Here is a 288,358-nt window from a genome sequence, read left to right on the forward strand (position 1 = left end):
GAGGAAGGCTCAGAAAAAGATGGTGATGAGAGGGAAAAGCTCCATTACTATGGGGGCAGAATAACAAAAGATGTTGGTCTGTGGCTGGCATGGTCACACTGAGGTGTTCAGGGGAAAAGGGAGCCTGTCTGCCAGCTGAGGTGTAAGGGCAGGGTGCTGAGAAGTTCAGTCAGGAGAGAGGACTCAAATAAGGTGGGAATTGTCAAAGGTTTAGTAATCTTTAACATTCCTTCTATTCAAATTCTGATGATGGGAACCAAATGATTTTTAAAAAAATCACATTGATTGCCATTTAATTGGGCATATTTATCTTGGAATGCAAAGCATTTATGAGTGGAGCAATTATATGTATATATTGTGATCCATCAAATGGTAATAATGTGGTAGTTTCCTATGTTAGAGGTCAAATAGTAGAAAAAAACTCTAGTTTGTATGAAATATATTCACTGATAGAGAAGTCTGGGAGTTCTAATGGTTCGTTGTGTGCTTTGTTTTAATTCACAGTTTTAAATAAAGATCAGATACAGCAGCTTCGTAAAAGAGCTCTATAGGAGTAGGTTTATGTGTTAATTTACAAAATTATCCATGAATAATTAAAAACAAACATTAGACTTAGAGAAGTGGAGCTTTATCTTCCAATAATAGAATTAAAGAAAAATTAAGAAACAGGTAAGTTTGTTTCTTGAAGCAGCAAAGCAATTTTCATCTGATGGATTAGTCCTATTTAATCAGAATTGTGAGCAGCTGGATAAATCCTTGCTTGAAGAATATTAGGTCATTTGTTAGCCCTTCAGCCAATTACAGATGCAGCTGCTCTGTGGTATCTTTTACTTCTCATCACTGAGCTCCTTTTTTTTCCCCTTGAAAACACTAGATGATGACTACTCAAGAGATAAAAAAGTAGGACAGAGAGACCAGCATCAGGGTGCTGGTGGATAAAATACTGTTCCTCTTGACACCAGTGGAGAGTGTCAGTGAAACTTGTTTGTGGATCTGCAGGACTCAGGGTCTAGTCCTGATTTGACAAGAAGACAGTCAAAAGGCAATTCTGTTTTGTTTGTTTGTTTTTTAACAAATTTCATTGTTCTTTTTGGATATTTTTTTTTCATTCAGGCTGACTGCAACACTCTCAACCTATCTTCATAGGAGAGGTACTTCTCTTTCTCTCCTTTGTGGAGGACAAAGGACAAAGGCAGGTGCCCTGGGAGGGAACAGTGAGGATGGTACAAGAGGTCCTCAGAAACGGGGAGTGAGGTCTGTCTGGGTTTTCAGAGGTTACTTATTTAAACTGGAACAAATCAAGTTGCATTCCTACAGACTATGTGCACAAAAAGCAGCCCGTGCAGGACAAGAAGTAAATTGTAATATGAAGTTGTACAACTACATAGACCATGTCTTCTCATCGTAAAATCATAGAACAGTTTGGGTTGGAAGGGATCTTGATGATCATCTAGTTACACACCCCCTGCCATAGGCAGGGACACATTCCTAAAACCCAGGTTGCTCCAAGCCCTGTCCAGCCTGGCCTTGAGCACTTCCAGGGAGGGGGCAGCCTGTGGACAATCTATGCCAGACTCTCACCACTCTCACAGTAAAGAATTTCTTCCTAATATCCAATGCAAATCTACTTTCTTCCAGTTTAAAAATTACAGTAAGCTAACTTTTTCTTTCTGATCAGTTGTGCCAAGTGGATGGGAGCTTATTTCTTTGATGTAATGTAGAGCAAAATAAAAGGGAGTTATTTTGCTACCCACAGCGTCCCTTCATCCTAGGCACTGTCCCTTCTTGGACTTCTTTTGGGTGCAGCTACAGCCTCTGCTCTGGGTAGCCCAAACTTGTTTGGCTGTATTTGATGCCCACTCTCACAGCCCCTCCTGTGGCTTGCAGGGAGTTCCCTATGATAGGCACAAAAATAGGCTCTCAAAATTACAAAAAACTGCTTTATAGAAAGCAGCAGTTGGAGTTTATTGGATATTTAGGTGACACATTGTGCCTTACATTTTATTGACTAGTTCTGCCTAGTACACCAGCCTCGTGCTACAATGCATTCCCTGGGTTACTCCACATGGTAATAATAATAGTAGTATGTGCTCTCTTTCCTACATGTTAATTTTAAATTATGTTTACATAGTGTACAAATGTGAATCAATTGAAGCTTGACACTCTTATTTCAGAGTAGAAATAGTCAATAAGAGCTGATACTGTTGATTGGGCTGTTTCCATGTCTGTTATGGAAGGCATACAGGTAATGAATATCTGTTTACAAGAGCCTGCTCAAATGTTTTATAGCCAAAAGCATGCAGAGTTTGCTGAACATGAAAGGCAGACTCACATGCTGGAAAGCAGCTGCCAATATTTTGGTAAAATAGATTCATCTTTAATCTAAATTATATATAAAGAAGGAAATGTGAAGTACTCTGTCTTAAATGGAAAACATGAACATATGTTTCACAGTACACTTCCAACATGTGGTGTCTCACACTCCAGAGCCACGTTTTTTTTTTATAACATCGGGTGCAGAACTGGTGTGAGAGCTGTGGAGTTTCCAGGCACAAGCAGAGGCACAGTGGAGCCTCTTTTTTAGCTGGACACTACTGTCTCACACTTCTACCTCCTCTGCCTTTGGTGGACCTTCTCCTGCCCTCTCCTCAGGGGTCTGAGATCCCAGGGGGTTGCTTATGTTCTTGCCTTTTAAACTTGTTTTAATCAGGTACATGTTCCAAGGAGACGATTAGGATTGAATAGCAATTAGGCCTGGATAATATGTCATTATTGTAAACCAGGATTACAAAGCATGCACATCACCTTAATTACAATATTTGGGAAAGAAGAGACCAAATCTATGTTGGGAGGGGGGAAAATTAAGACTAATCATAAGCCAATTGTTAGGTTTATAACATGGCTCAGCAGCAGTGGTGGGGTACAGCTGGGCTGTCTCAGGAGCAGACCCAGGATGGGTCTGAGGCTCTGGAAGCTGTCATATGGCTCCATGCTCCCCGAGATGTGATGCAGAAGGATTAGTTGGTGCTTCCTCACTAAGAGCAGATTGACTGTGCAGACTGGTGTGCTGGGGAGGCATCACACAGGCATCAAGTCTGTTGTTTGTAAGGAATAAACCCCTCTGTTTTGCTTCTCCTTTTCACCTAGTCTATGAGTATGTCTACATATGCCCCGAGCAGACATGAGCTTACTTCAGTGATGTTTTAGCTATATTAGAAGCTACATAGCCATGGTAATGTGGTACCAACCTGAAGCAACAAAAAACGCCCTGCTTTTCAGCAAGGCTTATGAGCTTGGTCCAAGTTTCGTGCAAGCATGGCTTTCTAGCTTTCCCTCAGAGCTCCCTCACTTCCAGATAACTCTAAGTGTAGGCAGAGTAAGATAATGACAGGACAGCAAATGCCATGTAGACATAATTAATGAGTTCCTTGTGGTTTTTGAAAACATGATGTTCTGTTAACACTTCTACTTGAGAGTGAGTGATTAAGTTAACAGGAAGCAAACTGATGAATCAATTCTTCCTGTTTAGAATGGGATTCCTCCCAGAAAAGCTGCTTGGTTTATACTGTAGGGTTCCTCATATGGAATCAGCCATCCACATGCTGTCATTTTTTTGTGAATCTAAGACATCATTTTTTGATCGAAAGATGAGCTTCCCATTGCTTGCAAATAAAGAGACTAATACAGCTCCAGGCACAGAGTACCAGGAGACTGATTTTTTTGTCTTGGCAATATGATTAGAATTGTAATGCGGTCTTATACACACACTAAGCTACACAGTGGCTGTAGCTCTGTTTATGCTGAAAAAAAAATTCTGTTTATGCTGAAAAAAAAAATAGAAATAACTGCTTGGTGATAAGTTTTGCCTTCATCTGCTAGGGGATGAAATCTTGCACCTGTGAAACAGAGCTGAGGATGCTGATGTCAGGGCTTGCAGCCTTTATTTTTGTCTATCTTTAAATCCATGAAGTGAGAAATGCAGAGTAGTGGTGTAAATATCTAAATTCATAGACATGAATACTAATATTATTCCATGTTGCCTACCTTGGTTATTAATCTTTTCTGGAAGATTAAGGAACAGGCACTTTGCTTTCTATTCAACGTGCTATAATGAACCTGAAGAATGTTAAGGAAATGATGAAATCTCCCTTGGCACTACTTCATATAACTGAATCCCAATGTTTTTATATTTAAAATGTGAACTCCACTTTCTTTTTACTTTCAGTATGTGTCATGAATACAAATTGTTTGACCTACCTTATCACTTTCTGAAAAGATCATATTGTAGAATTTAACTTTTCAGGCTTACCAATGTATTGGAGGGAAAGTGAAGTTTTTATCTTTCTTGAATAAAAAGAAATCACTGTTTTTAAAGTCGCATGGTTTTCTCAAGTTTAGGTGTAATTTTATTGCTTTAGAGTGAAGTGGTATTCCAGTTAGTGGCAGGCTGTTTGGTTACCCTATAGAAAATATATTCTTTTGTTTACTACAACAAACTCTTTTTATCTTCATGTAAAAACAATTTCATCTGGAGTGACTGCACAGAAAAAAAAGATGACCATGAAAAATTGTCCATAAGAATCTGTCCTGTATACATCTATTCCTTCTGTGGACCAACAGTAAGGCATATTCTATAAAGAGCATAACTTATTTGATTGACAGTCCCTTAGGGAAAAGGATGAAAAGTCATGAGCTCTTACTATGTATAAATTCAAAGGTATGAGGAGGCTCTTATTTTTTATTATTGTTATTTAAAAAGAGATATTGCAATGTATGCCAATTATTGCTCTTTTACTTTACAGGAGATTCAGAGTTGTATTTATACAATGAATAGATTAGAGAAGAGGAAAACTATTTCTATGAGTCCTACCTCTTGGATATTCAAGGAAGATGAGCTATGTTCTTCACACTGGCCATTCCCCAAGACTCAGTACTTAGAGTTTTGAACAGAATGATCAGTCTTGGATTATGCATGGTGTATTCATGTGTTTAACTTATCTCTGTCATGTTTATATTCTGCAGGTTGCATTGAAGACAGTTGTTGAGAAAGTATGCATTGGTTGTTCCCTCATCATATATGCAAGGTGTGCCTGAGCAGAGTTTTGGAGAACAGGTGGGACTGACACAGCCATATGTTGCAGGGGGGTTCATAGCTTATGGAACCAAGAAGGAGGACTAGAAGAGCCTGACCTCAGTGCCTGGAAAGACTATGGAGCTGACTGCCATCAAGCAGCATGTAGAATACAGCCAGGGCATCAGACCCAGTAACTATGGGTTTAGGAAAGGAAGGTCCTGCCTGACCAATCCATCTCCTTCTATGACTGGGTGACCCACCTTGTGGATTAGGCGAAGGCTGTGGTCTACCTTGACTTAAGCAAGGCCTTTGACACACTCTCTCACAGCATCCTCCTGGAACAGCTGGCAGTCCACACCTTGGACAGGTGCAGTCTTTGATGAGTTAAAAACTGGTTGGATGACTGGGCCCAGAGGGTGGTGGTGAATGGTGCTGCATTCAGTTGGGCTCTGGTGACCAGTGGTGCACCCCAGGGATCAGTATTGGGCCCAGTCCTATTAAACACCTCTATTGACAACCTGGATGAGGGGATTGAGTCTACCATTAGTGAATTTATGGATGACACTAAACTAGGGGGGGAGTGTTGATCTGTTGGAGAATAGGAAGGCACTGCAGAGGCACCTGGACAGGCTGGGTTGATGGGCTGAGGCCAGAGGTATGAAGTCCAACAGGACCAAGTGCAGCATCCTACACTTTGGCCCCAGCAACCCCACTCAGAACTACAGACCAGGGGAAGAGTGGCTGTAGAACATCCAGGCAGAGAGGGACCTGGGAATACTGATTGAAAAAACAGTTGAACATGAGCCAGCAGTGTGCCCAGGTGGCTAAGAAGGCCAATGGCATCCTGGGCTGTATCAGGAACAGTGTGGCCAGCAGGTCCAGGGAAGGGATTCTGCCCCTGTACTCAGCCCTGGTGAGGCCACACCTTTAGTACTGTGTCCAGTTCTGGGCCCCTCAGTTCAAGAAAGACACTGGGGTGCTGGAGCAGGTCCAGAAGAGAGCAACGAGGCTGTGAAGGGACTAAGGGGAAAATCTTACAAGGAGAGGCTGAGGGAGCTGTAGCTGTTTAGCCTGGAGAAGAGGAGGCTCAGGGGGGGACCTTGTCACTCTCTACAACTCTATGAAGGGAAGCTGTAGTGAGATGGGGTTTGGGCAACTAATGACAGGAGGTGTGCCAGGGGAGGTTTAGGTTGGATATCAGGAAGTACTTCCTCATGGAGAGGGTGATCAGGCATTGGAATGGACTGCCCAGGGAAGTGGTGGAGTCACAGTCCCTGGAGGTGTTTAAGGAAAGGCTGGATGTGGCACCTAGTGCCATGGTCTAGAAAGTGTGGTGGTGTGAGATCATAGGCTGGATTTGATGATCTCAGAGGTCTTTTCCAGAGTTATTAATTCTGTGATTCTGTGAAGCATCTCATCTGTTTTCTTATATGCGAAGTGCTCTAGGTGGCCCTGCTCTGGCAGGGGGGATTGGACTAGATGATCTTTCGAGGTCCCTTCCAACCCCAAGGATTCTATGATTCTATGATTCTATAATTCTGTGCTGTGCATGTATATAACTTTTTGAGGGGAAACATCCCATTGTGTAAACTTTTTTCCTTAGGTATGTCAATCATTAGTCCTCAGTAATGCAGGCCTTGTGTCTCCTGCATTAATAAAGTCTTTACGTGCTGAAGCGAGAGGATGGTGACTGTGTTGAATTTTGAAAAATGCCCATATACGCTGCAACTGGATTCCGGTCCAGGCCCATGCATCTGTCATTGACCACTTACTCCTTGTTGTTGGTGTAATTGAAAGTGTTTCCTTCAAATTTCTTCCCATTTTGGTTTTATTTTCTTCAGCATTCTTGTAACAAGCCTTAGTTTTTACTTGCTGTCACATTTTCTTTAACCCTCTGAGCTGACAACCCAGTCTTTGTTCCTCCCGTGATTTGGTTTCTGCTTCTAATTTTCAGCTGTAATTTTCTTTCCTCTCCCTGTGTTCTCTGTGTCCAACTTCTGTCTTCTCCTCCCTCCCCCTCCCCAGCCTTAGTTTTCTACATCAAAGGAGGAAAACTTTCTCTTCTGTATCTGTGTTTCTTTAAATAGTCCACAGCTCTGGCAATGTTCATGTGGCTCCCTCTTTCAGTGATGAAGCTTAATCACTGTTTTCTTGAAATCGTTTCTAATTCCCCTTCTTTAATGAATTTTCTTGCATTTGCAGATAAGCATTTTAGTATCCAGCCTTGCAGATGATGCTGAAGGAAATATGAACCCTGAACATCAAGACAATAGGAAACATTTTGTTGAAGCAGCCAATGCATTTCAAGTGCAACAACTTCAGATGAAGTTATTTCTACATGTAGATAAAAAAGAGTTTTGTTAGTTAACCTATAGGAAATCTGGTAGGGCTGACTCCCCTATCTGGGGTTTTCATCTCTATTTCTCTCCTGCTTTCCATATTCCTTAATGTATTAACTTAAATATCTCCCCAACCTATTTCTGCTTTACAGCACTACCCTGTTTTTTTCCCCAGTTCTCAAGACTGAGCCCACCCTGGTCCAGTAAGCAAATGTCATCCTGGATCTCTCCTTTCGTTCAAGTTCTCATGGGTGCTGTGCAGTCAGAATTCTGACAGAAATTACTTCCTTTTCCTTGATTTTTCAATTTTTTTCTTTCTGTGTGCTCATGCAGGAGAAACAGGCCTACTTACCACCATGAGTTGAATACCTTGCATTGTTTTGGCTCTTGGAGAGCTTAAAGCAGACACTCAAAACAAGCAAGCAGTGTCTGTCAGAGAAAGGAGCTTTTCTTATGGCTGTTGTTTCTTCCCTAGAAGGAATTAAAAAAAAAATATCCTGCACTCTGGCTATGTTTGTGGAAGAGTTTCCTGAAGCCTTTCTGGTACCGGGGGGCTGGGGCCAGCCACTAGAAGGCAACGTGATCCCACAAACAGCCAAAGGTAATATTCCCTCAGAGCTGCTTAAACTGAAACCTGCCCTTCTGCTCAATGAAATCCCTTCTGTCACTTGAATGTGTATTTAGTAGGGCATTTGTTAAAAATACAGCACTCTAACTGGGCAGTGATTGCAGCACTGTGGTGTTTGAAAGGCAGAACACTAGAAAAAACAGTGGTCAATGCTGGCATGCAGGTATTTTAGTCTCATGCTGTATCAGCATCTACTGTATTTGACAGCTACATTTGCAACAGAGGCTGATGGCAATTTATTGGAAAATGGTTAAATGCAAATAATATTCTCTTGATGATCATTACTGGTTTCTTAGACCTAAAGCTCTGTTTGACTGTGTAAAGCAGTTTTAGTCTGCCAGCTTGCTTTTGTGGACTATTAGCAGTAAATAACTTGTCACTGCCAGGAATTTAATGCTGCCAAAGCATAGTTAATATATCCCTATGTCTGGGTGTGGATATACAACTACAAAACAGATGCAGTGCTCCTGTTTCACCTTTTCCCTTTCATATCTCTTGTAGCTGAGAGACCCAAGAGATGGTCCTTTCTGTGACTGTGTGTTAAAACTGTAGCATAAGATCTGCCTCTAAGTATATTCAGTCTGTTAATTTTCAAGAAAACATACAAATGGGGGAAATTCTGCTCTGCAGATCAAAAGAAGGGAACCCAATTTTCATGAAGCTCTGTTCTCAGAGTGCTGCCCCAAGCTAAGTCCCATATAGCTTTTAAATGAACCATCTTGACCTTTTGTCCCCTGGATTTGGTTGTGCTATTTTTGGTTGGTTTGGTTTTGTGGTGTGGGTTGTTGTTTTTTTTTTTTTTTTTTGTCTTGCTTTGTTTTGTTTCGAGTTTTTTTGTTTTCTGCTTTCTTTCCCCCTAGTTTACACCTGGAATTCCACTCTATTTGCTGTAGCCACTTTGTCCCTAACACATGAATAATAGGAGACTTTGCATTTACTCCTTACTACTCACTTGTGCTTCACATGCAGCCTCTTCAGGCACCTGCCACTGACTGGAGGCTGTAAGAGGTGTTGCTGTGGTGTTACTCAGAGCACATCCTGTTCAACAGCCAGAAGGGGTGAGAAAATCAAAAAGCAGAGTAGAAGTATCCTGGCAGCCTGTGACTCCTTCTCCCTCCTATTGCTCCTGAGTTTGATAAGTCTGTGGATTCAGACAGGTGTGTTTACTGTAGAATCTAGTAAGATGCCAGGATTTAATTAAACCAAATAGAAAAGGGAATGATAAAAGTCACAGCTTTAAAGAGTACAAGCTCACCTGTTAGGATTTGTAGTTACCTGGTCTTTGCAGGCTATACCTAACAAAAAGCTGGCTTTTTGAACAGTTTCACTTCTTGAAGAATAAAAAGCCCTATCTATCCTAAACCTTTGTATCAAAGCACTCTACAAGCAACAAGCACTTGGCTATTGTGCCATAGTAATTTTTTCTCATTACCATCGTGCCCGTATATCTGGGGGGTTTTGTGCGTGTGTGCATGTGCATGTGTGTGTGTGTGTGTGTGTGACAAGAACCATCCATAAATCAGAAATCTAATTAAGGGAGATTTTCACATCACTCAGCTCAGTAAAATACTCCCAAGAGAAGGGCAGCTGAAGGACAAATCAATGCTGATAGAATCCCTCTAATCCCCACGGCTGCTGTGCAGGGGGAAGGCAGGGTTACCTGTGTCCCCCTCCCCAGCTGCCCAGGAGCTGGGTCAGGATTTTGCTGGGGCAGGTGCAGAACCTGTTGTTTATTTAACAAGGTTGGTGGCAGCTGCTGCTACCGCTTCGGAGAAATTAAAGAACGTGTTGTTTGGCAGGAGGTTGCCAGGCACTGGCTGTCCTGTGTGCTATGACAAGCAGGGCCAAATTTCACATGAACACCTGCCAGCATCCCAGGCAAACCCGTGCTAAGGGGCTATTATGTCCCTGCCATTAAGCCATTTGTGGCTTTAGCTGACATGTGCATGCCAGCTATCACAGTGAGGGCTTGGAAAGATAAGATATGCCAGTTATCCCTTACCTCCAACAGATGTGAGACCAGGCTGTTGGAGAAACACCAGCAGCCACTTCAGACTTTACCCTCCCCCCCCCAACACAGGGCCCAGGCAGTAAGGGAGATGAGCTGATGCTGCTGAAAGCAGGAGAAAGATCCCATGCTCTAACCTGGGCCAGGCCTGACAACCACAGCCTGATGTTTTATTATGGGGTTGTTTTTGCCCTGAGAGCCTGGGTTCTGGGTGGGCTTGCTTGTCTCCAAGAAGTCAGGCATCTAGGTTAGCCACTTCATTGGTTTGCAAGTGTGTATACTGAACAGGTTGAAGAGTTTGCCCAGAGAAGTTGTGGATGCCCCATCCCTGGAAGTGTTCAAGGCCAGCCTGGATGGGACTTTGAGCAACCTGGTCTAGTGGGAGGTGTCCCTGTCCATGGCAGAGGGATTGGAATAGATGATCTTTAAGGTCCCTTCTATCCCAAACTGTTCTATGGTACTATATGATCTTTGCTCTGTTAACTGAGATTGGTACAATTAGTGTCATTAGTCACAAGCTTCACCCCTGAAAATAACAGATGCTGCTTCTCAAAAAATATCAGATCTTTGAAATCTTTAAAAGCATATCTTAAAATGATTAATGCACCTTGAAGAATGCATGTGATGAATAGTCCTCCTGTTATTTTGGTGTATGAGACAACCAGATATACTGCTGCAGTCATCCTCTGAGAGGGAAAGAGGGACTAACTCAGGAACTGACTTTTCCCTGACTCAGGGAAAGAGGCCAAAAAGTCACAGACTCAGGTGGCTAAGCCAGAGATCAGTAGGAGTCTCTCAGAGCTCATCTACACAATATCTATGGCTAATAACCCTCAAGGTACCATTGACCAGGCAGGAGGGCTGGGTGGGAGGAAGCCCCCACGCTGGGAGGCTTCTCTGGAGACAGAGTCTTACAGAAATACCACAAGTAATAACAACTGTAAGATGAGGAGGGAGAGGCAAGATGCAGAAGGTTTTTCATTCTTTGCGTCACATCACACTATAGGGTTTATTTAGCCTCTGTACTTCAGCACACAGATGGGTTGTCTGCTTCATGATGCTTCAGACAGTCCCTCCCTGGATTGCTGTTCTGAATTGTGCTTTATTTTAAAAAGAAAAGCAAAGTACTTACTCAGAAATACGGTGTGGCAACACCTGACCTTACTGAAGGAATGATTTCCAAAAAAAGGGGTAGTGCTGCAGCACAGCAACCTACCCTAGTTCCTGCAAACCCCAGCAACCACTTGTTTGCAACTCTGTGAACACTCTGTGACCCCATCACACACTTTGACAGGTGTACAGTGTGTGTGCCTGTTAGTATGGGTAGCTCTACATATTGGATTGTTCAGCTGAGCAACAGAAATTGACAAATTTAATAGATAAATAAGAGATTCCTTTTGTTTTGCAACAAGACAATCCCAATAACAGTAGCAGAGGAGCATCCCAGGAGTAGTTTAGTCACCTTCCTGCAGTATGGCTCTTACCCAGACCCACTTTCTGTGTGATGTGTATGTTTGCAACAGCAATTACATATTCTATTCATTTTTCCTCCTTATTGAAAGGAAAACCTGCAGTCTCTTGCCCCCTGCAGTTTTAAGTGGATATTGTACATAAATGATTTATTTCTTTAAATCAAGAGGTTTTTGCTCTGCACGGCATCTGTCATCTTGGGATTTCCCCCTCCCCCTCTTGCAGAAATGTAGCTGGAAGCTGTTTGACTCGATTTGAGTACAACTCAAAGTTCATTCTTTTAATTCCATCATGCTTCATCTGCTCTTTACCATTCTCTTTCATCTGGTGAGGACTTTCATTAATATGCACCATTTGTGATTAAGATAGCACTTACAGTAGTAATGTGTAGATTACTACACTTCAGAAGCACTGCCCTGTCATTCATCCATGAAATTCAGCTTTCTAGAGGCTTTTTTTAAAAAAATACTTAAAATAATGGAAAAGTCTTTTTAAATTACTTTTTTTATTTTTAATCAAGAAAAGTCATGCCAATAATTGCCCTCTAACATATGATCTCTACATTTGCTCTGGCAGAGAGATGGGCAATAGAGATGTCAAGTGAAAGATAGGGTAGAATATATATTAAAATGGATCAAAAAAGCTAAGGTATAAGAAGTCAATATTTCAGTTGGATGGTGTCATAAAACACTCCAAAGAGAGAATCAGCACCATGTTTTATTGAGGTAAAAATAATAATTTTACAGAACTTAATAAATTTTAAGGACTATAACAGAATGTAAAAGCGGTTTACCAAGGTTCAACAAGTTTGATGGCAAGGTTCACCTTGTTAATTACTGCATAGAAAAAAAAAATATAAAGGAGAACTCAGTTAGACTCAAGTTAGAATGATTCATATGGAGACCAGAGCTGTAGATGGGTGAGACAGACCTTCCCTTTGAGTCATGTGCTTCAGAGTGGACCCTCTGTTTTCTAAACACCTGATGGAGTGTAGACACAGCTAGATCCAGTCTTAATCTCTCTCAAGTTTGAGTGAGGCTAATGTCTAATATAATTCTCTAAATGAAGTATATAATAACAAATATTTAACATCTTCATGGCTTGGTAATGTTCCATTAGTATTCATTCAGCACACTGCCAGTCACTTACAAAAGATCTGGCACAGGTAAAAGGTCTCTCCTGACTCAAAGAACAGCCCTGGGAGGTGTCCCAGATCAAGGGTCCATAACCACCATGCAGCCACACTGCCTAGCAGAGAAAGTTCAAAGAAGACTCACTTAGGCTCTTGCATTTATGGAATATAGTGGTTGAGTCATAGTCAAGCTACATGTGATGGGAAAGATAGGCTTGAGGCTTCTTGTCATTTCACCTCCCTGTGGGGTTTTCAGATTAAAAGTAGAAAGGTTCTTGGCCTGTTTATGGATTAGGTCTTTGCCTCCCTTGAAGCCTGCACCAAACTACTGTTAGTTTGGTTAAGGAGCCAAGTGCATCCATCACAGATAGTAAGGTCCATTGCTGGTAGCTCCTCTTAAGTGCAGAAATAACTGTGTTACACTGGGCACCACATAGTAGTAACCATTAGCAAGAGCTGTGAATTGTTACTTCTAATTTTTTATTTTTTAAATTTTAAAGTTCAAAGTAAGATTCTGAAATAGAGACACCAGGTGAACTTCTGTCTCTGCCAAGGAAATGCAGCTGCTGGCATGAAATAAAAGAAAAAAGAAAATGGGTAACAAGACAGAGGAACTTTGGAAGTAGATGATGTATCAAAGGTAAGTGCAATAGAGGTCATTACAGAAGAAGATTAAAGTAGGATAGAAAAAGTAATTGGAGGAAGTCTCAAGTGAAAGCTGTTGGAGGGTAAAGTACACATCATTGAAAAGGAAGTTTTTGAATTACACCTGGTGCAGTTATGCCTCTTCTGATGGTCAGAGATGTGCCCAACTGGGCCTACAAAGAGCCTCAGCATCATCACAGCTGGAAATGGTCAAGTGTCAGCTGCTGGGGCTTTGCTGATCACAAAGAAGAGCTGGAAAAACAGTTCACTTGCACAAAGCACACATCTCAGCTGCTTATGGGAATCCCATTTTTCTGTCATGCCATTGCTAGAGGACTGGAGCCAACAACAGGGCTCTAGGACTCCTGTGGGAAGATACCTCCTGAGGAGGTACATAGGGCAGCACATCACAAGCTCACAGGGTGCATGATGATGTCAGGGTTTCTGGCAGAGGGAATCATCAAAAAGAAGAGGAAGATGGGACTCTTATCAGCACATCAAAGTGGAAGGTGCTGCTAATATGCTTGCACTGAAGTTGAAAGCATACCCACTTCTTCAGCGAGCAGAATGCAGAGAACCTAACTTTATTTCAGTCTAAAGTAATGATAGTTATTTCAGTTATTTAGCAATACAATTCTATACCATATGGAGGCCAGAGCCAAAGATAAGGGCTGGGATGTGGGAACACATTTGTGAGAACTAAGTTTTCAGGCATTGTGGCAACATGAATTGCAGCTGAACCACACCCACCCCCCCACCCCCCAAAAAAAAACCAAACCCAAAAAAACCCAAACCACTCCCCCCACACAAAAAAACAAACAAACAAACAAACACAAAAAACAAAACCCCAAAAAACCAAAAAAGAAAACCAAACCAAAAAACGAGGAAAAAGGAGCTTCATATGAGGAATAGCACTCTTGTACACAGGATATTTGTTTTCTGTCCAGTGTGCCTGTGAGAGGAAACTGGCTTTACAAAATGCCTCATCTGCTCTGCTGGAGGGTGGGTGGCCACATGGAGGATAGGAATCTGTATCATAGCACTCCCAAGAAAATTGAGCTCTGGCCCTTCAGCTGTTCAGCAGGAATGTTTAAAACACACTGTTTGGCTGAGCAAGTTCCAGGATGCTGAGTTGGAGAAGAAAAGAGAACAAAACAAAAATGACTAAGAGGCTGAGATTATCTATAAGCAACAGAGAAAGAAGTGGGGTTCAGCTGGGACTTTGCAGCACAAGTGCCTTCTCCCACACGTGGCCGGAGCGTGCAGAACCTGACCTCTCAGTGCTGCTGGTAGGAGATGAGACACTGCATGTGTGCACAATGATGCATTGAGCTGGAAACCCTTTAGCAGGGACTTTGGGCTGAGGCATTAGGAGAAAGGAGGGAAAGCAAAACAGCCATGGCATGAGCAGAAAAAGCAAGATGCTGAAAGTTAGGGAAGAGCAAACGGTGAGGTGGGAGTTATGGCTGCGGTTTTGCTTCTCAGATCATATGGTCCACTTGGAACTGGGAATTACTTTTCCTGCCCTTAATCTCAAATGTCTGTGCTTGTGTGAAGTAGCATTTATGGGGCCATTCCATATTTTTTCTAGAGATACTGTAATTTTCATATTACATTTGCATTGTATTACTTATTTGCATACCAATCCCACTCGGTTTCTAGTCCTGCCTTTAAAAATTTCAGATATGTCATAGCTATAAGCAAATACAGAACATTTAGTAACTACTAGCTTCTCTAAAAATCTCATTTAATCGTGGGACCATGTACTGTTTTATCACGGCAGAAATATTAGGAAATGCTTGAAGGATGTGCAGAAATAAAAGGCATCAGGAGTTTTCAGAGTGAAAACTAGGTACTGGTTTTAGGGTCTTCAAAAAGAGTGTGTTTGGAGTGGGTAGTGGCTGGTGCTGAGGAAGAGGAGAATTGCTAGGACATCAGTGTTTCCTCTGCTTTAGAAGATACTGGCTTGGGACAGTGAGAGAACAGGTTTAAGGAATTTCTTTCCACAGGAAAAGGGAGTTTCAGTCTTGAAGGGGAACCAGGGAGCAGAGTAGGATAAGGAAGACTTATTTCTGCTTGAGAGGATGATCCAAAGAGAGGAAATGAAGATACCATCACTGATTTCTGTGTGGGGAGGGAGTACACTGCTGGTCTGAGGGGTGGAAGGGCCTCCATGGAGATAGCAGGTGGAACTTGATCAAGAATTTTGAATTCTTGGTGGTTGAAGTATTGTATATGCTGAATCGCCTAAACACAGGTCGTGTTGTTTCCCACTTGGAACTGGGGAACATGATAGCAGGAAAATGTAGAGACATATCTTGCTCTTTTACTTCTTCCCCTCTCACAGACCTTTCCCTCTCCTCTCCTCTTTGGCAGTCAATCTCTCACCTGTCCTGCCCCTTCAATTGTCCCTGTCTCAGGCCTCACACACAAAGCTTCACCTTCTTCAGTGGAGTAAGAAGGGATTGGAGTAATAAGGGTTTTGAAGAAAGAAAATACAAGACAAACTATTTGGAGTAGTGCCACCTTGGCTGTCTTGTGTAGCGTTCTCATTCAGTGAAATTAACTGTACTGTCCTATAATTAATTCCATTTCCTTGCAGTAACATCGATTAGCATATAACAGAGATAAAGCAAAGGGGCAGTGGTTGGTCTTTTGCCTTCAGCAGCCACAGTACACTATGTTAAGCCATCAAATAGCCTATGTGCTGCAGATCATTTCTCCCTATGAAAAAAAAGTGTCCACCATATGGCTACAGCAAAGAAAAATGAGCCAGAAATTTAAGGCAAAGGGGCAGTGCTTCAAATGTCCATTTTACACTGCTAAAGAGATCTCTGGTACTGTGACCAAAATCCCATTAAATGGAACACTTTCTATTTAAGTCTTCCCATTACATTTTTCTGGTATTACTGTACCAGGGAGGCACATAACTGTCAGGCTTAAAGCCTCCTCTTCTTTCCTTCCTTGAATGGCTCTGTGGACTCAGTCTGTCACTTCCAGTTCAGGATCTCAGGCTAAGTGCCAGGCTTCTGGGCTGAACAAAGCCTCTGAATGCTTCTGGACTTGTGTGCTTACCCACTGAGACACGAGCTGCTTAGTGCTCAGGTAAGAAAACTCCAGACCTCACAAGGAAATCTTCAATGTGCTTGCCCTTTTTCTGAGCCTCTCTTAGCCACCAGCGTGCCATGTCCCTCATGTTGTCAACTCCAGCACAGTGGTGTTGGTGGGCCCATTCCTTCCCCTTCCCTGCTGGCAGAGAGGCCTCTGCAAGTTTTCAAACTGGCCAGAGTTAATGGAGCAATAACTCAAATAAGAAGTTTTTCGCTGCTGCTTTTGCTGCTTTTGGCATCAAGGCAGGTTGTGGCTTCCGACCTGCACAGACAAGAACCTTTCACCATGCAGGGCAGCAAACTGCACTGACTTACAATTAAAACCTGCATTCACCCACTATTAGTAGCTGACATTATCTGAAATACCACACTCAGCCTCCTTTCAAGGGCTGATCCCAACATCTTGGATACACTTAACGCTGGCTTACATTACACGCTTGCTGTTAAATGCTTTTAATAATCCCAAGTGCAGTGTATTGCGAGTGGAGTGTAGGAGCTGGCTCAGAGGAGCAGAGAAACACTTGCCTAAATGAATCTTAATAGGTTGTCACCCCAGGCTCCCCTGTTATTGATGATGTTGCAAACAATCATATGAGACAGAAGGAATGTAAATGGTAAACAGAACTCTAGGAGTCTTACTTTCTCTTCTGAGAGGCTAAAATATTTCTCTCTCTTTTACATTCTGTATGAGACAGACAGAGTTTTTGCTCCTGGTTCAAGTCTTTCAATGCAATCATCACTTCTACAATGTGGACAGCTATAGCACTCTTTTAGTACTCACCTAATTTGCAAAGTACATAGAAAACTCGTTAGATTTGAGATTCCTTCTATAAACAACTACCAGTAGCCAGTAGCTCAGTCAGAATTGTTGCTTTAGTTAGGAATGTTCTCCATCTTTGCATGTTGGCTTTGCTTTTTCACATCTTGTACTTGGATATTGAACTTTATTGAAATTTTGTCATGGCTTGATCAGTTGTCTTAGCCTTGGTTTTCTTGCTTCATTCCAGCACATCAGCAAAAGGGAAAAACTTTCAGATAACAATTTAGTGTCTATCTAAAGTGAATTTACTCCCTTCTTGCAGTTTACAGTGGGCATCACAGTCACTATAGACAGTGGTAACCTCCTTGAAGGTCTCAGGAAGGACACAAAAACCTGAATCTTTAGGTGAGTACTAGCTCCGGGGTGGCTGGTTTTCCAAATCAGTCAGTCCTATTGGGCACTGCAGAAATCTGAATTAATGTTCATCTCTTCTGAGTGAACAGGACTCTAACATCCTTCCTAGTGCTTGCTACATGAAAAGTGAGCTTGGCTAAAATCCCACAAGCCCCACAGTCTCAAATAACCCAGGAGAAATATTATATTAAAGGGATGGAGCATGTTAAAAGATGCTATCTGACGGGTAAGTGAGCCCATACTTTGTTGCAAATATTTAAAAATAGTTTTCCTGGCCAATATTGCTGTTTATGAAAGCTCTCTTTTGTTTAAGCAAGGGCTTGCTGCCTCACAGCCTGTCTGCCTGGTCCTGCAGTGCAGCCATTATGCTGAATTTATGACACAACAGTAATTACTGTGCCAAACCCAACCAGCTGCTGCTTCAAAAAAAGAAAACCCCCAAAATCCAAGAAACAAAACCACTGGCTTGTGCCTAACAACTCGGAATTAGATGGTAGGGGATAGGCAAGCTTTGTTCAAGCTCTAATGTTCACCCAACTAGCAGGGACACTGGAAATGAATGGCAGAGTAAGTAGCAGGTTGAATAAATGTCTCCTCCAAGCTCTCTCCATTGTAAGAGCCCTTCTCCATGTACAGTGTTGCCAGAGCATGGGGCACACAGAGAGCCAAATGCTCACTTAGGGCGAACAAAAGCCCATCTCCCGCTGGTGCTTAATGCTGTAACTTTTATTAGCAGCAAGTGACAGCAGTTTAGGCTCCCTTCCTTTTTTTTCTAGATGATTACATTCTTAAGCCGATTGACTGTGTTGACTAAAGGCAGCTGTTGATCCACGCTCTTTCCTCTCGCACACACAATAGCACACGAAGAAAAGAAACGTCAGATTTTGTGTGTTCAGGAGCAGCTTAAGATTTTGATTGCCTGAACAGAGGTGAAAAATTGGTTGCTGTGTTGGGAGCCTGGGATCCCTAAGTGCACAGTTTCCACGTGCCAAGCAAAAGCAGCTGGGGTGGCTGTCGCTTTGGGAGCCCAGAACTGAGCTTCCCTCCTAAGGGTCCCTTTCCCTTCCCTCTTGCCCTTGACACAGGGGGATGGATGGGGAAGGGCAGCATGGTAATAGTATATATTTGGCTGGGTTTGGCCAGTAAGTCACCAATAAAGGTAAAATCCTACCAAGAAGAGGGAGCGTTAGAGAAACAAACATAAATGCAACCTGCAGCCTCTATACAGACTTAAATGGATATGTGTAAATAGAATGTTCCTTTTTATTTTTTATTTTTGGGACTGATTATTAATACCTTGGTGTTTTGACCACCAAGTCTAGGTAGGTACTTGTGCTCCATGCTCAGAGGAGCCTCAGGACATCCTAAGTGGCAGCTGTCTTTTTTGCTCAGGCTTAGCATTGTATGGGGATGTGGATGGTGTTGAATTGTTAGTTCACTGAACTAGCAAGACTTGAGCACTACCATAGGGGATGGCACTGGAAAAGGATTCATCATAAATGCAAAAAAGCTAAAAAGCTGGTACTGGCACTCCCTTCTAAGTGACTTGTCTCTGTGAACTGGCACAAAATTTTACTGAGGAGGAAAAGATGATAGTGGAAGTGGCACTGCAGCTGTAGTTACCCAATTAAGTTGATTTTTTGTTGTTGTTGTTTTTTGGGCTTTTTAAGGAAAAACATCTTAGATATCGCCTTACCTGGTGTAAATTAATGAAAAAAAAAAAAGTCTCTTTCTGCAAAGATTTCAGAGACAAATTTCCTGGCTCAGCCTTTGTTGGCTGCAATGCACAGTAAATACACCATTTAAAGGGCTCAGGAGAGGCTGATTTAAGAAGGCTCCCACAACGGTGTTTTCTCAGGTGAAAGGCAATTTGATGATAAAAGGAGCATCCCAGAGCAAGTCCTCATTTGCAAAAGAAAATACAAGTGAAGGAAGTGGTTTTTTTGGTTTTTGGTTTTTTTTTTTCCTATTGCACAAACTAGTGAGGTAAAATGTGAGATCTAACCACAAAATTCAGATCTGCACTTTCCTCCCTGACAAAACTCTGGGGTATCTGCTTGGGATCTTCTGTAACTTATACAAAAACACAAACTGAAAAAATTGTTCCAGGTTAAATGCAACTGAATGCAACTAAAATACAAGCACAGCTTTCAAAGGGATGGTCATGTGGGAAAAAAGCCCAACACAACAAACTGGCATCTCAAACTGGAATCTTCATAGGAGGTTAAAGCAAGAGGTACTTTTCCTGCTGGGAAACTCTGCCATTTCTTTTATTGCTTCAGAAGCTGAAATGTGAAAACGTTCCTTTTGCTGTGCTCCTTCTTAGAAGGAAAGGCCAAAAAACAAATGGGAAATACTGGCATCTTTACTGTCTTTGCTCCTCTCTCTCTACATACACCCAAGCTCCCATTCATATTTGTGTGACAGAAGCTGATTTATGCAGCTGAACTATTGGCCAGACATACCACTTGTAAACTGCTGGAAAAGCTGCTTGATTCTGCCCTGTGCAGTGTGAAAATGGATTTATGCACAGTAGAAGAACTTAACAGGGATGACAATTTGATAACTGACATTGCTACAGTAATTTAATAAGAGAAGAAAGCCTAGACTAGATCTCAAAAGCTTGAGTAGACATAGATAATAGCTCAATGGTAAACCATATCCCAAGGAATGAAAGTGCTGCCAAGTGTGCAGTCAAATAGGGAAATTCTGTTCAATAATGAAATAAGACCCATTAGGGAAGCAGGTGGTTTTCAAGGTAGTAACAGAAGCAGAAGTGTGAGTCTGAGTTGGAATAAAATTATTGAAAAGATCAGAATCCAATGGAGTCAGCACTGAGGAATAGAAAGATGCTTTATTTTTGTGATCGTGCCAAAGGTTGCTTGGTATAGAAACATTTTGGAAAATTCTACAACCAATTATGGAGTGGTATGGTAAAATACAGGATTTTAATTTCAACTTGTTGAGACCTGGTTACAGTTCATACAATCTGTTCTCTGTATTTCTCTGTAAAAGTATTTTTGCCCCAACAAAATACAGAGGGTATAAGTTGAGAAGTAAAAATAACCCCGATAATGACAAGTATGCAAAAGGGTTTAAAGCTCAGTTCCACTGCTTATCTTCACAGGACCTCCAATCTATCTCTAGAGTCTTAAGAATAACCCATCAGTCTGAGGAAACTCAAGATTACCTACAGCAGCTTGTGTAGAATATATCTGTTAAATCTGCTTCTCAGAGATGTGTTATTGCTTTCCAAAACACTAGACTAAACCAGCAGCTATACTTTTTGCGCAGAGATGGTGTTTTTCACCTCTGCTCTTTTAACTAGGACAAACCAGAAGTTTATTATGGACCAAAATGAAGTGGTTTGGCAGGACTCCAGCCCACAGAAGCTGAGTAGGCAATACTTACATGGGCCACAGAGATCTAGGGTGCACCTGCCCCTTGCAGACACAGTTGTGTTTCAACACCCCAGCTCTTTCTCCTCCTCACCCTTTCCCAAGTGGTTATGCTACCTGTGTGAATGCACATACACCAGTAATCACTTCAATGGGAAACAAATATCCCCATGTAGACAAAAATCAGTGTTGTCATTCTGAAATTGCTGCATCTATTTATTTTGGTTATTTCTACCAGTAGGTGTCATGATAAAGCAACCTGTGAAAATTCTTGGTGTGGCAGGAGATAGAGTGGTTAAATAACACTAATAATTATAGAATTTTATTTAAATTAGTGGATGTCAGTGGTTAAAAGGGTGGTTAATATTGCTATATGCTGCTACACAGACATTTCTCTCCCTGTTTTAGATGTGCTGCAAATGAAAACCTCTGTCACTGCCCCAAAATCTTCTTTGTGATGCCTGTGTAATATAACTGTTTCACTTGTTCCAGGAATGGTATCTGTCCTCCAGTGAGGAAAAATGATAACAGAGTGGGTAAGTGACTGAGAAGTGACATCTTCTGAAAAAATTAATTATAACCTCTGCCTTAAAGCAAGACATTCAAAATTAACGCCACACAGATTTACTACATCTAAGAGCAGTCTGCTCAGATGTTTTAGTTACACATCAAAGCACACTCACAGCCATGTCCAATTTTGTGATGATCCTGGTTTCATCCTGCTGGAAAAGGAAAAAAAAAAATCTGTCTAGTCTGAGAAATGAATTAAAGTAATGATAATATTTCAAATAGTCAGTCAGGTGCCAGGGCTAACAAGCATCCTCCCCTTTCAGCAATGTAGCTATACCCCACTGCAGTTGTGGTTATAAATGTAAAGACATCATATTAAAATATGACCAGAAGTGCACGTCACACTTTTTCCCTGCTCTTCCCTCCTGCTAGAAAGGATGATGATGAAGCATAAAAATACCTTAAATAACCATAAAAGAGTGTTATATTAATATCCACAGTCCAGAGTGGGGTAATTCCTCACATCCTGGCTTGTATCAGCAATAGTGTGGCCAGCAGGGGTGGGGCAGTGATCATCTCCCCACACTCTCTGCTCTCGTGGATGTCCTATCAAGTGGAAGGTACAAATGCCAGAGAAGGTGTTTAGTTTTCAAGCCTTCCCCTGTAAAGTCATGTTGCAATTTAAGAGGAATGAAGTAGTGGTGGTTTTAAGTTTGATGCTATTGTTGGCCTGATGACTTCTCCTGACCATGTTTGGGGGATTTGGTTCATTTTGTTTTGGTTTTGGGTTTTGATTTTTTTTTTTTTATTTGTCTTAAACCATTAGAGATTGTGGTTGCAAAATTAACCAACGTACCACAATTCACAAGAGTATTACTGTTCAGTGAGGAAAGAAATACCAGAGTGTAACATCTGGTTAGGAATGTATAAACCCTCCTTAGTCTACTGTGCTTCATGTTCTCAACAAAGTCTTGCTCTAAGCTCTGGGGATCATGTAAATCCATTCTAGGTATTTTTAGTTGGTTTTGAAAACCATATTTTGAAGCTGCCTTTGTGGTTTTAAGGCATTTGTATTTACAAATGAATGTCTAGATTCTTAAAGGTTTAATATGAGAAAACAAATGGAGTTTCATCAACTGGATTCTTCAGCACAGATGGGAGCAAAATTGGGAAGCCAAACATGTAAGGACAAACATCACATGAGATCAAGAAGGCACCATGGAAATTCACAGAGTTAACAACAAGGAGCCCACAGGGAGCCCACAGCTGTATCCAGGCAGGAGGTGATGCAGGTTTTCAGCTCAGACTCACCAACTCCTCACACAGAAACCCCTCTTGGGGGTACCCTTCACTTGGAGGGGATGATCACCCAAATCTTATTTGTGGGTTAGATGTAACAGAGCACTGCAATAAGCACTGCCATGTGCAGAACACAATTTATTGTTAATAAAATGTCTTTAGTTGGACAAGTGTGGGTTTTACACAGCACACCCCCACCCTGTCATATTGTCATTCTTGAAGGAAATGGGACAAGATGACTACATTATTTTAGGTTCTCAAAATACTATGGGGACAAGCCTGCTTTATGTTGAGTTCCTACCATAAATACACTTGTTTTAAATACACTTTGGGAGAAGAGCAGACAGTGACACAGGAACCTACCTTAAATCCTATTCTAATTACCCAATTTTTTCTCAAACAGAGAGAAAAGTAGCTACCCCCTTCGGGGGCATTTCCAGGGCCTGATCTTCAAAACTGCTGGTGATGTGGAGCTTGCAACAACCCAAATCTGGTTGTTTGGTGCCAGACTGGAACAGTTTCTCATTTGTCTCTACTTTGTGTCAAAGCAATATCCTCATGTAAAACAACAGTGAAATATTCAAAAGGAGAAGCTACCACACTGTACCTTCTTGTGACAAATAAGGAGCACTTCAGAGAGTTTTTTTATTCAGAGAGCATTTATCAGTGTTCAGTGCTGAGTCTACTACTCAGCAACTAAATTTTACAAGTGAACATTAGCAAATTACCTGGCAGGTTTCAGTGGATGAACACAGCGTCTCTGCACCCAAACCAAATTCTTATTCTTGTTTGAATTGGAGGAGAACCACTCAGTAATAGGGGAGCTTTTTACCTTCATCTTAGAGCTGTCAGCCTTCTAGAAAGCAGCATATAGTCAGAATGCTCAGCACAGGTCTCCCAGCTCAGCTGCAGTCAGTGGAAGAAGTGTTATAATGAGAGATATGTCACCAGCTCTGCACTTCATCCAGGTAAATGGTGAGACTGTTTAGATTAATATCTTACTTACTGTTTTTGTTTAAATTACAAATAAAATTGCTCCTCATCACAAGAGCACCCTGTTCCTGAGGTCTGTCAAAGCCTGAACCAGGTAAAAGCTATTGCTTTGGTGGATGCTTCTCATTTTTTGTAAAGATTTTTGAAACTCTCAGCCTGAGAGCTACTCTCTGTTCAACAATTGCCATTCCTTTTCCCAATGCTTTTTCCACTGAAGAATGGCCCTGATAGCTGTTATTCACAGCCTGGGACAGCATCTGTCACATTTGAGCTGTAGATAAGCCTTTCTGATAGTTCACTAATATAAATCTAGTGAACAAAACGTTGACAAGAAAACTGTGCCCACTTAAAATATGTCCAGTGGAGTCCTGACTCAAATAACTTGAGATGAGCACATCCAGATCTGCAGAGTCCTTTCAGAGCTTTGTGCTCATCAGGGCACCTAATGCATATTGTCTTCTTTCATTGTATTGTGTCATTCATACAATTTTACCAAAACAATGAAATGATAGCCTCTTATTGGTGGGGAGCAATAGAAGGCCAATAAAAAAAAAAATCACTGTTCCTGTTACCATTTTCATTCTTCACTAAAAAAAGAATCATGTCCCTTTTTATAGTGACTAGAATGGGCAGGTCGCCCTTTTAAGCAAAGAAGATTAATTTTCATAATTTACATCATAAAAATGTACCACCTAGCATGATTACAGAGTCACATCTAATAACCACATTTCTCTCTCAGTTTCTTGGTGATGGAATTCTCTTTTATGTTCTAAAATATCAGTCTGAAATGCCAGTGACATCAATACAAGAAACCAACACTGGAAGGTTTTTCCTTTTCCTACAAAACCTAAGCAGCATCATTTCACAGAGATTTTTCACAAAATCTTCAGCCAAAAAATATTGGCAATGCAAGCAGACAAAAGACCATCAGGAATGAGAACTCTTCTACTGCAGCATACAGTAATCATGGCATCTTATGCATACTGTAGTAAAGGGTCAAAATATTGATACCTCTGTGATCCCAGCCAGAGGGATCTTGACAGGTTTGAGGAGTGGACCAATGGAAACCTCATGAATTTCAACAAGGTCAAGTGTAAGGTCCTGTACCTGGGTCAGGATACAACCAACACCAGTACAGACTGTGGGATGAATGGATTGAGCGTGGAGAAGGAGCTGGGGATACTGGTGGATGAAAAATTGGGTGCAAGTGATCCATGTGTGCTTGCAGGCCAGGAAGTCAATCATATCCTTGGCTGCTTAAAAAACAGCATGGCCAGCAGGTGGAGGGAGGTAATACTACCCATCAGTTCTGCTTTGGTGAGACTCTACCTGGAGTGCTGTGATTAGTTTTGGAGTCCTCAGTGCAGGAAAGACATGGACTTGTTGGAGGATGTCCTGAGCTGAGCCACAGAAATGATCAGAGAGATGGAGCACCCCTCCTATGAAGACAGGCTGGGAGATGAGAGTTTGGGTTGTTCAGCCTGAAGAAGGCTCTGAAACTTTACAGTGACATTATATACCTTTCAGTATATAAGACAGAAGGTGGCTTTTTACCAAGACAACACAATGGTTTAAAACTGAAAGAGGGAGGGTAAATTTCAACAGGATATAAGGAAGACATTTTTTACAATGCTCTTGGTGAGACACTGGATCAGTTGGTGAAGAAGCTGCAAGAAGCATTGGATGCCATATCCCTGGAAGTGTTCAAGGCCAGGTTGGATGGGGCTTTGAGCCCCATTTTGGTCTACTGGGAGGTCTCCCTGCCCATGGCAGTGGGCTTGGAACTAGATGATCTTTAAAGGTCCCTTCCAACCTGAACTATTGTACAATTCTATGATTCTGTCAGGGTAAAAATGATTTGGTGTTTAAATGACTAAACTTCATTCAATAGATATGTGGTAATTTTTTATCTCAGCATGATTTCAAGGCCTTCATCTGCAATGTTTGTAAGCCAACAGAGTGACAAAGAACTTGGAAGGGAGAATAAACAGGCCATGTTGCCTTCTTTGAAACCCTAGTTGAAAGAAGAGGGTTGGTTTCCACCACAGAGGTTTCCCCACGTAGCAGAAGAAATCTGGAACCCATATACTGTAAACAGTGACTGCTAATGACATTTTTTTTTAAAGAAGCAATCACGTGATTTTGTACCTTAGGACTGAGACTATTAAATTTTTTGTGAATGTGAACCTCAACTGTATGCTGGGTATTAAAGATTTATATTAGATCTATACTTTTGTTTTGTTTTGCTTGGTTTATAGCTTAATGTTTGCACTGAGAAGAAAAAAGGAAGATTGGACAAAGATATTAAAAAAATTAGCCTGTGCATCTAATCATTAGAGAAGAGATCTCCAAGTTAAGCATACCTTGTAGCTTGTAATTTTCAAATATCAGGAGCAGCAAACAAACACTGATAAGGCTGCCTGCTGGCTGGGGCAGTAAGAGCTTCTCTCAGCTAGAAGCTATTCCTCCACATAGCAAATCTTTCCCTCCTGATACAGAACATGAGAAGAAATAGATAGGTTAAATTTCTGTTGCTAAAGCATTCTGAGTTTGAAGCCACAAATAAAATTAATTTAAAACAGTTCAGCAGAGACATATTTGAAAAATTAATACTTATCCTTTCAATTTTTCCATTTGTTTTCCTGGTGTGTTTCCTGCTAGAAATGCTTCACCATCTTATGACTGGGTACAAAAACAAACCTGCACCAGGAACTAAGGAGGAGCTCTGTGATAACAGAAGAGTCTTGCAGGAAATAAAAATTAAAATATCTGATTTAAGTTTCCAGGGGAGCATTAGGAAAAAGTTAAATTAAAATTATTTTATAGAAAACCCTGAAAATTCAGCAGCATTCATTCAGCATTTCATTTTCATTTTACTCATCTACTCTAATCCACACCCCTGCTGAGTTGCTGAGGTTAACTGTGCTCTCAGGGAAAACAAGGACAATCCTATTAATGTGCAATTGATGGACTGGATCCTTCTCCAACTCTCCTTACACCATAATTTTATAGATGGCTTGCCACAACAAAGGTGTGCTTGCAAAACAAATTTTGTATATATATTTATGTAGACATAGTCACAATATTTTACACCATTGTGTTTCCAGACATTGTTAGGAAAGGGAACAAAAAAGCTTTACATAAAGTATCTTTCTCCAAAATTGGAGAAATTAACATAAAGCACTTACTAATTTTGCTGCCTTTCCAGCTCCTTTATGTTTTTGGTTTTTTTTCAGTGGTGAAAGAGATTTTAGCAGGTTATTTGGGTTAGAGTAAAAAAAAAATATTTCAGTACCCTCTTCCACAACATTTGATCCAGTCCCAAGGGCAGCTTTACAGAAAAAGAAAATCAGATTTTTGGCCCTAGAGCACTGCACTTGGCACCACATGGGGTGGGATGTTTGTCCAAAGTTGCCATTGCTCAGGGACCAGCTGAGCATCAGTCTGCTGGGGGGAGGTGCTGAGTCACTCCCATTGCATTACTTTTTCATTTTTCATTTATTAAATGAACCTCTTTTTTCCTCACTTTTCCTTTCCAATGCTCTTGCTGTGCCACTGTGGGGAGTGATGACAGGGTAGAGGTTTCCCTGCTAGAGAGGGACAACCCACCACTCAAATTGTGGTAGGCCACAGGTGTGCATTTAGAAAGCATTGCTATATGGTTGTCTATTCTGCTCTGCTGTATCAGCTGCATGTTTATCTGTTTTATTTAATATCAGAGCCAGGATAGTGTGTGGTTTTGCTTGATTTCTGCCATTATTTCACAATTAATTTTCCTGGCAAAAGTTTTTCAGTAGTGGTTGGAGTCAGGACCAGATTCTGACTCCAGGCTCTACTGGGATCAGCTTATTTTTACATAGAAAAGCATATGTCTTCCTTAGGAATGCCTCACAAGCTGCTCAAAGCCAAATTCAGAGGTGTTTTAACAAATGTAAGGGAAGTTTTTATCACAGTGCTAGGAATTTGAGAGAGATTAAATAGGTCCGAGGGGGTACTACCAACAAAACTTACCTTCAGTTAAACTGTAATCAGCTGTAACTCAGGTAACTACAATAACAATATCAAATCCCTTCAGAAAACTTTTTTTTTCCATTTATTTTTATAGCCATGGTCATGTACATGTTACCTGCTTTTTTTCATTCAGAAAAGTCATTCTTCATATGGGATGAGCAGAGCAGATTTTGCACTTTCAAACACTTGCTTACCTATGCAATAGTTTGCCATAGCTTTTGATACCCATCATGGCTGATAGGATGGTGCTTTCCTTTGATGACTGGCAAAGGTGCCAATCCAGTAGAAAACAATTGACCCCAGATCACTTTTCCTCTGTTCTGACTCTGGTTTTCCAGATGATATCAAATGCAGTAAATAAATCTGGATTGTTACCAAGCTAGGCAAATTTTCCACTACCAAAATCTAAGGTTGCATCTAAAACTACTACCCACACCTGTGTGCCCTGTCAGTGAAAACCACTCTGGCAATCAGGGAGAAATGAGAGAAGAATGGATAAATTACTTGTCTTCCCAGTGAGCCTAAAGAAACTTAAATCCACTGAGACTGTTTTACAGTTTGGTACTTAACTCTGGATGGGGATTTAGGGACACTACAGAACATTCTTCCACCATCCATCCCTTTCTAGCAACCTCATGAAGAGTGAAGGTGTTACAGGAGTACACCCAAGGAAACTCCTGGATAGCTGAGAAGACATGAGGCTGTCTCAAGAATGCCCAGGACCTGCCAGGCTGCACTGATGAGGTTCTGAGTTCTCTAGTGAGGCTCCCATCAACTTCAAGCACTTCCTGGTATAACAGATACCAGGCTATAGGGAAAGTACTTTTCTGAAGGCTGCCTTAAGCAGGAATTCTCATGGGAGATGAGTGTGATGGAAGGGACTGCTTATCCTGACAGGAATATTTAGCCTGAGGTAACCAGGCAGTGATTACAGAAGATGTAAATAAGTTATTTCTGGATACCTGACTCAGTCAACTATAGCTGGGAGTGAGTTGAATCCACCTGAATCTATACTTCCTTAGGAGGTTCAAGGCAGGCAGAGTAGGTGGTTCTGAGATCCAAACTAGATCCAAGAGGGCAAATTTAATTGCAATGCTTGGATCTAGATTTGCACACAGAAAAGTGGGCTGAGATTCATGGGCTCTTCTTCACAGGATGGGATTGAATTTCAGTATCCTCCTAGAAGCAGTTAAAACTCTAGCTGAATCTATGGTTATTCTAAATAAAGAGATTGATAAACCCAGTAGTTAGATGTGGAAACATCTACAGAGTAAAAACCCCACCAGTCTGCTGAAATTTGGTGAAGACAAGCCACTTGAGGACTGAAAGCTAAGTATCAGCATGAGATTTTGGAGAAGGACATCAACTGCCCTTATTGAAGAAGGCCCTAAATATTTCAGAGGAGGCAATCAGAAGAAGAGGATGTGCGTGCTGCAGAAAACATACCTGGAGAACTAATCAAGACAGGCTGGGGAGGAGAAGGAAAAAGGGGAAAACAGACATAGGCCTTGAAGGTCATACAGTGAACTCCAATCTTCCTACTTCTCCCTTAAGAGAAGGAGTAACTGAGGAAGTGGAAAGAGGAGTCAGAGGGCAGACGCAAGTAAATCAATTTCTCACCTCCTCTTGCTCTAGCCTTTGCCCTTATCTGGATTTAGCCAGGCACAGTGAGCGTGCCCAGCTGAGAAGCATCCCTGTTTGGTACCAGCAGCCTCTTAGACAAGCTGCTGGCTGCTGCCTACTCAGCAGTTTGAGGGACACTGCCCTGCACAACGTGATTAAGGAAATTTGGGAACCTACGCATAGTTGTCACCCTGCTCTGTTTAAGATATATGCCAGAGCTTACCTTTGGATGAGGCCAAAGTGACACAAAGTATCTCCTTTGACCCCTTTTGGCATGCAAGAGAAAAAGGGAAGTGCAGATATATGCAAGGGGAAGAGAGGAAAAAGGGATGTGGTTCCTAAGCTTTTGAATGATTGATAAAATAAAACCTGAGGGAACCACACAACTAAAGTAGAGACAAGCTGTAGGCTTTCAGAGGCATGGAGAGACAATGTTAGGAGGAAATGCATCTTCCAAGTGATGGGTAGCAACTGGTAAGGATTCACAACAATGGCCTCATATCCGAGAATGAGTGTCTTTAAAAAGATTTTTAAGAAAAAATGTACTGGCAAAATGGTGTTGCCTCCAGGCATTTAAAAATTATAAAATGCTGTGTTTTCAGACCTCATGATTTATGGATCACCCACTTCTGCCATTACTGAAGAAATTCTTCATTAAAACGAAGCTCCAGCAAGTTCAAGCTACTGGATTTACTCAATAATTTTAAGAAACAAGGGTTTTGTGTCTGCATTAATTTGACTAGAAGGTCCTTTTTTCTGTTTAAAGACAATAATAATTGAACAATAATGACAATAATAATAATTAAAGACAATAATGATTATAGCTTTAAATGCTATGTCAATTTAAATGCTATAATGTTTCACAATCATGTATTTAAACACAGAAATCTGTTTATTTACCCAAACAAAACAGAGGAAATGATTCCAGCCCTCGGGTTTTTAATTCTCATTTAAATATGTGAACATCAGTCCACAACTTAGAGAAGTTTGTGTATCTATGTTCCCCCAAAATACTCATATTTCATAGGCTTTTTCACATTAATATTCACCAACAGTATCACAAAAATTCTTTTTCTTTTACAGAACTGTAAGCAACAGTAATTCTAGAAACACTAGAGAAAAAAAAGCATAGCAATGTCCACAGTTACAAGAAAAAGTGCACATTACTTGGTCACAATCACAGTCATTACTTGGAAAACTATATGTAACAAGTAGATATAAAATATCACCGATGCCTTAAACTCATTGTCAAAAACGGAATTACATAAAATTTTTTACATGAAATAAGGCAAATTTAGGAATGCACAAGAAACTTGTTATTCAACAAAAGCTAAACAACAGAACAGATAGTACAGTAAGCATAAACTAAAGTACTTTTTTCTATATACTTAAAAATAAGCCTGCCGTAGTGCACAAAGAAAACACCAATGTGTAATCAATATTATAAAATAAGAAATAGAGGGGTTGGGAAGAGTGGGGAAGGGGAAAGAAGAGATTTATTATAGTTGCAGCTGCATCCATTTACAGTTTTGTACAGGTTTTAGCTAGGCCCGGGCATTACACAAATCATACCAGAAGTGTCAATGACCTTCCTCCGTAAGAATTTCGTTTAAATTAAGGAAAACAAAATAAATACACACAAGAGTGCAAATTTTCAGATTGTCACTTGCAACCTCTTCACATTCATCATCTACATCCAATCACAACTAGAGGGACTTGTATAGGACAGCAGCAGTGATCATGGAGTTAGATGAGCCCACCGTAAGAAAACAATTTCTCTTTTTTTGTTTTTTTTCCCAATGATAAGCCTTTTTTTTAAAAAAAAAAAAAACCTCAACTCTTTATTAATTGCTAATAAAGCTGCAATATATTACAGAATGGAGTTGAGCATGGTGTGAATGCAGGAAATGCATGCTTCCTTTGGAAGGTATTCCATAGATGACAATTTACAGTACACGGGGGAAGAATTATCCAGCATCAAGAGTTACTCGTTGTAGAAAGAATATGAAGTTGGGGAGAAGGACACAGTCAGAGGTTCAAGAGAGGAAGGGGGGACTTACTCCTCAAAACATTTTTAGGACCAGTGAAAAAGTTTACCAAAGTAAAAATGAAAAAATCTTGAATGAAAACAAAAATCTTTTGTTTTGTTTTTTTTTTTATAAAAATTACATTTTTTTAAAATACAAGATCCTTTTAATTGCAATTGTGCCCTGTGGCAACAGGACATTTGGCAATGTTTTGCCATATACTGCAGCTTTAAGTCCAATGAGTCAGTATCACATTCCACTAATATTGCACTTGGATCTTGAACCATATATGCTTTTTCAAACCACCACAGCATCTTCTGTTTCCTCCACTTGTTAGAACGAGTTAATTTCTAGCCACTTTTTTCGATATTTATGCTGACACACTAAAACAAAAGCAAGAGGCTGGACACCGCAAAGTACCTCGGAAATACCAGAGGTCGAAGTTCACTTGAAGCACCTTAACACATCACTTTATGGATCAAGGACAGTGTGGCATTATGGTCATTAACTCTCCTAAAAGACTGTGCAGTAACTGAAGTGTGTGCTCTGGGAAATCAAAAATGTCATTAGTGGAAACTCTGAGATAAGACCAGGCCGGTGTGAAGGTCACATGACTCAGTTCTGCTGCAAAATAAGGTTTTCCAGTTCATCTGCAGAACGCAATAAAAATGCTGCTGATTCTCTATACCCTGCCACAAGCTGCCTCACTGCGTTTATTTCAGTCGGACTCAGCTGAGGTCTAGAGCTTGAACTACTGGAGGATCCGGAGCTGGTTGCTAACTGCCTCTTCATACTGAGATCTGTTGGACCTGCAGACAACAAAGGAAAAGGAAAGAAGCTTCAAATCCCCTGACAGAGACGCTTCACGGGTTTGCAGAGCAGACAAATCTCCTCTCAGCTGAGTGAGCAGTGAGAAACAAGCAATAGCTGTTCAGTTATCAATTTGTTGCCTTGACAGGAACCACAGTGAATTATATTTATATGTGAGACACCCTTCAGGTTCTACTTACGTAGCACATGGGGCAAGTCAACTGCCTGCACAAAACTACCCTTTGGAGAACACCCCAACAGTGTAGGCCACTTGCACCCCAACACTGCCCTGGGATCTGATGCTGGTGAGCAGGGAGAAGACTCATCTCCTGTGCCTCCCCCAGCTCCAGCTGCCACCGTGTCCCTCATGGCAATCTGCGCACTTGCAGTTTTTATCACAGAATATCAGACATATTCTCTAGATACCTATTTTCACATTTCATGCTTCAATCAGCATGCAGCCAGATTGTGAATCCCTTACAGATGTAGATAAATGGTCATTCAACTTGACTAGCTCTGATGCCATGTGATCACTTGTATAAATAGCTGATCATGAACAAGATTAGGCTGGTGGCAATCTGGCTGCTGCAGGGAGGAGTTCAGCATCATCTGTGGGGACTGCATACAACTGGCAATATACTGCAAGGATCTTCTGAGGCCTGAACACTGGAAGAGAATCTGCAGCAACCTAGCAGCTGCACTGGCAGCTTATCTGCTTAGCAGCTTTCATCAAAGAATATTCTCAAGCCTATGTATGCTGCATGCAGAAGACAGAACTCCTGAGAGCAGCCTGCAGGTCACCGCAATCAGCAGAACCACCTGGCATCACAAAGTACACCTTTGTGTGGAACTTCCCCGTTCATCTGACCATAGCTCTTAATCAATCAAGATATATGATGCTCTGATAAGATGTTTGTGTTTTCCACTTGATATATTTGTTCTTCCTGGAGTGCAAATGTGGGCAGGTAGAACTGGACAGAGGACTTTTTTAAACACAAAAGGATACAGATGGCAACTATATCCATCCAGCATTTTATTATGTGCAAATCTGGAAAAGTATTGCTCATTCCTTTTGATAGTGCAGCAAATCTGTGCTTCTGGCAGGAAAAAGATCAAACTAATCTGATAATTTTAGTACTCTCCTTGAAACAGGGATCAAGCTATCCAAAGTGATGTATCTTGCTTCCTATTAGAAAAACATCATTGTGCTGTTTCATGTATGTCAAGGCCAAGGCTTTTTCAGCATTAGCTCACTGGATGGACCTTGCTTCCTAAAAAGACTGGATTAATTTTAAAAACTGTAATTCAGCTGTAGAATACAGAACACACCAATTCATACTGTAGAAGTTCTACTGAAAAATCCCACTAGATTCACAGGATTCAAAACCAGAGTGGCTACCTTAAGCACTAATAGAAAGAGATCTAATGTTTTCCAGAGGCTGAAGATCTGTTCATAAAATTTATGTATTTTTCTTTCTTTCATGTTTCTGCAGAAATACTGCTTTAGACCACAAAGAATGGTGAGATTGCTATGTCTCCCCACCCACTGAAGTTAATAAAAATCTCCCCTTGATTGAAAGCAGAGCTGGGGCTATGAAAAGAAACTACTCAAACAGAAAGGGTCCTATTAGATCTTATTTCCTACTACAGAAATAGCATGTACAGCACTTAGCCTTACAACTGTATTATCCAGTTTTACACGGGCATAAATGAACTGACTTTTAAATGACTTCCAGTGTACAAAGGATAAATAAAAGGACAATTAGCTCAGTGAATTTGTTTCAGTGTGACTGCACACTGCAGGCAAACGACTGCGGTGTGAAGAAGCTCAAAGGATATTTCCCAGTAAAATCTTAACCCAGCAGAGAGAAGAAGGGTATACAAATCATAAAAGCAGCTGGACTGAATGGCTGTAAAAAGCCATTAAAGACTTCTATATTTATTGAGGTGGTAATGAAAAAGCTGCCACTGACATATTGAAGACATTGTGCTCCACATGAACCTACTTTAACTTTTGTTCCTTCCTTGACTCTCATTTATGTCACAGCCAAAATCACACATACGATATATGGCATAGCAGAGCTGCTGTGGCAGACCACATCATTTTCTGAAACAAAATTGAAGGGCTTTTCTCATTGGTAATCCAGATTTTTAAGTGACTGAATAGGATATTAAGTTTACTTCACTACCAAGTAGAAAATACACAGAAATGTATACAACACAGAAATGTGCTTGCTTACCTCTCTCCTTAAAAAAATTGATCAAAGTTAAAACACCACACTGAAAGAAAAACTAGAAGATCTGATTTCCAGCATGCATAAATCATTGTAACTCCTGACAAATCCATAGCATCACAGTGATTTACACAAAGTGAAAATCTGGCTCTGTATTCCTAGCTGTCCTGATCAGATATATATCAGATATCAGAAAGCTTTAAACTTTGTAGAATGCATGTATACATCTGAATCCCTGAAGGTACTGGAAATAAAGGTCTGTGAAAATGCAAATCTCCAGTCTGCATACACAAGGAACCACCAGGACCCAGAACTCCTCTTGGTCTGAGACTTTTGTTGGGTACAGAGTTCTTGTGTGCAAAGGAAGTAGGAAATCTCAAGTTTTAATTTTCCCTAGCTACTTCAAACTGCTCGATTTTGTTTGCTTGTTTCTATATGTACAATAGGAAAATAGGATTTTACTTCACTCCCCAACTACTGCCTTTAACTTAACAAGTCTCAGTGCTGTCCTCTTTCCCCTCAAAGCAAAGCCCCATGAGCAAAGAAATCCAGAAGCACAGAAAACAGATCATGGCCATGGGCTTAGGACAGTGAGTACACCCATGCCCTTTCAGCAAGAGAAGCTGCATGTGCTCATAGAGAGCTGAACAGAAAGAGAACAAGCCATGCCTGATGTGGGGATAAGGATTTTCATTCTTCTTTTAATTATGTGACCTCTATACCTGACAGTCAAAGCTCGCCCATGTCAGCCTAAGCTTTATATCTGGGAGAATCCTTCACTTAAAGACCAGCTTCTGGATGTATTATACCAGTTTCAGCTTTTAATAGCTACTCACTGGCAATATTACTGATTCTTAAAGGTTGTCCAGGCTGCTGTATGCTAAAAATCCTGTAACTTATCAGTAGCTTCATCAGTCATACCTATTCATTCAGAAAATAAGGAAGAAATGCATCTACATGATTTAAAGTGTGTAGATTTTTCTGTGTGATTTTATGCAAACCAGCTATTCAAATACAGGAACCTAAACCTCAGGTCATCCTTCACATTTCTATAACCAGTCAAATGAATCAGATATTCTGATGGCTAAAATAGCTGGTGTAAGGTAGACGCTTCATGTACATTTATCTCCAGAAATCAGTGTTACAGGTGACTAAATCTAGAGAAAGCTGAACAGCTTCACCACCATTTCTTTTACTAACTATCCTTACTTTAAATAGAACTATTTACTTAATGTCCTTAATGTTATTTATTAAGCTGTCCATCTTCACAGGAGCAGGGAATTACAATGAATTTTGCAGTTTCAGGCTCCTCCAAGGTGATACTGCAAACATTAGCACACTGCTTCCTGGCCTGGAGTACTTCAGGGCAATTAAAAATCTTTATTTCTAACATCATCAGGTTCCACTATGTCTGCATGTTCAAGTAAAGAATTAGCACATATGGCAGCGATGAAGACAGGATACTTATTTTTATTTATTTTAGTGCATACTATTATAAACCACAATTGTCACCTCCCATGTCTTTTTAACAGCACATTCTCTTAAGCAGTGCATTAAACAAATTGCTGAGATAGATCCTTTCTTTTATATCCTTTCAGATGACTAAAGGATTGCTCCTCTGCCTCGTGCTGAGGCCACCTGACTGACACTTTCAGATGGGAATATTTTTGATGTACCACCTCAGTCCAGTTATGTAGACGTAGTTTCCTCTGTGAGGTCAAATTTTTCTTGTTGGAACCACATCAAGCTGAATAAGAGAATTCCAAAAACACACACTTCATGTGCTAAACAATCATTTATCATATTAGCTACTAGGAGTATCTGCCATTAAGCACACTGCAGAACAAATGGCTTTTCTGTATATTACAAGACTTAAATGGAACTACTTATTGCCTCATGCACAACTCATTAGCAACATGACTTATATCAAATTCCAAAATATAGGTCAGATGCAGATGTGCTGTTACTGATTGTTTAGACACTATCAACTGTCTCAGCAAAAATCCCTTAAGAATTGTGTGCTGTCACTGGGTAGCTACCAATTTCATAATTAACAACTACTGAAAGAATAATAAATGTGTCAGTCGCAGAATGGTTATCACTATTACAGATAATAATTTAAAAGATAAATAAATAAAAGGTTACATGTGCTAAAGCATCTATACTTCTACATTTTCATTAATACTTAAGCAATCTGTTTCTTTAGTAAATACACAAAAAGCAGCAGCACTTATTTGTAGAAACATTCATTTGCCCATGCTTTGAAATCTCTCTTGTGTATCTTTTCTGTTGTATCTATTCTCTCCCTTTTTTCCCCCCATGACTTTACAAGTGAGCATGTACTAGCTTATTCTGTACTCCAATAAAACTAAATAGAAACAACTATCAAATCAGATGTACTTAATACTGAAAGAATGTCTTTTTGTGCGATATTATGCATCTGTCTGTTTCTTTTCCTCCTGCCTTCAAACAGAGAGCAGACATTCCTAAAACTATTGTTTCAAGTGCCAGGAGTTCTCAGATCAATAAATCAGGGACTAATGCACTGGACCTTTTAAGCTTCTCTCTCCCTTCTATACCCTTCCCTCTGCAAAACATAGCTTCAGACAGTTTAGATAGCAGAAAAAATTGCTATGTTGTCTGAGGGAAGAGATTTGAAAACACAGAAATTCCTACAGCCACTGAACATCATGCAAGTTCAACAACCAGCAAATACACTGGTTTGTGATGAAATTATTACGCGAGGTCCTCCAGTTCTGTTTCCTAACCACCACAGGAGATTAATTATGGGGCATACACCTACCTTGCCTTAATTGCTTTCTCCTGAGCTTTGTGCCAAGGTAGAACAGTAGGATACTGCCCAATATATCTACAGACATTCCACCTCCATTCCTATGCTGGGAGCAGAAAAGATACTTGCAAATGCCATGTATCTGATAATTTGAAGTGGAGGGCAAAGGAGGAAGAGGAATGTGGGGATGCTGTTAATACAGAATTCAAATAGCATTTTGCAGCAAGAAATCCTCACCTTTGCCAGAACATAGGCAAAGTGGGGGTTCATGAGAAGTTAAATGGTTTGATTTTTTTTTTTTTTTCAATTGGGACTAATGCTTTCCCAGGATCCTAACTCTATCACTCCTGTTCTGTGCCTCTTCATGCCCCTTCATGCCCCAAGCTCCAGCTGTGCTACAGCTGAGCTGTTTTGTCTTTCCTCTCCCTCTCCACTCTGTGGTCATCAGGGTAGCGCTGAGAACACAGAAGACTGTGCAAGAGTAGAGGCATAAAGAAGAGCCAGAGAGAGCAGCCACGGGAAAATCCCATTCAGTCCCTACATCATGGCCAGACATACTGTTGGTCACCCAGTCAGCACTTGAAGTATGAGCTACATACTGGGTATTATTAGCTTCACTTTCCCCCTCCCCTCCCTTCCACCCCAGTTTATTGTTAAGAAGCCTCTACTGATCAGGCAAATGCCAACATTATACAGAAAGTTACAACTTCATCAAATTGGAGGGTGAGGAAATAAGGCACCCTCGCTGCTGTTACATGCCAAAGTGGATGGGAGTGCTGGGCCCCCCTCTCCCTGCCCCAGAGCAGCACAGCCATGGCCATGCCCATCACCAGGGCTCAGCAGCAGCAGCTCTGGGGACTTCCCCCAGCTACCTTGCCATCTGAAATCCCAGGAGGCAAAAGGCCCAGGATGGTTGTTATGCACATGGGCAGGAGGCCCAGCTAAGATGGGGAATGGCCAGAAGAGTGCAGCCCTCCTGAGGCTCTGGAGGGGAGCAGAGGTGGTGCAGCCCAGCAGCTCCCATCTGGACCACAGGGCCATTGGTAATGGTCTGTGAGCCCACCTGTGGGGGAAGAGGCTTAAAAAGAAACCTGCCAAGGCTGAGAGTTTGCTTGTAGTGTCAATGTACACAGATTGAGTGTGAGGACTCACCTGAGCTGGATGGGGACTGAACGTTTGTGGTGCCTGGGATGCAGTGCTGGGTCGCGGCTGTGGTGGAGGCAGGCTGTGGATCTGTGTAGAGAAATGGAGACACAACAGCTGCTTTGTCTTACTTTACCATGACACAAGAGCATGTCCTGCATGGGCAGTCTGCCATCAAGCCTGAAACACCCTCCCTTTTTATACACACAAAGGATTTAAAGTTGGCATTTCTGCTTAGGAAGCTAGGGAATGATGCAGAAGAAACAGCATCAGATCACCTCTAGGGAGCCCCATAGCAGAAATGCTCTCTAAATTCTCCCAGGGAAAATGGACTTCAGGAAAGAAAGAGGCCGTGGAAAGCAAGGCTCCAACAAGCCTACCCTGGCTTCAGAGAGTGCTGACAGCTGGCAGTCACCAGGAGAGGACAGACAGCAGCCCACCAGACAGAAACATGAGGAGATGGGGTGATCCCAGCCTGTCAGGACAGGCTCAGGCAGCATGCAGGGACTTCAGCAGCTTCTGGGAGCAACAGAGGATTTTGCTCCCAACAGAGCTGCCTGCCTCCTACCCTCACCCTCCTGCACTCCAGCTGGGCTTCCCTCTGAGCTTGGTCCAGGTGTGATGAACCCAGGCCAGCTGCAGCCTTTGGTGCTGGCTAGGAGCTGGCAAGCAAATTTTGTTCACACCCACTCATTTTCCCCACCACGGAGTTCTCTGTTCAGTTCTGTAGTTGGAACTGCATTAGCCTTAAAAAAAAGAGCTGTGGAAATTCACCTTTCTCAAAGAGCACCCTCCTTTATCACCTGCAATAATCAAGGACAATGTGCCCAAAGGCTTTTGCCCCAGCCCACAAATTTCTTGGAGATGAGGTGAAGCTAAAGGATTGAAAGGCATGGGAAAAGAGACCCTGGTGCTGTAAGCTTGCTCCTGCTGCAGTTTTTGCCTCCCACAGTAAAGGAGGGCTCACCATAGAAGCTGTTGCAATCTGCTTGGTCATATTGAGCAGCTGCAGACTTGCCCCATACAGTTATGCAAGGAGTTAATTACAGGTCTGTAATTAGCCATGTGGAAGGACAGAAGCATTGCAACAGCAGGCACAGAGAGATCCCTGAGCCAGGGACACCAAACAGTTGGGAAAGCAGATAGGTAAGTCTGTAAGATGGGATTAGTGAAGGGATGAACTTTACTGGGGAGGAAAATAACCAAATTAAATGAGTCACAGCATACAAAACACACACATCAGCTGGACTGCTAGATAGGAGAGCTAATTGGACATGGTCATCACGTTACATTACGTAGAGGAAGGTCCAGAACCAGGCATTCAAGCAGTGAGGTTTACCTAGCTTTTTCAACTTCTCCTTTTTTCTGCTTTAGCAGATACATAAAGCCAGACTTCATTTGTTTAAACACATCATGACTAAGGTGTATGTTTATTTTTATGCTAGGAGAACATCTGTAAATGTGACAAGAACATTTGATGGGTTTCTAATTCAAAGGAAATGTAGTCTTAAATTCTTAGGTCCTGAAAATAATTTGCAAGCAAATATCCTGTCCTCCAGAGAGGGAACTCATTAACCATTGTAAAGGCCTTCTCTTGAAACAAGAGTTCTTTCAAAAGGATAACAATTGCAAACAACTGTCCTTGAGGTCTGTTAAGAAAACAATGGTTACCCCTCTCAGCCACATCTCCTTTTAGTTTAAAAATGAAAAAGTGGACACATCATTAGAGGAGTTGTCTATAATATCAAGGACATATCAGAGTAAACTGACAGATCCCAAAGAACTAATATCCAAATCCTCCCATTTCTCCTGTAGGGGAACCAGCTAACAGAGCCTGAGCACTTTTCCCAAAGTAGTCAAGAGATAATTTGGTTTGCTATGGATTGCTTTTGCATCCATGAAGCTAAGAAAATGATGGAGTTGCTTTTTCACAACTTTCCTAATGATCTTCCTGAAGTGGGTCACAAACCAGCAGCCAGCTAGAGAGTTAGCATCAACAACTGGTTTCCAATTGCTGGCACACAGACTTTCGGTTTGTGGAGCTTATGTGCTTTGGATCCTGTAGGATTCCTGTGGAAAAGGTGGACACCTTTGTACAACATTCTAACTATGCAAAACCATCTGTTAGAGATGCAATAATTTATTACTCTTCCAAAGTAATAGACATATATATATATATATATATATACAAAATTTTCCAGTGCAAGTAGGGAAAGGCAGGGAAGAAACCTAATCTAGTCTAGTGGGAGGTGTCCCTGCCTGTGGCAAGAGGTTGGAACTAGATGATCTTTAAGGTTCCTTCCAACCCAAGCCATTCTATGAGATTTGAGCATCTGTCCCCTGATCCCCTTGTCCCAGTGATTCTATACAGTGAAATTCAGTGCACTGCATAATTCCCTGGCTGCCTCAGGTGTGCAGCATCTGGAAGTTCCTTAGTATTCCCTTTTTGTACTCCCAAACCCACCTTGAGCTTTAATTGTCAAAAAGCACTGGAACTCTCTATGTTAAAGGTACAAATAAAATTTTGCTTCTAATCAGAAAGAAGGCTAATTTATGATGTTGAATTTGTATCTCATTTTTTTAAAACTGCATGCTGAAGTGGCATAGAACACTTTGCCCAAATCCCATAATTCACTAAAAAATGGGAATTGTTAAAATTTATCATATTACAAGAAGTTTGAAGTGAAGAACAACTACTCAAACCAGTTGTGATTCCTCACAGTCTACTATTATGTAAAGCTTGACAATTCGGATGGCTACTTCTGACAAATAATCCATAAGGAGTTTAAACCTACATTTATTTGGGTGAAAGAGAAAATCCCAGCAGTTTTCAGTACGAAGTGGCTCAGACCTTCCCTGGCCAAAACGTAAGAGACAATTTTAATGTTCTTGTGCATTTTCCCAAGAAATGAGATTTCCATGGCCTATCTTACTCTTATGAAAATATTTGATCAGAGATCATATTCAGTACCTCAGATGTGTTTTTCCTGCATATGGAAAAAATTGTAATCATCATTCACTCTCTTAACGTCAAAGCTTTTTGACAACTAAAATATTATCTTCTTAAAGTCCTTTGAAAACTTAGTACAAATCATTCACAGAACTTTGAGGATTTTGGTGGGAGGGTGTGAGAAAGCAGACATGACTGAAGGTCATCAGGACACCACATACCAATAATTTCTTGAAGGCTGCAGCCCTAATAGTATTTTGAAATTGCTGAGCATGTAGAAAATAGAGACTGTAGCTGAACAGTTACTGTCTTGCCTAAGCCAGCTCATGTACCTGAAGCAGCACCCTCCTCAGTCAGAGAGGGATCAGGCAGGACAAAAACATAGGGATTTTTCTGTCCTCTGAAATATTTTTTTAAATGCCATTCTTGGAGGCAAGAGACCCTCAGTCTTCGGGAGTAATAATTTATCTCTGACAAACAACACCAGCATAAGCAAAGCATTTTCTTCACTCTGAATTTCTGTGAAGTCAATATGGGGGCCTCTTTCAAACAAATAATACAATTAGCTTACATTTTTTTGTTAAAGGTGCTTTGCTAATGAAGAAGAAAGGAATGTTTTCTATATAAGTGACAACACTGTTTTTTTCAGAGAGCCATGCAGGCTTGTGTAGGCAATTTTTACCTTAAGGTATGGACAGATGTGCTGATTTTTTGTTTAACACTTGTTATGGCAGATCCTTAACTGCAATAAATTAAATTAGCTAGACAGACCCAGTAAGAAATTTAGAACAATTAATCTCTGTTACAAAATATGGAGTTTGGTGTTTTCAAACTCCAGCCACAAAGATACTAATGGCCTCATTTTGTGATCACTACAGGCCAGGACAATAATGACAGGGCAGGTCCTCATAAAGTCATGCAAATCAACTAAAAATCTAACTCAGCATTTTTTAAAATTCAGTTCAGCCTTGCTCTATTGTGAACTGGTCCCTTGAAACAGGAAGGAGCCCAGCATGCAGCGAGCAAGTGCTGTGCTGAGCAGTAGCTGTTTGCAGGATTGTGATCCTGCTCATTACCTGGTAACAGGCAGTGGATACTGAGCCCCTTGGCCTAGCTTTCTGTACAGCAGGGGGAAAGGTACACATGAGCACATATACACAGAGGCACATTTGATAAGGGAACTCACCACTGCTAGAAGCATCGTTGAGATTTAGCAGCCCACCTCCGAGCCCTCTGTAACTATGGTAACTGTAGGTCCCGTTGCCATTGATGTACAACACCTCCTGTGTGCTGGAAACTGCTGATGTTGAGTAGGTGACCTGGGCTGGCTCCTGTTTGTACTGTTTGTCAGATGGAGAAGCCTCATCCTACAGAAACAAAAAAAAAAAAAAAAAAAGTTTTGAAATATTGTTACATTTTACTTTTCATGGAAGGGTCTTTTTAGTTGTTAAGATTGCACATCTACTGCTTGCAGAAAAGTATAATATATGTTAAACGAGCACAGATGGGCTCTGATTTACCTCATATCATCTGAAAAGAAACAATGGAAATAAGCAAGGATTCAGATTTCCTACAAATCTGAGAATATTCATTTATTTGTGCTCCACAAGCCAACCAAACAGTTTCTTGAAGGAGAAGATGCATCCTCTCACTCCAAAGAACTCAAGAGTCTCTTGCAAAACCCAACTCTGTCCAAAAAAGAATAGTAAAGGACAGAAAAAGAGCCTCCATTTTGAACACAATAGTGACTCTTCCAAGTCAGAGAATCCTCTTTATTGACAAGACAAACCAATACAGAATGCATCAACTACTGCCTCAGAAATGACAGTAGGAATTTAGGAATGGAACAAACCAACCCTGTCAGTGTTTGCAGAGGGCTGAGTGAGTACCCATCCACACAAGGTCCAAGTGGTAAGGATGCCTCTACAACCACAACTGGAAAGCATCTGGCATCTGAGTACGAGCAGTGACTGTACCCCAAGGGTTTCCCCCAGTGCTCCCTATTTGTCTCTTAGATGCTTGCATAATATTTCACAAGATTTAGCAAAACAGTCCTCCATTTCTCCCCTAAAAGAGATCATATTTCAGATGAAAGTGTATTTTTCCCACTGCCACTCCTGATTATGGAAAGCTTCTGCGGCAACTGGAGTAATAATACAGGTGAAAAAAAAAAAAAAAAAAAAGCATCAAGAGAAGATTTAATGTGGTTTAGAAGTTGAAAACAAAGAAAAATATCAGTGGGTGACTGCTCAGCTCACCAGAGGGTTCTGAGTGCTGCAATTTCTGATTTAGTCTCCAAATGTATTTGAACTTTGTTTCTTTTAACTTGTAGACTTTTTATGGGCCTGATTTTACACTCATCCAATAAAAATATATTGCAGTGATTTCAAATAAAATGAATCTATGGAAGATGTTTATTTTAAAAAAATAGAGGTGAGAATGTTTGCAGACCTTTTCAGAATACTTAACAGTAAAATGATCTCCTACAATTATATTCTCTTTGTGGATGATTTAATCCATTTTATGCCTCTCTCTTCTGCATTCTCTTTTATGGCTGCTAAATATAGCAAAATTATTAAGAATGTTATAAATTATCTCCAAATTTTTTACAGTGTTCAATTAAATATAAGAACGTATATACAAGCACAGAGGGACCAAACAGTTCAAACAATGTCCAGTCTCTGTGTTGAAGCAAAAAGAGTTCTGAAGCAGCTTTCTTGTTTGTGTTAGGAGAAGCCACCAGTTCCACCTCACAAATAAGACACAATGAGCTTCTCTGAGATGAAGATATCCCTGTTTTGTAGATATTTATTGTTGAAAGAGGTCTGTGCACAACTGAGATGACTCAGGAGAAGGTATATATATTATTAACAGAAATTTTAATATTTTATACAGAACAATGAAGCATCAGATAATTAATATTATAAGCAATCAGAACAGGACCTCTTGGGCACTAATATGGGCTGAGGCAAATTTTGCCTTCTTTAAGAGAGTCAGCCAAACTGTTCTCCTGTGCGTTTTCTTAACTAATACCAAACAAAAGGCCAAAATTGCAAGGTATTTTTCACAGAATGGCTAGGGTTGGAAGGGAATTTGAAGATCATCTAGTTCCTTGCCCTCAGTGCACCTTGGAGCGCACCAACCCACGTTAGAACACGGGGCTAAGAAGTGAGAGGCATCAGTTCTGTCTCCTTGTTGCAATATGTGGTGAAGAGGTGGAAAATTTGGGATGGGAAGTCTTTGCTAGTTGTGGTGAGGAGGGGACCTGAACTCAGAGCTGCCATCTCCTAGCAACCAGGCTCAGAGCAAATCTGTGGTGGGAGTCACAGCTGAAGCTGTGCCACTGTGTAGAAAGAAATGTGCAATTCAGGGGGCTACGGGGACAGCAAACAAGAAAGGTAACATCACTCAGTTCCTTCTGAGAGAAGCATCCCTGCTCCTTTCTGGCTACTCCCAAACACAAAACTCACAAGCTGCTCTGAGGTGAGGAACCCAAGACTATGGATGCACTGCCAAAGGCGGATCATAGAATCACAGAATGCCTTAGGTTGGAAGGAACCTTAGAGAGAATTTACTCCCATCTCCTCACCATGGGCAGAGGTGCCTCTCATCTAGACAAGGTCACTCAAAGCCTCATCCAACCTGGCTTTGAACACTTCCAGGAAGGGGGCATCCACAACCTCTCAGGTCAATCTGCTCCAGAGTCTCACTACCCTCATACTAAAGAACTTCTTCCTCATATTCAGTCCAAACCTATTCTCCTTCAGTTTAAAACAATTTCCCCTTGTCCTATTGCTGGACACTCTTATGAAAAGTCTCTCTCCAGCCTTCCTGTAGGTTCCCTTCAAGTATTGGAAGGCATTTTTGTATTGAACTAATCGCAGCCCTGTGCAACACCATGGTATGCCATGAGCTGGGACTTGAGGCGGAGCCCAGGCATCCTGATGGGGAAGGCTCCTCAGTGGGATGACAGGGGCTGAGAAGGATGCCAAGGCCAGGACTCCTGTGGATGAGCTCTCATCTCTCAGACAGCAGACAAAAGGCAGCTTCCTCTAAATATTTCATATGTTTTAAAGAGTAGATCAATGACCTGTACCTAAATGATGCAGAAGTTGCTATACATTTCAGACCTGACATTTGGGCCTCATCTAAATCATCAGCTCAGTCCTTCAGGATGACTGATTGCAGAAGCAGGGCAGGATTTTTGACAAGCATTTTCTGGACAGGCTAAGGTGTTAGCTCTACTGGTAGGACTAAAAACCATTAGCCTGGTCCCAGGGTGGGTGGTACATCTTATACATTTCCCTGGCATTTAAGTATTTTTCAGAAATGTTTTGTACTTCAGAAGGATAAACTCTACCTTTTTTCCTTGCAGACACACCAACAATAAAGAAGTTGGGCTTTCTTTTTCGTGGGGAGAAAGAACATGAGTATCATACTCAGCTGTCTATACCTGAGTTTTACTCTGCACACATCATTCTCTTCTTTCTTCTCATCTTACTTGCCTTTGCTTTTAAACTAATGCAGAAATTAAACACAGTGTTGTTCTAGAACTGAGATGTTTTTAATATTCCTTGTTATTCATTCAGCATTTCTTGTTTCCTCCTATACTGTTTCCACTAGAAAGGTTTAATAATTCCTTTAAAATGTTATTTCAAAAATATTTAAATTTCATAATAATCAGTAACAACTAACTAACCACTTATTAATATGTTTGACCTAACTACCAGGAACACACATATATTTGACCTAACTACCAGGAACAAATTTATAAAACCTGCAAAGTATTAACTAGCCACTTAAAAATTATTTATAATTTACCTTTCATAAGAAGTGTGAACAAGATGGGAATAAAACATTTGCCCATCTGTAATTTGACTTATACTGTCTTTGTTTTGTATATGCTCATTTCCATCCCCCATGGCCTCAACCACCACTAAAATAATAATAATAAAAAAAAAGTTACAGCTTGCTAAAATAAAAAGCCCTGGAAAATCTGTGCTACATGAAGTTTTGATGCTACATATCCACAAGTATCAGAAATTCTGTGTATTCCTATTCAGAAAGAGCAGTGCTTCTGCCCTGGCTCCATGCTAAGCAACAGGAGTTGCTACCATGGAAATGTGAATCCTGAGAGGGAGTGTGTACAGAGACCCAACTCACATGGACAAGGCCAGCTGACCATAAAGCCAACAGAACTCCTGCAACAAGAATTTAAATGGTAATGCTCCAAACAGTGGCAATGATGGTGGCATTCATTTAACTACTGCTTTCATGAAACACACTGTCTACCACACTGACAAATTAACAACTCTGTGAATAACAGCTCTTAAGTGCTATGTCAAGGGGATTTTTTTCCCACTCAGTGAGACATTAGACAAAAAGGCAAACACATTATTGCCTCATGTTTCTTGATACTTTCTTTTTTATTATATTAAACTGAAATATATGGACTGCTTATTGTTCTTGTCTATAAACACTTTGCTTAGAATAATACTTCGAGGTTAGGGAAACTCAAAAGCAGATGAGTCTTCAAAGAAACCAGAGACCTAATATTTGCATATGGTCTTCCATTTTTTCAGCATTAAAAAAAAAAAAAAAAAAAAAAGTCATTCACATGAAAAATCAGAACATGCTTTCATGTGCTTTCATTATCTTGATTTGAGCCCCAATACTTCGCAGTATAACTTTAGAAGAAAGGAGATAATGTTGAATACAGTTTTTCCATTTGGAGCCAACCAATTCCTTTCTGTGATTTATGAATCAAAAGTAAAATAAAGAGAAACTCATGATAAAGCCATGTAGCATTTTACAAAGCATATCCACTTAATCCTCACCATACTTCTGTTTTCCAGCTTTTATCAGAGCTTTTGAGATGGTGAGATTCTGGCAACAAAGGCAGCCTTAAGCTAGAATATGTACAGCACTTGAGTTCAACCACCATCACAAACCAGGCTTCTCTATGTTTAACTTAATTTTTAAAATAATGGGAAGAAACTCAGAAGTTCCATCATGGGGCACTGCAGTGCTTGGGAGCTCTCTGACCATCTGAGCTCTTGAACAGAGAAGCAGCTGCTGGGGTAAGTGGTCATTACCATCTGCATGGAACAAGGTGTTAAAAGGAGGATGAACAACAGGATTCCTTGGTTGCTACTGCAGAGCCCAGAAGGTGGCCTCTTAGACACTTGGAGATCACTGCCATTTCCCTGCCCATCACCTGACTATTACTACCTTGTGCTCTGCCTCTTCAAACTAATTTCATACTGTCTCTTCAAAATCCCTGACACCTCATCCCATTCTCTCTCCTCCAGTTTCATCCTTTACCCAGTTTCAGTCTTTTTGACTAGCAATTCCTAATCTCTCCTTTCCAAACCAGTCTCTTGGTGTCTGTTACCTGAACAATTTCAGCAACTCAGGCCCTTTCGTTTCCTAATTTTCCTTTAATCAGTGTCACATCCACTGATGGTCCAATCTTCTCTCCCTCCTCGAGACTGACAGTCTCCTAATCCCCAAAATCCTGTTCCACAGAGAGCAAAACTAAATGCAACAATTAGTCAGGGCAGCTTCTTCACACAGCCAACCTTAACTACTCACTTTCTCATCCAACTCCACCTCATAATCTCATTTTCCCTTCATCCCTCTTTATCTTTGCTCCTGCCATGATTCACAACCCCAACGCCCTTCCCCTCCTTTCTGCACCAAGGTCAGATTCCTAGTCTCATGCACAGAAGTTTGAATAATCTGGAAATTTAGCAACTAAAACATTTTGGCTGTGTCATTTGGCATAAATGACACCATTATATGGTCAAGATCAAACCCAGGAACTTTTTTTTTTTTTTTTTAAGGAATGGTAAATACATTTAAGGATCACACTACCAATATAGGAACAAATTTTCCTCATTCTTGAAAATGGATGAAGTTTTCTCTGAAAGAGTTCAACAATATAATATCTGGGGGCTGGCAGTCATGAAGTTATCACCAAATTGCATACCTAGTGTTATAGTGTGAAGTGTCACATAATCTTACTAAGTGATACTACCAGCTGCTTGGATGACACACATTGTTCTGACAGAACACTGAATCTTTCACTAGCTTTAATGACATTCAATTAATTCTGATTTTGACTCAGCTTTTAATTTTATGACCAATATCCTGGAAGCCTAAATAAATATTATTTTGACACCTCTCAGTAGGCTAAATTTTCAGCAGTACAGCTGCTGACTCAGTGTGCTTAGTAATGAAGGAAACAGTATTCCTGCAAATGATAGATGTGATTTTTCACTTGAGTTTTGATTGCCACTGAACGTTCTTTTTCCCCTCTCTAGTTCAGAAGGTTTGTGCTGGGATTGCTACTCATTAAATAAAACCTTTTCAAGATTAGAGAGGACTGAACAATATGAAATGGCCCTACATAAATCACTGAATTTGAAATCCAAATGAAGCTTCACAGTAGTCCTTTGCATTGGCTGACCTTCATATTTAAAGTACTGAATATTTATAATCCTTTAAATTGACAACATCTGTTAATATTCTAGAAGGTGTTCTCACAGCTGTGATCAAAGCATGGAGGCAAAATAAGGTCTGTAGAAAAAGGTAATACCTCTTCCTAAACCAGAAAAAGAACTTCAGTGCCTAAAAGCTGATCTAATAAAAGATACCACCTTTCCCAGAAAGCCTTATTTCTTTTACAATGTGCAAAAGCCAGATTTTCAGTTTCAGTCAGCAGAGTTTCAATACTCTCAATGGGGAAAGCCAAGCAGTTCCCTGATGAATCTATGCACAGGAAAGTCAATTCCTGTGACCTGCTTGCTATGCTGCATCATTCTCAAAACTATTTTGAATAAAGTTCTACAAAGTTTCCAGTCCCTACACTGAGGGATCAGTAGTACAAAATTAACACCTACCTGAGATTTCAGTTCATTTCACCAGACCAATAGCTAAAACCTGAAAAAGTAATTTCTAGAATTTTTATAGTGCGCTTAGAAAAATATTTAAAACATACCACAGATATATTTTATCTCAGTGGCAAAGTTATTCCCTTGTAACTTTCCAAGATAGATACCTATGCTTTTATATTTTTATACATGTGTGTGTGTGTATATATACACACTTGGGTATTTCTCAACCTTTCAGACTATTCACAGTAATCTTTAAAATGGTGTGTCCATTAACAGTCTCATAACAGATTGTCCAAAACTGTCTGGATGGAGATATTTGAAAAATATTTGTACCTCTGGACAGGTTTCTTTCCCTTTAAGTTTAATTTTCCTTCATAAACAGCATTCTAGGTATTCATCAGAGGATAAAGCACTAGAATTATGGGTGAGGCCCGTGTACAATCAGCAGAAAGACACAAATACAAAATTCAAATAAAACACAAATACAAATTCAAACACAAATAATATCACCAAACTTATCCCAGGTATTCTTTAGATTGGGAAGTGTTTTGGCAATTCAGGGGTGTACTCAGAAGTGAAATCAAAAGGGGCACAACTCTCCTTCAGCATGTGCAGTATTTCTCTTCTAAGGAAGAGCTGGGAAAGGGCAGGACTTTCTATTTCCCAAGTTCCATTATCAGATCTAGACCATGGTTTTCTCTGCCATTCTCTCTGCATTTTCTTTCCTTTTAGTGAATTAAATCAAGTATGCAAAAAAATCCAAGAAAGCCTGGCCTTCTGTGACACACTCCTCAACATGTAGCTAAACTGCAGCTGGGCTTTCCAGCTAAGCCTAACATACATGCTGTGAGTGCATGATCTCACCATTACATGGAGAGACAGCAGCCTCAGTTTAGAGTTTTCCAGCTCCTAGATAAAGAAGCAGCTGCCACAGGAAGTGGCCATCATCATCTGCACAGAGCAGGGTGTCTAAAGGAAGATGGAGAAGAATCATGGGATTCTTGGTCACCATTGCAGGGTCTGGAAGGCATCCTCTTACGCACAGAGAGATTGATGCCTTTCTCCATACCCTGTATCCCACCCTTCTTGCTTCTGTCTATCATCTCATCATTCCATGGAGAGCACATCAGCATAGAATTTTCTGACATAGGTGTAACATTATATAAAAAAGTGCTCCTAGCATGCAGATGAAATTGTTTTGAATGTCACTGCCAGGAGTCTAGTTATTAATGATAATTCTGCTATAAAGTCCCGGATCAAAGAAGCTTTCACATTTTAGATTAAAAATTACAAAAACATTTTTTTAGATAGTGAGGAAATATTTATATTGTCTAATTAGTCAAATCAGGTGCAATACAGAGTCCAGTTAGGCATCTAAACTTCCCAAAATGCCAATGGTGACGCAGGAACTTGGAGGGGTGTCTATCAAAAATGTAAAGTTATCTGCCAGAAATAAAAGGACCTCCGAACTGTCCTTCTGACACAGGGTACAGAGCAAAGAAAAGAAAGTACCATGCTTCATTGTCAGATTAGGAGAGCAGTAGGTTTCTTCTGCTTTCATGTTATTAAGACTGAAATGAACTGCCAGCATCAGTACTGTCACCAGGCATCAAAAATGACATGAGCCAGTGTTCAACAAGAATTGAAAGTATGAGACTGACACGGAAAAAGAAGATCAAAATGACAAGGTTCTATTGTGCAGAATAGAGAAAGAACCTCGATCTTCTGCATTTCTGATAGAATGACATATTATTTATAGACTGGAATGGGTATGTTAACTTTAAATAAAAGGCTAGTGTTTTCAGATTGCAGTGCTTGTGTCTTGGATTTTTTCACCACTGCCACTTCACCTGCAGAAGGGAAAACTTTCTTTGGAAAAGATACACATATGGCTGTTGCAAGGAGTTGTCAGAGAAACACTTTTGTTTGAGCAGTATTAAAGCAGAGGGATCATTTCTCATAGCCTGTCAGCTTTAGCCTGTTCATTATCCACTGTGATAGCAGAAGAGTTTACAGAGCTCACCAGTGCTGCTGTTTGAGCATGGGGACATGGATGAACTGTTCCTAGAATGTAGATAACTGTGAGGCAAAGTCACTAAGCAAAGAGAAACTGGGATCTTCTAAAGGACCACGTCTCTCTCTGTCAAAATGGAAAAGGATAGAAATAATCTTTTTCGTGGTGTGCTGGTGTGCTTTTTTTTCCATCAGGGACAAAGAAATTTTAAGAACTGTAAGTCAATGTAGCAATCACATTTGAGGTGGACAAATGATAGAAAGTGTCCTGCAAGTTGAATTTCTTTATATCTCCTGCTGTTCTTCTCTTAGCTTGTAATTATCACCCTTAATAAACTATTTCGTAAATTATATTGGACATAGCCAATGGGCTATGGGCAACAACAATTGGGCAACACCAGATTACAAACAGCTACAGGCATGCAAGAAGCAAAACTGGACCTGGTTTGAACACATGAATTGTGCCAATGCTGTTGAGTTTTGGCAAAACTCCTATGTGCTCACAGCATATTTCACACAATACATGTGACATTTCCTAAAGATAAAGCAGTAGAAATTCAGACAAAGGGACATAAGTGCAGAAGAGTATACAAGGGCAACATTTTCTGTCTTGCAAAGAACCAACAGAGAGGAAGTAAGTGAAACTTTTGTTCCTCCTCATTGTGCCAGCAGCAAGATCTGTCGGGACCCAGGGCTCATACAGCATTTCTTCCTCGCAGGACAGGCAGACAACAAAGGCAGATTTTCAGTTTGACCTAAAGAACAGCACAACATGTCCCATCCCTTTCCTTGGGCCTTGCAATATGTCACTGATTAAAGCCCTGTTTCAATAGACAGCCTTGAGAATCCTCACCTCCTCTATTTGCACCTCCCACCCACATTAAGCCAACATTCTTCTTCAAAGGGAAGGCAGCTTCCCTCGGGAGCCTGCATCACTGACCCTTTCAGTGTCCCACAGAGGATGAGACCAGAGAGCATATGAAAGGATCCTTCCCTTCTTTGTGCCACCTCTATGGGTTCTTCAGCCCAAAACAGCTTGAGGCAGAGGGCCACGAGAGCAGACCTGTTCCTAACAGAGATTATTTGGCACTTGCCCAGTCCTAAAAGTGAAGCACTGCACGATGAACTCCAGGGCCTAGGATGCACCTGCTGAAATTAGATTAGCTAAAAATCTAAAGCAAATAAAGGCAAACCTTCAGTGGAGATGAAGTACAGTTTATGTACATTTATTCTTACATTGCTGCACATTCCCTCTAGTCCTTTCAAAGCTGATTTCTTTGCAGAGGCCAGCACCTTGCAGAAGAACATGGCTACTGATAATTTTTGCTGCTTCCTCATTGACAGGCAGTATAGCTGGAGAAGTCTTGAGTATCTGACCTTTCTTCCAAACAGAAACAACAGAAACTACAAGAAAACAATGCCATCTTTTCCCATCCCAAGAGCAGTTTTGCCTGCAGGTAATGATGCTGAATGGATCAATGTATTACTGAAACTGATGCACGACGACAGAGGCACAACAGTACTTACTGCTGAACCAGAAGGATGCAAATCGAGAGAAATTCCTCCTTGGTGGTGTATTCCTCTCATCCAGAACAAGGTTTGCTATGCCTGCAGGCAGCTCCATTTCTATGGTCAAAGTCAAGCACTTTCCTCTGCATTTTTCATACTTATATGTAGTGTCCTCAGGAAATTATCTCGGCGAGGTACTCCTATTCAGTGAAACATTTCTGCCCCCCCTTGCCAACAGGCCACATTTTAGAGACTATAGTGGGCAACACTTCCAGCTAGGGAAGCTCAGCATTATTCCAGTCAGTGCAGGAGGACTGTGCCACCAAAGCACCAGCAAAGAAATTTTTTAAACTCCTGATTCAAATGTTTAGGGGGGACTAAGCAGGGGAAAGTGTGTGGGAGTACTGGAGCAATGCTGGTGTCAGCTTTGCAGATTTATTACTACAATATCATCATGGTCAACATAATTAAATCTCCCACTACAGTTCCCTTCATCTCCTGCATTACAAATGCTACCACTCCCACCACTGAGAGCGTATTTTCTTGACACTAAAGAGCTTTCCATAAGCCTACTGGATCTGCAGTATGGAGATGCAACCACTAAATAAGTTTTTCTTGGAAAACTAGAGGGTATGATTTGGACTTTTGAGTGCTTCGTCCTATTTCTCTCCTGCCCTACACTTTATTTAATATTACATATATTGATGTGTGTGGCAAGGGAAGCAGACCAAAGCACTTTATATTAGATTCTAAATGGAATTCTCCTTCATTTAGAAACAGAAGATGACAGCCTAGAAATGAAAGATTTGATGTCAACATTGAATAAACTTTCTCAGTTTCAACTAATGAAAAAGCATGCTGAGATTCCAGCATATTGCCATCTTTACAGAGTGGTGTCTCTTCCACAAGTAAAGTGAAAGAGTTATAGATAGCTGTCTTGTTTTAAAAAAGCATTTTTCTTGTCTGTTAGATAGCGAGCAAATGCTTTCTTGCACGTACCTAATGTTCTTATTTACATCAGAAGATTCAGATGTTTTAAAGATATTTTACCCTTTGTTTGACAAACACTCAGTTGCTAATTCATTTATTCAAATCTGCATCAAAACTTGAGCTGCACATTTGTGAAAATCAAAATTTTCTCTTTGAATTCAATGCAGGATGTCTGGTTTTGAACATTGCCTCTGGTACAACTATTTTAAAAATAAAATCAATTAAAAATAGAAATAATAATTAAAAGAAACAAGATAATGAAAAAAAAAAAAATCACCTCCCCACCCTTTCTCAAACTACTTTGAAGAAAGAAAATGTTTTGCTACTACAGAAGACCCAGTCTTATTTTTTTACAGGATTTGGTGCAAATCCTTTAATACTGCGAGGGTTCTTTATTTTAAAAGATGCAGTAGATAAGAAACAAGGCTTTGGGGTATGGCCTTTTGATTCCACAATCATCAGGCCAGAGCAGTATAAGCCACTGGATGAAACAAAGAAATGAACTTTGGCTGGCCTTTGGGGGATGCACTTTTTGATTTGCTTCATTAATGGAGATAGTAAAGGTGAAGCTTAACATGAAAAACCATGAGTAATAAGCATGAAATCTGTGCACTGCAGTACAAATTTGTTCCCCAAATACCCTCATTTCAGGGGAGGATCCTTCTGGCACATTGCCTGGGCTGCTGGCCACAGCCTTGGCTTGGCTGCTTTGCCCTGGGCCTCGCCTCTTTAGCAGCTGCTGCTGCTGCTCCCAGGCAATGCACTCAGCTCCTGCTCCCACAGCTTATTATTATTATTTTAATTATTATTATAACTATTTCTTAGAAAAATATGTGTCTAAATTTAGTTTAGGGACTTCAAGACAGTCGCTGAATTGCAAACATGTTCTTGCAACCAAACAGAAACAGTCTGAAACATATATTTTTTGAGTGAAGAACTGCAATGTTCTCACCAAGGAATAGATTTGAATCCATTGTGCAACTGATGCTCTGAATTCAGGAGTAATTTATGATTGCTGAAAGTCTTCTAACTCTACTAATTCATTAATCAAAGCAATCCACTCTTGAAAAACAAGAGTTTGCACATGCACACTGGGGTTGCATTGATTTCATTAACCTGGTCCAAACTCTGCATGATAGCAGGGATTTGCTCACCAGAAACATTATTCCCCACTCATGCTGTAGGCAGGAGGGGGTGTGCAATGAAGTCATTAGCTAAAAACAAGATAGACAAAAGAATGCTTTTAACATATTTGTCTCTACACTAGAAACATCTGACAGGTAAGAAAATGCTTCTCATTTAATATTTTTTTGACATGCAAGTAAAAAGCTCTCTAATCCTGGCTTTCAACACAGGAAGAACAGAAGTCCTAACTCCAAAAACCTCTGGGCCTGAGGAAAAAGCCTTTATATATGCATTTCCCCCAGCTTTTCCTCTTCTGCCTCCTCGATAGGAGATGGATGTTAAAGACACAGGGAAGAAGGCTGTTTCAGTCTCTATTCATTTTCATTCTACCTATGGTAGGAAGTAGAATAAAGTTCCTGCCCAAGAAACAACCCAACACATTTCTGACTCTCTGGCTTTATTAACCTCAGAACAGAAAACTCACATTGGCATAAATTCTACTTCACATTCAAGATTTTATTGCAGCTCAAGGTGTTTAAAGTGGTCTCTGAAATCAGCAGCTTGAAATTCAACCTCATATACTCAGCATGAAGAGCCTGGAAAAATAAAGCATTTTCCAACTTAATGATCTCTACATTGAGGTGAAAAATTAGCTGCTCACCTTAGGGTCTCACCGTAAATCCAAGGCATGAAATTATTTGCAAATGCATGCCTTGCACAGGATTCCCTTCCAATACATGCAGCAAATCTGATGTACACTGGTCTGGAGCGTGGCAGGAGGGAGGTTGCCCTGTGACACTGGCCAGCCCCTTCCAGTTACATCTGGTAATGACAGAACCCTATCCAGCACTGCTGAAATCAGGAATTTTTCCACAGACTTGAAAGGCAGCAGGATTTAAAATTACAGCGTATGCTGCATATTTTCTTCCCCTTGACAACATGGATAGTGCATTCTGGGTAGGAAGCTAAGTTTCCCAATACTAGTACATAATTTGATCTCTTGACAATAATCCACGTGCAGCTAAATGGTGCCTGCATAACATTTTGTGCCTCTGTGGTTAAAGCATATCATTTGGAGACACAAAACCAAATCAAAGACCGACTCAGAAGTAAAATAATCATTAGGTGAGGAAACGATGGAAGTGCACAAGGCCTGAAATGCAAACTAGCACATGAGTATCCAAGGACATCTCAGTGGTCTGTGCGATCATTTTGAACACAGATAAAAAAGGATAATGTACTAGAGTTCAGAAATTATTCTGATTCCTATTAAATACCAAATTACAAAGGGATTTCTGAATACCAAAAGCTATTAGTAATAAAGGTCCTGTAGTGTAAGAGGTATTGAGATCTTTGCAAGTTAAAGTGACTTTTGCCTCTTGAGGCTTTTGGAATTCCAATTTCTATTTGTTTGCTCTGGGTTAAGTGAATTATCTGATTCCCTTTGCTCTTTTCTAATATCCACAAGATTCCACAAGTGTTTTGTTCTAAAGAGAAAATCACCCTGAGATGGAATTTTTCAGGTCTAAAGTAAATATACAGCTGAGAGAGGACATGGCCCCATCACTCTGCACTGCTACCACTTGTGGTCAGCACAGATGAAGTGCCTTTTCTTTCCCACCCTCTAGAGTAAATGAGGCTCCATTAAAGCCAAGAGGAAGGAAACTTCTTTCTCCATTCAGGAAAATGCTTTCTTTTCCACCTCTAACAAGGAGGTATGGTTGATACGCTCTTCCTGCATGCTGAATAGCTGTGGCAAAGACTCCATCTCCCTGAAATGAAACTGCTCCTTTGTGCTCAGTCTGAATTTGAAGCTTTCTGCCACATAAGCACTGCCTCAGCAGGGGATTCTCCAGCATCCATTGGAAGATATTTTTGCATAACTCCCTTTACTAGAACCAATATTGTCCAAATCTGCCCTTGATACAAAAGCAGACAATATAAAGAACAGAATAGAGAGAGCATTAAAGAGCCCTACAATTTCTTTCTTCCTTTCTCCTAGGAGCTGCAGTATATATTGATCAGGAAAGAGAACAACATACACAGAGGGGCACAAATAAAGGAATTAACTGCTGTGTCAAGATTTAGAAGCTGTACATTAATGACACAGCTGAAAAAACAAATTCTCTGTCCTCAAACACGGGCCTCTTCCCCCCAGAGTGCTGAGAGCCAGATACAGTGATCCTGAAATGGAAGTTCATGCCTTCACAGAAATTCAGATTTTAATTAGTTTCTTCCAAAACAGTACTACAGCTACCTGTAGTTTGTCCACAAGTAATTTCCTTCCTTCTTAACTGAGGTACAAACTGCTCCTGGTCTGCATCAGCAAGTTTTTCTGTTTGTTTGTTTTGTTTTCTTGGGTTTTTTAAATAACACTGTGCTTGAGGAGTCTTTATTTATGTCATCTTCCTTGTTACATGCATAAATTGCATGGAGACAGATCATTAATGTCACTTTACAAACTTTAGTTTTCTTAAAAATGAAAATTTAGGAATTAGATATAAATGGAAGGAAACACAGTAGTGGTGATTTCCAAATGGCAGTACATGTGCACTTTTATTAATAGTCAGATGTACTGCATTAGCACAGAACCTGTCTCCTGTCTGCAACCAGCATTTGTATCAAGCTGCTCTATTCAGGTTGCTGTTATGACAACTATCCAGAAGCAAATGTCAGGTCAGCTCCCAGCATATGTGTCTAGAACATAATTGCTTCATTGGAAACCTAATAGCCACCCATTCCCACTCTAACAGCTAAAACCAATATTGTTAACATTGTTAAACGCTGCAATATTCTTAAAAACCTATTCATGTGCTCCTATAGCACTTTAAACTTTTTTTGCCTTCCTTTTACCTCCCAAATAAGAATGATGGTGAAGAATGTATTTAAATTGTCTTTGCAAATTTGGGTTTGTTTATGTTTTGGTGTAAACCTGGGATTATTAAACCTTCTCTTCCTTGGGGGTTAGATATTGTCTTTCACTCCACCATGAGTGGAATAAAAATACTACCATTTAATTTGCCTGGTTACAAAACACAGAATGAAAAGAGAGGTTTCTTAGAAAATGGATTCAGTGTTTACCAGGAAGAACTAGTTCATAGCATCATAGTGTATGATAGCCTGTGCACAGGGCACAAAGTTGCTCTTATCAACTTGAAAATCTCAAATAATAAAAAAAAGTTTAAATTGAGCTTAGCTTTTATAATTAAACAAACTGGTAGCTCCCACAAGACTCAGACATATAACATGCATATTTATCCTAACCTTATTTCTCCTAATCTTAGATCATACCTTTTAACCTTATGGTTTAAAAAATAGACATTTAATGTTTATATTGAGGGAACTTTTTTGAGATGTCTAGCAGAGAATGAAGCAAAGATAGAGATGGAGTAATTAATACTTCTGAAACTTGCAACTGTGAAGTTGTCTTGCAGCCATCTCCAAATATGATCATGTGAAGAATTAAAATCAGTCTGAATATCACTGTTATTTTCAACGAAAGAGAAATTGTTTCCCATCCACACATGGAGACATACACATATCCTAATACTTTCATTGTTTTACCTACTATATAGTTATAAAAAATACTTGAAGTAAACCAAACTAAATGGCGAATTTCACAAGTAAAGAATTATTCTGATCTCTGTTTAGTGAAAGCTATGTGGACAACACCTTTGTCAGGCTATACAGTTGTCTGTCATTATTTTCAACTAGTCTTTGCAAAGAAACTATACCCTTTAAATTCACATTAAAAAAATTAAAATGCAGAGAACCTTTTTCATGTCATGTATATTCTATAAACTACTGACTGGCAAGCACACTGTGAACAACCTAACAATTTAAAAAGCACCAGATCTAGCTGAGAAATGCCTTTGTTAGGATGCGAGATACATAAGGTAACCCTCATTTTCCCCTGAGCTTAAGCTCTCTTTGGGCATTATTTGTCATTTGCTGTGTAGCTACAAAAGAATCATACACTCCATGTCTAATTTCTTTGGGCATTGCATGTTTGATTACTTTGGGCATAAGGATGAAAGAGGTGTATCTAGCTCACTTCTTCGGCTATCTGAAAAACTCAGCATGCTATGGTAGAACTTCAATGACACTAATCACTGAAATGGAGGTCAAAATGCTAAAAGAATATGGACTGAGTCCAGGAGAGAATCCACTCCACTAGTTTGCAGTCATATGTGACCACTACCTTCTCCTATCTTTGAATATTGTAATGAACTATTAAAGGTCCAGATTCCGAAGTAGCACAAAACATGGTGCCAAGGCAGCTGCACCAGTTGTCTAGATGACCTGGCCATCTAAGCAAAACATTTCCATAAGAAGGTTCACACACTTCCACAGACACAGTATTCTGTGATTCAGATTCTTTTCCTGCTTTCTTATATTCATCCTCCCTCCTCACTCCCGGGTGTTCACATTTTGTCTTTATTGCCAAATATTCTTATTTCAATTAGAAGAAAACCACTCATTCATACATTTTGCAACATGATAGTATACAAAAAGAATTAATTCTAAATATCAAAACAATGAAACAAAGGCAGCTGTTGTAAAAACCACTTGTGTTCAAATAAGGGTGAGGGCAATGTTTTCCTAGTATCATTCTGACATTTTTCTAAAGGAAAATTTCACCATTACATTTTACCTAGTAAAAATAAAGAAGAAGGTTCTATTGCAGAGTGATATATCTAAACTACTACTTCCTCTCAGACTTTCCCTTGAAGAATTTTCATTGGTCTTTTTGATTTCAAAAAGAGCAGGAAAATGACTAATCCACCTCCACTTTCAACAAAGTACCACAGCCAAACATTGGTCCATGCTGTTTTATGATGAGATTTTAGAAAAACTGCTCCATGCATGTACCTGTTTGGAAGAAGCAGAAACTGGTAACACCCTCTGAAAGTTAAACTTCCATTTCTGTGACTGACAACAAGCAAAGCTTGATGTCTCATCAAGAGACATCTTGATGTGGGCAGCAGCAGCCCACAAGACAAGCATCCCAGTCTCTCATCTCCACTTCAGTGCACCTGTTTCATGCTGAATATTGCTAAATATGTAATAAGGATCTTGAAGGATTATATCAGAAGAGCATCCCAAGCTGTCCCTCAGAAGGACAGAAATCTGAAGGCTTCAGATAATGCCTTTTTAAATTTTGACTGTAGCAGGTCATAGGTCAATCCAATTAATGTTTTCACATTTTTAAAATCAAATGTGATGAAAAAACTTCTCAAAACTCAAGACTGGAATTACCCTTTTCCAGTATTCAGACTCATCAGAGAAGATCTGAAGAGCAAGACATACCCACTGCCTGATCTGGACTGCAGAAAGATAACCAAATCCAGCCCAGTGGTACGAGCATTTCACCATTTGGCAGTAGTAGCAGGAAACCTACACAATTTCAATATATAAATGTATAACATTTATGCAAGGGAAAAAGTTATTTTTATAGTATCAGTCAGGATTAAAAAACAGGAGTGACAGATCTCTTCATTCAGGTAATATGTATCAAATACATAACTTCTTGGCACTTAAGCTACAGGCCAATCAAAAGAGCTTGACCGTAAGATAACGAAAATACACTGAAGTTAAAGAGAGCACTTGAGTAACATCTAACACGGCCAGACAGCCAAAGCATTATAGTCCAAACTACCATGACCTGATAAATACATTTCTACTCCTTACAGAGAAGTCTCAGAAACTGACAATGCTTTTATTGTTATAGGTTCATGGGGAGTTACTCATTTCCTGACAGACAACCTCACATGGAGTTCCCTATTATGAAAGAAATGATTGCCATGAAAAAAGTCTTTTTGGAAATAAGCAATTGATACCAGTGAGACTGTTTTTATTAACTTGTTTTTAAAATTGAGCTAGGAAAAACAAAGATCCTGTGAGTGGAATTTGAGGCATATAGGTAGAATGAAGGCTTTGTCCTGCTTCAGACTTAACTTCAGCAGACTTAACAATATCACTAGATCAGGGCTATACTAAGCACTGCAGCTATCAGAAAACCATTCATAAGATGCAGTACTTGGATGCATGAGAGGTTTCTTTTGAAGAAATAATGATTCTGTAGATAGGATTACAAGTATATAAAGACAACCCTCTATGCTTAACACTTGTGAAATAAACAGGTAATAGTCATGGAGATATTTAAAAAGAGACTGGATGTGGCACTCAGTGCCATGGTCTGGTAACTGCAGTGGTAGTGGATCAAAGGTTGGACTCGATGATCTCTGAGGTCCCTTCCAACCCAGCCAGTTCTATGATTCTATGATTCTATGAGCATGGCCAACAGTCTATCTGTTAAAGAAAAATTGAGCACTTAGAAGTTTCCATGGATCTGACTTTTAAGCCAGTTCATTTTGCTGCAATAATTGAGATGTTTTTTCATCAAACCACTGTTAAAATTAACACTGTAAGCAAACCATAATTAGTTTGGAAATTCGTGTTATTTTACCAAAGTACAGACTTACATTAGGGACCTAACATGCAACGTGCTTCGAACTCCCTGCTCAGCATTGTGAGGAGGTAAAAAGGAGGTTAAAAAGAAGAGGAAAGAGCATGAACAAGACAAGAAAGGGACTTGAGGAAGCTGCTGAAGTATTGTCTTAGCGTCAGATTTGGGCATAATATTCACTGTGTTCTTAATACATTCACGTTTTGTGAGTAATAAACTGAAAAAGGTGGTGGTAGGAATGCAAGTTACATCTCCATGTGAGGCACATCAGCCCTCTGGAGAATAACAGGCAGATCTTCAATGTGCTGAGTGAGTGCAAGAATAAAGCAGCTTTAATGCAGCGCTTCCATTCATCTCTGAGGAGAAGTCCTGAATGAGTGTTCTTACAAATCCTCTTAACAATCTACTGTCCAGGGCTATCTAATGCTTGGCCTCCATAAGAAGATCTCTTGATTTGATTTCTTAAGTGGTAGTTATCATTATCCAAATCTTAATTCCTCTTTACTCCTCCCAAATTTGGACTGAAGGGTCCTCAAAACCTGAATCCACCCTTTGGTATAATGCCCAGTTTTTGAAATCTACGTTTGAAAAGGAAAAGTAGAGACGTATTTCAAGAAAAAAGGCTTCTCTATTTTGTTGTTTTTTAGAGCTATGGAACAGTAAAAATGACATGCTGAGCTTTTTCGACATTAGTCTGAGAAAAAAAAATCCCATGAAATTATTTCACTTTGGATATATGTAGGAAAAGAACTTTTAAAAATAATTAAGAGGAAAAAATAAGTTTTTACTTATAAGGTACTCTGCCTGGATGTGAGGCTACAGGGACAGTTCCTATCTTGGCTAAAGAACTTAGCACAGATCTCTGTGTTAAATACCCCACTCACAAATATTCTGAAAAGCTTTGCTCTCAGTCTACTTTGTCAATCCCACATACTTGGAATAAATAATTACACTTCAGTGGAAATGGGGCTAGAACTAAGGTTTTCTACTTCTCTAGTGACTTAACTATTTTTATGAAGCTACCTAACACATTTACCCATAATTTCTTCCGGTCAAAACTATTCAGCCAATCTATCCTAAATTCACAAAAAGTTTTTCAAGCACCAAAGCTACCTCAAGTCAGCTAATTTACTGCTTGCTGAATCAAATGGCATGGTGCTATTTGCAACTACATCCACAGTGTTCCCAGAACTCACTGCCAAAAAGAGGATGGAGCTGAGGGAAGCAGAACCCAACAGCTGTTTCTTGTAGGCAGCTTTGCTACTTTAACATCACATTTGTAATTAAGATGATCAGTTTGCAGCCATTTTGTAAAGAAAAGTAGAGAAATACCTCTTTCCTCAATGATAGCTGCTACCAAATCTTTCTGTGACAGTAATGCTACAAATAAAAGAAAAAAAAAGTATCCTAGTTATATACTTCTTTAGTTCTGTCTACAGTTTTAAAATTGTTTTTGTTTCCAAAGCTCTCTGGAGCCCTAGAGAGTATTAAGGAATTCTCATTTAAATCTGCCTCACTCTGGCTGGACCAAGGAACTGAGCCATCAGTTTGGGGTAATGAAAGTATTAGATGTTTGCACAAGTCTTTTCTACTTCTCCTTGGGGTAAGCACATCAATTTTGTAGTTTTTTGTTCATGCTTTTAAATGTTAATGAAACATCAGAGAACAAATGAGATAATATAAAACCTGCACAGTCTAAACAAAGCCATACTTAACATGGCAATGTCTTAACATCCCACATGATTTGTATACCTTAAGGCAAATGCACCACAATAATGCAACTACAAATAAAAACCAACCAAACAAACAAGCAAAAACCATCAAAAAGGCACAGCAGTATCTACTCTCAGATCCTAAAATATCAATGTTTTAGGAACAGTGGGAGGAATCCTTTATTCAGTCAAGGAACAAACTGAAAGAAGTCAACAAACTATGTATAAAAGGAAGATGTTCTTTAAAAAAATGTTCCATCTACCATGTCAGAGGCATATTTTGGAACAACTGAGATATTGCTAAGATTTTACTGATATAAAAAAGAGCATAATAATCTTTGTAATAAGAATGTTAGACATTCATTGCAGAGATATGTTAGACAAATCTGTGGAGCAACAACTGAATAATCAAACCCTGGAATAAACTACCAGTTTGATTTTTAAAAAATTGAAAAAAGCCATGCAATTCTCAGCAATTTAAAAATAATGAAATCATAACATGCACTACAATAGGTGAAGAATCACATAAGCTAAAAAAAAAAAAAGTAGTGAGATGAGCTTTATAAACTCACTAATAATTTCATTGACAGCATTTTGCTACATATTACCGTAACTTTCCTGTTTCAGGCAAACAGGTATTTTCAGAAACTTAGACTTACACTATATATGTAAATATGTTGCATTTAAAAATGCATATAGGTTTTGAAAGAGAATATGTGCACAGATAAAAACACAAACTCATGGATACATGCATCCTTCCTATTATTTATGCAAACTATATATAATGTATGTTTTGTTCCTTTTAATTCTAGTCTCTGGCTTATATATTGCACCCTCAAAATCTACAACCATCAGAAAGCAAATACCTAGCTTTATCCAGCTGGAATTTATAAATACACTAGACACCTTCACACAGCTTATGTAAATACAGACAAAGACAGCTTGAGTATTCATTTAGAGAACTACAGCCTTTGTATTTCAATTCTTTTTGCTAGCAAGAATGGTATCAGGGATTGCACTACCCTTCAGCACGGCATCCTATGCAGACAAGTCCAGCGCATCCATAAACAGGGACGTGGGAGACCCCCAAGCAACACAGTACCTGCTGTCTATCCAACCGCATCCTTTTTGCAGCATTTCTGCTTTCACTCTCACAGGCAGAAGCCAGGATACTCTCTGCAACTGCTGAAGTAAGGTGTGAGGGAATAGGTCGTGACTATGAGAGAAAAAAGAAAGACAGAAATTATTTCTCGCATAATCCACGATATCCCTTTTTTTTTTTTCTTTTTCAAAGCAGGCGATACCGTCACCTAGGCAGGGAAGTCCGCTCATTGAAATGTAGTTTAGATCAACAAAACGGGGAAATGGAACTTGTAAAGATGAAAAAAAAAATGAAACTAGTTAGATGTTAACGCTGCAGCTGATCCATAGATCCATGAGAAGCCCTTTCCCCCCCATAGCTCTATTGTCCAACGTGTGTAGTCTGGCTCATTAAGCTGTACTTTGAACAGACAGTGGCATATTCTCTGCGTTTCAGCAGCACCCTGGCTGTCTGGTTCTTGTTAGGAAAACTGAAAGGCTTTTTATCCTGTATAGCATGTGACAGAGATGAGTAGTATTCATAAAAAAAAAAAAAAAAAAAAAAAAAAAAAAAAAAAAGAACACCAAAAACAAACTGAAAGAAAAGCAACAATCAAAACTAAAAAACCCCAAGTGACAGGGTTGAAACATCACTCAAAACAGAACAGATTGTCAGAATATATCAGAGCAGTCTCAATCTGTAGTATATGAATATTTACATTTCTTGCTGCAACATGACTGATATGGTTTAAAATGACTTAGAAAAAAAAAAAATGTGGGTTTTGCTTTTGATAATGCCAGCCATCCAACAGCATGCATGTTTTGTGGTTCAACTATATGTGGTTCATTTTCTAACTTAAAATCCCTGATTATTAATTTCATAGCATTTACATGGTTTAGGCTAAACATGCAATGAATTCTCACAAAACAAGGGAATGCTGATCTCTTCGTAGCTCAGTTGTTGGTTATGAGCTCCAGTATGATCTTCCCTACCATTTCATTAAAAATAATATTGACACCCCCTTTTTTTTTGGAATTACAAGCAAAACAATAGGTATGAAATAATGTCACAATAAAACTGATCTTCCACATTACTGAGACTATACTGAGATACTACTGAGATAGATACTGAGTAATTCAGACATATCTGAACAACCAAGAAAATGAAGAAAATGGGGATAATAACACAGATACTGATATACATATAAAGTCATTCCAGAGATTACAGTTTATTGAACCAGGTTCTGAACTTCTATAAATTTTCTAAGCTTTGTTGAACTCAGAAGTATTATAAGTTTATATGGGAACTGCCTACATGTGTGGGATTCTGAGGGTGGGGTTTTTTTGGTTTTTGTTGGGGCTTTTTGGGGTGCTTTTTTTGTTTATTTGGGTTTTTAAAGAGTTATACTTCCTTGCTTCCAAAAGCGTAAGTATGAACTTTCTATGAAATGTCACCGTTTTGGAAGCAAGTTTTGATGTATTCCCATTCAGTTCCTAGACAGCCTTAGTATAGTTTATATTGTCTCAACTGATGGGTTTCATAACATTCCAGAAACAGAGAAGCCAACCATCACTAATATTTCACTTTTACCTTTAAAAATTCAAGTCCATCTATTAACTTTGGATGTGTTCTGCAGAATGCCAGTTTTCTTTTATCTGACACTGCACTTTCTCTAATGCTTGGGACCACAGTTTGTCTGGGACCAGAAGCTGAACTAGCTTTTTAAAACAGACAGGGATTTATGGGTCTCCCTCAAGTAGTGAAACAGGTTTACTGCTCCCCAGTAATACAAGAAGCAGCTCTCCGGCATCAGTGTAACAGCTGTGTGAGAAAGACAAGAAGCTGCAATACTACAATTTTTGTTTCCAGTTTTGAAAACAAATCCGTCCAAGAGATGAGGGACACTGATGTTAAATCCTGGTGTCATTCCTGAAGTTAACATTGGAGTACAAGCAGACATCTCCCTCAGAGCTCCAGAGGAAGGAGTAAGTCTTTGTGGAAGGTTTTTATTGACCAAGTGCTGTATTTATTATTCTGCCTCCCTACAACGGTGATGTTGCTCTGAATTCACTCTCGCATCACTAAACCCTTTCCTGTATTTGGTGGCTGAGTATCACAGTACATGACACTGTTTTATATATGTTCAAGGTTTTGTTTGCATTGAAGTGTCAGTGGGGTCCTGTAGCAGTGGCCACACAATGATGTTCTTGAAAAATGGTGAGTAAACACAGGGTTAATTTCTCCAGCTCAGGTCTTTATTTTGAGACAACTACTTCAAAGATTCTAAGAAGGTGACATTTAAGCAAAAAAACCACCCGAATGTTCTGGCCACAAAAGTAAAATGACCCCAAGATTCCCCATTTTATGAATAGGTTCACTGGAATGTTTTATAAAATAAAAAAGGTGTTACTGTAGAAGTCTAGTATTCATGTGCTTTTCTCTGAAAAGGAGTGCAGTGGTTATGTGTTCACTGTTGAAATTTGAACTCAAAGGTAGGACCTGCAAAAAAGGAGGAAATCGCCAGGTAATGGAGTTATCTTCCTCTTGAAATATGTGTTAACCCATAATTTCTCTCATTCCTCCCGTAGCTATGTTCACGACACAAGCTATCTAGAGTGAACTTTAGGGGGAACGTAATGAAGTCACCTGGGAAGGAAAACACTGTGACAAAGCACAGGAGAAAAATAATCTGATTAAGGTTTGGGCTCTATCAATTTAACTTAGGCAGAGCACTGGTCTGGCTTTGATTGAGAAGATGAACTCAGTCCTCTGTCACAAAATGTAGACCTTTTTAAAAAGAGGCTTTTCTGTTCCACGAAATGCCATTTCTTTGAAATGTCAAAAAGATCAATTTTGAAAAGCCTTGCCAAAGAGGAAAAATTGCTTTGAAATAACTACTTTAAAAAAAAATGTTTTTAAATAAACTGAATTAATAGCCCCATCTTCTAAGCTCTAAGGCCTCTCCTGGTGTAGCTTAACTTCCTTACTTCTATACTTCTGATTATTGATGATCTCTGTCACGGCTGCCAGCTATAAAACCACTTCTATAAAAAGCTCAAGCAAGTCAGCCCTGAACATTTCTCAACTCCCTATCCAAGGGTGAGACACAAAGGCCTTTGGAAACGTGGCAAAAGCAACACCATTCAATTCTGCAGAAGGGAGCCTGCAGATCTCAGCCAAACCAACATTTTCTAGGTTCTCAGGCTTCCCTCTGCAGTGCTGGGAGCTGAATGCTGGTTCCTGAATGTTTGGGACTTTGGCAGGAAACGAAGGAGCCAAGCAGTCCTTATTTGTAAGGGCTCCCAGGTTCTCCCCACAACGCGTGGGCCCACAATCTGCCCACTAGCAAAAAAACCAGGTTTAATTTTACAGGATTATGTCAAAACAGAAAAACTTTGACAAGCATTTGTTGAAGAGAAAGCAAAAAAAAAAGAAAAAGAAAAAGAAAAAAAAAAAAAAAGGTGTTCTCAAAAAATTCCCAACCACCTATAACTGTCAGAAAACACCTACTGTTATTCGACACATAACATTCACAGCCCCAGACTGTTTTTTCTTTTATTTCACAGTCATGTAAAGCAGGAAAAAACATTGGAACTACCCATGTGTAAAACTACAGAAAAGAAGTAAGCCTCTAAACATTAGTTTTCAAAAACAAGAGATTCATATAGCAAAACTAGAAGGCAAAGTAACATTTTTGCAACTTTTAACCAATATCAGACAGAAAAGAGGTATGTGAAAATGTTATACAAACTTCAGGTGGAGAGATGAATAGAACTCAGAGCGAATCTGATAAACAGCTTCCTACAGACATTCTGAGAAGACTATATGCCTCTGCCCATCACACAGCAGCAGTACAGAGAATTCCTTCCTATGTACTTGGAAAATTGATACTGCTTGTGACTGTACTAGAACTGCAGCCAGGTTTTCAATACACACAGATTTTTGCCCTTGTACATCTCTTCAGCTGACACACAACCAATGTTCAGCCTTTAACAGGCAAAGAGCATCTTGACCAAGGAACACCTGATTTCATGTACATTCTCATGTACCTTTTATGTACATGCAGGTGCCTCTGGCTTTTTTGAAGTGACTGACTTTTAAGAAGTGGTTGGCATTCCTGCAGTAGTACAAGGAAGATGACCAACCATCTCCAGCCCACTCATATTTGAAACTGCATTCCAAGGTGATTTAAACCTGATTCTTCAGACCACCAAAGAGCTTGTCAATGGCAACAAAGCAACAAGCACACTCAGCCACCCTATTGGACAGGAACTTTTGGGTTTTGTGTTTGTTTTTGTAGTGTTAAAAGAAATTGTTTTGGTGTGAATTTACATGAAGATGTTGCACAATTATCCCCTCATCTCTTTCTGAAGAGTGTACAAATTATTGACAGATACACTTCCGCAAATTTCTGGGTGTTATATCAAATTAGCAGATATTTCTTTGCAGTCAAATAACTGTTGGTCTGCTTTAAAGAACATTAAATCCTGGTGGTCTTCAAGTCTGGCTCTCAGCAGTCCAAGTGTCTTACACCAAGCCTTTCTGGAGTTATAGAGTAATCCTGCAAGGTTGCTGATTTTTTAGAAATCGAAATCAGAAACCCTTGCCCCAGATTCTCTAGACATTACTTCTGTTTGTATAATCTCTGATTCCTTAACATAAAGCAGACTAGCACTTTCAATATGCTGTAAAACACCCATATGCAGTACAACAATTGTACACAGCATCATCAGATCTTCTGTTGAAAGTGAGCTACCCTTGCAGTAATTTAATGGGAAACATAAAATATCTTTTTGGCATAATCACACAATTCCTGTATTTCTATACAAAATCTAAAAAAATGTTGAGTTTTAATTTCAAATGTAAATTTTTTGTATAAAACTTGCAATTACTGATATAATAGATGGATTATGTTTTATTCTAAGCCACTAGGAGCAGTATATTCACCAAAGATGTTTGCAGTTTGCTGTATGTGCTGTCCTCCTGTGGTTAGAGATCTGCTGTCTCTAAAGTTACTACTACCTTGGCATTATTTTGTGAGATGCAGCATTCATTTACAAATAAAAGCTGAAATTGTCATCCAGAAGCTCAGTCTGGATACTCTTACACATATTACACTTGTCTGACTCAATTCTAAAAAATACAGCTATTATGTCAGATAATGCACACCTGTAAAAATGCCAGACTTTATAACCTGAACTTGTACATAAATACTACCTTCTAATTTGGGACAGTTAACACTGAAAAGAGATCTTCCCCTCTAAGGCAGTTGCAAGCTCAAAACATACAAGTTACTCCATTTCATTCATAGAGAGCCTAGTACAAATTTATGAACTCTAATATCAGTGTGTAAGCAAGAAAATATTTAACTATTGCTCAACCTTGAAAAAAAAAATTACAGTTCCAAATTTTCCAAAGTGATTTGGCATCCATAGGCGAAGATGAATGCCTAAGATGCCTCACTGACAGTAAATGATTTTTTCCAGAAGCACACTCAGCACTTTGCATGCTGGGCTCCTAGCTATGTGATACTCTCCAGGACTCTCCTAAATGTCAGCTTTTATCTCATTTACCATAAGACCAGTTCATTTCCAAAAGGAAGTATTTCAAATATTCCACAACTCTATCACGATAACTTATTAAGATCTGACACAATGTGTTAAAATACCCAATATACTTATAACAGTACATAATACCTAAAAAGCATTTTCTCATAGAAAACATCTAAAATACTTCACAAGACAGGGTATGCATTAGCTTTGAATGATGTCTTCCCCTCAGTGCAATGCACAGAAATGTATGACACAGAAATGTCCACACAGTTACGACGGATTCAGAAACCTTTCCACAGAGTATTTTTAAATTTGCAGGCTGAAGTGCAGCACTGCTCTCTATTGGATATACTTCTATAATTGTTACTGAGTACAGAACAGCAAAATGTGAACAGCAGGACTGGCATTTCAGGCTTGCAGCACTGCATTTCAGTCTGGGTTTTGATACATTTTGCTCAGTCTCACAGTCTTGTAATAAATAACTGTAACACATACTAAAAAATTCAAAGGAATGACTAGAAATATTTTCTCAAAAGGCAGAAGAGGCTTCTTAAAATATTCAGTGATGTTCACATTGCTTTTTTAAGTTTTCAGTTTTATAGTACATTTAATTGAAACATTGCATGTTGTACCTTGATTATGACAGCACCTATATACATATACATCTAAATACATCCACATGCATCTTAACATATCCATATTCCTGTCTAAGTGACACATTTCAATCAACCACCCTTCTGCTGCTGTTGCTGCTGTGCCTACATATGGGGCCAATTCCTGCTCCACTCACTCAAGAGAGCAGTTTCAGTGGGGCCAGTGGAAATTTTAAACTAATGTGAAGAACAGTAAGAACATCCATCCATTTTGTCTAAACTAGTAATATAGGCTTCTTTTTTGTTTCATTGAAGAGTCAGGTATCTCCAGAAGTTAACTCATGAGAGAGCTCAGGATGAATCTCTCTGCACTGATTCATCTAAGAGCTTCAATCATTGCTGAGGGAACCCAAATCACCTAATTTCTCTGGCAAACTTAGGTAAGGTTACCTCTACCCCAAATTTATGTGGTATTTCAGTGCAAGAGAATCCCAGGAATCTTCATGCTGAATTAACTCATCTGAGTTATGTGGGGATTGGATTGGACACTCCAATAGCAAACAGTTTACTAGCAGTTTACAGTTTACTCACTACAGAGGATTCAGAAAAACTGAGTCTGATTTAAAAGAATTTCCTCTTTCCCCTAAACAAATACACTGAACTGTCTCCCTGTCCTTAAGCTACTGGCATAAACCAGCCAATCAAGGAACATTGCAGCAAACAAAGACCTCAGTGGAAACCAGAGTCATGCAAAAGAAATTTACTTCTTCGGATTTTAAGCTTACAAGTAATCAGGGTTAACATTCTTCTATCCCAGACTCATCTTATTTTTCCATAAGAAAAGTGGTTTTTCCTACATCAAGATTATTGCCATTTTGGAGGGGACTGTTTTTCTTCTAAATTTAATTAAGAAGTAAAACAAATGTCAGAATTGTATTCCTATCTTTTCCTGTCTCACAGTATGTAGAGGATTATTTACGATCAGTAAATTTTCTTTGTTTCTTTGTTTAGTTTTCATTCTTTTTTCCAAATACCATGCTTTTTACAAAGCTAACTTTTTGCATTTTTGGAGAATAGTTGAAAAAATATAAATTCTTCTGACACTCCCTTTTCCAAAATTGCCTATGCTTGCAGAAGTTATTAAAAAACAAGAGACAGATTTAAAGGGCAATTCTCAAAAATCACATGAGTATTCACTGAATTGTTCTGGGGGAGGGGGTGAAATGTTTGAGAGCCTTAGGGAAACTGTTTTTGAAATTTATGTTTTTAAAATGATACGTGAGACTAATGCAAAAGGTCAAAGACTGTCAGAAAGTAGCTTAGTCTTCTTCCAACCATATTCCCCACTGGATTTACATATGCTGACCACTGTCATTCAAGGGTGAGATGCTTGGAAAGCAAAGTGACCAATCAATGGAATTTGGAGTACAGTACAAAGCAGATCTACTTCATTAATATTTGTTGATCTTCATTCAACTGTTCTTGTGATCATTTTCCTAACACTTCCGAGCTTATTAATGAAGATAAGCTATGCACCCCTGCACCCACAGACCCTCATCTTCCTCAAAATGTTTATGACCTGTCCAGCCGCAAAAGGCCTGAGAGACTGAAAAGCTTCCTCACTCTTGAAGGTAAAACTTAGAAAGAAGCTAGATACCTATCCTGAGAATGGGTAAGGAGGCAGATACCAGAAAACATGCTGCCTTCTGCAAACCAACCTCCACCAAAATTGCTCATTCAAAATACATAAGCACTCCAAGCCACTTGAGACATTTAAAACACCTCAATCAACATGTGCACAATTGCAGATGGTGAAAACACCTCTCAGAAGAGCCAATTGGCACAACCAAATGAAAGTAGCAGAGAAAGATGTAGAGTTTGGTTATTTCTTACTAGAGCTGACAGTAGGGCAGAAGGAACTGGGATGAACAAGACTGAGATCTAACCTAGGAACTATCTTCAGGCAAGGTGTGACTCTTGATCTCTGACACACCTAAACTTGTCCTCAGGAGATGAAAAGCATTTGTGACCAGCCTCTGCTCTCCAATACACACAAGCACTTTGCTCTTGATACTGCTACATCTTTGTATTACAGTAGTGCTTAGGAAGGAGTGTTTCCTTCTGCTTAAACAAAAGAAAGAGTCTGTTTAGAAATGGTAGTTTAAGGTCTTGCCCTTGCATTGGGATGCACATAGAAAAAAATGGCATAACTATGAAAAGATACTGTAAGGTACAGCTTCAAACCAAATGCAGTGAGGAGATCCAGAACATGGCAGAAATCATAAGGAAATGTACTTATTGCATCAATTCAACCCCATTTGATTATTTCTAACATTTACTTTTTTTTTTGTTTTGGACTGTAACTAAATAATGAGATGCCACATATCCCCACTATGTCTACTGTCTTTTTTCAGTTGTCAGTTTTCTACAGTCTAAACATGACAAGTCTAAAAGACAGACAAAAAAAAAAAAAAAAGCGAAACTGGTGATGAATATGAATTCACTTCATGAATTCTCATTAATATCAATTCTTGAGAGAGAGGAAGTAATATATTTTTAAATTATTTTTCTTATGGATTAATGTAGAGAAAAATAATTTATTTAAGAACACCGAGAACTTTAAGAAATTCACAAAATGCTACAGCATAACACAGGTGAAAGCACAAGGTAGAGATCCCATCCAAAAGCCAGTGATTTCTGTGCAAACTTCATTCTCAATGAAAGATCCTGAGCAAGATCATAGAATTTAGCAAGACATCATTCTCAAGCATCCATAAGCAAGCCACAATAGGAGAAGAAAAACAATCTTTCTTACAATTCATGAGAAAAAACTCTGACAGTGCCTTGCTGAGGGATACACTTGTGTCAGAATGAAAATGAAAGTGGAACAATAAGCAGCTGAACAGTCACATGAGAGAAGCATTTCCATTATAGAAAAAGAATTCTTCAAAGGACTATTAATAACAAGAAGATATATATAAGCTGCCTTGGAGTCTGTGGACAACTGTCTGCCATAAGTAGAAACAGAATAACTATAAGCAATCCCTTAAAAATATAAATACTAAGAAATACGTTAATTAACTCTATGAACACTCATGAGACTGAGTTTTTCCCATTGCCTCAGAGCTAGAATGGGCTTGTTTTACAGCACAAACTGCCATTTGGATTACAGATGACAAATAACAGACAGAAGCAAGCTTCAGGCATGTTTTTTCATCTTTACTATGTGGTCTTAGACTCATTTAACCCAGCTTTTATGGTTTCTCTTCATTTTACAATATGACACTGTAGACAGCTGCAGTTCCACACACAACCTGAACTGTCAAATGCCACATACGAGTTTATTCTCTTTTTTTCTTGCAACTAGATGCTCAAAATGTAGCATACTGAACCTGAACAAAAATTTAAAACTTGTCTTTACTATGTCTTTAGCAAAAAGCATCTCCTGTGGAGATTATTATCTGACATCCTACTTAATATAACAACAGTATCACCATTGCTCCTGAGACTATGGTTATCTTGTTTTGCTACATTTCAGAGCAGAACCTGATTGAAATCAACACTAACATGTCCTTTCATGATTGTTTCCAACAAATGTTACAATCCAGGCAAAGTGATTCTTTTCCACTGCCAAAATGGCAAGTACTTTTAAAACAAGTGCTTCTGTCCAGAGTAGCACTGTTTTACAGCTGATAGGAGGATGCTGATACAATAACCTTGAAATCAGAAAATAATTTAAAAGAACAAATGGAGATGTATTAAGTTTCAGAATTATTCAAAACACAAACATAAAATACCATTTATTCTCTTAGGAAGTTAATGGGAGCTCCCCCAAAGACAATGGATAGTCTTGGGCTCATTACCCTACCTCTGAATGGGGAAGCAGGACAGATTTCCTCCAGACCCAAGAGGGCTCAATTGGCATGAGCTCCAGTGCCTTGTCACTTCCATTCATGGGCAGCAAAGTCAGTATTTTAAAAGGTAATTTATTTGTTTAAAAATGCCATAAACTGTCATGGAACATTGTAAAAACATGAAATATTTCTAAACTATAAAGATTGCCTGTTTTGGATTGTGTTCCTGGTAATGTCTGGTCCTTTTCTCCTCCCAGGTATAAATTTGATCCTGCAACCTTTATGCACATGAAAGCAGCATTTGCAAATGTGCACTGAAGTCAAGCCAACACAGCTCTTAAGGGTCAGGCTGTTAAGTCCCTTATTCACAATGGAAAACAGTTGTGCAAGTCTTTCAGATGACAGAAAATGATCCAGTTTACATAACTGCTCATCAGTGTGAATTATGACAGTAATGAGACCATAAATTGGAACAGTCAGGAGACTTGCTAGCATCAGCTAATTTTATAAGCATTTTCAATTGGAAGTACAGCAAAATAAAAATATTTGGCACTGTGAAAGCTGAACTTGATATTGCTGGACTATTTTCAGTAAATAGTAAGTAGATGTAATTTGATGCTACTTGGTGTATTGGAGAAAATATTTACTTTCTAGTCTTCCTTCTTTTATTTTGGAAGGCTATATAATGTGACATGTACACCACCAGTCAATCTTTGGCACTTTTATCTATACAGATGTCTTTTATTCTACCTGTCTCTCTTCATCTGTGTTTCCATTGTTCAGAGACAATGTTATCCCAATGTTTCAAGTAAGAAAGCCAAGCAGTCAATTAGAATCACAAACACATACAAAAATGCAGTCTCTGTCTTTGCTTTTTTGTTACCCAATAGTGGTCTTACTCTACAAATAAACCTGATATTTTGTTCTTAAAACTTTCAGCTAGCATCTTAAACAACATATGGCAATAATAAATACTTTGCAGAGACCGAAGGAAAAAGAAAGAATGAGAGAAACACTAAAACTCATTTATCTCCAACAACTTTTTAATATAATCTGTAGGTTTGCAGATGCTTTATTTTAAAGAAATTATTTGTTTAATGACTAAATGATACCTATTTGTAATGATGAGGTGGTTTTACTGTCATCTAAAGGCCAGAGAGATGGCTAAGATATATCAAAGAAGTGTAGCTACCTAGTTTCTTCTATCTTTGCCATGTTTTTGAGATACAAAGATTTTTTAGAGATAATGTAGCTGCCCATTGGTGAGAGGACATTATTTTCCCATTCTCATTACATTAAAATAATAGTATGTGCAAGCACTGACAGCTGCATAGCAACATATCTTTCACTGTCTTTGGTTGAATTACAATTACTAAACTGCTGGCACACTCAAACCATAAGTTTGAGGTCCATGCTTTAAAACCATTTAATGCATTTTGCACACCTATATGTCAACTGAGAAATTTTACTAAATGTAAATTTACAGGCTAAAATGTACAAGAAAAAAAACCCATTGACAGTGTGTGGTTACTATTCTGGGCATTTGCTTGGGTGTAGCATTTTTTAGCAGGATCTAATTTTAATAAAGCTCACAAAAAGCCAGTTGGCCGGAGGAATTTTAAAGAAAAAAAACATATTATTGTGAAACTTTTCCAGTCAAAAATCTCTACCTGTAACCTAAAGTAGGAAATAAGTCACCATATATGCCATGAGTTGTTTTCCCTTCTTATGCCTTGCTTTGTTTTGCTTTTCGTATACATCCATACTGGCTCATCTCATGGATACAAGTGTCTCATAGCACTCTTAAAACCAGTGAACAAAAGGAATAAATTCAGGAAGAATGAAGAAGGGAAAAAAACAACCCTCTGACCTGGTATTACCCAAAACAAAAAGAAAAACCAACCGGAAAAAAAAAAAAAAAAGACACTAAGATGAAAACAAAATAGTGCCATGGATTTACATATGGGGTTTTGATGGAAACTAGGGCTGGGTTTTAAATCAAAACTCACCATCTCAAAACCACTTCTTTTCATCCGCCTGCAGGACTTGAGGTAAGTACGGATGCGCTTTCTGGCACGCTCTTGATACTCAGGGAATTGTCGCCTGCATGAGTCAATGATAGCCTGGATCTTTTCTTTGGGCTGCTTAGAGATTGGGACCATTCGGTCTAAGTTTTCATCTACAAACAGCCTGACAAACATCTGTTGGCAAGAGGGAGACAGAGGAGATGGGTTTGGAGGGTGGCTCTCTTCTCTTCCTAGCTTCCTGTCTTGATTACTGAGAGGAAGACACCTTTTAGATCCACTGAAGAGCTTTGTAATGGGAAGCCAGAAATATTAAGCAAACAGTTCTTTAAAGGGTTATTTGGGGTGGGCTGGTTTAAAAAAATAAAAAGAAAAAGAAGAAGACAAGGAAAGAATAGTCTATAGAATACAGAACTTGTGAGATAAACCAGAATAGACTGTGAAAATAGGCACTCCTTACGTTTAACTATTAACAATAAGCTGCGATTGCTAATAATTTTATTGAACCGAATCCCACTTTTTCTGCTTTTGAAAAATCGCTCGTATTTTCATGCATAATTACATACATTGGGAAAGCAGCTGACCAATGCAATGGTCTTCTGATAATCTAGTTACAGCCCCTTTCCACTCCGTGGGTGAACATGCACAGACAGCCCTGCACACCCGCACACAGGGACACACATGCACGCACACGCAGCAAAGCTTCGTCTGCCTCGCTGGTAAAGATGGCACTCTGCCTTGAAATTCTAAATAAAACACAGTGAACCTGTCATCCAATGTCGAGAGGCATTAAAATAATAAAAATCAAAATAAACCCTGCAAATTAAACCAATGGGCCTTTAATATTGTCAAACTGACCCATAAATAACAAAGGAAAAGGAATAGTGAACCAGGCGGCCGATGCAGGCAGACTTACGTTAAAAGCTTTGAGTCGCTCAGCTTCTACCCCATCTGATTCATTAACCTTCTCGGGATCTTCCTGCTCGTCATGGTCATCCTCATCCTCATCTCCTCGATTCAGAGACAAATCTTCAGCACCTCTGCCTACACTCTCATTCTTGCCAGAGTCATAGCTTGAGTAGCTATGTGCAGGGGACTGAAAATAGACAAAAAGAAGACGCTTGTAAAAATTCACCATGGAAATGAGGTCTAGTCATCAAAAATGCTTTATAAATATTTAAAGAAATCCATTTCTTTATATTCTTTGTTCAACATAAAGTGCTCACAATCCTTGTAAGAGTGAGTAAATCACAACAATATTCATTTCAGTATTTTAAAAAATTGTGAGTAGCTGAAAATTCAGTAATCCAATTAAAAAATTAATTACCTATGATAACTAGAGTAAACATAAGATCTTTACCATACAACCTTGTTAAGTACTACATACAGAAGTTTCTAACAAATACCACCTGCTTTGTATTAGACAAAATATAAATAAGGAGTTTATTTACACAAAACTATAAAGGACTAAAGATTACACACCTAAGGCAGAGAGGATTTAAGTAGGAAGCATTACTGTTAATCCAATCAATACAAGATATTATCAAGAGCTGCAATAAATTATTGAAAACACGGAGATAATTATGTCCTTGTTTCACTTGCAAAACCCCAGAATGAATTAATGATCATGTAGGTTTGTTAAGTTTGAATGCTAGTCTAAAAACTCTGTAGTAAGCCCATTTTCTATTTGCATATGAACATTTAGAATTTTCTCCTGAGCAAAACATTTAATTTGTTGCATATATCAGATGACCATCTCATTAAAATGCATCCACTTGAAGGACCAAGAAGTTTTCAATTATGAAAAAGTCAATAGTGGGTATTTTCCCTGCAATATCAAGACTTCAGGTACTTGTCTCCTCTGCATACACTTCTAACTGCAGACCACAAAAAGACATCAGCAATAATCAGCCTTCTACAACTTCACACTCTGAGATCAAAGTTCCCCCCCCAGTCCCACAAAAGTATCAGAGACTATCTTCCCCAGAGCCATCAGATTCATGTTTAGGTAATTCAGAGCACAAGTTTACTTCTATAATATTTTAGTCCTGTAATATTTCAATATTTTCCTCTCTTGCTTCAAAGCCTGCTCTACTCTATTAACTTCAGAGAGATCTTAATCAGGTACCAACACCATGAACTTCACACACATGATTCCTTAGGTGCCTCCTGCCTGAATGTCACCAATAGTCAGGAGCATAATGCCTCAGTCAAAAATAAATTCCAAATACTTAAAATCACGTGTCTTGATTTACATTCTGAACCTCCTAAAACTGTCTTTATTTCAAGGGTGTTTTTACCAATTATGAAATGTAACTGGGTAATGAAGCAGGAAAGGCCAACAAAAAACCTGATCTTTAAGGTATAACTCTTGCTTTATATTCTTACTCAAACTCCTTTTTTTCTTTTCTATATTAATTTCCATCGTATGCTGGTCCTTTCTACACCATTAGTTTTGCAGTAACTCCCATTTATTATTAGCAATCCCCCTTTTTTATCTGTCCTTTACACACTACATTCTCAAAATACAAAACCACTGGGGATTAATTTTTTAATTCCTGATGTTCCTAACTTCACATCTTGCAGCCTCTCTCAGCTTCTTCCCTGAGTCTCTGCACTTTTCAGAGCATTTTCAGCTCCATAGATCCTTATAGCAGATATAGCAAGAATGAGAAAACACAAGTAGCAAGCTCACCATCACCTCTTCTCTTCCTACAGCTTAGGACTGCACAGTTATGAGGCTAAAATTAGCCAGGATTCAGAACAGCAGACATGAGATGGCATTGGGAGAAAAGACTTGGGAGATCAGTAAAAAAAAACAAAACAAAAAACTGTTCCTTTTCTTGACACACTGATATTTTGTTCTGAATGTCTGACAGTTCTGATAAATCTTCCTTGCAGGAGGTGTTGTATTTATTGAATTATGAGGCTCCAGAAGAATATGGTTTCATCCCAGTATGAGAAGATAGCTATAACTTGTGTCTAACATATATAAGCAACAGTATTTGGCCATCAGCTACAGAAAGCCAACAGCTGCAGCATGGTAGCCTGTTATGAAGGAAAAAAAAAAGTGTGATTTTCCTTGATACTGAAGGGATTCCAGGAAGACAAAAATTAAAAAAGAAAGTTACCATTACTTCAGTGTTAAACTTATTGTAATTGTGTCAAAGTGCTATGCAGCAGAAGATCTGACCTAGACTGCAGGACTGGTGCTTTTGTACTCCATTTCACCTCAAACTACAGCTATACAGCATGTGAGGGGCTTCTAGATAATAAGCAAGCCATTTCATGTGCTAGGCACCACATAAAGCTGCAGTAAGCAGAACATACTGCCCTGAAGAACCCTACTGTCTGAAACCCTTGTTCTGCAAACACTTGATTTCACATGAGTCGTTTCATCAGACTAAATCCAATTAGCCTACTCATGTGCATGCAGCTAAACAGATGCAAAACTGATTTCAGTATGTACATATGTTTGGGCTGGATGCCAAGATCATAAATTATGCACCAGGAGTGAGATTTGCTTTTGTGAAGGAAAGAAATCCAGGCCAAAATGGATTAGCTGCGTCCCTCAAAAATACAATAGTAATTTCTTTTTTAAGAAACCATTGCAGGGAGGGCCTTGTCCAATGTCTAAATATTTATTTAAAGAACAACTTTACCATCTTAAATGAACCATGCAGAATCACATATGCTGAAAAAGTTGCTTGACATAAATCCATATTTATTCATTATGGATTTGAAGACCATGCACAGTAGCAGGAAAAAGGTGGGGTTTTTCCTAGCTGTTGCATCAGCAAACTGAGGTAAGAGGCTATAAAAGCTGTTAGAATAAAGTTTCTACCTTTTTGGTTTTCTACACAGATGAATATTAAGTCAGAGAAGGAACAGACTGATTCTCTCACTTGTGTTGACTCTGCAGTTGTGCAAAAGCAGAGAAGCATTTTCTGTTTGGAAATCTACTAAGCAGCTGCAATACTAAACAAACATAGAGTAGGAGAGCAGAGGACAATTTTACCTTTGGACACATTCCCCAATTTTAGGTCTTGCACTGTCAGCAAAAGACTGCTCCCACCTTTGCCAGGCAGAAACGTGCTCATTCAGATTGACACATACATTTTCCTGGTCCTGCACTGAAACAGACTGGAGAAGTCATCCTGGTTAAATATTTTTTCTTTTGCCAGTCTATCTAAGATCAGGATTGGTTCTTGGCTCCATCTTACCACCTGAAAGCACAAACCTTTTGGCTGACAACGAAGTGTGAACATGGAAGGGACAGAGGGAGCACACAGCAATGCAAGATTAAAGCAATCATGTAGCAGAAGCATTAGTAGACACAAGGTGTTCCACAGGAGAAACCTTTGTGTTTAGCAGATGTAGGCTGGAAAACAAAGCAACAGCAAGTAAAATGAGAAATTATTCAAGGGGAACAAAAATGAGAAATTATTCAAGAAAAACAAATGAGGTGAAGGCTAAGGCCAAGCACATTGCCTCTTCCAAACATTTAAATTATTTTAAAGTTGTCTTAAAAATACAGAGATGTTTACAGATATATTCTGGCCACTTTTGCCTTGCCCTTTTCTGAAGGTTCTAAGCTCACTATTTTAATCACTTCCTTGCAATAATAAGTATTAGATACTTCTGCTTTATAAAAATGAAGGTAAATGCTCTTGTCCAACAACCTACTTTCAAGAGCTTGTAACATGAAATATCAACATCTTTCTAAAATATTACAAGTCAGCAACAAAAGTCATCTGAAGTAAAGCAAGTGTCAAATTGTACAATTAAAGCACCTATGAGCACATCACAGAGTTATTGAGTTAATCTTGCTGCCACAGAATAAGGTCAAAAGGTCATTTCTAACCACTGTTTGTCTGGTTGTTACCTTAAGACTTCCAGTGAGTGAGATGCAATGCATCCCTGTATCAATGTGTATCAATGTGGCACTGTCTTCAGAATTGTTAAAATATTCTTAACACACACCTCTGACTTTCATACACAGTACTAAGCCTATTCCTTCTTCACCCATCAACTTCATATTACAATGTAGGACAATCTTTCTAATAAATACATTTGTAGTGTAACAAGGCAACCAGGTGCCACTAATTGCCAGGTAGTGGGCATGAGCTTGTGTCAAGCCCACCTGTGCCTAATTAGGGCGGGCCCCCACTGCGCATGAGCAGGACAAGGGGCCCATAAAAGGTGAGGCCTAAGACACAGGCTCAGCTCAGTCCTGAGCAAGTCAGCAGAGAGGTCAGTTGCTCTTGGAACAACAGCACCGATCCAGGCTAGTCAACTCTGAGAGCCATAGGCTTAGAGCATTGCTCACGAGTCTCTGCTGGAACACCTGGTTGGACCTTGAAGCGCTGTTCCATAAAAGAGGTTCGTCTTGCTACATACATTCATACAATCAGAGAATCATTAAGGTTGGAGAGTACCTCTAAGATCATCAGCTCAACAGCACCAGCCAACCAAGCCATGTTCTGAAGTGCTACATCCATACATTTTTTTAACACCTCCAGGGATGGTGACTCTACCACTTCCCGGGGAAGCCTGTTCCAATGCCTGACCATTCCTTCTGTAAAAAAAAAATTTTTCCTAATATCCAATATAAGCTTCCCCTGGTGCAACTTGACTCCATTTCCTCTTGTCCTATCACCAGATCCATGGGAGAAGAGACCAACTCCCATCTCATTACAACCTCTTTTCAGGTAGTTGTAGAGAGAAGTAAGGTCTCCCCTCAGCCTCCTTTTCTCTAGACTGAAAAATCCCTTGCATGCTAAGAAACTCATGTTTTCCAGATTCATAATTGTTCTTCCTGGTCTGCTCTGGATGTTCTTCATTTGGGTTGAAACTTTCTCAAAAAGCAGTTCCCAAAACTCCAAAGTGTATTCCATTTGAGACCTTTCTGTGGAAAATACATTCTTTATTGCTTGACTGATTTCTAATATACTTACAACAGAAATACTTTATAATCTTATTTGTGAGTTAAAAGAATACCCCATATATGCAGAAGACTGCAATGCAGAAACCCCACAGCTGCCAATGGAAGTAATGCCATTATTTTGTGAGAAATACAGCAGAAGTAATCCAGAATAATAAATGTAAAGTCTACTACAGTTTCTCACCAGCTAATAGATCAGATACTGGTGTATGGCCAACAGACATGGTGTGAGGATGGTACCGCATTAACCCACTGCAGGACAAGTGACAGCAAGAGACTTCTGTCCCTTTCTTTCTTCTCTTTCTACATCTCAGTATTTCACCCTGTACTACTGAATGCACAAAAGTCTACAATTTCAGCAATAACTCTTGCAAATCAGGTACACTTTTATGTGTATTTTCCATATTTATGAGTTTTCCACATTGCACAGAACTTGATTACAGAAGGTAGTGTTTGGGTTTTTTACGTTAAATCTATAAAATACATAATATAAATAACACATTAGAAAACATAAGATATATTTGGCACATACATACCATTTTGGTAATAAGAGGTGAAACTATTAATTTCTCCTCAGTTTCCCTGCTCAATTCATACAGTAATGCAGGAGGCATAACTGGAAAACTAGGGTTCAGCTATTATTCTGGGCAACCCTCTTTCAGCTTTTATAGACAGAAGTCCAGCTCTCTATTATTTTTCATTAATAAGACATTTTTTTTGCAATCCCTCTTAAATCCTATACATTTCTCTCTTCAAGAATTTACTCTTGTTATCTTTTTTACATGGCCCCTTTAAATCTTCATTCTGCCATGTGTGTGGAACTTTACTGCCCATAAATTTTTTTATCCTTACACAAGACTATGAAGTCTCAGATAAAATTCCACCATCTCACAATTTATTTAAAGATCCAATTAACCTAATTTTTATAAACTTGTCACACATTTGCTCATCTTACTCATATCTTTCCAGCTGACTATGACCAGTTCACTGCCCTTGTTACAGCAAAATTGGCCTTTATGCTTCTTCATAAGATTTCACCCTTGATAAGGGGAAGGTGTAACTGTCTAAAATTCCACTGTTTGAAGCATGAGGATAACAGTATTTTTACTGGAAGAATGGAGAGCTAACGTCTAGGGTTTCATAGGTCTGACTGTATAGAAGTGTTATCTAACACATAAAGTGCTGTGGAGTAGATAGTATAAGACATTTTTACACAAAACTTGTATTACTCTGAAATGTTAAAAGAGCTTTTCTCTTCACTCTGTGTTGAGCTCCAGAAAGACAAGTGATCATTTATTTATAATAAAAACCAAGAAATAAAAATATTTTTCTCCTAAATTATTTTGGACATGATCTTTTCCCCAGTAATTTTTTTTACAGTAGTTACTGAGAGACCAGTGACTGTTCCCAAGACTATCTACTTCTTTCTAAGTAATTAGCCAGTCCATATCATATTATCTGTTTGCTTATAATATTCCATTCCCCAGAAGCTCATTTATTAACAATTAATAAAGGAAACTGCAAATTACCCAGATGCTTTGATTCCAGTAGGATTTATCTAGATAGAAGTTTGGGTAATTGAAAGATAAGAAATAATTGAAAGACCTCCTGAAACGTAGATCTTCCTCTGGTATATTTTCTCCTGTTAGTTAAAATATAGCATTTCCCAGCTCCATCTCCACTGGTACTGACTGACATTATTGAAATACATCACTTTGCCCTAATAGAAATAAACTCAGAAATTAAGCACAGTAAAAAAGAGAGGCAGCTGAGAATTTTTGGTCAAATAGAAGAATGAAGGATATTTAGAGGTGATAGTTTATGCATGAGAAGTTTATTTCTAATTCATCCACAACCAATCTCTTCCTATCTTATTCACCACCTTCAGGAAGGCTCCTGAAGGAACTTTTTTTTCCTATCTTATTCACCACCTTCAGGAAGGCTCCTGCTCCTTCTCCAGCCATTCTGGAGGGGAAGAATTCTTGCAGGATCAGAATAAGTGTGTCCAAAACTCCCCAGCCCACCAGTTTCAAGAGTACCACAGCAGAGCTGATTTAACAGAACAGGATACTTGCCTACTTCTCACAAATTTTACTTTACAAAGCCATTTTATTAATGACCTCTAGAACTCCTGTCACTGATACAGCAAGAAAAACACCTTCAACCAAATATTAAAAAAAACCAAGTTACATAACCCCCAATAACTGGTCATATTGCTGCTGTGTTTTTGGCAAAAAATACTATGTTCTTTGTGGGAGCTGAAAAGCCAAAGCTGAATGGTGGGAGACTCAAATAAAAGCCTAAATTATTTCTGGCATCATACACTGCTATTTTGAAGCTTTAAAAGGATCTGACAGAGCTTCTGTGAATCTGAGAAACAGAGACTGCCACATAGGAAAGCTCCATCACAAGTTTCTGGATTTCTGCAAACTGTGAGCTAAGAGAGGTTTTAAACACTCACTATAGTGCACTCAAAATCAAATCAGAAGATTTGAATGAGGAAGCAATATTCTTTTAAGAGTCTACTTTACTAAAATATATAACTTGCCTTACTATTAAAGATAAGAAAACTTCTTGAGTGGTGTCCTAAGGAGAGCATTGGCATACTTTGCAGGTAATAGGAAAGCTCTGTGCAAGAAAGAGCCTGGTTCTTGTGCTTTTATCAAAATGCTTTCATCAAAAACTTCGGCTGAAAAACTACAATTTCCAATTTTTTGTGATATTTTGACCTTTTTCTAAGAGGCTTTACAGTTTCCACCCAGATTCCACAGTCTTTCTATTTGACAGATTTTTGTTCAGTTTTTGGTTTTGTTTGTTTGGGTGTTCTTTGGTTTTTTTCATTTCTAAAATGAAATAGTGGCACCTTGTCTGGGAAGCAGGGAAATTTTTTCTTATGAAATATACTTCAGTGACTACTGAGTTTCACATTACAGACAGACAGTGAGCATTTTTGACCATCAGTTATTTGGCCACTTGTTAGACAAATGGCTGGTAAGAATTACAAACTGTTTTTTGCAAAAATACTGAGCTATAACTTTCTTCTTGTTATATTTTAATTGAGAATGTAACCTATAACATAGGCAACGTACTTATGCAGTAACTAAGATGGAGAAGACCTAAAAAATCCTGAATATTACAATGACAATCACAGTGCAAGCCTCAATACTTTCACTCCTTTTTTTGCAGCCTGTCCTCCCCTAAGTAACAGAAGGGTAAAACACAATTGAGCACATCAGTAGGGATATAAGTAGTTGAGTTTGCTAGCAGCTTTCCAAAAGGAAACAGCAGAACTCCTGACAAAACTCAAGCTATTTGTCAATAGAAGATTAGACTTCTGGCCCACTTACTAGCCAACAGTGAGACTCCTATTGCTAGGAATTATCCCAAGCTGCTGTTCATTTTCCAGACTAAAAGTAGGTGCTGAATACTGCACCTGTAGTCCCAGCCTCTGAAGTCTGAGATACAGGAGTGAAATAATTTCTTTAGTAGTAGTTTAAGTGTACTAAGCTTAGTGTTTTATTTCTAGGACTTCAATTTCCAAGGACTAACAGATAATCAAGGGAAATAATGTTATTGTAAACAGAGAGAGCAAGTTTTCCTGTCATCATGGCATAATCACATGCTCTATTTTAATCATGAGCACACTGCTGCTGGAAAACCTGAATCCCCTTCCTTATTTTAGCTGTGAGGAATACAAACCACATGCAATTCACTGGTTTAGTCATGGGCCCCTTGACAACCATCTACCAGGAGCCAGAAAATTGCCACAATCTTTGTTCTTTTTTTCTCCTCACTTGCTATTCCTTCTGCTAATGCCCCTTTCCCTCAGTTGAAACCATTTTTTTCCACGTGGCTTTCTCCTGAAATCTTGCACTCTTTTCTTTCACTTAGAACTCATTATGCCCTGGTTATTATTTCTCCATTCTCTTCTTACATTGCTCTCTTGACTCTCATAGTATTTCCTTCACATCTTACTCCCTAAATTTCTTTCTGCTCCCTCTTGCCATTAATTTAAGCTGTGACATCAAAATGGTTCAATAACCTGTTTTCTTCTTCAATTACCATCACAAAACGGAAAGCTATTTTCTCAGGTCCCAAAGAATAAATCTGTTTCAGGACCCTGTGCTTATTTCTGAGCAACACCCCTTGAGTCTACAACTGTTAGCTGCAAGTGAAGCCCTTGCTAAGAGAATTACAACCACAGAGAACCAAAACACTTTCTATCTGCCTCTTTATTCCACTGACTTTCTCTTCCTCTCACTTTACCATAACAGTTTTCTACTTGTTCATAGCAGCTCAGATATATGCAAGCTTTTTCTTTCTGCAAAGCAATGTTCCCAAGGAGCAAACATGTTCACAGGTGAAAGGGTTCAAGTTGTATCAGGAAGTCAGGAGATAAGAAACATGGTTTTTGACACTTACTTCCACATTGCTACCCTGTCTCTATATATTCCAGGAAAACTGGAGACGGGAGCTATGCAAGAGGCTTTCAGGTTGTACAAAGTCTCTAAAGAGGCTTCCAGAAAGGAACAGCAGTGACAGATGTAGGGATAATAAAACAGTACTGGAGGGGTTTGTGTGTTACGAGAGCAGCAGCAAAAGAAAGGAGAACTTGTTTGCACTAAGACAAATAAATCAAAAAATGTGAAGGATGCCTCTGTCCCAGTCTTGCCAAGACTTTTGCAAAAGAGTGCTATTTGAGGTCCAGGAACCTGGCAACCCCCTACAAAGTCTGCCTGAGACTGCACAGCAGCTGAACTTATTAAACACATAGTTATATGCTGAGCTGTGGACCTGTGTTTTCTAATATGGAAGGAGGACCAGCATTTTTTTTATCCTAACTCATATGAATAAGAAAAATACAGTATACAGGGAAAAAAGTAGAAAATAATGAAGGACAAAGAATGATTGGGACAAGAGAGGAAAATGGTTTAACAATGAACTTTTTCTGGTGTGCTCTTTCTGAAGTCACCATAAGCTCTTTGTCATGCTGATTTCCTCTTCCTACATCATTCCTACACAAGAGCATTTCAGAGTGTCCTGGTTTGGGCCAGGATAAAGGTGGTTTTCTGTTTTTGTACTTTTGCTTCTAGCTAAGTCTCCTGTAAGTAGCTGCACTTGCTGAAACTAACAGCAAGTTTCTTAGTGTCTGTTTCTAGGATTGATAACACTTGATGTTTATAGTTACTGCTAGAGACTGGTATGCAGGGCCAAGGACACTGATCAGCTCTGCATGAAAACATTTTACCGTCCAGGAGGATACAGAGGTCCCACCTGAGCCCTCCTTTAGGGAGGATCAGACAAGATAGATGCCAGAATTGACCAAACAGAGTATTCCATCCCATATACGTCACACTCAGTATAAACTTGAGGCATCACGAGGGCCGAGCCAGATCCCAGATCTTTTCCGGATCTTTTCCTGCTTCCCTTCCTCCCTGGCATCCTGGAAGGATCCTGTCCATTCGTCTGCCTGTGGTCCTGATCCGTGCCAGCCCATATCTGTGTGTTCCTGCCTCCGGTTCCCGACTGCTGCCGACTCCAGGAGTCCAGCCTGGACTTTCCCAGGGCTGCCCTACAGCCTCGGTGGTGACGTGAGAGTTATTGGGGGAGAGGGGGGAGGAATGTGGTTTCCATTTTCCTGTATATTTGTATATATTTAGTAATTTTTCCCTATTTACCATTACTGTTTCATTAAAGTTGTGTAGTTTAGTTTCCAACTCATAAGTCTCTCTCCCTTATTCTCTCTCCTTTCTTCATCGAGGGGAGAGAGAGATTAATAGAGAGCGTCTGTTATTCGGTTTAATTGCCGGGCCAGTGTTAAACCGTGACAGATTTATTGGCGCCCAACGTGGGGCCCGAGCTAATTGGCTCGAGTCCAGTTTAAATTTTGACTAAATTGCCTGAACAGTTTGAATTCCAACTCCAGAGAAAGAATGGCTTTCCTGAGCTGGAATCAGACCTTGTTCTTTGAAAATTTCACAGGGTTGGAGATTAAACCAATCGTGCCATATCTTTGGTATTTAGGGTATGTGATGTGTATTTTCGCAGCTGGAATTGCTGTTGCTATGTGGGTTTTCGTTCGTAAGAAATGCTTAAGAACCATCGTTGCAATATGGTCCTCCATACTGATGTATATCATCGTGCATGGTGTAGTGGTGTTTCATAGAAGGATTAAGAACTTTGTTGGTAATTACATTTTCAGCCTGCTTTTGAGGAAATACACCACTCTTGGGCTGAGTTCAATGGATTCTAGTCAAAATGGCATTATGATTGTTATAGTTTTGTGCCTCCTGATTCTTGTAGGCATTGTTGTTCAGGTGTCTGTGAATATTTTCATGTGCTACCATATATTGGTGAGGAGTAAGACAATTACAACTAGGGGAACGAGCACACCTCGTAAAGAGAGCACCCCCACTCCTGCCTCTGCAGCCGCTTCTCGCCCCCCCTCACGCAAGGGCACAACTCAGATAAGGCCGGCCAGCATTGCCAGCTTATCGGCTACAGCTCCAGTTGCTGTGTCTACTCCCACAGACACTGCCGCTGCTCAGAAAGCAAGCCCTGCTGCTGCTACTGCTGCAGATGCCTCAGCCTCTCCCCCTCAGCCCACACAGTTACTTGTTGACCCTGTAACTAGGAAAAAAGGAAAACAAGGGAAATCAGAAATTAACCCTTCCAAGTCTGAACAAGATGACCAGGTGATAGAGGAAACAGAGGAAACAGGGGATACTGCCTCTCCTCGTACAGCATTCCCTAGTGCAGAGTCAGATGAGGACTCAGACTCAGAATCTGCTCAGCCATATTCCATGAGAGACTTGCGTACTCTGAGAAAAGATTTCAGCCGTTTTACAGGTGAACCACTCCTCTCTTGGTTATTCCGATGCTGGAATGATGGGGCTGCTACCATAACATTAACTCAGAAGGAAGCTAGGCAGCTGGGCCCTGTAGCCAAAGATGCAGCTATTGATCGGGCATTTGGGGAAAAGGCTGGAACTACTAGCCTGTGGAAACGACTCTTGTCAGCTGTCAGGGAGAGATATCCCTATAAAGAGGCAATAGATTGCCCACGAGTCAAAGCAGCCACACTTGGAAAAGCTATCAGGTATCTGGAAGAATTGGCTGTACGAGAAGTGATCTATAATGATGATGACATTGAAGACCCTTATCACGTACCATGTCCTAAACCTATGTTGCAAAGGTTTGTGCATGCTGCACCATCACCTTTTAACCATACTCTATCAGTACTGCTATGGGTTCCTGCAGAAGTGGATACAACTGTGGGTGAAGTGATTAAAACTGCACGAGAGTGTGAGGAGGCTGTCACAGCCCCTCATCGGGCCTGGGTCTCAGCTATCAAGAGAGCATCTGAGAAACTGCATTCACCCCTTTTTCCTCAGACAGACGGAGGACGCCCCATTGCCACCATTAAGAGGAGACGCCCTCCTATGAGACAGAATCGAGGGAAACAGAATATCCCAAGAGGAATTCTATGGGCACTCCTGTGTGAGTGTGGAGAGGACATGACAAAGTGGGACAAGAAACCTACTGCTGACCTACAGGACCGAGTGATTAAGTTGATGAGTAAGCCGAAGGCAAAAGGAGGTCCTTCTAAAAAGATGGCTGCTCAAATCTCCAGTGTGGAGCTACCCAATCCAAATATGCTGGTGACTCAAGATCCCTGCACATCAGGTGTGAGTACTGGGGATGCAAGTTCCAGTAATGCACATACTGACAATGCTGTATGTGCTCAAGCTTAGAGGTGCCCTGCCTCCAGCCAGGTGGAGGAGAGGGACAACCGAATCTATTGGATTGTGTGGATTCGATGGCCTGGCACATTAGAGCCACAAAAGTATAAAGCCTTGGTGGACACTGGTGCACAGTGCACCCTAATGCCATCGAATCAGAAAGGCACAGACTCCGTCACTATTTCTGGAGTGACGGGGGGATCTAAAGAACTGACTATTGTGAAGGCTGATGTGAGCCTCACTGGAATAAAGTGGCATAAACACCCAATAGTGACTGGTCCAGATGCTCCAAGCATCCTTGGCATAGACTACCTCAAGGGAGGTGATTTTGAGGACCCGAAAGGGTACCGCTGGTCCTTTGGTACTGCAGCTATTAAGACTGAGAATGCAGAATGGCTGCATACTTTGTTTGGCCTTTCAGATAAATCCTTTGTAGTGGGATTGCTGAGGACTACAAACCAGCGTCTGCCAACTGCTACTTCAGTAGTGCATCGTAGACAATATCGTGTCAACAGAGATGCTGTGGTCCCCATTCACAAGCTGATCCGGCAACTAGAGAGCCAAGGAGTGATCAGCAAGACTCATTCACCCTTCAACAGTCCTGTATGGCCAGTGAAAAAGCCAAATGGAGAGTGGAGGCTGACAGTGGACTATCGTGCCTTGAATGAGGTTACACCACCACTAAGTGCTGCTGTGCCGGACATACTAGAACTTCAGTATGAGCTGGAGTCAAAGGCAGCCAGGTGGTATGCTACTATTGACATTGCTAATGCATTTTTTTGCTATTCCTATAGCACCCGAATGCAGAGCACAGTTTGCCTTCACCTGGAGAGGTGTCCAGTACACTTGGAATCGACTGCCCCAGGGGTGGAAACACAGTCCTACCATCTGCCATGGACTGATCCATGATACCTTGGAAAAGGGTGGAGCTCCAGAACATCTACAATACATCGATGACATTATTGTGTGGGGTGACACAGCAAAGGAAGTCTACGAGAAAGGTAAGAAGATAATTGAAATCCTCCTAGAGGCTGGTTTTGCTATTAAAAGGAGCAAGGTTAAGGGACCTGCACAAGAGATACAGTTTCTGGGAGTTAAGTGGCAAGATGGACGTCGCCACATCCCAATGGACGTGATTAACAAAATAACTGCTATGGCCCCACCAACTACCAAAAAGGAAACTCAGTCCTTCTTAGGAACTGTTGGTTTCTGGAGAATGCATATTCCTCTTTATAATCAGATTGTGAAACCTCTCTATGAGGTTACCCGGAAGAAGAAAGACTTTAAATGGGGCTCAGAACAACAAGCTGCTTTTGAGAATATTAAACAGGAGATTGTACAGGCAATGGCCCTTGGACCAATTCGAACAGGGCCAGACATCAAAAATATTCTTTACACCGGAGATGGAGGTGATGGTCCTACATGGAGCCTCTGGCAGAAAGCTCCAGGAGAGACTCGAGGCCGACCTCTAGGATTTTGGGGTCGAAACTACAAAGGCTCCGAAGCCAACTACACAGCTGCTGAAAAAGAGATATTGGCTGCATATGAAGGAGTTAGAGCTGCTTCAGAAGTGATTGGTACTGAAGCACAGCTCCTCCTAGTACCACGATTACCTGTACTGGGTTTTATGTACACAGGTAGAGAATCTTCCCATCATGCTACCGATGCTACCTGGAGTAAATGGATTGCTTTAATCTCACAGAGAGCTAGGATAGGAAGACTCAATCGTCCAGGAATTGTAGAAGCGATAACACATTGGCCAGAAGGCAAACACTTTGGAATGCCACCAGGAAAAGTGGTAAAACGGGCTGAAGAAGCCCCACCATACGACCAACTATCAGAGAGTGAGAAACAATATGCTCTTTTCACTGATGGATCCTGTCGTCTGGTAGGAGGCCATCGAAGGTGGAAAGCTGCCGTATGGAATCCTACACGACTAGTTGCAAAAACAGATGAAGGAGATGGTGAATCAAGTCAATTTGCAGAAGTAAAAGCCATCCAATTGGCTTTGGATATTGCTGAACAAGAAAAGTGGCCGAGACTTTATCTCTATACTGACTCATGGATGGTAGCAAATGCCTTATGGGGTTGGTTAAAGCAGTGGAAGCAAAACAACTGGCAACGTAGAGATAAACCTATCTGGGCTGCTGAACTCTGGAAAGACATTGCTACTAGGTTAGAGAAACTTGATGTAAAAGTGCGTCACGTAGATGCCCACGTACCTTCATATCGAGCTACCGAGGAACATCGAAACAACCAACGAGCAGATGAGGCTGCTCAAGTGTTCCAGATAGATCTGGACTGGGACCATAAAGGTGAACTGTTTTTGGCCAAATGGGCCCACAATGCTTCAGGTCATCAAGGCAGGGATGGAACATATCGATGGGCTCGTGACCGAGGGGTGGATTTATCTTTGGACTCTATTATGCAGGTTATCCACGATTGTGACATATGTGCTGCAATTAAGCAAGCTAAAAGGTTGAAACCTCTTTGGTATGAAGGGAGATGGTCAAAATATAGGTATGGGGAGGCCTGGCAAGTCGACTACATCACATTGCCTCAAACTCGCCAGGGTAAGCGCTATGTGCTTACAATGGTGGAGGCAAGTACAGGATGGCTGGAAACATATCCTGTGCCTCATGCCACAGCCCGAAACACTATCCTGGGCCTAGAGAAACAAGTCTTGTGGAGACATGGTACACCAGAGAGAATTGAGTCAGATAATGGAACTCATTTCAAAAATAGTCTCATAAATAACTGGGCCAAAGAACATGGTATTGAAAGGTACAATGGTCTGTTAAAAACTACCTTAAAAGCAATGGGTGGTGGAACTTTCAAAAATTGGGACAAGCACTTGGCAAAAGCCACCTGGTTAGTTAATACCAGGGGTTCCATCAATCGAGCTGGTCCTGCTCAGTCAGATCTTCTACACACAGTAGATGGGGACAAAGTGCCTGTGGTGCATGAGAAGAATCTGCTAGGGAAAACAGTTTGGATTTATCCTGCCTCGGGCAAAGGTAAACCCATTCGTGGGGTTGCTTTCGCTCAAGGGCCTGGACACACTTGGTGGGTGATGATGAAAGATGGAGAAGTACAATGTGTACCACAAGGGAATCTAACACTAGGTGAGAATTCCTAATTTCTGCTTGTCTAGTTTAATCAGTAATGCATGGACTCTTTGGGAGTCATGAACTTGTATCCCACCATAACTACTGTTATGTGAACTGTTGCATAAACTAACAGTGTTCTATGAGTGTTTTTCAGGATGATTTTGTGGTGATGAAACCAGAACTAGGTTCATCGGCTGGCATCCAGTAACTTCCTTGAAGTTACCACCTGCAACTTGTGGACCATGGAAATGAACTGTGAAGACTGGTCCTTCTTTTGAGAATCTGCTACAATAGATCAACATCTGCAATTGTAGACTGAATTACTTAGTGAATTTTAGCACTGAGAGATAGTAATCATTTGTGTATAGATATGTTTAGGAATAAGAGTTAGTAATGATTGGAGCATGACGCAAATGGTATGGAATAAGGGGTGGAATGTCCTGGTTTGGGCCAGGATAAAGGTGGTTTTCTGTTTTTGTACTTTTGCTTCTAGCTAAGTCTCCTGTAAGTAGCTGCACTTGCTGAAACTAACAGCAAGTTTCTTAGTGTCTGTTTCTAGGATTGATAACACTTGATGTTTATAGTTACTGCTAGAGACTGGTATGCAGGGCCAAGGACACTGATCAGCTCTGCATGAAAACATTTTTACCGTCCAGGAGGATACAGAGGTCCCACCTGAGCCCTCCTTTAGGGAGGATCAGACAAGATAGATGCCAGAATTGACCAAACAGAGTATTCCATCCCATATACGTCACACTCAGTATAAACTTGAGGCATCACGAGGGCCGAGCCAGATCCCAGATCTTTTCCGGATCTTTTCCTGCTTCCCTTCCTCCCTGGCATCCTGGAAGGATCCTGTCCATTCGTCTGCCTGTGGTCCTGATCCGTGCCAGCCCATATCTGTGTGTTCCTGCCTCCGGTTCCCGACTGCTGCCGACTCCAGGAGTCCAGCCTGGACTTTCCCAGGGCTGCCCTACAGCCTCGGTGGTGACGTGAGAGTTATTGGGGGAGAGGGGGGAGGAATGTGGTTTCCATTTTCCTGTATATTTGTATATATTTAGTAATTTTTCCCTATTTACCATTACTGTTTCATTAAAGTTGTGTAGTTTAGTTTCCAACTCATAAGTCTCTCTCCCTTATTCTCTCTCCTTTCTTCATCGAGGGGAGAGAGAGATTAATAGAGAGCGTCTGTTATTCGGTTTAATTGCCGGGCCAGTGTTAAACCGTGACACAGAGGTATTCCCACCTTTCTCATTTCCAGGTTGAGCATGCCAGAAGTTCCAACATTTGGAAAGGAGACTGAAAAACAATTGGTGGAAGCAGTGGAGAAGGGAATTCCAACTCACACGTCTCCATTGTTTGAGACAAATTTAAGCTCTCCCTCCCTCAGTTTGTGTTGCTCAGTCACTGCAGTCATATGCCAGAGTAGATGACAGGAGACAGTCCTGTCACTCCTTCTCTTCTGATCAATCATTTACATCTTCAGAAGTACAGATTAGAGAAGATAAGACAGTAATAGTGACATATTGAGAAACAGACCGATGCAAAAAACCAAAGCCAATTCATTGACAACATGCATATCACCCAAACTAGACTGTTCAGTACCAAACAGCCATTTACAACTGGCCCTGATTATAAGATGCCATATTAAAGACTGATTTCTTTTGAGGAAAGCTGGGAATGCAACAGGGGTACCGTGCAAATTTTTTGCATGTGCAAGAGAGAAGGATAGTGCTTACAGATAAATATAGGGCAGAAATAGAAAATAAAGGACTAGGATGTTTTGTTTTTCCTTTCTGCCTTTTGATTCTTTCTGCTTCCAGCAGGAACTTTTTTTTTCCTTTGCTGAACTTCACGAAATGTCTCTGGAGGTAAATCAGCTGGATTGTGTTAGCAACCTGCCCTGAGAGGCAGAGGCTAATTGCCTTAATTACTGCTCAGCAGCCAGGTGGGGAGATTTAGAACTTGAAACCAATCAAGAGAGCACAGATGAAGACAGGGCTCCTGAACTGAGGGGAGACTGTTCCTGGTTTGCAAGGCTGAGTGACAGGCAAGCAGCTGAGATGCTTGTCGTTGAAGATGATAGAATAGACTACTGATTAGTTCCTTACTTACCTACCACAAATGAATCTTTAGACCAATCTGTAAGAAACGCATGTTGTGTGACCCTCTCTGTTTATGGAATAAGAAAGAAAGCATTTATCATATGAGTAAGCTAGATGTATTGCTTGGGGTTAGCACATGAAACCAACTAAAAGAAAACTGCCAATCTCTAGCCTTTAGTCCTCCTGACCAACGCATCCTTAGTATTGATAAAAAAAGAGCACCAAGAAAGAGAAACAATAAGAGAAGCTTTCATTCCTAGAGCCATGCCAGCCCCACCCCTGTCAAAGTTACATTCTGATGGCTTGTGAAGGGGGGAGTAGAGTACAACATTATGTAAAAGGTAACTCCTAAAAGAAAAGGAAATTCCCAATCTAACTATTCAGGAAACCAGTTCTAGCAAACACCACAGTTGTGTTGAAGAGTGAATTCTCTTCCCCAGAAAACCAGACAGATCACATTAGCCTCCTAAATCCCTGCCAGCATCATTAAGTATCTCTATTGGATCATAGCTTTCATGGTACCATCCTGAAGAAAAGAGAAACTTTCACTGTGATTCACAATTTTGCCTGCATGAAATATTACAGCACTTTCTAACTTGTCCAAACATTTGTGTAACTTTGATACAGAACTGGGCTATAACTTTGTGGGTGGCCTGGTTATAAATGAGCCCTCAGACTTTATACGCAGTCTTTATATGCAAACACTTTAAATGCAAACTTTTTATGCAAACACTCAGACTTGAGAGCAGAATCATCCTGTTTCTTCCAGGACAGCATAGTGTAGCATACGCTCTCAAAACAGCTCCTGTTAGGAAAAGAAATGGCATTTCTGAACTTGGCTCTATGCTCTACTACTCTCTCTGATTTCTTGCAGTGGGATAATCTTTGTTACCTTCAAAATGTTTCTGTCACATCGTTACTTAGAACTCAGGGGGAACCATGCAGACATCAAGCAACACCAGTTTCTGATATTTTCTAATATACTTGAACTATAAAAGCTCAAACTCATTTACAACAAACAATATTTTAAGCTTCTATTAGGGGAGATACTTTCTGGTTGTAAATTCTAGGGACCACTTTATTACATGTTCTCGCTTTAGCTTAATAAATCAGATCACAAGGTTTAAGTCTTATCACCATCCAGCAATGTAAAATTCCCTTAGCAGACTAGAAAATCCTATTTGACAAAATTCCATTTCCTCAAAAAAATACACTCAATATACATTGTTGTAGAGGAACAGTTCTGAGGGAAAAGCAGCCAGAAGTTTACCAGAAAAATGAGAGAAATCAGAGCAGGCAGTTCACAACTTATTATCTGACCATGGAACAGATATAAATATTGATTTGCATTTTGCTCCCAACCCAAATGATTTTACCTTCCACCCTTCCTTCTGAATTCATGGAAAAGGGATTTGATCCTGTACTAAGTCAGCTTTTCTCATGAAGAGATTTAGCTGAAAACATCACATCCAGATTTGAACTGGTCTAAAGCTTTAAAAGTCTGTGTCTAATTGCTTTCGTATGTTATATGACTACTACTTTATCCTTAGCTTTCATAGATGAAATGGAAAGAACGGAGGAAAACAAAATAGAATATATTTTTTTTAAATAAAAATGTCACTGCTCTTGTGGTGCAACTGCCCACACCATGTGCTCACTCATCCTCCCCTTTCACAAAGCTCTACTTGAGTTCAAGCCAGTGCTGTGATCTACTGCCTAAGAGATATTTCTGGAGTATGAATGGGTGAATAACCTTCATCTGTCACATTTCACTAAACCCAAATACCAGATGCACCAAATGTAAGGAATGGAAGAGTTTTCTGTAAACATCCCCTGACATGCACTGGCATTGACTGTGCCCTGTTGGGCAGCCAGGCCACAGACCAGGAAATCAGTAAGTAGGAATTAGTTTTAGAAACTGGAAGGCAAGGATTACTTTAGGAAAGTTCCCCTCCTTGCTGCACAACCAGATTTAATGAACCAAAGTAGAATGCTCTCTTTTGCACATGCACTGTCTGTGCAGTCTTTCCCTCAGTGTGCCAGACCTGCTGCACACATTCAACACCATCATCTAGTGCTGGCATCCCTGGAGCTCTCTGGACACTTCCCTGCATGAAACCCTCTTTCTGACAAGTGGAATTGGTATCAGGATTGCAGGCAGTTCAGAGCTGACTGCATAGAGCAGAAGGTCGTGGAGGGTCAAAAAAAAGCACTCATACCTGGAGCTGGTTTAGCTGCCAGGATCTAGCAGTGTGATCTATGTACCAAGAAAACACGAAGAGTTTTTATCCCAAGATCTTTATGGGTTACTTACAATTGACTAAGTCAACACCGTGTGGGCTAAGGATCAGGGTACAGTCTATATTCCATGGATTTAAGGGCAGTATCACGATATAGAAAATAAACTCATCTGCTCTTCTTATTTAACTGATTTTTTTCACACATGAGTTTTTCGAGGTCCCTTGACATGCATCTAGGAAGCATCTCAGCTGGAGATCTATATAGACACTGGACATTAGGACCCATGACTCTCAAAATGAAAGATTTTGCAATAAAACTGAGATTCAGCTCATCAAAAGGAATCTGTATGGGGTCTGGAAAAGCTACAGTGTATTAATTTTGTAGTTAAGGAATTACAGGCAGATTTTCTTAGATCCAAATGAAAACTTTATGAATCAGAAAATAGTCTCAAGATAGAAAGTTTCCTGAAACCCGTATGTACGAGTGCAATTATAAAGGTATATATAGCATCCAGATTAGCAATGCCAGAATTTATAAACTAGCAATATTTACTTGTCTGCATGGCAACATTTGTAGTATTACTTTGTATATTTTTCTTTCCATTCCAACATGCTAAACTACCTGTATACTCTTCTGGCCAATGAATTGAACACCACAGGATTTCCTATTCTAGATCCTGGGCCTACAGGAAGGCCCTGTTTGAACACAACCATCAGTTCATGTGTGGCATAGGACAGTAATAGCTTTGTTTTCCATTATTAAGAAGTAACATGATGAAGGCAATGAAATCATAAAGAAATTGGTTTTCTCTGGTACATATGACCTTTTCAGTCCTGTCAAGAAATTTTGCAACTCTGGTACTACTGGTTTTAAGTGAATGTGACAACATGGGTTCAAGCTATTGATTTTTCTGTGCAGTAAGTGCTTTCAACAATGGCACAGACAACAAACTAAATACAGGGATTTGACTCAGTCTGGCAGTCATAGCTCATCCTTAAGAGTCCTGTATAGAACAGCTTCAACATCTGTTCAGTGATTCCCATACAGAAATATCCAATTTGTTATACTTGAACAGGTTCATCTTCAAAAAGTAAAACTGAAAACACCTGACATCCTACTGACTTATGTCCTAGATCCCCAAGTCCTCACCAGCACACCTTCTCCATCCCACTACATACTTTTCCAACTTCTAACATGGCAAGAATTCATGGCATGTTGATAACTGGGAGAGTACTCATTGCCCAAACAGCTTCTGCCTCCCAAAATGTAAGGCCCTCATGAAGGCAGTAACATGGATCTTTCTACTTGTGTCAAATACAGATTTTCACAAAACTTCTAGCATATCAACACTGTCAGGATTCCCACTTTATCAAATTAGACAGAAAAAGGTCAATAGTTTCAAAGGTTAGGCAGGGACACACAAGCTGACAGAGCATAAAACTCTTTCCTAGGAAACAAAAATCAAGACAGCAATCAGCACCACAACAAACATCTTTTCACATTGATAAAATAAGCTGAATGACATGGATAACAAACTGGATAAAGCTCTCTTTGTAACCAATTTTAAAAAAAAAGACATTTCTTACGTGGGGCATCTGTAAACCAGGAATGGTTTGGCGTAAAATCTCTAAATAATACTTCAATAATCTAAATGTATTTTTATAGAAAGTTATATTTTGAAAAGATCTAACAACTATCTTGCAAAATCTTGCTCTAGGTAGAATAAATTTCAATGTGGTATGTGGAAGGTATACATACACAGAATCCCATATTTATTAGCCACTTCCATAGTGCTTTAAGTGTGTACTACTATTTTTATGGATATATGCACAAGTATGAATACATTTTGTGGAATTATTATGTAGTTCACAATACCGAATAAGGCTGGGAGATAATTATTTTTTAATTTACTTAAAATAATTCAACATCACAGCTTGAGTGAAGGCAAGAAATATAAAGTGATACACAAAATCTGTTGAAGACCTGAAATAAATTTCATTAAAAAGATTTTATAAGGTGATGCTCTTAAACAGATTCAACTTTCCAAGTAGCTACTTTTATTAACAAACTTCTAAGAGGTTAACTAATGTATGAAGCAACACATCTGCACACATCCACATTCATCTTAATACACTCCCCTCCAAGCCCCTGCTCTTAAGATACTCTGTATGACAAGTGGATGATCAAGTAGTTTTTCATTGCTAATAAATTATGCATTACATGCTTAATCAAAGTTTCACATGACTTTTAGGATAATCCTAGATTTCTTGAAAACCAAAAAAAAACCCCACCAAATTTATAAGCTGAAGGCAAAATTTTCTACCTTTTACCATTCAAACCTCTAAAAGTCAGGGGAAAAGATAGACTATCTACTCTGCTTAATAGCATTATCAGTGTGTGAAAGCTAGAGAATAGCATACAACTTTTTTTCTGTAGACCATTCTCTTTTACTACCTCAAACTTGTCAATTTGCAAAAGAATTTTCTGCAAGCCATCCCTCAGAAAAACTCCGGAGGCAACATATTCTTCAACATTTTTCCTCATGATGCTTTGCCAGAAGTGGAATTACTAATAATGTCACTGGAGTCTGGCAGGCCCAACCTCACCTTCTGAAGAAGGTGGAGCAAATAATTCATTTGCAAGACTTGAAAGACCCCAGAGAAGCTTCTATTCTGATCCCCCACTACTTCTCACCAAAGGTTTCTCATTTAAATCTATCCACAAGGAATTATTTTGACTAGCATCCCCTCCCAAAATATTTTCTACTATGTTCATGCTAATATATCAAATAATCAAATAGTCCTTATTTATCATCTTGTTTAAATTAAGAAGCAAATACAGCATAATTGCACACCCACCATGAATAGTGCTGAAGTGTTGAAAAACTTTCTTCTCAAGAGGGAACACTACAGCACTAAGCTTTGCTTTGTGGACTGTACTCACCATTTCCCAGGAGAGTATGTCAGTAGCCGTTTTATAAAAGCCTTGAAATAAACCTGGAGCATCTTTATCTTTCTTGCAAATAAATCTCAAACCTGCTACATGGTGAGTAAAGTTTCTGAAATACATTTTATGTAATGTTTAATGATTTTTGATCCTAAAAAACCCACACAATCCTAATGACCCCTAGGAAAAACCATGCTTTGGTCCACTTCTTAAGTTCTACAGATGACAGGAGGACCAGGGAAAAAAACTTAAGGCTTTGCTGCCTTATGTTTTGCAGAGCTCATGTTCCACAAGCTCTGAATAACTGGAGCTATGGAAACACTAAACGCTCTTTGTGGTTTATCTTGGTTAGTGCTTCACTTGCTCTGATCACTAAAAACTGCACTGCCCTCAATTAACTAATTCAAGGTAAGTACACGTTTGTGTTTTTTTGGAAGGATGAAAGGCTTTAGGATAGGATTAGTGAGGCCCATTAATTTTTGAAATTAACTGCAGTCCTTTTGCTTTTTGAGATCTTGGATTCTGCATTTCCACCAGAGACAGAAGTAAACATCCCTGTTGTGAAAGACAGCTGGCTGTAGCCTGACCACAGCCCATGGAAATCTGCCCTTGCAGAGGTCACACAAGTCCTCCAACATGAGATAGGGCTCTGAGGCTAAGATTTCAATTTTTACCACTTAAAGCCCTCTTATATTTTCTGCCACTAATCCATACCCTTTGTCAGGACCTGGAGTGCACCATCTGGCCTTATTTTTTCCTGCTATCTCTCCTGGGATCTCCACCTCTAAGCCTCTTTCCAGGGAGCCTCGCTTAACTGAGCTACAAGGTGCACAAATAGGGGCCGGTCCTGTCCCAAGCTGCTCCCAGTTTGCTACCTCCCATTCCTGCATCAAGCTGGGACCTGCCTACCCACTCCTGATGTCTCTTGGTCACTGGGTTGTCAGTGGGACCAGCAGCCCTACCCTGCAGGCTTTGGGGTGCTGTGGGGTTATGCCTGTATCAGAGTAGGCACTGTCACGATGCCCTCAGCTCCCTGATTGCCTTCTCTTAAGGAGTAGCCTTGTGCCTGCCTCACTCTGATGATGCTGGTGATCAAATCTGTTCTAAGTACTTACATTTGCAGAAATAGTTCTCTTCATTGATCTGCTGCCAGCCTTACTCTTGAACTGCTTCACACAGGATCATTTCCTTCCCTGTTGTCTACTTTGAAAAAAAAAGTTGTAATAGCTTCTTCAAAAGCACCATATAAAACTACTGTTTCATCCTATCTAGTCCCATTTTCAACAAAATCTGTAGTAAATCTGCTCTGTGGAAGTACTACTAACTTCATCTTGCATTCTATTTGCTGAATTGAAGTCTCCATAACATGACACTGGTTTCTCCACATTTTCAGATTTTTCCCCTCTTTTCATAATTTCTGAAAGGTAAAGCAATGACCTGAAATGTGTGCTCCCAACTTCAGATGGGGAACGTCTTCTATTCTTGCCAGTCTCCCCATGTTATAGTCAATAAGTTGCTCAAGTCTTTTTTGCTGAAATGAACAATTCCAAGAAAAGGTCACTGAACTAAGCAAGTATAAAACTCAGGTTATGAACTGGGCACCTTTTCTGACTCTGCTGGCTTTTTTTCTTCATAGGCAACAAGGTAAAATGCCACCTATGCCAATTAGGGTAAACGAGCAGTTTAAGTGAAATGGGTGCATGGCACTAGAAATTTCATGTCCTGGTGGCTAAGTCATTTCAGAGAAGGAAGGAAGAGAGAGGCAATTGCACACTCAAACTCTGACCCACTCTGATTCTAGAGTGACATAACAGATAGAGCACTAGCAGAGATTCAATGTTGCTCCCAGCTCCGTTTATTCCTTGCTATTTAAAGTTAAAGAAATCTTACATTTTCAATCTTTTTTGTGCTTTCTATGTTACATGTTTTGTTGAACAATTGCCCAAAAAACAGTGAACTGTAAAAACAGTGCCCAGCTGCTCTAACACCAGTGAGTCTTTGGTGGCTGAAGCATGTGAGTTTTACAAAATGGGCTGCTGGAAGAAGAATCTGTAGTTTAAAGGTGTGTATAAAGGCACACTGTTGGAAGCATTTGCCAGAAACACATGGAAAGTACATAGGCCTATTAAGCAGAATATAAATTTAGCAACTGGGAGAGCAGTCAGCCAAGAAAACTATATATACCAGCACTATGAAACAAGGAACGTATGGCAAGAAGTAACATTTAAGGAAGACGCCAAACAACTTGCTTGATACAGGTACACAGATGCACAATGCACGCTCAAATTCTGGACATAGCTTGAAAATCTAGTTTTAAAGCCCAATGTGATTTGAATGAGTCGAACCAGTGATCTGAAGTATTCTTTTGAGTTCTTTTCATAATTAAGCAGGAATCATCACACTGCTATACATCTTCAGACAATGACTCTGACACTTCTGTCGCATCATACTGCAGTTCTCTGAGTTATGGCAATGTACTCACGACTTACTTCAATTAACGATCCGATCAGCAAATTAATGGCAGTATTCATTCCAACTCTGCAAGGCTTGTCCCACATTTTGAGACATGTTCAAAGAAGATCAGAGGAATAAAATAAATAAATAAACAAATAAAGACTACAGCATCAATATAACTGGTATTAACTGTCATTTGTAGGAACTCATCTGTCAAGAAAGGAGCCTGTAAGGATGGGCAAGACGGTCTGAAAGGAAACCAGATGACTGGATGAAAGGCAACTGAACCCCATTGCTGTTTCAGGATGGAACAGGGGCACTGTACAGTATGACAAGGCCAGTGTGAGAGACACATCCTTCTAGAGAGGTGTATGCTGGGCACACATTACCACAGGGTTCCTACAAGGGTACCAAAAGCCCATCTCTCTGCAACTGAATCCTACTCTGCTTTCTAAAACCAGGATGAACTGCCACAGCTGCTGACATCTCTACTTTGGAAATATACTACACAGGGAAGCTCTATAACTAAATTTAAGTAACCATTCAAGTAACCATTTAAGTTCAATGCACCTAAGGCTTATTCCTATTCATATTAACAATGTAGTCCATAGGATCTTTTGTGTATACATATGTACATTTTCATGATGAGAGCTGGACTGGGAAAGAGTGTCACCCTCATGGCTCCAGGAAAGCACAAATTAAAACAGACATTTATTGAAATGGCTTTGAATATTAGCTATGCTAATAAAACCAGAGGAAACTTTCCAATGCTTACTAAGTTGAAGTTGACTCAGCTTCTATACATTAACTGAACAGTAATGTCTGGAGACGAGGATTAGTACTGTGATTAATGTTCAGGTATAGCACTCAGGAAACAAACCACCTTTCCAGATTTCCTACAGATTGTTTGGATTTGGGAAAGTCAATACATTATGTCATGCCTGTATTTACTAATCAATAGACAGTGATGGAATATGCCTGCCTCACAGGACCACTCCAGTGTTAAGCTCATTTATTTTTATAGATGTTTTCAGAATTCCAAACGTGCTATGTGAAGGCATAAAAGGCCTCATTCATTTTGTATAAAGTTATTATGCACAGAATTATCTTGCTAGAAACAGTATATCCTAAAACTTGAAATAAATGTGTGAATTATGGGTATTAAATGACAAATGTAAAAAGTAACACTGCAGCATAATACACAATCAAAGGACATAACTCTCAACTAGGCAAAGATGATAAAAAGAGGAGCAAAAGTTTTCGAGATCCTGCTGTCACAGACACTGCTTGCTTTACATGGGCAGAATAGTTCAAGTAGAGATAACAGTGTCTCAGTTCAACAGCAGATTCACAGTGCCTCAATTATTTTTTTAAAATTTGATATTTGGCATGTATGTCCCTAGACATAAGTTCTTGATACTGTAAACGTCATTGTAAAGTCAGATTTAACTATGAAATAAAATCAAAATTAAAACAGAAAACCAGATTAAAAGCAAAGCAGTGTAATTCCTGCCAATTTCCTATTAAAAAAACCAAAATATACATATAAAATTCTCAACAGAGTTTAGAGCTAGTCCCAAGAACTACTTACCTTTTATACTAATAATGAATTGAATTGGCATAGTGAGTGCAGTAAAAATAAATATGTCCTGGATTTTATACCCTAAACCAGATGTATGCAGGGCTAAGCACTAAAGACTATTAAATATAGGCATCTAGTCCAGGTTTCTCAAAAGCTCATGCCAGGGACCTGGCAGTCTGAAAGGCTAAAAGCCTTTTTGGCTCTTTAAGCATTCAAGACACTTATACAGATTCATAGATGTTAAGCTCAGACAAGAATGCCTGAACTGTAGAATATGACCTGGTAACTCTGGAACACAACTGAACCATTGTCATCATTCTCCTAAAAACCACTATTTTTGTAAAAGACACAATTACAGAAAATAACTTGCAGATTAATTTGAAAAACGGTTGTAAAAAGAACAAGTACCTTATGTAGAATTTTTAAGGTAATAATTACTAGTTTCATGTGAATGTTTGAATAAGATTATTGTAAAAATGTTTTCTCTCAATTCCAACCTAACTTTAAAAAAATTTATATTTCATCTGCTGAATCTTTTTGTAACTTTGTCCCCTAAAATAATAGACAATCTGTTAATTGGTAAGAATCAGTAAGACGTGATGAAACCATCACTGCTTTATCTCCAATAAGGTAATTCCTTCTTTGTGTCACAAGTTTTTCAGCTCCTTGTTGTTTGCCACTAATTCAAATCCACTATGGCTTCCAATATCTTTTCTCAATATTACATAAAGCTGCATGGTATGTGTTCCCTGAAGGCAGAGTGGACATTTGGTTGCATGATTGAGAGATGGATTTTTAAAAGCATCTGATGAACTATACAGAAACATCAACCTTGTGAGATATTCATCTTTAAGGCACAGCTGATACAAGATGCATATTCCAAAAGATGCCTGTAAATCATTCCTCTATCCCTCCATCCATCCATCCAGCCAGCCAGCCATATCCTGGCTGAGTAAGAGCAAAGAGGGCATGAGGTGGTACACATACCCTAGACTCATTTGACTTCTTTTCCACTAAACACAGGTATTTGTACTAAGCAACAGACTGAGGGAAAACGGAATTTTCAGTATATTTATTTTAGTAATTTAATACAGAATTTGTTACAGGCCCAGTCCCACAGAGTTCCATCTGCAAAAGATTTTTAAGAGCATATGACTAACTGTACAGAATGAGACAAAAATACATGCATTCAGAGGGGGTCCAAAAAAGCCCAATATATAATTGATTCAGTACAAAAGGCCTAAAGAATATCCACGTGTATTTTTGAAAGCTGCTATAGAGCTCATAGTATAATTCTTAGGGAAGCCCATATTGCAGCCATCCATGGCAACCCTTAAGCAAATGAACTTACCTTCCTCTGTTTTTCATGCAGACTTTCCTTCATCCCGAGAGTGCACAGCCCAGGAGCTTAATGCAGAAGGTACAGGGCAGAAATTCTGAATAGTTCTGCAAAGGATCTTCCTGATGGAGTCAGGTAATTCCCAAATGCCATGGGAAACGCAAGAGGAGGAAACACATTACTTCATGACCTCTACCCAAATAAAGAATGGAGTGAGAACCAACATTTATCATCCTGATTAGTTAGCACACATGAAAGGCAGTCACACAGTCCTGTCTACTGGGGCACCTGTACACAAAGGCTGGATGTGTGTCATTACAGGTGGCTCAGCAACAAGAGGTATGAGCTCCTCATGTGCTCCAGATTCAACCAGTTTTGGGTCATGGCTCATCAAACAAGGGGAAAAAAACCCCAATAAATAAATAAATGCTTTTGGTTTTTTAAAGTGTGTGTGTATGTGTGTATATAAACAAAACAGCATGCATTATTAACCATCAGATCCAGGGAGAAACTCATGGCATATTCATTTTGAAAAGAGTTAAGAAACCATGGACTGAAATAGGTGTGAAGGGACATTGGGAATCACAGTTTATGACAAAAGCAGCTGATGAGAAGCATCATCTTTATAGGAACTATTCTGTTGTACCATGCCAAGATCCAAGCAGCAGCTATAGTATTTCATAGAAACACAGTGAGCTCCAAGATGCAGCAGCTTAGTAAAAACTCTATGGATGCCTATGGAATTTATCCAGCATGAAAATGTTTCATGACACACCAGACTTAGATGGGTGGAATGAAAACTCACACTAGTTGCAGACCCCTACCTTTGGCAGCACATTTTCATTCTTGCTCATGTTTTCATACTCTTTCATCAGTACCCAGTGAAAAGTAAATGTTGACTGTTTACACAGGTCTCAAATACCAGTTTCTGGGGTCTTTTGCTGATTATGCAAGAATATTCTTCCTTATTTGTAACAGCCAGTGACTTATTCGTTATCACTTGTTTTGAAAAATTATTTCATTGCTGTCTTTTGACTGTGTTTTAATAAACATAGAACATACTTCAGAGCTTTTAATCCTTACCTACATCACCATTCCATCTTTGCCTCAATAACAAATGTACATGCTGCTTTTTGAACTGTTTCTTTGAAGTACTCAAAACCAGTCACTTTTACAGGCAAAATATAAGGCAGGATGTTTTCATGAAACATATGGCTGACAAAGCCTCAAGCAGACTGATGGGGATTATTGGAGGTTGTTCTTTTTTACTCCCTCTTCTGCAGGGAATAAGATACTGCTACAGACCATCTGGGAAATCCATCTAGCAAATCCCTTGTTGTTGCAGGGATCTAAGACAAAAATGATGAATCCAGTTCCTCACTTTTTTCCTATAGCATATTATAGCTGCACAATTGTTGTTTCCTGTAAGGCTGTAAGGTTCATTAAACAGAACTTGATGAGTGTTGTGACATTTAGTGAGCTGAACTGTTGCAGATCCTCTTGGAATAAAAGCCTATTACCTAGGTTGCCATTTCCAGAGGACTGGGCTCAGTAATTCAATCCTCTTTTCTGGTAACTGATATTATTACTGACATCTAGTACTTTTTTCCTAAAAACAAAATTTCAGCTAGGTCTTCCTAGGAGTATTTGGAAACAAATGGAGAAGAACGGAGGAGAATTAACAGAAAAAGCTAAGCCAGCAAAGGACAGTTAAAAGAATAGCAACAAAAAGAAAGATGAAAGAGAACAAGATAATTAAATAATTTCAAAGTCGAAATCTACGTCTCCTTCCTTCTTCTATTTAAAAAAAGTGATCTATTCACATCTCTCACATAACCTTGCAAATTCAGTTATTAGAATAAATAGTATCCCAAAAAAGCACTCAGTGTTCTAGTGTATCTAATTATTCCCAACAATTGCTATAGAGGGAAAATGGATAGCACACAAAAGCACAGTTTGAAGGTGCATCAAGTATTCGGCAAGACACTCGACCACTGGCATTCATTCAGCAAAAAAGATTAGAAAGGAAGATGTCTGCAACACAACTAATAAAAAATTATGTTTATTTTAAAAGATCAGCAAAATGTTGTACAAAAGTCATGGAAGGAAAAAATAAATCTTTTACTTCTTTCCTCCCTTTCTTCAGCAGCTGCCTTGGTATATAGAAAGGAATTCAACATCAGAGGAAAAAAATAGGGGTAACATTTCAGGATTATTAACTTCTAGAATAACAATATTTTTTTCAGGAGTGTAATGTGTGGAAAGCAGCCAGTTACCAAAGATTAGTTTTGAGGATCAGCTCTTCAACCTCTGCATCTGAAAAATAAAAATATGGCAGTTCATTAGCTGTAAATAATACAAATATGTAAACAATGACAAAATACAACTGCAGTGGGTAGTAATTATTGCTGCCTCATTATATCTTGCTCAATTTACCATCAAATAGTATTTAATCTTCCAAGAGCAAGATTTGCTCTCAATCTTTTTCTAGTTGGTCGAGGAACTGCATATGTGATAACAGAAGGAAAAGTGAACTATTTGACCTGGTAGGACTTCAACATAAATTCAGTTTCCTTCTAAAGATAAAACAAAAGAAAAAAACCCCAAGATTTGGGACTGAAGATATTAATACAAGGCGCAGCCTTCAAGGGATCTGCCAGAAACAAATCCTGGCTGAAGGTAACAGGAATTTGCCAGAAAGGTACAGACTTGGGTTCCCAGGCTGTTGAGTTACACAAAGTTCTTGGCTGTAAACAGGGAGGGAAGTAGGAATTTCTTACACCTTACCTCATTGATTGCAGATGCACTTGATAGCTTTCTCTCTTGTCTGAACACATGTTCAGCCACTAAAACAAGTTGGACAGAGTCCTGCATGCCCTCCAGGTACAACTGCTTCTGTTTCAGTCTGAGGGACCAGTGACTCCAAAGGTAAGCTTGAATGAGGCTTATCAGCTGCATCTGTGAGTAACACACATGTAATCTGGAAGCAACAGCACCACTGTCTGATACTTGACCAATCTGCACTTGTCCCTTTAGAAAAAAGAAAACTTCTGAGAAAATTTATAGAAGCTCACATTAAAAGTATCCTTTTCCATGTTGTTTTTACATTAGCTGGGATTTCATATGCGTAGAGAGCCAGATTGCAGTCTCCATTCGAGATATGTAAATCTGGAGTAGCATCATCAACTTCAGCTTAATTGTGCTGGATTTACATCATTGTAATGAATGCCCTGCAGGAAACCAATTTCATTTTCAAGTGCTTCTACTGAACATGAAAACCTGCTACTAAATGTACTTCCAATGGGAGGAATCAGACATAGAACTCATATTATCATAGACAAAAGGTTTTGATGAATGTGACTGTTAGAGAATGCCAGAGCATTCATATTTTCATACGAATACCACACTGATTTTTTTCATGCACCTGTAGTTGTTTCTCTTCATAATAACATTCTATTTAGACTTTTATTATGGGTAACCCCCCCAAATCAGAAGATTCAAGTCTGGAAAAAGCAGTGCTATATAAAATGAAATTATTTTTAAAGGAAAAGGCTTATTAAATCATTAAACTAGCATGATTTTTTAGGTTCAAAAATCCTGGCAGTGGTCTATAAGTATAAAAGAACTTCAGAGAACTATATTGCTTTCTCCAAACACCCAATAAACTGACTTTTTTGAGCTAGAAAATTGTGAATTTCTTGGCTTTCTCATTTTCTAAAAGTATGGGAAATTAAAGTGAAGGTGCTTGATAAAATGAGAAAGCAAAATATTAAGGCCACAGTCTTTGCAATGAGACCAACCTGTAAAACTTGTACATATAAAGCAAAAATAAAGAGGGAAAGCAAAACAGGCTACTTTGTCTCACTCTTGTGTAGGTGAGTGGGTAGGAAAAATTAGTTCACTAAACTCCTTGCATACACTTTTTGTTCTCCTTTCATTAATGTTCTCCCTTGAGGTGAGAAGAGGAGAGAAAGAGGAAGAGAGAAAGAAGATGAGAGAGAAGAGGAGAGGAGGAGAGGAGAGGAGAGGAGAGGAGAGGAGAGGAGAGGAGAGGAGAGGAGAGGAGAGGAGAGGAGAGGAGAGGAGAGGAGAGGAGAGGAGAGGAGAGGAGAGGAGAGGAGAGGAGAGGAGAGGAGAGGAGAGGAGAGGAGAGAGAGGAGGGAGGAGAGGAGAGGAGAGGAGAGGAGAGGAGAGGAGAGGAGAGGAGAGGAGAGGAGAGGAGAGGAGAGGAGAGGAGAGGAGAGGAGAAGAGAAGAGAAGAGAAAGAGAAGAGAAAGAGAAGAGAAGAGAAGAGAAGAGAAGAGAAGAGAAGAGAAGAGAAGAGAAGAGAAGAGAAGAGAAAGAGAAAGAGAGAGAAGAGAAGAGAAGAGAAGAGAAGAGAAGAGAAGAGAAGAGAAGAGAAGAGAAGAGAAGAGAAGAGAAGAGAGAAGAGAAGAGAAGAGAAGAGAAGAGAAGAGAAGAGAAGCCCCATGATGTAGTCTTGTATCACCTACTACACGCGATGGCAGCAGGGGTGAATTTCATCTTCTATCATTTTTACTTTTGAATCTCAGTACAAACTTTTTCCAAGGGTTAAGTGAAAAGCAGCAACGACTGAAACCATCAAATACATCAGATACAAATTAAGGCACAGCTGGAAGAAGTCACTATTCTCTCCTTGGTGCTGTGGTGGGAATGCTGGAAGCAAGCTGGAACCTTGTGTGAAGCTGCAGGCTCAGCCTGTGCTGATGTCTTGCTGCTCTGCAGGGTGTGTATCATGCTGGCCTTGCATTCTGCCCCCCTCTTACCTTGTCTGCTCAAAACCTAGTGTGCCAGTAACTCATAACATGTCCTGCCTACACCTTTCACCAGCCTTTGCTTCCCTCCTCCTAGGTTATTCATTACAGTAGCAAACTGAATTTCATGCCAAGCCTCTTGCTAGTCTTAATAATCAAGCCATGAAGTAAGGCTGTCAAACACCTGGACTGCAGACTCTGAAGATACTTGTGTTAACAAAACAACAGTCAGTAAATTACAGTATTGCTTTAACACTTTATATTAACTATAGAAACGAAATAAAATACAGCAATTAAAAAAAATAAAAGAAAATTCTAACTAAGGTCCAAGCAAGTAAAAGAGATGAGTGAGAAGTTCTGTTGGAGAGGAGGAGCTGGAGTCAAAACTGTTTTCTGAAGGCTCAACTAACTCTTAATCCAGATTCATTAACTGTAGCCTGGGCACTTGGAGGCATAAACTAGAAGGACAAAAGGGAAATTTTCTTTGTACAAAACCAGTCAGCCTACAGAGTTTAAGGACATGCTCAAAAGAGGAGGAGACACTTCTATCTTACCCTTTCCAGCTTTCCTTACTGTTAAGAGCTTGAGGTAACTAAATCATAAAAGCACCATGTGACAATGCTCCAGTTCAATGCTCCTGAAATCTATCTATGCCACTTAAACATAAATAATGGATGGTGATGAAAGAAAAAAAAAGAAATGAGAAATTTTTTAGTTATGAAGTAAAAAAAAAAAACAAACCCAAACCTCTCACTTCAATTAGATGTAAACCTGTTTTGCATTTCATTAAATAAACTTTTAAATAAATCAGTTCCTGAGCAACTCAACAAGCTACTACTGGTCTATATAAAAGCCCACTGTAACTTCTGAGGACTCTACTTGCTTTGGAAAAAGCCTTATACTCCCTTATATTCTGAGCACTTCCCCAAGCAAACCTGAAAACAAAATTACAGAGAGGAACTAGACAGACAATGACTTCATATGCCTCAGAGACACAATGTCAGATGTGATAATGTTCACAGAATAACAGGAATGTCCTTTCATATTTTACTAAGAGACAATCATATCTTTAAAAAGGAGACAGAGTGAGAAATAAACACATTGAAACTCTACCTTACTCCTCAGCAGTGGTGTCGATCTGTGGCTAAATTCACTTTTGCTAACCAGCTGGATTCACAATGCACCTTCAGATTACAAGAAGCTTATCCATGTATGTGTGTATTCAGGTCAGGCGGCTTGGATGGTTGTGCCCAGATTCCTTCAGTAATAATGAGCTCCAGCAAAGCAGATGTTAGAAAACTCTGCATCTGGGATTAACACCAAAGATGACTGAAGTTTTAAGTATGCAGGAACTTCAAAGGATTGATTCTTCACCCAGGATGTCACCCATGTTCTGGCCTTCAAATCCCATGCAAGGCTCCAGTTTCTAAATACCTTCTTAGAGCAGGACCTATCTTAAAAGTGGATAGCTTGCCAGGCTAACATGGCATAATGTAAAAATTTGAAATTACAGTGGCTGATCACAATAACAATGTTCCTTACATTAGTCTGAAAAAAACATCTTGAGAAACACTTCAAAAGCCCAGTAGTAAAAGAGTGACAGGAAGTAAGAACTTCCTTTTAGAAACTACATGAAAGCTCTACCTTCTGAGCCCCTATAACTATAATGACATGCACACACGAATGCAGTATTATAATGAAAGACCACTGTACGCAGTAACCATTATTTACTGTTCTCTCCTTTAAAACTGTTTTTCTTTTCAGACTGAGAGAAAAACAGCTTATCTTGTGCACTTCTCCATGCAGCCAGTTACACAACTGAGTGAGACATAACCCAGATTAACTTAGCCTGCCATATATATCCATAGGGAGTGGAGGTGTCCAATTTTTCCACCAGAAATTTTGTCTGGTAGAAAGAAGACATTAACCAACCCTTTGCAATTACTATCTGGACGGAAGGTATCTGGACAAAATGGACATATGGTGTGTGTCCTCCTTGTTAGCTTCCTTTAAGGCATCTCCTAGGCAATCACTATCAGTAGCACACATTTCTGCCTGGGAAATCCCAAGGAGAAGTATGGCATACTAGGAATTTCCTTTCTAGTACATACATAATGAACTATTTTTTTTAATCCAGGTAAAATACATGACAAAATGTAAGTATGTCTGGTTAGCTTAGAAACCTGTTTTGCAATACTTTATCACAATAAACTTGTTATCCAAATGCAGAGGAGACCAAATGATTTAAAAGGTTGTGGATTGATAATTTTTTTGTGAAAAAAATGACGTGGAAGAGATAAAGCTATATAATGAGTTTTCAAAATAAAATATATTGTCTAAGAAAACTCAAGATTCAGAAACAAAAAGTCTCAGCACTCCAGAGACTTCACCATGGTCATACAGAAACCCATCAACCTCAGACATAAGTATATAATGAGCTAAAATAAATCATATGTGCACTTATCTATTAGAATTCATGGAACTGCATTTCCACAGCATTTATACATGAGTAATTTCTAAGTCTTTTGTAGTCCAAAGACCCAGCCCTGTTAAAAGTAAATCTATACAGATACATTTTTACAGCTATACAAGATTTCACCAAGTTCAGTTTAGCCCTCAAGGGTTGCAGGAAGTTCTACTGCCAAGAGCACCTGAGTCAATCCAGAGGATCAGTTCCCTAATACCAGTTTAACAGAAGTATTTCTAGAAAGAATATATATACACATATACATATAATACGCTTAATATATATATATATTTAAGACTATGAAACCCTATTTCTTCCTTGCATATATTTTTTTCAGTGAATGGACCAGATTTTAAGCACTCAGCATGTGGTCTTTTTACACAATGATGTTACCACACATACTCACTGCATGAAACTGAGGGTTCAAAGTTACTCTGTCCACTGAAAACAATATTTTTAAAAAAACTTCTACCTATTAGCTGTAAGATTTTGAAAGATTATATGATAGAAAAATTAACATTTTTATCCCAACTGCTTCTTCTGATCATATTTCTATGGAATGCATTGCCAAATGGTAAAGCCCAGCACTACACATGTGAAGAAATTATCATTCCTGTAAACAGTGTTGTACAAGCAAACACCTACAAACCTGCTTGTTCCCAGAAAAACCTAATCTCTCTTAAACCAGACTGTGACCAGAGAAACTGTGGGTTCAGAATTAATAAAGCGTGTATATGATGCAATAACCAAAAAGGAGACATAGACAGAGCAGATCAGGCAAATGTCAGCTAACAGTTCTTCCCAGCTCCAGCCTATTGCTTCTGGGTTTCACAGAGATCTGGGCATTTCAAGCAAGCAATTTCTTCTGCAGGCTGAATGGGCCATTGGAGAAGCTGGAGGAAGTGTAATGTATTACTGCCTGCAATGCTAGCCTGATATTTAAGATATGTTCAAGGCCAGGTTGGATGGGTCCTGGAGCAACCTGATAAAGTGGAAGGTTTCCCTAGATCTAGAACTCTGTTAACTTTTCTTGTTCTTGATTTTGTTTTTCTTTTTGGCAGTGAATTATTTCCTTGTGATACTCTTGCTCAACTGCAGCCAGTAGGTACTGTACACAACTAAGAGCTTGATCATAAGCATTGCTCAAAATCACTTCTGGAGAGGTCCAGTAACCTGAATCACCAGTGGAAGGCAAGAGGACTTCCTTTATCAAGTCTAGGGCTTGAAAGCATTCTGTGATTCTTTATTATGTAAGATACCACTTAAGGTAAAATAGTAGTAATGATTTATATGAGTATATAGGTATGCATATGAAACATTGAGATGCTGTATTGTCATATTCTATTCTAATACATTGGTGGTGTTTGCTCCTTCTCAAAATACTTAAAAAGTACAAGTAGAATTAATCTGTAAAATATGAAATTGGCCACAAAAGTATTATTTTACTCTACTCTAAGTTTATAAATATCTGACAATACCCGAGGACTGCGTTTTCCTTGAAGTCTTCACTCTGTATTTAATATACTATACTACACACTGGAATATATACTTAATATATATACTTATATAAGTATACTTAAATGAACTACAAACATCAACATGGGCTTTGCTAGAACAAAAAGGGGAGAAAAATCTGCATTTTGTTGGCAGCATGGAGTGGGAAGGATGACAGTGAGTGATGAAAGAATATACTGATGTGGGGGATGATTCAGTCCACTTAAAATTTGTAGACTAACAAAGAATGAGATGGTTTTGATTGTCATCTCCGTTCATTACAAACAGATTTTTAACACTTTTTGGTACATTTTTTTTGCATCTGAGCTATAACTGATTAAAACTGGAAATTTAACATTAGGGTATGTTCTTGTCTTAGCTATAAATGAGTTCCACATTAAGACTCTTCTCTTTCTTCAACAAGCTTATTCATGTATTTGCAAGGAGAACGGCAGAAGCAGCAATGTACCTCAGGCAAAAGGGCCTGTGTGTCTATCAATATTTGGGTGACTGGCTTACAAAAGGTTCATTGGAACAATGTGGCCTGGAGCCAATGAAGATACTGTTCATATTAGCCAATTTGGGACTCACTGTGCAATATTCAAAGTACTGAGTAAATTCAGCATTGAAATGTATACACATTCTGAAAGAAGAGCCATTCAGAACATTTTCAAGAAAATGAAAAATTGTGGGGAAAAAAATGACACACAGATTAACAGGTTTTCATAAAGATTTTATGGAGAAGGTTTTGGGATATGTGTTTTGCTAAAAACTGGAATGGCCAAGAAAGGGAAAGGCTAACAATCTTCCGTTTAGTCTTCTTTCTTCCACCCATCAAAACCAGACACTTGAGTTAAAAAAGCATGCCAAGTGTTTTATTTATTTTTACTCCATAGGCAATGAAGACAGGAGTTAAAACTTAAGCATAAATGAATGTTGCTCTCTAGGCATTAGTCATGCACAATCTCTTTCTGGGTATTCCTAGAAAAAGTGATTTTCCCACATCACTCCCATTCCAAAGCCTTGCAAAAAAATGTGTCCACTCAAAATATGTCTATGTTGTCAGGTTATTTTGTAGTGGGCTACTGAAAGCTAGTGACTAGCATTAATAGTATCTGGGTACAGTACTAACATCCTATTATTGCTGCTGTAATCCAGTTGGGAGTTGCCAGATAAAACCCAGGAACTTGTCACCAATAAGATCAATAGACAACTTCTATGACACGGGCTATTTCTTCCTTACAGCATGCCCTTGTGACAAACACCTTCCTAGAAAGCTAGCTACCTAATCTATAGGATCTGTCTTTATCTACAATATAACCACTCTCGCTGCTTCTTACCCATGTAATGAAAACTATAGAGAAAAGCCCTCAGGGGATTACAGCTTCTTAAAGCAAACTTGTCAGTTTAAATTCAGGTAAGGTGCCTGCACAACACAAACAATGAGGAAGGAACAAATCAGTTCCTTTCAGATGTTGTTAATTCACGTGTACTAATTTGCTTGAGCATATGCACTTAACATTCATACACATTCATTCTACAGATACATAATTCATGTAATGAGATGGCCATCTGTAAATATGCATAGATATATGTATCTCAGAATACATCTATATATGTATCACATTATAAATGCATTTAGATATACATATTTCAAATGGGTAATGTAGACAATTCTCAATAAATGGGCTGATAAAATTCCTGCCTGCTGGAGAACTGCACTGGTTTTTGTCAGTGTGTCAGCACAAAATATATATATGCCTATATTTACCTATTAACCCATGTACATCTACAAACACTTACTGTACATATGAATCATGTATGTGTAACTGAGCATACAAATCTAGGTATAAAATTTGAGTAATGATGTGACAAACATTAGACACATTGCTTATTGCTTAAGTGCTTAGTTGGGAATAACCTTTCGTATGAACTCATTTTTTTTTTTCCTTTTCTAAGCTACACACTTCATATCTGGAGCATGTGGAAGCATCTTACCTTGCTTCCATTTTCTCTTGCCTCCCGTTCCATCTTGAGATCAGAAATTAGGAGAGTCTTGTATTTGTTCTTTCCATTACTGCTGTGATCATCTAGTCTGTATTCTGAAGTCAGCTGAGCAGAGAGGGGACTGTCACTCAGGTTCAAAGGCTGCTCATCCTCCTCCAGATTTGTTTTGCCATTACTGTTGGTTTCTGCCATCTCCCTGCAGTGTGTTCCCCCTGAAGCATTGGAACTGTGTCCCACGGTCTCATTGCCATTAAAACTCTCTGCGGCTGAATCATCTATTAAAAAATATATATTTTCAGTCACATGCCACATCATCTCTGTCCAGTTCAAACATAATTTATACCTTCACAAAGTTTCTCAAAATAGAATAGAAATGGTTTACATTACTAGCAACAGTACATTTCTGAAAAATGTGCACACACACTCCACACTTTCAAGTAAAAACTTTATGTAAATACATAAAATATTGCTAAGAGAAGGGAAATTATCTGGGCTGACTCCTTAGTGTCACTGTGTACACAAAAGGTAAGTATCACAAAGGATTTCTGGGGACAAAGTGACAAAGACTGCCTTAATCCACCTGTCTGTCCATATGTCTATGGGTCTATTTAGTCTCTTATACCTTGCTCATTACTGCAGTATTGCATATTTCTGAAATCAACACAGATGTGCATGGTATGTGCATGCACCCACTTCTCAGGTTTTAAGGGTGCAGAGCAGAGTATGTCATGCATAAACATCCTCTTGCACAGCTACAACGTAAGTACATCTGATGCATTCACTGCTGGCAGTAATACTGGAAAAATAACTCCAGAAACAAAGATCTGCTTTTCATTTTGCTCAGGTGCTTATTCACTTTGCTCCTTCATTGTGTGTCTTAAGATACCTAAAAACACTGCTCAATAAAGGATTAAATAATCAATCTGAAAGTTATGTTTGAAAACACTGGATATATTGCTGTTACTCCTAAGATTTTACATCTGAAATGTATGAAGAACAGGTGTGTTCACATGCTTACAGGTTTGTGTACCCTATGTCTCTCAGAACTGGAATTTGCCACCTGTGCTACTATTTAGTCCTTCTTCACTTCTAAACAACCTTTTGGCCAACAAGCCAACAAGTAAAACAATTAATCCTTGAATGGATTAAATGGCAACAGAATCTGGCTTTGCTTACTTGTTTTTCTCTGAAGTACATGGTTTTGCCAATGGTGCAAATACCTGCCCAGGGTTCTACCAGCCTATGCTTATTGCAGACAGTGAAGCTGGAAACAGAACAGGGGGGTTTGCAGACTGGAATGTGTACAGATTGAAACTGGAGATGTGGGAGGAGACAGACATTAACATATTATATTATATTATATTATATTAGTACCTTAATATACCATATGCTTGGGGGCCCTTCTAAAAAACTTCCATGGAAAAGAAACATATTTATATATATAAGTGGAATTTAAAAAGAGGAAGGACACATTCTTGAGAGGATGTGTTCAGAAATACTCATGCTTATAACTACATGACATCTATCAATAATACACTAAAAAACAACTATACACCACCCTCAGATCAGAATTTTAAAATTGAGGAAAATATTGCATAAAGGGGTCTAATTCAGCTATATTAGAGAGCCACAGACAAGCCATCATGCATCAATGGCTTGTTAGCTGTATTCATCCAACACTTAAACGTCATGAGGTACATAGGATTTGGCACACATTCTGAATAAATTTTAAAAATTTGCTTGGGTTTGTAAACCTAAAAAAACCCACCTAGTTTCATGAAAATACATAATAAAAATTATAATTTATATGCTCTTATTTAACGAACTTTCTTGTTTAAGAAAATGTTTTATAATTAATATCTGCAATTAAAAAAATCTATGTTTTGGTATGTACCATTTTTACATTACCTTTTACAAATACATGTATATACAATAAAATATATAACACTCCTAGAGCAAGACTTTTAAATATGTACACAAACCTATCTTGCAGCAGAGCAGTGTTCTGATTTAAAAACCTGAAGCTGCTCAAGGATTTCAGCTACATAAATGAATAAATCCTAAATATATTTTCTATCGTAGCCTGAGATTATGTCTTACAGGGCATGAAACATTAAAAATGTCAACATTCTGAACACAGTTTCAGAAATAAATATACAATTTTACTACAATAAGGTATAAAACATCATATCACTAACGGGTCTTTATTTTTTAAAGGAAATGGTTGTATTTACAAATCAATTTAAAAGCTCTGAGATATCAGAAAGAAACCCAGGTTTCTTTATGTAAGAGAGAAACACTTATTTTGGTTGCTACTGATGCGTACTTAGGACTGTTAACAAGTAATTGGCTTCTTGGTTATCAGTTTAACAAGTGACAGTTACTTTCAAATTAATTAAATCAATTACTGAATCAGTCACTGAGTGAGGGATGTCCCTCCCTTTGAAGGGCTCAGAAAACAAATGAGAAACCAGAGGATGTCAAGAGACACCTAAAAGCTGGGGTGCTGCCCACTCTGTAGCATACAAGACTGATCCCTAGGGAATTCTGTGTGCTGGCACTCAAGTGTCCTGGGTCATACAGTGCAGAGGAGCTACTACCAGGACATGGATGGCTAAATGGGAATGATGGAGTTGGAAGAGAGCTGTGCCTAGAGTCAGATCCAGCAACAACCAAGTCTGAGGCAAAGCTGCTAGTTTTGGCCTGTAATCATAAGCAATAATGCTTTTATTTCTTCTTTTTTTTTTTTTTTTCCTCCAAATGAATGGCTGACAATTCAAACTTACACATGTAAGAATGCAGAAGAAAAAAACAAACAGATATTCTATACTTGACCACAGCCACTGAAATATTCCTGTGCTGAGGAAATGTGATCAAGAAGTGTAATACTTTCAAGCAATAACACAGTACTTGTATGATTTTGACTTTGCTTAGCAAAAGCCTAGTTTCTTCATGGTAAATCTCAGTTTCCACAATAAAGTCAAATATCTGCTTTTACAGTCATTTAACCTTGCATGTTAGGAATGGGAACTATTGTCTGTTAGGATAATGTTCAGGTGAATGGCTACAATGCCTATAAATCACACTATTGCCAAGTATAGATAAATATGTATTGCCATAAAAGAGATCAAAAGAAAGAAAAAAAAAAAAAAAAAAAAAAAAAAAAAAAAAAAAAAAAAAGAGTGCTTTACTGCTAGTAGTTCCTGACAGATGTTACCAAGGTAACTAAATTACAAGGTTTAGTACATTTCTCATCCCTGGGCCGCTGGTCTATTTTTGCCAAGAAACCCTGAAGAGTGTCTGAGGTATCAGAAAACAGGAACACATCAGGAATAATTGCTTTTGGGGAAAAAGACAGGAGGGTCTGGCCCAGAAGAGGAAAGGCACATTTCACCCTTGGGTGTGGGCAGCCGTGACACCATCACCTTCCGGCCCCGTGTGTGGCCCCTGGGCTGGGGGCTGAGCCCCCCATCTCCTGGGCTTCAAGAACTCATGGCAGCCACACAGCTGCCAAGGAAGAAGGCTGATTTCATTGAGACTTCTGCCTCAGACCACCTTCCCTGGGTCTGACTGCCTCTCTGGGGGGAAGGAGGAGAGATCCCTCCTTGCTGTGCCTGGTGGTGTTGGCAAGCAGGGGCTGCACCTCAACCAGGGCCTGGGGAGGGACCAAGAGTTTGCTTACATGGTTTTCTGACCTTTGTTTACCACCAAACCTCAACAACAATAAGCCGTTCAATCTCACCAAACTTTTTTTCCCCTCTGCCCTGCAGACGTTTAGTGGCTTGGGGAGAGCCATGAGCAAGCCCAGGGCAGCCAAGGCTCTGCCCAGAGATGGCCACTGAGTGAGTGCTTTTCTGGGGTAGCTTGACAACTGATCCTCTTCCAATGGGAGACTTCCAATGAAGAAGAAGTCTTCCAAACCATGGACTTATTATTCCTTTTATTATTCCAGTCAGATTTGGTGCACGCTTCAACTTTCTTTCTTTTAAGAAAGCAGTCTTGGTGAGAATGGTGTTGACCATTTGACAAAACTGGTCTGAAGACAGATTTTTCCAGGTCAAAGAGATGTATTTTAGCCTGTAACAGAAGAATCTCTAATTCTAGCAATATCTGTTGTTTGAGGACACCACTACCAGGAGGCACTGAGGGGGAAAGGCCTGGGGCACTGAGGGGCCCTTCCCTGGGGCAGCAGAGAGGCTGGGGGAGCACAGCCGGGGAACATGGTGGCAACCCCAGGACCCACTGGTACCATGGCCCAGCCCAACCCCAGCCCCTAGATGAGGATCCTGTGGTCCAAGTACTCTCTGTGTTAGAGGTAATTCTCCAAACAAGAACTGCAACAATTTTCCTACTGTCACACTGGACCTTCTACATCCCCCTGAGGTGACACAAAGTGACACCAGCTTTGTTTCTCCAGACTTAAGAAGTCCACGTTCAGCCTTGTGGGCTCATCACAGTCACATCTATGTTAGATCCCCTCCCCCTGCTTCTGAAGGAAAGTGGGAAATAGTGCAAAAAATAGATAATGCTAAAGAAAGCCAAGCAAACAGACACTCTGTATACGAATTTTGATTCTCAGAACTGCTGGACCTTTCACTTCAATTATCTGTCTTTCACTGCAATTATCTGTCACAGACATTTGCATTATCATGGCCGAAACTGCTGCCAAAACCCAGTTTCTCTGCATTTAACCCCTCAGATTCTGCAAGGTGCTTTCCGTAACAGATAGTTTACAGGCACTCCAATTTAAGGGTTAAGGACAGGAAACTAGGTCTTAATTCATAAGATTATGTTCTTCTACCAAAAATGTCTAGATTTAGGAATAAGGAAACAACAGATATTGCTAAAGTTAGAGATTGTTCTGCTACAGGTTAAAATACAGCTCTTCCACCTGGAAAAATCTGTCTTGAGACCAGATTTGTTAAATGCTCAACACCATTCTTACTAAGACTGCTTTCTTAAAGGAAAGAAAGTTGAAGCATGCACCAAATCTGACTGGAATAATAAGTCCATCAAAGACCAGCTTTCTAAGAGGACAAATTTAAGATCTGAGCTCTGATATAAGCATCACAAAAGTACTGTTAATCTCAAACTAAGGTACAAATACACAAATATCACTTGTCAGCTTGAGAGAAAAAAACTCCAGATGTTTTATAGGAACTCTTGCGTTACTCTTAGGGATCAATTTCATACTTTAAATCACACAGACTTTTCATACTGCTTGCAGGTAAGTCAGGAAGGAGTCAACAAGCTGTTCTACATAAAGTCAGATCTCTTAATAAACTTTTGCCCTCTCTCAATTTAATTCTCAGGCTAGAATTCATTTGATACTTAGAGTATGCTTAACTAGTTTATACAGCTGAGATTTCATCTACCTGAAACTTACTGAACATTTTACTAGTCAATAATCCAGTGCTGGCCTTCAGCTCTAACAGAAGTACTGTGACACAATCCTATAACCATACAGCCATGTGGAAGCTCAGATCTGCTGAAAGGACAGATGGTGATGGGCCAGGGAGCTATGGAACACTCATTAACTCTAAGAATGAATGAAGAGCCCCATGATACCAAAGCAGCTCTAACACAGCTCCCTTTTTCTGCCAGGAAGCAGCAGAGATAGCCTTTCCTATAGAATCACTGGGGGCAAATCACACTTGACAAACCTGATCACCTTCTACAAGAAAGTAACCTGCTTGGTTGATGTGAAGCCATCAGTGGACATTGTCTACCTGGATTTTTCCAAGGCTTTCAAGACAGCCCTCCATAGAAACCCCTTGGAGAAGCTGATATGCTATGGTCTAAACAAGTGGACTGCGTGGTGGGTGAAGAGCTGGCTGACAGACTGTACTCAGAGGGTGGTGGTAAATCATTTTCAGACCAGAAACCGGTCACAAGCAGGATCTCCCAGGGACCAGTGCAGTTTAGTATCTTCAGAAGTGATCTGGATCTTGAGATCAAGTGCAACCTGATGAATTTTGCAGACAACACCAAGTTGAGTGGTGTAGTAGACAGTGGCAAGTAGACACTTCAGAAGGGAAAGCCACCTTCAGGCAAGACCTGGACAAGCCAAAAGAGTGGGTAACAAGAATCTTAGGAAGTTCAACAGGGACAAGTATAAGGTCTTGCACCTGGGAAAACATAAACCAGGAGTGCAGCACAGACCGGGATCCACCCGGCTGCAGAGTAGCTCTGCTGAAAGGGACAAGCTCGATATGAGTGAAGAGTGTACTACAGCAGCACAGAAAGCCAAGAGGATGCTGGGTTGCATCAACAGGAAAGATAAAAAAGTCATCATTGTGCTCTACTCTGCACTTGTTGGGCCAAACCTGGAATACTGTGTTCAGTTCTAAGTCCCCAGCTATACAGTTACTGTAAGATGGGTAACTGTTCTTTCTAAAGGAAGGAGATTGAATATGAATGAGTTGAGTGGGATGAGTGAGACTAAAGCTGCTGGCTCTGCCAATGCAGGCTGTCAGAAAACCCTCTCTTAAAGACTGTATACTGAAATCCTGCATGAGAAAGGTTACTTTAATTTCTTTGGTCTTAGCAAGCCCAGTGCAGATCTTGCTAAAAAACACCTTACACACTTAGCAGTCTAACTCATTTGAAAAGCATCATTTGCAATAGAGAGCATTGCAGACTAAAGAGGGACAGACTCCATCCCTGTTCTGAGTTACTATGCTATTCTCCTTAATCTTGGGCTCCAATATTGCACGTGCTTTATTTTTCCTATGTTAAAATACAACTTCAATGAAAAGAATATACTACATAAGCAAATACTGAAAACTAAGGCATGCTACCAAACCTCCCTGACAGTTCTTGAAAAATAAATAAAATGCTGCACCAGTAGCAACAGACAGAAGGCAGTTTTGGGAGAGGAACACCCCGAATCAGACAAAAGGTGGTATAGAGTGCTGACTCACAAAAACTTCTGTAGTATGAAATAATTACAGAGAACTTTCTAAAAGAAAAGATGAGGTCATATTTCACTCCATCCACTTTTCACAATGACCATTTACTACCAGTTTGTCCCAGTTATGTATTCTGTTATGCTTAATTTACTTCACAAGTTATGTTTCAAGCATGGGTTCAATACCTAACTCAAAAGCCAGCCAAAACCAACTATACCTATTCATCTTCTCTATCCCTTTTCATATTATGATAAAGAATAGGAACTGAATTGATGGAGGTACAAAGGTGATTTCAGACTCTCTATTATTACTTATTTCATAAAGCAGAAGAATGGTCATAGTCAGTCAGATCAAAAATCCATTTAGTTCAATATTCTATCATCCCCAACAGCGGCTATTAGGAGATGTTGAGGAAAGAGAATAAGGCAAGCATATACAATTCTTCCTCCTATGGCTTGCTGAGCCTTTAATAATTTCCAACTCAAGGTCCTTCTGAGCTCAGTGAGGTTTCTAGCAACATACTGACTCTCAGCACATTTCTTTCCTATGCAAATACTCAGTTTCTCTTTTAATCTGTGTAAACCTCATGATGCAAACCTCTTCTCTGCTACTCCAAAAAGTTATTGTCAGTATTCATGTATCCACTAGAAAGTCAGTACTGTGTCAAGCAAACAAGGAACAGGAAGTGCACAAGAGCCTTTCCAGAGGGTATGAGTGCGGTGACGTGCACAAGCTCAGTCCCTTCATTTGCAGTGAGACTGCACTTGCTCCATTGTAAGAATATATATTAGTTGTCCTCTTAAACTAACATAACTAGCGTTAACAATCATGGAGGAGTAGGTCAGGAGCTACTTCATATCACTACTTACTGCATGTGTTTATGAAAAGAAAAAGGAACAATGCAAACTACAATGCAAATCCTTATCACTGTCAACAAGATTACAGTAAATTTGATATACACATGCACATACACAGTGGAATCAGTATTAGCCTGGCTGTAACTCTTATTTCAATTACTAAGCAAATCCCCCAGTAATTTACAGTTTTTCCACGGATAAATGTCTCTTCTTCTTAGAGGCACAGAACAGGCAGATATTTTATTCAATTATAGCATTAAATAACAGAACAGTGAACAACTGCTACTCCATGACATAAGCAACTAGCAGAAAAATAACGCTGCCCTGTCAGTCACAGTGTTATAGAAGGGCTTACTTATAAAGCTTTATGAGTGACTGCACACCTACTTTGCCTGCAGAGTTGCTGCCTCTGCATACACACAACAAGGAATGGAAGCAGAATGGCTATTAGGAGACTACTGAACATGTAAATAAACAATTGAATAGCTCACTGGGTGCACAGTAGTCTTGTTATCACCATGCATCTAGTTTGTACTTGTGCTTTGGCATTTCCACTTCAAAAGGCACAGCCCTCACTGCCTCTGGGGAGAAAACTGTGGTTTTCCCTTTGCTCTGGAGATACCTCTGGGGCACTTCTTTGTGGCAGTCGCTCTATCAAGCAGTTCTTAATATAGAAAAGCTGAAATTCTTCTAAAAGTTTTATGTGGCACATGGTATCATATTTCAATGTCGTCTGGCATTGAGAATTGTGGACAAGTGTTATAGGGGCAGGTTTGCAGCCTGCTAACAAAGGAGTGATGCCAGAGGTATTGCCTCACACTTGTCCCCAAGCAGAACTCCAGAGTTTATTTATACGAAGCTAGAAACTGCATAAGGCTGGGACATGGGAGGGCTAGCAGAGCTCAGAACAGACTAACTCTGACTTTTAAGATTCACTGAAATTCCAGCCATGGACAGAAGGCTTCAGCAACAGTGATGTTTGAGACAGCAAGATGGCAAGAGAAATGTGAAGCCTTTTCCTAAAAGTAAAAAGCAACCTAAGAGATCTTAGCCTCTCCTCTTTCTTGCCCCCCCTGGAAAAGGCTTATGCTGCTCTAGCTAGAGGCTGGAGGGTGTGTAGCAGCAGCTGCTGCCCTTCCTGGCAGCAAGAAGAATCTGGTACTGTGCCAGCAAAAGACAAAAGGGTAACAAGAAGGTTCACTTAGTGCCTAAATGTCAAACCAACTGGGTCTGAAAGGAATTATGTTAAACTTATCTGCCACTCAGACCTAGTGTATGTGTGTGACATCATCTTTTACTTCATCAGGATCTGCCAGAAGACAACAGCAAAGAGGAAAGATCAAATTGGAGGCAGCAGAGAAAATTATCTGCAGACTGGCTGACCCCAATACTGGCATTTTTAATCAAGCCCCTTTAAAGTCTAAAAACTATCCTACCAGCTCTGGTGTGTCGAGTGGGTTCACACAGTGAAATCAGCCTGCACTTCCTTTTGGAACAGTGAAGCCCTGAACACAATCAAGACAAAGGATTGCTTAGGAGCCCTGCACCTAACCTTCAGCAAACTGCTGCCTGATGCTCTATAAAGACAGCAAGGCTATAGAAGAGGATGCCCTCAGGCTCATTACAGTCCCTTCATCAGTAAAACTATGAGAGAAAGAGAGAAGCCTTAAGAGCAAACAGAAATGACTGCTTTGAGAGTTTCACACATCCTTAGCAACATTTGACCCAAATTCCCACTTGGACCCCTAGTACAAATTGCTGGATTTACCTGTCTGCTATATTCCTAACAGAAATTTAAGCAGAAGATGCTTCTTGAAAATAAAAAAAAAAAATTAAAAAATCATGTCTCAATATTTTGCCTGTCACTAGAAAACTACAATGGAGTAGAAATAAGAAAAAGATGCTACACCCCTATCTCCCCAGATAAAAGAAATGAGAAAAACTACACAAATATAGAAAATACAAATATATTTCTATACAAATATAGAAAAAATAACTTCGGCTGATGATCAATAGATGCTGTCATATTTTAGGTCTTATTTTATAATAATTCTGAAGAAAATTTGCAAACATTCTTTGTTCTATATCTGGGATTTATACACTGTCTCAGTGGCTATAAAGTAGTTATTCTGGGACAAGGAGTAGCAGAGGTCTAAATACCCTCTTAGACTAATATTTTGTGTTTCTATAACAATGAATATAGTTCAAATGAGTCAGCAGCATAACTGTCAGTAACTATATTTCTACAAATAGTTTGTACACGTTAGATCCTTCATCATCAGGACTGTAGCTACAATTCGGGATTTCAAAATGATGATTCAATTTTTAGAATTCTTTTACAATGAAAAATATTATTTAAAGACTTGCATCATGTAAATGAAAGCCATCTTGTTATTCACATCTGTATACTAAAAGCTAGGACAAAAAAATGCTTTTTTGTATTTTTTGTATTTTTTTTAGTTTTTATTTGATTGTTGGTAAAATCAACTGGGCTTTGCAAAATACTTACTTTTCAAGTACAACTCTGTCCCATCCTTTCCAATTTGTTCTCTCCACTCACACTAACACATAGGTTTTCAGAATTTCCTACTCAGAGGAAGGCATTAGAAGGCAGCTTGGAAGTTTATAATAAAGTTAATATTTTTCCACTAAAAAACTGCACAGCCCAAGACAACAGAATCCCAACCCATGGAATACAGTCCTGGCTGAAAAATGGCAGATCTGTAAATGTCCACATAGATCCATGAGATGAGGCCTTTACCACCAACTGGGTGATTTCAAGCAGATGACTGCAGACTTCCCATGAAGTAATCATACTAGAGCACCGTTTCTTCTGCCTTCATTAAAGTCACCACTTTTAAATCCCAGCTGCCTCATAACACTGCAGATAGACATGGTGACTTCCAGTCTGACCAGCAAAATTAAAACATGCTCCTTCATTTTCAGAAATTATTTACAGCACAGACATCAAAAGTAAGTAATATTTTTTTGCAGTTCCCAATACATAGTTGAGCATTTGGCCACACATAGCCTAAGAATGGACTAGAATAAGAGGTATCTGCAGATAAAAAAAGAATGATTTTGCTTGACGTTCTTTCAGTACAATACCTCTGGCAAGCTAAGTAACTACGATTCAATGCACAGAAACTTCACAAAACCCAAAGGACTGGGTAGATAGTCCTGGCATATCCACTGATGTTCCTCACCAGGGCTCTAGACTTAAAATGTTCACTGCCATGCATCTGGTTTCAAAGTCTTCCTCCTGTTGCAATGCAGTGGACCAAGCTTTGGTGTCATGCAGAGCAACTATGAGAGGATGCATTGAACCGAAGTGTAAACACAGGAGGGGAAAATTTAAAAACTATTTGCATTTGAATACTTTTTCATACAGACTGTATGTGTTCTGGGACAGAATACTGCTTGAGCAACTTTCAACAATTTTCTTCTCATTAAAGGCAGTTAGTTTGCCCTTGCTGAAAAATCACTGAGGGCTAGTCTCAAAACCAGGTATCTCAACAAGGCCCTAAAGTTAAGCAAATAGAATACCACCCTTCAGAGAGAACCCACTAATTGTTTTGCAGTTCTTTGCAGATTGGAGAGATTTCTTAAGAAATAAAATAACTAGTCTGTGCTTCTAACTCACTGAATGGCTGTGATTAAGCAACTGGGTAGTCAAATTTGGTGAGTATTTGCACCACGTGCTTTTCCTGTGCTTTGCAGTATTGATGAGGTAACATTATCAATGAAAACTAAGAATGTTTTAGCCACAGGGAATCTGTTCAATTCTCACTGTTTATGTACAGATTGTTGTTAAAGGTCACTGTTGCGGGAGGAGCCATTCTTGCTCCTGAAGCTCGACGAGCTGCTGGTCTCTTCCAGGACTCCAGCCACCACACAGCGCTTCCAGGGTAGAAGTGCAGCGGGAGGAGCCCTTCCTGCTCCAGAGGCTCAACGAGCTGCTGGCCTCTCCATGCCTCGCACCAGAGTGAGCTGAGGTCTCCTCTGTGGGTGTGTGTCCCACCTTTATTGGCCCCCTGGCCTTGCTCATGCCCAATAGGGGCCTGTCCTAATCAGGCACAGGTGGACTCACACCCACTCTTTGGCAACTCAAGGCACCTGGTTTGTCTTCTCTACAGGTAACAGCACTTGAAAGGGAAACAATAAAACCATACGAAAGTTTCCAACTCTAATACCTCCTTGGCCTCCTTATACTATGGGATTGGCTAAGAATTCAAGGCAGCGTAAAATTTTGAGAAATGACCATTTGCTGAGTTGGCCCAATGGATCTGTGTGTGGAAATCTGCAGGCTGCTCCTGATAAACAAATTATTCTGCCCACCAGTGATGTTCTCTGTTGGAAGGCTAGCTTGGGGAGAGCCTAGAGCAAGAGCATTCACAGCAATGTTCAGTGCTATTTTAACTATCAAAATAAAGGACACTGATGTTGCAAAATCCACTACAGAATCTGTTTTCCCTTTAATATCTGTAAACAGGATCATTTGGCCCAAAATACTCTTTGTATTTCTAAGGCATCACTATTGTATAGCTACTTTAATCTAACCAAAATGCACATTAGAAGCAGAAACAGATGTATGGCAAACAGTTTTATGGCAATCCTGATCCCAAGCTTCCACAGAAATTAGAAAATGTGGAGTATTTGAAAAAAAACTCAATACAGAGAATAAGTAAATTCTGCTGATAGTCTTTCTCCTGTTTAAATAATGCTGTTTAAATGCTCATCAAAACAGCTTAATCCTGGGAATTTGTTTAAACCCCAGCTTTCCTTTGCAGTTCTCACCATCACCTACATGATCACCCTCCTTCCTAAATAACAATTCTGTATCAATTCTGAAGAAATGCATTTTCCAGAAGCTTAAATTTTTTTAGATGCAGAACATGGATCTGAAATTAGTCCTGGGTAGAAAGTTGCTATCACTGGATCTAGCAGAGAAGTTTGTATGCTGCAAAGAGAAACACAATGTATCCCCATCATGAAGAGGATGTTATTTACAATAACTGTTACAATCATGGCAGGCTGCTATCTTTTATATCCAGTGAAAAACAAACAATAATATCACTATTCAACAGCATGGAATGCCTAGTGTGACATCTCTCATGGAAGCACAGCAGATTTTTCCATCTCTGCAATTAATTACTGCCATCAGAAAAAAAAATACAAAAAAAAAAATAGTACCAACCCATGCCAAGAACAACATAAAAAAATAACCTAAGTTGAAGCTGTAAATAGTAAATGTACTCCAAGCAAATCTATTAATTGTACTTCAAACACAAATTTGGGTGGGAAACTCATTGCAAATGGCTCCTAGAGGTGACAGCTTCTGAGACTGTTCCTTATTCTGCATAGGAATAAATGGAAAACTTCAGAGCTGGATATTTCATTGGTCCCAAAATTACAAAATATTCTGGGGAAAGCATAATTCTACTACCTCATCTAAGTGAGTGTGACAGGCTCCAATATTCAGAAAAAATGTCAGTTCAGGTGCTTACAAGTTACAGCTGTCAAAGCAAAGAAATAGTTACCACCTTTGATTCTCCAACACATGAACAAAAAACATTTTAGAGAACTCAAAGGGCAGCGAAGAAAAATCCTCTCTTGATAACCCTTAGCAGCTTTGATAGAGAAGCATTCAGAAGGTGGTCTGAAGATACCATCTTCCTCTTCAGAAAAGTTTCTAGTATTTAAATGATACTCTGGGCATCCCCCTTTATGAAAATAGATAAATTTAACTTTTCAAGTTTCTGGTCATGTCTTCCATACGTTAGCTGAAGTCCCTGTACAGTAGGACACAGAGTCAGTGCCTTTCTCCTGAAGTGAGAACTCCTCACTGAATATCCTGTTATATACACATTATGAACAGAACAAAGAAAATGAACAATGAATAGATGGAAAATAGAACAATGGATATAGATGCAGATGGAGCAGTTGTTGACGCAGAAAAACACAGAATCACAGCTTCACAGAATGGCAAGGGTTGGAATGGACCTTAAAGATCATTTAGTTCCAACCTCTCTGCATGGGCAGGGACATATTCCACTAGATCAGGTTGCTCTGTGACTTGATGATGATCAGAAGTTTGAATTGGCATCTCTCAACCCTAGGAGTAACTTGAGGCTCTTGGAGTTTTGGTCCAAAATCTTTCATTCTCAATGTGAGAAGACTTTGAAGATTAAAATTCTGTCAAAAGTGCTTTAATTTCAACATTATCTTCTTCTGAAGAAGACAGCTCTGAATTGAAATATCTACAATAAATGGCAAAAAACACTTGACAAGTTCGGTGAAAATCACTGGTGTGGAGTCCCTTTCATGTAGATGCGATTACCTGATCCTCAAACAGTTTTTTTACCCAAAATGAATTTCATTAAACTTCAGCACCTGCAGCTTCTGCAGTTTCTACACTATAAGTCCCTGCCAAACTCAACACCACAGATGCTGCTGCAGGAAATTAAGATGAAACACAAGGAGTAGAGGCTGAGCTTTTCTAGTGGAGGTGGATGTATGCTGACAGCACATTTGCAGAGTAAGAGGGCTGGTACTGCTAATGCAATTTCTTCATCGTGGTAAACACAATTTGAGCTATCACAACCAATCTTCCATAGTTTATGTAGTAGCACAGAGCAGAATGGAAGGACATTAGTGAATATCCTAGTGCTCTTCCCCTTGGACTTGAATATCCAGAACATAGTTTGATCAGATGCCATTTGCTTTGCTGCTGGCTGAAAAGCATTCACAATTCACAGGAGCAATCAGGATTGCTGATGTTGCTGCCATCAGCCCCCACACACAGTAGTTGTCTTCTCCTCAGCATGTTTCAGAAAACAATTTTAACCATAATGACTAGAGAAATGACAAACTCAAAATGGCTAATTACCCACCTAAAGACAGACCATTAAAGGGGTCCAAGCCAGGATACAGTAACTAATCTACTGTCAAGAATAAATTTGCAACAAGAAATTAGAATGTGCTACGTGTGAAAAGATTGATTGCTGAAATCTTGAGCTCACATTCATCCTCCTATCCCCTGTAAAACTCCAGGTGGACTCTTCTGTTGCTGGATTCCCATTGAATAACCTTCTGTACATGTACCTTCCTCATGCTCTTTGCAGCCACCTACTGTCATGGCCTTACCAATGACCACTGGAGAAGAATAAAAAATTAAGTTTGCTATGGCCAGAAACGTAGAAAACTAGAAAAATGCAACAAAACCAATTCCACTCCTTCTAGTATTAGGGCTGCCAGACAGACAGCACATAGCATCTCAACTACCACTAGAAACAGAAAACTCACCCAGGAAATCTTGGTTTCTGTCCCTATGTACTTGGCATTGTTGAAAATTAACATTACTATTCTGCTTAGATCTTCAGCTAAAGAACTTACTATATAGAAAGCCACAAATCCAGCAGCCCAGCACTGAGAAAGTACTTTTTAATTAACTGCTACAAAGCTGGCAAGAAAAACATCATACACAGGGCTGAAATCTACTTTTGGATGCATGCAATTTTAATCTCACTAGAGTCAACAGGAGCCAGTGTGCATCCAGCCTGGGAAAATATTTAGTCCATCAAATTCATGCAATTTACATACAATTAGTGGCTTCAGAGTTGTATTTTGAGGAAAAAAGGAAGATAAAGGAGATTTAAAATAATCAAAATATTCCTATGTGGCTGGTTATTAGTGTTACAAATTAGGACAGACTGTCAACTCGAAAGACATTTTTCAAATCCTTGCAGACTTGTTTAAACAAAAGAAAAATACAAATATTAAGCAAAATACTTGAGCTGATGTTTAAAGACAAAATCTCAATAGATTTAAATCTCCTGTTCCAACTGAAAATACATTACTGTAATGGAGGGACAGTTCTGCTACCTGCAAATTGGCCATTTATAATTTCTTTGGAAACTTGACATATATACATACATTTTAAAGGAATTAAACAGGCAGAGATGCCTAAGAAAAAAGAATGACTTGTAAGTAAGAAAAACTAGCAGCACAGTAACTTCTTTCTTACTAAAGTAGGAAAGATAAATTTCTGATATGGGAAAAAAAACCACATTGTATGCAGAGTTTGTATATAGTATAAATTTTTTATATCTGTTATTGATTTAATGAGAATAGCAGTAGAAAGATGCCTGCTGGAACCAAATAGAGTTTGTGGATGTTAAAAGATGGCCAGGTTCCACAAGGTGCAGTGCACCACCTGGGAAGTGCTGAACATCCTACCTATTTTTCCATGGATGTGCATCTCAGTGAAAGAGGGATAAATTGTTAGTGATGAATTCCAAATGGAGGTTGTAGGCAGCAGCAGTGCTGTACCATTTTGGGGGGTATGGGGTGGTTTACAATAGGGAAAAATATTTCAAAGAAAGCAAGCAACACGCTATTAACATATTTTCTGTTTGGTGTCATAATTCAAAACCTTGACCTGGTGAAACAATATATACATTAAATCATCCTGATTACCTTTATTTATGGAAAATACACATCAGAGAGCATCATGTTAGCCAGTGCAACTCCCAGAAGCAAGCAGAGAGCCTGAACAGGAGGACAGGGTGGCACAGGGAGAAGACAATTCAGGAAGAAGGCAATATCTGCAGGAAGCAGGAATGTTGAGCAGAAATGGAATGAAGAGAAAAGCATCTGCAGAGGAGTGACCCACTGCTGAGGGGAAGCCTGCATTCCTCACAGCTGGAGAGTGCCATAGAGGAGCCCTGGCAGAACATACTACTTCTAGTACTTTTAAGAGTTTAGGAACTCTTGACTTCTTTGAATACAACAAGCAGAGTCACCTCTGCTTTTTAGTTTCTGGTAACTCAAGGATATTAATTGTATTTAAGAGACAGAGACAGGAACTCACTCAAGTCTGGGAGGACTGGGCACTCTCCCATTTGTCTCTGCCCTGGTGTAATACATTCCCACTGATACAAGGAGTGTTCACACACCCTTGTTAGGAGAGGATGGAACATGGGTTATTGGTTTGGATGCAGGCTTTCAACCTCACTGCACTCCCTCACATGCAGTTACTCCTGTTTACAGCTGGTGCTTAAAGCTGTTTAGAAATGCAGACAAGGAATTCCAGTCCCTTTGTGAAAATCTAGTCCTAGCAAAACTTGGGCCCGTTTCCTCAAATCACACATTTTTCAGGAGGCAAAAAAGGCAAGCCAATGTTTGACCCACCAACATTATTCAATAAATGCTGAAGAAGAAAAAAAAAACAGAAACAAATCATGGCCTTGAGGTAAAAAATCCAACTTTTTGCTAATTAATTTAATAAAAGCACACACAAGATAGAAAATTTGTGCAGTTAACTATCTAAAAATTTTGAAAAGGTGTAAGCAGGTATGTTAGAAGGAGTTTCTGAAAACACAGCCTCACAGAAGTCATTAAAATATACAATGAACTCTCTAACAAATGTTTCCTTGTGTTGTTTTGTCACAGAAGGGACTTCACTAATTTATAACAAAAAGTAATTTGTTAGTGCTTGTTTTAATGCAGAATATTTGATTAATAATCTCTTACCCTGATCCCCACTCTGCATGGCACTTTTGTGAGTTCCCTGTCCCATAGGTCTACCACAGACTTGAGGGGCAAGCTGAAAAATGGCTTAAAGCTTCCAAAATGACAAAAGAAGCCAGACATCATCTTTGATTGTCAGTTCTTTCACTACTTGGTAAATGAAACAAAACAAAACAAAAAAAAAGGAAGTTTTCCTGTACTAAATTACGAGCTTACATGCAAATCTTTCTGAGCTACCCTGGGAGGAAGGAGAATTAAAACAACTGTCCCTTCACTACATATTCCATGGACCCAGGTCTCTGGAAAGGCGACACGGGGCTCTTTCACTGTATCAGTCAACGTGCTGTCCCTTTATACACTGTAGACACACACAGAATTACAACATATGCAGTTTCTTTATGAGGACTGAGTGTGTTTATTAGGGTTTTTTTTGTATAAATATTTTAGATAGAAGAAGATACCTTTAGATAGAAGAAATGTACCTGTCCTTCAAGGTGAAAAAAAGTCTCTTCGTTCCTTGGTGCTGTATTGCCCTGAATTGCTAATGGGCCTCATTAAAACAAAGACCCCATTTGTCTGCATATGTATATGCACCTATGTATTGCAAAACCAGATATGCATATATACATTTTATACATCTAAAACACATTTATGCATAAATAGATCTAACTTAGAGATGACTGCTATAGACTAATAACCATTAAAATTAATAATAAAGTTATTTTTTTATTAAAAACTCAACAGTAAAATCATGCATCTTAAAAATGTAAAAATACATGGGCTGAACATATAAACTGCTGGAAGAAAGAAGTTTAGGAAAAGCTGACAGTAATAGAAAGCACACAGGTAAAATCTTACTGCAAACAGTCTAGTTTAAAGCTGGGTGTCTCGAGCATCTATTAAAGTGAAATACAGGACCATATCAAAGAAAGCCAGAGCAGTAAAATAACCAGAAATGGAATAGCTAGAATACCCTCTGCTTAATTCTACCAGCAAAAAAACAAACACACATTTCACAAGCTGCATCATGGCAAACACTACTTCAGTTTAGATACATTGAAATGAGTTTTCCTCAAAGAAAAGCTCATACTACGAATATATACACCTTGAAAAAGCTCGTTTTTCTCTGTTTGGGTTTTAATATGAAGAAAAAACAAGGCTGAATCAGGAGTTGCAAATTTTCATGCTTAAATTGATAATTCAGCACTTTTGCAGTTGAGTTTGCAGCACACACAGCTCAGTTCCCTCGCTCTTTCCCGCTTATTTTTCAGCACACAGGAATTCTCAAGCACGCTGCACAGAGCATCCACAATTTGTAAGGCATGCTCATCATCACTTGTTCAGCTTTATGCACCAAATGAGACGTGCTTCAGGCTCCTGGGTGTGCATCTTATGATGATGTTTTCAAATTTTATCACCTAGTTTCCAGGGAACTGAGGCTTTGTGTCTATATTTGAAATACCACCTGAACGGGTGAAACATATTGGTATTCCACACACAGCCTCCTGCTGTCATTCTACTGTTGGCATGGGACAGTCTTCACCAAGACTTAGAAAACCTCATTCAATATTCCTCTCTGGAGGATCTGACACTTACTGTGAATTCTGCTCTTCAACTTAAATACCAGTGTCTGTGGCAGGCCAATTCTATCATTGCAGATACAGCATCCCTCAGGCGAGGTCCAACCTTTCTCTCGCAGTGCACCCAGGGATTAGCTTGACTTCCCCTAAATTCTCTCCAGTGCACAGTGCGAGCTAATCTTTCCTGTAGGAAGCAGGAGATGGGGTTGCCATGACAACAGAGCACATTCTAGCAGTGGGACCACTGAGACGAGCTGAAAAGACGACAGTGAAACATGCACTCAGCCTCCCTCCAGGGCTACGGGCTTCTTCCTCCAGGATTTAATTCCCCTGCAAGTTTACTGACAGGCGGAGAGGTTGATTAGCTATGTATTTTGCTAAGGGGAGATTGCTAGTTAAGAATATGGTTGAGAGATCATAGCATTATTTAATGAAACTGCCGTTCCTGCTGATATTAAGTTGCTGATTTTATAAGCAGTGTGGCTGCTTTTAAACCACTATTTGTTGGTACACATTGGTCCTACGCTCCGACCACGCTAACATCTCACTGTAATGAAGTAAAAGAAATAAAATCACAAGCCAAGTCCTGAGCCTCAGCTTTGGTTTTCCAGCATATTGGGCACACGATCTTTCTTTTAATGGTTTTACACTTGTACATGTACATGCACACAAAGAGCACAGTCTAACATCTGTGTTTGAAGCTCAAAGGTTTCTGCTGATGGGGGAGGGGATACAAAGAAAAGCAAATCACCGCAGCCATGTGTCTTACATAAATGACAAAACAGGCACAATAAGCTTTGGGAGCCCTGCAAAAGAAAACTGAGTAATCCATACTGTAAATATCAGCTATTGACTGCTGCAGAGTAGCATCTAAAAATCTTATGCCTTAAATGTTTGTTCTCAATGAGAGAAATAGAAACCTTTTATAGCCTCTGCATTTCAATTATTGATACATTTTTAATTTTTCAATCAGATTTTAATGCAAAGGGTTGGGTTATTTTTTTAGCTTCTCTTACAAAACCACACAACATATTACTGTCGTAAATTCCTGGAGGCTGGAGCATGACTGTGTCTTCTCGTATTATTTCATCCACAAGCATGTCTCACTGAGCTTTCACATTAAAGAAGCAGCAACCAACAACGTAAGGCCAGGCTATAATCATGCTTTTACCATCCATGCACAGAGCAGACTCCCTCCTCCTTTGTCCTTTACTCTTGAGCAGGCAATGTCTGTAGTTACACACACAACACACCTCAGCAGCAGGTAAGACTCGCCAGTCCTTCCACTATTTCTAATGGCTTTGTAATGGTCTTCCTACTTGAGTACTAGAAGAGCTAAAGATGAATCAAATCTACATCAGCTCTCCTCTCTCTGGAAATTTTAAAGCAACCTCCATGATGGTCTCTGATACATGAAAGACCAGGAGCCCAGAGGCTGTGTTTAGCCAGAACTCCTGTGGGGATATTAGGGGTGGGGGTACAGCAGGCAATATTGTGGGCACATAGATGTGTAACAGCTTTCTCTGTACAAAAGTCATACAGCATAGCTGGCAGGTTAGTCCCAACTAACTTAGCTCACCAAACCACATGAGGCCAGGAATAAGGCTTTGGTGGGAGAGGTAAAGTGTCTTCTTTGGGAGGCACCTGGAATGATAAGGGAACTGTTGGAAATGCTGGGAGGATGGGGAAGCCCAGGTCAGGATCTCCAAATTATCATCAAATCACTGTTTTTTTTTTCTTCTTTCTACACTTTCATTTACAGTGAGATGCCCCCAGACAAAACCCAACCAAATAGAAAGCAGAAAATTTCTTTTCCATGGATAGACAGTATTGCACTTCTGCAACCTTGAAAAGTATCTCACTGTTACACAACCCTTTCAGTTTTACCTTAATTTGGATCTTACCATATGTCAGGAATATACATGCACAAACCAGTATCTCTCAGAATCTGTTGGCTCTGACTCATCCCACAGCTTGCTAGGAAGATGAATTACACCACACAACCACACAGTATAGCACCTGCATTTGTCATCATCTAAATAGTGTCAGGTTTTTCTTTCTTTCTTTTTTTTTTTTTTCATTTCCACTTTTCCACTCAAGTTCTATGCAACTGGACAAACGCCAAATCATGTAAGTGAAACATGGTTCTGCTTTAGAAATCATTGAGCCAGAATTCACAAATACTGAAAAGTCTTTGGCTAAATAATTTTCAGCTTGAGGGACAGTACTTTACACCTTCCATTCCACTGGGAAACACTGATATTTGTAGGCATGCAAATTGGTTTGGAAGACACAGGGCACATAATCTGACGCTGAATGATGCTACAGACTTTTCCTGTCATATGCTGTCTCCTCACATTGCTAAAAGAACAGTTAACAGCAAAATTAATGCTGTGAAAATAGCTAAACTACCGATAAGTTTAATGAAAGTTAAGCTCTGTTTCATTTTTTGTTTCAAAAACTATGACTGCAGAAATCAGTCAATATTGCCTTTAGAATGCAAACATTCATTTCTTAACCCTCAGGCACAGAACTTCCAGTTGATATTACTGTATCCTGTGTTTCTGGAAATTCAGTCTTTCAAGCAAATACAAAACATAAATACTACATAAATCCTTTTGTCCTTGGACAAGGAAAGGATGCCCTGTCCAGCACCCTAAACCAGTAGCATACAGTTACTAAAATAGACCCAAATTAAGCTTCTTTCCCTTTCTGGCTGAAACTTCTTGGGGTTTATTTCACATGAATACCCAAATCATCCCCTCAGCAGGAACACACCCTCTCACACACACATGGAGAAACAGAGACACTTTAAATGTGTAAAGCACAGAGACCTCCTGGAACATCCAGCACCTCACAGTTATCCCTATCACACAGATATGTAATTGCAGGGAAAGGCAACTGGCTTTCTGAACACAGGTGGAGCTTGCCAGAACAAGGGTTAAGCTAAATCGAAAGGTGATGACATGTATTCAGACAACTAAGGAACAACACACACCTATAGAGTCATAGGAGCAGAGAAGATGCCAGAGATGCCTGTTCCAACTTTTTTGAAATTAGAGTCTATCTTTACCATGAATGGAGTCTGCCCTCTTGTTTAGGAACGGGGTGACAGGTGACAAGTGAACAACCACTTTTCCCACCAGCAGGCCACCTATGGTATAAAGACAAGACGTGGGAGCTCAGATGATATACCCTGTCCTATGTTTCTGCACGAATTCACAGCTTTGGCCACAAATGAGGAGTCAAAGGATTTTGTTTTGAAAAGAAACAGGAAAGAAAACAGGAAAATAAAACTATATATATGTCCATCTTGAAAAGTTGACATGAGAAAGTGAAGGTTTCTGTTTTGATTTCCCATCTTTTTCTTTACTATGCTTAAATATCAAATCACCATTGAATTATACTTTTTATATGGTTTCTGTGCATAGCTCTTCCCAGAGTCCTTTGAAATCTGTGCATGAAAGGAAATATCAATTTGCTTTTTAAGAACTATTCATTTGAGATTAAACAGTGCTTAGCCCTGAACAAAAGGTTTCAGCACATTTAAGTCTTGCTGAAACAGAACAACAGCACCTAGTACTTTAACAGGATCAAACCTGTGATTTGGGGTTTTAAAACCCCTATGTCCCTATCCTTTCCTTTCTCTCTTCAAATAAATCTTGGTAACTCAGATCCTGCTTTTGTAAGATGAACTCCTGATATGAAAGACCAACCAACCTTCAGTAATAGTGCAGTGCAACAGGAAGCACGAGAAGCACACACCCGTGCAAGCTGTAACACCACCTTCTGACAGCCAACACTCAGTCTGCATATTCTAAGCACGGAGCTAATGGCAGAGAGCTTATAATTAGAGTACACCTAAATATGAAGATAAAAACGAGAATTTTTGCTTTTGCCCTTCAAGAGTGTAACAAAACTGTTCTTAAGCACAATCTTATTTAAACTTTTGGAAATGTAATATATAATTAAGAGTTTTCCTCCTCTAATTTTACCCATCGGATCACATCAGCAATTGGGAGCTATTTCTTGTACCTTTTCGACTGTTTTTCTCCACCTGTGGTTCCTCTCAATTCACTGACTTTACACAAGGCTTACAAATAGGAGTCGATACTAGCAGAATCAGTGCTCAATAATTTTGAATCAAATGGTTTTGTAAATAATGATACATTTTAGGAGATATGATTTTTTAATAAGCAAAATTTAAAAATTGCTGTATTTTCTAATAACTAAAGTAATTTAAACAGAAAAACTAAAACAGCCTTTGCTTTAAAACTGTAATATAATTTTGCCTTTTAAGCAAATCCTTTGCATTTTAGGATTGTAGCACCAAATGCAGAAGCATATGCAGAAGCATAATCCACTGAAAGAATAAGTTACCATTGCAAGGAATGAGCACCGTTAAACAACATTATTTCATGACTGAAATTATAAATGCAGGATGGATATCAAAATATACAAAATATATCAAAAGATACGATGCAATGTGGTTTTTTTATAGATCTGTAAGATTTGTTTATCAGATTGGGAGTGGAGGAGAGGCAAGGCAAATATAAAAATGCTCTGTCAAATGTCTGTTGCTTATACATCTTTCAAAAACTGAATTTTATAACCAACTTAAGCAGGTGATGGAGCTGGACGGAGCAATCTCCAGAGGTCCCTTCCAAATCCAACTACTCTCTGATTCTGTGAGTTACACAGGCTACTTTGTGGCAGTAGAACCTCTGGTGAGTAAAAACACAATAAAAAAACTACACCATAGTTATGTTTGATAGACAAATTCTTCCTTGTGAGTGTGGTGAGACCCTGGAACATGTTGCCCAAGAAAGCTGTGTCTGCCCCCTCCCTGGAAGTGTTCAAGCCCAGGCTGGATGGGGCCTTGAGCAACCTGGACTAGTGGAGGATCTCCCTGCCCACATCAGGGGGGTTGGAACTGGATGATCTTAAAGGTTGCTTCCAACCCAAACCATTCTGTGATTCTTATTCACAAAGATGATGCATAGCAAATAAGAGTGACTTGGAAATACATATGGTTACTTTCAGCAATCAGCCCTTACTGCTCTCCTGGAAGAGGATCAGAACAGACATGGTCTCCTGACCCTGACACCAGGCAACAGTCAGAGGCAGGACTGAGAACAGAGTGAGCATATTTCCCTGGTTTGCCTTCCCACCACCCAGTTTTCTTTAGGTCCGACATTTCTTAAATCTGATCTTTTGTATTTTGGCTACGTTGTCAGCTTTATGGACCAAATTAGGAAGAAGGTTCTGGGCCTTGGGCCAGCCAGGCTTCCGAGCCATGCTGCTCAGGGCAGGACTAGCTTTGTCCACACTGAATAACATAATACTTAACCCACGTCAACTTCACAGTAACCCCAAAGTAATCAAATAAGAAGACATATCAAAGTCCTCCACAGCAGTGGCTGTAAAAGCACAACAATGACATGGCATTGTGATGTCCAATCTTTGGAGGAATTTAACTGTCAGGTTCCCAAGAGGAGCCTGGGGGATTAGACCTGGGTCTGAAAAATGTAAAAAGCCAGTGAATACCTTATAGACTCATTTTTGCCTTTTAAATCTCTTTAAGGATTTCCCCTCCAAATTTTTTTTTTTAAGCCTAGGTAAACATTTGGTATCAGAACTTCTTTTTGCCATGTACCTTCTTTAACTTATTCTGGTCATTACCTCTGTTAATTCCTCTGATGGCCCAGGCATTTTGTATTATGAGAGACAACAAGTAATTCATTCTTAATCTTCTCCAAGTCATTCATGACTTTAAAAATACCAGTCCTCTTAAATTATCCTTTTTCCAGGCTAAAGAGTCATGATGCAGTTCATTCTCTTATGGAGACAGTTTTGTATGTTTGATCTTCCTAGTATTTTTAATGTACTTTTTGGAAAAGGGAGGGCAGAATCCACTGTAGGTACATAAATCTATGCAGAATGTGACAGAAATACGAGAATTGCTATGCTGGGTCAGAGAAAGCCCATTTACCCTAATAACCTGTCTTTGACACTGGTGAAAAAGAAGATATTACTGTTCATTGTTTTGCTGTCTATTTCTTTCCTGGTAGATCCCATTGCTCCTCACCTATATTAAACTCTAAAGTGTCTTCCTTCTATCCACAACCTCATCAAGGTTTGTGTGCTGCTTATTCAACTGCACTAGCTGATTTAGTGGATCTATCTAAAAATTCCATTTAACCCATATCTTTAGCACGACTTCTACCAATTCATAATACTGGTTTTCCCACCTATGCTTTAGGAGTGACCTTGCTAGAAGCCTTTACAATTTTATTTCCATCCTCATTGCTGAGGACTTCCCTTCTCTATCCAGTGCACTGGAGCAAGCAAACTGAAATGGTCCAGCACAGACTTTGGAGAGAGCTAATAAATAGGCAAAAATGAACCTTTGGGTGTTCCAAATGTGTCCAAGCTTGCAGACCCTGGCCCCTTCCTAAACAGCCCCTGGATGTACCTTACACCAGCCACAAGTTCAGTGACTCTCACACCAATAGTTGTGACTCTGACACTAATAGCGTTGACTCTTAATAGGTCTGAGGTCCTGATTCTTCCTCAGCACACTGCATTTCTACATTGAGTTATTATGCTCCTGTGCAGTCAACCTTTTTGTCATGGTATTTTCTACCGATGTAACCAGTGAAGACCTCTGTTCTTTTTTATTTGCAGTTCCCTGGATACCAACTGCAAGACTGAAAGACTCACATTTTCTATATTCCATTTCAATGCAAGATGCCTTGAAGGTCAGATAATGTCTGTCTACCTAAATGTAAGCATGAGCATTAAACTCTATGTTCCCGAATAGGAAATTCATGGCACAGGTGCTTAAAATATTTAAATTAAATATCATCTGGGTACTATAACAAAAAGGTTGGATTTAGCACAATGTAAATTTGGACACATTAAAATGTTCAGAAATATAAAATCTATGCACACTCTGAGATAACAAAGCCCATTTCCAAATCTGTTTCTCATGTTCAGTGCTATTCTTATTATACAGTATAAAAATATAACCTCTTAATTTATTTCCTGTCTGTTACTTTTAATATTTACATTTAACTCTATTAAAGAAGCTCACTGATTTCTGTTTAGCTTTATTAGTGTGAAATTGGCTCTACAACCTTGTGTCTTTGCATATAATCCACCCAAATGGAGCAGACTAGCATCAGGTTGGGCTTGCCAGACACACTCGAAAAATAAACAAAAAATTGATATTACCAGGGTGTTTACTGCTTCTTTCTTTTAATGTTCATAATACCAGCCAGAAAGCAGACCCTCTATTTTAAAGGGTACATGATATTCCATCTGGCTTTTCCAGCTAATTTTAAAAATCTAGGAAATCCAAGAGTTTATTGTTCAAGTATTGAAGATACTCAAATCCTACCTTTACTTAAGAAAATAAAAGCTACTCTAAATTAGATTTACAGAATTCTTTTCTGCTTCGTTGCCGATATTGATTATTTTTAAGGATTACCAGTAAATACGCTAGAGCTTACTTCTCCTGTCTCACTCTTCTGTGCATAGTTCCTACCTGGTTATTTCCTATCCAGGGCCAGAAATAGCTCTACTGGAACATGTCTTCTAAATGCATAAATGCTTTTCCATTACCTAAAAAAAAAAATAAATCCCATAGCGTAATGCAATTGCAATAGATACTACCAGTATGATAAATGCTTTTTATACTGCTCATATTTTCAAATGAAATTAATTTCAGAAACTGCATCAGATTTCCTTCCTACTACTCCACACCATGTCGCTACAGTACTTTGGGTGAGCTACTGTGCATTTCTACATGTGAATGTGTTTAGGTCTGTTTTCAGTGTAACTCAGAGTCTGATTTTCCCCTGGTACAATATTTAGTCTTTTTAGAGTTTTGCATAGATCAGTTTAAGTTACAGTTAAGGAGAAAACCATTGATCTTTAAAAAAAGCTGGAAATAGGATGCAACAACACATAATGAAATGACTGAAAGTTCTGTACACAAACACTGAAAGTTCTTTGAAAGACCAAAAATGCCTCTTTTCCAGCCATGCCAGGTAGGAAGTTTTATTTAATGCTCCCTGGATACTTTTACAGAATCAGAGCAGGATAAAATATTTAAAGTAATTTCTAACTTAAGGAATGTAAAGAAAATACAAATTTCACATAAGCCACATTGGCTAATGACATTTTACCAGGAGCTGCCATTTATGAAAGAAACGCAGAGAAACCAAGCTGAGGTAACAAAAAAAAAAGTGGTAGCATGTTAATGGCCCAGAAGAGTGGCACCCCAGTTATTTTTCTACTAAAATCTATGAGGGAATATTTGTCATAAGGCCAAAAGTACCAAAATCAAAAGTTTATGTTCTTTTCCTTTGCACAGCCATAAGAAGAGGAAAGAAAGGCATGCTAGCTAGCTCTGGCTTGACAAAGTATCATAATCAAAGAAAATACAATATGGGAAAAGACTCAAATACTCAAATTCTCATTCTGGTTCAGTATAAGCCATTTCTAAGAATTTTTGTCACATCCCATGACTGTTTGAATGAAAACTGGGGAAAAGAATAAGGTGGAGCTTTTTAAAATGCAAGCTGTAAAACAGATTCTTTTCAAACACCCAGTTAAACAGGTAGATCTAAGAGCACCTGTATCAGAGCACCTCCATCAGTTTGTTGGTTTGCTATGAGATGCATGTCCAGAAAACTTGAATGAGATTCTGAAGCAACAGTACATAAAGAGAACATGAGGAAGAGAGTTAAGAAAACTTGGCTTCCAAAGCTCTGTTAAGTTTCATCAGGAGGTATATAAAGAATAATTATTTGCCCCTGGTAGAAGCAAGAGCTAAATTCAGTTACCATGGTGGAATTACGAAAAATTCACTTAAATTGTTATCTTTCTTACCAGAAGAGACAACAATTGACTGATTCAATATCTCAGCTGGCGTTACATTCAAACAATTTTATGAAGAAACTATACCAAGGACACCTACCCTGTAGTAAATAATTTACGTATTGCAGATAAAAGAAACAAATAAACAAAAGTTGAGACATGAAAGCATTGCCTGGGTCATAACCTTGACTGCTTACTTCATCTGCTAGTTATTTCTCACAGACAGACATTCAAGTTTAGGAAAGTTTAATTGAAACAGAGAGAAATGAAAAATATTTGAAGTTATACTAAATGTGTGAGGGGGGCAGTGGCCAGATCTTAAGGAACTGGAAAGCCACTTCCTTCCCAATCCTCCATCACATGACTGATGCCTCCAAATCTGAAATGGTGCCAAATCTAACATCCCCTACGCAAGACAAAATTGGTGAGGCTGGCACTGATGGCCAGTCTTGGTGCCAGCCTAGAAGGTGTGTGGTGTGTTATTGTTAGCTCCCACCTACTCATCAGTTCTGAAACTCCCACTGGTAAACACGATTCAGGAAGAATGTTACCCACCAATGCTCAGATTATATAAATTCTTTGATTACATGCAAATGAGAATGGCAACAGTACAATCCCCTCCCCCCCGTACCCACCCCTACTCCCCCTCCCTTATATCTCAGGCTTAAAGATTTCCACTGAAAGAATAAAGCTCCTTTCATGTTTTTAATTCCTGTTCACATTTCCTGACACCCAGTCATGGATGCATAAAGGTCACAGATGCACAGAGAAGCCCTTTCTAGAGCCAGCATCCGGGGGTACTGGTTCCCCAGTGAGAAGGGCAGATGTTTGCTTCTGGTTTGTTTTTTGCAAAGCTGGTACACTGGTTTGACATTGCCAGCAGCCATGTCTTGTGGGGCTGCCTGTAACACCTGCGTCTCCACTGAGATCTGTCTCCTCTTTGCACAGAAGAGGGAGATGAGGGTGGCACAAGCAGCCAAGCTGATGGTTCCCTCCAGTAGCAGCAGCGAGGAACTGTGAAGGAGCACTCCCAGGCACCCCGTGTGTGTTTGGAGGGGGCAGGCACACGCAGTTCAGCAGTGATGCCCTCACAGTTTACTTATTCTTTTAAAGAACACCATCAAACAGAGTCAGGCTTTTGTTTTGGAGAGGTTCTTCTTGCCATCTGAGAAAGGTTAAGGAAAAGAAAGGGAGAGTGTCTCAGCAGAGTACAAGAGAGGAAATAGAGAGAAAAAAGGGGCAGAAGCAAAGAGCCAAGGACTTGCCTGTTTTTTGTCCTCAAGTAGTTTTTCTTTTTGTTGGTTAGTTCGGTTTCTTAAGTATTTCTGCTTACTGTACATACATTGAGTTGTATCAGGTCACCATTATGCCTGGCATTGTACCTATACATAGCAATAAAGTCCTTAGCCTAAAAGCTTCCTGTTTAAACAAGCAACTCAGAAAACAGATAGATTTAAAGCAAATTATCACCCCCAGAGAGGAAACAAGAAAAAGCTAAGTTAAGAGACTTGACCAGGGCAGAGGTAACTAGGAAAGAAATACAAAGCCCAGTTCTGCATTCTCTCCTCTTGTGATTAGAGCTATGCTTGCACACTGGTTCCTTCCACAGTGCTATTTTTGCTGCCTAGTCCTTTTTTTCTAGTACCCCAAAAAGATTAACTTCTTCAAAGGATTTAATTTTTGTCAGACTTGTCTGTATCTCTGTGTAACCACTGGTGCTTCTAGTAATGCATTCTCCTTTAAAAAGGAGTAGAAAATTGTCAGCAGTACTAAATTCTAACAGGCCTCAGGTTGGTTGAACTGTTTCTACAAAACAGTCAGTGAAAAATTTGACTTCATCTGATGGCAAATAGTATATTAGGAAATTGGGGGAGGTAAGATTCAGGTAACACCCAGCCTTTATGTTGGTTCATGATGGTAAACAACCCCATGCAGACCCAAAATCAACCATCAGGCTCACAATACAGCATGCATCTGAACATTCTTCCTGTTTCACTACAGATTGTCTCTCTGATGCTCTGTTAGGGAATGGGAAGCTCCTCACTGCCTTTATCTGCCGGATGGTGCTTGCTTTCTTGCTACTATGATGTGTATACCATCAAGCAATTGACATATAGAGGTGATGCCTGGAAATCTAAAAACAAGCACAAATAATAATAGCAGGTCAAGTAAAGATTCATCTTGCCAAGTATCCCAGTTCTAAGTGGTTGTTGAGCAAAAGACCATATAGACAGTAAAATATGATGATCCTTGTCCTAGAGCATCCTTACAGCTTCAGGCAATCAATACTTTATGATCTTCTCTGAGTAAATACTTTAAAAACCTGTATTGAATAGCCATCAGTTGATCTATGCTTCAGGTCTATGTGCTCTCCACTTCTGAAATGTTCCTCTTTTTCAGCTTCTGCAACATTATTTGACAGTAATACCACAACTTAACGATGTCTTGTGTGCAAAAATGTCTTTTTGATTCTTTTTATCTCACTACCCTGTCATTTTATTGCATCCCAGTTTTCTACACTACGAGAAACAGTGCAGAATACCACACTCACCAGTATACACCAGTTATCACTGTACAGATCCATCTTTTCTATTTTTTTTTTTTTTTTGCAAACTGAAGCATACAAGAGTTTATTTAATGTGTCTTCACACTACTTTCTATTTTAGACTGTCTTCATTGTCTTCTCTAAGTGCATAGGTGGGATCAATTTATGTATAAAAGATTTATAAACTGTATATTGGGGAGTTAAAACCTGCTACTCTTCCATATAAAGCTATCAAACACAAGGGGCTTCTATGAAGAATTTTCTGCTGAGGAACACGAACACACAAGCTGTTTGTGAAGCCCACAGCAGTGGGTTGGATGGGCTAGACCCAGGCCTTTTAGGATACACATATATACTTCCAGCTAAGAAATCCCTCACAGGATCACAGCCCTAAACTCTTCCCTCCCCTGTTTAGCATATACCTCTACAAAATATCAGAGAACACATTAGAGATGACCTCATACATGACCCTTGTATGGTAAACCGAGTGAACAGAAGTCCCTAAGGAACCTTAGTCCCAAACAGCATGAAATGTACACAATGGAAGTTACACACAGAAACATATAGGAAGCCAAGGCTGTTCAGCACCAAAAAGGGGATGCATTTTAACTGCTCATCCATTATAGATGCTACAGTTCAGATTTTTAGATTTTTCACAGTATGAAAAGATGCTGGCAGTCATACAGCAGTTACTATTCTAGAAGATCCCCAAGAGATGGTAGTTATTTAGACAGAAAGCTGCTTCTGAGGGTAGCCTCGTGGGAGATTCAGTACATCTCTTTCTGAGCTTCCCCAAGGGACAGCAGTCAGGCAACCTCTCCAGCATCCCTCAGTACAACACAAACAACATAATGCAGGACATTCACGCAGGACAAGCAGACAGCCACTGTCAGTGTCTCACTAGGCTGTCAAGGGAAGTAAAGGCTTCAGACATGGGGATATTAGTATTTCAGTCACTGAATCTGTGGTACCTATAAAAGCCATCCTTTTCCTGCACATGTTTATATCGATATTACTCAGGAGCAGAAAGAAACCCTTCCCAAGGTTTGCTTTCACCCCACTTGCAGCACACAAACCCAAGTTCTGTCTCTAAGCCACAGGCCTGAAGCTGTTCTATCTATAGTCACCATAGTCTTGAATCAAATACACAGGATGCTGACTCAGTTGTTAAAACCAGCATCAGAGATGGCTTTCTCCACCATATTATCCATATCTAGTTCTCTGCATCTCTGGCATTTAATTAATGCATTTAGTATAAACACACAGCCTCTAAATATTTTAAGTTGCTGAGTATTCTGATCTTGCACATGAAGTGAAATGAACTCCAGAAATTCAAAATTATTTAACCATAAGTTTCACTTTCATTATAACAACCACCCCAAATCAGAAGCCTCAAATTATCAAAATTATTAGAGAAATCATGTGTATATGAGGAGATATAGATCTATCCTGAAATCTGCATTTTGTTTAGCAAAGTGGATTTTTGCATTTCATTTAGGTGTTCCTTTGAGTCTTGCTTGAATAAGCATTTTTGCTTACAGCTCTCCTTAAATCGACCACATTTTCTGGAGAACTGAACTAAAAAAAAATGAAACAAACAAAGTTTTTATAGTTCTTAGGCTGCTTTCATTGTGAATGCAGTCAAATCTGATCTGTGAGCTTGAGAAAGGGCTGGGAATCTTGCAGTGAACATTCCTCTCATTTGCTCCTAATCTCTGAATTGTGTTTCTGGCTGAGGTCCCATCCTGAGACCTGCTGGGCAGAGCCAGTGCTAATAAACTGCAATTTCACTTGTCATCCTCTCCTTCCAGGGAAAGGAGGACAGAGCAGGGAAATCTGCCACATTCTGCCCAAGGAGAAATGGAATTAGGGTGCCTTTTCCTACTCCGGATATTCCTTTTTCCCCTCAAACCTACTACTTGTAGAAATAACAAATAAGCTGGGAAGGTGTTCATATATTGCTGGCACAGGTACAGGTTTTAAGAGGTGAGTCGCCCATTCTGGGGCAAGGATAACTTAGGAGTTCAAATATCTGGAAAAACATCACATGCTGGCTCCACCCCTTCTGCCATATAATTCCATTTAAATACTATACTTTCAAGCTGTAAAGAAAAAGGTTTCCATTAATTTTGCTACACTAAGACTCTGAAAGTAATGCCCCATTAGTCTTACATAGCTTACATCTGCTTTCACTTAAATATGAAAAACATGATAATGCTCATGATAAATCTTTTATCCTTTCTCTGCCTCACATTAATAATTTTCAGCATTCATTCTTCTCAAGTGTGGAATGGTCAGGAGGAAAGCCAGACAGCCCCAGTATTTTGCCCAGTGTTCTCAGAAAAACTCAGGGCTGTAGAGAAGCTGCAGGCTTCCCAAAGTCTGTATGCATAGCACCAGAACAACTACTGGAGACTAACACAGAGAGAGGGGATGATGACAGTGACCATAGCAAAAAAACAAAACCAGTAATTGTAATTAATAACAATAATAATAATAATAATAATAATAATAATAATATATAGCTTTTTTTCAACCATGTCTCTCAACACAGATGAAGATAGGTAAATCATTCTTCATTCGTGAGCTCAGATACAGTGTGGTAAATGGATGATAATGAATAGGATAGACAAATGGCTCGAGAATGCACCCTTTGTACTCAAATCTCCCAGCTACTCTGGCTATATCTGTTTTGCTCTATCCAGCTTTACTAAAAAGACTCTCAGGGAGCCCTGAGATCAACTTAAAATTGTGTTTCCCCTCAGACCCCAGGGAAGGCAAAGCAGCTCCACCACCTGCTCTCCCTGGAGGGGAATCCCTGTTGGGGAATCCATGTTGGGCTGCTGCATCCTGACAGACACAGAGAGACATGATCCTAGAACCACCTTGATAGAATTTGCTATTTTGGGTGAAGAACCTGAGTGATTCTCTGACTGTTCAAAGAAGGAAGAAAGGAAAATCTTAACTGATTTCATGGGTCTTTCTGAAGGGAAGTATTGCCCTCTTCATGTGGCATTTCCTCTTTAACGTGAAGGAGGAAAATGAAATATTTTGATAAAAGTTAGTGAGAACTATCTTGGGCATGACTTACATACACATACAGGAGCTACCAACCCCCTTAGCATAATCACAGAATCATAGAATTGGATGGGTTGGAAGGGACCTCAGAGATCATCGAGTCCAACCCTTGAACCACTGTTGCGGTTGCTAGACCATGGCACTGAGTGCCACATCCAGTCTCTTTTTAAATATCTCCAGGGATGGAGAATCCACTACTTCCCTGGGCAGCCCATTCCAATGCCGGATCACTCTCTCCGTAAAGAAATTCTTTCTAGTATCTAACCTAAACTTCCCCTGGCACAACTTAAGACCATGCCCTCTTGTCTTGTTGAAAGTCATCTGGCAAAAGAGACCAACCCCCACCTGGCTACAACCTCCTTTCAGGGAGTTGTAGAGAGCGATGAGGTCCCCCCTGACTGATTTCCCTTGTTATTAAGAGGTATACTCACACCATTAGCTCTGTGTGCTAAATAAAAACATTTTGCTGAGCAGGACCAGATAAAGCCATGTTTAACTCTACCCAGCTTCTCCTCATGGATCTTCTCATGCCTCAGCCTGATTCCTTCCAAACCGCAGGTAAGGAGCTCATGATTCAGAGGGAAACTGGGACTTACCCATTTCGTTTGGTTGGTTTGTTTTGTGTTTGCTTGTGTCACCTGACTGCAAAGGAGTCTCTGGCAAAAAAGTCATTAATGTAATATGTTCCCCCTTTTGTCCCAATGATTATATTCCTGTTCTTTTGATTAATAACTAGCCCTTCAGGAAATATTATCATCTAATTCCCACTTGTTAGAAATTTAAAAGCACCATAGTAAGGTCATTTAAAAGGGGTTTGAAGATTGTTTCATTTTCTGAGGAATAAAAATAATCCTCAGAGGCAGATGGAATTCAATAATGCCATAAGAAGTCCTTAATTGTAGAACATTTTCATGAAAACACCGTTTGCCGCAAGGTTGACCACTAAGAAATGTATTCTACCCAGTGAGTTATATTATAATGTACTTACTTGGTGAATATATTAAATCACTTTTCAGTTGTGAGTTTTGCATTGCAACTTCTTCAGTACTTAATTAAAAACAACACTAAAAGGTTAAAATTTAGAGAATTAAAATGATACACCTCACAAAGCAAACAATTAGTGTTTAGTAAGAAGCACTTTCTTTTGGACGAAACATTTTTAATACTTGAAGAGATAATTGATGTTGGCAAAATTTTGATATCAGTAGACCTCTAGTGGCTATTACAGTAATTGATTATTACATTACATTTTTTAAAAAGAATCTTTTCAGAGAACAAAATATGACAAAAACCTACGATGAAAACTGAAGCAAAATGTTATTAGAGCACAAAAACATGAAAAAGGTCTTATTTCACAACTGTTATCCATGAAATATTTAGAGGCCTGGTTCCCATTGGTTTTAATAAAATCACATAATTTTACAAATCTAGTCATCAAACCCCAAATCTGAGACCTGAGTCGATGCTTTAAATTTTCCTGTGATTAACTGAGAAATATTTGCCCAGTGTCTGAGTGTGGTACTTACAGGCTGAGTCTGAAAAGGACAGGAAAGCTCTGCCTCACACCCCAGCATAGGCACAGGCACTACCCTGCCCTTTTTAATGATTCTTCCATCTATTTTGGATAAACTGTCAAATTTCAGTGCCCTATCAGCAGCTATAACATAGACAGGATTCCTTGCAATAGTTTAGTTCGGGAACCAGCAAAGGGCAGGCCCTAATGACCTTTTTAAAATCAGGCTGCAGCAGCTTAATGCAATACTAAAGACATGGATTTTGTTCCTCAACTCTAAAAGTTTAAGCCTTTGTTCACTCAGATTGCTTATTTCCAGTTTTTGTCATGTCATGACATCTCCCTGCTTTATCTGAAAGTGGTTCAGAGGCATGGACATGCATTTAAAAGTTTTATCTTTCCCAGACTTCTCAAAATGAGGGTTAGGCTTTCAACCAAATAAAGAAAAGCAAAGAGAATAGGAAGGCAATCTGTATGAACAACTTACTCCTGCCATTCAACTAGTTAAAAAGCTTTGGTGATATTTAGGCCTAACAAAAACTTAACAGCTTTTTCAGACATTAACTATCTTTTTCTCTTAGGGAATCCAAGGGGTTTATCTCCTAAGGAGTTACACTTGGACCCTTACAGTACTGGTGAGAAAGCACTATGAAAATTAAATTCCCATTGCCAGAGGACCTCTCATTTGTGCTTTTAAGAAGCTCAATTTCAGCTGGTTTGCACATACCAGATACGTTTTTAACTAAGAGTAGCTATCATTTTGTCTTCCTCATATTGTGTTTCATCTTCACACAACTACTCGTTCAAAAGAACTCTGCTAAGTCAAAATGCTTCAATAGGTTTTTGGTGAGACTTCTTTCATATGCTGGTGAAAAAATGATTAATCATATATACATTCAGAAAAGTCAATTCTTATTTAAAGTACAATCATGTGCACCTGTGCATGAAATCTACTGCCTTCTGATGGAACTTGATGCCAAGGTGATTTTCACAAAGTAAAATGGTCACAAAAATGTCATTCTGCAACACCTGTGTAGGTTAAGAACCTAAACAGTGTCTAGAAACTATATTCTATACCTAAGCGTGCATGTGTTTGTGTACACAAAGACAGAAAACAAAACACTCTTTAGAGGTTGAACCTTTACCATGCCATGGGATTTTCAAAATTAACTGGGAGCTCAACATAACCAAAGACAGATCATTTGAATGAAAGAAACACTGTGGAAAATGAGCCCAAAGAGACCTGAGCACACACAGAGAAGCTCAGTGATGTAAAACCTGTGTCCTTCTACTTCAAGCAGGAGCTTCCAGCACACTCATTGAAACTATTCTCAATATACTGTGGGCTGAGCAGTTCAAAAAGAAAGAGTTTAAAATATTTGCAGCTAGGCATTCATACTTTCAAAGAGTTCAGCAAATGATCTGGCTATGTCCAATAGTTGTCTATTCAGATAGGATGACAGCTGTTCATTATCAAATCATCTCTTTGCCTAAGGGTGTTGCCAAACTCATTAATGATAAGTTTGGCTGAGCAACCTGGTTAGCACTGGGAGCAATATTACTCTGCAGAAGTTTTGTGCTACATGCCAGCAGAGTAGCACAGATTGCCATTGCAAGATTGGTTTAGCAATATAAAGAAAAGCAACATGTATTTTAAAAAAAAAAAGGAAAAAAAGGTCTCTCAAGTTATTTGCTTCCTTCCTTTATGAGGGTTAAATAACTACAAAATGGAAACAAAAAAATTAGTTTAGTTCCCAGCATTTAACACTTCTCAGGATCTGAACACACCATGAGAATGTACTGTTTATTACTCTTTAATCTGTATTAAAACAGTATTGTCCTTTCTCCACAAAACCCAGAAAGTCTACTGTTTGTAAATGAGCTTACAGCTCAGATATTTCTTGACACATTCTGCCAAGACAACCACTCATGCAAACAGCTAAAATTCCTCTTCTTTATCCTGCTCCTCAGAAGCTTTATCAGAGCCAGAGGCTAGAGAGAGCTAACCCTTATGAACAAACTTTGGCCCTTATTTAGTTCCACACAATAGGGAACATATTCATTTAACCAAGCTGCTCTCATTGTAACTAAGCACAGGAGCACCTCTACCTTAGTGTGACATCAATATGGAGTGGCAAATTTGAACCCCATTCCATACGTGTTTGAATTTGTCCTGAAATGGAACAAGGAAGGGTCCAAGTGTCAGCAGCTAATGATGAAGAGCTGAGAATTCAAGGCATTGTCTCAACTCAGCTGACCCTGAGGAGACTCCAGCCCAAGGCAGACCCTGCAGCAGACTTAAGATCTGGAATTAGAGTGAGCAGTGAAACTATCTACTGCTGATTCTGCTACCCAAATCCTCCGTGGTGCCAAGTTCACTGCTACTTTTCAACTGCATAAAACTCAACTGGGTTAAAGATGTGAATGTGCAATCCATCAGACTCCAACACTAGCTACTGAAGACCCAGAACCTGGCTTCAAACTTAGGCATCACAGAGAGCTTTTAGATTATGACTTTAAAGGGCTCATTGATGACCACATTTAAACAAAGAACAAAGGAACTCACTGGTGTTTTATGGTTTTGCCAAAGCTTGCCTGCACAGGATCTGTATAGGGATATGGAGAAATATGTCAATCTGAAATCCAAAAGCCCTACCTTGAAGACATGAGCAACTCACAGCTTCCCTACCACTTCCAATGTAAACACATCATGCAAAGCCCATTACACTTCAGGCTAAGCTGAGCTTTAGTCTGCAGAAAGAAAAGGGCCCTACTCCATATACCTTTGGTCAAACTGTATGTTCTACCCATTCTCATAACTGGCATGTCGAGGGAACATAATTCAGAGTAGTAAAGAGTATCTCACAAGAAGTAGGTGGATCTTAAAATATCCTCCAGATTTCTGGCTTAGTGTAAAAGCTGCTCTTCCATACCAACAGAGTGGATTTGTTGAAAGAAAAAAAAAAAATCTGTATTTAGTCAGCGCTGAATCAGTGTGAACATCCAAGACAAAAACAAATACAAATCATTTTCAGTGTTCAGGGCTAAAAACATCCTCTCCTTCCAAAAGCTGGTCACATTTCATTACGGAGTAATGAAGATTTAACTTAAAGTTGGAATTTTTTCTACTCTACAGCTCCCTTCCATTAAAGCTTGCAGCTGTGAAAAAACTGCATCACCTCTGCTCACTCTCATGGGAAGAACAGAACAGTAATGTTCTCTCCCTTCTTATTCATTGATCAGAGTTCCTGGACACGTGATGTATATAAATAAATCCCAGCATCACTAAACTGTTAACTCTACTTATTAACCCATATCTCTTAGACTATTTTGTTTTATTTATTTCAGTCTGCAAGTTATGCCCAGGCCTTCAGTCATATTGCTGGCAATTTCTGATACCTCCAGCTTCTAGAAATATATATTGCTGTGGCTCAAGGCAACATTCCTCTGTCAAAGACCCATCCTTGCCTCATTTCCCCAGCCCCACTAGCACTCTGATTTAGCCAGTGAGATGGGACAGTAACTTTTCTGAGTTTTGCTATCCCTTCTAATAGCTCTAAATATTCTGGATTTATAATGCTCTGAGACACTGGAAATGGCTGTCACTCTTGTTAGGGATATATTTAACAAACATGGTAATATTGCCCTAAAAATTGCCGATTGAAAATGCTTCCCTTAGTATTATTCCTTAGAACAATAAAACTACTGAATCGGGTCTCCAAGTTAAATGCACAGGCAAACACCCTCAGAAAAGATACTCCACATGAAGATGGTGGGTGGAAAAGGTGACAGTGTCTTTTCTGGAACACAGACAACATAAAATGCCATTTATGCTGTGTTACTGACTCCCTGATATTCCAGAACAGATTCTATTGTACTGAGACCAGGCAGGTGGCTACCACAAACACACAGGGCTACTTCACTAGCTGAACATGAAAATGGATAAGGAGCGGACATCTGAAGGTTTTCTTTATTAGCACTATACACTGGAGGTATAAATTGTGACTGATGATTAATTAAATTAAGATTACATTTTTCATACTTGCAAGGATGCAGTAACAACTATCACAGAAATAAATATTGCAGACAGAAAATAATAGGTGATTTTAAACAAGGTCAGAACCCCATTTGCTATAAACCAGCATAGGCCCCCTGAGAATACGATGGAAGACATCTAAATTTGCCTGCATCAAGATTTTCCTTTCTCACACTGGGAAATAATGCTCTCTTAAACAGCTCCTTTGTGGAGTGACAAGAGGTCTTGCAAACTTTCAGCAAGAGCAGCACTTTCAAAAGCACAAGTGGCAGAAGAACGTTCTCCCTCCTGCTACTTCTCTGCAGGAGTTAGAGGTCTAACTACCATCTATGACTCTGCCACCCCCTCTCTTTGTAGCTGCCAGACAACTCTCTGGAAAACTGTTTTTGCTTGCTTCTAAAACTGCCTTTCTCTTCTCATACTCAGGATCCAAGCCAGGAAGCAGCATGAAGATAGCTTACCTTTTTATTTGCTGTACTTCAGTCATTCGCATGGAATTACATGCCTTTCAACCACCAACACCCTTTCCTTTACTACCATTCTCTTTTGACAAGACATAGTTTTCAGCTGGCAAATAATCAAATATGAAATTCTGAAGAGAAATATTTCAGACCTCCTTCAACTGAGTACTAAAGATTATTATGAAAACTATTTCAGTTCTGCTAAAACCCACACTTTAGAGAAAAAAAAAGGCTCAGCATTCTTCTTCAATAACAACATGAACCTGTGGAGATAAACTGTTCTTTATCACCTTGACACCAAAACACAAAGCTTCTCACTCCACAATCCATCTTTCTCCAGCTGTCTTGACGTTTAGATGATAGCAGAAAAAACACCCAAATTTTTAACAATGAAGGCAGACAAATGAAACATGGTAGGAGGAAGGAAGTGCCTCTTACAGTAACAAGAGCATCCAGCTTTAAATTATTCATCCCACTCCAGTTTTGGGACCTTTCAAGATGCTATGTCACTTCCTGAACAAACAGTCATGGCAGAAAAAAAAAAGCTTCCACCTGTAATGAGTCAGAAATAATTCTTCTTTTTTGACATAGGTTTTGAGTTCTCACTTTGATAACAACAATTACAGAATCATATGGTGGCTTAAGTTGGAAGCAAACTTAAACTCATCTAGTTCTAATCCACCTGCCATGAGCAGGGACACCTCCCATCAGATCAGGTTGCTCCAAGCCCCATCCAACCTGGCCTTGAACACTTCCAGGGAGGGGGCAGCCACAGCTTCTCTGGGCAACCTGTCCCAGTGTCTCACCAACTGCATCCTGAAAAACGTCTTCCTTATGTCCAATCAAAAACCTCCGCTTCCAGTTTAAAACTGCAGCCCTTCATCCTGTCACTACTGGCCCTGATAAAAAGTCCCTCTTAATCTTTCCTACAAACCCCTTTAATATATTGAAAGGCTGCAATTAAGATCTCCACAGAGCCTTTTCCTCTCCATGCCAAACAACTCCAGCTCTCAGCCTTTTCTCATCCCAGGGGTGCTCCAACCCTCTGGACATTTGCACGGCCCCCTTCCGGACCCATTCCAACAAGTCCATGTCTTTCTTATACTGGGGACTCCAGAGCTGGATGCAGTAGTCTAGCTGGGCTGTCATGAGAGCACAATACAGAGGGAGAATCACCTCCCTCAACATGCTGGCCATGCTTCTTTCAATGCACCCCAAGACAGGATTTGCTTTCTGAGCAGCCAGCACATATTGCCAACTCATGCCCAATTTTTCATCTACCAGTAACCCAAAGTCCTTCTCCACTCTCAATAATTCATCCTCCAGTCTGTTTTGATGCTGGGAATTATCTTGACCCAAATGCAGTACCTTGCACTTGATCCTGCTGAACTTTCTGCTACTTTGCACAAGTCCATCTCTCAAGCCTGTCAGGGCGCCTCTGGATAGCATCCACTCCCTTTAATGGGTCAACTGCACCACACAGCTTGATGTCCTCTGCAAGCTTACTGCAGGTGCAGTCAATCCCACTGTGTTGTTGCTGAAAATATAAAGAGTATTGGTTCCAGTATGGACACTTGAGTTACATTACTCATTAATGGCTTCCACTTGGATCTTGCACCACTGACTGGAACTCTTCAGACACAGTCAATCAGCACAGTCAACATGCTCTTGAGAATGAAATTATCTAAAGAAGAGCCCTCAGGAGAGCATTTACTCACCAATACCAATTGTCAAGTCGACACCACTCTCATGTTCTTCAGTCTCTGACCTGCCCTGCAAAGCTCCACTGGAAATAGCCCTGAGAGGAAGCTTCTAGGATGGGCACTGTTCTGTGTCAGGAGGAAACTTTGAAGGATGAAAAGAGCTTTGCTATAGGTTTCATATACATATACCTGAAACCTGCTTCTACTAGAGACAGCCATCCAAATTTATTTTTTGTTATTTCCCTGAAAGAAGAATGTGCTGCTAAGCTGTTGTAACAACTGCTGCCCCTCAGATATAACCTGTAATATTCTGATGTGAGCTACAGACACTGACACCCACTGTTTCTTGCTGTTGCTCATATTGAACAGGAAAACACAGGTTGGCTCAGATGGCACACACCTTGTGATTTGTTTGAAATACATTCAGACAAAACCTTTTCCACCCACACTAGAACAAGATAGCAAGAGATGCAAAGGATGTTTTTTTTTTCCCTGGAGCTTCAAGAGTTATTGGAATATATACTGCTCTGGTTGGGTTTAGACTTCAAAGAACTGCCTCATTAGAAGTTCAGGCCTATGGTATTTTTGAACTCGTCAAGACTGTCTTTAATTAGTGACCAAGAAAGTGTATCACCTGCTTAATAACAGAACTCCATGCCATAAAGCTCTACATCTCTTCAGTGTTTATTATACATTACTTAGAAATAGATTACTATAGAAAGAGATTTATATGTGATTTGAGAATAATAGATTTATAAACATAGTTATAAAACATAAAAATAGAAAATCCATTCAAAGCAATAGATACTTCTGTGTATACTTGAATGAGCTTTGTGATTGTTCCCTATGGTTTAATGAAATATACAACAGGGCCAACGTACAACTCAATGCTAAGTTTATTTTTAATAAATGTTACTGGAAAAGTAACCCTGTCATGCTGGCAAGCTAAATCTCTGCTACTCCCTAAGCAGCTTTCCTAACCCTCTACTCTCTAGATTTTCCCTCAGAACCAATTTCTGTTCACATCTGTGTGTACAGCCAGGGAGAAACAAACAGTAAAGCATTCACCATGTACTCAAATCAGAAAGCAGAATAAAAAATGTTCCTGCCTTGAAAGGTGCTGAAGGGAGACAGTTTTCACTATGAGCAGGAATAACAGAGGAGTCAGGAGATGGTTTTTTCTTCATTTTTTTTCATTCAGGTTCAAAGTGTAGCTAATTGCAATATTGCCAAGAAAACTAATTTCTTCCTGACCCACATGACAGGAATATCTTTAAAGAAACTCATTATTATTCAGAGAAATTAATTCTGCAGGGCAGAAAAGGTTTAAAAAAACCCTGTTGTTTCCATTTTGTCTGTATACAAAGAAGAACAACCAACCATCTGATAGTGGTACTACTAACACCTGCTCTCTTCATCAGTGATATGTACACCATCATCAGTTAGGTTTGGGGTCTTACTAACCAGTGTGTTCACACTCCAGTGACTCAAGGTCCTACCACCTACTTCAGCTAAGAAGCAATGAACTTTTGTTCTACTCCACTATTCTAGTTTGGTGGGCCACATGCCAGTGGAGTCCTTGAAACCAGGCAGTACACTGGAAGGAGATCCAAGAAAAAATATACTACCACTACCCATTAGTAAATTATCCATGCAGTAGAAGCTCTTTGAAAAGAACCTGTTCTTCTGCAGGGCTATGGTGATGTCAGAGCTGCCAGTAAAACACAAGAAGGTTAGGAGTATATGCAGCTTCTTAGGTGGTAAAGAATTATTTCTGAGAAAAAGCCACATCTAAGTAAGCTTCTATTAAAAGAAAGACATTACAAAGTCACCAGAGAGAATTAGGTTCAAAAATCACCACGGAACCCTCTTTACTAAATTACTGGGAAGAACTTGGATTCAACTGTAAGGCTGTCAACTTACTCTTCAAAATCCACCTGCAACACATGCCTTTTAATGCTGTCACCACCTCCTCCCCATTTTTTTGAGTAAGCAATCATTTCAGGCACTTTTTTTTCCAGAGAGTGAATGGGAGCACACTGCTGAGGAGATGATTCAGAGAAGAAGAAAAATATTTGTCCTCGTTAACAGTCTTTACAACATCCATGCTTTTCATTTAAATAGGGCATATTTGCAGGAGACATAACAATATGTGCAACTGCAAGTCTGTGACTACAGATATACAGGAATAACCAGGAATCTAAGATGCACAGTTCCTAGAGAACTCACAAGTACAGAAATGCAGAAATGTAGCACAAAGAAAGGAAGATTCTGGAACACAGACAGAGCTTGGCTGTGTCACTGAATTACAGGTGGTCATCTCTGCATAAACTGCAGTGATGGTTTAATTAAACCACCAGTAGCAACTTCAGCATCCACATTAACTACTTCACTGACCTGAACCTGTTACGAAAACAAACAGGATGAAATCTTGTCTCTGCAGAGTTAGTAGAAATTCCTGTCATTGATTTTTTTCAGTTTCTGCGTCCATATATTTTGAACGTAGAAGCACAGAAGCATTTAGGCTGTAAAAGGCCCTGAGGACATGAATCACGCTGGATACAGCTTCCAAAAGCCAAGTCAGTAAAAGATGAAGTTCTTTGAAATCTTTGATAGAAGGATGGTCCTTGGACAGTTAACTAAAAGGGATATTTTTAAAAATTTACCAGTTCCTTTTAGGGTTAGGGTTTAAACAGACAGAAATCCTTGCTTTCTTCAGTAAAGATACTTACAGACCTGTAAACTATCCTAAGATTATTTATGGATTCTTTATACACATACAAGGAGTGCTCTTAAAAATAGATTTGACAGCACTGTTTGCTGCTATTTACTTTTTTCCTCTCTAGACACCTGTCTGCTCTCACTGTTTCTGCCACCTACTCCTGAAGTGAGACTGTTTCCCCACTGCAGGTAATTCACATCAAGAGTTCCCACTTCTTGCAGTTCTGTCTCTTCATCCTCTCTTTGACAGGCTGCAGAAACCATCCAAGAAACACTTGAAGACTGTAATGTAACAAACCCACTGTATCCCTTTTGACAATTAAGTCATTAAAATTTTACTACACTTCATGTTTTGGTTCTTCTTGGAACAGAACCTTTGTGTAACTGAAATACCACCTCTCTATTCTGTTATCTTTGCAGAGGGAAAAAAAAATCAATTTCCTGTCTGCATCTCCTGATTTCTTTTCCCATCAAACCAGTAATACCAATTATCTCTCCTAAAAATGTAGATATCGTGGTTTTATCACAGTTTCCAAAAGCACAAAATCAAATTTTCTACTCAATTATTGCCCCAAAGTACCTATTACTGTTGCTTTATTTAAAAACTGCTGGTGAACCACATGCTTTATTCTGGTTTATGACCTCATTTAAATCTCCTTGCCAATAACTATGCTCAAGTGAAATTCAAGTTTCAGAGTATGAAAAGCTAAATACAGACGTTTGAACTCCACTTTCTAGTCAGAAATAATTATTCATTTTACACAAGTTCACCAGTTTGTTCATAGCAGGGATCCAGGATGGTCATTACCAGGGATCACTCAACCTACTGCTGAGGGAACAACTGCACCCAAGAAAGCACACGAGACACCAGGACTGACAGAAGTTCAGATGAAGCAGTCATGAGTTCTTTGGGAAGTGCATTAAGCTGAATCCTTGACTCATTTCACCAGGAAGCAGGATTGTAAATTCTCTGAAATTAACCTGAAGCTCTGAGGAAGGACTTTGGGCACAAAAGACGGAAATATCTCCATAACCAGCAACTTCTGCAGCAGAGACGACCTCAGGGAAATGTTTTGGCTGGAAAAACCACATTCCAGCTGCTGCAAGTCTGAGCTGCTATCTGATGGAAATGGACAAAAACTTCTTGGAGCTGGCCTAGGGCATCGATTTCTCTTCCTTTCTGTGCACCAAAAGACTGAAAATATGATCTTATATAAGTCTGGGTTCTGTTAGTTTTTATGCAGATTTCTTCTATGAGTAATGCCAGCCCTTACAGTTAAGTTCTGGGTTGATTTCTCAGCATCACACACAGTGCAGCCCACAAGGGCAACTAAATAGCCTATGTTCCTCCACATATTTCCCAGAGTGGGTTTGAGTAGTTTATAAAGTCTGTCTGTCTGTCTGTCTTAAACAGAGTCTGGTCAGTGCCCACCTGGCAAGCAGCAGTGTGGACACTGCTTGTGCCTCCCATGTCTCCCAGCAACCTGTTAATCAGTGACCAAACACTAAATAAACTTGGATTTTAATCCATGTTGATGCTAAATGTGATCATTCTTGCATCTTTCTGTCTTCAGTCAACCTCCAAGCAATCACTCCCATCTTCCTCACCATAACCAGGCTATCAGCATCCACAAACTCTCAGAGGACACCATTGGATTTCAGACCATCCTGAACATTTCCCGACAACCATACAATTTCTTCCATCCTGTCATTAAGAAGTGCCAGAGACAGCACGTCCCTCTGCCTCAGAATAACAAATATGGTTCCTATTTGGAAACATTAAGTCAAATATTTGAAATAAACACTTCACAGATCTCTGGAAATATGTATATTGAAACATATATGAACAAAAATTGTTGAAAAAGTACTACTCTCTTTCTGTAATCAATGTATTTGAAACTGGTTAAAAAATTACTACTAATTTTAACCATTCAGCATAACAGATATTTTACTAAATGAGAAAGAAATTTCCATGCAAAAATATCCTTCACAAGATAGCCAAGTATCTCCAGGGAATTTCCTGTTCAGAAAAATAAAATTAAATAAAATAAATGGCTTTCTTAATTAAAATATAACACAGTGAAGAATTAGCAGCTAAATTTAATTATCTTTAAAGCACATTTTTTTCACTCCCTTTACTGAAATAAAAACATTTTATTATACTATTCTGTGTTAAGCATAATATGGAAAAAAAGGAAGTAAATGCCTAGCATGCATTTTAACAGTGGAAAAAACTGTGTCTGTACTGTAAGAAATAGATTAAATTAAATCAAGCAATTTCTGCCCATACCACCTGCTAAAGTCAAGTGTATATATGAAAAGATAAACTAGGTAAAGTGCCTGTACCAGAAAGCAAAACTACATCCCTATAATCAGAATGCCTCTCCTTAATTTTGATGGTATAGAAAAATGGGAGGGAAATCCTGAGAGATGCTAAGTAACAAAAAATAACCCAGAAAATCAACCCAAACCAAACCAATGGTTTCAGAAATCTTTAATTCCTAGGCCTGGCATACTGAAACCAGAAGGAAACTGGCTCCCTTCAGTACCTTTATAAGGAACAGAGAGAATGGTTGTATAGTATTATTGCCAATGTGAAATATCAATTGATAGAGGACCAGTCTGATACCAGTGCAGCCTGCAGACCTGTTATGAAGGTGCAGAAGACCATAGGTCTGTGGCCAGCCTTTTACACAGGGCTAGGCTTCACTTACCACTAGACTGCTGATGTAAAAAAGAATGGCTGTGAATAGAGTGAATGGACTGTAAGCATTTTAGCATTACTTGTGAAAAGATAATTCTAATTTCTCGGCTATTATTGGCTGCAAGTATTCCCTGATGTAATTATGGAGTAATAGCTGAGAACTTGATTGCAACCAACAGTTAGGAGCTTGTTGCTAACAAGGCAAACATGACAAACAATTTTGAGGCAATTATTGTCATTACAAGCCACACTCAATTGTTCAAGGCAAGAGTAATAGAAAGTGACAGTTGTGCAGCTGGGAGGGTGGGTGGTGGGGGAAATGGGATTGTTCCCTGGTTGCAAGAGACCAGGCAGACTGCAGCAGAGAGTCTGCTCAGTGCATAATTCATGTTTAACAATATTTTACTCTCGAAAACGAATTACAGTATAGGACAAATAAAAACAAACAAACAAACAACAAAAAAACCCCAAAAAAACCAAAACCAAACCAAACAAAAAACCCCCAAACAAACAAACAAAAAAACCACCCAAAAAACAACAAAAAACCCACCCCACCCACAAAAAAACAAACCAGAAATACCAAAAAAAGAACACGGGTTATAAAAAGGAGACACACAGAAGTGGAACAGAGTGGAGACACTTAGAACAGCAAACTCACAAGATGCTTGCAACTAACCAGTGAAATGCAGTAACTCTGCATGTGAATAGAGTCAATTGTAAAAGTAACCAACTTGCCACACGTCAGCAAGAGGGCTGCTCATGCCCAAGTCCTGCTTTGAGACACCTGTCTGATTAGGCAGGCCCACAGAGTTAGTGAAGTTCTGGTCTGAACCATGTCTCCACTTAACAACATTAATCTGGAGTTACAAAGGAAGGGGTGCTCTCCATGGAGAGACACGGGTACATTACCCTTTCCAAATTTGAGTTGTTAGAGAGCTGATGGAAGATTTCATCTATTGTACAAGAGGAGTGCCTCATATATCAGCTCAGCAGTCTGATGAGAATGCACATACTGGCTGTCTAAGCAGCAGCCACTACATTAAAATACTCGATTGCTCAATGTTCTGCCCAGCTCTCCTCAGTGACATTAAGAACTGAAAGTTTATAATGTGGCTGCTCCAACATCTCAAGCTCTTGACCCAGGCTCAGCACAATGCATTATCATGGACATCCTAACTCATGCTGCTCAACAGTCATTACAGTGTCACTGGTAGTGCCTTTTGCACTGTCACAGTATTACCTCTAAAGAAGCTCTTAAAATGACAGTAGAACAGTGGAACTGAAGGCCCACAATTGTCTGTCTTTCAGGTTTTCAGTACTTTTTTTCTCATCCTTAAACATGTTGGTTTGTGCAAATTATGCTACATCAAAGCAAATCTGATGGTACAAATCACCGCAGGTATAGCTCCACTGAAGTAAAATAATACCAGAATTTCATGCCAGGTTCTTGGGTCCACTTTAACTCTGCTCAGGTGAAGATGATACTAATATTCTGAGAGCAATATGTTATAACTAACTCCCCAATCTTTGTGATTTTGACGTTATATATATCAGCATAACCCATAAACTACCTCAGAAATTGTCTTTTGCTTTATACAGTAACAAAGCTGGTGCTTGCAAAAAGCAGCCCATCAACAGCTATAGAGACGGGAGACTTTTGCTTATCCTCAGAACACGTTGCCAAGAAGCTGAAGCATTCTTTCTTGCCAGCCTGTCTCAGTCCTCATCTTTGGGACACAGTTGTTGCCCTCATTCAGCTCTTGCTGCCTCTGTCCCTGTTCTGAGGGAAAGGTAGTATCTGTTCATACAGCTGAGCTTTCCTCTTCAGGGAAACCAGAGCAAGATCACAAAAGATGATACATGAGGTGCTGTATTGCTAACACTGCTTGGAAGTTACTGTAGTCCTCTCTTCTTAGTCACAAGAAGTCAGATTATTGCCCTAAACATTGCAAGATTCACTGACCCCAGCAAGACTAGAAGTCTGAATATTCAACAAAATTCAGACAGCTATTCCAGCCCTAGCTCAAAGGTCTGCCACTTCACCAAAACCAACAAGAAGTAGCAATTGTTTTTCTATACTCATTATAAGCTATCAGTGATTTGATTCTTAATCAGTCCAAACTCTCACCATTAAGCTAAAATTACCTTTCGCTTTAGAGTAAAATTCTTCTTAACTTAGCATGTCCAATGTCTTGTATAATGCACAAGAATAACAGGCAACTTTTACAGCATTATATCTGTGTTAACAGGGATCTACAAATAGCAAATAAAACTAGTCAAGACACAGAAAATCCCCCAAATGAAAAGGCGTTATAAATTTATATGAGGTTCCGTGTAGGAAAACCGGCAGACTGCTATTAATTTTATTTTTAATATTGTTATTAAATCTTTATTACTTCATGTGGTAATTTTACTGCATTCCATATACCACATAAATGTCAGGTGCTTTGTTTTGAAGCCTAAATCGGTAAAGCTTTTAACTAAAAGACACCCAAACTCCACAAACACTTCAGTTAATCTTTCGTGGGCCTTTACTGAAGGCAAGTGGACTTCAACTGTAGCGGGAAGAGCCTTTCTTCTTGTTCCTGAGGCTCGACGAGCTGCTGGCTTCCTCCATTGTCTCACACCAGAGTGAGCTCCTCTCTGTGGGTGTGTGTCCCACCTTTATTGGCCCCCTGGTAATAGGGGGCCTGCCCTAACCAGGCACAGGTGGACTCACACCCACTCTTTGGCAACTCGAGTCACCTGGATGTCTTGTTTCTCTACATTCAGCCTCATACAAAACAAGAGTCTTTGTAAAACCTTTCAGTGCTTGAACAGAAATCAAAGGCACAATATCTATGAATGCTGTAAATTAATGTAAAGTCACATTTCCACTGAACATTCTTAATTAGCAGCAAAAAGGTTGTCAGGGATTTAGTGCTGGAAATCATCTGCTCTGACGTTGTCTTTTTTACCACTCACTTTACTCGGTATCAAGAGCAGAGCCAAAACATTGTCAAGAGTGGCTCCATCACCAATCTTCCTCACTTTGACCTGCAGTTGGGTGTTTGAACCCATACATCTCGCTTAAATTACTTTATGGAAAAGGAAAAGTCAGTATTTTAAGACAAGGAGTTGAGGTTTTAGTGGAATAAATATAAAAGCAGAAAGTGCAATAGTAAAACTGGTTGAGGGTGGGAAGATAGATTAAACACTTGGTATGGACTCAGTTTAGAAAAAAGAAACCAACAGCAAGCACCAGTAGAGCAAACTCTGTACCCTTGCACAGAAACACAGTTTTGACAAATCACTGCCAAAGTTACTTGTTTAGGTGAAGCTACTGAGGAAAGACTACAGCTTTGATGTAGAAAATATATTTAGATAGCTGACTCCAATACCTGTCCCTCCCACAAACGCCATATGAGTAAGGAGAATAGTTAACATGAACAACCACATCTCACACATTTACACTGTGGAAAACCTGGTGATTTGAACACTATGGGGAAAGAGGACTGGAACGACCCTAAATTACTAGAAGGCATAGTCTTCTGTTGCATCACAGTACTATTGCTCAATTTTCTATAAATTGAAAAAGAACACAAGTAGGAGAATCTTAACAGTAATCTCCAAGTCAAAGATGATAGCATGATCCCTGTCCATGGCTGAACTGTGACATATTTTTTCATAGCTTGCTGCTATGGGCACAGTCTGCAGTGACTGTGAGACAGAGTTCTATATAAGTATGCACAAACATGTAACTGTCTTTTTCTAAAACTACATTGAAGAGAATATAGCCCCTCCACCCAAATCCAGACAAAACATTGATATGCTTTGGTGTACCTCCATACAGTGAGAAACACTGAAAATAAATGAATTCTGCATCTTTCAGTGATTTGTAGTCAAATCTGTGTCATCCCTGACTTTCATTTGATAGCGCACATACTGAAAACAAAACAAAACAAATAGTTTTAAAAAATCAACATGAAATTTATACCTAATCCATGTTACTTTTAGAATTGTGCATGCTCTTAATCCTCTCTAATGAAAGCATCCCTCTACACTTCCCTCATCTTGGTAAGTAATGAGCCACCACAGCCAAACACACTCCACTGTTCTGCCTAGGGCTCCAGCTAACAGGAAAGGGCAATAAGAGTTCCTTGTCCCCTCAGGGTAGAAGCTCTTGTTGCCCCTTTGGCAGACCTATATAGAGGTTTTCACTACAAAAACTATTTTTGTACAGGTTGAAGTGCTAATTAAAAAATAAAGACATGCTCCTTTATTTCTAACTCATTTTGCAAACCTTGCCTGCTGTCTGTGGTCCGAGACAAGGACAAAAGGGTCTGCTCCAGCAGCATCAGAGTTCCTCCCCTCCACAGGGTGGTTTTAGGAGGAAGGAGAATTAAAGACAGCTCTCAAGAGGGAGCTTTGCCCACAGATACGAGGTACACAGGGCTCAGTCCAAAGAACTTGGCTTAGGACAAGGGAACCAAAGCAAGAAAATAGGGGAAAGCAAGGGGAGAGACTGCAAAAGAGAAAGCAACACACCAGCAATTTGCAGCTTCATTATCCAGCTGGCTGCTAGGGAAAGCAGCTCTGAGGCACTGGTAACCAGATAGCCCTACCCGGTTCCCAGCTGGGGAATGAACCGACTGCAAATTAGAGCTGCTTTTCCTTTTGTAACTCCCCAGGGAAGAGCAGCAGCTCTTTTCCAACTCCTCCCCCATCGTTGCAGCAGCCCTGCAGGTGCTCAGGATGCTATTTTCAGCCATTCACCAGCAGGTGTGACTCAAGGTCCTGTTACTTAGAAGGAGACAAAGGCTAATTTAAAGTGGGAACTGTCCCCCCTAGGATTGTGGCAACTTCAGTACTATGGATACAATTCATCAACTCTCTCCACTTGTCACTTCTTCCTCGATTCCCTATTCACTTAAAATCTCATATACCTTACACAAGGACTCTTACAGAGCCTCAGTGCACTTTCAGAGCCCAGGACTTTTGTGCCAGACCAGCACCCATCTACTGTGAGCAAACACACACCTTTCTTCTCTGTGCCCTCCTTCCCAGCATTTTTCCTACTTACCATGACATTTCTGGATGAAGAAGTCTATTGATTTCAGCTGATATTGTGGGCTGCTCTCATGTTTGCTTTTATTCTATTTAGATTCAAATTACTTAACCATGAGAAACAGAACACAGAGTAATAGACTGGAAGACACTGAGAAACCTTGGGTCAAATTTTCTAGTGTGAGCTCTGCAATGGAGTCCCACAGCCAAATGCCTGCCTGAATATGATGCAGGTATAGCCCCAAGGGAAGAGGGTATGAAAGCATCTTATTCCTTTTAAATAGAGAATATTAGCATTCCACTATGCTCTGATAAACTGAACTGGAAGGGATGTCTCCATCTATCCCTCACTGACATGACCAAGCTCCATTGCATTCCTCTAGGGTACACAGATTCTGTTTATATCCTAGTACCAAATCAGCTCAAATCTATGAAAAAAAACATATAAATGTACCAAAATATTCTCATGCCTCCTTATATGAAAAGCCAGGTAAGCACAGTGATACAACACATCACATTAAGGTTCACTGGAGCTGTCACTAATTCACCCTAGGTAGCAGTTTTCCCAGTAATTCCCACAAGCAAATAATTCTCCCAGCAAGGACATCTGGTAGCAGAGGATGTGTGCTCTCCCATTCCACCACAGACACCATTCCCAATCTTACACAGCACCAAGTTTTCACCTGTCAGATTGCAGCAAAGACATTTCAGATGAGCCAAATGCCAAGTGTCTTTCTCTGTAGACTGAATGTGGTAGCTGACATAAAGTACTGTGGACATGTACAATAGTTTGAGGGAAGGGGGCAGGAATCACTTTAGACACACTTACTCATGCTTAAGTGATATTTTTGGTGTGTGTATGTTATAATTATGTATTAAATACACACAGTTCCTCCTTCCACTTCCATACCTCTATGCCTGTGCTCTTTACCTTCCTCTAACCTTCTTTTTTCCTGCCCTTTCCTATCATTTTTCTTTCCCTCCCTCCTTCTTTCCCTTCTGCTATATCTTTCAGTTCTTCTTTCTGCCTCTTCTCCAATATCTGAAAAAGCACTGTTGCTACAGCTATCCACAGTCAGGTTTGCTACCTGACAACAACTATCACAGGAAAACCATGGAGCAGGAAGAGCTGCTATTTCAAATCTCTCTCTCAGCAGATGCTTTAGCCAGAAGATGCAGCAAGAAACAGGATTGCCTTAGGAAGGTGAGCAAGTACAATCTGGGAGGAAGGGAAGGAAAGCTGAGAGATTTAAAGCAATCCTGTAAGATCACACTACCTGCAGTTCAAAGACCACAGTGTGTTTATTTCCCATACATTTCAAATAGCAAGTGACAGATTTCCAGCATTTTATCATTCAAACTTATGTGCTAATATAATTAGATGTGGCACATGAATCTGGTTGTGGCAGGTATTAAGACATGTATGACAGGCATTTCTTCACAGGTTACTGTACTGGGCTGTAATTTTTATTCCAGACATACACATGCACACAGCTCTATTAAGAAACAGTTTCTTAATAGAACTATTAAGAAAATCTGCATGCAAAATAGATTGAGTATATAGGTAAACAAAAACCTCTAAAATAGTTTTGCACTGAAACCCAGATTCATAAAAATGGCACCTTCCAAAAGATCCCTGAAAACTCCAACTTATTATATTAGTCCTGAAAAGTCAAACTTAAACAGGGAAGTGAACTGCCTTTCCCTACATCTTGTGTATCAGAACTGCTCCCTTAGTGAACATGTGTAAATAGAAACTAAGTCAATATTTGCACAAATGTTGTGATAGCTTCAGGACACTCAGACAAAAGGCAGCTATGGTTAGAATCTGGCCTGCAAAATTACCATAGATATCCTCCTCCTGCAGCACAGCAGACATTCTTACCTGTCACCAGATCCTATCAGCCACCATGCAGCACATCTCTTCCCACTCAAATAATTTACTAGCTAGCAACTGACCATGATGTATAAAGTAGAAAGAATACAGCTTCACCATGGAATTCCATATATTTAGCATTCAAGGGAGATATAAGAAGCACATCTGAACTGGCATACATGATCAGGGAATTACAAAGTAACTAACAATAGATGAGACCTGCACTTGGGTGTTCCACACTCCTGTGCCACCCAGGAGTCACTGCCACAGGCTTTGTGTGCACTTCACAGCCAAGGAGAAAGTTAACTACAAACCAGGCCCAGATAACTCATTTTCTAAAAGGGGCTGGAGTCAAAGAGTACAGATCTATGCATCTTCTGTGAAAGTAAAACTTCCAGCTGCTTCACCAGCAAATTAGCTTTGTGTTGTAACTAACCTAGAAATAATTAACATTCAGATTTAAAATTCTACTCTTTCTGTTTTCTCTTCTTGTACTTATATTTCCCTATTGGAGTTCTTCTTTTTCATCCTTTCTTCTGAATATTACACCCCAACTCTTAGCTCCCAAATAACCATGTTTCTGTCATACCCCTCTCACTCTTTTCAACCAGTAAAAACAACTTTCTCAACCTCTTGGGTTGCCTGAAAAAGGTTTGAGTTTAATTTCCTTTTATACCTGTGTATGAGTACACTACATATATAAAAATAGTAAAATAGTAATACTTAATATATAGTGGCCTAAGCACTCACCTGTTGCCTAAGCAACGAATAAATTACCCTCAAGAAAACCCCAACAACAAATAAATTACCCTCAAGAAAACCCCAACCTTATCCTCTTCATGCTGAGACACAGGGAATATGTATTTCAAATTACCTAATGAAACACACTATGAAGAAGAGGATACAGCAAGTACTAAATGAAGGCACAGAATGGGAAAAAGAGAAGGCAATACCACATTTTCTGTATGAAATGAGAGCCTTACCATCCTGCTGGCCCTGGAGGTTCTGAGGACTTTGCATTCTCTCTTCCAGGTTTGAACTGAGGTCAGAGTTCACAGCTGACATCCTAGTTGAATCACTCATATCAAACTCATCACTCTCTATAGAGCTTTCATCCTGCAAATGGAAAGTTGCAGAGAGGTGTCAGAAACCATTATATGCTCTTCCCATCTTATGCGCAGTTCACTCATCCCCATTCCTCTCCCTCACACCTGGTGCAATGCTAAACCTTTGTGTATATAAGCAAATAAGCAGAGCACATACAGAAGAGCAAGCAAAACACAGCATTTATGAGATATGATAATCTGACAAATACAATTTGTTCAACTACAAGGATACTTCATTATCACACATAATTGTTTCCATAGTTATTTTGCAGAAGAGGGCTAGTAACCAGAGACCCCATACCAAGTCCTTGTTATTCAAATTTAGTTGAGAGTATTTTTTTGCATTCCCTGCCTGAATCCTCTACCTTTCCCATATGAGGCTGGTAACTTCATGGTGGTGGGGTCTAATAAGACTCTATGTCCAAACACTCTTGACATGTGACCCTTACACTGCTACTGTGTTTAAAGCATCTGTTAAAATGATAAAGCTTATAAAAATTCTGAGCATGAGCTCAAATGACAGGAAATGGCAATCCAAAGTAATAGAATTATATGAGAATAATTTCAAATTTATTCTACCTCATACATCTTTAATACTGTTTATCCACCAAATCTAATTACAAGGGACGATAGCAGAGGCCACAAAGAAAAAGTCCTGATCAAATATTTTGTTCCCTGTTAGAAAAGCAAAACAGTTTTGGGCCTAGTCCAGCAAATGTTCTCATATCTGTCTAAATTTACTTTTTTGAGTCTCACTAAAGTTCATGCGTGCATTCATGAATTAAAAATTAAGTATCCCCAGTTTTTGCCCTGTAAGCTCCTGGAGCAGCACATAAATCTATGGTGATACATTTTTAGAAACAACTTTTCTGACATAATTACTCCTGTTATGAAGAAAACTCATTTAAAGAACATACAGAAAAATAAGTCAGATAACTTTGTATTCCTTAACAATTACTTTAAAATGCTTTTCCAATTAATACAATATTTTTTAAGAAACAAAAACTAATTTTAACAGGATTCTGAATATTTTTTCTGGATTGCTCAACAGAAATTATTTAGAAAAATAGCAATGTTCAGAATATGATTAACTGTGTATTTGTTGTGACCTGATTTCTACAGATGCTGAGAGAGCTGCTTTCTTCTTTCTTAGCACTTAACCCTTAAATCAATTCCTCTTGTGGGTCTTAGTGATGTCCCCAGCTTGCATGGGTGTGTCTCTTATTTTTGGAAGGGCCATTCCCCATAGTCACAACTCTTGCTGAACAGGAAAGAAATATTGCCAAATGCCATTCATGAGTGAGAGTGGGACAACACACAAGGCAATGCAGTCCTGCATAGTCACAGCAGGACAATGACAAGTAAAGAAAGAAATGTGTCTTCTTATCCAAGTTCTTTTTAAAAATGAAATGGAGGAGTGAGGGCTTTGCTAGTGGGCACCTAATCACCTGGCCCAGATAAGTGGGAGCACCCCAGTTACAGCATGTCCTGGTTTGGGCCAGGATAAAGGTGATTTCCTGTCTTGTACTTTTGCTTTCAGCTAAGTCTCTTGTAATTAACAGCAAGTTTCTCAGACAGTGTCTGCTTCTGGGACTGATAACACTTGATGTTTATAGTTACAGCCAGAGACTGGTATGCAGAGCCAAGGACACTGCTCAGTTCTGAGGAACATTTTACCTTCCAGAAGGAATAAAGAGGTCCCATCTGCAGCCCTCCTTTGGGGAGGAACAGACAAGATAGATGCCAGAATTGACCAAATAGAGTATTCCATCCCATACACATCATACTCAGTATAAATTTGAGGGATCACAAGGGTCAAGACAGCTTCCAGCTTCCGGCTTCCTGCCCCTCCTGCCTTTCCTGCTTCCCTTTCTTCACCCGTTCCCTGTTTTGCTTCGCCATCCTGGGAGGATTCCATCCATTCCTCTGCCTGTGGACCTGATCCATGCCAGCCCATATCTGTGTGTTCCTGCCTCCAGCTCCCGACTGCTGCCGACTCCAGGAGTCCAGCCTGGACTTTCCCAGGGCTGCCCTGCAGCCTTGGTAGTGACGTGAGAGTTACTGGGGGAAAAGTGGGGAAGGAACGTGGGATCAATTTTCCTGTGTATTTGTATATATTTAGTAATTTTTCCTATTTATCATTACTGTTTCATTAAAGCTGTGTAGTTTAGTTTCCAACCCATAAATCTCTCTCCCTTATTCTCTCTCCTTTCTTTATCAGGGAGGAGAGAGAGATTAATAGAGAGAATCTGTTACTCTGTTTAATTGCCGGGCCAGTGTTAAACCGTGACACAGCAGCAGCAAACACCCAAACTATGCCCTTTCATAAGAGCCACAGGGTATGGTGCCCACTAGCTTCCTGCCTTGGACAGACAGGGGCAAGGCACACACTGAGGTCTTGGGGAAACACACAGTTCTTTCTCAAAGAGCACAGACTCCCCCAGACCTTCTGGAAGGCTGTGCCTCTGTTAAGGCACAGTGGTATTTCTCATTGATCCCTTCAAGAAACAGCAAAGCAGTAAATTACATTTTCCATTTGTGAGGTTGGGAAACCTGTATGAGCTCCCAGAAAGGGAGCTCTGGCTACCCAACATTGGTATAGGGATAAGAAACTGCACATGGGATGACTGTGTTTACCTGTGGCACTCTGCAGAGTACCTACACCTCTGTCCCTGAACTGGACAACCATTTATCTGAACCTGTGTGGACACCCAGGCATGGGGAGAAGAGCTGGGAGCCACTGGCATCTCTGTACCAGCTGCAGCACAGCTGTGAGTTCCCCACACAGTGATGAGCTCTCCTGTTCTTCCTTTTCACTGATAATCTTAGCTTAAAATGATGAATTGAGGATGGGAGAATCAGGAGGCTTTCAGTCACTGTGCTAGCTGGTTGTGATATCCAAGTTGACTCCTATTTCAATTCCACCCCCTCCACGGGAATACAGATATGATTGATGAAACCTTGGAAACAGAGCCTTCTTACCAACCCAAGCATGTTTCTAAGTACATGAAATAGTTTCAATGTATGCACCAGAAATCCTCCTGCTTTGTAGTACAACATTTTCACTGCCATTTTGTTCAGAGAGCAACAATTGTACAGCCCAGAGAAAAAAAAGGAATTCTTAGCAAAGCTCTGCTTTGAGAAAAGGTGTAAAGATTACCTTAAGAACTTCCCTTGTGTCTACTCTGCCCTGGCAAACACATTATTTCTAAAACATACCAAAGATTACCCTTCATAAATCCAGTGCTGCGAACATTTCAGACACAACAACATGAGAGCTCTGCAAAACCAAGCCAGGCAGGAAGGGACCCAGCAATGGTGGTTCTTGCTGCCACCCTATCATTGCCAATGGTTCATCTAGATGAAAAAATGGGTTTAAAAAAATTTTAGTCATCAGACCAGACTACACCAAAACATACAGACTGTAAAGCAATGTGTCAGGTGGCCCTAATCCAGCATGAGTGCTTGACCCTGTTGTGGGAACAATAATTCTTAAAGGGAAGGAGTAGGAAAAACAATGAGTCCTTTAACTTCTAATGCAGAGATAAAGCCTCTTCTCTCCTGCTCCTTCAAGCCCTGCTGCCAGATTCTTGAAAAAGGGAAGCACACTGTGGGGAGACTCAATCAGAGGTGAAGACAACCAGGCTGTATTTGTGCACAAAAAACCCAAAGATCTCTCCCCACACCCTCAAAAATTGAAAATAAAAAGCAAATGTGAAAAAAGGATCATGATTTTCTGGAAGAGTAATAAAATCCCTATCCTATGGGGTGCTGAATAATTCATAAATCTTCACCAATAGCCCATATCTACTTATTACGAAACTAAATGTAGCTGACTCCACAGAAGTCAGGAGTTGGCCAGAGTCTTTGACATATCCAGCTCCTAAGGTTGTTATTGAGGGTTTTCTTTATTAAAAAAAAATCCTCTAGTCAGGCAGAAGGACACAGCATGTAGGATTGCTTTTTGGTTGGCACATAGCAGGGCTTCTAAATATTTGGCAGGTAAATGGAAAATTAACACATTTCTAGCAAAATGAGTAGCACCAATAGTATGTAGTACCAATAATTTAGTAGGTGCCATTCAATTGATGAAACACTTCTAAAAATCTGCAAAAACTCTGAATAAATCATAGAAAGAAAATAATTTTTGAGAATAAATAAATGTAGTTCAACTGAAATTCTCTATGAAGAAAATTGATCCTCAGCCTACCTCCCTTCCTTTTTTCCAGCTTTTGTCTCAAAATTCTAAAAGCAGCCCCTACTCTTAAAAGATTTCAACTGATGTTGCCAGAGCTTCTATCTATCACTATAATGTGTTGCATCCTGGCTGCTAACCTTGAGAACATCATGGCATTCATTTCAGCTGTTGATGGTATTGCTTTCAAGAAGCACACAATGAAAGACACTGCTGAGCACAGCACTGTCTTGGGTGAATGTGCTGCCCTCCTTAACCTTTCCACTGGTCCAGATGGTAAAAGGGCACCTTCACATCATTTTAAACAGTATAGCATATTACCCCTGACCATGGAAGGGTGGTAAGTCGTGACACACTCTCTGAAACCTGATTACTTGCACACAGCCTTTGTTTGGTTTCAGTGTCTCTGTTTTAGCAATGAAATGACACAGATGGAATCAAGATTCATCTTCAGTTCAGTTTCCTGGCTACCACAAAGACAAGCGCCTCCAAACAGAGGAGAACAAAAAGACAAATTTAAGAGAGTTAAGGTTTTACCTCATCTTGCTGTGAATTTAGTAGCTGCAGTTTCATGTGTTTCATATAGGCCATAGTAATTGGCATGTTGTAATCAATCATACTGGTCACCAAAGTTGGAGGTTTTCCATTATCTGCAATAAAAATATTTATAATTCATTCTATGTTACTTGTGAAGGCCACTTCGCCTACTCTGCAGTCTAAGTCAGAGAGTTACATCATTTTAGTTCTAACTTTGGCATTTTCAGTTGCTTGTAGGCTGTACAGATGGGAGTTTCCCAAAGAAAAATGAAAATCACTGAAAAGTGATGAGTTCTATCCTAAATTACTACCACATATGCACCCTATCTATTCCTTATGTTCAAGCCCCCATATAAACATTTTCATAGCAAAATAAGTTATTTCCTCCAGATAAAACCATCTTTCTATTGAGGGTGCACACAGTATTACACTCCATTCTTAAAAAAAAAAGCAGAAGATTCACTACCTTCCAGATTAAGCAAATTAGATGATCTGATTTATTGAACTGTTCCACTCTACCAAATTTTTATGAACCCTCACTTAAGCTAGGAAAATATAAATGGTTGCTAGAAATAAAATTACTTTACATCCCACTATTTAACACTAAAACTACCTTTATGATCCGCTCCATCTGGGTTTAAATGCATTCTTTTCTGGCACTCTGAGCAGCTCATTAGAAACCGTGTCACCGCTTCTCTCGGTAGGAAGGCATAGGTCTCTGAAATCTGAAATGAAGGACAAAATACAGGCATTATTCTATAAGCTGATTGAAAATGATTTAACAGAACTGATAATTATATTTCCAAATAAGGCATATTATCTTATAACACCAGGAAGCACAATAAAAGCACGTTCTCAGATTTTGGATGCTTCCTCCTTTCAACATTATCATTCAACCCCCAACCACAAGGAAGCAGCAGAGGGAATTACTACTCCTTTTTTTAAAGGAGAGAGGAGGAAGCAGGTATTGCTGTTTTTCAAGATTGTGTTCCCCCTTCCCTCCCCAAGGATGCACCTGTCTTTATAGACATTTTTGCCTTTCTGTAAAGGGCCTGGAGGAGGCAGTTGCTGCCAAGCTGAAAATGAGCCAACACAGCACACTCTGTGATCACAGAGGAAGCAAATCTCATACTGGCTACATCAAGTGTACAGCCAGTAGATCTAGAAAAGTTATTATCCCTCTCTACTGAGTGCTGATAAGACAGCATCCAGGATGATATGCCTGGATTTCCCCTCCACAGTTCAAAAAAGCTGCTGAGAAAAAGGAGAGGACTCTTTGGCAAACCATGGTGGAGGCTAAAGCAGGTGACTTGAAGCAGTGAAGAGAGCTCGATTTGTGTTGTGCAAGAAAGAATAGGTTACAAGGCAGGGAAAGATCTAATTGCTTGTAGGAAGTGCAGGAAGATTGAGGTGGGGTATGAAAATGTGGATGCAGAAAGGACACTGCATTTTTATAAGAACATGTGGCAACAGGACAAGGGGGAATGGTTTCAAACTGGAAGAGTGCAGATTTAGATTAGACATTAGGAAGAAATTCTGTACTCTGAACCTGATGAGACACTAGCACAGGTTGCCCAGAGAAGCTGAGGATGCCCCATCCCCAGAAGTGTTCAATACCAGGATGGATGGGGCTCTAAGCAACTTGGTCTACAAGGTGTCCCTGTTATTACAGGGGCATTGAAACTAGATGATCTTTAAGGTCCCTTCCAACCCAATGCATTCTATGATTCTATGAAAAGATACCTTTCTTTTACAAACTGTAAATGGGATTAAATACTTTGTAAATCACTCATGCTCTTCAAAAGAATGTTAAAGCTGGAATGGCCTGCTATAACTCTCTTCCACTCGCCTTCCCTTGTCACAAATCTGCCCTGTGTTGAAACTTCTGTTTTCTAAAACTCTATGGACCAACTCGATCAGTGACAGTTTTTTGAAAAATAGATGGAGTTGCAGTTAGTATTTGTTGATGTGACACGAGTCACGGAAGTACACAGGAAATTATGAACCGTAAAATAACAACGCTAACTGTATCACCCTGTTCATGGTAATGTTGTTTAGGCTGTTTGTTGTTGTTTTCCTATATAACTGAAATCTTATTTGAGAGTGAGAAGAAGACTTGTATAAAAACAAAATTTGTCCTGTGACAGTTTTTCTCTGGGCCTGAAACAATTTATCTGAAAATGCAGGTACTGTATGAAGCCACTTCTGAATGGGAGTTCCTTCCACAAAAAATATTTTTACATTATTGTTGTGGGTTTTTTGCCTCAGAACAGACGCTCATTTACCTTTTTAAATATGAAAACATTGGTTAAACTCATGCTTTATGGAATCTAAAAAAAGCATGTAAAATCATTGAGAATTTAGTATTAACAAAATTGGTAAATACACATACATAGAAACCTCTGTCATATCATTTAATACATTTAGCACTGTATTGAAATTAATGGAGCTTAACAATGAATTCATTGGTTTCCTGCAATTAATAGGAATGCTCCATTTATTCTAATCAAGCAATTCTGTCAAAATTCCGGTGTTTCTCAAAGTAGATGAAAATCCTCCATGGAAAACAAGTGAGATAGGTTCCAGATTTGGTAGGTATGCTCCACCAACTAAGGGAACTGGGTTTTATAACTAAATTTGTCCACAGAGCAGATGCTTGTGTCTCCAACCTCCCACTGCAACACAGTTTTAAGGATGCCCTTTCCTAAATAAGACCAGTTTCCACCAACTTCCTCCCTTGCTTCGTTTGTAATCTCAATCAATCACTTACAGCCCAAGACTCCAACCTGAATAAGTTGGTATAACACAGTGGTTATCATGTTAAGAGATACATAGAGGACACAGCCCACAGCTTTCCTTATTCTCACTCCTTGAACATACACAAAATCCTCTTTCTGAATTTCAGCATCACAAAGCTTACAAAAAACCAAAACCAAAACCAACCCCAAACCTCATGCCCCCAGCAGTGCAGACTCCTGTTTGCCTTTCTCATTTAAAAGGGGCACAGCTACTTTACAAGATGCAAAGAGCCACTTGCTCCCTCTGGCCATGGTCCCAACCTTCTGGCATAGTACCAGCTGTGGCCGGGAAGCTCTCTAAGCAAATGTGCACAAGGCTGAACACAATATCCTCTATTTCACCCTTCAGCAGACCTTGCTAGCTTTTGCAGAGGGTTGGACTGATGGATATGGACCTGGCTTGCATGTATTTTAGAGCACAACCTGGAAACCTACGACACCTTCTAATTATTGAGAAATACCTGCGACAGTGGTCTGATTTTATCAGGAAAATTTGTTTCTATCCTCTACTCTCTCTCAAAGAAAGCCCTAATGACTCAGTACTCATTGATGCTGTATGTTCTCACTGCCTTCAGCAGCTCTGCTCTCTTCTCAAGGCTAACAAAAAAATATAGCCAGACCATCTTGTTCATGATGTGCTGCAATAAGAGGTTTTTTACTGCAATTTCACACCCAAAAAAACAAAACAACAAAAAATTACCCCAAACAAATCCACACCCTTCTACATTTTAAGAAAAAAAGGGAGCCAGATAAGTGGGGGATATTGGATTATTTACATCCATACACTATACTTTTTGCATGCTTAAGAAGACAGATCATGCATATGCTTATACCAATCAAAGAACAATCACTGCTAACTTACTACACAAATATATGTATATAAATATGTATATTTTTATAAATAATACTTACTGATAAAAGTACTTGGATTGCTTTTAAAACAATAGAAGTACATTTTTTCTAATATGATGCTTTTGTAGTATCCTTATATGATTCTTTATTCTTACTAGTGCCTGTATTGAATATTAGTATATATCTTATATATACTATATCTATTAGTATGTACTATATATTATATATATTGGTTTACATATTACATATTATAATGACTATATATGCTACTATATAGTATATTGTATATTATGTTATGTGTAATATATTATTATAAATTGTATATATATTATATATATTAGAATATATTCTGTTACTTGTACAAATTTGTTATCATGTATCAAGACATATTATGTATCATGGACAGATCACAAAATAATCAGACTCTAGGAGACTGGTTTTTAGGTACTAGGTAGTAGGCATAGCATTACAGCTGAATGCTATTGACATTTTGAAGGGAAAAAATATCAATTAAGAAGAAACTAGAAAGCTGGAGCATTAAGCAAAGAGTGCCAAAATCATATAGGGTTTGTTTTAGCCCAAGAGTCACAGGATAAGATGCAGAACACCACCCAACAATATAGTCCACGTACACCTATACATATTTCATTTAAAGTCTGAGGAAAATCAGGTAGTTGACTTCAGTAGTTTCAGAGTCAAACGTTCCATGATTTTATTTTGCCATTCACAAGAAGTCTACAAGATAATAGAATCCGACATCAACCCATCCAACAACAAAGATCTGTAATCATCTACATGCTGCTTACTGGATCCCATGAAGATCACAACTGCTACAAGGCAAGTAATCCAGTGCCTGAGCATGCAATGTGATATACATCAGAGCTAAGTGATGAATGCTCTAATTGTCCAGGAAAAGTGTATTGTGTTCCTGTTGCATCACTGCAGGCAGAGAAAACAGGCAAAGTCTTTATGCTCTCCAACATTCAGATGATTTAAGTACAGGATGATGTGATAATGTAGCTTTCAGAGCTACATTTTTGTTTGGAAAATTAACAAGCTCTATATTGAAAGGCAGATTTTAGGGCACATATGGTAAAGCAGGAAAGACAAGTGTGAGAAGGACTGAAATTTTGCAAGGGAACCTATTAACCCCTAAAGCATTAATATGGAGGGTGTAGTGTGTAGTCTGGAAGATACAACGTGTCAGAATAGAGGGAATTTTTGTTTTATGTGTATATTTTTCTTAATTACGGAGGGCAAGGCAGCGGGAAGATGATCCAAGGAAGACTTCCAAAACGAGAGAGACAGGGGGAGAAAGTGAAGATGGTAATCTGTCCTGGGCCCACAGCCATCAAACCAGGTGGCAGAAACTGGTTTCTCGATGACAGGAGGGCAAACCAGCCAAGGAAAGTCCTCTGCAAGAGGTCAGAATAGAAGGTTGACACAGAAAAAGAGATAGATTACTGCTAGGAGTTTTATCAAGAACTGGCTACCCTGCTGTACTGAGGAGAACACTGTTCCCTTTTGTGCTAAGCTTGTGCTTCACAGCTCCCTTTTCCTTCCTTCCTTCCTTCCTTCCTTCCTTCCTTCCTTCCTTCCTTCCTTCCTTCCTGCCTTCCTGCCTTCCTGCCTTCCTGCCTTCCTGCCTTCCTGCCTTCCTGCCTTCCTGCCTTCCCGCCTTCCCTCCATCTCGTGTATCAGAAGCTGCTCTCTGCAAGGGAAGTGATGGGGAGCACCTGCTCATGGGACCAGTGCCAGGACACTCAACACTCACCCTTTGCAAAAAAAACAGAACAAGCCCATAGGGTAAAAGTACATGGGAGCTGGCTGTTTCACAATGCAGACAGCAGCAGTGTGGATGCAAACAATTAAGTGTGCTAAGGCCCTCCACAAACCTCATATTCTTCTGCTCCCCTGAGTGCAAGGTCTGCCTTGGAGGGAAACCAGTCAGGCCCCAAACCTGCTTTAACCTTGTTTGATCAGGGAAGTTGTACTGGAAGATGACAACATTATTGCACACTGTGACCTGTCAAAAATTCTTCCCTTAGGAAAATACGTTCACTGTGATGCTCAGAGAGGACTCTCAAAAACATTCTTGTTTTGTGAGGAGGAAAATCTCACCTCATGTTCCACAATCTGTAGAGTTTCTTTTAGGGTGACCAGAAAGAGGGAGGCTTGGTCCCGAACCAAGAAACATTTATTAGTGCAACAGCTGGATGAAGCACAGGACCTCAGATATTGCCCCACACCTAACAGACTCCTGTTGTGCATCACATGTTATGTATTTATGTACTCCTTACCTGATCAGAGCCTTGCCTCAAGCTACTTTCCCATGGCACACGTTTTACAAGCCTGCTTCTCTTCCAGTTCATCAGCACTGCTCTCTTTTTTCATTCATGGGTTGGGAATTTAATTAACTGACCCATTTCTCCTGCTCAGACATTGTAACCCTCACTCACAACTCAAGTTCACTGCTGTAGACATTTCAAGGCTTTGCATAGCAGCTACATGGATTCAACAGGCAGATATTAAATCACCCTTCACGGGTAAAAATATTCAAGTAGAATAAGCACGTGGAACCTAAGGTGTTTTAAGTTGGCTTCCACAAACAGTTCTGCAATAGATGATGTGTTTTGCTTCAGGCAATTTTGTTCAGATATAAAACACAAAGGCAAGGCACTTATTATCGCAGCCTATTGTTTCAATGAATGAAAATCTAACATCTCCATAAAAATATTAAGGGAAAATAAAATCTACTCTGAAATATATGCCTTGATCACTAAATCTGGCCTACCCTTTGCTAGGCCTGAGAGGAGGCAGTGATGTTTCCATCTTCAGCCTCACAACAGATTATTTGAGTTTCTTGAAAAATGTAATAAGGCTATTTTTTTCCCATGGTTTACACTGAATTATAAAGAGCTGTCCTAACAGCTTGAGCCTGTTGCATTATGCTCCTACTGTAGCCACAGCTTTCCCCAGCTACTCCCACCTCTGACAGACCCCTCAGCAGTTGAATTCACATTTTAGATACAGCTCAACAGTTTAAATCAGGAAATGCAGCTCTGCAAAGGCACAAAAAGCTGAGCACTTGTTCAATGCCTTTCCCAATCCACCACCAAATGTATTCTTCTGAAGATTTCTCTCCTGTCTGTCCCTGTCTCCACTCTGGCCACTACAGTTCTCCTTTCAGTATGGAATGCCTGCACACAAATGAGTTCTTCAGGACAGAGAGATGCAGATGCTCTGTGCTTCCTCCTGACTGCTTAACCAATTCATCACATCAGCACATTTCACCCCACCTGCTATGGAGCCTGGCAGAGGACCCAGAATGCAAGATGAGGATGGATCTGCTTGGGCGCTACTGCTTTCCTTGGTACCAAGCAATGTTCTCTCTCCCACCTCTGTAGTCACCTGTGCTCCTGATGAGCAACCAACCTGGCCAGGCCTTGGGTCACATATCCTGCCTTTCTGAGGGAACTATCTCCCAGATCACGGGTCTCGGAGTTCTCCATGTTTGTAAACTTCCCTGGGAACCGAGGAACTAGCTGAGATGATAAACATCGTATTAAGTATTCATTATGTCTGGTGTAATTTTATGTCAGTGCTGTTATGCTCCAGATATGATTTGAAGTTCTTTTATATATAAGATTTCATTTTATATATATCAGCCAGGTCTTCTTCTTTTGCCAGTGTAGATCTATCTACAATTATGCTGGCAAGGAACACAGCCCATCAATGTTACATCGTACACAAGTTCGGCACTTGAAAAAAGCATAAAACCTACCAGCTAAACAACAATCTCACTCTTCTTTGTATATTGTTAAGGCTACTCCCTCACATCATCTACACAGACTTTGTAAGATTCCCTTCTCATTTTTTAGTATGCCAAGAGGAAGAAAATGAGACCTTATTCTAAACTTAAATATTGAAGCACAGATGCTTTTCTAATTAATCTAGAGGATTTGCGCCAAGAAATCATAAAGTTTGAGTTTGGCATACTGCTGTCCCAATTAAAATGTAAAGGCTCCCTTCCAATACACTGCTCTTTTAGAGGTACCAAGCACCATTTCCTATTTATCTTCCTGTACAGCACCACTGCAGGAAGTCCCACAGAAATCAGTTGTAAAAATGCCATTCGTTTCCACGCAGTTAACATAAACAAGTCAGTGCAGACTACAGATTCACTAATTTAGTTTGTAAGCTGTTCTGAACACACTTTCAGAGACATACTGATGTATTTTAGCACTCTGGCATCTGGGGTGACTCTATAAAAAAGTTTGTTATTCCATATGAGTGCAAGCAGTACTTAATTGTCACATTTGACAATTTCAGTACCCTTCTAAACACGCTTGAGCACTATCTAAAATTTTGAGTGGAGCAGGTTCACTATTGAAAATAGAGACCAACACAGGTATAAGCAAAATAATTTCATGAAATTGATACGCTACAGTTCTTAGGGCTATGCCAAAAGTTTTTTAGAAATAGTCAGGTACTGAAAGTGCCTGACAATATTTATGAACTTCAGAAGTTGTTTTCTCCCCATCATTTTGCTGTTAAAATGCTTCAGTTATCAGTCAGAGAGTGGAGGCAATGTGATCATCACATGCCAGGAATTATGAATAACAAACAGTTGTGGCACACAGTTTGTGAACCATCCTTCCTGTAAAAATTCTTCACTCCACTCAGACTATTCAGTGAATATTTATACATGGTAAATTCAGATACATTCACAGATCTCAAGGATGATTCACTTTTGACATGTGAATGAAGAAACAAGACTAAATTAATCTTGTTCCCAATTCACTTAATAACGTTAAGCCCTGCCAAAGTACTTCAGTTTGATTTATAAAGCTTTTAGGGTATAATATTTTCTGAGACAGTTACCGGAGGCACTACCTCTTTCCTTCTGCAATGCCACAGAGGAGAAACACAGATAGATAGATAGATAGATAGATAGATAGATAGATAGATAGATGCTGTGTGGCTTGCTGGAAGAGACCAACAGTCCAGCTCAGCACTGTTAGGGATGCCATGCAGCTTTTCCCCAGCTAGCCTGGTACAGTTTGAGACCTGTTTATTTAACCTAATTCTCATGTTGAGATAGAGAGACGGAGTTGATATTAATTTGTTCTGGAGTACTTTTGCCTTTTTTTTTATCTATGGAAATCTTTAAAAATTATATGTGAATCCTGTCCTTGAGAAATGGTTTCATGTCTTTAATAAACTTACATGCAATGAAATGAATGCACAGATATTGCGGACTCTGCTATTGACATAAACTTACATCTGGGAATCTTTATCCTCTGCTCGTAACGATGTAATAAGCTCACTTCTCAACTACAATAAAATCTAACATCAAATAAAACTACTGTGTAGGCTATTGAATCTGCACAAATAGTTCTGCACACAGAGGAGACACTAGCTGTCGCTCATACTATTCACAATAAATGACTTTCTTATCTGACCTGGAATCAGGGGATTCTTACGGTAGTAAATATTATACTTGGCATCTATTTGTAGGGTGATGACTTGAAGTATTGTATTTATAGTTGGCAGTACTCCTTATCCTTGTATATTATTCTAAAAAGTTTGCGAACTATAACTTTAAACAGCTTACTGAAGTAAGACAAAGCAGAAAGAGGAAGGTCAATGAAAATATTACTTTTCTAATGCTTTCTAAAAGAGAAGACCAAGTATCGAAATGGTCAAGGTGACAGAATAAAATTAATTTTGACAGTTTGTGCTTGTTCACCCTGAGATATCACTCCAAGCCTTACAAAGCATGCCCAAATGGCTGGTGTCTTTCTTTATACATCTATTGTAAGGTCAATACCGCTGAGAACAAATTATAAGAAATCTTGCCAAGAGCTTATTCCTCATCAAACCATCTGAAACAGCCTATAAATAAAACATCTGTGGAGGGACTCACAGCTACATAGTAAGGACTTATATACCTAAATAAAACAGTAACAGAAGAATATCTATTTCTTATGGCTAAAACTGAAGATGTGAGTATCACAAACAAGTCACCTCAGGGCCCCGTGTGCAGCCCCCATCAGCCCCATCCCACTGGGGCCATGGCTGGAGGTGCCTTGGATACCCTGCACCCTGGCTGGGAGCCCCCACCCTGATGCTCTGGGGGTGCCCCTGCTGCTTTGGCAGCTGGGAACAGCTGGGCAGGTGGATCAGGTTCAACCACTGAGTGTGCCTGGAACCACCACAGCCCTGTGCATGGAAGGCTGGCCATCCGGATCCAGGCAAGCAGACACATTTTAAGCCCCTCGAGAAAGCCCAGTAAATGTTTCATTAGTTCTGCCTATGAAAATAAAGTGTTATATTTGTGCCACTAAGCACAAAAGCTATTTATAGCTATTTTAAGCAGCGGTTGAACTAGTTAGGTCAAGTAATAGCAAGCATTTAAAAATCTTAGAAATAATCATTTCCCTCCACTCAGCTGGCTTATGCAGGTGTGAGAGCTGTGTTCTCAATACTTCTTTCACTGTAGTAGCTCTCCGGCCTTTTGAATTTTGGATATTTACAACTTTTCATACCATTAAACCATGAAGTACACTTAGTTTGCAGCCGTAAACTGTAAGGCAACTTTATTCATATGCTGAAGCACAGCACCTCATTTAGCAAAACTGTGTGAATACCTTCCAAGTCTTCTTTAAGACTTCAACCATTTACTAACAATTAATTATTAGAGTTACCAGAGAAACTGTTGAACTATTATAGAAATAACAAATTCTCTGCTTGTACCAACGAGAAAATCTCTACTGAGGTCAATGGCTCTGGTCTTTCTTAGACAGAAAATGCAGCCCTTCTGATGTCTATACTGTATTTTTTCAGGCATTATTGAAAGATCTTCAAAATAAATTTGAGGATGAGGGTTAGAGTACTAATACAGCTGGAAAAACAACAACAAAACCTCCACAAATAGCAAGTCATCTAACTAAGCCCAAGTAACTCACTCTTTTAGAGACTTAGGCTCACTTTTAGTTTGTTGGCTGGGGCTTTTTACTTACTGCTTTATAGGTTCTCTTTTGTCCAGCATGTTTTCTGATTTGTTCTCCATTAGGCCCAGTTTCCACGTGCATGGAATAGATAATGTCAAAGAAATCTTCTACGACGGCTACCCGCCGTAATGACAGCTTCTCATCTACACCTACCCCATCCTGAAAAGAGAAAAAAGATAAAAGAAAAAGTAAGGAGGACAGGATGAATAAATAAATTATAATAATCATGGAACACGTTCTCCTTTTTCAGCAGAGTTAGAAGAAAGGAAGACCCTTCCACTGAGATCTGAAGGTGAACGTCAGAATGCCAGAATTCATCCTGTGAATGACAGAAACGGTATCGAAGGAAAGCTGTATGATCAAAAGGATCATATGGACCCTTGCAAGCAATCCATTTTACTAAGGCAGGGCATTTGGTCTCTAGATAGAAAGCAGTCTTTCACTCCAGTATATAAAAAACAAAAGGAAAAGTATCTGATTCCTTCTCCAAAAGTACAAACAAGATTCAAAGGCAGAGGCAGTCCAAATACATGGCATGATGTGGCTGTTAATAAGAACACAAAAGCTTTTATCCTCTCATTCCCCTCCCAATAATTCTCTACATAGCATTTCATAAAGGTATTTAATAAAGGGTTTTAATTCACACATGACAGAGATGACTGTAATAATGAATACAAAGGAAGTTATTACAAACAATTTGCCCCTGAAAAACCTGCTTGAAAATACATTACATGAAGACATATCACAACATGAGGAAAAGAAAGGGCTATTTTTTTAAATTGTGATTTTTTTTCACAGATGTCTGGTTGGAACAAATCACAGAAAAGTGAGGACACCTACCATGTGATTTTCAAAAGCCATAATGCCATGGTAGCTAAAGATTTCTAGGCACCAAACTTTTACGGAGTATTTTAAGCAAGAATGCATTCGAAACTTGACACATCTGATAATACTGTTACTGCTGCTGTAATTCATGCCACAGCAAAACTGACTGTGAAGAAACACGTGCAATTATTGCTCTGGTGACCAAATAATGACCAGAGATGAGAAATGAAAAGGCAATAGTTACATATGACTCCCAGTTGCCACCTCACTGCTAGTAACTTCTTGATAACTCATTCCAGTAAGTTTGCTGAATGTGTACAAATAGAATTTCGTTTTCTCACTGCCTCTATTTTATTCCAGCCTACTTCCTCTTATTTTTCATAGAGTTCAGGGGAAGAACTCAAATAATGCCAGTGGCTCTAAAGAAGCCTCTGGCGTGACACAGAGGAGCTCTTGACACATTCCCAGTATTGGTGGAGAAAAATGTCAGTGCCTTCATAGCATAAGTTCCTCCATGTGCGTGATTCCAAATGTTATTGGATTAGGAGGTGTTGATATGCTAACACTTACAGACAATTTGTCCTGTCCTCCTTCACTGTGACATTGCCTCTGGTCAGTCTTCTTCAAAGAAGTCCCCACCCAAACATACATTGTCCTTTCCAGCAGGTTGTGCCCCTTACCCCTAGGAGATACCTGGACCAGAGCAGAACTCTCCCTCACATGCCTGATCAGATGATTGTCACTGTCCTGACACAAGTGACCGTATTGAGGATTCAGGCTGGAGAAAGCTGAGGAATTTGCAATGCAGTTTCATTAAAAGCCTCAGAGAGATCAGCTGGGAACAGTTTCTCTGAGAACAAGATGAAGCTCCCATCCCATGAACACTCCCTAAAATTTTGCTAACTGCCAGCTAAGAAAAAATTGTGGCATCATGACAGGTTCTGGTATCAGCACCATTAGGAATTCACTTGATATTGCCCATCACTCTTGCCCTCTATTAAAAAAAACCTAAAAAAAAATAAAAAAAAAAAGATGCAACAGATCTTTGCAGATTAAATCTTTAAAGGAACTCACACATGAGCTCTGTAAGGGGGCCCATATTCAATCATTATTTTCTCACCACCCAAACAGCACAGTGGGATCCCTAATGATTTCAAACACTCTTCTTATAACAACAGTCTTATCTCACACTGCTCTCCAAATGTCCAGAAGTTTGTAGTGTTGATTAACTGATAAAGATTTAATCTGTTTACTACTAATGAATTTTCTTTTAGGAAATTTCCTATGGGGGAGATTTCTTTTTTAATTAAAGAGAAATGCATTACAGCAATATTAATTTAAAACCTGAGATGCCACCTTAGCAGAGCTAACACATGCAAACATTAGGAAGGCATTCAAGAAGAAACTCAAAAACAAAACTCATTTTACTGCTTTTTGTGGACATAATGTGCAGTGTTCTTCCTACCCTGCTCCCCAGATGCTGATACCCAAAGGTAGGTAGGCATGATGAGGGTGTGCTCTTCAATCTGAATTTCTCCATCCAGTTGAATAAAGAAATAAGCATTGGTACTACATCTAAAAATACAAGGAATTAAAATATGCACAAACTTTCTGTCACGCCTCCTAACTGAGGTGCCAAAAAATTAATACAAACTTTCCAAATCTTGTCAATCAAAAAGGGTAGGAAAAAAAATGGCTTACACCAAGGGGAAACTGCTACAGGGGGAGACAGTACTATTGCTATCATCTATACTTGTAACTTTATCATAACTTCATGGACCTGAACATAGAACCACAGAATTATTTTGGTTGGAAAAGACCTTTAAGATCATCAAGTCTAACAATTAACCAAACACTGCCAAGTCCACCACTAAACCCTGTCCCTAAGCACCACATCTACATGTCTTTTAAATACCTCCAGGATGGTGACTCCACCACCTCCCTGAGGAGCCTGTTCCAGTGCTTGCCAATCCTTTCAGTGAAGAAATTTTCCTTAACATCCAACATTATGTACTCTAGGTGGCCCTGCTCTGGCAGGGGGGGTTGGACTAGATGATCTTTCGAGGTCCCTTCTAACCCCTAGGATTCTATGATTCTATGATTCTATGATAAAACTCTATTGGCACAATTTAACACCATTTTCTCTTGTCCTATTGCTTATTACTTGGGAGAAGAGCCCGACACCCACCTCATAACTTCCTTTTAGGTAGTTGTAGAGAGTAAATACAGTTTCCCTAGAACTTTCTCTTCTCCAGACTGAACAACACCAGTTCCCTCAGCCATTCCTTGTAAGACTTGTGCACTAGACCCTGCACATGATGAGGTCAGGCTTCATTCTACTTGGTGTTGTGCAAGGAAATAGGGTCGATATTGTTTCAGAATCCTGGGGTGCTGTTATAAGCTGTCCAGTCCATCTGGCAGTACACAAGGCTGCACAGACGTGTAAGCCTCAGATGCAGCAGCAAGACACCAGATGAGTAACTTGGATAAGGTTTTGATATCACAGTACTGACACACCAGCAAGTAAAAAGCTGGGTAAGTGATACAACCCCAAATGCCCATTCAAATCATAAACTTTCTGAAGTGGACACGGTTGTATCAGGCTGTCTTGCCATATGCCATTACAATACACTTTTATCCTGAAATTTGTATTTGATAAAGGCATTAGCAAAGCAGTTCTACTTTATAAGCAGGCTTTAGGTAAAAATTTTCATGGTGCCTAAGGGGACTTTTTTTTAGCCTCAGCTAAGGCTAAAAGGAGGCGAATGAGGGAATATGTGATAAAGCTATTCAAATATCTGAAAGCTTATAAAATGTCCACAAGGAACAGGACAAGAAATAGGCTTAAACCACAGCATGGAGATTTACATTAGACATTCTGAAAAACTTACTATAGATATGGATAGACAAGTGTTTTAAGAGTTTGCCTGGAGAGGCTGTGGCATCTCTGTCACAGGATTTTGAGACCAGGTTAGACAAATACCTATCAGGGATAGTTTGAGTAAATCTTGTCTTGGAGAGACTAGATATTAATTGAGTTCCTTCTTGATCGTTGTATGACTGAGAAGCTTAAACACCACTTTCAATGTGACTTGGGTACTAACAAGTCTGGAATAGCAATGAGGATATTTATAAATCACTGAGGTATTTTTAGGACTTTCACTTGTCATGGCAAGAGTCCAAGCCCCACTTTCTAAAATGACTTAGGAATGAAAGTCTCACCGAGTGTTTCTCTTCAAGAATTAGACTTAGACTCTTAAATCTTTTAGGCTGGGTTTCATCCCACTTCTTCTAGCCATCACAGAGGTAATGCCCCTACTCTAAACCAGCTGTCTCAGATTCCTCTCTGGATAACAACCTGACAGGCACTGCCAAAATACAATTCGTCTTTATAGCTGCTGGAATGGTTTCAATTTGAACCAGTAAGAAGGTACCTGATTTTACGCATTGGATTGCAGGGTTTCCTGTTTATTCTTGGGTTTATATTTATTCAGTGATCTTCCTAAGTTCTTAAGATACAAATCAATCAATGTTTCTTTTCATTTTCTGACTCACAAATTCCATTTGCCCTCTGAGATTAAAGTTGTTTGTTTCTTTGGACAGAAGAAGATCTCTCTTTTACAGAGAGTTGTGCACATCTTGGAAAGTGCTAAGGATCAGTTTGAATAAGGATATGTGAGGAAGAGTCAGTCTCTTTTATTTAGATGGAACCTACAGGGCTAGTGGAAGTAAAGAAGGAAAAAGAGTTTTCCAGTGAAGCAACCAATAGTCAAAACATCAGAAAGATCTATTAAATGAAAGGCTGTCATTTTTATAGGTACTCTGAAGAGGAAAAAAAAATTAACACAAGCCTTTAAAATGAAGGCCACAGAAAGTAAAGGGCTTGGAATTGCTTGTTTGAGAATATCTGCACTATATCATGTTGAAACTTCTTGGAAGAAATAGGTCTCATAAAACTCCCTCTTGATTTGTGAATGAATATAACTATCAGCATCTTTATAGTGTTCAAAAAAAAATATTCCTATAAACACAGGATAGACTGAGATAAAATAGTAAAAGCTTGGTTGGTGGTTTTATAGGAAATGTTCAGGTCTATAAAAACTTCTGTTGTAAAAGTATCAAAGTCAGAAGCATCTCCAAAGCGCTAGCAGTAGATGCAAACAACAATCAACCTAAATATTTCATCACATAATATATATCACATACAAATGTAAGACTGCTTTGAATGCAGGAATACAGTGTGTACCCTTTTTCTGATGCACACCAGTTCAGGTGACAGCAGAGTAAAAGTCTCTGCTAGTGATGCAGTATTGCCTTTTGCAGTCCTGAGGATGCATTTTCCCTGGAAGTGAAGCATGCTTTTGCTGACTGAATGAACTATATCCTTACAAAAAGTTTTGTGCATAGCCCCCCCCACCCCTTTTTAGCTTATACATAATGAGCATCTGACATGAATGTATGGAGGCATTTTATTCATTCAAATTTTGTATACCCACTGTTAAAAGTCAGCGGTGGTAATTTATGTACATAAGATGAGCCTCATATACCTGCCTGCAGATATAAGTCAAAATGAATGATCGGACTGAAAATCCCTTCAGACATTCTTTCTTTCATCTGTTTGCTCAGTAACTGTAAAAATATTAATGTTTAAAAAGAAGGATGACCATTTTAGGATCTCTTCCTCCCGCAGAAAGGAACAAATGTAGTTTCATCAGCACACTGATGTGAATTCCCAGCTTATCAGTACATCCATTTGAATGTCTAACTCATTCCTCCCAGTGCAGTATAAATCCACAACAGATCAAAAGTTATTAGTATTTGATAACTATTATTAAGCCACCTATAAATAAAGAAATTTATAATTTCCAACCAGTTCCTAATGGAAAATGTCTGGAACAGTGAAGGGGGTATTTATTATTTGAAATTTATAGTTTCTGTTACTCATTACATGATCTGTTTGAACAGCAGATCTCGTCTTTTACCAGCAGATGGAGACAGGAAAAATCAGTTATCTTAAAGCAGACGACACACACTAGAATCATTTCCAGCTGTCAACTCCCCTCTGGTACCCTAGAGCAACAAACTCTACAAGGACTACACCAGTAAGTTAAAATATGGCATCAGTGAGTCAAATCAATTGTGGAAATAGATCATTACAATTAAGATATTTAAATTAAATGGCAAATTAATATGCCATTCAAGATGACATACTAACACTAAACAACAGACACAAAGCTTTAGGATGTTATGAAAGCAGTAGGTGAGAAAAAGTCCTCTAGATGTCTTGACAGGAGAGTCCAGAAGACCAAATAAACAGCAAAAGAAACCAAACCTATATTGCACAAAAATCCCTTGCTCCTTTAACTCTTGGACCAGTCCAGATGATGGTAAGGCATCCATAAAATATAAGGGGTGAAAGCTGAGTGTCATAGAATCATAGAATCATAGAATTAGCCGGGTTGGAAGGGACCTCAGAGATCATCTAGTCCAACCCTTGACCCACCGGAGCAGTTGCTAGACCATGGCACTGAGTGCCACATCCAGTCTTTTTTTAAATGTCTCCATGTCATGTAGGTCTACAAGATCCCACCCAGAAGGACTATCCTCCTGAGTCCTTTCACATGAGGCTACTAGCTCTATTAAACAAAGCCCTAGCAATTAAGAGGTTGTGAAAATCCAGTTGTGAAATCCAGTTTACCAACAACAGTTGGTTGTGAAATCCAGTTCACCAGACTGCAAAGGGAAGTTCTGTCACCTTTCTTTCCTAAAAAGGTAGCAAAATGGGCCTGGAGAGTATTGCATGACAGGCAAGGTATAGAGGCCCCTTTGGCATGAATGGGATAATAACCCAGCCAGTGGTCTCTAAGACAGCTATTTAAAGCTCTTTCCATATTGGAGAAGGATGTAAACTTTTCTTCTTCATCTGTCTTCAGAAGACTGGATGCACAGGCAGATCTTTGATCACCAGTGTTAGTCCAGAAAAGGTTGGAAATGAGACTTGGAACATGTCCACTGACCCATGTGTCTCCCACTGAAAATAAGCATGGACGTGGAAATCAAAAGGCAATTTCAAAGTGCTGCCTCAGAGTCCTGAAGGAATGGCAGGAAAGCCCCCAGAGTGTTTGTGGGATGTGTCTTCTTCACACAGGACAGCTAGAGCCCAGGCTGCACTTCCCTCTGGTTGCAACCCAGTAGGTGCATGCCTGGAACAAATGACAGCTTCAAGGGCATGCTGCTTTTCCAAACTTAAATACTAGTGCAGATGCAGCCATAGTTTCCTTAGTAAGACAACAAAATGTGATTTTCCATACATGTGATTTTCCAGCTCAGCAACACACCTTGGGTCAATGTGACCAGGGAGAACCAGAGAAGCTGAACACCTATTCTGACACGGAAACCCTATTTGCCACATTACTCCCTCTACTTGCCTTCCTCTCCAGTAAATTCCTGCCTACTTAGCCTGTTAAAGCTACAGATGATGGTTTGACATTAAGATGCACACTCTTATTACAGCTGGCCTTTTTTTTTTTTTTTTTTGCTTTTCTTTGTGGTTTTTTGAGGGGATTTTTGAGGTTTTTTTTGTTTGGTGAGGTTTTTTTTTGTTGGGTTTTTGGTTTGGTTTGGTTTTTAGTCAGAGAAAGAAAATTAATGCTGTATTCTATCTGCAAAAGTTTGTTGAGTTGGTATGCTTAACATAGGAACAATTAAGCCAGGTTATTAAATGCAGCACATTCAGTGAAAAGTTGTGCTGGTTTTGGCTGGGATAGAGTCAATTTTCTACATAGTAGCTGGTAGGGGGCTATTTTTGCATTTGTGCTGAAAACAGTGTTGGTCATTCAGGGAAGTGTTTGTTACTGCTGAGCAGTGCTTGCACACAGTCAAGGTCTTTGCTGCTTCTCACCTCACCCCAGCATCGAGCAGGCTGGGGGTGCAGAAGAGGTTGAGAGGGGGAGAGAGAGGGGACACATCTGGGACAGCTGACCTCAGGTGATGAAAGGGATATTCCACACCAAATGATGTCATGCTCAGCATAAAGAGCTGAGGGAAGGAGGAGGAAGCGTGGACATTCAGAGCGATGTCATTTGATTTCCCAAGTAACCATGATGCGTGATAGAGCCCTGCTCTCCTGGAGATGTCTGAACACCTGCCAGCCCATGAGAAGGAGTAAATTAATTCCTTGTTTTGCTTCCCTGGCATGCACAGCTTTTGCTTTAGCTGTTAAATTGTCCTTATCTCAACCCATGAGTTTTCTCACTCTTACTGTACCAGTTCTCTCCCCAGTCCCACAGGGGGGCAGTGAATGGGCAGCAGTGCTGTGTGGGGCCGGGCTGCTGGCTGGGCTTAAACAATTAAATCACAGCTAGAATTGGGCAGAGAGGAAGAGCAGCTTGTGTGAGTCTGACCTCACTGATTTGCAACTGTCTCAAAAGAGCAATTTTAAAACGAATAGCCCTGGCTAGGGTGGAGGAGCTGTCTGGCCAGAGCTGAGCAGGGGTGACCCCTTGGGATGTGGTAAGAGCTATTGGGTGGAGGCTATTCCTCTTCTGAGCACCAGCCTTCAATGCTGGGACATCCCTCCAGGCACGCTAATGGGGCTGGAGCAAAGCAAGGATGGCATCAGGAAGAAGCTCCTTTCCTGCTGTCATGGTTTAACACTGGCCCGTCAATTAAACCGAGTAACAGACGCTCTCTATTAATCTCTCTCTCCTCCCTGATAAAGAAAGGAGAGAGAATAAGGTAGAGAGACTTATGGGTTGGAAACTAAACTACACAACTTTAATGAAACAGTAATGATAAATAGGAAAAATTACTAAATATAGACAAATATACAGGAAAATGGAAACCACATTCCTCCCCCCTTTTTCCCCAGTAACTCTCACGTCACCACCAAGGCTGCAGGGCAGCCCTGGGAAAGTCCAGGCTGGACTTCTGGAGTCGGCAGCAGTCGGGAACTGGAGGCAGGAACACACAGATATGGGCTGGTACAGATCAGGACCACAGGCAGACGACCCTGGCTGACTGACAGCTGCCCCTTTGGAACAAAAGGACTCAGGGGTATGTATATATTGCTGTCCATGCTCTGACAGTGTTGTCTTTTGACCCACCACCATTACTGCACTGGACCCTGTCCAGGATCAGCATGCCATCCCAAAGAACCTCGCTGGACAGCTGGACCCCTGGTGGTGACTCTCTCTCTCTCTCATTTTTCCCACCTTCTTACCGTTTATTTCTCCTCTCTTCGCTCTCTTTCTTACCATTTCTTACCACTTTTTCTCTCTCTTTCTTAGATCTTCTTTTCCTCTCTACCTCTTTTCTACATTTTTGCCTGTGTCAATTGTCAAATAGAATCTGCTTGCACTTGACCATCTTCTATGGTTGGACTTTGTTTCGTGTATCCAAAACAAAAATAAATTTTAATGTTACCTCGGACCATAACACAGCTATAAGGGGGAGATAGCAGTGCACTTCAATAATGAACAATTTTGGTCAATTTCTATCAACAACAACAACAAAAAATTCAGCAAATTGCAAATTCTTGTGAAAAATCTGAACTTTACCATAATTGAGCAATTAACTCTTTGGTTAGGAAAAGGCATCTAGAAAATATTTTTTAGATCTTAGGCCATTTCTGAATAGTTTGTTCAGAAATTTATATTTTAAAAGAGAAGCCAAATAATTTCTTTTTTTATATATAACCAGATTGTATTTCTTCCTGTTCCCTGAAAGATAATGTATTAGTCTAACGTACTAATCCAGTGCATTAGTTTTCTATAGGAAATAATTAAGTTTTAATTTTTAAGTCTATGTTTTTAAAAATATTCACTACAGTTCTGGAAATATCCATCACACTTGCTCACTTCATACTCACTGCTTGATAAGAAACTGAAAGCTAATAAACCTAGCTAGGACATTCAGGATAACCAAATAGACAAAGATTGTAACATACTCAGGATAGGTTTTTGTTTGAACTTTACACTCTTAATCAAAGTTTTAAGGCATTTATTCCTCTTTGATGACTCATTACAGGATTCATCTAGGTATGAAGAACTTCTACCACAACTTTCTGTAATTGTGTGAATTCTAAGAAATTGCAGTCTCTAGGTTTAAAAAACTGCCAAGATTTCAGTTCTAACATGAAACAGGATGAAAGTGTGTAAAAATTCATCCTGTTAAAGTAATATGTTATTCTTTTACTGAAAGTAAAACTGATCACAGAGGTAAGTCTTAGTATAGCTAAAAAATAAAATTTCTCCTAAAAGACTTCAAAAAAGTTCAAAGAAGGCATTCTGAGGTTACTGGTAACCTGTCTATTCGGTTGTTAAATAAATTGTAAGCCCCAAAATAGAAGGAACTCAGTGAAGCACAAGCGATCACCGAGTGTACAAGTAATGAAATGACATTCCCTTTGAACAATTTTTCCTATCTTTCAACTCTTCACACATTTTATCTGCTCATTGTACCTGCCAAGCTGTAAACAGATAGTCCAAGACTTTCCCAGAGAAAATTGCAGTGTCAAACTAAATGCTTAGCAGGGGAATTTCCTTTTCAATCCCACAGGTAACCTGGTAGGATCAGCTGCTCCTAGTCAGGATTTTGAAAGACAGTGTCTTCAGCTCCCCACTCTGACAGCTCAGTGCACTCTACATTATTTTCCATAAAACTTTGTTTCTAAGAGTTGCTAGCAATGAAAATACACACACAAAAAGATTAGTTTTCCTTTAATCTCAAAATAGACAGTTCTTCGTATCTATGTATTACTTTAATTAGCATTAAAAAGTTTGCTTTTCCCACATAAGGTTACCAGGATAAAACAACTAATTCTTTTCAAATATTTTTGGCTGTAAGGGATGTTAAAGACGAATGCGTGTGAATCCTAGAATGGACCTGTGTGGTATATTTGGGGTTTTTTTCTGCATTTTAATATCTGGTATTGTCACCAGTTCAGCAAAAAGAAATGGGTGAGCTACTAATAAAATGTTAACTCTTAACATGCCTGTCACATTCCAAAAGTGAACGACAACACAATTACATTTTATAGTGTGCTTTACAGGTATGCAGGCACCAGGAGAATGCAATGTAGATCTATAATGCCACCTCTTTTCAGACTGATGTAATGCAACTACTGTATGCCAAGAGCAACCTAGCCCTAAAGTGAAGCCTAAGTAATGACAACTCATTACCCCAATATGCTGCCTGTGAAATTAAATGTATATTTTTAACAAACACAGATATCAAATAAGCGTAAGCTTCTAATGCAAGGGTGTTTGTAGAGGCAGCTTTTTAATAAATAACAAAATATGCAAGTGCCAAGAGTTACACACTGCAGTCAGGTACTGAGAGGATAACACAACACAGACCAACAGAGCTCAGTGACAAAACTTCTAAAAACAATACTTTAAATAAATACTTGTAAAAAAATTGCTTTAAATCCTAGTTACTTAGTTAAATGCTTCAATAAGTTAGAGGAACAGGATGGGGCAGAAGACTGCTAATGGGATATAGCATTTTTGTGTCTGGATCTCTACATCCAACTCCAACATGGGCTTTTGTCCCTTAAAAGTTGTTTCCACCTACTGCAAAGAACAGCCCTGCAGTGGCAGGGAGATGAAGTATGTCACCTCATCTCTCCCATCAATGTTTCTACAACAGCTGTTCACTTGCTTATACAAAATGAGTTCATGGTCCTAGCACAGGCCCCAAGGGACAGCTGTCTTTACCACCAAAACCAGTGCCACAACAGACCATTAGGTGCCATTAATTGTTAACCTCATTAGCAACATCAGGAAAGACACTGGGGATCAGATTTTAAGCTGCACGGGTGCTACACAGGCAGCTTATGGTAGGGACAGATGAGAAAACATTAATGGCTTTGCATCACTCATACAAAACCTCACTTTCCAGGCAAAGAGTAGAATAACAACTGTCCCCAGCTCCAGTGACAAAAGGGGACAAGACCCTCCAGGGCACACCGTGCCCCATGTTGGCTGCAGGGAGCATAGAAGTACTTTCAAGGCTAAATCTTCCTGAAGTATAAACTAACAGCCTTTAATGGAGGTCCCTTTAGACTTCTGCAAGGAAAATGGGCAGGGATTATGAAGGGACTTGCTCTAATTGCCCAGGTAAGGTTACCTGACCAGGGATCCAGGCCACTAGGGACCCTGCAGCCAGATTTGTACAAAAAGGAATGCATGGGTCAGTGCTTGGCACAGTGACTCCTGCCTCTAGACAGCTGTAGCAGCAGTGGTATTTCAGCCCTGATGATCTACAGACAAAAGTAGAATAGGAACTGTAGAAAGAATTAGGGTTTGTTCCCAGACGAAGCGGCACAGTACTGAGAAAAACTGGGCAAAACTTTGGATACACAATCTCTCCACCAGATCTGAAAGAGAAGCAGCAAATGTCAGGTCATATTTTTGGCAGTAAGCTTTCAGTGTAGCCATCAAATGCCATGAACCAAATATCTATGTTCCTCAGGAAAATTCATTATGAGGGGTGCAAAAGTTATGCTTCCAAAAACACGTTTAAAAAACTCAAGTTTTCTGATCCTATCTGATACCTGAGGGAGGACTTGTTAACTCAAAAGTACCATCAAACTAATTAAGTTGGTAAATAAATAATATTAGGAGGCTTTGTCCTGGTTTTCTTAATATCTGTGTGTGTGTGTGCACAGATGAGGTTTTACAAAATGAAATCACCTCAGCAGACTAATTTTGGGTAGGCTTTTTCTTTAATTAAATTGCACTTCCTGAATTCTCTTTTTTTTTTTCACTCCTACAACAGCACTTTTCTCTCCCAGGTAGCCTTTGCATGAACAAGTGCCAGACGCAAAAACCTGTGTTTCTGTGAGAAATCACTGTTGCAAACAGTCAGATCACTGACACTGATTTTTTTTTTCCCTTTTCTTCTTCCTCCCTTCCTCAACCATTAACTAAGTCCACAGCATGAAGAGGCCAATCCTCGCCAGCAGAACCAAGTTTTGAAAAACACTCCTCAACCATATGTTCAGTCCTGACCCGCGTGATACTTAGGAGGCTGACGTCTGCAGATGGAGAGTTCATATCACCACTCAGCACAAACATGCTGCTACTGCACACTGAAGTCAATATTAGCCAGACTATGCTGAGAAGAAATTTTCAACATTGGTCTGCAGTTTCACCCTGTCCATTACTTTCTGCTGCAGTGATGTAAATGAAATATATGTTTTGAAAGAAACTAAGAAAAATTATGGCAGTGATTTAAAAAGGGAGCCCTTGCAAACGCTTCTGGTAGTCTCCTTTAGAAGGAAAATACTTCTGTATCAAATATTATATAGAACTTGTCTGTGTGACAGAAAACACTTGCTAATTTTACACATGATGAACATTCATGAAGTCCCACCAAACTCTATTTGGCCTGTGGGGTTTTGGAGTAAGAGAATACAACCATTTAAAACACTCTCCTGAACTACTCTGAAGAACCAGTAGTCTCAGTTTTTCTCTCGATAAACCTCTCTTTCAATAAACCCTATAAGTATTTAAGTCTTACTTGCCTACTTAATGCCCTTCTGAAAGCTGTGAGAATACTCTCCTTAAATGCTCGTGGGAGTGATATTGGTTCTTCTTACAGAAGCAGTAAGATAAATAAAGCATTTTCCCCACTACTTTTCAGTTTTGCTTCCCTTTGCTCTTCTCGCAGTCTCTCTGCAGCTCCTCATGCAGTCCAAACACTTTTTTCAGGGCTTAAACAGATTTATGGTTAGTAATTTCCACAGGGACTATGTGCATGTTCTCTCAGGCGTGCTCAGGCACCACTCATGTAAGGCTGGGAATCAAAATCTGTCTGTTCTGCCACTGGCAATGAATTTCAGTGGTTTAATGCTTGGTTTCTGTCCTTCATTCAGACCTTCACTCCACAGTGATCACCTTCTTCAAAAGCCCATACTTAAAAGATTTGGCTATACTTAATGCCTACACTTAAAAAACAATTTTCTGTTAAATGTTTTGCAGTTTTATCTAGCATGGACATGTATCACTGATTACAGACAGGAGAGTGAATGGAAGTATTTTCCTTTATTACATTGCTTTGCAGTTGAAATGGACATAGATGTCTGAACTGAGAATTCCTAGCAAAAACGGATTAGATCTTCAGTTACATGGATTTTACTCAGAACATTCCCAACCTCAAATCTGGATCATGTCCTGAATGGCAAACAGTTCAATACAATGGTGCTTACAAATTAACACTGACTTTGCAAATGCCATTTTATCAGGTAAATTTTGCTTCTTAATTTTTTAGTGTAGATGAGAGGTCCATCCCAGTTATGATCACTAATGATGCTGTCTGCCATCCCTTTTTTTTTATTTTTTAAACAGAATTTTAAGAGCCCAGTCAATTAATGAAGGAAAACTTCTTGTTTCCTCAACATTTCTGCAAAAATATATGTTTTTAGTAAGTAGGAAACCGGATTTACCCAACATCTAATGCATGATAGGAAATCAGAGTATTTCTAAGTTAGATTCCCTACTTATCAAATGTTGTAATTCTCTGCCTTGATCTAGCCGTGCCCATAAATTTACTACCATACAATATTGCTTCACATGCTAATACTAGTATGTGTAAAGCACAGTTGATGGGAGATCCAGATTTAACAGTCTGCTCTGTAAAACTGAAGTTCATGATTATTCTTTCGTATCTGCAACAGTTCGTGTGAAAACTATACAGATCTTTACAATTATTAGTACAATTCTGTAGTCAAAAAGCAAACCAAGCAGTATGTAATTTTTTTTTTTAGTATGCACACTTAGTTGCACTTTCTCTATTTAAAAAGAATAAATTTTTAAATTTCTCAGTTGTTTACCCCAACAGGAAAAGCTGAAACATTAAGAATCTGATTGTGTATAAAATACACTATAATGACTAGATTATAGATCAGGTTCACAAGAATTTGGTGATCTGTCTCCTAGCATCGTAGTTTAAATAGTGCATTCAAACAGCAGTAAAACTGTATTTCACCAATATTAAGTGACTTGACCATTTTGCTCTTCTGTGTGTAGCAGCCCTATTAAGATAATGGGACACAGCACTCGGATGTCTTCAGTAATAATGACAATAATGCTTCTCTTCCTCTTATTAAGTCCACACGCTGTGTATAGTTTGACTGATGGATATAGCCATCCAACCCAGAGCCACTTGTAATTCACAGTACTAAACAAAATCAGGGACATTATGGATGAAAGGAAAATCAAGTGGTCACTGAACTCACTCCTTGCTAGAAAAGGGACTGTCCTCTGTTGCTCATTATGTACTTTCTGCTGCCTTGGCTTAGATGGCTCTTCTGAGGCAGCTTTCACCACTGCCTCCAGAAGGTTGTTTTACAGATTAGTAGAGGTAAGTGCAGAACCTTTGGCTGAGCCCATGCCTACCACCTGCTACAGGTGTGCAGGCTGCTGTACTGCTGCTCCCTTACTTATAGAAGACAGACATGATACTAACACTCCCTACAACTCATTTCAGGAGCAATCTCTGTCATGCAAAATTGCATCTGCTGAGAAAGTTAGCAAAGGCATCCCAGTGGCAGTGAGAAATAGGTGATCACCTCCCTAACGATTTCCCATGTCACTGCCTCCCTTCCAGGGTAGCTCCCAATTCCTACCCTGTCCTTGCCAAAACAGCTTTCTTTGCAAGGTGGCCAGCAAATTATTTCTTCACAAATACCAAAATAATTAAAAATCCCATCGGGAATCCACATTGGTTTTAATAAACTATGGCTCAAACTCTCAAGATTGTCCCGTTCTCTAGAGCAATGCTCTGTCTCCAAACACCAAACTAGGGACTCACCATCATCAGTTTTAGTTCCTCTGCAAGACTGGTACAGATACAGAAATCACAGTTTCACAGATACAGTAGAGATGGCTAAGTGTATAAAGCCTTAAATCTGTTACAAGGAGAGCCAACATCTATTTTCAACTTGCTGACAACATGGACATTTTTATCCTGCTAAACTAAATATGAACAAGAACTGAATTTGAAAATGCAGTATTTTGCTTCTTTCTGCATCAATTCAACATTAAACTGCATCCTCTGAGATGCTGCTGTGCCTATAGGAAGCTGAATTTGCTCTTCTTAAACTTTCAGACTCTCCTTTCATCAGGCTTGATCCTTCTTGGACTACATTTCCCAAGATACACTGCGGAAGGGGATCATGTGTCTCATGAAACATTTAGCAAAACCAAGGATGCCAGCACAGTAGGAATTCCTGTATCACATCTCTATCTTCATAAATACATTCCACCCACTCATTTGCTTGCACTTTATAGCAACCACTATCTCCAAATAACCTAAAAGGCTTTGCAGCACTTCCAACAACAGATGGAGTCAGCTATGTGGACAGAGTATATATCTTATCTACATCATTTAAGCCCTGTCTGCTCTAAAAGAAATATGTTGCTATTTTATTGATGAAGCACACCTGCTACCCAAGCCACATACAGGGCCAGTTCTCCCTCACTAGGAAAATTCTGAACTCAAAGTCCTATGTCTACAACTACCAAATCAGCATGGCTCACCAAGATGATGTTAAAAAGATGACACAGGAAAGCCCTGTTCTGTGCATGTAACATATTACAGTACTGTATTTTGAGTGGTACAGTTTTTGAAAGGAAATGACTCAGTAATTTCCCATCATATTCAATAATTTGTAAAATAACTTTTCATTGAGGGCATCCTGCATGTATCCTGAGATTTGCTTTCTGAAGAGACAGCAGGCACAGCTGCACATCTGGTAAATACGTGTGCTTGTTTTTTACATACGGGTGTGTGTGCAAAATTAAATTCATTTTGATTCAATAACATGGCATGTCAAACTGGCTAAACGTTGCCCAAGAAATATTAACAGAACATTGAGGTATCTGTTACCAGCTGGTACAATGCAGTTAGGATAGGTTTCATTCTGTCTGGGGTTCTATCTCATCTATCTGTTCACAACTTCAGCCCACTTCCCATCTTGGTAGTCATTTTTAACAGTCATCTGCCATCTGAGTGTCTTTACAAAACAATGCCATTATTGCATTCCCCTACAGGGGCCAGGGATACTTTGTGCTTTTGGACAAACACATTTTATGATTTCAGATTATGCACAAGAAACACCTTCTGAAACACCCTCAGATTTTGGATGTTGAAACAGGAAAGGGTTGCTCCATTTATTTTTCTCCAATTTTCTGCCCAGCTGCTCTTATTTGGTTTGGTTTGATTTTTTGTTTGGCTTTTTTTGTTGTTGTTGTTGTTGTTTGTAGTGGAACAGAGCGACCAGGTGCCTCTGATCATCAAGAAGTGGGTGTGAGCCGCTATCAACCCCACCTGTGCCCAGTCAGGGCAGGGCCCCTATGGAGCATGTGCAAGACCATGGGGCCAATAAAGAGTGAGGCTCACACCCACCGAGGCAGCTCATTCTAGAGCTAGCTGGGAGAGTGGCTGGTTGCTTCCATAGCAGCAGACCATCTTTGCTAGTTCCACACTGTGGGCAATAGACTCAGATCACATCCTACGAGTCTATATCACCGTATCAACGCGTCGATCCTGGACAAGAGACTCCTTTCCAGCTACATCTGGAGTTGATAGCGGCTCACACCCGCTTCTTGATGATCAGAGGCACCTGGTCGCTCTGTTCCACTACAGTTGTTGTTGTCTCCTTGTTTGCACTTGTAGCTTATAGGCACTCCTATTTGTTTCAACTATACACATTCACAGAAATAAAGAATGTATTAGGATGACAGCACCCTTGTTTGCATTCATCCTTCCCAGACCTCAGTTGTAGTGGATATCATGAGTTACAGAGAGAAGCATTATCAAATCGATCACAGAACCATTGAATGGTTTGAGTTTAAAAAAACCTTCAAGATCATCTAGTTCCAACCCCCCTGACATGGGCAGGGACACCATCCACTGGACCACATTGCTCAAAGCCCCATCCAACCTGGCCTTGGACACTTTCAGGGAGGGGTATTCACAGATTCTTGGCTTATGGCAAAAAATCTCTTCCTTATGTGCAATCTAAATCTACTCTATTTCAACTTAAAACTATTGGCCCTTTTCCTGTCACTACAGGCCTTGGTAAAAAGTCCCTCTCAAATTTTCTTAAAGGTCCCCTTTTAATATTGCAAAGCTATTTAGCTGATATTTGAATTACCAAATTGTGTACAAAAAATAATTAAATTGTTCCAAAAAGATTTAGGATTTAGGAAAAATACACTTGTTAGGTTTCCTGGTTTCTAAGTCTACAGGGTCCACTTGGGATATCTGAGAGTTTAAAAGCAAAAGTTCCCAAACAGCAGCCTGCAAGACTGATCGTGGTTTTTAAGTCAACAGTATCAGTCTCTAGAACCACACTTCTGTCCAGCATTTTATACACTCCTCTGTCAAAAGGCTGATAATTAAATGCCCCTGGTCCCTAAGAGACTTTGAGAATTGACAGGGAATTGTTGTTAAGACTGACAATCACATCTGTATGGCTAAGGAGATTACTGTGTTATTTTTGCCTGATTTCTTAACACAAAAGTAAAACTTTCAAGAGCATTTGACTGGAGATGTAATTTTTCAAGGAAAAATGACAAACACCATGGGACCTAAAATGGAATTGTAGCAGTTGATAACACTCCATTTTTAAGGTATTTTAACAAGAATGCTCCCTGTTCTTTTTATATGATCATCTTCAGGATACACATGTAGCTTTTTGGTGATTTTTTCAAAAATTAGTTAAATTTTTCTTTTCATGGGTGATATTATTGGCCAGGTATTTTACTATCTTTTAGGTCTCAGATGTGTTCTGCTGAAGACAACATAAGTTCTCCAGCTGTATTTGATAACACTCAATCCAGCATTTAGCAATGCTGGTAAAAAATAGTTTTCTCATATTACGGATAAAGGAGAAGCCTCCCCCAATACCTGAGGATAAGGACATTCCTCTTGTCCATTCCCTCTTCCCAGTTCCTGGGCTGCCCATTCAGCTAGACAGAAGAAGGGACTCATAAATCTTCAGGACAGACCAGGCTTCAAAATATACCAGATTAATACTTGAACACAGAACTACAGAATTGTTTGGGCTGGAAGGGACCTTAAAGTTCACCTGGTTCCAACCCCCCTGCATGGACACGGACACGGACACCTCCCACTAGTCCAGGTTGCTCAAGGCCTCATCCAACCTGGACTTGAACACTTCCAGAGAGGGGCAGCCACAACTTCCTTAGGCAACATGTTCCAGTGTCTCACCACCCTCAAATTAAAGAATTTCTTCCTAATGTCTAATCTAAATCTTCTCTCAAGACCACATCATAAGTATATGCAAATGTTCTTCTTGCCTGTAATAGCCAGTTAAGCACCCTGAAGGCCAAAAGTTGAACAACACCGCTTATCAGCAATGGCTTTATCCTATGCTACATACCATATAGCTACCTATGCAGAGCAAGACAGCACCAGGGCTGGTAAGCAAGAGGTGTCTCAAGTGCTGGGTGTTGACTAGCATAGAAAACAAGGGTGAAAACCCACAGTGACAGTGGTGCAATTTTTTATTTTTATTCCCCGTACCTCAAGTCATGCCAGCCATGACATGTCACTATTTACAACAAGTATTTGTAGCTGCTGTACCTCTGGGCAGCCCTACATCTGCCAGCGAGGTCTCATGAGGCATCATGTCACAGTATGGTGAATTTAATAAAGAGACCTGGGGCTTCTTTCCAAAGACAAGGCCTTCCTTAAGTCAGGCTGCTAGTTCCCTGAGGCCTCTGATGCCTGCAGGCTGTATGGCCATAGTACAGGCACACTTTGGGCAGCCTTGATGAAATTGGTGCCAGCCATATGGCTGCACACACACAAACACATACACACCAACACCCATCCACTGCCAGGCACAGGGCAGCCTTGTACCAAAATCCACCCATACAATCACAGAATCATCTGGGTTGGAAAGGACCTCAGAGAGCATCAACCCTTGATCCACTTGGTTACCAGACCATGGCACTGAGTGCCACATCAGTCTCTTCTTAAAAACCTCCAGGGATGGAGAATCCACCACCTCCCTGGGCAGCCCATTCCTATGCCTTATTACCCTCTCTGTAAAGAATTTCTTCCTAATATCTAACCTAAACCTCCCCTGCCATAGCTTAAGACCATGCCCTCTGGTCCTGTGACAGCACCCACGCCTGCCCACACAACTGCTCCGGACAGTGGTGGTGGCTGCCACCCACATCACCTCAGCACCAGCATCATTCTGCATCCCACCTAATGCCAGCAGTAACCACCCCTCTGGGCGGGCACAGGGCATTCGCTGCACTGTAAATACACCGCACTATTACACTATTTTACCTCACGCTATTATCTGCCCGAACGTTTAACCCCACGGGTGCTGGCTACCGCCTGCGCGGCGACGGAGCTGCCCGAAGGCCGCGGGATAGCAGCTACAGCCCTTGGCCGCATCCCGCTCCGCCCCTACCAACCACAGCCCTTTCCCCGGAGGGCTGGCGCAGCCTCGCCGCCGGCCCCCACAGGAGCCGGGCCGGGCTGCAGGGTGAGCCGGAGAGGGGGCAGGGGGGAGGGAAAGCGGCTGGCGAGGGGGCGATGGGCGGGAGCCGCTGCTGCTCCACCGCCTCAGCGCCGGCGGCCGCACAGGTGCAGCCGCAGCCCGTCGCCATGGGAACGGAACCGGTGCTGTGCCGAGGGCGCGGTGGCCGTGCCCGGCCGGGTCCCCCCTCCGCGAGTGGGAGTGAGGAGCGGGGGTGTGCGTGTGCGTGTCCCGGAGGTATTTCAGTGTTACCATAGGAACAGGCAGGGGGGAGACGATGGCGGCACAGCCGCACCCTCTCCCCGCTCCCCGCCTCCCTTGTGCCCTCAATGCCAGCCCGGGCCACGCATCAATTAATGGAGCCGCAGCGCTGGCGGAGCCCGGCACCGGGCTGAGGAGGAGGGGAGCGGTAGCAAGACTCTGGACCCTGACCCCTCCTGTCCCTTCAGGGCAGCCCCCACACCCAGCTGGCGTGGTGGTTCGGACTGCCTCCCTCGAGACCGCCCCGGGTCCCCTCGGGGCCGCCCCGGCAGATGGCCGCTCCGCAGCCACACCCCGCCCCCTCATTCCCGGCAAAGTGCTCCTGGGAAGAGGCGCTCTGGAGGACCGGGCCGGCACCCCCGGGAGAGACCTATGGGCTGCGCAGCGCGGTGGGAGAAAGGAGAACAAACAACAACAACAACATCATCATCATCATCATCGACAACCACTCTCCCCCGCCCCCAGCCCGCACGGCGCGGTGGTTGTTTACGGCACCATATGGCTGCAGGGGGAGGGGTGAGGGAAATGTCTGCCGGCTGCCGAACCGCTGCGCTCATTATGTCCGATGGAGTCACGGTCACCGCGCCTCCCGACACGCCACAGCCCAGCCCGCCCCGCAGCCCCGGGCCGTGGTGGGGACAAACACGGCCTCTCACCGCCTCAACTCCCCCATCACACTGGGATGCGGAGGCACCCAGCAGCCCCCTCAGTATAGCAAGGGATGGTTTGAGCTCCCGGGACTAATCCTACAGTGGCCTGGCTGCTCTAGTGTGGCCGGTGAAGAAAAAAAATCAGGCCCTTGCCCTTCAAGGTCTGTTTCTGTTAAAAATTTATATCCTTTGTGTAAAGGTGAACCTATGGCGTACACCTCTATTTTGAATCACAGCACTGCAGTGCTTGAAAGGTAAAAGGAAAATGGAGACTAAAAATGTCACCAGTCCTCTGTCGTGTGGTTTGAGATTAAAATCTGACCCATTTCAGGGCATTTCTGTTCATTGGTGACACATATTAAGAGCCAGAATTTAAGTTCGGCATCAAATACTACAACGAGATCCACAGCAATGGGTGATATTTATTCTTTTTTTTCAAGAGAGGCAGTCATTCATTTCAGAGTAATCCTTGCTGCGTGGCACTGATGGAGGCACGCTTGGTGCAGCTCATCCAGCCTCTGGAGAGCTTTCCAGGAGAGGGGCAGGGGAAATGGCTTATGTCTTTTCTCAGTGATTCATAAAATAGGTGCTGAACCTGAGTATTATTAGAGAGATAAAAATCCACAGGCTACGAGGTCTGATACTAGGCAACTATACTGCTATCCATATTACCTTATAAAATTGAAGTATGTGTTTTTTTTAAAGCATGGTTTGTTACTTGGCAGACCAGTCTCATTCCTATTGTAGTCAGTGGGATTTTGCTATTGAATTTAGTGGGCACAGCTTTTTGCCTTAAAATGGTCAATTTCACTTTATTACGGTAATGTCATTCAGCAATTCTTAAAATCGGCCTTCTTGGCCTTGGACATTTTAAAAGATTAACGTAGAAATTATTTCAGCTCAATTTATTCACCTCATTTCTGCTCATGTCATGTCCAAAGTTTTGTTTAGATAAATAAGATAGATAACTTATTGCCCAGATGGTTGTGGGTGGATTGGACCCAATAGATTCTCTAGTTATATGTTTTTAAGTTATTTTGTTTCTTAATTTTACAGAAGTATAGATTTAGAAACCCATTTGTAGATCTCCTCTTGTGTGTAGCTTGGACTGCTTTTGGTTGCTCACCAAAATAGCATGATGCCTTCCAAAAAAAGATTAAAAATATTAAATTGCAGCCAGCAGAGTCAGTGAGTGCTTCAGTTCAAATGATGTTACATGAACAGGCTGATCCTACTGCCCATAGATATTACACATTTTGAATCTTGGCACCTGCCATTGGCTTTGGAATTCAAAATGAGAAACAGCAGGCCTCAAGGTCTGGAGAGAAAGGCAACACAAGGAAAAAACCTGTCCTGTGCCTAATAGTAAGTAACAATCTGCAGCAGCAAAGTCAAATGAGAGGGACTGAAGAACACACATAGTGCTGCAGACATCATATATATGTTGTGGCTGCAACACAATGTAAAAGCATTCAGATTGAAATTGAGAGGTGTATCTGGAACCTATATTAAATTATTTGCACATTTGTAAAACAAATTTTTTAGTGTCTAGCAACATTCTGCTTAGTTACATTCTGCTACATCACACTTTGATGCTCATTAAACTAATAAACTCCAATTTGAAATAAATGCTGGGGGATATATATAGACTATGTTCAGAATTTTGCTGAAAATAAACACAGCAAAATTAAATTAAACCAAGCCATCACCTTTCATCTTCCTCACATTTTCCAGGTAGTTTTAATTGGTTTTTAAATAGTTAATATCTTAGGGTTGTTCTGTGTTTATAGATAGCCAACAGGTATGCTTAGCTACATAAAGTCTGGTTTTGAAGAGCAACACTATTTTTATTACCAAATTAACAGGAAGCATCAGCCTTCTTTCACCTACTTTATTTCATTAGCTTTATTATTATTGTTGTGAGATGTATACTATATGTTTTCTAGGCCTATTACACTTTCCCCAGCCTCCACTTCTCCCAAAGCTGCCTTTCTTGCTTTATGATGGTTTTCTTCCTTTATTGAACAAAGTTTTTTATACTTGATTGGCTTTAATACTTTACTCTGAGCTCTCTGACTTTTCTTCCACTCTTATTACAAGCAAGATTTCTCTAGAGCAAATACAGCTCAAAGACACAGGGAAAAGAGAAGGCAATCTGAATTCTCCCTATTAGCAGGTATCCTAATGCAGTATCCCAAGAAAAGGGTGAATACTTAAAATCAAACAAACCATCTCAACTGAGGATGAGTTTGTGTGTGTTACGTGTATTTAGTTGGGAAGGGGGAAGGATGAGTGATGCACTTTTAAAAGACTTCATATATGGAGTGTTTAAAGGACTAAGCTCAAGCTTGTTCTCCAGTTTGGTTTTGCGCTTCCTAAACAATCAGAATATGGGTATTTCTACAAGAGAGCAGACTGTACAGCACACTATGTATGATAAGTGCAACCTTGGTGCTGCAGAAGATTATAAGCAAGAAAGAGGGAGCAGGGTGCTGCTAGTGTTATTTTCTTACTGAATTTGGCCTCGCTGTAATTAAAGCTTTCTAGATATTCTGACACATTTTACAAATATACCTACAGGCTTGTTAAGCACCAGTCTAGCACACTGGAATACACCGTGTCAAAACAAGGCAGCAGTTACAGGTAAATTGTTCTTTACAAATAGAAGAACTTTATCTGAATGTATCCTACTGAGAACTTGGTCACAGCCACCCAGACAACCCACACCAAATGACCGGGGTACTGAGTGCCTGTGGAGGATGCTTTGTGGGTGGACTTCTTGCCTGGGCCATTACACAGCCAAAGCAGCATCAAAGGACTGCACTAAGTCTTCAAAACAGGGGCATAATCTTTGTGCCAGACAAATGATTCACAGGCCTCCTGCTGGTCCTATCCCAAGAGGGGATTTTATCCAGTGTATTTTAGGGTGACAACATTGGTCTTTCAAAGCCTCCCAGCGTTCACCTGATTGCTTCCTTCCTATGGCTACAGTTTTTCAATTCTTTAGTGGATCTATTAGGCAATTAACTTTAGAATACTTTCATAGAACCATCTATACTGTACTTTATTTGTAGTCTAAAATACAGCAAGAATGACAATTCAGATTTGTTAGTTTTTTTAAGTCTGTATATGTGAGAATTTTCCTGATTCTACATTGTTAAGAATTAATTTTTGAAAAAAGGAATCTGGTAATTACCTATAAATTCGTTGAAGTTCAGTGAAGATAAGTAGCAGAAAAGACAGTTCATTATAAACCTGTTAATTAAATTGTTCTAATTATTATTAATAAATTTCTACCTCCTTTCACCTATTTAGGAATGCTTTTTCTACTCAGTTTTTCAAAACAGTACTTTTGGTTCAAGTTGAAAATATAGGTGTTCAAGTAGGAACAGAAGTAAAGCAATCTTTTCAGTTCCACAGTTTCTTGCCAAAACTGGGCTGATTTGAAAAGAATTGTATTAGAATTCGCTATGCAGAAGAGCAGTTGGAAAGGAAGAAAGTTTTATTTTATGCATTCTTTTTCAGCTCCAGACCCTTATTTATATTGCTTTATTTGCTCTAGTGCAAATTTAATTCCTTGGAAGCTCTCAATTACACCAAAACAATGATAATCAGGCCTTGTGCACTGGTAAAACAAAACGAAGGATTTTTGTATGTTTTCTAAAAATGCAAGGTCAAAGTCCAGTAAGTTTGCAAAGGGGAAAAAAGAATGAGTTACATTCTTTATTGTTTTCCACTCCTGTTTTTTGAGAAATGCAATGGGATGAGTTATCTAATTAGATTTATGGCACACTTGCTGGTCAGACTGATCAAAAGCAAAGTCTTCCAGACACTGTCATCATTTGAATGAGCTAATTTACCGTCATATTTGCAATTAAACCTCTAACAATTCCACTCTCTTTTTTTTTTCTTTCTTTTTTTTTTCCTTCCTGATATGGTAAGAGTTTGGTAATAATTGCAACAAACATGGAAAAAAAATTAAATCCTAGCACAAGCTAGCAACAATATGGAGGAGAAAACAGCACATTACTTCTCCTCATGAGTACACAGGAAAATGGATGTGGCTTATTGCAAACTTCCTGGGTGTCAGTCACTGTAATCTAGTGCACTGGTCCACACAGGATAATGCTGGAGCTCAGAAACATGACAGTCTTCTTCCTGCCCCCAGACTAGTAATAGCACTACAGCAAGGAGTCACAGAAATTGCTACAATAAAAGTGACCAATGAGCCATCCAGTCCAAGCCTCCAAGGGAGTCTGCAAAACATCTTTCAGAGCTCAGTACTTAGTAAATAAACAGATCTCTAAACAAAATACCACGCATCCAGGTGCATGATGAAATAATGATGGAATTATTTTCCTCTGCTAGCTTCAGCCAACCTAAGAACACACACCTAAAAATTAATAATATATTAATACATTAATAATCTATTAATAAAACAAAAGCACAAAGGTTGGGACCACCGGTAATACCAAAATTCGGTACAAAAGGGAAGATGATGAAATTTCACCAGACTCCAGAAGTCTTTCATGGGATTGACTGTACAGGCTAAAGTGACTATAGAACAAGAGGAAATGGGTTGAAGTTGTGCCAGGGGAAATTTATGTTTGATATTAATTAAAAATTCCTAACTGAAAAAAGGTTGCAGGCACTGGAACAGGCTGCCCAGTTAAGTGTTGGAGTCACCATCCTGGAGGTATTTAAAAGACATGTAGATGCGGTTGTGCTTAGGGACACGGGTTAGTGGTGGACTTCGCAGTGTTTGGTTAATGGTTGGACCTGATGATCTTAAAGGTCTTTTCCAACTAAAGCAGTTCCATTATTCTAACCCTGACATATTCTCTGTGGGAAAACCCCTGGGCAGATGCTGCAAGACACCAGGTAAGAGCAGGGCAGGGAAGTGCTGTCACCAGTGCCTGTGCTTCCAGGGGCACAGGGCAGGGAGGGCAGGAACAGGACCACCTCCTCACTTCTGCTCCAGGCAGCACAGCTGAACTGACACAGAGAGCAGAGCACATCCTCAGGAGAGCCACACTAAGAGATCACTCCCTTGTAAAACCCTTGGAAGAAATTTTGGCTGAATCAACCATAGTTTCTCTAGGGACTACAATGCAGATTTTCCATTACTAACACTATGGGTTATAAAATAGCAGCCTAGCTTTGAATTTACCTGTTGAGATGGTTGTCAGAAGAATCTTAGATGATGGAATAGGACTTAAAGGCTAGATGCTGAATTTGCTTTCTCTGCTGTTCATTGGTGTTGACACCACACAGTTTCTCTCCACTTCTTTCTGCATCTTTATTAGTGTGTTTTCTACTGTGCCTGTTCTTTTAATGTTAATCTTTCTGGGTGATATAACCAGATAACCAAAATCTGTTTCTGTTTTAAATACCCCTTTTCTTTAATTAGCTTCATTTCTCTCCTTGGACATTTCATCTGTCATGATCTTTACAGAGATGAGGTAAATACACTAAGCATGTGGCAAGGACATACCATTTAATGAGAAGAATATGGTTTCAATATTATTCTTTGTATCTTTCCTAATGATGATTTTTGTTATCCCTCCCATGTTTCTTGGCGATACATTTATTGATTTCTTTGACATTATTCCTAAATTATTTCCCTTGAGTTGCTAAACAGATACTATAAATTTTGAATGTGATTGGAAAACTTGAATTCTTCCTTTCCTTAAAAAAGCCTGTCACAGTGGCATAAAATATAAATTATCTGGAAACAGTCTACAGGGAATTCTTCCTGCCATGTTTTTTCCTTTTTTCCTTTGTGATGTTATTTTTATTTTCCCTCCCAATTCTCCTTAGCTTGCTTAATCAAATTAATTTCCATTTTTTATCCAGTGTTGAAGCCCATTAATTTTTCTAAGTTTTCTGTGTGTGTATATATATATATATATATGTAATCTGTGTGCATCTGCATATTGGACTGCATTTGTCTCAAACACTTCCTGCGCTTTCCCAGCTCCTCACAAGCTTTCATTTTTCATCACTGCCAAAGTTTCAAGCCTGTTTTTGTAAAGACAGTATCAGACTGGCTTCATTTCAAGAAGGAAGGCAGAACCAAATTTCACCTGAGAATTATTTAAAAGACTTCTAAAGATGACAGTTTAGAGGAACATAACTGACCTTTACAAAATCGAAACTAGTTGCACCAACCAGGCTTAGTTCCTATCGACACTTTACTCTTAATTATTCTCTGATTTTTTTTCTCATGTTGAAATATGGTTCACAGGTCTGTCATTTCTATGAACTATCTTTACCACCTTTTTCTTTTTCTAATACATTTTCTGCTATCCTCCAGTATCACTCCTGTAGCTAGTGGCAAATGATATAGTCTGGTAATATTTTAGTTACTTCATTCTTAAGTGTTTTAGTGTTCTTGGATTTCTATTAATCCTGCCTGATGATGCACTGCAATTTAGTACCTTGATTTGTGAACAACTTTTTTTTTATTATTCCTCTATTTCTGACCATTCTTCAGTTTTGCCACCTGAAAACATAAACCCAGGACAAGTATTTCCTCACTGCCCACAACAGAGAAGATACATGCTGAAAAATGAAGTTCTGTGAAACCTTTAATGCTCTTCATCTTTCCTGTCTGCTAAAGCTTCTGGCCATACCTTAGCTGTTCTTCTCTTGATGTATCTAAGTAATTGTATAATTACACACTTGTTACTCTTCTTCCATAGGCTCAAAGTAGTGAGCTCAGGATGGTCCATGAGAAAGTCTGATTTCCTAGGTGGCTACACAATGCTGTTTTACCCTATGTGTAGGTCGTGATTTAGTGGCTGCTACTTTAGCTCTGGATCTGCCTTGAATAAAAGTTTTCTACAGCATCCACCTGTCAGCAGTAACATGTACAAGTCCAGAGGTAACAAAGAAAGCGATCACAAGACGTGCTAATTTAAAAACAGTACAGTGAGTTGCAAATCATTTAAGTGTAAGTGATCTTACCCTCTAAATTTTCTTAAAGACAGGCAAAATGCTGTTGTATCCTCGTTGTATTAAAAGCTTTGGGGTAACACCACTTACAAAACTTCAAGACACACAGATCTTACTGGCATTTTAAGACATATAACCTCACACTTCCCATAGGAGCTTAATTACAGGCTCTCAGGTGAAAAAGGTTGAATAAGTTTCATCCTAGGCTCAAGTAGGTCATTCAGTAAAAATTGTCCTTCTAAGGCTATACAGAGTATTTATGGAAAAAGAAAAAGAAAAAAAAAAGTCTTTACTTGAGGTTAACTTTAACATAGATCAGATTTATTAAGTAAAATGTTCGCTATAGATAGCCCCTTCGGTTGAAAAGAATCCCCATATACAACTAAATGGCTCAAACACTACAATTCAATTTCAACAACTAGCTTTAATCCCTGCAGATGCACATAGTAACTGTCATGTTTTGCAGCTTGCAGAGTTATTGAATAAGCAGCTAGAAGCCTGTACAACTATCTGTGATAACAGCGATCACTGCTAAGGAAATCCATTTGCATCCCAAAGAGTGCTCAATGCCGTAACTTGTAGCAAGTCTTTCCTGGTAATGCCTACTTGGATATTTATATTTATGTACCATTAAAAACTACCTTGCTAGTGGAAATCTAAGGGTTTGGGTCTCATCTATTTATATAAAACAAACAGGTAATTTAAGAAAGTTACAGAATCACTTTCAGTGCTGCTGCAGGACAATGCAACCAACTCTCATGCACCAGCTACTATCTCCTGAGTTGTCTGAAGTCAGAGAGGCTTCTGGAAAATTCACAAGATAAAAACATCTTTTGCATCCCGAAAACTCTGCTCCTTTTGGAGGCTGTGTTGATCAGGGTCAACCTGCTCAATAAAGAACAATTGATGCTGTGATGCTCTGCAGTGCATAGAAGGCTGCACAATGTGGTGGGATCCTTCTGCGATGTTTCCTGCTATGCTGTCTCATAATCTTTCTTCATTTTTACTTCAATTATATCTCTTTTCAACATTTACCCTGCCTGTTTTCACCACCAAGCTCTTAGCAGGTGCATATGGAGAAAGATCAGGACCCAAGTAGCTTCCCCCAGACAAAACCAAGCAGCTGCTCATTGCCTCCTTTCAGCAACAGAACAAAACTCAGGGTTTGGTGTCAGACACATTTATTTCTATAGCACGAAATGAAATTTAAATATTTAACTCCCACATTCGTCCAGCACTAGCACCAGCCCTCTTTCCCCAAGGAGCCATGTTCATCACAAGCCCTCTCTACATGGAGTCTGTCTGTGTACAGACACGCATAGCCCCTCCCAATCCTGTCTCTTTTGAGTGTTGACGAAAACCAATGGTGATCACCTCAAACGTTAGGGAAAGAAACTATTTCTGTAAAACATCCAAAAAAGTCCTATTATGCTGTACTGAAGCATACCAGCCTATGCTAGCAGTAAACTCCTAGCAAAAGCCTGCTTATTTCACACTGATCACATAAAAAACACTTGGTACCTCTGACAAAAATCAGGGCTGAAATGTCTGTGCTGGAGTCCCTGCCACACTGGATCATGACTGAATCCAGTGCAGCTTCACTGACAAGAGGCTGAGGGTAAGGCACTGAAGAACCAACTTCACTCTCACCTCTGTCTTCTCAGCGAAGCTTCACAGAAGCATGGAAATTAAACTGGGAGGTTGTTTGGGGTTTTGGTTTTTGGAAAAGATTTGGGCTTTCCATTTATAAGCCTGGCCTTTACCAGGTGGTAGTAATGGATCTGTAGTCCTATCTCTCACTATATGCGGGTATATATGGGAAGGATAAATCAGTAGTAGTTTGTTATGGCATTGCTACACCTATTTAATGTTTCTGAAGTAACAATAACATATTCTAGTTTTACAGAGGACAACTTTTAAATGTGCCCTTCTATAAAATTTGCTCACTTTTGGCTGCTGTTTCTTTAGAAAGTTCTAGCTCAACATTTTTACCAAGAAATCCAAGATCCTCCCTTTGCCCCCCTCTCACACAAGCATGTGGAGATGGCATCCTACATATGGCTGTTTCAACATTTTCACATTTCAGGACAGAGTTACTCTCCTTATTCAAGAACACTTTGTTGAATGCCTGCATTAAGAGTTGCCAACTAAGCCAGTTTTGTTCCATCTGCTATGACCATTTTCCAACACTCTCTGGCTGATTCACCAGCATCCCTCCTCACTGAGTCCATCAGGGGGTCTGCAAACAGCAGGGCAGAGGCTGTGGGTAACTGGAGGAGACAAAGCACTGCAGACCTGAACAGGGGCTAAGGAAAACGTGGTGGGTAGTAAGCCAGGAGGGATACAGCAAGGCTTGAACACCGCTTCTGAGCCCAGGAGGTGCATTTAACAGGACTGTAAAGGACTGCAGAACTGTACCTTGGGATAAATTATAGCACACCCTCAGCCTCACCTTTCTGTGGTGCTTACTGCCATTAGGTATTGGCAGTTCAGTAGGCTACAGAACTACCAACAGATACTTGAAAGACTCTTTAATTCATTTTTATATTGATGGCTACAAAAAATGGAGAGAAATGCAGTGAATCAGAGGTGCATATTTTCAGATTGCTATAAAATGCCCTAAGATAATGAACAAATTAAATCATAAGTTAAAGCACAGTCTTTTTACACATAAGCTATTTGCACTGTGATCTGTTTCTTCTAGTGTTCATAAACAAAGTAATTTATGTAAAACCTAAAAAACTATAAACTCATACATCCATACACCCATTCTTCATCGCTAACAAAAGGTGGGCTGGGATGGACCCTGTTCACTGGTCTATAATTTTAAACCCCAGACCCCGTAAGCAGATTCAGTAGTACAGCCCTGCGCCTGCTGAGAGCCTCACTGGCCTGCTAGCAGCAATCCAGGCACTAACAGATCATCCTGGAGGTTCTGAAGATTTAATTAAACTGAAGAAAATTTGGTTTCTGAATGAAAGTAGATTTTATGCTTATAGTTGGAAAACATAAAAGACGTGGGGAAAAAAAATCATACATTACACTTGTGATTTCATTAAAATCCGTGGAGTCTTTCCAAATTAATAAAGACATAAAAGCAGTCCAAACTTGGCCTTTGAGGTTACATTCTACTAATTTGCTGATAGTGTGTAAATTCTGTATTTGAAATCTATCTTGCCATTATCTAGGCCCTTCTTTTTTAAAGGGAAGTTCTGCTTAGAATCTGCTCATACAGTCTGGGCCATTATTTTATAATTTATTTGTAAATCCAGACTGATTTTAGGAGCCATACTCGAGTCTATGGACAATTAAGTAAGAGAGAGAAAATAGGTGAAAACAAATATGCTTTGAAGTTTGCCATTGATAAATAGTTCCAGTTAAATACAGAAAATACAAACGCCTCCCCAAAATTCACTATAAAAATCATGTATAAAGTGGAAAAGACATTAGACTAGAAATATTAGTTCCACGCATCCTTAGGGATTGTGTGTACCAACCATTAGAAGTCAACCCTGTCAGCCATTTGGTGTATTTTTTGGCCTAACCTGTTTTGTTCAGTGTGTTTAAGCTAGGCATAATTTTAGTACTTTCATAAAGTGCAGCTTAACCTGTAACAATAACAGCAATCTGAAAAGTTGCAGAAGGAAGATACTCACAGGTTATATATAGGAATACCATACTGTGTGTTGTCCCACTCTGGACCTAAAATGGCTGTTTTGCAGGGGATGTTGTTGCCTGGTGACTAAAAGTGCATCTCCTAGGCCACAGAGGGATGTGAACATTCAGAAATCGATTTGTTCCTGTTGCTCTTGAGGAGACCATACCCATAAAATAGATTAAGCCAGCACATAATCATCTATGTATACTCCTTGCTGGCATGCTTAAGCTTGATATTGAAGACAGGCCTATGATTTTGAGCTCCTTACCAACCAGGCAAGGGAAAAATGGAATAATACCTCATGCGCTACTGCCCACAGAACATGAAAGTCGACCAAGCCTCAGCTACTGTGAGACTGCAAGACACCCCTGCCCCAATTAAGTCTGTGTTGTACATCTATCCTGTTCCGGTGCAACCTCCCAGTTGCTATCAGGCTCTCTTTCTTTCATTAGAATCAAGTAGTTAATTAGCCCCAGCCTGTCCTCTCTCCTTCTCTCTTTCCCTTTAACGCAGCAGTAATGATGTCTAATTACCAGCAGCAGCGGATTACAGCACCATCAGGAGCAAATCTCTCTGGCTGACAGCAAAGCTGAGCAGCAAATCTTAAAGCTTCAAGGAGAGAATAATTCCTAACAAAGTATTTGAGTATTTGCTTATTTTTTGACCAGCTTGCGACTGGAGAGTCCACCTTGTAATTTCATCCATCCTGTTACTGCAAAGGAAACACTCATGCTGCCAGCAGTGATTAATTTTAAATTGAAATTATTTTTACCTATGGTGAGATCAAGTGATGGACAAGAAAAGGGAGAAGATGGGGGAGGGATTCACAGTTTGGAGATCTGTTACTGTTTGTGGCTTTCTCTGTGGACTGGATGAGCTCAAATGCATGGGATAACAGTGAGGAGAAAAACAGAAAAAAAAAACAGTGGGACATTTCTAAATGGTCACGAATTAATAAACTCTTAAATAATTAGTAAGCATTAAAGAAATGAGAGAATGGGCTTTTAAGGCTTACAGATAATTACTGTTGATGAAAATCCAATCTTTCCTCCTGTAACTTATCATTCCTGGCTGAGTAAAATCCTAGACCTCCCAAAGTCAAAAGGAGATTTGCCACTGCTTTTCTCTGGGCCAGGGGCTGCACCCTGGTTCTCTCAAGAGGGATGTTTCTGAGCCTGGCAGGCACTGCTCTGGCCCTGGCAATTACTCATCCAAACCATTGCCACCTCCAGGGTCTACTTAAATACTCCTCTGTCTTTTTGTGATAGGGTAGTGACACCAGATTCATAGATTTAGGAGGGGATGACATTTGTTTCTCAGAGCTGGATGCTGGATTAGAGTGATGAGTATCATCTTTTTTATTCATGATGGACAACAGTTTTACATTGGAGGAAGGAGGGAATTTTACCTCTATGACTTTTCCAAAAGGCTTTCTATGTCATTGTCCAGATAATGTAGAGAAATTATGAAATGTCCTACAGATATATCATGCTAACTTGCCTTCCTTGCTTTTATTAAGATGCCTGCTTCATTGCTTAAACTATCTAAAGGCAGTCATATCTGTATGAACATGAATACATATATGCATATATAAGCACCTAAACAATCACAGTTGAGGCTATGATACCACAAATGAAAAAAGACCCACAAGGCACTGAGCCTCTGAAGGAATAAAACATGAAAAAAGGATTATTTAATCTTAAAATAAATTAGAAGAGGGGATATAAGGTGGGACTACAACCTCTCATGGCCTAGCAAAGGTGACAGAAAATAGCCAAGTTGATCATCAGTGAGTCTTGGGTTTCACACACCAAAACAGAACTTACTTTTAAAAATTCCTTCTAGTAAAATTAAAACTAGCATTTTTATTTAGTAGTGTAGACATGGGATTTTTAAAAATACTGAATTTGCTTACAGCTTTGAACTTGCAGTGAAAAGGATAGTCTTGGGAATAAAAGATCTACTGGATCTCCAAAATCATTATTCCAGTAAGTGCGAAAGATTAAAAAAATACCCACCTAATTTGGAGATTTCTGCTTTACACAACATTTTCTTTATAAATGGTACTTACAGTACCTGCTAGGGTCAGAGATTAGCAATTAATTGTCTTAACAGTAGAACACAAATCTGCCAAATCATCTGAATCTATAGGCAGATCTAGAACACTTCAGCGAATAAAAACCACAGAGAGGGAACAAAACCTGTCCAGAGCTTCTCTCTCCCTTTCAATCTTCGTATCTATAGACTCCTGTAAATTAATTTCCCACCTCTGCCCCCCCGCAGCCATGACAGCGATGATAACAGGGGGGCAAATCTAAGCCAGACCCGGGGATGCCCAGGTTGATGACTTCAGCGAGGCAGAGAGAAGCAGATTTCCCTGGCAGCCTACGTCACAACCCAACCCAGAACACTTTCCAAGAAGCCCCCTTTGCTGCGCCACCCAGCAACCTTCCCGTTCGGGCAGAATAAGCTGCCAGTCAAATAAAAAAAAAAAAAAAAAAAAAACAACCACAACAAACCAAAAACCAAAACCAACAAAACCACTACAAAAAACAAACAAACAAAAAAAAACCTCCACCAAAAACAGAGAGAATATTGCTCATCTAAGCCCAATGCCCAGGCAGGGATATTTTTAATTGCTGGGTTTCCTTTCTCAGCTCCCCCCTCCCCGTCCGCCCCACGCACAGACAAAAGAAGCTTAGCTTGCCTGACCCAGAGCAGAAGAACGAAGAATAATGATACACTAAGAGAGTTCAATAGGCAAAACCTACTTGCAGCCAACAGTCCCCATCTCCTTAAACAGGAAAAAAATCTGTCGCCTCTGCCACCACCACCACCACCAAGCATAACTCGCTCTCCCGCTGTCAGACCTGAGCCGAGCTCTGCAGCTCCGGCGCCCGCCGGGGGATGCCACGCTACCCGAGCCCATCGCACCGAGTTTGGAGCCTGATGGCTGCGAGACCCGTGCAGCCCCAGAGAGAACGGAATACACCCTTCCTTCGGTCATGCGGAACCCTCTCTCCCTTTTGTTGAGCATCCTCTCTCTCATCCCCGCCGCTGTTACTTAGCGCAGCCGGCGCTTCGCAGCGAGCCCGGCACATTCGTGCCGCTCAAGGGCTGCGGGCTAACAATAAGAGCAACAACAAAAAAAATTAAAAATATATTTAACACAAAAAAAAAGGAAAAAAAACCCCAAACAAACCCCAGAAACACCAAACCAAACAAACAAGTGATATCCTGGGGAACACCCCCCTCACCTCCCCCATCTTCCTCCCCCCCCCATACCCCCAAATCACCGACCGGCACAGCGCTTGGCTTTGTGCCAGCCGGGCTACCCCAGGCCGCTATCGATCAGCCCCGCCGGTGGCTGGGGGCAGCTGCCCGGGGCGTCGGGGCCCGGCACAATGGCCGGAGCGGCGGCGGTGGGACAATAGCCCACCCCAGCCCCGCCGCGGCGGCCTTGGAGTAGGGGGGTGTGGAGGGGGAGACGGGGGAAAGAAGGAGAACGAGGAGGAGAAGGGACACCGACCAGGCAGGGTGTGTTGTGCGCACGATCGCTTTAAATAAAAGGACCCACAAAGAGCTCGGCGGTGTATAATGTGACAGGCAAACGCAACATGGTGATGATGACTTGGGGGAAGAGGGAGGAAGGAGCCAACTGTGGCTGCGGCTCCCCCTGTGCCTCTCGCTCCCGGAGCGGGCTGCAGCGGCCGACATAGAACAAGGAAGACAATTCTCTACTAACCGTGGTTTTGACTGGCACGTACAGCACTTGCTTCCCTCCTCCAGCACCACCACTGACCTCGTCCGAGTTGCCGAGCTGGAAGCCTTTAGATTTGACCCAGAATTTGAATTTGGCATTATCCGTGGAGCTCGACTCGGAGCCGTTCAGGAGCTGGACGATCCGGTCGTATTTTTTACGGGTCACCGTCTTGGTTTTCCCGGAGTCCCCGTAAGTCCTGAGACACCAGTCTTGAAACTGGCGGTACATGTCCCGGTCGCTGCTCTCCATAATCTCCTAGTACACACACGCACACATGCACACGCCGGGGCGCACACAGACAGACAGACACGCACACACGGACACACGCACACGCCGCCCCGAAGCGGGCCGGGGTGCGGGGCCGGGCCGCCCCGCCGCACTTTGCACCTGTTCACCCAGCGCTCATGAAAAATGCATCCACCTCCGAGCCGGAGCGAAGGAGGTCCCGGTACAGGCAGATCCCAGCGGATTTTTTTGTTGGGTTTTTTGTTGGTGGTGGTGGTGGTAGTGGTGATGGTGGTTCGGGGGGATGGGGGGGCCGGGAGGGGGATGGGTGAGAGGGGGCAGCAATCAATTCAATAGTGTGGCAATGTTCTCCATTATTATTATTTTTTTCCACAGGAGGCAAAACGGGTCTGGTGAAGGCTGCTCTTATCCTTCCACTGTACGTGATCAGTCTCTTTAATAATTGTGCAAGGCAGGACTATCCCACTGGCTCCAGCAGCGTCTCACCCAACGGTTCGGGTGGATAAAGAATTAAAATCCTACCCCTCGGCTTTGAGAGAAGAAAATATTGACTCGGATCCTTCTTCTTTTCCATACATCAGCTGCACCCGGATTCACTCTGCATGGTGCAGGTGGAGGGAAGAAAAAAAAAAAAAAAAAAAAAAAAAAAAAAAAAAAAGGAAAAGAAGGAAAAAAGCCCAACCTCCTCCGCCCTGCTAGCCCTCGGCTGCCTTCTCGAAAGGCTCCTTCTGTCTCTGTCCGGGCGGGCTGTGCCTCTCCCTAAAGCCGCTCGTCGCTCAGGATGGAGGAAGCACTGAAGGGCAAACTGGTCTCTTTGCTCCCCCTTTATTCCAGGGCTGGGAGGCTTTGCTTTATATATCCCCACTCCGGGCATGAAGGTACTGGAAAAAAAGTTCTTACCTGCTATTTTCTAAACCTAATACATCCGACACGCGTTTTAAGTGCGTATTTTTTAATAATAATAAAAAAAAATAATGGCCTGAGAGCACCCCACTTCTTCCCACGGAATTTTTCAGATGCCCTTTTAAAATTTTCCTCTATTTATTTACTTAGCAATCCCAGCAGATGAAGAAGGAAAAAAACAAAACAACAAAAAACCAACAAAAGCCCCAACACCCAAACCCAATATATGCGATAGGCTCGGATATTGGACCAGAGAAGAGATCAGTCCCAGGAGGACGTTGGTAAAGGAAAGGAGGCGGCTCTCGGTTGCTCTGTCAGTGCAATGATGGTGCTCACACATGTAGGACTCCTCGGGTGCGGGGTATCCTTTGGTCTCTAGGCTAAACTGGCTACAAGGCATTCAAGTAAGTTTGCGTGCGGATGCTGAGCAAAACCCTTTTTTTTTTTTTTCTAAAGGGAGAAGAAATAAAAAATCAGTCTTGATTTTTCCCCCTCCCTTTGCCACAGTTTCAGCTCACGACGGAGATTTCAGGGCTCTCCCCGGTCTCCCCCGCCGCGCCGAGCAGGACACCCCTTCCGCGGGGGGAAGAAGGCTCCGAGCCGGTTCTTCCTCTCGTCTCCTCTCCTCTCCGTGACCGCGCCCGCCCGCGCCTCCTCCATCCAGCGCCCGGTTCCGCGTCCCACTCCCCGCCCGCAGCCGGCACCTCCGCGGCTGCGGGGCACGCGTCCCACTCGAGCCGGGCCGCGGCTTGCGCTCCGGGAGCCGCGCACCGCCGCGCTCGGATGTGCTGCCCTGCGCTCGGCAGCGGCGGCAGCGGCGGCAGCGCACCGGGCCGGGCCCAGTGCCCCTCCGCGCCCCCCCACCCCCACCCCCCCCGCGCCCTGATTGGCCGCCGGGACAAAAGTTTCTGTGGCGACGGCGGCGCGGCGCGGTGACGGGCGGCGCTGTCCCATGTCGGGATAGAGCGCGCCGCGCCCCCACCTCCGCGGGCGCGGCGGGGCGCGGAAGACGGGTCGCGGGCCACCGGGGAGAGGGTGGGGGGGTGTAGAGAGAGAGAGGGGGGAAGAGGCGAGGGCAGCGTTTCTATGGCGATGTCTCCCGGCGCAAGCGCCCCCCCTCCTCACACACACCCCCTTCCTTCCCCGCGCGCAGACGGAGCGAGCGGATCAGCTGACACATCATTAGCTTAGGACCTAATTATTGCTTATTGGAGCAAGAAACGCGCGCAGGGCCGCGGCTGGGGGTTGGAGGCCTCCGCACCCCCGGCGGACACCCCCCACCACCACCACCCGCCCCGCTCCGCACACTCCCGCAGCCGGCCCGCGCACGCCGCAGCCTCCGCCGGCGGAGCAAGGAGGAGGAGCGGCGGCACCGCGCAGTTTGCGCCGCACCGGCCGGCGGGGCTGCGGCGGGGACACGTGGCCGATGCCGAGCAGGGCATCCCCTTGGAAACGGAGAGCGAAGCCCCTCCGCGGTGGCCGCCTCAGCCGCCTCCCGGCCCCCGCCCGGCGGAGCGCAGGGACCACACTCTTCCCTCCGTTCTGTGTTGCCCGCATCTCCTTTTGCCTCCGGGACCCTCGGCGCATCCCCGGTTCCGGTTGCGGCTGCATCACAACCCGGGCTGCGCCGGGATACCGCTCCGTCCGTCCTTCCCAGCGAGCGGCCACCTCACAGCTGAGCGCTGGCCGTGGCGGCTTTCGGGTGGGGGGAGACCGAAATCAAATTAAACCTTTTCCTCTTCAGTTGTGCTGAAATGAAGGGGGGGGGGAAAGAGGGACGAGGGGATGTTCCGAGCTTTATTTAACTCGGTGTCCTTTGCAGAAATGTTGCTTGTGTCCCTGTTTCCAGTCACTCGGGGCCTGAAAAGGACCCGGTGCAAAGACAGCTGGGGATTTCTGCTGCCCTGGCTTTCACCACCTTGCGCCCCGCAGGAAAAGGCTGCGGTGCCAGCAAAGCAGTTTACACCTGCATCTCCAGTGCAAAAAGCAAAGGTGCTAAAAGAGCCAGGAGAAGCCCTTCTTGCACGCCCCAGCTGATCCATCGGCCACCTTAACCTGGCATCCATCTCCCTGCCAGACCCAGCACTACCATGCTGCTCCTCTTCTCTCTCCCTCCCCCCTGGCCCTATGTTTAGTCTCTGTTTTTCTTCTATCTGTCTAGAAACACCACCGCAGGGTCAAAGCTGGGAGAAGACTGTTGTTTCGAAAGCAGCGCACTGGAGGATGTTTGTGTGTCCAAAACCTTTTGCTGGCATCTGTAAAATCTGAGAGGACAAGCTGGCACAATGGGTAGAGAAAAGTAGGACTCTGAGATAACCCAAGGAGGCCTGAGACTTTTTGCTGGCCACAGGGCCCGTAAATTATCTTGGCAGCCCCATTTTAGTGTTCGAGGAGCACGGGACTCCAGTCCATCAGAGGATCTGGAGGAGAGGCAGTAACAAAGGAACTGCTGTGCAGAAGGAGAAGGAGGGGAACCTCACTGAACCCTCACCCAGCAGGCTTTATGAGATGCAACACTACTATAATGTGCCATTTTATCTCCATTTAGAAAAAGGGTCATCACATAGATTGGGCTGCACTGATAAACAATTCTGTCAGGTAATTGTCCTCAAACCAGCCTCCAGCTGAGGGGCTCAGTAACTTCCATATCACACAGATACTGTGCTATACACCTGAACTCAAAGTAAGCTCACAAAGCAAGGAGGGCAAAGGAAGATGTAACGTAGCCAGGAGTGATGATCCAGACACTTAGAGTGTGGATGAGTGAAATAAGCAGAAGCATGTTAGTATATCAGAAAATAATTCCCTATCAAGAAGTTCCGCCCTGGATCGTGTGAAGAGCCATATGCCTTCACAGCAGAGTCAAATCCCTAAATTCAGTCAAATTTGGACAATGCCTTAAAAAACCTAGAAATATGATTTTTTTCAAACTGTTTAATGAGAGGAGATAACAAACAAAGGAGATGAAAACCAACTGTGGTGTGGAATGGGTTGCAGAGTACAAATAAACAAAAATGTTGAACTCTGCTGGATTTTTTTCTTTGGTTTACAATTAGGATTTCTTTATTCATGCTGGTAAAAAGTACAGACATTTTATTACTGCTTCCATTAATCATTTGGCCAGAAGTTCTAGGAGCATTATGGAACCCCACCATGCCAGGCAGTGGATCAGCATAGGACACAAAAATTATGCTTACTATGAAGAATTCGTGATCTCAATACAGTCAATTGCATGGTCCATGTCTTTACTTTTATTTAAATGTACATTGTAGAATGTATCTTTATAACCTATTACTCATTATATATGCATGCATACTTATATCTAGTAATTTCAGCAAAATTTATATGGTAAGTTTAGAATATAGATTTTTAATCTCCAATTTTTAAATCATCTGAGATTCTGAAATTAGTACTGTAAGATAATATTTAAGTATGGAAAATTACATGAGGTTGGACTCACCATTCTGTTGGGTTCTTTTGGGGTTGTTTTTTGTATCAGAATTAACAGGGCTTATTAACATAATCGTGTAGCTCCTTGTAATGAAAAGGGCTTGCACAGACCCTCCTTCTGTCAGGACTTCTAATGACACCCCATTACTCAGCTGAACTTGAAGAACCTCCCTTAGCATCCTTGGGGAGAGAAGCTGTTCCTTCCATACCATGGGCTGAGGCTTTTTATTCTGCATTCTGAAGAACTCATTTGCCTTTGTCTTTGCTAGAAAAAGAAAGTTTCTGTCCTCTGGTTTGGAGACAGCTTTCCTATGGCAAATCTGTGCCTTGCTGCCAGCCCAGAACAATACAGCACCAACAGATGTGTGAACCATTCTGCGTAATGAAGTGTTACTTGCTAAACAGAGTTTTGGCGATTTAAATTGCCTCATGTGCATCAGGCTGTGAAAGAGGTTTAAAATAAATCACAAATAAGTTATAAATATCATATTTTTGGAATTATCGGCTCTAACAACAAGCCCACTGGCAAGTAAAAAGTGAACACTTAGGAAATATGGGGCCTGATGTCTCTCATTAGAGTTACCAGTGTTTCTTAGATGAAATTACAGTGTTTTGGTGATGTAGCACTGAGCCTAAAGAAAATGCTGAGATGACGCTTTCAAATTTTTAAACTTGGTGAAAAATAGAGAAAGGCTTTGGCTGGAATCTAGCATCCTACTTCTGCCAAAGAGAAGAATTTTGAACATGTGGATTTTCTGTTTCTTGTTATTTTGTTCACTGACATAGGCAAACGACTTTGACACTTCTCACCATGATTTATGATGGGAAATCTGCTTTATGTGCAGACTGAAAATCTTCTTTGCTCAACTGAGAGATGTGCTGAGGAATAAAGAAACTGTAACTCCAAATTTCTTATTTTAAACTACACACCTGCTAGCATTTTTCCTCTCTTCTGGGAAGAATTTCACTGGAATTCTTGTCACATCCTTTAGAGCCCAGTGATGGCAGCACTGATGACCACTGCCATCCCTAATGCTTGTGGAGGCAGAAATCAGTGTTCTTGGTTTGCATGGGCTTGTCTGTGGTGTCTTCCTTTGGTTTCAGGTGCACGACAGAATGCCCTGAGCAGCTGGACAATGGGTCACCTCGTTACATTTGGGGTGGCAGAACTCTGCTGTGACGTGGCTTCCGGGAGGAAAAAATAGTCACCATTCCACCTGCTAATATTACTGCCAAAAGGACCACTGGAGAAAGTTGTTCTTAATAATAACTCTAAGGCATTTGCTGCTTGGAAGATCAGGAACTACAGAGATGGATACTTGGTGGTACTGATCTATGAAAGTTGTAAGCAAATTAACACCTCCTGCTTTTTTGATTCCTGTACTAAGTGAGCTGCCAGGAACCAAAGCCTAAGCAATTTATTCTTATTCAACATAATAATTTCGAATTCCAATATTCTTCTCTAGTTTTTGGTAGGTTTTGGTCAGTTACTGCTGAGTTCAGAAAAATAAGAGGGAGTAGAGCAAGGCAATTACTCAGACAGATTATAGGAACATACTAGATGCCTAAATCTTTGGGGAAAAGAGTCTGTATAGTCCCATTTTTATAAAGAAGGAGAACAGTGCTATAATTCTGGTTAGCATCTTTTCACATAGAGGGATGCTGATGACGCTGATGAGAATAATTAGATATATTACATCTTTGCCTTTTAACAATCTTGTTTGGAGATATTTGGAATCTGTTATGGAAAATACTCAAATTCACTGTCTCTTAATGCAGTTAGAAAAATTCAGACTCAGCTTCTTTCTTCAAAGCTGCTTTGCTTTAAGTAGCAGTTCTGCAAAACATAACTTCACATATTACTTTTACTCTATGCTTTATTACTGAGAATATTTGCATGAAAACAGGATCTTTGTTTAAAAGTTCCTGCTTCTTATTCATCACAGCTCACTGGGTTGGAAGTAATTAGTCTACCCTCTACAGAGGGCTCTGATCCCTTCAGAGAAGGAAAATATAAGCAGGAATAGACAAACTTTTAAGAATCTAAGCTCTTGTTTTCATAAAAATGTCCTCCTAGTAATCAAGAAAGGAAAAGGGAAAAAAATAGATGACATAGAAGAAAAGGAATGTTTCAAATGTGCTAAGGTTTGTAGATGGGAATATAATGTTTTTTAGTGTTACAAGGACACCTTATCTTCAACTTTGCTTACTTTTGCCCTAAAGGAGAAGGTGTGCACAAATTATTTGATTTTTGTGTGTGTAGGATTTTTTAGTCTTTATACAGGTTACACATCTTCCCCAGCTAGAGCAACACTAATATACACTGGCTACTGGAGTATCACCCAGTGTGTAACCTAAACCAAGCCAGGACTAACAAGGCAATGCTGGAAATACTAGCAGCCTATCCCTGTTAGTGTTCTCAACTTCACTGTCTTGGGGGAGGATGGGATAATTGAAAATTTTGGCAAAAATCTCCAGATGCTGCTCTACAGCCATCATGTCAACACGACTAGACAAAGCCGACTGTAGTGAGGAGTATGGCTAAATAGCTGGCACTCTCCCCCTTACTACATAAGGAAACTGTGGAGGAAGAAGAAAGAAGAAGGTAATTAACGTGATTTATTTGACGAAATACAACATTAATGATTCCTTGGTATAAAATATTGTCCAATTTTACTTTTCCATAAGCAGCACAAGGTCCTTCTGTCACTTCACAACATTAGAGTCTGCTAGCTGAAGACCAAAAGAGAAGAAAGGAGTGTTACCTCTACTTCCTTGAATATTTTATGGGTTTCAGCCCCTTAATCTAACTGATCTTGTTTCATAGCTGAAATTTGCTGTAAGTACTTCCCAAATTTGGGCCACTATAGATTTAATATAAACTAGCCATGCTCTTTAAATGAAAACACCATGCACATTTTGCAGTAATAAGTGTAGGTCCTAGAATGGTCTTTTAAATCGTGTCCTTTCAGAAGCTGTCATTCTGTTAGCTTTTGACTTAATAACATGTATGTGCTGTTTCAATGTCCTGAATAAAGTTCCCTTCAAAACACGGGGGCTCTCCATTAGCATCTACTTTAAGCAGCAGATCAGTATAAATACCCTCTGCCCTCGTGTGACCTTTCCCTACTAACCAAATGCAGGTTATTTATTGCACACCCTTGACCACCAGTCTTTCTATTCCTGTTAAAATACTGAGTAAGTTTCACATAGTCTAACCTCATTTCAAACAGTGACAACAGAAGAATAATCATTGATTTTTTAAAAACGGCCAAAAAGATTCAATAAAAAAATTCTGGGGACTTATAAATAGAAATGGGGTGCAGATACCCATTAATTTACAGCAAGTAAAATTGGTTAAGAACCAAGAAAGACTTTTGGGTTGGAGGGTTCTCCTGGTTGGTTGGGTTTATTTCTTAATTGGTCTGCTACGTTCTGCATGCTCTGCCTGACTGGTTTATTGCTCGCCCCACAGGAGTGAGGAGAGGATCCCTGACCAAGGATGGTCCCTGCCACCTGTAGAGCAGGAGGACACTGCCACAAATCTTTTAGGCAGAGTATTTCAATGCATTATATGTAGGAAATGCCCAGGGCAGGAAGCTGCAGGTAGTTGTCATTGTGTCCTGCACGTCTCACAGTTTAGGAACACAGACCTGGAGAGGATCTCATCTGAGGTCCCACCTGCTGTAAGTATGTTGTAGAATTTAGTCAAGGATGCACTGCAAAACACCTGTTCCATATTTCCCCCAAACTCCAGGGCTATCCCAAGCCTTTATGTCTTCTGGAAACCTGCAAAAAGAGACAAAACCCCACAGTTTCTGCAACTGCAAGGAAATAGTTGTGGCTTTCTGCTTTCTAACCAGCTGTGTCCTACTGCAAGCAGTGCAGCAAGGAGGCACTAAACATGAAAGATGAGAGTACTCAGGAATTAAATGAAGTATGAGCTCAGGACTGCCCCTCTGTGCTCTGTCTCCAGAGATCTGCCAAAATCACAGCATTTATCTATATCAAGACCTGGCCAGTTATTTGCTGTTAAAAGTATGTCTGCTTAGATCTCAGTGAGCCTGTGTGTTTCCTTAATCCCATATTTGTGTTACTCAGAGCAAAATCCACAGTCAAGAGTCTTACAGCAGCATAGATGGAGCCACACATCATCATGACCACTCTGCCCAGGCACCCCTTAGATATAGCCCCTCATTCTGAGCTGGGAAATGGAAAGAGGGGGAGATGAAGGATGAGGCAGCAAAAATGACAGTTCTATTTCGGGAAGGACTTCTCTTAAGCAGTGGCATTTCTCCACATGCTGTCCCCAGCTGTTTAATGACCACCCTCTAGTATTTGTGGTGCTTAAGGGAAAGGTCTAGTAGTGGATTTGCCTGTGCTAGGTAAGCAGTTGGACTGGAGGGTCTTAAAGGTCTTCTCAAAAAGAAAACAATTCCATGATTATATATATAAAGCAATGTAGAAGTGGCTTTAACAAAAATTATCCTGGTGCCATATGTTTCATATGCTTACAAGTCTCCATGGTACCTCTGGGGCTTGTCCATTGATGCTAAAGCCTGAGTGATTTACCTGAACTAGCATGTTCTCATATATGATTTTGATTTATCTCTTTCCCAAAAGGTGGAGTGAAAAACAAAACAAAACAAAACAAAACAAAAGCAACAGCCTATTGCATAGTGCTTGTGGCTCTGAAACAGAAATGTTTAGTGAAGGAGCTTGGTAGTGACAGCAGTGAAATGTGAAGGACTGCATGAATGTTTGTATTTGTAACCTTGCCTACAGAGAACAATGCTGCCTTAGCAAAGTCCTCACTCTGCTTAACACATAATGAACTTTGCACTGTTAAGCTCTATATATTTTCATACATTTTCAATTGAACTGTGCATAATGGTTCTTACAAAAGAAAGTAAAACCAGAGGTCCTTGTACTTCCCACAGCCATCTTTTTAACCAGAGGTGTACTTTGTTTTCTGCAAGTGATAACCACATTCAAACAAATATGTGATAAAAAATGTGTTCATGTGTGAAAAAGCCATATGCAGTGTTGAAATTCTGGCCAACTTGTTATACAGATACTACATGCTAGATAAATTATGACTCAGTAGGGGAATTTTACTCATCATGTAACACACTCAGCTTCATAAGCAACACCTTGCCTTCAGTACTTAGTCCTGCCAGACACCAGGGAGATAGAAATGTGCATGCCCATAAGCTGTGTAGTTTAGACAGCTGCTCTGCTGGTTTGTTTCTTTTGGTTTGGTTTTGTGGTTGTTTTGGGGGGTTTTTTTTGGTTTTGGTTTTTAAAAGATACATATAGTCTCTTTGTAAGATCAAGTACTGACATTGTGCATCCCAGACTCTGGTGGGAAGGAAAAAACCATTTCAGCCATTGCTTCCACACTTGCAAGTCCCCTGCTCTGTAACCACCCTCTCTGTTGCTGCACTTAGCATGGGCAGAAAGCTCCATGGTGGCATATTCATGACTTTCTATTTTATGCATTCATTTTGCAAATTAATCAGAGGGAACAAAGAACAAAGGCTAGACCAAAATTTGTCTGTCATACAGATAAGCCCAATGCTCATCTTGGTTTTTTCTATCATTTTATTTACAAATCCTGGATTTGTGAAAGAGGTGATCTGGTAGCCCATCGCTTGCTACAGGCCTCTGAGAATGAGTTAAAATACCATAAATTCAGCTGCAGATGCATTAACTCTAGAAAAAAGACAGCAGGTTTGCAAACATACAGCAGGAAATAAATGTGGTGTGTTGAAGGCAAACTATATCACTTCTTTTCTCAAAGCCATCCCAAAGCAGAGATAAAACATGTGAAGTTATTTCGTTGTTCCATGTTAAAGACTGAGCATGAAATATATCCTGAAGGACAACTAAAGTTAAGCCTCTTCCAGATGTTGCTCTGTCTGTAACTTCCAGGATTTCTGAGTGCCGAGCCATGGAAGGTGCCATTCCCAAACCAGAAAAGAGATGCATCTAAAAAGGTTAAGTGAAGTGTTGCAGAAAAATTACAGTATCTTAAATTCTGTCTTGTGAACACGGCAACGATCACAGATCTTGGAGGACACATGAAAAGTAGTCTGTTAAGGGGGTTGCTGTGTTTTGTTCTCCATGTCTGAGGTATAATTTAGGATATCCAGAGAAGCAGCTGGCCTGTAACCCTTCTGCAGATAAATCCCTTTCTCTGTTGCACTCAAGCCCTGCCAGATCAGCCCCATTTCAGACTGAGCATAACTGTGCTTAGGATGCCCAAGCTCACTTAAGGGCTCAGTATATACATTTACACTATTGGCATCTTGTCCATAAGTATAAAGGGTCTCTAAGAAAAAAAGATTAAAATCAGGAGTAATATTGAATATTTTGCTAAATGTAAATTTTTAGTGAAAAAATTTGTTTTTATGTGAGTCAAAGGGTCAATGCCTTGGATCTGCTGCAGGATTTCTCAGAGTAAAGCTATGCTGCCTCTGTTTTGGCAGAGGTGCAGTGGTTTCTGAAATAGCATTCAGCCCACAACGAGGGCTTCAGAGAAGGGCTACCAGAGGGGAAGAGTGGTATGAATGAGAGACTTAAGTAGATCAATCTATTTAGCTTAACAAAGGTGAGGTTGAGGGAAGAGTTGGTTATAATTTGTAAACATCCCACTTCTCTGTAGAAATAGAAGAGCTGAAATTTGATAATATATGGCATTTTAATCAAGTAGAGAAGAGTCTGACAAGAACCAGTGAAATTCAAAAGTAGACACATTTTGACATAGAGGGTAATTAATTATTAGAATAACGTACCAAGGATTGTAATGGATTCACCATCACTAGATATTTTGAAGTTGGAATGGATTGATTTTGTCAGAGAAATGCTCTAGTTCCTACAGGAGTGAATTCAAGAAAGTCCTGTAAACTGTAATACAGGAAAAGAATAGATGATAGCAAATGGTCTATCCAGCTTTATAATCTATAAACTTGTATAAGCCAAATAGCGTATGCTTAGCTGCCTGTGTCCTATGTTCTCCTCCTGTAACTATTAAGTATGATTCAAACATTTTTCTCTTTATTTACATTAGATTGGAAATGTACAGGGAAGGACTGTAAGCCATGTGCTTGCTGCTCCAGTAGGACATTCTGTTTGACATGTGGATGCAACTATTTTAAGGCTGGGGAACCCCTAACCATCATCTAGCCTGAGTATTGCATTTCACCCCACCATTCCTGCACTTCCTGAGGAGCTGAAATCTGGTGGCTGTTTCCAAAAGACATGTGAGTTACATTTCACCACATGGGTGCCAGGGGAAGCAAGATGCCCCACTCCAATTGGATTTTGTATTCCAAATCAAATCTAAAAAATGAGGTCCATCACCTGCTGAAGGCACCAGACACCTTGACGTAGATTTCAATGAGTTCTGCTGGATGAGCCAAAATGGTGCTGCAGCTGCAACACTGAAAATGTCAAAAGATACCGATTAGTAATTCTCCGTGGATTTTGTTATGTAGAACTAAGCGTAAAGTAAGACAACATTGGACCTCTCTGATCAGGCCCTCTCTGTTCCTGATCACCTTTCACTGAGATGTATGAAATAAGAAATGAGAAGGAAAAACCTACTTTAAAATTGGCAGATTTTTTATTTCAATCGTTGTCCAAGGTCTTCCCAGACCCTGCAACAAACTGTACTGTCTAAATCCAGCAGAGTGGCTGTCTCTAAGCAGTGCTCAATGCAAATGTTCCTTGACCTAGAAAATTACTGCTCACAAGGAGAAGGAGAACTCTTTCAGGATTTTGATGGTAAGTCATGGAGACCAACTATATAGAGAACTGTAAATAAACATTACTTCAAAGTGTAGCTCTGGGCAGTTCTGTATACTTCATCTGAAGCCATTACAGCATACATAGATATATAAAAGTCAAGATAGGGGAGGGTGTGTCTTGTATTACAGCTGGAATAAATGAATACAGCAGTTGTTCTAATCAAAGAGGTTTGTTACTTTTTCTTGAAAACGTTGTGTTTTTGAACTGCCATGGCTACAGTACCACCCATCTTTCTGCATAAACAATATTGTTAATATTACTGTTAACAGAGCACACAGCATGCAGAAATTGAGCTAAGAAATAAAACAAATGCAATGGTCATACACATGAAACCATACACTTTAAAGCAAAGGTGAGAAAACTGATTGTTAGATTTTTCTCAGGTTTTTTTTTTGGTTGTTTTGGGTTTTTTTGTTAACAAATTAAGATGCCAAATTTCCTTATAAAAATTATGTCTTCTTCTTCCACATTAGGCCTGGAACTCCAAATGGGTAAGAAATAGCAGTAAAAAAATAGTTAAAAGAATCTGCAGGTTAACCTATTGATGCCAGTTACTTCCTTCACTTAAGATAACGAATGATAAAGATTTTATGAATTTTATCCATGATCAAGTTAAATCTATTTGCTGCAATCATGCACCACCTCTTTCTGAATTAAGAACCAACATATAATCACTTTTCCTAACTTTTTATCAAGTTACAATGACAGTAATAAAAAAAATAATTTCAACCAAACAGAAAATGAGAGAAAAAAAGGTTGGAGATTAGATATCACTTGCTTTTTTTTTTTCCTGTTGAAGTTAGGTGGCAGCAAAACTGTAACAGAAAATAAAATACTCCCTGCTTCCATCTTTATTTCTGAAGACCAAAATATTCATTCTTTAAATTACTGCAATGTGGAGATACATTGGACTAGCATGTTAAACATAATACCAGCTTGCATAGGGTAGAAATGATTCAGATATGAGTGATCTTACTGCTACTGATGTGCATTAGCAGCAGAGATCTGTCAGTCAGCTCTATGCAAGTGTTTGGGTGGCAAAATGAGAAGGAAGTGGCAATGCATTGTAAAGCAGTAGAGGTATTTGGAGGATGAGGGAGCAGGAAGGAAAATAGCTGCTATCTGCAGTGCAGGTTAACAGGTAACAGAAACTTGGGAAGAATAAAGAAGCACTCAGAACCTCATCTCTTTGCAATACTAGGTCAACTATATGACTAGTTCAGGATGTCATTGGGGTAGTTCCTGCTTTTGATGGCAAGTGCAGTCTGGATGTTCAAGATAAACTCACTTGGAACCCTTCAGTTTGTGAGAAAAAAACATCAGCACAGACCAATACAGGCAGATCCCTGCTATGCTGGACTCTGGCACTGCTAACACTCAGCTGCTTCACACTTAACTTTTAAAAACAGTTTCTTATGTGGGAAATTTGCAACAAATCCCCTTCCTCCTCACCCCAGAAGCTTACTCTGCTTTCTAATGTGAATCACTCTTGCTAGACAAACCTACATTTCAGGTTTACTGATACCATGTAAGAAGTGTACTGGTCATAAGGGAATTACCTATTCTGAGACCTCCACCCCCGTCATCAAACCTGCTTTGGGAACTGGATTGCCACTAGCAAATATGAGTAAAAATCACTTATTGTACAGCTAAATTTCTCAGGAGAATGCTATGCCTGGCTGCTTTACACAGGCCCTCAGAGAGCATTTTGAAATTATGCAGAGAGAGAATGTAAAAATTACCACCACGTTTAGCTTGCAGCTTGAGTCTGTACACAGGGCCAAATCTAAGGCCAGGCAGTCCCTGAGGCATCAGGAGAGCCAAAGCTACCTGCTCCTGGCAGCAGCTTCTAAGAGTCAAAGGTGGGATAACTGACCCTGTTTCCTCACCATGAGATTTTTGGCAAGTGATCTGTGATGGCATAATATGGGTCACCTTTTCCAGATTTAATAAATGGCATATTGCCAAAAACACTGGCATGCACTCCTCAAAGATCTTGCTGTCAAGGAGGATTTTAATGAGCAGGCAGCATAAAGCCAGGGAGAGGTGTTATCAACCTGCTGCTGGAGAGCCCCGTGGCTGCTTCCTCCCCTGCAATTTTGAGGTAGAGAGGGATGCACCTTCTCTGAGGGGACTGGGAGGCAGATCCCACACCACCAACCATGCCCTGCTGGAAAACTCACTGCAGAGCACACAGGTGGTAGCCACTGCCCCTCCCAAGACTGGTGATTCTGTGATTTCCCATCCCCAGGCTGCAGATCAGGCCCCCAGGTAAATCTGCAAAGATACAGGACAGGGGAGCAAAAGAGCAGATGGGCAAGAAGAAACCTCACCTGTAGTTCCTTGCTTTGCTGGGGGCAAAGCAGCAGGTGGTGAGCATCCAGCCATTGCATGCTTCACCCTTCCCATCCCCTTGTCCTAGTGCAGGTGCCACACCTCTGCTTTTTTTCTGCTTTTCAGTAGACTTCCAAATATTTGTTTGGTGAGTAACGATAGAAATACAGTAATACTTATCTTCAGAGGTGATTACTTCAGAAGCCCAAACTGCAAACTGAAAACTTCAAAAGCTTTAGTTCACCCATTTCTGTAGATAACCAATTTTTTTTTTTAAATTACTTCCTTTAAAGAGGCAGTTTCTTTGTGACAATAATGCTCCCATGTAGTAGGGCACCTACTTTTACAGCTCAGACACAAGTTGAAACATTTTTTGTACTGCTCAAACCAAAATACAGGGATAATTTTTTAAGAAGGAAGAAGCCAGTGTCTCATCTAACCCATTATTCTATACAACACAGGTCACATAAATTCACCTGGTTTCTTAGTAACCTATAGTTCTTGATGTATGCATTTAAGAAGACAGGCATTTCCCACACAATTCAAAAATATAGAATTCACCAAGTCACATGTGGGATGGGTCTTTCAGATGAGGGGTTTATCTCCTACCTGTAACTAATCAGCTGTCTCCCAGCTGATGAGATAAGGCTAACAAGCAGCTTATTTAAGGCAGGGAGCCTGCTAGAGCTAAAGAGACTGGGTCATGTTAAGGATAAAGCTCTCTTATGCAAAACTGGGTGAGCTGTCTCCTGTCTAGCAGATATTAGACGTCTAGAAGGAGTCAGATGTAAGATTTGGCTTACCTGTTTTACCTGGTTTTGAATCTTGCCTGCTATTGATTTAGTCCCTTTAGGCAGATTCTCAGAAAATGTTCATTGCCTGTATTCAGTTCAGCTCATCTGCCAGCCTGCTCCAGGGAAAGAGAGGGCTGAGGGGAAGCTTGCTGAGTAGAAAATGTTCTAGCTGATGCAAAGGTTCTTTTACTATTGGCGTCCTCACTGACCCATGTGAGGTAGTCCATAGTGGTATGTGGCTGGTGTCTTTTAGCAGCACTTGCAGTGATTTCATAGAGTGTTTTATCTGTGGGGTTTGGAGGGTTTTTGTTTGGTTTTTTTTGTCCTTGAGCTCTGTTGCAGCTGTAAATTCTAATAAGGAATGTGGAGACATTATTATCATATAGTGTGGAGCTGTGTATAGGACAGGCAATGCCTAAAACTAGGGACTGCATTAACCTCTTTTGTAGGTGTTCTAATTCACTAGTGAAAGCATCTGTACCATCAGGGGCTTCAAATTTTGCTAGAACTTCCTTTAGAGCCTTGCAGTACCAGGTGCAGTGCACAAATTGGTTTGGTAGCTCCCTCCAACCAAGTTCTTGCCATCTGTCATGTAATGCTCAAATGGGTCTCTTAATCCTGCAGTATGAATGCTCAAATCTATGGAGAGGCTTATGCAGATGTGCTCCCCTCTTAGTAGTTTAGGCAAAGGGCCAAAAAAATCAGATCTGTGCCAGGGTTTAAATCAGGCAGAACCTAAAAGGCACAAAACCACTCTGGCATCTTTTTCTTTGCCATCAAAACCCTTTCATGGTTTGTCTTGAGTTTAGCCCTGTGGGCTTCCTACAGCTAGAGGCTAAACAAGGGTGGAGGCTGGCTCACTCCTCTGAGTGACAGCATTACACTAGATGGCACTACTTTATACTCACATTTTCTTCTTGTCTCTGCAGTGTCTGTGCCCTGGACCTGGGGCATCCCATAGCTGCAACTTCAGGTTTGAACCCCTGCTCTGTGGTTGCTGGTGGTGAGGGGATCACCTGCAGGGAGATGTTCGAGCAGTCATCTAACAAAGCTGTAGTAATGGTCATCAGAAAAGTGCTAAATTAGTCTTTTAACCCTCGTAGATGCATAAAAGAGAGCTTTTTAGGGATTACATGCTTAAATTATGACTTAGTTCTGATGTTATCTTTGACTCTTGCTAGCATCCTTCATCTCTTCTCTCACAGCTGGAAGAAAAAAGGCATTGATAGAATTGCTGCAGACATTAGTAATTTCAGAAAGGAAGAAATCTGAGTGATAATACAGTTGTTAGATAGTGGTCAATAAATATGGGAGGAGGACAAGCTATGGAGTAACACATCTCTCATCAATAGCCTATAGATTTGGCAGTAAACAGCTGGGTTTTTACTTTCAATGTTCAGTTAATCCTGAAGCTTCATTTTTGCAAGCAATTTCTTAAGAAAATTTAGGAATGCTGTTGAACAACGCTCTGTTGTGCGCTTCACTTGCTAATCAATTGGAGAATCTATCTAAAATGGAGTCCCATCGGTATTTATGTACTTTCAGAAATATGTATTCTTATAGATGTAAAACAACAAATTTCATGACTAGTGCATAGCTTTCCTATGACTTCACAATGTGTTGTGAAAGCAGTTATTATTTGTAGTACTGTTCAGTTCCAAGATGGGTAGATAAGTGCTTTCAACCTAAGTTAGGTATTTTGAAAACAATTTGGGCTCTAATACTTAAAAACTGATTAAAGTTGTGTTAAAACTTGACAGGTTTTTTTTCTGAATGTGGGTAAAATTCTGGGAAAAAAACCCAAAAAACCAAATAGGTTACCTCTCAGCAAAGAAATGAAAAATGTGAATAGCAGAGGATTGTGGCAACTTTAGGTTGTCCGGTCAGATGCTAGTTCCTAGACAGAATGCACATAAGCAGTGTGGGGAATGACAAAGAAATAAGTAACACCCTATGCTGGTTCCTCATGGAGGTGTCAGGACACCTTACTTTCTGTGACACTGAAAAAAGGTCTTTTGGCCGGGATGAAACAGTTGATTTTCATCCTCTACTGGGGAAGAATAAATAAGTGATTATCTAGATTTATTTTTTTTTTCAGGAAAGGGTCTTGAGAGTACACTAAACATAAATCATAACTGTTGCCAACACTCCCCCTGAATCTCATAAGACTAGGAGATGCAGACAGAAATATAGATTGCAAGACACATGGAAAGATCCTTTTTCCACCCCTCATTGATCAAGCCTCAGCTGGAGCACTGTGGCTGGTTTTAGATATTATACTTTAAAAGCAATGTGGCACACTTGGAGAGCATCCAGAGAAGAATAACAAGTTCTCCCTAGAAAAGAACATAACTTTTTAAAAAGCCTTTTTTATGTAGGTTATCTAGATAAAGAAAAAAACCTGGAATTGGGAGAAAAAGATATGATCATAGTTTGTAAGTACATAGAGACTGTTTCAGAGAGGAAGTGGCTATCTTTTCAAATAAGATGGATAAGAGCAAAGGCTTTAAATTGATGCAAAGAAAATTGGGAGTTGACATGAGTAAAAGCTCAGGTAAAGTTAATCCTGCCTTGAAAGAGCAAGATGGACTAGGTAGTCCCTTTCAGCCTTGTTTTTCTATCATGGTATTTAATGGTAATTAACACTGACAGTCTCATTTAAAAGATCCAGCTCTGTAACTCCAGACCCCGAATTTGGTAAGCTGATAAGGCTGATGCTTTATTTTAATGACCCCGACCTTGAATTTTATTTGTGTCCAGTATATTCTTTTGCTTTCTCCCTAAAGCCATGCTTAATTGTCCATCTGAAATGAAAACCACAAATGTAGTTTTGAAACTGATTATGACAAAAGATGAGAGGAGGATTTCTGTAAATAACAGATAAACAATCATACTTTGAATCATAGAATTGACTGGGTTGGAAGGGACCTCAGAGATCAAGTCCAACCCTTGATCCACTACTGCTGCAGTTACCAGACCATGGCACAGAGTGCCACATCCAGTCTCTTTTTAAATATCTCCAGGAACAGAGAATCCACTACTTCCCGGGACAGCCCATTCCAATGCCTGATCACCCTCTCCATAAAGAAATTCTTTCTAATGTCCAACCTAAACCTCCCCCGGCACAACTTAAGACCATGCCCTCTTGTCTTGTTGAGAGTTGCCTGGGAAAAGAGACCAACCCCCCCCTGGCTACACCCTCCTTTCAGGGAGTTGTAGAGAGCGATGAGGTCTCCCCTGAGCCTCCTCTTCTCCAGGCTGAACAGCCCCAGCTCCCTCAGCCTCTCCTCATAGGATCTGTGCTCGAGTCCCTTCACCAGCTTAGTTGCCCTCCTTTGGACCTGCTCCAGGACCTCGATATCCTTCCTGAACTGAGGGGCCCAGAACTGGACACAGTACTCAAGGTGTGGCCTCACCAGGGTTGAATACAGTAACATTCAAGTTGGGTTTTTTTTCCAGTGGCTCAGTAAGTAGTAGCTGTAGGCTTAACATTTTAGCATGCTACAAACCGTGGTCTACAGTTGTAGAGAAACAAGATAAACCAGGTGCCTCGAGTTGCCGAAGAGTGGGTGTGAGTCCACCTGTGCCTGGTTAGGAGGGCAGGCCCCCTATTACCAGGGGGCCAATAAAGGTGGGACACACCCACAGAGAAACCTCAGTTCACTCTGGTGCGAGGCATGGAGAGGCCAGCAGCTCGTTGAGCCTCTGGAGCAAGAAAGGCTCCTCCCGCTACACTTCTACCCTGGAAGCGCTGTGTGGTGGCTGGAGTCCTGGAAGAGACCAGCAGCTCGTCGAGCTTCAGGAGCAAGAATGGCTCCTCCCGCTACATACAGTAAATTTATAAGCAAAGGCTTAAGTTGAGCTTTCTGGAATTCTCCATGGAGGCTTGAGCCTAAAGTTGAGAAATGTAGCCAGCCAGGAGGAATTGCCCTGGGGGAGAGAGAAATTTCTCTGTGCAGGTGAGAGTGGGTTGGCAAAGGGAAGCTGGGAGCCATGTCCCAGCCATGTCCCCTCAAGAAGAAAGAAAAACAGATTTGGCTGTCCCAGAAATAGAAATTAGAAAAGGAAGTGTTATCACTGTGTTTACTGTACTACATACTCTTGTTATATAGATGCTCGTTCCTTAACTGAAAATGTTTTGGGACATACAAGCTTTTGGTTGGATAATCCTGATATGGGATATCTTATCATATCCTGCATGATGCAGGAAACAACTACAGAGAGGAGTCATTTAATCTAGGCAGTTGTGTCAAGTTTTTGATTTGCCAAAAGACTATCAGATTTCTGAGAGGTACTTAATTTTGCCAACATTAAAAGGGAACAAAATCTTTCATAGTCCTTAATCATAAAATGGTGAAGGAGATGAAACAGGGAAATATCTTAAGTCTGGAAAATTTTTCATCCATTTGTTTTCAACAAAAGACTTTGTGATGAAGTCTTTTTCTCTCGCTAAGATGTTGAGTTTTTTAAACATCAAGTGTTATTGATGTGATTAAATTGAAGAAAGGTTGGATATGAATGTACTCATGTTTGAGGGTTTTGCAAACTAGAGGTGTGAGTGGATACCTTAGGAGCCTTGTGTTAGGAAACGGACTTATGTTCTGTTTTCAAATCTTAGTCTTGTCAGATTTTAAGCACTGTGGAATTTATGCCCAGCCTCAAATGCAGCACTGGAAACAGTATTTTTCTTCAATAAAAATTGTTGCACAAATGATGGAAACCTGCTAAGTATTCATTTAAAGCTCATATAAAAATAAATTTTAACTCTATGCACAGTAAGTGTCATAGGTGAATTTAATGTGTGTTTCAAGTGATATTAAGGAGCATTTTGCACAGTAAATTGGGACATAACTGAGTTGTATCTGGAAAAGGATACAGAAATGTGTGCTTGAAAGGACAATATTCTAAGGAAACCATGTTTTGCTAAAAAAAAAAAGAGCCTGGGATGGGGCTGGACTAGATGAGAAGCCAGCTAGGTGCTGGCTACTGCCCATGTTGGAGAGCCCTTGATAATACAACCTCCTTGTTTCTGTCGATCCTGTTAGGAGTTTACCAACTTAAATACATCTTGAAAATATCTCTATAAATGACCTACAGGTGTAAATCCCATTGGAAATCAATAGCAATTTTTTTTTCTTTCTTTTTTTTTTTTTTTTTTTGCCTTAGTAATCAATGTACTTGTTAAAATCCTACCCATAGCTTTACAACATGTACAGGAAAATAATGCTTGGTTTCTTATGGTTTCTATATTTGCTGTTATGAAACTTCTATTTTTGCAGAGTTACTGCCATCTAAACTCATCTAAACTGTGCTGAAGAAGGAATACTGTCTTGATTGAAAGTCAGTAGAAACAAACTTGGAGATTTTGCATTATTTGTTTTTGTGATATTATTTGGCTTTGAAAAAGTGGTCAAAGGACCACCTCCTGCTTATCAAGCAAAATGCTCATTCCTCAAACGTGTGGAAGCTGCTGCACAGCAATGAAGCACAAGCAGTGGGAAAGCACTGAGCTTTCCCTCTTGAGATGCTACAAATAGGCATTGCTTATTCTCCCCAACACCTCAGATTGGTTTTATCATATACAATCATGACAGAAGCTTGCATATTGAATTAAAAAATTTGAGCTCCTCTCTAAATTGGCATAAATAACGTGAAACAATTCTGAAATCTAATTATGAAAATATTGCTAATTTTCAGTGCAACACACTGAAAAGCACAACAGTGCTCAAAGTTAGCTGTAATTATTTCACTTTGCAGCTAAAAATGATCCTCAGTCAGCAATGAAGTTTTCACCCTATGCATTTCGCATAAGCAGCAGGAATCACATGTTCATATAGCAAATAAGTTTTAAAGGTCTTCTAGCTACGTAAAAGGATGATTTTGAGAGCTGCTTATGCAGTAAAAAATTTTGTAGTGCATTTCCTACATTAAGCCCTTAAAACTTTTAGCTTTCTCCAAGTTCTATGATTTACTTGGATTTTCTTCATACTCAAATGTACTGTTTTCTGTGGGGTTTTTTGGGGGGAGTTTTTTTTGGTGGGGTTTGTTTTTTTTTTTTTGGCAACAGGACCATCAAACACCTATATGAATCAATATGGCTTGATTCTATTTTTTTCCCTTTCTCTCCTCCCTTATTAATTTCCAAAAATACTTTTGAGGAAGTGTAAACTCAAAGGTCAGATAACAAAATGAGGTTCTAATATTTTAAATTACAAAGGATACAGTGCAAAGCTACCTACCTTTAAAGATGCTCCACAGCATGAAGATGATGTCAGACTCATCCTGCAGACTTTCTGTGTTACCTGAAAATTAAAAAGGGGAGAAGAACTAAAACAGTTTCATTAGTATCCCCTGAAGTAATTAAACTTCCAGTGTGAGAAGGAACAGATATCTTAATAAAATGAAAATAAAAGGGCAGCAGCAATTGTAATCTGTCTCTCATTTCTGAGCTGACTATGACAGCATGGCAAGAGGGTACTGGTTGTGGCTAGATGCCTTCACAAACCCAGAAGCATCCGCTAAATTAAAACTAGGCACAGCAAATACTTTCCAGACACTTGCTGCAAGGGCCTGTGCATTTCCTAAAATGCTTCCTCCAAATTTGTAATTGTACACAAATGGTTGGCATACACATGCATAGCAAGCCTTCTATATGTGCAGATGGTCTTAGTGGTCTTAATGATGCTTCTTTTTTTTTCCCCCCCCTTAAATTTTCTCCCTTCCTGCACACATAGGTGTAGAGAAACAAGATAAACCAGGTGCCTCGAGTTGCCAAAGAGTGGGTGTGAGTCCACCTGTGCCTGGTTAGGGCAGGCCCCCTATTACCGGGGGGGCCAATAAAGGTGGGACACACCCACAGAGAGAAGCTCACTCCTGTGCGAGGCAATGGAAGTCAGCGGCTCGTGGAGCCTCAGGAGTCAGAAAGGCTCCTCCCGCTACACATAGGAGTGTGGAGGTAGAGGAGAGAGGGAGGCAGAACATGTAACAGAAGTCTCATGTTTGTTAACTGTGCAAATAGCATTCTTCATGTTTTCTTCCTTTCAGGAGCTCATGTTTGCTATTTTAAGTGTCCCAGCAGCTTGCACAGGATAGAAAAATGCCACATAGAAAAGTGTGTCTGGGTCCCACTATATCAGCTTGAGGAGCAATAGCTGCCTCCTGGGAGACACCATCCAGCCCAGCAGTGAGGTGCACTGAGGGACTGCTCATCCACAAGCACTCTTTGGGCAGCCCACAGTGCATTCCATGCTGGCTCCCTTGCTAGGAGTTTTCTTCCTGAAAGAGCAGTCTCTGTTTAAAAGAAAAAGCTTCAAACCTTGGTAACCTCTATGTCAGTACTGACTGTGCAACAAACTCTCTGTAATTCCAGTGAACAAGTGAGAAACACAAATTCACTGAAAGGGTGCTGGGAATGTTTGTCACTGCTTTTTTGGAGGCTTAGTTTTTGTTAGCAGCATCTCTGGCTGTAGGGACTGCAAGCAGCATTCTCAGAAGGGAGGAAAATTTGCATTTCGTAGAAGCAAAGATGGTTTGTGTTGAAAGGTGCCTTAAAGATCATCTAATTCAAATTTACCTGCCTTGGGCAGGGACACCTCCCCCACTAGACTAGGTTGGTCAAAGCTCCATTCAACCTGGCCTTGAACACTATTCCAGGCTGAATCCCCAACTCTCTCAGCCTCTCTTCACAGAAGTGCTCCAGTCCTCTTTATGGCCCTCCTCTGGACTGGCTCCAACAGCCCTGTGTCCTTCTTATGTTGGAGGCTCCAGAACTGGACACAGCATTCCAGGTGGGCTCTCATGAAAGCCATGCAGAGGGCCAGAATCACCTCCCTTGACCTGCTGGCCACCCTTCTTTTGATGCAGCCCAGCATATGGTTGTTGTGGGCAAACTACAAATCACTTTAATAAACAAACTGGTAATATGGTTTCAACTGCTCGTATGCTTGCATGTTGCACATATCTATGGTATCTCCAGGGAACACCATCTAGTAGAAGGCAACTAGTTGAAAATGGGGCATGATGAAGAAAAGTTAAAAAAGTACCACTGCCATTGTCATCTTGCATAGCGTGGCTGCTTTTGCTCCACATCATAGAATGCAGCAAATCTAACCAAATGTGGAAGTTTTGTAAGAGAAAAAAACATATAGTTGAGGCCTGAGCTTTATGTGTAAGAGCAGGCTGCGAGGGAGGTAAATGCTCATTTTACAGGAAGGGAAATTAGGATTATTGAGGTACCAAAGCATGAATAGAAGATGTACTCTCCATTATATCTACTAACCCATGAGAGCTACCACTAGCATCCAGAACAACCCAATTCTCAACTTGGTTTTTAGGTGCAGTTTTCATACTTGTTTTAAAAATGTTTATACAACCATGGTCCTCCTGGGGACAAAGAGTTCCATGTGGCTAAATAAAATAAAAATGAAACAAAACACCAAGAACATTAGCCTTGGATATTTCAAACATTATTCATTTTCATGTTTTGAAATATTATAAAACATGTCCAAAACTGAATAACATCTTTCTAGTCTCCCCTCACTGGATAAAATAAAAATAAGGATCTCATCATAAAAAGTTTTACACCTAATGGCTGTCTTAGGTTAGTGCAGTGGTGTTTTGGAAGCAGGGTGGCCACAAGGATGATTCCTGTGAGAAGCTGCTGGAAGTTCCCACAGTTCGAGTTCTGGTCCTGTGCTGTGGCCAAGGCTGGGAAGATAAGGGAAGCTGGATGAGCCTCTGAGAGCAACATATACAAGAAAGAGAAAACAAAGCTGTAAATAAATAAATACATAAAAAGATCTGGAGAGCAGAGGAGAGGAGGAGATGAGAGCAATACCAGAGTAAAAACATCAAGGACAGTGAAGCAGGAGAGGTGAAGGTACCCAAGCAGAGACTCCCCCGCAGCCCGCAGTGAGAATGCCGGCTGCACCCCTGCAGCCCATGGGGGAGCACGGGGCCTGGAGTGGGGCAGACATGGATCTGCAGTCCATGAAGGATCATGGTGGGGCAGATGTGGATCTGCAGCCGTGTAGGGCCCCGTGTCAGAGGAGGTGACTGCTCCCGCAGCAGCCGTGACTCTGTGTGCAGCCCGGGCTGGAGCAGTCTGTGCCTGAGGGACTGCACCTGTGGGAGGGACTCATGTTGGAGGGGTTCCTGAAGGACTCTCTGCCATGAGAGGGACCCCGCGTTGGAGGGGGGGAAGGCTGTGAGGAGTCCTCCTCCTAAGGAGGAGGAAGGAGCGGCAGAAACACCGTGTGGGGAACTGACCCTAAACCCCCCCTGCCCCTCACCTGTGCTCTGAGGGGGAAGCAGCAGGGAAGGGATCCAGGCCCGAGAAGAGCAGAGGGGTAGGGGAAGGTATGAAGATCTGGTTGTGTTTTCTCTTTCTCCTGGTAGATTAAATTAGTTTGTTTTTTTTTTCTTCCCAAGTTTTGTCGGTCTGTTTGGCCATTACTATAACTGTGGAATGCAAACTTCCCTGCCCTTGTCTCAATCAATGAGCCTTTGGATGGATTCCCCATTCCCTGTCCCACAGTGGGGGTGAGTGAGCAGAGGTCTGCTTGGTACCAGCTGGACCTAAACCTCAACAATGGCCAATATGTATTTATGGCTTTACTAGGAACCCTTTGCTTGTTGAAATGGCCTCAGACAAATGTTTCTTACCAGCTGTCCTTTGGTTCAGACTGAGAACGTGACCCTTGATGTGCTGAGCAGAAGTTGCACATGCACACAAAACATCAGCAGTTTGCTCAGCAAGTTGCCAACACCTCCATATATCTTCTGAGAGAAATCTGAACCATTAAGAACTGTTTCTTCACTGAAGCACCTAAACTGATGCAATGGTTAGCTGCACTGAAATTTAAAGGACTGAACTTTATGGAGCCAATGAAATTAAACTAATTAAATAAAGAAGATGGGCCCAGTCTGAGATTTTCTACTGCCCTAGGTTTTCAAACTACTCTGCGATGGATATCTGCTAGGCCTAATTTTTTCCTGTGTTCATAAATCATCATAGCAGAGAAAACTCCTCACAAAGCTTGTCCCAGATCAGTTCAGCCTTGATATCCACAGCTTCAAGCTTGAAAGGGATGATTAAAGAAACTTTTAAACCTAATTGACTATTAACATGTCAACATAGTTTCAAACCACATTTGCAAGGCCAATGAGAAATTTTAAGCTGCTTTTGAGCTTCTTGAATTGTTTAAAACCTATGTGCACAAGAAAAATAAGCAAAGTAAAAAAGATGTTCAGCAGGACATTTTAGCATCTTGTGCTTGTGAAATCCAGAAATATCATTTGTCTCACTAACAATATCACTGACTGTGTCCAGATAATTCTGGTTAATAAACAAAAGGTAGAAAATGTCACAACTACAAACTGTCAAGGACGGCTCCAGAGCAATCTACTGTTAATACTATAGCACAGGAATACTCTTCTCTAGAATGTCTCTTATCAGAGAAGCCTTTTTGCAGGAAGTCAAAAGCAATAGCATTTTCTGCAAGCATTATATACTTCGTTGCAGCTTCTGCATTGTAGTGTAGGCAGGAAATCCTACCTGCAATAAACCAAAAGCAATAAATGTCTACCCATGATCTGTAGTCATGATTTCACCTGTCCTTGGGGAATATTCCATCTCAATACCAAATCATTAAACTGAAATATAAAATAACATCATAGCTCTTGGCTCTTCTTTTAGCTAGGACTTAAATGAGAGCAGCATTTTAGGGCAACGTGAGCAGCCAAGAACAATTTAATAGTAAACCTGGCATGGGTTTACTTCCAGAGCACCTCAAGTCTCTGGTGTGGCAATTCTCAGACAAGAGATCTCATTGTCACTGTCCCCTGAAAAAAAACAGTCTCACAAAGCAGTTACAGCATGTGATTAATGCTACATAAACTTTTTGTAAAAAGACCCTTGTAAAACAACTGTATATCCTAGGAATAGAGTGAGAAGGGAATAAGTGTCAGTGATGATGTACCCCACTCCTATGACTATTCTTACGATGAAAATTATTGTCTGATGTACAGATATGTCAATGGATACAAATACCTTTTCTCCCTATGAGTGGTAACCTGCTGGTATGTAGAAGAAAATTTCAGGAAAAAATATTCCTGTCTTTATTTAACCAAAGCTGGAAATCCTCACACATCTATATCAGAGCAAATACAGAATTTTTAATACTGCCTTTTATCCATGGCAGAAATATCCTTTTATCCTTTTAATACTTCAGCCTCTTATGCAAGGATCTCAAAAACACTAGAATTAAACATAAGTTCTGTCTCCCAGACATGACTTGGAACTTGTGACCTATCCATTATTTCAGAAATTGAGAAGTCAAAAAAAGGATAGAAGCAGAAAAAATCTTGCCTCTCATCCTTGCTTGAATCAGTAGGACATTACAAAAGAGCCCTAAAATTCCATGAATCTCACCACCACTTGAAGCAGTACTTCATTTCCAGTAGCATGAAGTTTGAAACAAGAGATGTTCTGTAGGCTAACCCCTGGTGTTTCAGAGGACATGAGCATACCTAATAAGGTTGCATTGTACAGAATTCATTGAATTGTGGAACTGTCTGGGTTGGAAGGGACCTTAAAGATCATCTAGTTCTAATCCCCCTGCCATGAGCAGGGACACCTCCCAGCAGGCCAGGTTGCTCCAAGCCCCATCCCACCTGGCCCTGAACACTTCGAGAGAAGGTGCAGCCACAGCTCCTCTGGTCAGCTTGCTCCAGTGTTTCACCACACACACAGTAAAGAATTTCTTCCTAATCTAACCTAAATCTACCCTTTTCCAGTTTAAATCCATTACCCCTTCTCCTATCACTACATGTCCTTGTAAAAAGTCCCTCCCCAGCTCTCATGTAGCCCCTTCCCAGGTACTGGGAGGCTGCTATAAGGTCTCCTTGGAGCCTCTTCTCCAGGCTGAATAACCCAGCTCTCCCAGCCTGTCCACAGAGCAGAAGTGCAGCATCCCTATCAACATCTTTGGGGCCCTCCTCTGGACTTGTACCAACATCTCCATGTTCTCCCTGTGTTGGGGGCTCTAGACACAGTACTCCAGATGAGGTCTCGTGAGAGTGGAGCAGAGGGGTAGACTCAGCTCCCTTGACCTGCTGGCCACTCGTCTTATGATGCAGCCCAGGACATAATTGGTTTTCTGGGCTGCAAACACACACTGCCATCCCACGTTCCGCTTCTCATCAACCAACATGCCTAAATCCTTCTCAAGGCTGCTCTCAATGCATTCTCAGCCTAACCTGTATTTGTGCTTGGTATTGATCCAACCCAGGTGCAGGACCTTGCACTTGGCCTTATTGAATTTCATGAGGTTGGCATGACCACCTCTCTAGGTGGTCAAGGTCCCTCTGGATGGTCTTTCCTCCCTCCAGTGTGCTGTTCCTCCTCTGTAAAGGCACTTTGCAGTCACACCAAGCCACTTCTCAGTCTTCTCTTTGCTAAGCTAGGCAGACTGAGTTCTAAAAGTCTGCCACTACAAGTCATTTCCACCAACCTTCAAAGCACTCATCCAGCCCCATATTTGTACTTTTCAGACTTCTGCTGTTTGTTTCCTATGTTTTCATTTTTTTAAACACCAGCAGCAAAATGAGATGTACTATTTCAGTAGTAGTGGCCCATTTAGTGGTAAAATCCTTTCTTCTTACAAGCTGCTGGTTCATGCCTAGTGCCCATTACCAGGGTAGGGCCCTGGGAGTTCCTGCTACATTGCCCATTTTTCAGGACCCTTATGCCTTCTTCCATGCTGCTGTTTCCTAAGATGTGACCATCCAGTCTGTAGTTATGAAGTAGTTATGACTGCCACTCCTTTACCTTGGATGTGTAACTTACACTTGGTTGTGTTTTAATGCATATGGTGTGAAGAGCCCTAAAAAATCAAGTAAAACTCTATAAAACCTCTAACTCAATAAAGAAAATTAAAAACCTAGTCTTAAAAAATTAAAATCTTTCTACTAGCAGTCTCTTCAGTTTATTAGCTCTAAATACCAAATAAACTATAAAATCTATTATTTTTTACTTTCAGGAAGTTGGATTCCTATCCTTCAACTAAAAGATTAATATTATAGTTTGCAGTAAAGTTGGAAAAAGCAGCAAACAAACTACAGACTTAAGTGTTAAGCACTTAACCAATGAGAGAAAAATATGCCTGAAGAGAATTAACAACATTAATAAGTGAACAACAGATGATAGAATAATTATTGTTTCAGTAAAAAAGGGTCTCTATTAGGACTAAATCCCTCTGAGGAGAGAAGAGAAAAAACCCTATATGCTGTAAGCAAGAAAGTAACCAGCAGCAAAATCATTGCTAGAATCTGATCTTGATAACCTATTCTTTCTTAGATATCTTGCCCATGTACAGAAAAGACATGACTGCAAATTGATAACACAATTATAGTCAAAGGCTATTTATACTTCAGTGAAAATCTTTGCCTTCAGAGACTGTGTGTGCATTGAATTCCAGGTGAAACTCCCAATGCAATTGATCAAGAAACACATTGTCTTCAGCAAAGCTGCATCTGATAAATTTGAGCTTCCAGTTAGATCAGTGGTTTCCCTGGTAGAGACCAGGAATTGAAGGACAACATTGCTTCCTCAGATGATCAACAGTGCTCAGGCAAAGTACAGAGATCCCAGGACTTCAGAGAAAGCTGAACAGCCCCTGGGTTTGCACAGAGCTCATCTGAAGTCACTGGGCTCCCATACTCAGGACTCCAGGGTCTCATCTGAAAGGTGAAAGAAGGAAAAGCAGCTTGCTACACACCTAAGGACTTGTAGCAATCCAGGGACCTGAAAGAAAGGGGAAGGAGGGGGAAAGAAGACCCAGCTCCTGCAACCATGGGCCTCCTCACAGCTGTGAGTTTATACTTTACCCCATGGACTACAGGGTTGGCTACTGGTTTTGCTGGGAAGACTGGAGCCTGGCATACTAAACCCCTTGGGGTGAAGGGAGCTGTTTGGGTTCTGCCCCAAAAAAGTTTCAGAGCCTGGGCTGAGAGACTCTTAGGACACTAAAACAAATCAACTTAAACATTCTGTTCTGTACAACAAAACCAAAAGTTAAATAGTGTGCCAGCAACAAGCTACACTGTTGTCTCCCTGGCTTATGCTCAGTGCAGGTGAGAGCGAATGCCACCCTATACAGCCTTCTGGGATGAGGGCTTGGTGCTTATTTGTTCAATCGTGTGTTTCCCAGACTAGAAAAGAAATCCTAGCTAAGTTCTTCCCGTGTAAGGCAAAAGGATAGCATAGGACACAGAGCAGCCTTTGTTATGTCCCCCATCCTGCACAGACCCAGCCTGCTGCACTGGACATCAAGACTGAAGTAGCTGCACTGACCCCGGACCATCTAAATGCAAATTTCTCTTTCTGAAAAAAAGTACTCGCTCTCCCAAGTCAACTGATAAAACTGGAGCAGTGGAAGCAGTTTTAACCCATAACGAATCAATCCCAGTTAAAAAAAAAAAAAAAAAAAAAGCAAAAAAAAAAAAAAAAAAAAAAAAAGCAAAAAAAAGCTGCAGTACAGCAGTGGCCTCTGAGTCCATCACATTGCACATTGGTAAAAGTAACTTGAGTTTCTTATCCTATGCAAGTGCCTTCATTTTATTAGTCTCCACTAATTCCTTAGCCTGCAAATTCCTAGAATGAGAAATGTCCTGACAGTCTCTTCTGCCCATCATGAAATGCATTTATTACCTCAACATGGGAAAGTAATTTGGTCTCCTGATTTTTAACAGTGATTTCTGAAGGAAGTGTGGTGACTCTTAGCAGAAATTGTCAAGAGTTTTTTTATGCTAAAAGTTTATCAGTGATTCCCCTCTTCAAGCCAGGACATAATTCTTCAAGTTGGATTAATCTATTTTTTCCCCTAAACTAATGCAGAAAATAATATAATATTGTTGGAATTGTAACTGTAATAACTATAAATATTTTGAGATTGATTCTATGATTGAGACATAGTCCCACATAATGGACTGTAAATAGAAACATTGTGGTCTGCAGCTCTGTAGAGTGGATCCTCCAGTCAGGTCATGGTGCTCTGTGTTATAATAATAATAATGCAAAGCAACTGTGAAGTGTGTTTAACTAATCATATGAGGAGTCTTCAGCCCTGAAGAATTTCCAACAGATGTGAGGCCATTTTTGTATTCAAGCTAATCTATACCCACTGCCTGATGTGGGGCACTTCTGTGAAAATGCAGATATTCCCAGTTTGACCCATGGCTGGTGTAACTGTAGTCATTTTAGCAGTCATGGGAGATGGCATCAGCTGGACGTGGGTCTCCGAAAGAGCAGAAGGTAGAGGTTTGAGGGGAAAGGTACAAAAACCTCTGAAGGTACAAAACCTCTGGCTAGTGCCTCCTGCAGGGCTTTTTCTTGACCACCACAGGGTCTCTGTCCAGGTAGTTAAATCATTTAGGCTAATTTTAGTATCTGAAGGGGAAATCTAATTTCAGATCAAGCTCACCTATTACAGATGACATTCCACTGAAACCTACCTGGGGTTTTTGCTGGTGAACCATGGCATCAGGGATTTCTGGGACATGCCCAGAAAATCAGTTGCCCACAGTCTCTGATCAAAAAACTCTTTTTCAGGTTAAACCAAGAGAACCCAGTGAAAACACTTCATCTGGAACAGAAACCAGAAGTCTCTTTTGCTAGAAGATGTTCAAAAGGAGCAGAATTTTTGGCATCCTGACAATTCCCACATCACATAGACAGGGAAAGTGCTCTCAATGCAGGCCTTCTTCTGGATCAGCTTCAGGCTCTTTCCCACCCTTCCACCTGCACTGCTAGCAGCAACAGCAATTGGATACAGCAAAGCCACTGCTGGTGCTTCAGAAAGATGCAGGTTTAAAGCACAGCAGCATTAAACATTAGCAGGGAAAGCCACATCAGTGACAGTGCTGTAATAAAGGTGTTCCCAACAGCCTGCATGCTGGATGATGCTGTAATTACAGCAGGGCAGCAGAGTGGTGCAGCTCCGGCTGTCCCTGACAGCTCTGCTCCCCTGGAAGAGGAGGGCTGACAGCTCAGGAATGAGAGCAGCAGAGCTGGAGGCAGCTTTCCTGGCAGCTGGCCTGCCTGCACTGAGCTCTTACCCAGGCTGGGCTGGTGCATAGGAGCTTTCTGAACAACACATGGAAGCCCAGGGCAAGAAACAAACAAATTTCTCTTCTCTTTGGGAGAAAACAGAATGCTGTGTACTGATTAAATTTGCCAGGCTCTGCTGTGGTATGACGGTGCAGATGAGAGGATGCAGATATACATTCTAGGGCAGCCTGCTTTCATGTTGAAGCATGGGAAGAGTTCTTTCACAAACAATGGCATTAGTAAGTCTGTCTTAGTCCTGCCTAGTCCAAAGAGGTAGTACATATAAAGTATAGCTTACAGGGTTGGTTTTGTTTTACACTAAAAGCAGGATGCAATTTTTAACACCAACAGAAATATAAATATCTCTTCTCTCCAGACCAGAAATAACAGAGATTTTGTTTTCCTGACTCAGGAAAATATACAGAAAAAAACATTGCTAAAACAAATAGAATGACTATGTACTCCCACATATTTTAAAGTATTCAGTCCCCTTCTGACTAGGTCCCATTGATTTCACTGGAAGTGCCTAAGAAGGAGAAATGTACACATGCAGATTTTCACATTATTCTCTTTTAATGTATTCCCTCAGCTTCCCAGGGAATGGAGGTGGACAGAGTCCAGAATATGCCTTTGAACTCCTGGTATTTTATTTGGTGTACTGCAGTATTTCATTATAACATGGCCACAGAGCTGCAGGAAGTTCATTTTGGATCATACCTACAGTCACCTGGGAAATTTCCTTTTATTGTTGTATGCTCAGATATCATCATCATAATCCAAGTCCCTGGGCTGATAAGTGCAAATAGCTAGTGAATATATGTATAGCCTCTCATGATTATCATGCAGCTGTACTGTGCAGTAGCTTTCCTCCATTTACTTTGTCATTACCTGTTTAATGTTCCTCTCTCTTGCTCCCTTTAAAAGGGAAATCTTCTTGACCTTCTTTGGTGTTTCTTCAGACTCCTTCCTCCCCTTCCACTTTCAAGTTCATGCTTCTCCATCAGTAGGGTGGCTTGTCCTCAATCACTTGCTGTCACTCTCCTACCCTGTCTTCATATCTTAGGACTTCCTCCATGTCAACACACCAAGGCAATCTTCAATGCTGACATCTTATATTCAGGCCATGGTGTTAAACAAGAGCACGTATTTCAGAAAGCAGCTGGAGATGCCAAGGTAGTTACTGTCTTTCTGTGACTTAATGCAGTGAAGTTTTATAGTAGGACTTGCTCTCCAACTTCTGATTTTCTGTTGTAGTAACAAATGTGGGATCACGGGCAGAGGGAGGATAGGACACAGAAGTATCTGATTTGTTGGCTTTTTCCTGAGGTAGCACTTACTACTTGGAATCTCTGCTTCCCACACAGATTCATTTGTACCATACTGCAGCCATTGTGGGGAACAGAAGATACAGTCAGTGTCCCTGCACTTTCTCAGCTTAGTCAAAGACAAAAAAACCCCATCTCCATTAACACAGAGAAAAGACATCTTCTTGTGTATCACACGTTAACAACACACTCACTGCAGCAAACGTGAATCTTAAGAAAAACAGCTTTGCACTGCACCCTGGAGGCTGTGCTGTTGGTAGAGAAAACAGGCTTCCTTTTCCCCAGAGGCTTTTCACAGCTAGGAGGGACCTGCATATGTGGGTTTGGATAAGCACTCCTGATAATTCAGAAGGGTATTATGTGAGTAATGGTGGAAAGCCTGTAAAAACAAATATATGTTTTTTTCATTCTTTGGTGCCTGCTTGGAGGGCACCTTACTAAGTGCAGGTATTTTCTTGGACACTTCCAAAACTGTTAAGAAGACATGAAACAGGTATAACATAATCACTCAAAACATGCAGAGGGACAGAGGAGCTGATATTTTAACAATTTCACAGTTTCAGACCACCAGAACTTGGACAGGTGCAAGACTCCTCACTACAAATACACCTCAACCTGGTGCTAATGGCACTGACTTTGCCAACATAAGAAGGAAAGGGGGCTCTTCTATAGGCTGTACATGTGGACAGCTGTAGATAGCACAAAGATCTGCAGCAGGTGTGTTATACTCTGTGTGCTACTGTACAACAGATCTCTTCTTTCAGTGGAGTATTTGAGCAGGTAGCTGCCAACAGAAAAGAATGAAGAATTTATGCTTGTATGTGCTTGAAGTTACCAAGAGCTGAACTGTATTGTGGCCTGGAAACTCCCAACTTTGAAGTGTAAGTGAACAACTCTTCTTTACCCTCAACATGTATATGTGTGTATATGTGTGTATATATATATATATATATATATATATTTACCCTGCCCTTTGCAGCATCCTTTCACAAGGCACAGGCACAGAAGAGCCCAGACAACGAATGAGTGCTTACTGACAACTCCCACTTCAGCTTTACAACCTCACCCTTCAGCACAAACCTGACTGAGCTTCACCTTTTTCACTATCCTGAACTTATCAGTTTCTCAGAATAGCTATGTCCTATTAGAAAATCAAATTTATATTAACTGCTAATAACCCCTAGCTCACTAGCTACCCAGAACTGCTCTTTGTTCCAATGAACTTGTCATTAACCTCCCAGTCCCCTTTTAAAGCCCACCCAGTCCCCTGCTGCTGAGCCAGTTTGCTCAACCCACAGCCAAGGAGGACTGGGAAGGTTAATGGTGCTGCTCACAGCCTTCAGCTCCCTCGCTGGCATGGTGGGAACCCTGCAGCCTCTCATACCACTCACTCCTCTGCCAGAACTGCTCTTTAGCTTAACTTAAATAGCCTTTTTCCCTTCCTGCTGCTAACTCCTCTGAATTACTTATGAAGAATGACCATACAAAGCTCTACAGTCTTTAGCTGAGCTAATTACTCTTGTGCATATTCCCTCACTGGAGAGTGACTGCCCCCAGCCATCACCTTTGCCTCTGTGCCAGGCTGGCCACGTCTTTCCTGGCTGAGAGCACCTGGTATAAAGCAGGGGGGACGTGACCTCTCCTGAGATTTCTGTGACAGCATTAATAAGTCTTGCTCTCTGCAGGAAGTACCTTGCCTAATAGATTTTGTGGTCACCTTTTTTTCTTCACAGCCAACACATCTCAGTGGATCATTGTCACCTTGTGGCTGATAAAACCATGACTTACCCCTCCTCTGTCATTCACAGCTGATGAACTCAAAGAAATTTCCTTGATTAATCCCAAAACACAGAGACCATTACTCTGCTGTTAGATAAATTTCCATTTCTACTTCACGGGTCCTGATGCTCATGCATTTTGCGTTCACATAACTCACTCTGTGGGCAGTGCCTACCAGTCTGGTGTCAACAGTGTGTTGCTTTACCTCCCCACCTTTCACTTCTATCAATAAGTCAAAGAATCATAGAATCATAGAATGGTTTGGGTTGGAAGGGGCCTTAAAGATCATATAATTCCAACCCCTATGCATGGGCAGGGACACCTCCCACTAGACCACATTGCTCAAGGCCCCATCCAACCTGGCCTTGGACACTTCCAGGGAAGGGGAAGCCACAACTTCCTTGGGCAACCTCTTCCAGTGTCTCACCACCCTCAAATTAAAGAATGTCTAATGTCCTAATGTTCCTAATGTCTAATTTAAATCTCCCTTCTTCAAGTTTTAAAATAATAAAAAATAAAGCAGCATAAGGGCAGTGCTAAGGGCTCATTAATTTCCATCCTTGCTGATAGTTTTTCCTCCAAGAGCACACATGACCATTACTCTCTCAGAGGAACAACTGGGCCAACAGCCTTGATCCTTCTTTCTCATACACAGTAGCATGAACATGGCATCTTCTGTGGATGTAAAAACACTGGCAAATGCCAGATCAGACACTTCTCCTGGTGGGCTCCATGCCTGGCTCACTGCTTGCCCTCCCTGGGGCTGTGAACCCAGCTCTGCCTTCCATGGCCAGACCCTGTGGACCTATGGCCCTTTTTTTGAGGGTATGGCTTGGGCTGCGGTTGCTCTCATTTCCCAGGTTCTCCCCTGTCATGAAACCACCAACCCTCACTGTGCCCTGGCTACTCTGCCACAAGCTTGTTATGCTCCTCTTCAATGTTGAAATACTCATGGCAGAAGGAGAGCCCGAGATGAGCTCAGAGCCAGCTTCTGCTTCACCCATGTTTCTTCTTTTGGGCAGAAAAGAGGGATAGAAGGTTTTATCCTAGCCCCAATTACTTAATCCCTTGCTTTAAAAGAGTGATTTTCAGTGATACGAGGAATGTATTTCAAGTGGCCAAGTGAGATGTCTGCATGGGCATCCACATTTCTAAGGCATCAATTAAATTAGATATTGAGAGAGAGGGTAGGGTATCTGTCAGATAGGCTTTTACACTAACTATGCATTTCATGAATGTATGAGTGCTGAACATTACACCAAATATTTCTGCAGCTTTCCTTAGTTCATTCTTAGTAAAAGTACCTCTTATTTTTAACATCTGAAGAATTTCTGATAACTGGGTGTCTTCTTGCTTCATTGTCCACAAAACTGGAAAAAATATTTCTGTGCATTTTTGCATTTTGCTTTTTCCTAAACACCAGTGCCTTCCTTGCTCTCTTTAAACTGTCTAGCCACTGACTTTTGGACATTTTTTCCCCTCTCCTCCCTCTCTGTGTTATCTCAAAGTTGACATGATGACAAAAGCCACTTAAGGACAGCAGCTAATAAGACATCTGCTTTCCCCTAGTGAGTGTGAGGGGAGGCTTGCAAGGCAGCAGTCAGATGCAGATTGGTAATAAGATACATTTCCTTTTGACTCCAGGTCACTGCCTCACCTCGGATCCTTGTCAAAAGTGACCATAACTTGTTACCTACCTGTAAATCACTAACCGAGGAAAATGAGCTGATGCTTTTGCTTTAAGTCCTGTTGACATCTATCTATACCACAATTAGCCAAAGTAGCCAAGATGGAGCAACTGGAGCCAGCTGCCTCCTCAGCCCATGATGGGGGTCCAGCAGGTCAGAGGAAAAGCAGCCTGTGGGGCCAGTGGTGGGCAGGCTCACTGGCTGCAGGACTCCAGCACCACCAGTGCCACAGGCTAGAGACACATTTTGATATAAATAAAAATAGCAGTTAAGCAAGGCAAATTTGCACAAGGTTCAGCTTTCTTGTTGTTTCTAGAGAGCCACTGAGAAAAAAAATCAGTGCCCATTTAGTAGAGTATATGTTAAGTAAGGGTAAGCTAAAGAAAGGAAACTGTAGAATAAAATACAATAATTTTCAGAGTCCTTGGAGTCATAGCATAAAGGGTTTAGTGGTTCACTGTTACTCTGCAATGTATGCAGCCCTGGGCTTTGTGTGGCTTTTAGCTGCCTTGTTATTTGGCTGCACATATATTATGCCACAAATGCCAGCCAGCTGTGCTTCATTTGCAATATAAAACATTATCTATTACATTTCTACTTTCTGTACCTTAAGATATGGCATAGGTAAGATTTCAGTCAACAGGAGTTTTATTAGCAAGTGCTGCTAAATCAGTGAAATAGGGAATGCTGTCAGGTGGTCAACATTAGCCTCTTTCCCTACATATAATTATCAATATCTTTTTCGATTTCATGTTGTCACAATTGCTGTATTATGTATATGGATCACTGTATTTGTTTGAAGTCTGTATGGATGTCAGAATGTAACCAGAACTTAATTCCAGTAAAAGAGCATATTGAAGACCTCCATTTCTGGTGATTAAATCATACATTAACCCAAAAGGACAGAAGGTCTGACCTCGCTATCAGATAGTTAATGATTGTACTTCCTATTGTCTCCTAATATTATCTTGAAAACAGCTATGTCAGGAGGGCTAGAAATCCATCAAAGCACCTTCTGCTTTCTTTATTTTCAAGCATTCATCTGTATTATATGATCAGAGAAGGACATGGAAATTTTAATTAGCTGAATTATCTATTAGATGTAAAAATTAAGTCAAAACCCTGCATTTTTAAGGTCAGTTCTCAGTCAGGCAAATCTCAAAATATTTCTAGGATGAACATTTGCTGGAGAAATTATTTCAGAGCAGAACAGGAGCAAGCAGACCAAAATGTCCCACAATTAGTAGAAAGATATTTATTTCAGGAAACTCTACCATGGGAATTCCACTTTGGTGGAAAGAGCACAGGGAAAGAGCCACCTCAAGTTTTCCCCTGATCCCTGACCAGTGGGGCCAAATCACAGCAGGTGCTCAGGGAGGGATGCCAGCAAAGGGCAAACACAGCGAGAACCTTTCTGTCCCTTCAGCCACCAGAAACAAAAAAAAGAAAAGACATCTGTTGTCAACCTATATGAGACTGTTATTCAGTCTTACTGGTGCAACATGAAATGCATTTGGGTCTTTTTGCCTGCATCTGATTCAGTGTCATGGCTGTCCCTGTTCCAGCACTGGCCATCTCTCTGTGTGTGTGCGTGTCCATGCCATAGCCTGGCTCCTCGGGGCTTATCCCAACAACAGCCTTACCCACACGCTTCACTAGTCAGGGTGATGCTAAATAAATGCTGAGGGTCTGAAAACCTGGCTTTTAAGGCACTGCTCAAAGCCAAACCAGTTAAAGGGAAAGGGGGGGAATTGTTTGTCTCCTGCCTGGTTAAGGCTATTTGTAAAAATGAGCAGAAATAATTGAAGATTTTATAGCCTGGGATTTTCGCACTTGGAAGTCAACCCTTCTTAAACTGGGGTAGTTTTTTAGCTCATAGCTCCTAGATGTATTCCTTTTTACAGGATGTTCTTTGCTGCAGCCAGGGCACCAAGCAGCAAAACCCCCAAAGTCCTGATGGGCTGTGGAGGTGAAGCAGGAGCCCACCTCACCCCTAGAAAATGCCCATGGTCTGAAATGGGGTGGGCAGGGAGGCTAAAGGGGAGCGTGGGGGCTGGGGCACCCATTATGCAATGGGAGAAGCATGGAGGCAGCGTGGGAGCAAGTGTTCCAGCTACTTCCCCTCCTCCCCATCCAGCCAGTTTTACAGATAACATGGGAATGAGGATAGCAAGGAGCTGCAGATGCTGCCCATCCTCAAACATCTCCCCTACAGCCTGAGTGCCTGGCCTAATTTCACCATGTGCCTGGTCCCATCTGTATCCACTGTCTCACACACAGGCATGCATAAAAAAAAATGACATTGCACATATATTACACCAGAATACCTATTTTATATCTCTGTGCAATATTAGTTATGCCAGCTCACAAGTAGTTGTGCTTGCTCTGAAATAGGATCATCTACTCAGGAAATTTCTTGAAGATTAATTGGGGATATAACCTCCCAGTGCAGCCAAGCCTTAAGCATAGAAGTGGGAATGAAGCTAACTGCTGTGCTACTGCTTCTGGCTCCTCTGTGCAGAGCATGCCAGAATTTGTCCTCAGGCCATCAAGAAAGAGAAGATGCCTGCACATCACCCTGGCATATCTTTGGCTTGGCCACTTCTGGAGAATTTAAGCTGTTGTTTAATCAAGGTGCTTTTAAAAATGGATACAGTGTGATAAAGTGGTGATTAATCTTCATTATACCCCTCTGTGATCATCACAGCAAAGAGCTGCACTTATGTGTATGCTTATCATCTCTTCTGAAAATTTTACTGGTAAAGAAGGACTTGATTGGGGATTAGATATTGTCATCAAAAGCCCTTTTTTGTTCACATGCAGCAAAAAGGAAGGACTCGCTTTTGAGGGAAAAGGGAAGTAAAAGGAAGGCACAATTGCAGGGCAGTTATCTCTGACATTCATATAATATAGTGCATATCCACATGTGACATTTTTGCTGAAGATAAAGAAAGGCATCGATTAAAAAAGGTTACAGGAGTTCTTCAGGCATGAAGTCATCTCCAGGCAGCAGAATTGCTGCAGTTTATAAACAGGTTCTCTTCTCACCCATCTGCCTTCGTGGACATGGGGCACCATTTAACCCTTTTGCTTGCTAACATTCCTTTAATGCCCAGCTTTGATTTTCCTCTCTGTCAATAGCATTAAAACAGGAAATTTGGCCAATTTAGGAAAGGTGTTTGCAGCCTCTGCCCTTGACATCTTGACTTCCCACAGAGGAGAAGGACTCTGCACCAAGAAGATGGGCATTGCTGTGGGGAACTTTGTGTCCTGTGTTCTGGGAAAGCACGGCTGGTGATTCTGAGGAGCCTTGTTCTCTCCCCCCTGGGTGTGACTTTCTGTGAAACTGTTGGACAGATGGACAGAGGATGCAGATGCAAGCAGAAACAACAAGGTGAGGACCACCAGTTGAACTCAGTTCCAGTTTTGCTTACATGAAGAAGTGAATTCAAAGCCTCTCCCCAAACACCCATTCCACCATCTACATCAGTAGCAGTCACTTTGCTTTCTGTTTTTCTCTGGTGTTTAAGCACTGGGATTGACTCGGGACATGTCTCTGGGTGCCTTTTATTTCTACAGGTATGGCACCCAAAACATTTTTTCCATCAGCTCAGAGAACATCATTCTCCAAAAAAGCAGTGCAGGCATCCTCCCAGTCCCTAGGCCTAGCAGATCTTGCACAGCCAAGGTTTCTCAAGATGGAAGTCCAGGTAAAGATGAGCAACCAAATTGCTGTTGAATAGCTGGCAGTATGCAGATATACTCCGGCAGAGAGCTGGAGGTCTCTCTGTTTCTCTCCCCTTGCAGTGCTAACTTCCCCGGGTTGGTGTGAAGCATCAGGCAGTCCCACTTCATGGCTTGCTGTGGCAAACAGCTGTGTTTTACAGAATGCAACACTCCTGAGAAGGGGTGGCCATGTAGCAGTGCTAGAGATGCTTTTGCAATTTCTGGACATCATCGTGGGCTTGCCAAGAGCACAAAAGGCCTGGGAGCAGAGCTGCCTCCTCTCTGGATTCCTAGTTTGCCTTTTAATGCTTGCAAATGAAATTGTCTCTGTCACAAGATATAAAAGATGCATGATGACACCAGCATATTCCAGCATATTGAACTGATTATGAACCAAAAAGAAATGGTAGCCATGTAAACACAGACTGAATGCTTTTATATGGCACGTGGGCAATATAGACACAGCATACTCCCCAAAGCAGATAAAAATGAAATGTAGTGATTGTGAGTTTGTGAAGTTCAAATTTTATGTCTTTCACAATATTACTTTGCAGTGTGCAATTAGGAACAACTTGTCCAGAGCAACCACTTTCTTGCCTGCAGGTGTGGGAGCAGCCACAACAGATTTGCTTTCAGAGGCAGCATCTTCTGTGCCTATTATATTCTATGTTCTCTATATATATATATTCATATATGTGAATATGTATTCTATTATGCATAGAACCTAGAACAAGGAAAGTTTTATATCTCTTACATCTGAAAGGAAACAAATACATTGTGCATTGTATAAGCCTGTTTAGCTGGAGTTGTACAACACAGTGTTTGCTACTGCAAGCAGAGACACAGGCATTTGTTGCTTGCATTGCCATTTGAACCCAGCTACATTTTTATTGAAAAATCTTTTTTATTGCCTCTTGCAGGTGCTGTTTTCCCATGCTCTCTTAAATGCATCCCTATATATCTTTTTGTCTTCATTCCTGAAGACATTTTACACACACATTACCTTCTGCTTGCAGAAGCTAAAGATGTGGAACACTTCTCCTTCACCTACTCTGGACAGCCTATTCCTGTTTTCTTCAATTCCAGCAATTCTTATTGAATTAGGAGTATGAGTAAGAGTGGCAGGAGTGCATCTAATGACTCACAGCTGCAAAAATGTACAGCCACTTAAGAGCTGCTTAAAAGCCACTTTTGTGAGTGTGAGAAAGTCACACACTTTCAACATTCCTCTGACTCCTCGCTTAAGGAAACGTGGATAGGTCTGCGGAGAGGCTGAACAAAAAGCTCCGGGGAAACGTGCAGATATCTGCTCCCTCTCCTGGTAAAAAGGGCAAAGCACTGGTGGAGGGAATCCACCCCTTCCCCGTCCCATCCTTCTCAGCTCCGCCCGCCACCCCCGCCGCGCCGCAGCCTGCGCAGCCCCAGTGGTCGCGGTGCGGAAGAGCAGGAGGGGCTCCTGCGCTCCATCCTCCTCCTCCGAGGCTCCGTGGTGAAAGAAGAAGGGGACAGAAGCAGAGATGTGAGAGGTTAAGGCTTGAGGAGTATCTCTGCAAAGCTGTGGCACTGGGCGGTGGGAGTTCCTGAGGGATGGAGGAGGGACGGCCGGGCAGGAGGGAGTGTTTTGTAACCTGCACTGAGGTAGTAGGCACCAAGGATTGGTATTTTGGGATAGTCTCAGTGGCCTGCTGAGGAGATTAATCAGAATTAGTGGTGGAAGAATATTTCACCTTTAATGTGCATAGATGGGTTTGCTACTGGTTCCACTCTCCTCGTAAAGCTTTCTCCTTACAGGGCTTTTGGAAGTTTGGAAGTTTGGGAACCCTTACCAGTCTAGGTGTCTGCATACAGGATGACTGGATTGATTGATTTGCCTTATATGTGATAAGCTCGTGCTGCTGATCACTGGGAGAACAATTCCGTATATATGTAAGTATCACATTCACAGTCATTTCTGGAACACCTACTGCTTTAGTATCTGAATTCAAGGGGGGGAAACTAGTAACTAGACAATGATTTATTGTCCCAAACACTCTAAGGAATAATATAGATAAATTCTGAGAATTAATCAAAGCTGGGAAGACAAAAGTAACTGCAACATCACGGAAATGTTTAGTACTGTAGCTGTAATGGTTCCAAAGATTCAAATTAAATGAAAGAGAAACCATATGGTAAAAAAAAATAATTAAAACCAAACATTAAAAAGGATTTATTTGGTGGGGCTTGGCTGTATAAAACTTCTGGTCAATACCAACTCAGTCTTCATGAGGCTTTTGTGGTGCATAAGTGGGCCCACACTTGTGCCCTCGAGGACCTGATGGGCAGCTCACACATAACCTTACCTTCTCCACACACGGGCAAAACATCTGTCTGGAAGTCTGTGCACCCAGTCTGTTCCCTGGCTGCCTAACCTCTAGCTTCCTTGGTGACAAACAAGTGAAACAGAATAGGGGTCTTGCACTTTTAATAGAAAAATGGGTGTAGCAGGTTAACAGAAATACCACTCAGACATGATTCTTGCACCACAGGCTGGCTTCTGTCTTGATTGTAATGTGTTAAAGATTGTATCATACTGTCTTGGCACCATAATGGTGTGTCAAAATATGTTATCATGGTAAAACTGTTTCCTGTTGGGACCTACACTCAGCAGTCTGGCTGCACTGGGCAAAGTACCTAAATGTTTGTTTAAAATTATACTTATGACCTACTGGTTTCAGTGGGACCAAAATAAATCCCGAATGCTTTGCTGCACTCAGAATTCAGGCTGCATCTCATAAGCATCACCCATCACAGCTGAATTCAGTGGAAGCAGAGGGAATTTGTCATCCAGTGGGAAAAATAGCATTTTATGAGGTATGATCTTAGTGAAACAAATGATGTATTGTTTCTGGCATGAATGAAAGGGAGAAGCACAAGGCACAATATATGTAGTTGAATAAAAGATCAACACACTGGAACACAGAGGTTATATTAGGAAAGCTTCCACATTTTGTGTATCACTAATATACAATATAGCTATAAAATGCAATTTCTGGAGGCTAGGAGATTATCAGAGTTAGAAGAGTAAACTTAATAAATAGAGCAAAGAAAGCATGAATGTTGGTTTGGATGTAATATATTTAGTAGTAGTTGCATGTTACACAATACATAAATAGAGAAACCATTCAGGAACAGTTATGTTTCAGAAAATTAAGGGATTGCAAGCCCACAACATTCCTATTTGTTCACTATATTAGCAAGCTGCAGATATCTGTATAATATGTATTTGCTTTACAGGTGACCTTTTTTTTGCATGGGGTCGCTTGTTCATCCTTTGCTAGTTCATCTACAGGGCCTGGTTCTGCTGGATAGTTTTTGCACTCTGAACTGATGTCTGGAAGAAACTCAGCTGAAACCACAGCTTTCATTATACTGATGACATCAGGCTGGAAAGGAACCATGACAACAATGTTAGCCCTACAGCCATCCTGAAGCACTAACTTTCTGTTCTAGACTGACTTATTATGACTATGCCCATGTCCTTCCCACTTCAGAAAGAAGAATTCAGTATGACCACATCAGGAAAATACTCCAATTGTAAAGCCACTAGTAAGCATTTCTGCTGTTTCAATTTGTATAATTTGTACTGTGGAGCTATGAGAAAGTGTGGACTGGAGCCTTAACTCATGTGTGAAAGACATGTTGTGAAACTGAGTAAATTTGAGGAATAGTAAGGCCACACCTGCAGATCACTGTGTGAAGGTAACCAACAGAAAAGAAAATAACAAGACTCTTCAGTATTTTTCTAGTTTTTTACCATTCTAGTGGATGGAAGTTATACACCAGTTTATATTTGGGGTACTGTCTTGTTTCTGTTCCTGTGTCACTATAAAATTAAAGATATCATCTGGATTGAGTAGAACAGGTGAGCTTTGGACTACAAAATGAGTCTGTCATGAGATAGTGAGGTTCAACTGGCTGTGAGTTTATGGGAAATGAGCTGTCATCTACTGGGACTGTAGAAAAAACTATGAGCAAGGCTGACCCTTAATGGCTAGCCTGATTTTTGTAGTCAGATGAACCAGGGGAGATATAAAGAAGGGAACGTCATGAGTTATGTTTCACATGCTTTTATCTTAAACAGTGGCAGGAAACCTTGAGACTGACTCTCCTTTCATGAATCAGTGCTTTGGGTAGGTTGAGTTTCCCTGCAGTCAGTCAGGAGTCACCAGCCTAAAACCTGCTATGGGCCTGCTGAGCCAGACCTGGGGAGGGGGGGGTGTTCAAAGGGGGCTTTAGGCTAAACATTAGCACCACCTGATACAGTATATCTCCTCTGGAGCAGGGTGAGAAGATGCCACAGACCGTGACCATCACAGATGTACCCAGCTGTATCCATCCAACAAACCTCAGTGAAGAGCAAGGCCACAGGGAAACACAAATCCTTTAGCAGCCTGAGCCACACATTCTCTGTGCAGTTCATTTCCCAGTGCTATCACTCACAAAAAAATCGTCACGCTGATTTAAAAAGCTGCTGTCTCTGGCTGTATGTAGGCTGTTCCATGTGTGATTCAACACTGAGCTCTTCACCCACAGTAGTGGGAATTAGTGTCCCATTTTTCTGCAAGGAAGTTTTAACATTACCCACTGGTTAAAGAAGACAGCACACACATTAAGGCCCTCAGCCCTGCAGACAGTGACACACCTGCTTCACTGCCTCGGAAATAAGTCTTGCAAAACCAGTAGGACTTGTGGTTATTTTCCAGAGTGCCCCTGTGCCTGTAGGACTGCAGCTTGTGTCTTTTGCCAGGAGAGGAGCCATCATGCTGCATACAGGTAAAAACCACAGTCACCCACTGATAGACACTGGATGAAGCTGGGGTGGGTTTTTTTTGTGAATGAAGGTTCTGTCCTGGAGACCCACCTCAAGCAGAGAGGGGGGAGAGAGGAAATATTACTAAACATGCATTCCCAAAGGCAAACAAAGGGCAAATGCATCTTTCCCTACAGAAGACACATGAATAAAGTGGCCTGGAAAGCACCAGACGCTGCTTGTTAAAAACTGGCATCCCCTCAACACAGCTACCAGTGATTTTTTAATTAAAAAACATTACGATTCAGTATAAATGTCTTTATGGGTTTCACACCACATTAAAAGGAGTGAAAATTTAGTACATCCCCAATAGCTTAGTTTTCATCCTTTGACAGCTGTTAACCAGACTGAAGCACTATTAGTTCAATTTCTCATGCTGTAAAAATATTTGGATATAGAAATGTTGCCAAATTTTTCCTTCTTGTTTCTAGTTTCCTCTCAGAGTTGGTTAGATTGTTTTGACAAATCGTAAGTGTAACTAGCACAGCATCTTAACACAAATGCTGGTTTCAGAGCCAAGCCTCTAGGTTTACTAAACAGATTTGAAACTCCAAGTAAAAAGACACAAACCTTAATTACAGCACTCCTAAGAAAAGTTTCAGGGTCATCAGGGCTTGAATATGTTTCTGCTCTAGAAAAAAATTAAGAGTTGCTTGTGGGATGTCAGTATCTGTTTCAAAGAGAGGCTCTCCCTGCCACGGTCAATAGATGGTTTATGAAAAATAGATATTGCATGCTAATGAAAAATAGATATTGAATGCTAATGCTAAGCCAAATCTGGTTTTACCTTGTGTAGACTATAGATGGGAGAATGTTGTTCCTAATCATCAATCTCTTCAGTCTTTATCATCAATTATCTGAGGAAACTTCTGTGCTATCTGTGTGTCTTCTGGAATTCATAGAATCATAGAATAACTTAGGTTAGAAATGACTTTTAAGATCACTGACTCCAACCATTAACATAGCTCTCCCAAGTCCACCACCATATTTTTACACCTCTTTTCAATACCTCCAGGGATGGTGACTAAACCATTCCCCTGGTCAGCCTGTTCCAGTGCTTGTCAGCCTTCTCAGAAAAGCTTGTCTTAATATCCAATCTAAGCCTCCTCTGGGTCAACTTGCGGCTCTTCCCCCTTGTTCTATCACTTGTTACTTGGGAGAAGAGACATCACTATGACCTCCTTTTGGGTAATGGTAGAGAGTGATAAGGTTTCCCCTCAGCCTCCTTTTCTCCATACTGAACAATTTGAGGTCCCTCAGATGCTCCTTATAATACTTATGCTCCAGATGCTTCACTGGCTCAGTTTCTCTGCTTTGGGCACGCTTCAGCATATCAGTGTCCTTTAGTGAATGGCCCAAAACTCAACAGGATTTTTTTGTCAGGGATTTGGGTGTTTACTTTCCACACCACACAAAGAATAGGAGTGTCAATAAGGATATTTGTCATGCTTTAGACCCAGCTGATACCAACCATATCTCTGCCCACTCATCCCCTACTGTGGGAGTGGGGAATCCACCCAAAGGCTCATTGATTGAGACAAGGACAGGGAAGTTTGCATTCCACAGTTATAGTAATGGGCAAACACAGACAGACAAAACTTAAGGAAAAAAAATCCTAATTTATCTACCAGGAGGAGGAGAAAACACACCCAGATCTTAACATCTTCTCTCACCACCATCCCCCCCCTCTGCCCAGTCCCGGAACCCTTCCCTGCTGCCTCCCCCTCAGGGCACAGGGAGGGGCAGGGGGGGTTTAGGGTCAGTTCCCCACACGGTGTTTCTACCGCTCCTTCCTCCTCCTCAGGGGGAGGACTCCTCACAGCCTTCCCCTCCTCCAACGCAGGGTCCCTCTCATGGCAGAGAGTCCTTGAGGAACCCCTCCGACATGAGTCCCTCCCACAGGTGCAGTCCCTCAGGCACAGACTGCTCCAGCCCGGGCTGCACACAGAGTCACAGCTGCTGCGGGAGCAGTCACCTCCTCTGACACGGGGCCCTACACGGCTGCAGATCCACATCTGACCCTCTCTGTGATCCTGCACCCGCTGCAGCTCCACATCTGCCCGCCTGTGAGGCTTCCCGGCAGCTGACAGAGTGATCCTTAAGGGGCTAAAAATCCACCTCTACCACACTGTGCTCCTTCAGGGCCTGCTCCCTCGCGCTCCTCCATGGGCTGCAGGGGCACAGCCGCCAGCTCACCACGAGCTGTGGAGATACCTCTGCTCAGGCACCTTGGTTTGGTCTTGGCTGGAGGCAGGGACAGAATTTGAACCAGGGGAGCTTCCAGCAGCTTCTCACAGGAGCCACCCCTGTGGTTCCCCCTGCTTCCAAAACACCACCACACTAACCCAAGACAGTGTTCTTCCTATAGCTAAAAATCCTGGAGAGGCCTCATAAAATGAGCAAACAACAACAAAGCAAAGAGAAAACAAAGCTGCTGTGTCCATCTTAATCATAAAGAGTGTTACAGCTGCCAAGCATTCCCATTTTCATTTGCTGGATAAGAAAAGGGGTCCTGTTTTTCCATGAGTTTCAGAAAAAGCATCATCTTGGACTTCATCTTGTCCAAAGGCTTTCTGCCCAGGAGCAGATGACCCTGATCAGCCACCTAAAAACAGGCCCTGAGCAGCAAGCAAGGTGGCAGTATTAATGCACTAAACCCAATAAAGCTGATTGATGCAAAACCAGGCTGAAATAACCCTGGTGCAGCACTGTGTAAGGAGGGTGGCCCTGTGGCAGGGACCCAAGGGGTGCCTGTGCCCATCACAACACCAGTCCCTGCAGGGCCCCAGCCCACAGGTGTGTTCCCCTTCCCTGCCCCACTCAGGTTCTTCTTCACATCTGCCCCAACCAGCTCTAGCACTAAGAGTAGTGGACCAGGTCACACAATAAAGTGACCTCTGGCAAGCTCCATGTATGAGGCATTGGCCCCCATATACTCACATGAATTAAGATAGAAACCTATTTTTATTTTCCTAGGCTTATTCATATAATTAATTAATATCTCAATCAGGCAAGAGCAGGCAAAGACATAACAGTATTTCAGTGCATTCCTTGGGGAAACACTGCACAGTGACAGCACAATTAATTTAGGCAAGATCCATTTAGATAGCAAGCTAATTTTAATGGACAGAAGCAAAGGAGAGAACCATTTTCTCAGAAAACTACGGAAAATTCCAAGTTTCCTTTCCCCTCACCTGTTGTCAGTGTCCACTGAACATGCTTTTCTTTGAAGGCAAAGACACGAGAAAGCATAGAAAAACTTCAGTTGAATTTCTGCAGGTTTCTGAGGCATTTGGGCCAGCTAACCAATGAGCAACTCATTAGTGCTTTACCGGATAAGAAAATCTGTCCCCCAGCTCATCTACACATGGAAACTGCATCGAAGCCTGAAATAACACAACAATGCCTGGCTTAACTATATTAAAATCAGTTATCTTATGTCTTGTCAGCATCAGAAATACAGCTTGCCAGAGCTAAGTCAATTAATTTTTTTTTTTTTTTTTTTTTTTAGCATGCCTTGCAATGGTCTGACTGAGGATAGGGGAAAAAAAACAAACCTCAAAGTGGCAAATAATCCTCATCTAATTTATACACAAACTAGGTTACTGTAAAGTTGTCCTTGTCACCGAGTGCCAAAGTGCAGTATGCAGTTCTTGCCTCCCTGTGGGTTGCCATCTGCTATTACATCTCCCTCTCCTTCCTTGGTCTCCCTGTTGGGGTAATGTTGGATTGTCAGAGGCTTTGGCAGGTAATGGAGGAAAAAAAACCCGAAACCATCACCACTGAGTTTCCTATGGGCCAGTGCAGTCTCCTACTGATATTGCTGCAATCTCTGCCTGCAGGAAATGAAGTTGAACAGACCTTGTGCTGCTCTTGGGCTCTGTCCCTGAATTGCTGTGAAACAAGTGCACTGGGGAGCTGCTCTCCAGCCCTGGAGACAGCATTTTTGTAGTGGTATGTTCTGTGTTCTCTCACAGCACTGCACCACTGAGAGACTTCGTGGCATTGTAGCAAAGCAGGGCTTTTAAAGTTGAACAATGCCTCTTTGGGGATTTAAACATTGCTTCCAGTTTGTGTTTGCAACAACTGCATCTCTCAACAGCACATGGGAGGCTGTTTATTGTAGTGTGGAATTCTGCCTGTGCTTGCGCAGGATGTTTCTTATACCAAGCACAGATTAGGCTCCACTCGAGGAGAATTTAGTTTAGAAATCATAAGGCAAAATGTGATCCACTAAATGCCATGCAACAACCAACAAATCAGATACAGAGCAAAGATCTGCGTTCTACCTCAACACTTTACTTGCATCCCAGGCTGTTTTTGTAGCAAACTATAAAAGAAAGTCCCAACTGCTACTGACCAAGATCATGCATTCTCTGAAATACAAAGCAGATTTTAGAAGCTGTTACAGCTGGCCCCAGCTAGAGGCTTTATGTGAGAGGAAATTTCTCTGGTCATGGATAAAGAGCAGCCCTCTGTTTGCCCAGGAAATTTCTCCTGTAGCCGTTTCAAAACCTCTTTACATCCAGATGGGTATTTGCATTCCTGGCAATTTAGGAAAATTAAGCAGGACACAATGTAGGCTTACCTACTTTATGAAGTGTTATAATTTATTTTATGCTTATGCAAGACAAAGTGTGAACCTTCTGGACAAAGTCTATTCTGTGAATGCCATGACATTCATGTCAAATGTAAGGCATGAACACAGGGCAAAGGAACCATTCAAGAGAGTCTCTTTTATTCATACAGTTTTATATCTGACATCTTTTAATTCCTGTAACACATTACAACACAGGGATATGAAGTATAATGAGTTTTTCGGCAACTTTTTCTTTAACCTATATTTCATTCTATTTTAAGCCTGTAAAAATGTAAGTTTAAATGAAATAGCCATGTCTGGCTCTTTGGAGTTAAGTAGGCAATTAATAGAAACCAGTGCAATCTAAGCACCCTGACTCACATTCCCTGAGGCGAAGAACTGCTGTGGTTTAGGATGCTCTATTTTGCAGATTAGTTCTCTTACAGCAGCAGCAGCAGCAGCAACAAAATGTTTGCACCTCAGCCACTGCAACACCAGGCCAGATATATCACTGTAAAGTTACCTTCACCAGAGGTTTAAAACATTAACCCCACTCCATACCATGAACAAATGTTTTCTTCTTCCAGGTCCTCCACAGAAGTGTTACTTCTAGACACTGGGACATGGTTGCCATTCAGGGACAACAGGACTGGATTTGGCCAGAATTTCCCTGGCGATGCTGTGCAGCTGGTAGGTGCTGGCTGTCATGATCCATGGCAGGTACTTGCTCAGTACTTCTGGCAGAGCAGGGATCAGCAAAGGGAGGGCAGTTTTTTCTCCAAAGTCCACTGAATAACTGTCCATCTTTTCCACATAAAAGGCACTTAGCCTCATCAGTGCACTGAAAGGGAATTTTTCTTGCATCAGCCCCTGCCCCACAAAACTGGTTTATTCTACCTGAGGTATAAAAAGATTTCACACTAAGTTGCATTAACAATTATTTGCCATGACAGGATGCAGTGCTATTCTTTCAGAGTCATTCAGGCAGTTTTACCCTCGACAATGTATATAGATCTATCTGTCCTATGGCCATAAGACTTCACACAAATCTGCTAGGCACTCAGCTTTAATACCCTTCACATGAGGTTACTGGTTCAGCTTCAGTATTGCTTAATCAAAGAGAAATAAAGCTCCAATCACTTCCAAACTTCTGTTTCAGCTGACAAAGACTTGGTCTGCTTTTCTTGAGTATCCTAATTAATAATAATGAAATAATGTAAGAGGATCTACTATATCTGGACACCTTTTTTTTTTTTTCCTTTCTCCAAAACGGGAACTCAGTAACGCTTGGAGTTTTATTTGTCACCGAATTACTTTTTAATTGGAACTGACTGCCTGAACTGCTACTTTTAACTTCAACTCTCCTTTTATGCAGTTTAGGGGAAAAAACTTTTACCATCACCACCAACAGCGCTGCTATGTCTGCTGTGACAGACTGTAAGATACTGGAATCCATCCCTGGGTAGGGACACATTTAATATGCATGGGTTAGAAAACTGACTGGTGTTGTTGTTGCACCTTCTCTAAACTGACGAAAATAATCTTGGCAAGCTTGGTCTGTGCCAGAAGCAGGATGCAGAGGGACAGGCAGCAGTCTTATGAAGACAGTATCAGGTGACAATGATCAGTAATTTGCCATGTATTTTTGTTCCCTGCACCTCTGCCCCACAGAGGGCACTGAGCTGAGCTACTGCTGGGTGCTACAGACATCTCTGCCTGGGCTGTGAAAGATCAGTGGACCTTAGCACACAACAATAAGATTAACAGAGACAATTTGGGAAATCTGCTCTGAAATCTTCTGAGGGGTTGAAGATTAAATGGCTACTAGACAGCCAGAAATGCTGGAAGTCTGTTGAGAAAGGCGAGCATACTTCTACCTGCCCTGCAAGCAGCAGTTTCTAAATGAGCTTCCAGAAAGAGGTTAAATGGAAAGAGCTGCATTGACACAGATGTAAGGGCTCTTACAGAAACATTGCTCAGTGGCCAAGGGGAACAGATCAATCTTCTGATGAGCCAGCAGTGAAAGATCTACTGTTGCTTCATGTTTCTATGGTTTGAAAAAATGCAAGAAGCTTTAATGCCATGTGACAAAAAGGAATTACTTGGAGTAATGCCTTTGCTGGTTACAGTGTAGGAAACATATTTATTAGCATTTTCCACTATTGGTACCTAGAGCATTTTTTCCTGCTGTCTTTTGGGGTGCAGTCTCTCTGTGGTGTGTAAAATAAGCATCTCTCCTAAGAAGACTGATAAGATCCTTTTTTACTTGGTAGCTGAATTATATCCTTTGTAATGTTGTGTGAAATGTTAGGACAATTTTCATGTGATTTCCAATCAAACTCATAAGAAATACCTTATTCAGGAAAGTCTCTCTCTTTTGTTCTCTGCAGATGTCTGCTGTTCTGCTGATGATGGGGTTAAATGCAGAAGTAGCCTCTGCCTTCCAGTTTGGGACAGGCCTGGACCTCAGTGCAGGCTTTGCAAGAAGTACCAAAAATGGAGAATTGAGGGAAAAATGCCTAAATTCCATATACACAGGCCAAAGATGATCTTCTTCCAGATTGTTCAAGAAGGCAAAGTGCAAAATTGGGCACTTGGGTCAGCACAATTCCAAGAACAATTACAGTCTGGGTGGAAAATGGATGGGAAAAAGCCTTGGGGAAAAGGACTTGGGGGTCATGAGAAGCTCACCATGAGTCTTCAATGTGTTCTTACAGCTCAGAAAGCCAACTTATCCTGGGCTGCATCAAAAGAAGTGTGGCCAGCAGGTCAAGGGAAGTGATTCTGCCTTTCTACTACATTCTCATGAGGCCCCACCAGGAGTACTGTGTCCAGTTCTAAAATCCCCAATGCAGGAAGGACATGGAGATGTTGGAGCAATTCCAGATGAGGGCCACGAAGATTATCAGGGGGCTACAGGAAAGGTGGGGAGGGACTTTTCACAGGGGTGTGTAGTGATAGGATGAGGGGTAATAATGGCTTTACACTGAAAGAGGTAGATTTAGATTAAACATTAAGAAGGAATTCTTCCCTGTGGGGGTGGTGAGACACTGGCACAAGTTGCCCAGGGAAGCTGTGGGTGCCCCCTCCTTGGAAGTGTTCAAGCCCCATCCAAGGCTGGATGGGGCTTAGAGCAACCTGGTCTAGTGGGAGGTGTCCCTGCCCATAGCAGGGGGGTTTGAACTAGATGATCTCTAAGGTCCTTTCCAACCCAAACCATTCTATGATTCTATGATTGTGTTTTTCACAGAAATGCAATAGCAGAATTACACTCAGCCATGCACTCAAGTTCCCTTTTTATTTTGTCTGCATATGAAACTTCTCTGAGTTATAGAAATTGCTGACTGTACCTTGTTTCCTATAATTTGAGCTTTATTGTCCTCTTGTTCTTCTGCTAAAGGTTATTTAAGCTGCAAAAGAACAAACTAACCTGATATGTAGAAAGGGTATTTGGCTGGGGGTTTATTCTTTAGGTATGCTCTGCTTAAACTGATATTTCAGGCTCAAGTAGAGGAATCAGGCAAACCAAAAGCAGCCTGGAAAATCCCCCTATTTTTCTGAAGGCTTAGACATAAAAGAGTCTGTACTTCCATTCTGAGCTCTTAGGTACAAAGAAGCATGGCCAACTCCAGGCAAAGGGAGCTCTTGTAATCTACTGCTGGTAAAACACCTGTAAACTGCAAGCTTTAAACTTGGTGTAGGTGCTTCCAGGGGAGGTGGAAGGATGCCAAGACATTAGCTACTGCTTGGGGAATAAAGGAGGGGGAAAGATGAACACACAAGCTGCTCTGTCTTTCCTCCCCCCACCACCAGAAATTACATTTCCATTACAATCCTCCCACCTTTTCTCTTCAAGGAGAGTGCTGGCCATGGCAGAATGTTGCCCTGAGGTGGTAGAGTCAGCTTGGCCTGTCCTTTGGAAACACTCAGAGTTTGCTCTGGCAGGAAGGATCCCATTCACCTACTAACATTTGGTGGAATTGCCTTAAATTCCTCTAACTTTGCTTCTATGTGCTTTACCTGAATTTTGTTTCCCTTTTTTTTTTTCTTCTTCTATGCTATTTTGGTTCAGCACTCTTCACTTCTCCTTTTTCCTCCTAACCAGCTAAGTAGCTTTAATATCAATTCTTCTTTGGGGCTGGACTTTAGGACTTTTCCTGAACAGTAAGAAGCCAAATAAAGTTTGAAGTGCAGCCCATTACCACAAAGTTCAAAGGTATTCCTGGTTATATATCAAAGGAGAGGATTATATGTAAATCTCAAATAAAGATGATTATGCCTGGCTCAGGTACCAGCCACACCTGGACTTATGAGCAGTTCCAATTCCCACGGTTTAAGAACATGTGCACCCATAAAACAAAACAACAACAAAAAACAAAACAAAACAAAAAAAAAGATCCAGGGCAAAAAAATTTGGATGTGGAAAATAAGTTCTACTACATGGAGAATGTATAAAGTAAATTTTGTATTGCCTAGTGCAGTGAAAACCCAGGGGAGAAACAAGCAGGGTTTACAAATACTATCAAGCCAAGATCATAAATGAAAGAAGGAAATTATTCAGTCTCAGAAAATAGCAGGTCAAGAGGAAAGGGCCTCAAGCTAAGAACAGAAGAGCTTAGATTACAAAAAAACTCTTCGTGGAGCAATTAGATGGTCATATATATTTACCTAAAACTGTTGGGAAAGATGTGTTTTGATTTTTAAAATGTTCCCATTAGAGAAACTGTATCAGAGCAAATCCCAATTGAAAATCAGCTGCACTAGCACAGAGCAGGACTTGCTTTTGGTTCCTTGGATCAATAAAGGCAGCTAATTGGGAAACATCTCTGGCACCTGCATTACCCTGTGCCCCCTACGTTATGTATTTTGCAAAGTAGGCATAAAATGCTAATATGCAGCCAGAACAAAATGCCAGGATTCTGGCTGCTGTGAGCTTCATGCTTATTTTGCTATGCTGTAAATTTCTGCATACGGCAATATCATATCCACTTCTCTTGCTGTAGATATTGAAGTATAGTTTAAAGAAATCAGAAAAATCATGTCTTTGTCAGAAGACGAGACTCTCCTCTGAATATGTGGGAAAGGACTGGGTGAACTCAGTTCTGACACTGTTATCTATTCTTTCAAATACCTAGTTCTTCTTCCCAGTGAAGTCAATAGGAATAATGTTTTCCCCCTCTACAGTTTGTATGGACCATATGCCAAAATCATATGATGTGGTTTACTTTAGGGATTTTTTTCATGAATATCTACAGTGTAATCAGTAAAGTCAACAGTGCTCTGGAAACAGGATATGCAGTCTCATCTAAGTACCTTTATTCACCAACAGGATACTGAATTGGACTGGATTCACTTTTGGTAATTTGTTTTCTCCGCATGGTTAGCTCTTCTCTTTGCAACATCACTTCAAATATCATGTGTTTAAATGGTTACTGTGTTAGAACTTACTCTATTTTTCAGAGACAGAGTAGTGGATGTTCTTTAAAACAAAATAATTTTTTTTTTTTAGAAAGGTTAAAATGAAATTTTAAGATAAGAAATGTTCAAGTTCACTAACTGGTAATATTCCTTAAAAATAGCTATGGATTGCAGCAGTGAAAATCTGTTTCTTTGTATTAGCATTACATGTTCCATTCCTTAAATTCTCATGGGAACACACGTAAATTTTGATGACAGACTTTTTCAGAAAATCTTTTAAATACACATCTGAACAGGTCTGAAATGTCAATGTAGTCTTAAACTGTTTATCAGAAAAAGAAAATAAAAAATGTAACCTTAGACCATTGTCTTTAAGTCAGAAATGGCAATTGCTCTAACTTGTCCCTTAGAAGTCTTGGAACTGGGAGTAACTGGGAGTGATGAGGATTGATGAGCTTAATTGGCTCCTTTGATATGTTTCTTATGTGAAGAAAATAAAGCACTCACAACTATTCCTACTGTGCTATGTTCATAAAGGTGAGTGTATCTAGAGTTCCTTCTGCTTTGGAAATGTTTCTGAAGAGCATAATCCACAGATAGAAACATAAAGTACCAATACAGCACCTATTCCAAGTTTATATTGACATAAATAAAATCCTGGAGAATCTCCTCAACTTAAGCTTGTCTAAATGAAGCCTGGAGTGAAGCCTGAAGGAAGTCTTTTCACCAATTATCTAACTTAGTAGGACAATTCTCTATTAGCATTCAGCTCAGATTAGTCAGTGTATTGTTCAATTAACTTTTCTTGATTGCACATCATGGCTTTACAACACGACATGAAAGACTGGAAGTTAATACATATTTCAGCCACATGGAGTTCAAAAGTAAGAACCCTCGGCATGAATCAGATGAGTGAAGAAAGAAAAGATAGCACATAGCATTATCTGCTTAAGTGCCACCACCCTATCTGTCATCTAATGAGAATTCATTAGAAATAAATTAGAGAAAAGTAGATTGCCTTGGATTTATGGCAAGGTAAATCTGGTTTTGCCTCTTGTCTGTTAGTTTTCCAAGTCCTTACAACTGCACAGACACTAATTTCTTTGTTGTGCTCTTCTAGTTTTCCCCTCTCAGTGAAGTTGGAAAGATTATTGTTAAAAACCTGATTCAGATCTGATCCTGCCTAACAATCTGCTTTTTGAAGCAGGGATGATGCTTCATCATGCCCCAAGAGGGCACGGTCTTAAGTTGTGCCAGGGGAAGTTTAGGTTAGATATTAGAAAGAATTTCTTTACGGAGAGAGTGATCAAGCATTGGAATGGGCTGCCCAGGGAAGTGGTGGATTCTCCATCCCTGGAGATATTTAAAAAGAGACTGGATGTGGCACTCAGTGCCATGGTCTAGCAACCACAACAGTGGTTCAAGGGTTGGACTCGATGATCTCTGAGGTCCCTTCCAACCCAGCCAATTCTATGATTCTATGATTCTATCTGCATTCTCACACCACCTCTATCAAGCATCATCTAGTCATGTAGGAGAAGGTTTTCAAAAGTGACCACCACTAGTTATATATTTCCTTTAAACTGTATTGTTTTTCAGTAAGCGTTTAATACTGACCTGAAAACCCTATAAAGAAAGGCTGGAAGAGACTGTGGCAGGGGGCATGTACAGCTAGGACAATCAGGAACCATGGTCTGGAGAAGGAGAGGAGGAGGGAAACGTATGGCAATTAGGGAAGAGATGAATTGAGTCCATTGTAAGATGCCAGCGGTACCATCACTTCTCAGACTAGATCATATAATGAGTGGCTTCACAATAAAGATTTCAGCTCTTCATTTGTTCAGATATTGGTAGAGTATAAAAAAATGTACAATGTAAGGATACAGGAGAAAGTGTGTGAGTTCAGAGGGGAGATGTAAGGAAAGGTATTTCCATCCTATTCCCACTACCTCAGGGCTCACAACTTTACATTAACCATTATAATGAAAAATCAGATTCTTTTGGGAAATACTTTCTGGACTCCTGTGGATTGTTTTAGTGGCTCAGGCACCTCACCAAGTGAGGTTCTGAGGCAGGTCATTGAATGTATTTCTATGGGAAACTGGGAGCCTACAGATAACTTTTGAGGTCAGAAATCCTGACTGCTGGCCTTTGTGCTGGTAAGGCATACACAGGTTGTGTCTTTGCCCAAGCTCTCCCTAGTGGATGGGAGCTACTCACTCTTGCTAGCATTCTAACATCTGGATGCTGTGAGATGTTCATCAAGGTCTATCAGAGTAAACCTCCTTTCAATAATCTCTGTTGATGCACAGTTAAGGGCTTGAAAACAATGCTGTAAATTGCAGCAGTTTGGCAGCTGCTGTAAATTGTTTCTAAGTTGGGCTGAATCAGTAAGATCCAAAGTCCCCTTGTATTCTTCTCCTTCTTACACCAAGAAGAGAGTGTAATACTTGTTGTGAATCTTCTGTCTTAAATGAAGATATAATTTCATGGAGAAATAGGAAATTATCTCTTCCCCATAAAATATGGAAACCCTTAACTGCAGCATATTTGTCCAGTCAGGGCTAAACCCTTCCCTGTGTGTTCCCTGCCTGGTTATAACTGCAGTCAGTCCCCTCATCTCCACCCCATATGAGGTGTCCTGTTGAGAAAGAGGACAGCTCAGCAGTTTAAGTCCTCACTGGTGAATATATATTTTGCTGTTCCCTGATAAGTTTTGTTGTACATGAGGAATAAATTCTCTTGCCTGTAATATTCTGGCAATGAGTACTTTTCAGGGATTGATTAAATGCTTCAGCTTTGCTCAGTCTATTAATCTCAGCAGCCATTTATTGCTTTGTATACTACAGTGCATTGGGGATTATCCCTTAAGCACTGTGTGTAGAAAGCATGTAGCAGGGAGATACAAATCTTGTGCCTTGGAAATGCTTCTCTGGGAATGACGCAAAGGAGATGTCAGTAAAAGCCAGGATAATTTATATTGGCAATGGATGCTTCAACCTTCTGTCATCAGTACTGCAAGCTCTCTTTTCCTACATCAAATAAGTGATACTAAGGAAGAATCTGTGGTGTGACTTCATCTACCACTGCTGCTACACCCTTACTTGTCTTCTAATTCCCAGTGATACCTGAGTCAGTGGAAAGGGGACTTAAAACATTGCAGACTTCTTAGAACAATGTGAGCAATTGCTGCTGTGCATTGGCTGGAAGGTTCATCTTCTTAATCCAGTGAACTGTTATTGCCTCCTGCAAATGTTTATTACTATCCTGCATTTTAAGAATATACTTAAAGGTAATATGTGCGTCGTAGTGGACTAAGCAAGTGTGTATCAACTATGTTAGCACTGAAGCTTCCAACATGCATAAACCAAGCCCTAAGAAGTCTCTTACTTAATCCTGAGTCTTTGACTACTTTTTTTCTTTGTCTTGCAAAAATGGATGCTCAGCTAACAGCATTTGCATCAGTGGAGCTATGCCAGCCTACAGCAGCAGCAAAGGGATGGATTCAGTGGCCGCTCAGCCACTGCTACTGACTTGGAGAAATCATCCCAGGACTGTCTAAATCCTTTACTTGGTTGGTTGCCAAATACTGGATTGCTTTTCATTTCAGTCATGTAAAAACAATAGGTGTGTGCATCCAAACAAATTCTCTTTGCTCTGAGTATACAGTTTAGTTAACCACATTGTGTTTACCTTTCTAGTTATTTGAATTCATTTGTATAGTACTTGTCTTAGACAGCTTGATAGCAAATAAGCACTGAATCATTGCCTTGCTACCTCACAAGGGTGTTTCATGTATCTTACCTCTTGAACATGTTTCTGATGGGACACATCTTCCCAACTTGAACACCCTTGACTTATAGGAAGAGGTGATGATGAAGAATAGTTTTTAAGTTGAACATTGCACAAGAAGGTTGATTTACAGAGCCATATGAAGTCATTGGATATGAAGTCCTCTGGAAACAGCACAGACAAGACCAGCAGTTCTCAAGGTACGTGGACAGGCTACAGAGGTAGTTTCTAGACATGCTCCTCTAGGAGTGACATGCCAAGAGTTTGGAACATCAAGGACACTGGGTTGCCTTTCAAGAGCATGTAGAGGAATTTTCTGTCTCTGAGAATGGTGACCTGCTTTCCTCTCACACCAACCTGGACACCCAGCCCTGCACTGCTGCTGCCTGAGCATTCAGGTCACCAACAGCCCAGCTGAGAGTTTTGTTCTTCCTCTTTCCAACCTCATGTTACTGCTTCCCTCTGAGTCCTCAAAATGTTTCTTGTCCACAGTCAACCAAATTTCCTACTTGCTCCTATTTCCCTGATCAAATAAGCTCTGAGTCCGTACCCTATCACATGTGGATTTACCACTCAGGTGGCTTCTGTTTGTCAGCTGTGGAGGCTGTCCTTGATCTCAGTCCTCCATGCCACATATTCTGCTACTCATCAAATTATTTTATACATTTCTTAAATAAAATTTAGTTTTATCAAGAACAACCCAACTATTACTATCGCATGCATGATTTGATAGGGAGAGTATAAATAGCAAAAAATTAGTTGGTTTCTTACATCAGCAAGCTAATTTGGAGTAATGTTTCTAAAGCAATTTTTTAGCAACAGAAATCATTCTTTCATTTTAACACCATTAATTGTCTTTCTTTTGCACTCATCTGTTCCATGATGACAAAGGATCCAAGTTAATTTTTTTATCAGCTTTTTTCATGTACTAAATTTACGCTTTGTTTTAATGTTATAAAATTTTTTGTTCTTTTATTTGAGAACATGTGAGATTTTTTTTTCATCCTTTCTTCTTAGGTGACCAGGAATCCAAAGTGGCTACTGGAGGTTTTTGCACTAACCAAGTCTTCATCATCAGAGAGTAATGCACTACACAAGTGCAAAGAACAATCCTCTCATGATCATTACCACAAGAAAGAAAGCCAGAGTGATTCACCAAAGAGAAAATGCTTCAGTGAAGATCCTTGTGGTAAGGTAGGGTCACCTTTTCCCTGCTCCCATACCAGTGACCCAGCACACACCTCAGTAGTTTCATTTGTCAAAGAGTATCTGTGTTAAGAAACCTTAGAGTGAATCTGGAGAAAGACATAATCTCCAGAATTTTCAAAGATGTCAAGCAGCACCATGGGTAATTTTAAAATTATGGGATGAAAAGCAAACAAAACCAAAACCCTAGACCCAAACCCATGAACCAGCCTTTGTAGTTTTGCCAATTCAGCACCTGTAACATCCCTAAGAGGCATCAGACTTAATCCTGACATTCTGAAATCAGCCAAAAAGAAAAAGTTAAACAAAGTTTAGGGATCTCATGGGAGTCTCCAGCTCTCTGATATGTAGAGTTTATCAGACTAGAGAAAGCAAAGGAGAAGCGGAAGTAAAATGAGTAAGAACAAAGAAAGCAATGTACAGAACCATTAGAGAAAGAAAGAGGGTTTCAATCTGGTCTGGCAGCTGGCAGAAAACAGCCCCAGGATAACAGAGCACAGTCTGGCCAGAACAGAGAGGGCAACTCAGGGTTGGTGAGAGTGTGGCAGAGCGGGGGCATTATCAATAAACAGGTCATTAGTACTACTGTGGAGAATAGTCTGTCAGAGCTGCGATCCCTTTGCCTTCCTTTACCTCTGGGACCTCAAAACTTTGAGATATACGTATATATATATATGTATATGTATCTCAAAACTTTGCATGCTCTGATCCTATTCCCTAATATTTATCCTACCAGGAAAAGGCATTTGGCACTCGGCTACCTCAGCCACAACGTAGCTCAGTCTGACAGAGCCTGCTCCCAAGTATTCTGTGAATCTGTTACAGACCTTCAATATATGAGTGATCCATAATTAGAAAGTTTGTTCACCAAGACCCGAAGCTTTCCCACAAAAATTTCTTACATTTAACTCATTCTTAACTACAGCACTATATTCCTACCACCCACCTCCTTCATTTCCGTGTTCACATAGGGTCTAAATGGTCCCAGAAATGTGTTTGTGCATCTTTGGTGATATTTGTTTTGATGCACATCAAGCACAAGGATTTTATGTTCTTAGTGAAGCCACATGTTGTTTACTGATTAAGCACCTTCTACTTTTTTCTCATCAGCTGTTTCTAAAATTTTAAATAAGTCCATGTAGATAATGAAGCTGCTAATTCTTACAAGTGAAGCCTTCACACTGAGTACACAGTTTGAAATAAAAGACTATAATCTTACTGAGGGAAAAATCTGGACAATACACAAAAAACCTTTTTGGGCCTGTCAGTGAAGGCTTATGCTTAGGTCATCCACTCTGTGCTACAGTAAAATACAATCAACATTCATGAAAACCTGTGCAAGCTGCAAAATGATTCCTCTGATCCAGCATGCAGAGCCCCTTGCACCTGGTGGGTTGGTGTGCACGGTTCTGTTTTAGCACTCCTGTGGACATGAGCACACTCTGTGAGCACACAAAAGGACTGCTTCACATTGAGATTTCCATGAAGAATTTAAACCCAATGTTTTCCCTCTTGGGAGCACGTATTCCTGAATACCAGGAATTTCAGATTATGTGCTGCTGGCAACTGCTGTTCAGGAGGGTGGCTTGTGGGTGTCCTGAGAGTCTCTGGACCTCTGTCAAATGATCTTGAATTCTAAGCTTTGGTCTTTTTGTTACATAGGGCATAGCATTTGGTCATAAATCCTAAATAGAAAACCTCCTGTCACTCTGCAGGTGCTTCAATAACAGTGGCATAGGGGTTATTTTTTTTTTTTCCAAGAAAAGGTTTCCTTAGGCATGACTGCATAGGGAGAATAAAACAAATACTAAAAGCATTAAACTTCAGACTAGTAACCACACTTGAAAACTTTTTAGGTTTGGGTTCGTTGTTGGGGTTTTTTTTTTAGTTTTTATTGGGGAAAATAGATGACAGTTTGTGAATACTCCCTCATTGTCTTTCCCAAACAGATTGACATTGCTGTTGGTACAAGGCATAAGAGTTAGCAGAGAAATAGTCCTTTTGTTTCTAAACTCAGTGGGTTGGTATGGAGACAAACAGTATGTGCTGAAAACAGAGAACAGCATTTTTAGAGAGCTGTCTCTAACTTCCCATGGTTGGACAGCCCTCATCAGAGGTAGAGAAGATCTTTCTGGCAGCATGCAATGCAACCATGGTAGTCCATTCAGTGTCAGTCTCCTTGTAATGAATTAGAAACTAGACATTGTGAGTGTTCCATGCATTTATTTCCAGGAAAATGTCCTTTGACAGTTTTAAGGCATTCAGCTATCATTGGTCATGCTAACACTGCTGAAAAATCCACTCCAAACAAGCTCCACTTCTACCTGAACAAGGTAAATTAGTAGAAAATAAGATAATTATTTAATGTAAAGATATAAAGCCAAAACATGACACACTGGAAAATGGTTTACAGAATTATTATAAAGTATAATTATTATAAATGGAATTTGTGGGTTACCAGTTCATTAGGGTCTTTTAAAAAGTCAATGAGCATGTAAAGTAGGACTGATTTATTTGATATAGTATAATTGCCAAAATTTCAACAAGCTTCTCAGAGAAGCTAAGCCCCTTGAGAAGACATCCTAACAAAGAGTCACACAGACACACCAGCTGAAAGGCAGGAAATAAATGGCCAGGTTCTGCAGGAGATGTTGGTTACTGGATACTGCTATGGAACTGTATGCTAGGGCTTGTGCTGTACCAGATGTTTACAGGTTACATTGCAAAAGGATAGAGTGAAGTTGCAGTGTTGGCAGATGACACAGATGTTCAGGGTAAAGCTGACTGCAAAGATGTTGTTGTATTTTATGAATCTGTGACAAAACAGCAGGTCAAACTCAATGGCCATACATACAATGTAACACACATGGGAAAAATAATATGAGCTGTAGATGGATGCTGATGGAACATAAATCAGAAATTACCACTCAAGGAAGGGAACTTGGAGTGATTTTTAGTGGTCAAAAAAAGTAAACTGCAAATTAGCAATGTCTTTAATGGAGCAGAGGAACATAACAATAAAAATTATCATACCACTATAAAAAACTATCACACATTCCCATCTTGAAAACAGAAAATATTTCTGATCACCTGCTTCCATAAGGAACAGAGGAAGGAAGGAGAAAGGTGTCAGAACAATTAATACATACAGGAGTTCCCACATGATGGCAGACTAAAATGCTGTGGGAATCTTCAGCTTCAGAATGGACTGTGAAAGGTAAGCAGGGAGCAGTCTTTCACTGTTTTTCACAATTCAGTAGTCAAAGGGCTGAGGGCTCTAATTTCAAATAAAGAAAATGAAGGGCTTATTTTCTGTTCAGAGTTGTGTGATGAGCCTTAATGGCACAGGACATAGTGCAGGTTAAAAGCATAAACTGTTTTAAAAAGGAATTGTAAAGATAATACAAATAGACCTATTGATGTTATTAAGCAAGATGGTTTGAATACAGTCATCATTAGAGAAGAAATTTTTATAAGGTTTTTTTCAACACATGTGCCCTGTTTCAACACTTTAGATACAGAATATTGAGCAAGCCAAACTTTTAGGTTGGCCTGCTGCAGACATGCTTCTGTTCTTGCATTCCCTTGATCATGGAAAGAGCCATACCCAATGTGAAGTTTTTCAGAGTTAAGTGATGCTTCTAAATCTCACTGCTATTTGGTCTCTTATTCTGCTGCTGTGGAGACTTCCCCAGTGCAAGTCTTTAGAAAGCTTGAGTCAAGACTTAAACAGGACAGTTGAACTTGGTGATAGAGGAATAACTTGCATGAATGTTGAGGTCCCTTCCAGACATCTGATAATTTATCTGCATTTCCACTGCAGATTAGCTATCAGATGCTACTGCTGCCTTCTGAATGTTCAGGAACAGGGTACCTAAGAGAAGTGTGTCCTGTGTCTATCCACATCAATTGCTATTTTGTCCTGAGCCACAAGTTCACAGTAAGGCAGCAGTGAACTCCTGTGGCAAAAGAAAAACCACATCCTTTTCGGACTTATGTGAGAGGATATGAAAAATGGAGATTTACCCTGACCATTGACAAAATATACTTCTAATTCCAGTGGCACAATCCCAAAATGCACTGTGTCCCCCATCATCCCCAAGGACTAAAAATTCTAGTTCACTGCACTGAGGGAGTCATTTGAAAGAAATCTCCATTACAACAGAACAGTGACTTACAGTGTCCTGGTTTCATCTGGGATAGAACTGATTTTCCTTATAGTAGCTAGAATAGAACTATATTTTGACTTTAGTATGAGAAAAATGTTGATAATACACTGCTGGTTTTAGTTGTTGCAATGGGATGAAGCACCCAATGTTTTTGCAGCTGGAAGAGAAGCCAGGAGGGAGCATAACCAGAACAATGGATCCTAATTGGCCAGTGCTACATCAGGCTCAGTACATAGATTAGATGTATAGCTAAAGAACAGATATTGTGCTTTAACCACATCCAGGAACCAAGTCATAGAATTATAGAAAGTTAGGGGTTGGAAGGGGCCTTACAAGATCAACCCCCCCTGCCAGAGCAGGGTCACCTCCAGCAGGTCACATAGGGATGCTTCCAGGTGGGTTTCCAATGTCTCCAGGGAAGGAGACTTCACAACCTCTCTGGGCAGCCTGTTCCAGTGCTCTGTCATCCTCAGAGTGAAAAAATTCTTCCTAATAGTTATATGGAACTGCCTATGCTCCAGCTTATAACCATTAGCCCTTGTTCTGTTGTTAGTCACCTCTGAGAAAAGCTTGACTCTGTCCTCCTGGCACTTACCCCTTACATGTCCCACACAGCCAGGCACTCACCCCCCACTCTGTGGAATGGAGGAGGAAACTGTAAGGATAAAAGTAAGTAAACTCATGGGTTGAGAAAAGGACAGTTTAATATGTAAAGAAGCTGCACATGCCAAACAAAAGAAAAACAAGGAAATCATTCACTACTTCCCCCAGGCAGGCAGATGTTCAGACATCTCCAGGAGAGCAGGGCTCACACATAGGAGTGACCTGGGCAAACAAATGCCATCACTCTGAAAGTCCCTCTCCCTCCCCTTCCTTCATCTTTATCCAGCTTTATATGCTGAGCATAACATCAAATGGTATGGAATATCCCTTTCATCAGATGGGGTCAGCTGTCCCAGCTGTGTCCCCTCCTGACCTCTTCTGCACCTCCAGCCTGCTCAATGCTGGGGTAAGGTGGGAAGCAGCAAAGACCTTGACTGTGTGCAAGCACTGCTCAGCAGTAACAAAATCTTCCCTGAACTACCAACACTGTTTTCAGCACAAGTGCAAAACACAGCTCCTTACCAGCTACTATGGAGAAAATTTACTCTATCCCAGATGAAACCAGCACAACAGGAAACAAAAATTAATTTAAGTATGTTTCTTTACACAGTAGGTGAGTGCATAGACAAAGCATCACTACAATTAGGCTGGGAGCACCAGCAGTTGCACCTTTCTGTCCCCAGCTTATAAATAACCCTGGAGAAGTTATTGTGGCTCCCTACACATAAAGACCCACTGGCAGGAAGGTCCCATCCAGTTCAACACCAGGCATAGTCAAATATTTGACCACTCCTCAATCTGCTTTTATGTAAAATCATCAAGGTTATAGCAGTCCAGCTTCAAACCAGATGCAAGCAGATGTCTTTGCATGGGTGAATTTGAGGAGTCCCTTTGCTAGCTCTGCTGTGCTACCCTAGCAGAGGTAGCAGTGTTTTTCTGAGGACATCTGCAAAAAGATGAACCCTGCCTACAAGTCCTGTGGCCTCCAAAAGACACAACTGTAGCACACTACCTTGTTTTAGGTAAGAAAGTGTTAAGGAGCAAGCAAACATGACCACAATGATGCATTGCCTTAATCCACAAACTGGACAAATCCTTGAAAAATAGTGTGTGCATAAGAACAAGATGCTCACAGCTTTCTGTGAGGTCTGTCTTTTCTGTCAATTCTGTCACTCTGTATTATTCATGATTTAAGACAGTAGTGTTTATTCAATTATATAGTGCTGGAGGCGGTGAGGAAGGGTAAGCTTTACATGAATACTAAACACAATCTACCAGTGCTAAAGAATTAACATCCATATTTAAGCAGGTCAGTCTTTAAATCAGTTTTGTTAGTCTATTTGAGTTCTTATGCCCTAAAAATACCTTACTTGTTTGAACATGATAAAGACTCTGATAATTATATCCTTTTTTATAGAGACATCACAGAGCAATAGGATTTAAACACTGTTCTGAAGTCTATGTTCCCACATAACTCAACTTACTCTAGTAAGCTGTACTGAGGTTTTGTCTCTGTGTTAATATGATTCTAATAAGTGGACTAATACTAGCTTAGGCCTAACATTATTAAAGCCTGTTATTTCTT

At 40.4% G+C, this 288,358-nt stretch overlaps 1 protein-coding gene across 4 annotated transcripts; it reads right to left on the reverse strand.

The window, feature by feature from the left end:
* Nucleotides 1-32,056: 32,056 nt before the first annotated feature.
* NOL4 (nucleolar protein 4) lies at nt 32,057-222,241 on the reverse strand. 4 transcript variants are annotated; one of them, XM_030445330.1, is made up of 12 exons: nt 221,975-222,241; nt 186,357-186,506; nt 176,295-176,406; nt 175,682-175,794; nt 170,827-170,959; nt 116,387-116,670; nt 77,106-77,285; nt 76,175-76,366; nt 64,188-64,301; nt 42,556-42,736; nt 38,429-38,509; nt 32,057-32,250 (listed from the first exon to the last, which is right to left on the reverse strand). In XM_030445330.1, the coding sequence occupies exons 1-12, from the start codon at nt 222,239-222,241 to the stop codon at nt 32,057-32,059; spliced, it is 2,001 nt and encodes a 666-aa protein (XP_030301190.1). The 4 variants fall into 4 exon arrangements, with proteins under 4 accessions (XP_030301190.1, XP_008495793.1, XP_008495794.1 ...); XM_008497571.1 differs by lacking the exon at nt 38,429-38,509; XM_008497572.1 differs by lacking the exons at nt 38,429-38,509; nt 76,175-76,366.
* Nucleotides 222,242-288,358: the final 66,117 nt, after the last annotated feature.

This window comes from Calypte anna, chromosome 2 (genome assembly GCF_003957555.1).
Source record: "Calypte anna isolate BGI_N300 chromosome 2, bCalAnn1_v1.p, whole genome shotgun sequence".
Taxonomy (NCBI): domain Eukaryota; kingdom Metazoa; phylum Chordata; class Aves; order Apodiformes; family Trochilidae; genus Calypte; species Calypte anna.

Bases quoted from the DNA above. Each gene is read 5' to 3' on its own strand.
- NOL4 (XM_030445330.1), bottom strand. From the start codon at position 222,241: ATGGAGAGCAGCGACCGGGACATGTACCGCCAGTTTCAAGACTGGTGT. The intron at 64,302-76,174 runs GTGAGTTTTGAT...TTTCTCTCATAG, and splicing joins AAAGAAGTGGTTTTGAGATG to TCACGACCTATTCCCTCACA. The intron at 42,737-64,187 runs GTACTGTGTTGC...TTGTTTCTGTAG, and splicing joins TGCGGTTGGATAGACAGCAG to GATGAGGCTTCTCCATCTGA.